General features: G+C 39.7%; 2 protein-coding genes and 1 pseudogene across 2 annotated transcripts; 2 read left to right on the forward strand and 1 right to left on the reverse strand.

Moving 5' to 3' along the window:
* Positions 1–24,704: 24,704 nt before the first annotated feature.
* On the forward strand, positions 24,705–180,385 carry NOTCH2 (notch receptor 2). The gene is made up of 34 exons (XM_004420593.3): positions 24,705–25,004; positions 62,156–62,237; positions 90,177–90,436; positions 93,948–94,283; positions 103,804–103,926; positions 121,647–121,880; positions 123,223–123,378; positions 123,808–123,996; positions 124,946–125,059; positions 125,869–125,982; positions 127,615–127,848; positions 131,557–131,667; positions 137,876–138,068; positions 139,443–139,588; positions 141,152–141,265; positions 143,694–143,813; positions 144,229–144,381; positions 151,645–151,873; positions 152,643–152,844; positions 154,177–154,330; positions 154,717–154,901; positions 156,526–156,658; positions 161,808–162,044; positions 164,935–165,047; positions 166,000–166,505; positions 168,203–168,550; positions 169,429–169,571; positions 169,774–169,984; positions 170,428–170,524; positions 171,978–172,146; positions 172,799–173,100; positions 173,865–174,012; positions 174,676–174,773; positions 175,716–180,385. The coding sequence occupies exons 1-34, from the start codon at positions 24,932–24,934 to the stop codon at positions 177,102–177,104; spliced, it is 7,416 nt and encodes a 2,471-aa protein (XP_004420650.1). The 5' UTR covers positions 24,705–24,931; the 3' UTR covers positions 177,105–180,385.
* LOC101393179 (ubiquitin-conjugating enzyme E2 D3 pseudogene) lies at positions 113,347–113,770 on the reverse strand (annotated as a pseudogene).
* Positions 180,386–199,707: 19,322 nt separating the features above from the next.
* Positions 199,708–201,942, forward strand: ADAM30 (ADAM metallopeptidase domain 30). The gene is given in 3 exon segments (XM_004443982.3): positions 199,708–200,001; positions 200,003–201,602; positions 201,605–201,942. Coding segments are annotated over 3 exon segments (2,232 nt in total).
* The last annotated feature ends 37,683 nt before the right edge of the window (positions 201,943–239,625 follow it).

The raw sequence follows: 239,625 nt of genomic DNA on the forward strand, positions 1-239,625 counted from the left end.
TATTTGATAAGCAAATGAACTGCTTTATGTTTTCTTATAAGTAATTTCTAGATATACAGTTATGACATTTTTGGGAAGGCTTTTGATTTTCAGTCCTAAAAGTAACAGTGTGTCTAAATTGCTGGGCTTGACAATCACCTAAAATGAGTGTATTTCAAATCACTCAGTAGAAGCAGCGGCAAATAGGGGAAAGAGCCTGACCCATCACCCCTTTGTCACGTGGCCAAACCATGAATCACAGTGGGGAAGCCACAGGAGAGTGTGAGGGTTTTAAATGACTACAAGAGTAGAGGTGAGTGCACAGATAATCTGGAGAGAAGATCCCACCCATAACCCTTTAAGACACAACATTTGGTACCACTGAACTCATAACGGCAGCGTGGCAATGAGCTTCCTGACTTAGGGTGTGTGCCCCGTTTCACTCAGCTGCAAGTAGGCCTGCAAGATCACCCCTGTTGTCCCAAGTGAGAGTATTCCTCTGAAGTGCTGGAAGGGAATTGGTGGAATCAACAAGCCTAGGCCCTTGCTTCATTAAATAGAATGGAGATGAATACACAAACAATTATTTGCCATTGTGGAATGTGTTTTCCCTAGTAACAATGTTGTACATGATTGTAAGATTTCTATAGTAGTCTATTTAACTCAAATAGACTCTTCAAATTCGATTTGACTCCTATACAGCATCTAGCCCAGTGTCTTACTATAATTGGAACTCAAATTATATTAATTGAAAAAAAATGGTACACCAGTAGGAAAAGGGGAAAAGAACAGGAGAATAAACAAGAGGAGGAGCCAAAATGAAAGTTCACGTTTAAACCACATTTAATTTTGGCTGTGTGATTATAGGTATGGGTTCTAGTTAAAAGATTTCAATCTCTGCTTTAATGTAAGCAACGTGATTCCAGAAGACAGAAGATTTTAGGAGCCACTTTTAGAAGTGTCTAGATCTGTGGTCTGTATTATTTTAGTCTCAGTCCTATACCCCATTAAAAATTTAGGCCATTCATGGCCACAAAGAATTGTAAAGCAGAATCAATCAGTGTAATTCAATCTTTACATTTATTAAGTGCCTTCTCTATGTCAGGCACTTTTCTAATCATTTTACATATATTAACTCATTCAGACCTCATAAAACTCTATGAAATAGGTATCATTATTGTTCCATTTTACAGATGAGGAAATTGAGGCACGGAGAGTAAGTAACTTGTCCAAGGTCTCACAGCTAGTGAGTGACAGAGTCAGGAGTCATGCCCAGACAGTCTGACTCCAGAGGCCACACTTGCAGCCACCATGCTGCATTGGCTCTGCAGACTTAGTCATCCCAGTACGCATCTCCAAGTGAAAGGTTTGTGAAAACAACTCTTAGTTGTCTAATTGTTTGGCACTCATTTGTTGGATGATTACCTATTACCTGTTGAAATTTGTTGACTTTTTTCCTAAAAGTGACAAGCTTGGTTTTTTAAATTATCTTTTTCTGCCCTCTTTTCCACAAGAGGTAGTTTTTTGTGTAGTAACCTTTTAGAAACAAAATAAGTGTAGAGTTCCTTTTGTGAGGACAAATGGTGAGGGACCGTTCTTACATAAGCTGGGCCAACTTTCTAGAACCTTGTTTTTAACAGGTATCAGTTGCCAGTATGTGAAGGTGACCTGTATACTAATGAAAAAGATCATCAAATTTTGTTTATTTGTATGTATTAAAATCTTCCTTTATAACGAAAGGTATCTTTCATTTTTCTTATCTTCCATTTTTCTCATCAGTACACAATTCCCTCTCATTTCTCTCAGGTCTGATATAAAACTAGCCTTTTCACATTTGATACCCTTAGGGGAAAACCAGGGAAAAGAAATGGATGAGAAAGCATTCAGACATTAATTTATGATATTTTAGTATTTCAGTAACTCTTATCATGCTGTTTTCTCCAACTTCTGCTAGGTCTGTGATGAGGAAGAGAAGCTCATCTGGAGTGACAACATTTCTCCTTCCCATTATTATTTCTTGCATAGGATATTTAAAAAAATTATAATTATCTTACTTTGGAGATTTGGACATAAGAAAAGGAACAGCAAGTATATCAGGAGTTTTCCTAGGGAACATTATTTTGACTTTCTTCATGAGATAAAAGAGAAGCTAAAATTATACTGTTTAAATTTCAGAGAGTGCATTTTGGTTCAAAATTTGCTGTGAATTTTAGAACTTGCTATTGCGTTATGGTGACCCAGCCAGGAGATTTTTTTGATTCCTAAAGATTATTAATCTTATATCCTCAAATATATTATTTCATATGCAGTTCAACAAATGAAAATTAGATGCTCTTAATGGGTTTAGGGGTAAACAAGCCAATGAGAATAAGCCCCTTCTTAAATAACAACCTTGGGAGATGGACCAGTCAGGGACAGTCTTGCTTCTTCCCATGTGCAGGGGGGCTGAGGGGTAGAGAAAGGAGCACTGTAAGAAGGCTGAGCCCCTCTCTGGAGGTGGAACTGCTACACTACACATCTTGTTTGTTTAGATGATATTCTGAGACCCAAATTCACCCTGTTAGCTTATTGTCTAAGAACAAGCCAAGCAACTGAAAACAGTTCACCCTCAGCTAAGTCCAACCCCAGAGGATTGCTAGCGTCACAGTCTTCACCGGCTCACCTAGCGCATACGAGTGTCTATGAGAGAACAAGGGAAGGGTGGGGTCACCACTATCTTTCTCTTTGTGTCCACAAAACTGAAAAACAGGCCTCTTTTCCTCTTCTAAAGGCTTGTCATAAAGGAGGTGTAACTTGGTTGACGCATCTCCAAATGGCTAGTTTACCAGCCCTTCTGTAAAATTATGCCCTGGCACAAATGTATCAGCTATGTTTTACAGTAAAAAGAAACCCAGGGACATTGTTTATTCTGAGAATATGGTCAATGTGAGAATTTTCTTTTGTTGTATGGATCGTAGTATATTAGGAAGTCAGATAATGTATATATTTGGCCTCAATACTAGGTGTGAATTATTTCTTAGGAAAAGGCTAATAAGACATTAAAATTTAAAATTTAAAAACACAAGCTCTAATAAATTAAATTTAAATATATTGCAATATCAGTGAAGAAGGATCATTGTCAAGAAGGACGTGGAGGAAACTTGTTTTTTAATTAAGAGAAACCTCTGGGTAAAAGACAGTAAAATCATATCATCAGCAAAAAAAAGACATTTTGTAAGAGAGTTGAAGGCTATAGTTTCATCAAGATAAAGATCAAATAGTATGATGGCTAAGAGAAGCCTTCACTTTTTCGGTCAACAGAAATTGACTCTGTTTCTAGAGATCCTGAATTTTAAAATCTGGTAATCAGGCCAGTGTCACACTGATGAAGCAGAAAAGTCAGAGCATGTTCTACTAAGTCAAACATATATATAAAAATTATGAAATAGAGATGGAGAACCTGGTAGAGCTCTGTGTATTCTGCTAGAGAACTAAATAATTTAACGTGGATAAAACCATCAGGTTTCTCTCAAGCTTCTGATGTTTTCAAAATGTATTTGTCCTATCACAAATAATAATAATCTAAGTTCTGTTTATGTTCCTTAAAAAAGGAATAAACATTTGAGGAGACAATTCTGTACCCCTTCAGCAGGAAGAACCCATCCTTTCACTGTGTGAATAATTTAACCAGAATCATTGCTCACTATTCAGAGAATGGTTTATATAACCTTTGGGTCAACTTGTGCTTCATGGTGCACTAAACTCTTGACACTCACCTCTATCAACTGGAGACAGATTTGTTACTTGTATTACCAAATATTGACTGTAAACTTTAAAAAAAAGGAACCTCCCTTCTAGAATTACAGCAAGTTAGAGCAAAAGAGAACTGAAAGATGATCTTGAATAAGCCACCATTTTATAGATGAAGAAACTGAAGCACAGAGTGACCTGCTGATGTCTGCCCAAGCTGGGGCACAGCCTGGCACAGAGCTCGGTTCCCCCGACTCTCAGACCCACACTCCAGCACCAACATCATGTAGCTTCTCTCTTATTGCTTACTGAATAGGTGTGTTAGGTGCTGAGAAGATAAAAATGAAAGAGACGTAATACTTGACATCAAGGAGCTCAAGATCTAATAGGGGAAATAGATATATAGACCCCTTCTCAAAAAAAGCATTATATTGCATTCTGTACACTGTTGCTAGAATGATCTTTCTAAAAATACAAATTGGAACATTTTGTCTGTCCCTCCTTAAAGTCCTGCAGTGGCTTCTTATTGCCTACAGGGTAAATCCTCCTCCTTGTTCTCCAGCCTCTTGTCTAACTGCGTCTATGCTGATGCTCAAGATTAGCCGTAGAGAACCAATTGCTTTTCCCTAAACATGTCATGCTGTTTTGTCCTGCCAAGCCTTTGCTGACGCTGTCCTCTGCCTGGAATGCCCTCCTCTCATCATCCTCCAGGACGATTATTTCCTTTCTACCATATTTCCTTAGGTTTCTCTCCTCCAATCTCCAATCTCACAGGTAGAATTGGTCACTCCCTCCTGTGTTTATTGTCCACTGTGTCCTGCCTGTACTTCTCCTACAGCACCTGTAGTACTTTGTAACACTGATTTCTTAAAAATAAATGTAGAGCCAGCCCTGATGGCCTAGGGGGTAAAGTTCAGCACTCACTGCTTCAGTGTCCCGGGTTCACTTCCCGGTCATGGAACCATACCACCCGTGTGTCGGTTGCCATGCTGTGGTGGCAGCTCACATAGAAGAACTAGAACCACTTACAACTAGGATATGTAATCATGTACTGGGGCTTTGGGGAAGGAAAAAAAAAGAAAGTAAAAAAAGGAAAAAAAAGAGGAAGATTGGCAACAGATATTAGCTCAGGGCGAAACTTTCCCTGCAAATAAATAAAATGAAATAAATAAATAAATTTTCTGTTTATACTTATGTCTTTCTCTACTAATTGAAGGTAAGCTCCTTGATGGCAGGACCATCTTCTTTGTACCTTTAGAACACAGCTCAGCACCTGGCTCATAAAAACTCCTTTGAATGAACTGCCCACTGAGGCCCTTGCAAAGTGCTGTGGCAATGCAATGGAAGGAGCAGTGATGTGCGCTTGGAGGAGTTGCCCCAGAAGATAGAGCATATACACCAAGTCTTAGATGATCAGGAGCCCATCAAGGCAGAGGGCAGGGGTTAGTTCATACCTGGTGGCAAGAATAGAATGCACAAAGGTGCAGAGGCCTGAGAAATGGTAGAAATGGTGACATGTTTGATAAATGATGATTTGTTGTTGTTAAACTAGAAGAGTCTATAAAAGTCAGTCAGGGCCTGCGTGTGAAAGTCCTGGTAATCCATTCAAAGAAAGGAATTTTGATTATATTACAAGGAGCTAGAGAAAGGAGAGTTGTGAAGGTCAGTATTCAAGAGTATGAATGATTGAATTTGCCTGTCAAGAGAAAGGGCAATACAGCAACTGAGTAGAGACTGCTCTAGAGAGAGATGGGACTGGCATCTCTGAGTCCCGATATGACATTACTGATCTGAGGATTCGGAGAACTGAAAATGGTCCTGGTGAGAAGCAAGGCAGTGGAGACAGAGGAAAAGAATGATTGGAGAAACACAGCAGTGGTGGAATGGTGAGTGGTGACTGGTTGAGGATGAGGAATGAGGGAAAGGGGAGAGTCAAGAATGATTGCAAACATTGAATGTTTAAATTGATGGCAGTGTCCTCATATGGAATGCAGGAAGAAGAGGTTTTTGAAAAATAACATTAAGTTGAGTTTGTGTTGCTTATGAGATACTTACATGAAGATGTTGAGAAAGCAGTTGGAATTGTGTGTCTCATACTCAGGAAAGAGTTTAGCTCATGAGTATATCTTGATGATAACTGAGTCCATGGGACAGGAGGAGAGCATCTGAAGATCATGTGAGCGTGAGGGAAAAAGGTCTAGGCTGAGGCCCTTGGGAAAGGAGGAGAGAGAGGAGAATGAGCCAACAAAGACTGAATTGGAGTAGACAAAGAAGTAGAAACAAATCCAATGTGCAGTCATGGAAGCCATATAAAAAGAGTTTATTCACAGGAAAGAAAGAGTTAATGGTGTCAAAACCAAAGAAAAGATAAGGATGATGAGGATTGAAAAAAGGTCTTGGAAGAGCTGTAATATAAGGCTGCAGACGTACTCTTTGGGGGCTGGAGGAAGTCCAGCATAAGCCAGCTCCAGCGTTGAGCCAATGAATCAGAGACTATTCTATTTCCTGGTCCCATCCAGTTCATAAGCTTGAGGTTGACTTAAACTATGATTTACGCTAAATAGCTTCATCTGTTTAGGGCTAGTGAAATTGAGGTGGTTGGACTATCTCTGACAAGAACTTGATCAAGAATTGAGGGGCTTTCACTTTAATTTTCTTCTTCATTTATATGAGTTGGAATTGGGTTAAGGAGGTAGCTGACTAAAGAAGTAAAAGAACAACACAAAAAGGAAGGGGAAATAAGAAGTATTTACTCTGTAAAAAGGCGATTTGCCTAACAGCAGTCACAGGGCTCTTCATTCTCCTGCCTCCACATAGTCTAGGGTCTATTTATAGGAAAACTATAAGCTAGCATGGCCAACATAGGCTTCAGTGGGCTATCGAAAAATGCAATCACCATATAATTTGTTCCAAATTCCTCTAAACTGTTTTACTAAGGGACTTAGTAAGTGTGGGGACTGAAAGTGTGGTCTGTGGACAGTGGACAGAAATTGAGAGAAAGCACTTAGAAATTTTCAGAGCAAATTAAGAATGCTGTGACATACAAGCCCATCATCAGCAGACTCATGTCGTTGAGCAGGGTATGGACGAGTTTGGTGTTGTGGAATTCGCACAGTGAGTCACTTGGGGCATGACCTGTGCACTAGTCATGTGCAGGAGGACCAGATATCTGACCACAATAGTTTGGAAATTTTTAAAAAATTAAAAAACAAAAACACACAGTTTGAGAAGCACTGCTTTAGATCACAACCCATTTGTAAGTTAAGACTTCTTATAGTTTGGGACAATCTAGTTGACAGAGCTTGAGCACACACCAAAAAAATTAAGATATAAAGTGAGAGGAAATTGGAAATTATTGTGAAAGATGTGAATTGGTGATGGAAATGTACAAAATTACTTTCTAAAAAGACCTTAAATGTAGGCTAGTTTATTTTTACAATTGTTTTGTTCGTTACAATATCCCCAAGGTCTATACCAGTACCTGGCACATGGTTGAGGATTGAATTAGTTGTTCTAACTACAACGTAGAGAATAGATTAAAGAGGGGAAAGGCTAGCATTAGAAAAAGCAGCTAAGAGAATTTAAAGACAGTCTAAATAGAGATTGTTAGGGCTAACCAGCCTGGTGGACACACAAATAAAGAAAATATGAATCTAACAAATATTGGGAGGAATCTCCAGTTTTTCCCATCTCAGTAGGCAGCATGGCTATCCACTAAGGTCCAAATCAGAAAACTGAGGTCATCCTTGACTCTTTCCTTTCTCTTTGCCCCCAGTTTTCTGTCGCTCTCTGAGTCCCAACGTGGTTGGTTGCATCCACCAATGCAGAACCCGCGATACAGCAGGCAGACTAAGGGACTTGAGCATCCACAGATTTGGTATCCTCAGGGGTCCTGGAGTCAATCCCCCATGGATACAAAGGGAACGCGGTATTCTTACTTCTCCTTCTCCATACTGCTTTAGTTCAAGCTGTGGCACCTCTCCCCAGGAATTTTGCAATAGCTTCCTAAGTAGTCTCCCTGCCCCAGGTTCTTCCCCATTCAACCTTTCTTTCAAAATTGAAAATCCAATATTTTAACTTTTTTGTTTAAAACCATTAAATGGCTCCCGATTTACCTTCTAAACTTTTTAAATTTTATTTTATTTTATTTTTCTTGTGAGGAAGATCAGCCCTGAGGTAACATCCATGCTAATCCTCCTCTTTTTGCTGAGGAAGACTGGCTCTGAGCTAACATCTATTGCCAATCCTTCTCCTTTTTTTCCACAAAGCCCCAGCAGATAGTTGTATGTCATAGTTGCACATCCTTCTAGTTGCTGTACGTGGGACGCCGCCTCAGCATGGCCGGACAAGCGGTGCGTCAGTGCACACCCAGGATCCGAACCCCGGGCCGCCAGTAGCGGAGCGCGCGCACTTAGCGGCTAAGCCACAGGGCCGGCCCTGTGACTTATCTTTTAAACTTAAGCAAACCAAGCTCCCTGGTAGAGCAGCCCCTTGTCAGGCCCTATATCATCTGGTGCTTGCCTCACACTCCAGCCTTCTCTTACCAGGTGATCCTTGAACCCAGCAACACTAAACTACTGTAGCCCTTGCCCCAAGGGAGTTCCATGCTAGTTTGTGCCCCTGCTTATGCTGTTCCTTTTGCCTGGAACACTCTCCACCCCCACACCCTGCCTACTGCTCCATCTCTATCCTTTCCTTTTGCTGCTGTAACAAATTACCACACACTTAGCGGCTTTAAAATGACTCATTTATTATCTTAATTTTTTGGAAATCAGAAGTCTGAAATGAGGCTGATGGGGCTCAAACCAAGGTGTCGGCAGAACTGTATATCTTCTGGAAACTCTAGGAGAGAGTCTGTTCTTTACCGTTTCCAGCTTCTGGTGGCTGCCCGTATTTTTCGACTGATGGGCACATCATTCCAATCTCTGCTTCTGTCGTCACATCTCCTTCTCTGGCTCTGACACTCCTGTCTCTCTTTTATATAGGGACCCTTGTGATTACATTGGGCCCACGTGGGTAATCTATAATCTTTCTGTCTTCCCTGAATTTAATCACATCTGCAAAGTCCCCATTGCTATGTAAAGTAACATATTCACAGGTTTAGGACATGGACATCTTTGGGGAACCATTATTCTGTCTACCACACCGGCCAACTGCAGTTGATCTCTTAAAGCTTGGCTCAGATATCACTTTTTCTCTGAAGCGTCCTCTGGTAATCCTTCCACTCAGAGCCACTCTCTATTTTGTGTCATATACATGCTACCATCACTGCATTGTTTAGCTTATATTGCATATATCAATTTTTTAAACATGTCTATCTCTGTATTATACTTTGAGTTCTTGAGGGGGCAGCTATTTATCTTTGTATCACCAGCACCTAGCAGAGTACATGACATATAGTAAATACCAGCTAAATTTATTTTTCAGAAATGAATGTGCCAGGCACTGTGATGACCCGTTTTCCTGTTACCTAGAAATGTAGATTTAAATGGTGACTAAAGCTACAGTTTGTCCTGGAATCTCCAGGGTCATCTTCTACCACTCCCCCCACCCACCGCCACTTTCATACCTACTTCGAGTCACATGGACTTTCTAATCCTTCTTAATTTTTTTTTTTCCCCCAAAGCCCCAGTAGATACTTGTATGTCATAGCTGCACATCTTGCTAGTTGCTGTATGTGGGACGCGGCCTCAGCATGGCCGGAGAAACAGTATGTCAGTGTGCGCCCGGGATCTGAACCCGGGCCGCCAGGAGCGGAGCGTGAGCACTTAACCGCTAAGCCATGGGGCCAGCCCTCTAATCCTTCTTGATCATGCTGTGCCTTCCCATCCTCTTCTCTCTATCTGTAATGCTTTTCCTCCAAATTTTCTGTTTTATGAATTTCTATTCATTCTTCAAGGCACAAATCAAAATTTTTCCCCCTGAGATGCCTTTTATGATCTCTTCAAGACAGAGTTAATCTCTTCCTCGTTGGGTTGCTAAGATATTTTGTGCATATTTGTATTCTCTATCTCACACTGTTTTTTGCTTGGTTATATACATGTCTGTTCCCCCACAGCAGTGTGCAGGGAGCATTGCTTGTTTATAGCAGTGCTAGGCATATAGCGAGTGATCAGCAATGTTTATTAAATTAAAATGAGCATGGAGGTGATGAGCCTGGAGGGCAATAGGAAGGAACCAAAGATAAAGGATGCCCTTGAGAAAAGGTCAGGAGGCAGGAGGAGACTGAGAAGACGCTCACATAGAATCTTCAGAAGACTCAAGGAAGCAGAGTGTGATGAAGACCAGCATTAGAGTGACTGACCTCTAACGAAAGAAGAGAGTGTGGGCAGCAGCACCAAATGCCACTGAGATGCTGACCTGGAAAATCAATGAGAAAGGCTGTTGGATTTGACCTTTAAGAACTCCTAATGGCTTAGGAAGCACAGCTTTGGGAGTGCTCAGTCAGAGCCCTTGTTCTGCTCCTGTTTTTAGGTCAGGAGAGAAAAGATCTCCGGAAGATAAATGACTTGAGGAAGAGGAAAACCATACTTCTTATCCTATCAACCTGTTTGAATGCCTAAGGACATGAACACTGCAGTGCAGCTCCAAGTCAGGTTGGAAGGCTTGGTTCTTTCATCTGATATAGAGGGTTCAGAGCACTGGGAAATGTGGGTGGTTCTCAGGGAAAACAGGGACCAACTTGATGTGTTCCCCTATAATAACCAGAGATTTTCATCAATGGGGCGTAGTCAGCCTGGTAGTCCAGGTGCTTTTTAGGATCAAAGGCAAAATAATCTGGTTTCAGACCTGAGAGCAATTTCTCTTCCATAGAGCTATTCTGAATATTGGGATCTCTCTGTATGAGGCATTCTCTGACCCAGTGGACCAATATTCTCCACACCTATGCTTGCCTTGAACCTTACTCTTCTGTCTTCCACCAAAATTGCCTTCAGCTGCACTCTCCAACCTATGTCCTTCTTGGCTAACCTTTATGGCCAGCTGTGTGTCTTGACTCATACTAAACCTGATCCAGACAATCTCCTATGCCTGCCACTCACCTGGATTTTTTCCCCAAATTGATTTCATCTAGCATTTAGTTCTGTGATATGCTTCTATTGTGTCCTAGATTGGTCTACTTTAGTCTGATAGGTTATGCATTCTCAACAGGAGTGAGAATGGTTCTTGGGGGATGAAAAACAACTTAATTTTTTAGTGTATAAAGTACAGATATAAATACAGAACATAAACTGATGTAACAATATATCTGTGGTATTAAAATATCATGGGGGGAGCAATTAAAAAATGTCTTAAAAGGCTCTTTGGGAGGGCAACAATGGGAAGAAAACAGGTTGCAAAACACTTTGGTGATGAGGCTGAAATTCAAGCCACAAGAGGAGCACAAGAAGAGCAGATTGTGAGGAAATGGAGGTGGCTATGGTTGGTTACTGACTGAGAAGTAGATTATGGAGAAGATTCCAATCTAGCAAACAAATTTTGAGCGCTTGTTATGTACCATGAGCTGTGTGAAACTCTTTCACATTGGTTAGTAAAAAGTATCTCCTTATTTTATTCTCAATGTACATACTCCTTGCAAGAACAGCAACATTTTTCATTGAGACAGTAGCCCACCTATCTCCTCTCTGCTTCAGCAGCTTTTATGCTAATTACACACTTGGAGGTAACTCACCATTTACATTTTGCAACATAGGAAAATAAGAAACACAGCCCAGCTTGTGTTTTTAAAAGCTCCTTTCATGGCAGCCTTTCAACGGGTTGGGCAATTTAAAAGATGCAATTGTAATCATGACTAACTCATTAAAATGCTTGAGGGAAACCTGAACATCCTTAACCTACTTTTGAAAAGAGAGGCAAGGAAAATACAAGAGTGGGAATTATCCAAGGAAAACAATTTCAAGTCTTTGAACAATAGACAGACTCTAGAACCTCCTTAGCTGGGCTTGCGGTAGCTTAGGACAAGGAAAGAGAATGTTGTTTAAAGGAAGCCCGGCAATCATGTGTGTCTACATGCTCTTCTAGAGTATGACCTTGATTTGGTTGTTTTGACTTTTAAAATGCTCTTCTTTGTTCTCTTGTAGCGTTAATTAAGAATTTACCCCCAAGTCTTTGCATTTTATTCTAGTCAGATCATCTATGCTCTGTATTGATCTCCTGTACTTGACTCCTGAGCTTTCCTTCTCTCCTGCTTTCCTACTCTTGTCATGAGTGCTGAAGCGGGGATGATGTTGTTGGGGTGAAAATCTGAAGGGGAAAGATGGATGAGCAACAGTGTCCACTTAGATTCTATAGCCAACTCTTGGCAGCTTATCGGTAGTAAATCTTGTTTTCAGCTTCTTGTTGGCTTTATCACCCACTGTGTGGGCTTAACTCTCTGATGGATGTTATCACCAGCTCTGTTTATTCACAATGCCAAGAGCAGCAGTTGAACAGGAAAATATTCAGGAAAACCTACTCTTTAAGTGTCAAGCTGACCAGAAAAAAAGAAACATCATTGTTTTACTGAATTTGGCATTGTTTTAGAAATAAACAATCATTTACATTTTGTCAAACTGGTTGTGCATGTGCAGTCTTATTCCTCCTTTCTGGTCATACTCTGCACACCAGAGGGAAGACAAGAGGAGAAAGGAAGATTTTTAAAACATTGCTTCAAGTGGGAGTCTGAACCACAGGTAAATGTATGACTTTAGGGGATAGGGAAGCATCTCTTCTTAGGTACACACGTCTGAGAGGGGCCATTGGCTACAAGAGAATAGCAACAAGGGACACTGGTGGTTAGTTAGTCATCTTTTCCAGTTCTGGATCGTTTTCCCATTGTAGCCTCAATATATTTTTTAAGTTTTGTAAATTCTTGTAACATCAAACATACCCATTCAAACAATTCTTTCAAATTAGTGGACTATTTGTAGGCTGCCCTGGAAATCAGGACACCTTGAATTTAATCCCTGCTGTGACATTGGCTGACTCTATAACTTTCAACCTTTTCAATTCTCCAAGATGGTATGAATAATGGAAAACATACCAGTTTTCTAATTATTACAACATGGGTTCATATCCTACCCCTACCACTTATTAACTTGTTGACCTTGGATAAGTTATTTAACTTCTTTGAGCCTCAGTATCTTTATTTGTCAAATGGAGCCAAAGATATCTACCTTGCAGGAATGTTGTGAAGATCAACTTAGATCATGTATGCAAAACACCTAGTACATAAAAGTCACTGAATAAATGGTTGCTTTCATAGGAATATCTGCACAAAGATGGGAAAAGGCTAGGTGACAAAACCCTTGGGCATTCTGAGCTCATTACCTGCTAGATGCTTCCTTAACCTTGTGGTATCATTAGAGAATGGGGATAATGCAACCTAGCCACATAGAAATCCAGGCCTGTTTTATTTCAGCAGGATCTGGTCACCACAGCAATCAGAATGTGTAGGGGTAAGGCAGAGACAGAAAAAGAATGGAAAGGATCTGTTCTCCCCAAAGGCAGAGAATCTCAGCATTCCTTCAGCAGTAGGACAGGAAGGAGAGGTAAATGGCTGCCTGCTGGTGGTGTGCTCATCAAGCTAAGCAACCAAAGTGTTTCCTGCTCAGTCTCCACAGATATTGCTCCTTAGTTCTGAATAAGTCCCTGGAGACCATTTTGCTGAAAGCAAGAAAGGCAGCTGCGTGACTGCCTGGTCCATGGAGCTGACAAACTGGTGTGTCATCAAAGAAAGACAGAGTCATGGGAAATAAAAGCCTGTGGTTCAATCTCTCAGGCAGGGAGTCAGGCAGCTGTTGAGGTGGCACAGTTGACTCTTGCTCATTAACAAAGTTTCTCTTTATGTCCTCCTCTTTGCCTGCCTGCCCACTGCTGGGTTCCACTGGGTAGGCAGTGAGTGCCTACCAAAATCATCAATTATTTATTGAGTGTGTGCTAAGTACTCAACATTCATTCAACACACCTATATTAAATGTCTTGAAAGAGAATAACAAAAATAATAAGACAGACTCAGACTGTTCACTCAAGTAGGTCCCAATATTGTCGTTATATGTGCAACTAATTTGTTAAATGGTGTATATAATATGCAGAAACCAACTGTAGTGGGGCTCAGGGAAAGGCTCAACAAAGCTGAGGAAGGCGTCACAGAGGAGACAACATTTGAGCTAGGCCTTGAGCTAGGATTCCACAGGTCAAGGGGAAGATGGAGGAAGGGAGGGAGTAAGGGCATGACAGGCAAAGGAAAGTGCATGCACAGAGGTGAAGAGCACATGAGCCCATAGCATGTCTGGGGACTGGCCAGTTGTCTGATGTGCCTGGGATGTAGACTGTGCAATATGAGGGCAGCCACAGGAGAGGAGGTGAACGTGGCCAGAATGCCAGGGGTTTTCTGTGTCAGCCTGTGGAGTTTGGGTTCTAACTACAGGGAATGGGGAGCCACTGGTGGGTTTTAAGTACAGAGTGATAGGATTATACTTGTATTTTGGACGGTCCTGTGGGCTTCAGTGTAGTGAATGGACTAAAAGAAGGTGAGACTAGAAGCTGGGAGACCAGGTAAGAAATTGTCAATTGCGTCAAATGCTGCAAAATGGTCAAGGAGGATGAGGACCGAGGAGATCATTGGATTCGGCAGTTGAAGGTCTTTGGTGACACCTAAAAATAATTTCACTAGAACAATTCAAGCAGAACCAGGTTACTAAGCCAGTAGTTCTCAAAGTGTGGTCTCCAGACTAACAGCATCAGTATCACCTGAGAACTTACTAGAAATGCAAATTACCAGCCTCACCCCAGACCCCACCCCAAAACTCTGGGAGTGGAGTCCAGAAATTTGTGTGTTCACATGCCCTCTGGGTGATTCTGATGCTCACTAAAGCTTGAGAACCATTGGCCTAAACAAACCTTTGTCCATCTCTTCTCTAAGCAGTCCTTACTAGGAACCCAACTCTTCCAATAACTGAGCTGTCTGGTATTCCCTAAATAATCGTTAATATTATGGTTTCTCAGCCCTCTGTGTAAGTTGTTTCCTCTGTCAGTTGTATGCTCTCCCTGACTCAATATATATATATATATGCAGTCTCTACCTGGCAATATTGAACTCATTGTTCAAGGCTTAATTCAAGTGCCACCTCCCTAGAAAGTCCTTCCAGTTTCCCCCAGGCAGCTCTTTTTTTTTTTTTTTTTTGAGGAAGATCAGCCCTGAGCTAACATCCATGCTAATCCTCCTCTTTTTGCTGAGGAAGACCAGCTCTGAGCTAACACCTATTGCCAATCCTCCTCCTTTTTTTTTCCCCCCAAAGCCCCAGTGGATAGTTGTATGTCATAGTTGCACATCCTTCTAGTTGCCCAGGCAGCCCTTTTATGGATACTTTTGCACATATTTCTATTATGACATTTATTTTATTGTGTTGTGTTGTTTGGTTTACTCCCTGTCTTTCCCACTAGCTAGAAGCTCCTCAGGAGTAGGGATCACCTAGTTCATCTCTATTTCTCTATTGTTTTCATGTAGTAGATACTCAATAAGTGTGGGGAGAGGAAGCTGTAATGGGTTGAGGAAGCAACAGCAGGGGATAAACTACTCTTTTAAGAAGTTTGAGAGTGAAAGGAAAGAGTGTAGGGAGTGAGCCTACAATAGAAAGTGCATGGGTGTGCGCATACCCTTGTGCATTAAGGCTGGAAGAAAATTGTTGGCTGAGGGGATTAAGCCAGGAGACAGGGAGGGGTGAATGACAGTGACACTGGGGAAAGATGGATAACGAATGGCAAAATGGCCTTGGAAAAGGCAAAAGAGGTTGAAATCAATGGCCAATGCAGAAGGATTAGCACTGGAATGAAGGACTTTTCTCTGAGATTTAAGGGCAGGAAGTAAAGGTGGGTACAGAAGAGATAAGTTGTTAGGGCCGGCCTGGTGGCTTAGTGGTTAAGTGAGCGCAATCCGCTGCTGGCGGCCCGGGTTGGATCCCAGGCGCGCATCGATGCACCGCCTGTCCGGCCGTGCTGAGGCCACATTCCACATACAGTAAATAGAAGGATGTGCAGCTATGACATACAACTATCTACTGGGGCTTTGGGGGGAAAAATAAATAAATAAAATTATTAAAAAAAACAAAATTAAAAAGAAGAGATAAGTTGTGAGACTGAGGTAGAGAGGTCCGAGAAGTTCTTAGATGGCCTGCCGGTATAGAAATGGGGAGGGCTAGGGAAGGTTTTATAGGGGAGGTGATATTTGTGCTAGGAGATGTCTTTATTGAAGTGGGAAGTGAGGCCTTTTGCTGGGAAGGAAACAGGGAACAGAAAGAGAAAGAGGCCTGAGGAGAGTGGTAAAGGCTGTAAATGCCATGGAGGTGGGGGGGTGGGGGATGGAGTGAGGTTAGAGAGCAGCAGGAGAGAATTCTTTGGGGCTGACCCATTTCAGCTGCTGAAAGGCCCACCCATTGACTCCACTGGCTTTGGCAGTGGAAGGAGTATGGGTGGATTGTCTGCAGAGGCTGTCTCTGCAATAAGATAGACAACTCTGGATATAGATCCCAATACTAATACAGAAGCTTTCTAGCTCTATGTACCACCAATGCTGGAATATAATGCAGACATAACAGTGTTACATATGACAACTCTGTAGCGTCACAGGAAAAGACTTATGATATATGAATTAGCTGAGAGAGCGGGATAAAAACTGGATATGTCTTGATTATAACTATTTGAAATGTGCATATGAAGGAACAACTGAATAAAATATACTAAAATGCTATCCATGGTGGTATTATAGGTGATTTTCCTTTAATTTTTAAATATACATATTTTTGTTGATAATTTAAGCAAAGATGTGGCAATATATAGAATTGGTTCTTTCCCTACTGGCATTGTCTTTTATTAGGTTCACTTAGAAGAGAATATATCAAAATAAGAAGTTATAGTGTGGAACTGCCCTGTAGAATTGTCTCTCATCTAGGGGGCAGAAACAGGGAAATGAAGTCCTTGAGTCACCCAAGGGTTGGAGGCTGACAAGCAAGAGATTGGGCATCATGCCATAGAGGAGCACAAAGGAGTTATATGATCGAGCCCTTGTCTCAATAAACTTGGGAGACCAGGCTTACAACAAATGATTACAGGATGACTTATTCCATGCTCAAGTGGGGTGTCTAAACAATGGATGGGATTGGATCTCTGAGGCAGAGACCTGTGGGCAGGCATACACGCCATGCAGAGGTCAATGTGTGCCACTGGAGGTGGTCAGATGGACCTGAGCTGTGCCACTGCTCAGCAGCTGTGTGCTCTTGGGCAACTTCTCAGGCTTTACTTTCTCTATCTGTGAAGTGGAAATAATAATACCTGCCCATATACTGGTTGGAGCATTACAAATAGTAAAGCAGGTCAAGTGCTTAATACAGAGTCTGACACGCAGTAAGTATTCCATAAATGGCTACTGCCATTATCATCATGAATGTGATTATTGTTATTATCCATAAATATTTATGATGGAGGGAACTGATTTGGACTGGGGGCACTCTGAATTCTTTGGAAGTGGTTCTCACTTGGCTCTAGAACTATGCTGTGGGTTCACCCCAGGCCTTCGAGAGGGAAGAGGGAGATGCGCAAGGAGGAACTCCACATTGGTTCTTCTTTTGCTGGTGTTCGTGCTACTTCCCCACTTCTAAACAGGTGCATATTACTCCAGAGCACGCTTTCACCTTCCTCTCCCAACTCTTCCGTTCTGTTTTTCTTCTCCTCAACTCTTCTTACTTCCCTTTTCTCCTCAAAACCTCAAGGGGTGGATGAGTAAGGAAGTATACTACTTTTTGAATGTTCCAAGGTTGCCTTTTGAAACTTGAAGATTGTCTCCTAATTCCAGCAATTGGCGTTTACATAAGTCAGTCTGTGTTCATCCCACCCATTCCTTCACTTGCTTAAAAAATATCTATACTCCCAACCAATGATAGTCATCAGTAGACAGGCAAGTATTCTGGACCATAAGAGTTCAATTAAGGAAGGCTCTTTTGAGGTAACTATAAATTACAAATGAAACCCATTGAGGCCTGAACTGTCCACAGGGCTCTTCTCGGCAATGAAGTGTTGTTTCCTGGACTCAGATGTAGATCTTCACGTCAGAAACATTCTCTGTCTTGCTAGCATCTGTTCTTCTTTTCCTGCTTCAAATTTTAGTGTGATAAGAGGGAAGGAGTTCAAAGGTTTGAAAGAAAAATGATTAGATCAGTGGTCTGAGCTAGAGAACAGAGTAGTCATATTACATTACTCCTAACAGAAATCAGAATGATTAAAAACAAAAATAAGTTGGTATCCAGATCAGGTACAACCACCACTCACCTGCTGAATTCCAATTTCACATTCCATTCCACACTGATGAATAATAATGATCTACTTTTAGCTTTGTTGGAAACCCTATTTGTATATTTACAAGTTCTTTATCTTCAGCAACAGATACCTGCTCTGAGCCCAGCAATTAGCACCTCTGTCTCTGCACACATTAGCACACATACACACCACTGATTTGTACTTTCCTATACAATTACTCTTTCTCTTTTTAATTAGAATGTTTCAAGAGGCAAACCCTATCGTTAAGGCCATGTACGCTTCCATTATAAATACCTGTTGCCAGCCATTAATTATCTCCTGATGAATTACTTTAGAAGGAGATTTTTTTAGTGCTTACTTTTAAAAAGGAGATTTCTTTTCCTTTCTTTTTGATGCCCCCTTCCTCATAGTTAGTTAACCATTTTGAATTCCACATATAAGAAAATGTTCTCTTTTCCTCTGCTTCAGAGACTTAGATGTGATCTGCACCCAGACAGTATGCAGATTTTTCCATACTTTAAGGTGGAAACTTTCTGTATGCCTGGACCTCACTGCTGAAGAATTTCTTGGCTAATTGTGAGGGAAGAATATAAGAATGTTGGGTAGAAACAATTGAATAGTCTCTGAGAACAAATACCTTAACATTTCACAAATATCCAGAGTTGCATAACCACTTTAGTGGCTGAAGCACTGCGACTCATCCAATAATATAGTGGTTTGATAATTACACAGTTGTGGATTTATGCTGCTCTTGAATTAGGGAGATGTCCTGGTGCATACAGGTCAACTCTTTTTCGCATCATTACATATGTAAAGTGTACACTCACTTCAGGAATTGAAGTGTAATACTTTCCTGCATAAAATACCTAAAAGAAATTTTTAAGTCAAGTAGTCCTAAAGTGAGCATTCCTGTACTTACTTTTCCTGCTTATCTCATGGACAGCAGAGAATTTTGGATTTCTAGTTAAGTTTTATAAGTACCATTCGTCATATGGTGCATGCATATGAGGAAGAGTTAATTATACAAAGACAATGTGAAATTTTCCTCTCCTTGACATCAATTAAATTGAGATAATCACATTCTTAAAAGGACAAAAATATGTCAAGAAGCCCAAATTACAATTTCTTATATTACTTATTTGGGTCTAGGCTCAGTTGAAGGGTCTGACTGGCTCCTAATACTCAGAGTTAGTTTGGACCTTGAGATTAATTCTTGCCTTCTGAAACTTGCTCTCTGGCTGAAACTTGTGGACCTCTCAGAATGTGTCTTTATTGGGCACTTACTCTATGTAAGACAAAGACCCTACTACTGTGGGGTTTACAAACATGAATAATAGAAGGTTCTTGTGTTCACTCTGTGTACGGTCCAGTTGTATAGCCCACCTCAGTTCATTTATATCTTGCAGGCTGGAGACAGGATGAAATGAACGTGGCCTTAGAATTAATCACAGTGCTCTCTACCTTTCCATAGCCCTGTGCTTTATCTCGTTTGTAGTTATGTTGTTTGTATGTTGGCCTCTCTCAATGCACTGTGATCTCCAGAGCACAGGGTTGGATCTGATTCATGTTTGTACTGCCACAGAGTCAAGAATGTGCTTTGTGGAGGGTAGGCTCTCAAAAACCGCTTTCAGATAAAAGAATGCATTTTCTTGCTTAGGTTTCCTAACTATCGTGGGTCAGATTGTTCTGTACCAATATGGAAGCGACAAGAAGCTGGTGAACCTCTGCCCAGAGGTCCCCACACTAAATATTGTCTTGGATGCACTTTACAGTGTTGCAGGAAGGGACAGTGGAATGAGACTGAATAAGAAATCAGAAACAGTGGGGTTTTTGTCTCAGCTCTGTCACAAATGACTTATTTAACATTAGGCAAGACACTTAAACTCTATCTCAGTCTCTCCATCTGTGAAATGGGAATAATAATGACTGGCTTGGCTATTTCCCACAATTGCTTTGAGGATCAAATGAGATAGTATACTTAAAAGTGTTTTGGAAAGCCTGAAGCACTGCACAAACGCAAAGCATTATTTTGAAAGAAATCTTCTCTTTAATTCCTGCTTCCACAAACTCTTCATCACACATCCCTGGGTTCCTGAGTTATGTGGTGAGATATGTGGAGTAGCTTGATATGTCAACCTATGCTTGATAGGGACTCCAGAATCTTTTCTTCAGCACTGATAGTATTTAAATGATTCAGCCTTGGAAACACCTCAACTTTCTGTCAATCTTGCATCTCTCTCCAATTCATGTAGATATGTATGCCCTTCATTCAACATTAATTCAAACATATATTATTGAGCACTTATGTGCACTAAGTACTGTGCTAGGAACTGGGGCAATATAGACAAATGACATAGGATTTCCACTCTTGTGGGGTTTTTTCAGCTTATTGGATCTGAGAGAACAGACATGAGAACAAATAAGTGCCTTATTCTCATTTGTTTCAGGAGGCAATTTTTTGTGAGTTTTAATTAGTAAAGACAGATATATATATATATTTTTACTTTTGTCTAAAACGAAAACTAGTATTGGCCCTTATACCACTAATGTCTGTAAATTTTAATTTGGTCTTGGAGACCGAGATTTGTTTTCCAGATGAAAGTTTGTGGGATCCCATTTTTCTTTGTATCAGTGAAGCTATGGAAATTTAAGGAATAGCAATAGCTATGATTAGTTATAGGATCACTTGAATGTTTTCCTGCCAATTTCTCCTATAAAGTAGGATTTGCTTTGGCTAAAAGCACTGACCTTGGGGAAGACAATTCTCCAATCCAGTTGAGTAATTAATCTGCTGAGTACATTTGGGGCTGACATCTCCAGGCAGAAACTGGCATTTCATATCCTCAGCTGCCACTCAAGATTTGAGACACCGCCACAAGACCCCTTGGCTTCTGATGGGGATCAGGGAAATAGTCACCTAAATGCACACCGTGGAATTTATTTTTTTTAAAGATTTTATTTATTTATTTATTTATTTATTTATTTATTTTCCCCCCAAAGCCCCAGTAGATAGTTGTATGTCATGGTTGCACATCCTTCTAGTTGCTGTATGTGGGACGCTGCCTCAGCATGGCCGGAGAAGTGATGCGCCGGTGCGTGCCCGGGATCCGAACCCGGGCCACCAGCAGCGGAGCACGCACACTTAACCGCTAAGCCACGGGGCTGGCCCTACACAGTGGAATTTAGGCTTAGCTTTGGGGAGAGGCCAATAATAGAAACCATATTTCAGTGCCATTCAGTCAGTCTACTCCTAGATCTCCCTGAAGCAGTCAACAGCTGCTGCTGCTCTTCCTGAACACCATTTTCCCCTTCTAGCTACACTGATCTCTTGCCTGCTTGTCTACTCTACCAAACCTCCCTTTCCTTCTCCTATATTTCCTATATCCAAGAACAGCTCATCATGCCTCAAGATACTGAGGTCATTGCTGATTCCTTGATCTATCATTCTTCTCTCATCTAAGCAGTTACTAGTCTTAGGAGCCAATGCCCATCTTTTCTGCATTCCACAGCCCCTGCCTCAGTTCTTATCTTCTCACTTTAGGGAACAGGCTCTGGTTTCTACTGTTTACCTGCCTCTATACTTGTTCTCTGTGCCTTGAACAGCCTTAGACCTCTAAAACATGAGAAATCTCCTCTTCCTCTTTACCTGACTAATCTGTGATCTTCCTAGTCTTAGTTCGGCTATTGAGGTCTACCTGGAAGCCTTCCCTGACTACGCCTGCGCTGGGACAGGACTCACAGTCCCTCAGCTGTGAACTCACAACACTCTACTTGTCATACTGATCTTAATTGTTGGTTACTTGTCTCTCTTTCTTTATCCCTCAACTCCTCATACAGAATCTGGCCCATGGTAAATATGTACCAAAATGCCAATTGATGGGTTGGACTTGTTCTCCTCTCTCAGTCTTTGTCGATTCCAGTTCTTCCCTTGATTTTCAGCTCCTTTTTGTATTTACCGATTTATATCCATAGCTTCCTTCAAAACATGTCTTTTAAAACATCTCTTTGGTCATAACCTTCTCCTACTTTCACTCATAACATTTATTCTTTATTCCTCTTGTCCTTATGGGAATGTATGCAATAAGTTTAACATTATAACAAAACCAACAAAAAGTTATACATGAACATAATAATTGCTTTCCTTAAAATAGTCACCTTGAGAAACTGCACATCTATTTTAATAATGTTGTCATAGCCACAGTCATTTCTTGAGCTGCTCTTTGAGGATGATTACCTTTACATTCTTCTGAATATATTTTAACAGTGTCAAATCTAATCTTTGCAAATGATTTTTAAAATTTGTGTATAGCTAAGTCACTATAAGCTATATTTAGTGAGTAAAGACAATGATCAAGCTGGTAACTCTATGGGTCAACAACTAAAAAAGTAATGTTATTATCTTTCTCTGAACATATTTGCACAAGGGAAATTCCAAAACTACTTTGACTAATTACGTTATTTTTGAAGAGTTTCTAGCATCCCAAGGTGTCTACTTTCAATAATGGTACTTGCTTAGCTGTTATAAAGTCCTTATTAAAATCCAGTGTTACAGCTTCACAGGCCTATGATCATACTGACTTGCACTTGTTTACTATTGTTTTACATTCTAGTGCAACATCTATTATGTGATACACACTGGGAATGAATAAGGCCATGGTCCTTAGTCATAATGACCTCCTAATCTAGTTGAGAAGATAGAAATATAAACAGTCCTGTGTGAAAAATAGATATCAGTGTAAGATAAAGAAGCAGTACAGTGGAGAAACTGTCTGTGAGGGGTACGAATTTGCAAAGCCTTCTCAGGACTGAAGGATGAATGATGATTAGAAGCTCCCCAAGAGGAGGAGGGAGGGGGACTACAAGAGTTGTTCTAAGCCAAGGGAACAGAAGGTACAGAGACTGAAACAAGAAGACGTGTTTGGGATAATCTCAAGTCATTCAATACTGTTATTGTGTAAAGTTCACAGTGAGGGCAGAGAGGACAAGACATGGGGCCCAATGAAGTAAAGGCCTTGTATTTACCACTTTTTAGAAGTTTAGACTTTATCCTACAGGAGCCAGGGAGATGCTCTGTGGGTAGGATTTCCCTCCCCAACAGGACTGTAAACTCCCACATCTAATAAGGTTTGCCCCCCCCCCCCCCCCCCCGATTGTCTCAGATCCATCTCTTCCTTTCCACTCTGACATTACTTCAGGCCTTCATGACCCATGCCTGGACAATTTCACAAACTCATGGCTGGCCCTTGGACTCTAGCTCCTGACAATCAATTTTTCACAAGATTATCAGACCAACCTTCCTTTCCATCAAGTCACACTCCTGTTCAAAAACCTTCGATGGTTTTCTGTGACCTGAGAGATAACTGCCCCTCCCCCTTTTCAGTTTGTCCTTCAAGGTCCTGCATAATATGGTCCCAACACCCTTTCCCTCCTTGATTCCTGTCACTGCTCATAGTGCCAGAACTCATCTACTTATTCCCTGATCTGCACCTTTATTTTTACAGTGGCTCTCCCCTGGAATGCTACACCCACACAAACTTTTGTTGTTGTTGTTTTTTATTTCAGCTCTTTTCTTACAAATGGCAAGCCCACCTGTACCCATGTCTGATCACATCCGCCACTGTCCTGCCTTGGAGGTAACCACTATTCTGGTTATATTCCATGACTATAAACTGTATGGTATGCATCAATAAATCATATATAGTATTGTTTTGAAAAAATTTAAGTATACATAAATGATATACTTTATATCTCCTCTGCAATTGGTTTTTCATTATCATTTTATTTTTAAGATTCATGCCTGTTGATATATATGAATATAATCTTTTCAGTTGCTATATTGCATTTCATTTTATAAATACACTGTATATTATTCATCAATTTCTCTATGGGTGGGCATTTAGGTTGTTTCCAATTTTTGGCTATTACAAAAAATGTTACAATGAATATCCTTAGCTGGTCTCCTTGTCCTATACAAATTTTGCTAACCTTTCAAGGTCCTGCTCTCATCCCAGCTCCTCCGTGAAAGCCTTCCCTGATTCCCCAGGCCCGCAGCAACCAAGCGTTGGTTCTCAAAAGTAGCTTGAGCATCATGCGTCTTTAGTATCATTCCATTGGGCCAAGCACAATGTTTCCCAAAGTGAGGCGCTTAAGAAATAGTCGCTAAACGAATGAATGAATGAATGAATGGTGAAGCACAACCCAGTTGATGGCTCTGTTCATTTTCTGTTCATTTTAAATGGCTTTGGCGCCTTAGCCCCCATTTCCTTCTTTGACAGCACTGGTCCTTCTCTACTGCATTCCCCTAGCTAGCCCGAGAGTGTGTGGTTGTGTGGGTGTGCGGGGGCGAGACCTATCTCACTGGATGAGGTCTGTCCCTCCTTGCAAGTTCACGATCTCGGCAATCCTAGTGTTTGAAGTTCAGAGTCCTAACACCCACCCCCTCCACCAGAGGCCGGCCCAGCGAGGCGCTCCAGCGCCAACTGAGTTAAGGCGCCTCCGGACCCACCGCGGGTTGGAGAAGGCTGGAAGGGGTATCTGAGGACCGTAGTAGATCCCTCCGCGCGTAGCTCGGGCCGGCGCTTCTTCCTGCGGGAAACCCCTGGGTGCCGAAGGCGTCGGGGCCCGGCCGCGGCGACAGGGGGGCGGGGTTTGCGGTGGGAGGAGGCGGCGGAGGCGGAAGGACACACGAGGCTGCTTCGCTGCACACCGAGAAAGTTTCAGCCAAACTTCGGGCGGCGGCTGAGGCGGCGGCCCGGGAGCGGCGGACTTGGGGTACAGGGAGTGGAGGCATTGAAGCCTGATCTTCCGGGCGCAGCGCGAGGCCGTGAGCCGCAGAAGCAAGAGGAGGGGAGGAGAAAGTGGGGGCTTCTCGGTCGGGACCCCCTCCCCATGTGGATCTGCCCAGGCGGCGGCGGCGGCGGAGGAGGCGACCGAGAAGATGCCCGCCCTGCGCCCCGCTCTGCTGTGGGCACTGCTGGCGCTCTGGCTGTGCCGCGCGGCCCCCGCGCGTGGTGAGTACCGGGCGGAGGGGTGCTGTCCCCTGCGCCCAGGCCCGCGCACCCCGCCCGCGCGCCCCGCTGCCCCCGCCCCGGCCCGGCCGGCCACCTGGGGCGACCGTTCCCCCCCCTTCCGTCCTCTTCTCTGCGATCAGGCCGGGCTCAGCGGTCGGCGCGGAGTGAGGCCACTTGGTTCCCGAGAGTTGCACATCGTTGGGGCCCCCTGCCCGGGCGCGCCCCCTCCCCGCGCTCCCCGCTGCCTCCGGCTCCCCTCGCTGGTGGCCCCACACATGCCTCCTCGGCCGGAGGGAGGCCGGGCAGCAAGTCTCAGAAACCCTCTTTCTCGAGCGCTTGAGTTCGGGGAGTTGGGCAGTTTTGGCCCTTTGGTTCCGCGTTTCCTGGGGTTGAGGGAGAGCCGGGGGCGGGCTGCCCGAGACGAACCCTCGCCGGCCGCGGACCGCAGATGGGCTGAGCGAAGGAATGCCAGATTCTGGCGTGGAGCGAGCGGGGGCAGGGCCTCCAAGCCCAACGGCTTGCACCTTCACAGCCAGACTTCTCTTCGCCAAAGGGAGGCACACAGTCCGGGTGGGTGGCTTTGGTTTGGATGGGGACAGGGTTTTGCGGTGCCTCTGAATTCTGACACTCCGAATCCGTGGTCCCGATGAATCCGGTCTGTTTGGCTTGAGTCTTGGAAAGGTGGAGGCAGGAGCAGAAGGAAAACTGATGTGGCTGCATGCTGAGCCACATGATTTAAAAATCTCAACTGCTGTTATTCTTTCCGAGGCGCGGAGCTCGGGCGCTGTTTCGGATTCTGCGTCCAGCCCCAGGAATGTGGTGTGACGATCACCAACTCCTCCAACCTGGCAGCAGCATTTGCTGCTCTTTTGGCATGGTTGGGGGTGGGGCACGGGCGGGTGAGGAAAAGTGGATACGTTAATTCAAAGTGCTTCCTTAGAAAGCCTTTTTATGGTTGGATATTTGCAACAGTCTTTCTGAACACGGTTGGACCAAGGAAAGGAAATCGAATCATATCTTACCCATCCCACTCACACTCTTGGATTCCAAATTTCTTCAGGCTGTTTAGTGGGAAGAGCTTGGGCTTTGGAGCCCTGCTCTTTAATCCTGGGTTCCAGTCCAGCTATGCTGTATGAACTCACCAATAAAATGGGAATGAAATTACCCAGCTAATAGGATTAATTAAGAGAATGTATATTAAACCCATGGCAGTCAAAAGGTAGAAAGTCCTTTCAGGGCAGGGCTGTGTTTTATTTTTTCTGAACTCTGCTTCCAGTGGTGGCTTGTGCATGTTTGTTGAACTGAAAGGGGCCCCTTCTTTTCCTAGCCTAATCTGAAGGAAAATTTTTACCTTTATCAAAAAACTAGTACATGAGCTATGTCCCTTTGCAAAGAAAAGGTTAAGAAGATGATGAACTTTAGAAAGATTTGCTCTTTGTTCATTGTTAAGAGGCAGTCGACATGCCAATCACAGATGTTTAAAAGAGAACAAGGTTATTTATCACAGGGCTGGGTTGTTCAGCATCAACCAGATTCTTCTTGGAAGGTTCAAATTCCACACACCTCTAGGTCCCTAAGAATTTCAGAAGTGGACCAGGAGGCTGTGTGATGATGAATCAAAACTGTTGTTTCTGAAGCGTTTTGTTAAAAAACACGTCCAATAGTGTTTTTTGCCTTTCCTTTTTCTTTGAGTGGAAGCTTTAGTATAAGTGTAGATTTAGGATAGAGAGAAATATAAACAACCAGCTAGTCTGAGGGTTGCAATGCTTGGTCTACAATCCTTCATTAACTTGTTTTAGTAAATAACTTAATCTTCATGGTCTGTAGTCTCCTCACCTATGAAATAGAACTAAAGAAGTAACCTGCTTTAGAGAGTTGGAGGGAATAATATGATTGCAAAGTGATTTGCAAAATTAAGCGTTAAATGATAAGACTGATGGCAGAAATAGGATACTGTGACACACCGGGCTTCTCTCATTCTAGGACCTCAGTACGGAGAATGATATCCTCTTTTATACTTCTGCACTGATTAGGTATTGCTATTACTAGCTACCGTTCAGGTGGACAAGTTGAGTGTTAGTCAATTAGCTCAAAGGACAAGATTTAGATATTTTGATTTTTAGACAGGCATTCTTCAAATACTAAACTACTGCACTATAAGAGATTAAAAAATGTTTCTCGGGGCCGGCCCCATGGCTTAGCGGTTAAGTGTGTGCGCTCCGCTGCTGGCAGCCCGGGTTCAGATCCCGGGCACGCACCGACGCACTGCTTCTCCGGCCTCATGGCCGCGTCCCACATACAGCAACTAGAAGGCTGTGCAACTATGACATACAACTATCTACTGGGGCTTTGGGGGAATAAATAAATTTAAAAAAAAAAAAAAAATGTTTCTCGGTACAAATCTTAAATTTTTTCCGAGTCTAGCAGTGATGGCTTCTTGAATTTTCTCAATTTATTATCATTGTGTTTTGCCAAGGTACAAATTATAACACACCCTTCCAGACTTTTGAGTGTTCCCGTATTTGGCTTGTGGCCAATTGTTAATTTAAACATCACTGAGTTCCTAAGGCAAGGAGCTGTCAACCCATCTGTCTGATTGTCTAAACAGCTATCCAAGACCACCCTTTGCTCCTTGTTTTCTTTTGCTTTGCAATGAGAAGTGACTCCCTGGTTTTGCTGCCTGCTAGATAATTTCTCAGCTGAATTCTTCACTTGCTTTTAAACAAATCACAAAGAGCAATTGTTTTTTCTTGCACATGGAGATTAAATGTACCCTAAAACTATTTTCCTTTTCTCTTTCTTTCTTCTTGTTATTCCTATATTATTATTCCTTTTTCGGGAGGGAGGAGGAAGGTGAGTGATTGTTTCTGGTCTCTCTTTTCTTTTTCCTGATGTTTGATTTTTAAAAATATTTACCCACATCTCCTTGACATCTCTCTGCACCAGTCCCACTCTACTGCCTCTTCTGTAGACTTCTTATGACATAGGGGAGTAACTTTTGGCTCACCTGAATTGTAGTTGCTGACTTCAGGACCTTTAGAAAATGTTTAAGTTCAGTGGGATATGCTTGGATGCTTCAGAGCAGCCTTATAATACATTTTAAAAATATCACACCCACAGAAATTCTATTTTGCCCACAAAATTTGCATTGATCTAGTTCCCACTCTCTGATGCAATTCCTAGTGGTCCTCCTCCTTACCCTGTCCCCTGTGATAGAGCAAAGCTCCATGTCCTGGCTGCTTCAGAATCAGCTGGGGTGACTCTTGGACTCAACACCCAGGGATTCTGATACAGTAGGTTTGAGAGTCTGCATTTTTCAAGATTTACAGGTTCTGATAGTACCTTGGTTGGAACCCACTGATAGTTCATTATTCTGCCTTCAGGTGTGTATATGGGGTCTTTCTTAATTTTAATAATTTCTGGAATGAACCTAACCTTATTCAGCCATTCCAATGTTTAACCCGCTGACTGGCAAAGATTTTTTAAATTGCTAACATAAAAGCTGTAGAGTGTAATGCCATTTCTTCTTGTTTATCTGGGCACAGTGGGTTCCAATTGTCTCTTTAGAAGGGCTTCATATATTTGAATGATACGATTATAAATTCTCCCTCCCTCTTTTCTCCTCTCTTATCTCTTTTTCCTCAAGCTTCATTTAAATATGTCATTTTGGACCGTTTGTCTGTTAGTCCTTAATGGTTTTGGAGTAAAAAATTCTAAGCCATGATTTGAATGAGAATAAAGTAAGAGATTTTACGTTATCCTTACATTGCGTTTACACTCGTTATTTAAGTGCTTCCTTTCTGGATATCTCTATCTGATGCAACTTGAACTTTTCATTTTCTTCCCACCGTTTCCTGATTCCCCTCCTTTCTTCTTCCCTTTCTCTGTGTTTGTGAGTGTGTGTGTGTGAATGCCTTCAGACCAAAAGGTTTTCCTTTCTTCTACTTTTCTCTCTTTATTGGTCTACCATATGTATACTGATTTGGAAAGATCACTGTTTAGGGGCCTGAAGACCAGAATTCTCCTCCAGGTCTGTTATTAATTAGTCTTGTGATCTTGTGGGAGGGCAGTTTTGGTCCTCCATTTGCTCAGGTACCTTTTCCGTAGTCTCTGAGCCAATTACAGAGTTGAGACTAGAGTCTCTCTCTTCGGGTCCTCAGTCCAGTGCCTTGTCCACTCTCCATACCACTTCTGTCTCTTGCACAAATGAGCTCATGTACACACAAACACTCACAATATCCTCAGGTGCTTATTGTTAGTGTGCTTCTTGAGGAAAACAACTGTGTCTTTTAATTTATGTGTTTATTCTAATGCCCCCACTCCTATCCTTGTACCTAGCATGGTGCTTTGGCATCTAATAGGCAACTCAAAAAAAATTTGTTCATTTGAACAATTACTTTAGTCATTTTCTTATTCTGGACTACTATGGTACTCCAAGACAGTTTTTTTAAAAAAAAAAATAGTATTTGCAAGAATCATTGCTTACCTTAAATTTGGGGAAAAACCAACTTTTTCCCTTCCCCAGCTGTTTTGTTTAAACTTGCCATTTTGAATTTCTTTGTGTGTGGTTTCTTCTTCTCTCTCTCTTTTTTTTTCTCATCACTTCTGCAATTCATAAAGGTCACTTTAACTTTGGAATTTAACCTCAAAGGCACTGGCACCCACCCCCTGCCTCTCACTTGAGTTGCTACTACTGCTTCCTGTATTACTATATTACTAGACCAGTGATTTCTATTATTTTGTTCAGAGTTGCCACACACCTTATTGTAATTTGGTCATTCTGGGGTCTGTTGTAATAGTATTTTTTAAATTAAAGTTAACTAAGTTTATGTTTGTTTAGATGATTTTTTTTGAGATTCTTTTTCATTGTGAGCTGGATATTACAGACTTGTACTAGACTAAGAGGATATGTACATTTAGTAAAGTTTATTTGTTTTTTTTCCCCACCAAGAGAGTTCCCTGAAAACCACTACCATCAACAAAAACTCTAAAGGTGAGATATGATAAATAAATTTTTGAGAGAACCATACAGTGTGTGAGCTGTCTCCACCACGGTTTGTTTCTTGAAGGCAGGGACTGTGTCACACATATTTCTTCTCTGGCCTACAAAACTTGTCTAGCATATGCCCAACATGCAGAGTCAGCTGAGCAGCAGGCTTGGTCACAGCATCTCTGACTCCTGCTCTGTCCTCCCCACCTTTGGGACATTCTGGAGGAGAGGCTGATGGTGAGTCAGAGGTGTGTCTTTATACTCCTTTCTCCTTTGAAGAGAAAAGGTCAGTTGAAAGCTGACCCCACCCACAGACTTTTGTGCTATCTCTTTTTATTAATTAATGGGTAGCTGAAATTTTCCTCTTTATTGACTTATGTGTTGGCAGGAACTTTAAAATTCATCTAGTCCTTCTATCCATCCCATGCTTGATCTGATCCTCTTACAACATCCTGGTCAAGAGGTAGCCTACCGTCTTTGTGCTTCAATACCTCTTGTGATAGACAGCTCCCTGCCTCCAGAGGCAGGTTAGTCCATCTTTAGACAGCTCTAATTCTTAGAAAGTTCTTTTATTCAGCTGTAATCTGTCTCTTTATGATTTGCACCTATTGACATCTTCTCGGGAATTTGTTTCATAGAGTCCTGAGCCCTGTGTGGGTAACAAAGATCCAAAAGGGGTACTTTATTGAACTGACACCTACCCCTCCATGAAAGAGTTAAACTCATTGAGGAGCATGCACATGATCCCATCTGGGGTGGTCTCCTGGAGATTCTGATTCAGTGGGTCTGGAATAGTATCTGGGAATTCGTATATTTAGAAATAGCCAGGTAATTTTTGTATCAGGGAAGTTTGGGAATTACTGCAGAGTGAATGTGGAGAAGCCAAAGGTTTGTTGTTTAGTTTTTGTTTGAATGTTCTTTGATAGTGCTAGAGATGGGTTGCTTTGACTGGGTCCTGTGGTCATTTTTTCCCCTTCTTGCTGCTTCTTGCTGCATGCTAGGTCACTAGGGAAAAGAAACCTGCTCTAGTATCTCCATAAGGCAAGTAAAATTGTTTGTTTTGTCTTTCAAAAAAATAATCTGCAGGGGCTGTCCTGGTGACGTAGTGGTTAAGTTCGTGCGCTCTGCTTCAGTGGCTGGGGGTTCGCGGGTTTGGATCCTGGGCATGGACCTATACACCACTCATCAAAGCCATGCTGTGGCAGCATCCCACATACAAAATAGAGGAAGATTGGCATGGATGTTAGGGCAAATCTTCCTCACCAAAATAAATAAATAAATAAATAAATCTGCAAATTATCCAAAGTCTTAGGACTGCTTTGTGTGTGTCATGCATGACTTTAGTGGACACCTCCTTATCCCTCCATCAGAATGTTACCTGAGATACCAGAATACATAGGTGTTCCACAGTTTTTGTGGTGTTCATTAGGGAATTCTGTCCTCAGTCCTTGTGAATGATGCTGCCTTTAAGGATATCTGCTTTGTTAACCCATGAACATGTCTGATGTCAGGGATTTCCCTCAGATGTGTTAGTGCAAAAAGATATAAAGGCCACTCATTTCAGGCAGTCCTGCTTTTGGGGTATCTGGGCTGCAGCAGCAAATGAAATAAGGAAGGGTGAATAAAGGAGGAATCAAGGACTTCTTGAGCAGAACAAGAGGGGCCTAGGGGGCCCTGTAAGAAGGGGCCCAGGAGGGCTCCTCTGAAAAAGACACTTGATGTTGTGTTGTCCTTGATAGGAAAAAGGAAGTGGCTTCAGATCTGAAAAGATATGCTCATGGCCTCTGGATAGGACAGACTGCAGTGTTCACTGGTAGTGGTAGGAGGTTTGCTGTAGATCTGTTCTTTCTCTCCTCCTCTCCTTTTTGAGGGGAATACCAGCTGTGTTGCAGAAAATACATTGCGACCTTAAAAAGAAGAGTAAAGCCAAGAAGGGAGGATGATAAAAGCCATAGCTTGGAGTGAGAAAAGTGAAGTAAGTATTGTATTAATTTATTAATATATGTAAATATATAAGTTTCTGTATAATACTCTGGTAGGAGCTGAAACTATTGGCTCTATGATTTATTATCTTTGTAGCTCTACTGTCTTAATGGTGTGTTAGGGAGGATTGTGGTGTGTTGTCATCCTTAATTTGTGTGTTTCCCTTAGCATCATGTGGCAGGGAGTACAGGGTATTCCGCTCTCCTAGATGTGTGGGAATCATTGACCAAGTAGAAGGTAGGGTCCTGACCCCAAGGAGCTGACGTCATCGTGGAGACAAGACAGATGAGCGCACAGTTAGGAATATGAAGCACAGTCATTTGGTCACTTATCTGCACTCTCTGAAAGCAGTTTCCTGCAGTCAGGGTGACTAAGAGCTGTAGAGTCTGGGGGAGTAAACTCCAGCTCCACCAGGGAACAGTGACCCCCTGTTCACCCCTGCTAGGCTTGTCTGCTGTTCTCTTTCTCTGCTGTAATTTAGAGGTATCAAAACTTGACTTGGGGAAAAGACAAAGACCCATTTGTCTGGTGGGGGTGTAAGTATAAATTTGGCACATGTTGCGGTGTTTATTATGTCTGTTAGTGGGTTTGTGGCAAGAGAGAGGTCTGTGTTCTCAGTCCAGGATGCCAAGCCTGATCTAGGACAAGTTAAGGTGGAAGTATCTTCTTTGGAAGATCCAGTTCTCAGTGGCAGTAGCTGAAGGAACGTATCGTCACAGCCAGGCAATAACTGAGGTGCAGTATGGGCACACCCAGAGTTGCTGCCTCAGGTGGCATTGATTAATCATACTAACATCTCCCTCATCCTCTTGTGCTTGTCTTGGCAAAACCCTGTTTTACCAGCTCCTCAAAGATTGGGCTTTACTAGATATGATTGAACAAACTCTTGGGGGTCATTTTACTGTCCCTTGCTACTCTTGAACAGCAGGGCAGTTATGTTGGTCCCGCTCTGGTGCCCTTGGTCTCCTGGCCGAGCAGTGAGGGACCTGAGTCTCTCTTCCAATTGGACTGAAGTACCTTCCCAGAGGCCTGCCTGGGGCAGTTTCTGGTCTCCAAGTTAGTTCCTTCTGCAGGTATTGGCAGCTGGGCAGTGACTCTGGTTTTCTGAATACATCAGCCAAACATCATGCCAAGTTGGACTCATCGCCTCACACAGACAGGTTGGGTCTCTGGGTGTTGCAGAACCTGTTTCTGGGTTAAGAGTAGCTCTCCCGCCCTCATGTATATTTATTCATATGAAGAAAGTGTGTGTGTATTTTGTGAGGTAAGGAAAATATGATGATAATATTTTACTGGAGTCAGATATTTTCTCCTCAATAATATGTTGTCTTTTGACAAATAGCATCCATTTTAAATACAGTTTTGCTTGCTGAATAAAGTGTGGTACAAGAATCGGTGGTTCCATTCTAAAGCATACTACCTCGTTCAGGGGCAGGTGTGTTTTAATATTGTTGTTTGCTTCTTTTTCATTTCTTTTTATTCTCATCTGTCTTTTGTGAAGAGATTCTGGAAGGCTTTTAAACCTCAAAGATTAAATAGCCTATTTTAACTAGTACCTAACAAAGAGAGGTTGCCATGTTGACATATGTATCCAACAGTCAAATAAGAATAATTGAATACTGTCTACTCACTAATATATTCTGTTGAGTTTCCGAATATGAATAGTCACAAAACTAGATAAAGCTACTGTGTTAACTTCTCTGAGTGGTAAGTATGATAAGATGCAAAGAAACTGTTGTTTAATTCTCTGCTTTCACATGCTTTTGTTTGTCTAGAAAGTGTCAAGACTCATTGAAGTTTGAGGACATGTATATTTTGATTATTACTTTTTATTATGTTTTTTTTATTTGCTGTGAACGTGGCTTTATTTATTTGCTAGATCTTCTTTAATTGGAAACATTAAGGACATTTACTTTGTTACAACATTTAAAGCATTTTATAATCTTTATGAGTGTTATTAGGGAAAAAACTATATCCTGTGAATCATGCAAGTCTTTTGCATTATGTTACTATTTAAAGTAACAATATGACGTGGCTCCTGTGACATATACTTTCTAAGAGATTTAAGGAAAATGGTTCTAACTAAAAACAAACATTGTAACATTTTAAGCTGGGTTTACATAGCAACAGAATTATTCGTTATGTTTACACATAATTAACTCATATTTATACTTTGTTGATTTTCTCTGGCACCTTTACAAGATTTTTTTTGGAGTGGCTATTTAAAAAGTAATTACATTTAAAAGTAGTTAAGGATGTTTGAAAATCTAGAAAAGTGTAAGAAAAACATCCACAATCATACCACTGTTAATATTTTGGTGTACATCTTTTATCTTTTGGCCTTGTTTTTCTACTCTTAGACTTAAAAAAGTTATTAATTCATAATATATATACAGTTTTCTATTCTGCTTTTCTTTGGTGGTTATAAATATTTTTCATATTTTGAAGCATTTTTCATAAATTGAATTTTAATGGTTAAATATTATTCTGATTAATAGATTTACTATGTTTTGACCACTCTCCTTTGGTTCAGTTGCATATTTGATTGGTTCCTTTTTTTGTTTTTCCGTATAAATGGTCCTGATCATCTTCATACAGACGGAAGTTTCCCTTCTTAGGATTTTTTCCATTAAGCTAGATTTGCAGAAGAGAAATTACTGTGTCAAAGAGAGTGATTTTTAAAAATCAGGTAACAGAATTTAAAAAAACCAACAACAAGAAAATATAAGAGAAAATTGAAATCTCCAGTAATCCCATCACCTCCAGCCAAAACCCATGGTTAACATTTTGATACATTCTAGACAGTTTTTTTCCTACATTTATTATTGTAGTTGGGATTTAACACATGTACAGTTTTATCATCTGCTTCTGCACCAGTTAAAATATTATGAACATTTCCCCACATATATAAATAGTCTTTAAGAACATAATTTTAAAGGCTGTATACTGTTCTGTTTTAAGGATCTACTATATTTTATTTAAACTGAAATTTATTCTTAGTTTCCAGTTTTCATAATTATAAATAGTGCTATGTTTAACATTCTTGTATATAAATCTTGGTAGGAATATTTATTTCCTTAACATAAACTCCCAGAAGTCAAATTATTGTATCAAAGAGTATGGACCTTTCTGTGGCTTTTGATACACATTACCAAATTCCCTTCCATATAGTTTGACCAAGTTATACTTCCATCAGCAGAATATGGGACTGTCAGTGTTCCCAACCATTGTCAACACTAGTTTTTATTTTTAAAACTCTTTACCAGTTTGATAAGTGGTAAATGCTACCTCATCTTATTTGCCTCTCTGATTATAGTGATATTGAATGTTTTTTCATATGGTCTGTGGCCCTTTGTATTGCCTTTTTAAAATTTATTTGTTTAGGTAAATTGTATCTTTTACCCATCAATGTGTTTATTTTGTGGTTACTGATTTGAAAAAGCTCTTTAAATATTAAGAGTATTAGTCTTTTGTCTATCTTAGATATGTTGCGACACACATGGACAGGTTAAACAATATAATAATATCAAGTTGCTACCAATATTGATATCAAAAATTATTTACTTGATAGGTTAATTTTTTTATCTTTTGATTTCTAATGAGCTTGGTCAGTTTTCCATGTATTTGTTAACTGGTATTTTCTGTAGCTACTTTAAAATTCTAATCTGACTGTATCATAAATCAACAAACCATCAGTTGTATGTGCCCAGGAAATGCACATTTACTTTAATACTTTATAAAGAGATACTGGAGGAAAACAGTATATTCTGGAGCCAAATATGTGATTTTGGATGGGAGCAGGGTAATCTGCTTCTGTCCTTATATCCAAGATTTTTGAAATATGTAACATCCCCGAAAGGCAGGACTAAAGCACTACCAAATCTGACATTTTGACCTAATTGATAGTTGTACAGTGGTCTAGCCAGTCAGTTTGGTCAGACAACAGGGTGACTAAGATTCCCTCTCCTCTCCCCTCGCCAAATTGATTAGTTGTGGGACAGAACTGACTGAATCAACCTGTTGTTTTGGCACCCCATGGACACCACCTGTTTCTTCCATTTCTCCCTCCAGCCTCTCACTACCCTAGTGCAGTACTGTGTGCACAGTGGGTAGGAGATCAATGTTGTTGCTGAAGAATGTTGCAATAAAGAAGAGTAGATTGCTTTTTTTTCAAGCTTGTATGTTCTTAAGGCACCCTGATGCTTTTGACATTAAGAACTCCAGCTGAACTGCTCTATGCGGAAGCCCTGCCGGTCTTAAGTGTTTGGTTCAGAGTAATTTCAGGCAATATGAGTGCTTTCTTAAGTATCATTGGAATTTACTGGGCTGGTTGTTTGCCAGCTATTACCATATTTAGCATGAGGAGACCTGGGGAACAAGGACATTTCTGACCAACCAAAGAAGGAAACCTCTCTGAAGGATTGTGACTTTTTTTTGACATGTGGTTTAAGAGAATGCCAGTTGGAGTGAGATTCCAGTTTGTGTCCACTGGTCTTTATTTCTGTGCCCCATCCACAAAATTAATTTATGGGTGGGAAAAGAGATTTGATAGTGAAGCTTTTTCTCACCCTGAAGTCTAAGACTGTTCTTGGGAAGCGATTGGAGAATTCTTATGCCTAGACTGTGCACTGGGAGGCTTAATCAGCAGGTGAAGCAGCTGATTAAAAACATGGGTTGATGGGTATTTATTCTCGTCTTTCTTCTTGAAGCCTTTTTAGTTTTCTTCTTTGTCATGGTCTGAATTTATTTTGGCCCAGTCTTTTTCTCCATCCTACTTTTGGAACCATCAGCTTTCCTTGTGTAGCTTAAAACTTCTCTGCCTCAGTTTTTCCATTTTAAAGATGAAGATAGTATTTGGAAGGACTAGGCAATACAATTAACAAACATTTTCATAAAGTAAAACAACCCCAACATTTACATAGCAATGTCGAGTTTACAGAACACTCTTACACAATTGCCTCCTTTAATCTTAACAAAACCTTGGTGGAAACTGAGCCTCAGAGGAGTTAGTTGGCTTGTATAACATTGTTTAGTCCTAGATAATAAGTGACAGAGCTGGGACTTAAATTTGGTTTGACTTTCTAAACTTCAGCTTTTTTTTTTTTAAACATTTGTTGAATTCTTTCTATATGCCTGTCATTCTGTTAGGGGCTTTACATATATTTCCTTATTTAAGCCATTTCACATGGCTATCCTTATATTACAGATAAGGAAATTGGAGCTTGGATTCATAGCTTTGGGTGTAGGGGCAAATCATGTGGTTAGTGAGGGATGGAGCCAGGATTCAAACCTCTGTCTGGCTCTAGTGCCTCTGTAGTCAGCCATGGCACTTTATGTTCATGCATACAATTAAACCTCACAACAACCCTATGAGATGGGAAGTAGGTAAATGGGGAAACTGAGGCTTTTAAAATGCTCAGAATAATGCACTTAGTTTCAGAGTTGGGGTTTAGAGCTAGGCTTTTCTGTCTCCATAACCTTTACTCATTCCGCTACACTGAAGATGCATGATTTATGATATGTATAGCTAAAAGTTAGTTCGTAAGACTGTTGGTTCTTTGAATGTAGGAGCCAGTTGTTAGAAATCATTTGTATCTTCTGAATAAATATGAAACGGATGAACATTAGTTGACTTATGGCCCTTGCCTTCTCTCAGTTGATTTCTGTCACCAGGACAAGCAAATTGAATTTGGGTTGAGAGGAGGGGAGTTCCCCAAAATGAGCCACAACTATGAGCTCTTCAGAAGGCTGCTCTCAGGAGCAATGGCCCAACTCCTGAGGCTTCTGCTTGGGGACATTCCTGTCCGTGTTTCTGGAGACTTCTCTTTGGGAGGGGATTGTCAGCTTATGGAGAGAGAGGGTGGGAATACTTACAAGTCTGGCTTTAAACATACTAGCCCTGTGTCCTTGGGCAAGTTTGTTGAGCACTCTGTGTCTCAATTTCATTATTTGTAAAATGAAGATAATTGCAGGATGTAATTGTTAGGGTTGTTAAGAGTATTAAATAAGTTAATAAGTTTTAAATTCATAGTATGGTGCCTGAACATGGTAAGAGTACAGTAAATAGTAGCTATTGTTAATGGTGGTGTTATTTTATGTTGCAGAGTGGATGGGCTTTTTATTGCTTTCACTTTTCTTTAATCGAAAGTGAATGAGTGATTCAGACCCTTGCTGGTAAATAGGAGCTTTACCTTTGCAGCATGTAGATTGTTCACTGGTTTCTAGTGACCCTATAAATATTTATGGGTATTGTGTTTGAGTCTGTTCCCTTGATGAGACGTACTTCCAATTTGGAGAAACTTTGTCTATTATACAAATTGCATTAATAGGTGTTAAATCATTTCCCCATTATTTATTAACCAGAAATTTGTGGTTGGATGTTATGTTTAGTACAGAAACTGATTTTTCTGAAGTGTAGCTTTGAGGACAATATCAGGTCCAACATTCTTGTTCCTCGATTTCCTATAATATGACAAACATCATCACGTGCCATCCAGTGTCACCATGCAGAATACTAGCCTAAGGCCAAAATATTTGATGTTTTAATTAGCCTTATAGCACTTAATGGGCTATCTCTGTTAGACATTTTGAAATAATAAAAATATCCCATGATCTGTTATTACAACTTCAGGGGCTCCTGGAGATTTTGGGATCTCAGGCTGGAGCCACCCATCTAGTCTATCCTTGTTTTACAGATGAGGAAACCAAAGCCCAGAGACGTGAAGTGACTGGCCAAAGGGTCTAGAGCTAGGTCAAGGTTGGGGCCAGAATCCAAGCTCTTGTTTTCTAGTCAAGTTGTCTTTTCTCTACACTCACTACTCAAATGATGTATTAGTATGTCAACTGTCTGCTTTTTGAGATCTGAAAAGGGAACAGTGTAGAAGTTGGGAGGGTGGGGGAGGGGAGAGGTGTGGCTATATTGAAAATGTCAGTGACAGAAGAGAAAATATTTGCCTGTGAGCCCCTGCCTGTCCCTTTGGACTTCTTTGTAGTGGTTAAGACAACCCAGCAGGGCTAGTGTCATTAGTGATTCAGAATTGGATTAGCCAGGACTGGTGGAGTTACTTTCTCAGAAAAGGGTTTCATATTTTAACATTTGTTTCCCATGACAGTTTGCTTATTCTCAAGTTTTGGCAGCCTTGAGCAAATGGTTGTCAGGTTTTTTGTTTTGTTTTGTTTTAAGACAAAACTCCAAATTTTATTTTGCTCATTTAGTAAACTGTCTTCTACCTACCACTCCTCTCTGCTCCCTCTATAATTATTTCTAAGACTTTGTTTTTCAGTTATGGGAGTACTATGAAATGTTTTCTTTTATAGTCTGAGATATTTATAATTATGTGTAAGCACACTGTTTACAGAAAATGTAAGTGTTGGGTATGTTAACTCAACTACCCTTAGAACACTTCAAATATTTTCCAATAATTTAAATCTTTCCAAAAAGCACTTGAAGCAGCTTACATAAGGGAGTGGAGGTATACACTGAGGATAGCCGCATTTGAATTTAATTAGTGTAGATGAATGTGAATGTCACTTGGGAGGAACTGGGAGTATTTGCATGAAGGCTGACCAAGGCAGGCCTGCTTCTTAATAGAGTGAACAAAACAGACAAAACTCTGTGTTCTCATGGGGCTAATAGGAAGTAACAGTAGCTTCTATGAACTGAGGGTTTATTATGTGACAGATGCTTGGGGAAAAAGTTCTTTACCTGTTTCCTTTAGTCCTCACAGTAGGTGTTATGATTCCTGTTTCCTGAAAGGTTAAGGGATGGTCATCCAGGTCACCCAGCTATTCAGTGGTGTAGACCAGCAACCAGAACGCCTCTTGCCTCACTGCAAAGCTCACACACTTACCCCCTATAAATAGTGCCGTTGTGTATTTGGTGGAATCTGGTAGTCCCACAGATACTATAACTTTGAATTTAGTAAAATTTTGTGCACTAAACTGACTTAAGTTTTACTCTTCTTAACATCTTACCTCTGAATGAACACTTGCATAATATGGAAATTATTTAAACTTCAAAATTCCATTTTGAGGAGTTGCAGTTCTTTCTAAATCTTTTTGAAAGTAAGGAGAATGGATTTATGTTTCTTATAATCCAAGGAAAGTTGTTTAGTGTTTCTTTCCCTGTTACTTCTTGATCCTAAAAGAAATTCTTTAGTAGATTAAGACCGGAAATGAATGTGTAGCTTTTTTTTAATAAAAAACATTTTGAAAGATTGAAAATGGCAATCCAGAGTCATATTTATGCCAGCCCTTTTAGTTGCAGACAGCTTTTTCTTGACTGTGCACTTGTATTCTTATTGTATTATTCTGAAAAGGATGTAAGAGACCATGGAAAATGATTGGAATGCCTCAGCATATGAACAATTGACATAGAAAATTACTAAAACTGCCCAGGACTAACCTATGTTGGCCTGGGAACTTGGGAATTAACTGTGTGCAGCATTTCTACACGTCATAGAAAATGCATGAGGATAACCTTGATTTTTCTTTTCTGTGAACTTTTTCCTTATTATTATCTCCTTTGTCACTGAAACTTGATGGTCATCTGCACTAATAGATGAGAGAAGTATGTTGGACACCAACAGATAATCCCATATACTCCCTTCTGTTTTAAAATACAGTCCTGCACATGCATGCTCAGACATGAGGGTCCTTTCAAACATACTATACTTTCTCCTTGAGGTTTAGTTGTTGTTAGCTGCCAGTTAAGTGGTGAAGGAGAGAATGCCCAGGGATATTAAGGATAATGAAAGAGATATGTGACAGTAAAGGTTGATTGTTTATTTTTAATTACCTCTTGGAATGACTTTTAGATACCCTTCCCCACTACATTTTGATTTTTACTTTAGCATAGCTGGTGAGTTTTGGAACTAGCTAGACCTGGCTCTGATTCCTAGCTAAGGATATTGGGCAAGCCATTTAACTTCTCTAAGTCTCAGTTCCCTTATTTATATAATGCGAGTAATAGTAATACCTAACTTGCAGGATTATTTGTAAATATGGGAAACAACATATTTAATTGCATGGTTCTGGGCACAAAATAGGTACTCAAGTGCAGGGAGCCCCAGAGTTTAAACTTCCTTAGCCTCACGGTAATACCCCCTTTGGAAAATAGCGTCTGGGAACACTTGTCCCTGGACCTCCTCATTTCAGCTTCTTTAATGATTCCCTTTCGACTCTGCTCCACTGCCAAGGCGAGATTGTGGTTCACCTAAAGAACACACTAAAGCACTATTGTCTAGAAATTTCAAGTTTGTAGATTAACTGTGTGTGAATTAAAAGCTTTTCTAACCCTTTTGTCTGCTCATAGTTTGCAGCATCTTGTACCTCTCACCTCTGAAGTAATTGATTCATGGAAAAAAATTATTTAGTGTTTCAAATCAAAGTGAGAGAACTCTTTCAGTAAGGAGAATCTATTTGGTTCGCTTATTTGTTTCCATCTTTCACCCCTGAGTCTTCATAGAAATCAGGTTTGAAATGTTAGAAGCAGTTGGTTTTCAGCTTTGAGAAAGCTTATCTAATCAGGCATGTGAAGTGGCCTATGTCGGATTTCTGTGCCAGAGAAGGCTAGGGAAGGTTGAGGAGATTATTGCTGTTGCTTCTAATTCCTAAGCATTGCTGAGACGCTAGGAGAGCAGTGGGGAAAATTTTTTAAAAAAAATTCTTGAAGTTGGTTACACTAGCCCAACACATGTATACCTCCCACCCCCATTTGGGCTGGTCTCATAATATAGGTGTATGTTACCTAATTTGAATCATGTAATAGTTTATCATTTCTGGGCTAGATGGTGAGGATTTTCTGTTTCACAGAATTTTGGATTAGGAATTTTACATAAAATAATATTTTATATTAAATAGTGCTTTCCAGCTTATAATCACTTTTATAAACATGATCTTATTTGAGCCACAGATAAACTCTGCTAAAGAGGGAGGGCTGGTGATATTATTTTACTTTCACAGATGAGAATAATAAGTCTCAAATAGCTTAAGATGCCTGTTGATCACGTGCTGAGTATATGGCAAAGTCAGGATTAGAACCCAGGTTCTGATTTCTAGGGCAGTTCTTGTTTCATTATACCACATTGCTTCCTGCATCATGTCCCTAAATCTGAATTCTGTTCCCCATGATATGAAAGGATTCTCTTCCTTCATTAGCTGTCTCAGAGCATGACAGCAATGAAGTAGCAGTTGAGGATTCTTTCCCCAGATAGGTCCGTTAGCTTTTCTTAAAGCTGTTCTGTGCTTGCAGTAACCAGTTGTCCCTGTTACCTAAACAGGATTTTGATCCAAAGTGAAACAGGCAGGAGAGTATGGCTGACTCAGCTTAACCCAGCACAATCTACGTATGTTCTGCCAGGGAGTCCATAATGTCATGTTCATTTACGTGTATTTTATGTGCTCTGATGTCTATTTCTTAGTATTTTTCCTCAGCTGTTTTTAATGTCTCAAGCCTTAATTCTTCCTAAGTGGCCTGAAGTGACTTTGCTGTTCCTTGAAGTTTCCCTAAGTTTCTCAAGAGCATACGGCGTGGGCTAACTCCTTAATGTAATTTTATTTCATAGCTCTTGGCATTTCTCTCCTTAATGATTATACCCTTAAATTTAAACAGAATATAAGTTGTGTATACAGTAGGCATGTCAGTAGTGCACTGTCACTTATGTAAGTGCACTTTAGAATTTCTTCTTTCCTTTTAATCAAAATGAGGAAATAGAAAATGTTTTGTTATGGTAGTTTTACACATACACCCACAAGGAAATGCATAGCTAGCTTCTGTGGGAACTGTAACTGATACATTTCAGGGAAGAAAACGCATGATGGCTAAAATTTTAACTCTGCCAAATGTTCACGGGGAAAGAAAGAAGAATGATCAAACTCACATGCTGCACTTCAGTTTAGCTTACTAATTCTAAGGCTAATAACTTGTATGAGTCTCTGTCTCATTTCCATCTATCAGTATATGAAAGTATGCTTGCCTTTCCACAAGAGGAAACCTTGTGGAAACCTGCATTTTACAGGTTGTGCGTTCCATTCAAGGGAACCATCTCAACAAATATTCTTTTAGGTGTACAGTGTAAGGCTAACCACAAAGAGTGGCCAACTAGTTGAAGGTTTGACACCTCAGTATCAATAAAATGCCAGTTGTACCATTTTGACTCCTCTAGCAATCCAGCTGGACAGTTGGCCATGCCCTGTGGTCAGCTGAAAGCTGCCTTCATGAACGCCGCTGTCATCCAGCCACATTGGGGCCATTCAGCTCTCTCATTAGGAAGAATTTAACAGTTGTTTATCATGACATCTGGGATTCCCCATTCTCCATAATCCTGGCGGGAACTTTGATAGCAGGGTTGCTCTTGAGGCACGTAGATTATCCAAAATGCATATAATTTGTTCATAGAAAATTGGGAATTGATTATGTTTTTTATTAACGACAGGTTGAAATTAATAGACGTTACATTCACTGCAGTAAAGGAATATTTATGGTTTTGGTAAAGTTTTAAATTTCAAATTTGATAATTTGGATCTTTGAATTAACAAAACATCCCTGCTTTAAGTGTGTGTGTATATGTGTTTGTGTGAGTTGGGAGGAGGAATAAACCTTGGTACTGTTTAAAAAATTTTTTTTTATAATGGTGCCTATTCTCAGTTGGCAGAGAATAGCTATCCAGAATGTTGCTCAGGTCTAGTGAAAAGATTTAGGGAAGTTGTAACTAGTTTAATAACCATCTGTGGAGTGACATAGATCGACACACCCAATTACACAAGACCTGAGTCTGAGAACAGTTGATGTGCAATCATCCCATCAGCATCTGCTCGTCATTATCAACAACAATAATGGCTCAACTATTTCTTTGGGGCCACATGAAAAGACAGTGTACCCATAGCAAAGGGCAAGTCAGACCTGACAAAAACATAGCCCTCTCTAACCCTTGTTCCCAAACTTCTCTTTAAACATACCCTTTCGTGAGGTTTTGAAATAATTCACTTTATTTCTTGTTTGTCATTAATTTTCCTTCTTAAATACCGTGTCTTTCCAGCTCAAATTTTTGCCAAAACCAGGAAGGGCCAATGTACTATGGGCCGTTTTTCTAACCCATTTCTTTGTCATTTGAGAGGCTTCATGCTGCTTTATGTGTACAGAAGTATTCAGTATCTTTTCTAGTTTATACTTTTGTTATGACTTCTATCAAACCACTTATGAGCACCCTCTAATATAAATCATTTTGGTCACTATGAGTGGGAGGGGAGGAATTGGTTTACAGGAATAAATTTGCATGTTGAGAAGATAATATCTAATAGTCTGCAAAGCACTTTCATGTGCATTATGTCTTTTACAAGACCATGTGTTCATTCGTGGATACTGAGGCAGAGACCCTCTGAGACCTAATCCAGGGTCACACTGTAGGTACCAGGACTAGCTGGAGAACCAAAGCTAGGTCTTCTGTCTGTTCCTTGGTGTATAACTGGATCATTATTTTATTGGCAGAAATATGGAATGTTTCTCTTTTTTAAAGGTACTCCTTTGCCTTTGGAAGGTATGTTAGCAATCTTTTCTAGAGTGGAAAGAAGATAGTTATATTTTCCTGCCCTTTGATAAAAATCATTGTGTTTTCTCTAAATCTTGTTGTTAGAGTCTGATGGCACTGCAGGGCTTCTGACTAAGGTGCGTTTTGGAAAATTAAGGTTTTATAGAAATTAGCGAGCTTTTCTGTTACTTTCTGAAGGAGTAGACTCAATCTAGTGATATAAACGTGTTCTTTGATTTACCAACACATTACAAACTTTAATTTTGGAGTTTTAATAATATTTGATTACCTTCTTTCTGAAGCATATATCTATGCACAAAATGGATGCTTAATAAGTTCTTGTTGATTTGGCAAGTGGTCAAATGCGAGGTGAGTATTGGTAGAACAGTGCTGTATAACTTCAGTGCCAAGGCTGCTGCGTGCAGACTGGCTGTGAGATGTGGCTCATCTTTTGAGAACTGATGCAGAGTTTCAGGAGGCACCTGGATCCTGTGATCCAGAAGTCCTGGTATGGGACACGGTGAGCCCAGGGAATGTATGTGCTTAGGTAAGAGACCATTGAAGAAATAGGTTTTGCATTCATTCTAAGAGTCAGGCCTTGTGCTAAGTGTTAGAGTAGTTGTTTCAGAGGGCCTCTTTGTCTAGTTTAGGCTTCTATTGGTGAGTTAAGGAGAGGCAATTCTTGGGAACTTCCTTGGAGGCTATAGCTGGCCCTAAGGAATCTTGGTTGAACTAGATGAGTAGCTAGCTCCTAGGACTAATGAACTTGGCAGGATTCCCTTTGGTTGTACATGCAGCTCCCCGGGATTGCTATAGGGTTCCAAGTCATCATGGTTTGGAATAGTGGTTTTCAATCTTGAGTGTAATCAAGTTTTGGAGGGTTTGTTAGAACACAGATTGCTGGACCCACGCCCAGAGTTTCTGATTCTGTAGGCCTGGAGTGGGATCTGGTAATTTGGATTTCTGACAAGTTCCCAGGTGATGCTGCTGCTGTTTTGGGAACTAGACTTTGAGAACCATTGGCTTAGAGCAACCTCAGGTGTTTGAGTTTTGGGGCAGAAGGGGCTATGCAAGCTTGGCTGGGATCTCTTCACAGCAATTCCAGTGTATAGAGATGAGCTTCCAGATGTATTAATTCATTCAACAAATATGTGAGTGTCCATTATGTGCCAGGTACCGTTACAGTTGTTAGGGGATACTGTGAAGAAAGCACACAACAATCCCTTCATTTTTGGAACTTCAGTGAGCACAGGCCAGGATTAACCTGATATCAGTCCTGCTGGTTATTGATGCTTGCAGGTGGGCCTGTTTCTTTTTCTAGCTCCCTTCCACTTATTTTACTTTCTTTTGGAATCTTTGAATTTAGTAATAATGACAATGATATTATTAATCATCACAATAACTTTTTATTGAGTGCTTGTTTTTTGTCAGACACAGTGCAGCTAACCTTTACATTCATTATCCCGTTTAATCCTTAGAACAACCCTGGTGTTTTCATCTCGATCTAAATGATGAACTTTGAAAGAGTTGGTAACTTACTCAAGATTATGCAGCTAGTTAATGGTGGAGCTCAATGTGTCTGACTGTAGGGCCACACTCTTTATCACCATGCTTTAGTCCAGTGGTCACTAGGTTGTGACCACTAGTGGTTCATGAAACCAATGTGGTAGGTCTCAAACAGCACTTTTTGGGGAAAAAAAATGGAATAGAATAGAAAATATCACAGTAAGGATAAGCATTGTTTCTTGAAATTTTTGTTTTTGCTGTGTATGTATATATGTGAATGTTGAGTTTTGACTTAAAATATATTTCTTACTGTAGATCACAGTAAAAAATGTTTGTAAGCTACTGCCTCATTGGCTATGGGACCATAGGTCATCTAATCTTCCTTTTTTTTTTTTTTAACAGATTAGAAAATTTAAGCTTTAGAAAATAAGTGAGTTTCCAAGAGCACAAAAATAGTGGCAGTACAAAGACAAGATGTCTGACTTTTTAGCCCCTGGTCCACTGCTTTATCCTTCACATCATGCTGCTTCCTTAAAAGTGCACTATGTTGCCTGGGAATTGAGTCTTATCTTTCCACGTGATGGGAAATATGCCATGGAAACTTGAGATGTTGACAAAACCTGAAAAGGGAAGTTGAATCTCAGCCTGCTCTGGGTAGGTGAAAATTCTGCCATGGAGCCCCCAAAGTCTGCAGACAAAGATGTAACAGTTCTCCTCTTAATTCTGGTGTAGTTGATGGGATGAGGATAATAATATTGACTAACAGGGCGAGGCTGTAAGCACGTTTCATATGTTAACTTGCTTAATTGCTAATTATTTTGACAGGGTGGCCATGGCTGGGATGTGAACTTGGCTGTTTTGAGTGACAGGGGGCATCCTACCAGCGTGAGTTAACACTTCTCTATGCTGTCCCCAGTTCCTCATTTTGTTCCTGCCAAGTTCAGAGCTATTTTCCTCATAGCCTGGCTTACTTGGGCATGGTCTCAGCTTCATTTTCTTGTGCCAGATCATATACCTTTATTAATTGGTAATTTAGGTTGCTGTTACTTTTCCCCTTAAATTAGTGCATTGCTGATTTGCATCAGGGGCAGGGCTGTGGATGATCAGGTGATGATATGTGTTGGTCCCCCATGCAGAATGCTGCCCTAGCACTTGTCTTGAAGGAGCTTACAGTCTGTCCAGGGGTAATGGGGGACACTCGGAAAGAATTTGAGAATGCTTACAAACCCTGCCAGCAAGTGCCCTTTGGCATTCTACAAACAGTCCATGGAAGCTGAGGGAATGCAAAGTCAAGGCCTCATCAGGGAGGGAGGCAGGGGTTGAGATTGGTGGGGAGGAGAGGCTGATACATTCTAGTTACAAGCATGACATGTAGAAGCAAGTAAGGATGGGATGAAAACCTTAACTTGTGAATCATAAAATTTGAGGGAGAAGGAGCCTAAAAGGCCTGGAAGAGTAAAGCGATTGGCCTTCGGTCAGATGGCTAGATGATAGAGAGCCAGGCAGAGAACTTAGGTCATTGTTCTGTGGCCCCTTTCATCCTAAGACATGTTCACCGGAGTTGTCTTCCAAGTATCTAATTACAGGAAAGAGTGTCTGTCACTTACCCAGAGTGCATGAGATAGAGGCACCAGGAGCATGTACCAGGTTTATCCAGTTTCTTTGCATTTTCTCCCAAATGCTGTGTACCCCCAGGGCTATGTGTGTCCTAGTTTGTGAAATGCATGGGTAAAGCAGAAACTTCCAAACTTTTTAAAAAATGTATGCCCCAAGGAAAATATTTCTTTTGAGCATGGACTCTCTCCTCCAAGTAAGTAAATAAATATTTATAAATTATATACATATATAACTATTAAACCATACATGCATATTTAATTCTTAGTAAAGCTTAATTATATGTTTTTTAGATCGTAAATATGTAGATGTTCTAAAAGTTCTTCTGGTACCCCAGTGGATGGTCTCGCACCCCTCCATCCCTGGGATACACACATTTCATTTTGCAGACGGCTGGTCTAGAATGAAAATTGAAGAGTTTGATGTCAAAGCTATTGGTTCTTTCATTAGATAGATTATTTTTTACTCCTAGTATTTCTAATGTCCTTCTGCAAAATGGTTTTTGAATTGAAGTTTTGAATTAAAACGCTATCATTCCAGAATAGAAGAGTTTAAGGATGGAGGATGTATCTGAATTAGGCTGAATCTCTCCTTGAGAAAGAATGCTGTTTTTGATCTAAGGAGAATGAACAACTTTCCCTTTCATGGTCTGTGTTGGTGCAAAACCCTTGTGTGATACCATTAAGCCTTCCCTCCCCACCATTGTAGTGATTAACCTGTTTCATAATCCATATTACGACTTGTTAAATGTTTGCTGACTTTTTTTTTTAATTCTTTCAGCCTTAACTAGAGAGCAAACTAGAAATGACAGAGCAATAGAATGGAGAATGTACCACACTTTCCTATGGAATGCTGCTGAGTGAGACTGGTAGCATGCAAGTGTTGTAGATTTCTTGTAGGCCTCCTGCAATATCACCCAAAGTTGAGCAAGACTTATAATCAGAAGTAAAGAAAATAAATTAGTTCATTTGATTTCGAAATTGGGAAGCCCAGGAATACAGGGATTAGCTAAGACAAAGGCACACTGAGTAAATGCAGTGAAAGATTATTTTGGTAATTAGAAGGAATCCCATTTTTGTAACAAAATAAAAAGGAATAACACTGGTCATCATTTGTGGAGAGACTCTGGAGAGCACATTAGAGAGAGGGATAAAACTCACTTTGGCTACACAGCAGGGCCAGACAAACTCAGGGACATGTATTCTATATATGTAGGTATTTTCAAATATTTTTTCAGTTGTAAGGATGCAAATCATTTCAACATTAGGGCAGCTCAGTCATTACTATTACTGGAAAAACGAGTTAAACTAAGCACATGTCCTACTGAGGGTGAGTCAACAGTGTCATTTTAACGTAAGGAGGGACAGTACATTAAGTGAGTTATTCCAAGTCCTGTGGTTTTCCTCCAGCTGAGCAAAGACAACTGTTGTTTCAGAAGTGGGGCTTAGATGCAAAAAAAGAAGTTGCCCATTTCCTTTCTTTCTCAATTATAGCCATTTAGTTTTCTTTTTGCCTTAGACTTTTCAAAAATTTACTTTCTCCTTAGATTTCTGTCATCAGATTTCCTGAATTTTGATGCAGTATTTATTTATAGAGTATATTATTTATTATAGACCGATTGTAGTTTAAAACTTTATTTTGAATTCATCTACCAATTGATGGACCAAGATTGGTATATGGTGTCAGATATCCTTTAAAAAATGTCAAAAAGAAAACAGACAACGATCTATTTTAACATGTCATTGTTTCTACGGTTCTTTAGTGTTATGGACATGAAGTAAGGTGGTATTTTATGGAACAATATACCAACCTGTAATGATGAAATATATCCCTTTGACTTTGAAAGACAAGAATCTGGTGTTCTCAGCCTTGTGGAAAAATAACTGTGAGCTGTTTGAGGTTTCCTCAAGTGGGATCCAATATCATTAAGAGTGTGTGTCTGGAGAGTTTATTTCTTGGTGTGGGAAGGTGAGTTTTTGTCTTTTTTCCCTCTCAGTTGATTCTTTTAATTGGAGAGAAGCAGACCAGATGAAGAAAATGTTCTCCCTTACAGCATTCTTGGTTTATCATGTTAGTTATTACCCACCTTCTCTGAGTAGCAAACCACACTTTTCCTGTTCAGTGCTTCAGTTTTCACTAACTTAACTGCACGTGTGTTCTTTGGAGGGGTTCATTTCTGACCAATTGAATTACAGGTAGCTTGATCAAAAGATGACGGGTTGCCAACTTTTAATAGAGTCACCATTCTTAAGACTAAAATCTTGTCAAGATAAATGTGATCAATCTTATGATCTGGTTCCATAATTTCTTTTGGTTTCTGTGATGTTACTCTATTATTAGGAAGAAATGATATCTAGTTACAGTTTTACAAAAGAAGAACTCTATGCAATTTCACCCATTCTTTTACCTCAAAAGGTAGTTTGTTTTTGTTTTTCCTGAGTAATAATACATAGCAGTATATTGAATCCTAGACTTGGCAAGTATTCAAAAGTGGGGTTCTTTTGTTGTGGAGGTAGGAGGGATACTGATGAATGGATGTCAGTCCTTGTTAGGGCATGTGTGTGAAGAGTGGTTCTGAAATGCAGCATTGGTGGCCGCTCTTGTCCTGGGAACTCAACCTTGGTTTTGTTTTTGACAAGCATATGGTCATTAGCTGATCTTTGGCATAGATGTTTTTTATGTACATAGCTGGTATGTGGGTGCTTATCTACATGAGGATGTTATAGTTGCAAATATATATTATGGATGTTTGCAGGTTTTGGTGGATATCAGGTTTTTCTGACTGCATCTCAACAGATGTCATGAGTGAAATGATGCTGGACTAGTAGGTAAAAGAATTATGTGCTAGTCCAGCTTTGGCCGTGTTGACTTGAATGACTTTGGGCAAGTCCCTTATTTTTTTGAGTTGCAGTTTCCTCTTCTGTAAAATGGTGCTAATACCAATTTGCATGTCTTCAGTGTTGTTGTGGGGATCAAATGAAATCATTTGTATGAAAATGTTTTGTAAACTATGAAGATACTTTTATTATAGTGTTGTCTTTAGCCAGTTCATCTGGGTGTGGTTAGTCTTTTCAGGGCTGAGAAATCAAGGGTTGTGACTTTCTGGTTAGCTTGGTCACAGTGTTCACATTGGCCTTAGAATGCTGTAGGTTTGGGTCGGGGAACATAGATGGAAATCAGCTGAAAATCCTTGCCCATTAGAAGGTGGGATGTTAATCCTAAATACACGTTGCCAAGTTAACACCAACTCCATCTTTAGGTAGAGTAGGTGCTTTTTACTCTCATTTTATTGGAAGGACACTGACCAGCCTACTAACTTAGGATATGACTGGCTATTTCTGAAATTCACGTCATTAGAGTTACTCCTTGAGTGTAGGATATTATGTCTTTGGAAGGTTACTGATTTTGGGTTATGTTTTGTGGAGGTGGAAGGACACATACGGAAGCTCACTGTGCTCAAATTTATAAACTTGTCCTACTTAACAATTGTAAAGCCAGATTACATTGAGGGGAAGGATACTTGATTCACTTGATGTTTTTAATATAAAACTTAGAGTATTTGAGAGTTTCCGTGGTAACTTATATTTAGGCTTATGGCCAAAGTGATTACAATGCCTTGGTTTTAATATTTTTGATGAGGTAATGTGTGCTTTGGTGGGGAGGAGGAGAAATGTTATTTAATCACCAGCACTACACTAATAACCACATTCACTAAGTCCTTTGTCCCTTTGCTTGAACTGGGGGTTACTTGCTTTAATACTGGTTTTCCAAAGGACTTAATCCTGTTAGTATGATGAGGTGATGGTGGGAAGGACATTCCCACTGGGCCTGGAGTGGTTTAACTGGTAAAACTCCCTTTGTAAATCCCTCTTGTTCAACATGAGTGTCACTCCCTTGTCCCCAAAGTGGAATGAATTTTTATCGAACAGAGAAATAATACGTAGCAGTATTTTAAGAGTGATAAACAAAAGAGATTAAAATATCTCCTCTGCCAGGTTGTTGTGACATTAGAAAGTTAGAATAAACAATCATTTTGCAGATTTTATTTTTGTCTTCTTTTGTGGGAAATTAAGGACTTGTTTATATTCTTTTGGAGGGAGATAGAAAACTACTGGCCTGCTCCTTCAACAGTTGGGCTTGGCAAGCATTTTCCAAGCATTTACCATGTGCCTGGCATCATAGCTGGGTTGAAGCTAGGTGGAGCAGACATCACATAGGTGTTGCCCAGTCCAGAATCTGTCTTTTGCTGAAACTCCTTTGGGGTGCCAGGCAGGAGGAGTGGCAGCAAAGCAGATGAAATGAGTGGTGGGCTGGGGCATCTGCTTTTTTTTTTTTTAAATTCCTCTAGGAATTTATGACTCATTTATGAGAGTGGGGGAAGCACTGGGCTCCAGAAAGTCAACACCCCTTACAGGATTTACCAAAAAATTTTTAATTTAATATATTACAGTTTAGGTCATTTCTTTTGCTCTTTCTGAGAACTCTGGACTGAAGCTGGAACAAGAGAAGTCTTTTGACCTCTCCAGAACCAAGAAAACCTTTGTCAAAGGCAATGTAACTTTTGGGAATGCCAAATCAGGTGTTGCTGCAAATGGAGAAACCTAGATTTTTTCCTTCCTGTGTTTGAAGACACAAACATGGAAAGTTTAAGTTCCGATATGGTCATTTATTGATGTATACAAAATTTTCCGTCTTTGCTGCCCTTTTTTTGCTCGTGCAGCAACAATTGGATGAGCGAGAATGGATGTGAGCATTTGCAAACCTGATTGTTAGCGTGCTGGGCTGTTTTTATTAAAATGACTGTTACTGAACACAGGAATCTAAGTAGTCTTGGAGATAAATTCTTGCTTATACTGATAGTAAAGAAAGAATATGAGTAGTTGAAAGGTTTATAGAGTTGGAGGACTGGAGTTTTTAAGAGGATTCCATTGACCATTGAAATTATCAGCTCTTCATCAAATATCTTTAAGGGTGCATTATTGTTATTTTTTTCTGTTGATCATGGGGCCCAAGTTATGTGGATGTAAGTTGGCATTGATTTGTGTTTGAGGAAACAAATTAAAAGAAGGGAGCAATTGAAAACAAAACTAAATAAAATTGAAGTTTGGGGCTATATTTCTTGTTTTCTTCTCTCCTCAATATTTAATAAAGATTTGATATTTTCCTGCTGTCTGCCCTTCCTCTGTTCCAAGGTTGTTGCCCCAGGCATGTTCTGTGGAAACGGGAGTGATATGCATTTACCATCTCCAGATTTAGATATTTTCCTCACAATGCTGGTTTCTACACTTATCTGGAGTGTTCTGGGTATGAGCCCAGTATTTAGGACCTTTTGAGCTCTTGAATTTACACAGTTCTCAGTGATGTGTGCAGGGATTGTGAGTTGAATATTGTCCACAGGTGAATAAGGTTTGTTTTTGGCTGAAGATATAAGACCTCTGTGACTCAGATAATAATATAAAAATAACCCAAATGTTAGAACCTTAGCTTCTGCAAACCGTGACTTCAGAACAGTTAGCTGTACATGTAGTGGGCCTTTATGTGGGACTCAGACCTACTGTCATCCATTAGCACAGTACATTGACTATGGTGTTCTGGTGACTCGATTCTTATGAGTAGCCTTCATTGCTACCAACCAAGAGTTTTTTAAAAAGGCTGTGGGGAAGGATGCCCGTGGGGAAATTTGAGACTGTTTTCTGGATTTTCCCCATTTGGTTTTGGGAAGTCTTCATGATTTTATATAGTAAAATATAACAATCTTAGGTTTTTCCATTTTCATTTTTAACATAATTTTGTCTCTTTTTCTTTTTGGGGTCTACCTCTAAATTAACAAACAATAGAAATTGTCTACTCCATTTAAAAAGTGTTCTGAACAATTTAAGCTAAAATAACACTTTGTTTCTTTTGGGTGGGTAGCAAGAAGATTATATATATTTATAAAATTCTTTTCCAGAAAGGGTACTTAAAAGCATGTATTTAAAATTAAGGGTTTTTTTTTTTTTTTTTTTAAAATGAAGCTGTACTTAACAAATAGTCTTTAAAAAGCTTTAAAAAGGGAGCATTTGCTAAAAGCACAGGATGTTAGTGACAGGCAGAATTTGTCTCTGATAACAGAACTGATATAGATCATAGAACAGAATAGATAATAGAAGATATATACTAAGACAATGGGATAGTCTTTTTTGACCACTAAGTGGTGCACAATTATATAGCCCTTTGTGTAGAGAATAATTTAACTTCTAGATATGATACAGCTTCTTTCCCTCTGTTGGGTTTTATTACACCAAGATCCTGAACCTTTAGGACATGGAAACCCTGTAATTATTTCGATCAGTGTCATCTTACAAAGGGTTAGATACTTATAGCGAAGAAATACGTTGGGCTACTTTGGATCAGATTGGTGCTTATTGTTCTATGGATGTGTATCAGCGAATCTATTCCTGGGGAAAATGGTACTGTACAATGTAAATACACTCTTAGCTTTTCATTCACCTGGCATTTTTATTACTATGTTTTCTGCTGTTTAGATGTAAATTATTTTGGCTTCCGTTCAACCCATTTTAATCAATTACCATAATACACATGGCTTAAGATTCATGGGGGAGGGTAGAGGAAGGTATTCATGCAAATTTTAAGGCAGGAACTTCCTAAGATGTTTTAGTTTTATGAAGATTAGAAAAGTGCAGTTCCACTTTCTCAACTTTTCATCCCTGTGAAAGACCAGGAAATTTGCACCATTTTTTTCCTTCTCATTTAACTTTTCTACTCTTTACACAAAATGAAATCAGAGTTAGTAGGCACAGTCACATTTGGGTATCCTTATGCTTATTAAAATCGGAGCCTCAGAACATGTAAATACATAAACTGATTGTTGAGTTTGTTAATAGGTTTTGTCTTAGCTACAGATAGTTCATTGAATAGCTTATGAGTATTGAGTATACCTGCTGTGGTCCAGGCACTGCACTAGGTCCTGGGTATATAAAGATGAGCCAATCATGGTCACTGCCTTTAGAGAATTTGCACAGAGGTTGGAGAGAGAGATGGGTGAGCCAGCGCTTATAATACGTCTGCCCAGCATGTAATGGGAGCCCAGAGGAGGAACATCTAAATCAAACTAGGGATCTCTGAGGGCTTCTTAAGGAAGGTAATGCTTTATCCATGATTTAAAATATGAGTAGGAGTTAGCAGGATGGAGAAGAAAGAAAGGGAGGGGAAGTATTTTTCAGGTGGAAAAATGTGCATGTGTGTAGAGGTGATCATTAACAAATTGGCCACATCTAATATGTGGATTTTTCAAATCTTGCGTTTCATATGGAAGAGCTAAATCCATTTTCATCTCCAAAACTGAGAAATTAAATTTTAACTCATAAAGTAAAAATTTTCTGCAGTCTTTAGAAAGATAGAAAAATAAAACAAAAAGGAAAAAACACAGTGCATATTATATGTCAATATAGCACAGCAAATATTGATGTATTTTGTTTTTTTTTGCAATAAATCCAGTATTATAAAATAGGACAAAATTGTAATTTTTTAAATCAAAGATTATTCTAGATTTTTCAAGTCACTGGGCTTGAATAACTTTATAAAACAAAAATTCTATTAGTAATGTCAAAAATACCCTTATATTATTTATAACTTCAGCTTTTGTTGGTTATATTTTCTTAAATCAAGGCATAGCTGTTTTTGAAAAGCAGTAATATTTTGCTGAACCCTATAGGAACGCTGTAGCTGAGGCCTTAATCTCTGTGGGTCTGGTATCAGCATCTCTTAAGTCAGAAACACATTTTCTATTAGATGATATCTGTACGGGCATAGGAATCCTCAGAACACTGTCAGGAAAATGAAATTAGTATCTCTCTTGTTGCATTTATTTGCCTTTTAATCAAGCAAATTTCAAGGAGGAAGACAGATGTTTCTCCACTTTGTTTTTATTTAAATGTACCACTTGGGATTTGAAGCTTCTGCACTTCTGTTTGTTTGGATTTTTTTTTCTTCATGGCTTGATCCCAAAAAATGGAATAAAAAGCTTAGTGAAAGCTTTGTTTGAAATTTCAGGGTGCTACGAGAATTATTGCAAATCCCTGATGTCTCCCTGTCTGCCCTCAATTCTCCTATTTTTGGTAATAATGCAAGCAGTCATTTCAGAAAACTTTGCTTTGTTCATTTTACTGAGCCTGTTCCAGACACCATGTGCCTGAAGCAACAGCAGCCAGCCACAGTCAGGGTCCTAGGGCGTAAACTCAGACTTCATCTCCCTCAAATGCTGCTGCTTGAAATTTGCATAAACGTTGAAGAGAAGATTAAAAGGGCCCTGAATACCTCCTCTTCACATATTTTAGGAACCCCAGCCATTCAAGACATTAAAATGTCTTTTGAGTGAGCAGTGGACATATAAGCACAAACAGAACACACTGCAGACAGAGAGAGCAGGATATGAAAAAAATCATGTGAGATAGAAAACAGACACAGGCTTATTTGAAGAGGCTACAAAGCAACAAGCAATGCCAATTTAAAACGATTACATGTTAATGCAACAAGTGAAACACATTGAAAGCTGCTCAGATTACACTGGCTAGGGTGCAGGCTTAATTACTCATGTTAGAGATTCCTAAAACAAAGAGAGGCTTTTAAACCAGTGATTCCTAGCTGGCATGATACTGAAAAGCCCAGGAAAACCTAAGTAATTGCCTAGAGGAAATTTTAAGGAAGATTCCATCAAGTTTGTATACCTTGGGCCTGTCCCTAAATGGGCAAATTCCTGAGCACTGGAGCTGGTTAAAATCAACGACAGCTTATTCTGTTGTTTGCAGTATTTATATACAAAAGAGGCTGATAAACTTGAATAACTACTAAAACCTTGTCTGGACTGAGTTATAGTTAGTGCTAAACAACAAGGGTTCATGATGTGTTTCTTAGAGGTTCTTTTTGGAGTGAGTCTGAGATTGATATTAAGAGAGTCTGCTAAAGGTATATAATAAAAGCCATTTTTATTTTGTTTGTGTTTATCTTAGAGTCATTTGGATAGGTCACATTCTCTCTGTCCCTACCCCTAACTTCCCTCCATTAGATTGTATGGACCATGAGGGTAGAAATTGTGTTATTTGTGTTTGATTTCTATGCAATGCCTAGTAGAAGGCCATGCTCACAGTAGTTGTTCAAGAAATATTAACAGAACTCTATTAAAATTGAATGACATTTTTGCTCATAGACAGTGTTGATTTTACCTTTAGTGACTCAATTCTTATGTTTGCAGTGCTGTAGCTTTTTTTGTTAAGACCAGTGATTTCTGTTTTTTTTGTGGTGGTAGTTCAGTATGTCTTTTATTAGACTCTTAGTGATGGCAACTGGGAAGAACTTATTCCATTTATTGATATCACATCATAAATTGCCCAGGGCTCTTCTATTTTTTCGGATTTCTGTTTGTTTAAACTGAGGTTTGATTGATATGACAAGTTTCCCTAAAGGCACTATTTGTTGTGCAGTCAGTTACCAAGAATTTAAGTACTTACTATGTGAGCTAGCCTTTTTTGAGTTCTTACTATGTATCAGGCATTGTTCGAGGCTCTTTAAATGTATTAATTCAGTTCATTCTTACAAGGGCTCTGAGAGAGATTATTTTACAGATGAAGATACTGAAGCACCAAGAGGATACAGAGATAGTAAATGGTGGAGCTAGAATTCAGACCCAGATCCTGATTTCAGCATCCATGCTTTCAACCACTAAACTGTATTGCCTCAAATATACAGAAAAGAAGAAATGTTTTCTATCCTCTAGGAACTTAAAAGTGAAAAAGCAGAGAGAGTTAGAAGACTGTAGAATTAAATGCTAAATTGTGAGTTATGAGTGGTAGAGAGTAGGGGTTGGCCTGAGAGGACCAGAACTGTCAAGGGGAGGCCTTGTCAGCGAGGCAGGAGGTGAGCTGCGCCTTGGAGGAATGAGTAGAGTTTAGATAGTAGAGGGGAAGGCAGCAGTCAGAGGAAGCTGAGACCTACATGGAGGCATGGAACTGAGTTCAATGGTGAACTGTTCAAGCAAGAGACTGCATTCAAAGGTAATACTGGGCAGGTAAGGTGGGCTGCGATCTTGAAGGTGAGCGTGAGGGTGTAGATTGGAAAAGTAAGGAATGGCTTGTCCCTGGAAGAAAAGGTGCCAAGCTTGGCACTGTGTGAAGGTGCTGCGTAGACCTCTTGGCTAGTTTTTCTGAAGCCAAACTGAGAGTAAGTTTTCAGAATTGATTAAGAACTGAAAGCCGTTGTAGATTAGAAAGTAGTGGAGTGACGTGTTGCAAGTGGTGCTCCTGGAAGGTTAGATGCCATTGGAAATAAAATCCTTACCATTTTGGGGGAGCTGAGAAAATGGATGTCTTCTAGTCTAAAAATGGATGACTTGAATAAGCTTATATAAGAAGGGAAAAAAACCTTTCACTCACTGGAACATTTTACAATCTTGACTTTTTTCAAAAATAAATCTGTGTTGTTTTCCTTGCTTAAAGCAGCCCAGTAGTTTACCCCCATACCTGGAGTAGAAGCCGTGATCTAACCCTGCCTGCCTCCCTGGCCTGTCCCCTGTTACTCTTCCCCTTGCTTAATACTCTCTAGCCATACAAACCTGGAATACCAGTTTCATTCCCATCTCATGGCCTTTACACTTGCTGTTTCCTCTGCCTGGGATCACTCTTTCCCATATCTTCATGATTCTTTTTCATTTAAATCTGGGCTCAAAGGACACCTGCTGAGAGAGGCCTTTCCTAGTCACCCTATCTAAAGTAGATCCCTACACTCCAGCCTTTGTGATTACTGTGTATCCCGTAACTGGGTTCTGTTTCCAGCAGAATCGATCACTTACCCCTGTCTGAAATGATTTATTTATTTATTCATTTATTTATTGTCTGTCTTTCCCTAATAGAAATAAGGTTCATGAGGACAAGGGCTTTATTCTGTTAACCATGGTATTCCTGACGTCAGGGCCTGCACCTCACACGGTAGATGCTCTGTAAATATGTTCTGAATATTAGAAGACTAGTCCCCAAATATGCTGTAGAGAAAATATATGCAAATTGGAAAGTGGCTTCTAGATTTTGTGTCACATTGCCAAGTGATGGAGTGATGAAATTGGAATCCACTGCTTCTCTTTGTTTTTGCTCTTTTTTGGTGGGGGGGCATGCACATATGGATACACACACTCAGTGTATGAGATTGATTTCAGTCAGCTAGTATTTATGGAGTGACTGCTGTTTGTGGCTTACGATGAAAATTTGGGAAAAAGTCACTCTTTTTGTGAGTGACTGATTTCTCTGAGTCTATTAAAACATCAGTTTAAACATTAGTTCTCTGTGGTATGACTGAGCCTTTCATTTTTCACTCTGCAAATATAAAGCTGCTTTCATCTTCATTGTTAAATTTAAATGTTTTACATTGGGAAAAAAGTAAATTGAATTTTGAAATGAGGTCTTTCTCAGTGTCACTGTTATGGTTTTGAGTTATCGAAGTTTTAACTTTTCTTTGTATGGCAAATAATTACACTGTTCATTTAGAAATAGCCCCTGAGCAAAGTCATGAATCTCAAATTTTACTTTATTTTTCTTTTGTTTATTCAGCAATATATTATCTAGATCATCCAAGACCTCTAGTGGATTATATAGTCTTAGGAGATTCCTTAAAGTGGACACTCCTGCTTTAGTAAAGTAGTTGTTCTCAAAGTGTGCTTCCTCTGACTGGTAGCATCAGCATTGCCTGGGAACTTGTTAAGAATGCACATGCCCAGGCCCCTCTAGACCTACTCAGTCAGCACTGTGGGGATGGGGTCTGGCAATCTGTGTTTTAACAAGCCCTCGAGATGATTCTGATGTGCACTAAAGTTTGAGAACTGTGGCTTAGTCAACGTTAAAGGTTCAAGGTAGTATGATCCTACAGATCAGCCAAATGGCATTAATTATTAGCCTTGTAAGCCCACCTCCTTTTTGGCCACTGAATTTGATTAGTTCACTAAGGCTAGGCTGTAAAGTTATTTGCTAGATTGATTGCCACATATTGACTTTGGGTTGTTTGTATTTCTCTGAACCTGTCACTGTAATGATTTGCCAGGACACTTAAAAGGAACAGATTGTGATTTTTTGCACCCATAGCTTTCTGAGTCATGGGTAGCTGGGTCCTTATGCCCTTCTGGATAGATTTTTCCAGGTACCAGCCATGCCATTCATATACTTTTAAAGAGGGTGGTGTCGGTGTTGGATCACAGGGGACCTTCAGGAGCATTTTGTTCCCCCCTGTATGGTTTACAGGTGGGGAAGTTGAGCCCCCTTGAGGCTGTGCTTTGCTTGCAGTAGCACGGCTAGTTAGTGGTAGAGAGAGGCTTTCAGGTCTCCTGACTCCCTCTACTGCACCAGGATTCCTGCAGGGGGAGGACAGAGCTGCAGCTAGCTCTGAGCCTGCAGGACATTCCTTTCCTACTGAGAGGCTTTCTTTTTTATTTAAAGAAAAAAAACAAATAGAAAAAAGTCAGGAAGTTCTCATTGAAACTAATAAAAGTGTCTAAAGAGAATAAAAAAATCAGTTTGAGAACTTTAGTATGGAGGAAATAACCTGACATTAACTGTTTTAATTATAGTTGTTGCGTTGGGCTTATCAGTGTGGGAAGAGAGAGCATTGGAGCCCTACAGGGAAGTGGGATATGGACAACAAGATGACCCTCTTCCTGAATCTGCCTGTTCGGGGTGCAGCCTAGTGCCTGCTTGTGTGACCCCAACAGCTGTCATAGAGACAGGGCTGGACTCAGTAAGAGACCTGGATTCCAGGCCCAGCATTGCCACAGCTAGTGGTATGATGCCCATGAGGGGTCGCCTTCACTTTCTAGTAGGTGGGTATAATAATACCTATCCTGCACATCCTGAGAAGCAAACTGTCGGATAGTGTGAAGCCGTGTATCACTGTAGTTAAGAGCACAACCTCTCTCACAGGATCCAGACTGCCTAGGTTCAAATTCTTCCTTCTTTACTCACTGATGTGACAATGGGCAGGTCACTTATCCTTTCTGTGGAATAGGAATAATGAAATTAACTCCTTCATAGGGTTATTGGGAAGATTGAATTAGTCTATGTAAAGTGCTTAGAATAGTACCTGATGTTTAGTAAGTGCTAAGTGCTAGCTGCTATTGTTATTACTATTTTTTAGATATTATTATGTTAAGAGATGAGATTTCTGTGAACCTGTTCTCAATGGTTCCATCACTTAATAACAGTACTGGGCAGATAGTGGGTTTTTATGCAGTAATTGTTAATAGAGGAGTTGTTCTAGCATCCAGCTTGTGCCTGGGCCCTGCTGTGAAAAGAAGCTGGTTTCGATGCCCAGGAAGGGCAAGCCATAGCCTCTGATATTGCACAGTTTATTCACAGAGCGGTGTGGCTGGAGGAAACTCAGAGGTGGAGATTTCTCAGTTTTGCTTTCAGGTATTTGTATGAACCATCCTAGGAGATGGGCATCTTAATAATCTTCCAGAAAAGGTTCGTGAACTTCAATTTTGATTTTTATTGTTTGGCTAGGTTTCTTTCCGTCTTGTCTTTCCATTTGTTATTAGGATCCTTGGTAAGCATTTTGGTGATGAAGATTCCAACTCTAAAAGCTAAACAATCAAGGTATTGTAATTATTCAGCGAGTGAGTGGCAGACTTTGGGTAGCCTTCCCTCTCTTTTGGCTGAAATCAGTGAAAGTTCCCACTAATGCTGTTTATTTCTGAGTAGTCTGTTTCTGGAGGGGTTAGTGTCATGATGTGCCTTGTCATTGCCTCGTAAAGCGACTGGGATTCAAGAATTTGAGAATTATTTTATCTGTTTGAATAAAATTAACTTTTCAGTTTGTTTACTTTGATCCCTCCTCTGCAATCTCTATTCATGGTCTACTCCTCATCTTTGTGTGAGTCTCTTCAAGTTAGAGATTATGTTTTATTCATTTCTCTGTGTGTTCTATTTCCCCTTTTTCCCCTGGATCCAAAATAGTGCCTGGTACGCACTAGGCTCTCAACTACAGTTTGTTGAATGAATATTGGTGAAGTTTCTGATTACTTCTTGAAGTGGCCTGTTCTAAAACTTTACCTGAAGGCTTAAGTAATTCTTTAATATTATGGTGACCTAGTATCTACCCAAGTCTTCCTAAATATTCATTGATGAGTCCTTATATTACTCATCTGAAGTATCCAAGTTCCAAGAGGCTCATGGCATGTCATGGATGTTATAGCTTTAATTTTTTTAATATCATTGGGAGATAGGGATGTAACAGCTGGGAAGATAGAGGCACAGAGAATCAAGAGCATCATTCAAGACCACAAAACAGTTACTGTGGGAAGAGACTCTTGGGATGAGCTTCTGTGCTTCTGTGACCCCAGAAGCCAAAAGACAAAAAACTGCTTAAAACTCTAAAGGGAGACCCACATCAGGTTGGATATGGGAATGAATATTGACGTGGAGTGGATAACATTTCTTTGATGTCTGAGGGTTATGATTAGTGACTTATTTCTAATGTGTGTTTGTTTTTAATTTTAGCATTGCAATGTCGGGATGGCTATGAGCCCTGCGTAAATGAAGGAATATGTGTTACCTACCACAATGGCACAGGATACTGCAAGTAAGTTTTTCTCTGGGTTTTTTCTTTTTCATATAATTATTTTTCCTCAGTAAGACACTGGGCAAGATTTGGTCCTACTATTCCATTTTTTAATACTGCTGTGAAATGTTCCTGGTTCTCTAACTTTTCTGATGAATTTTCGTGGGGGATGAGGACGAAAGGGTATGGATGTCAGATAAATGGTTAATAAGAACTTCTTATTATCGTCTCATTATCTTTTTCACTATGAAAAAGACTTTTCAGTGGCTGGCTAGTTAATATATATTAAGTATTATATATTAAGTTAATATATATTAAGTATTAAGTTAATATATATTAAGTATATATTGCATTTTTCAGTTTAAGGCAAAGCCTTAGAATCACTCCTCAGCATGTTAGCTATGATCTCATTTTTAAGTCAAACCCAGTAAATATTAACTTTAATTCTGCCTAGTATAAGTGACTATTATAGCCATGTGAAACTTTTTTTTTTCCTAGCGTAAAAAATGCAATTCTGAAAGAGAGCCTGTGAGAGAGGAAGATGCGCAACGTACCTGTAGCGATGGGGTGGGAAGCAGGGGCTGTGGGTGAATGTCATTATTTGGGTTTAAAAGATAAGGATGAAGAATAGGCCTAGAGAGTGTAGGCTAGTTCTTAAGAGCATTTCTTTTCTTTTTCTCCAACCATCTAATCTAGCCATACTTTTTGTTTGCTTGAGGAAGCCTGTGAGATCATCTCATAGATAGCTTCTCTAGGCTTCCTATGGACCATTTTTTTTTTCCTTCTACCTCAATTGAAAATTTTTGGTAGGAACAAGTATCCATTCTATTTATATCATGGAAAATAAAATTTGATAATATGAAATTTGTCTTTAACACTTTTGTGGTGTATATTTGTTCTTTGCTTTGGTAGAGGTACTTGCTTGATAAACAGTTTGAGTTTATGCAACATGTTTTTGTTTCTTCTCTGGATATTTAATTGAATACCATAAATATAATAATGACTTTTGTTCCAGTCAAGTCCATTCTGACACCAGGATCTAAGTTCTTTAATATCATAAACAAGAATTTTTCCAAGTCAGAAAAAATTTTCTTCACCAAAGTGAAAATATTTTAAGCTGTGATGACAGTAAAGCTTAACAATAGGTTGTTTGGATTGGAATAAAGATAACATTGGAAATGAAATTTTTTATATAACTGATTGCGGGCTGCTCATTTAGCTTTTCTAGCTGGAAAAAAACCCCAAAAACATGTGATGCATTCTCCTCTAAGATTGGAAACGCAACTGAAGATAATAAGGGAAGGAACTTAATACCTTAGAATTGGCCACTGAAATCTTGTTTATTCCCTTTTTGGCATCTGGTGTCTTAGCTACATGCTTTATTCTATTATTCAGCTCTCTTGTGGTAGTTAACCCATTACACTAGGATCATTTGTCAATATGTTTGTTTTTCCTACTAGATTGTGTGGTCCTGGTCTTGGCATTTTTGTATAGTGAATGTCTAATATGGTGCCTGGTATGTAGCTAGTGCTCAACAATTTGTTTCTTCAACCAGGAGGTGCTCAATAGATACTATCATTCACATGTTTTTAAATCTATTTGTCTTAAATAAGAAGAAACTGGTCCTCTCTGAGAATTTTTTTGGCTTCACACGGTATCCAGGATGGTAGTACTAAACAGAGAGGCAATTTAGTTCTATTTGGAGATAATTCAACTTGGCGATTTATGTAGGGAGAATTTCAAATGGGTTCTAAGTGTTGGCTTACATATTTGTAGTCTGACGTGGGGAGAGAGGATTTCTAGAGGAGACCAATCTCTGAGCACTTACCAGGAGAGGACACTAACGGTAACTTTTGGGAGAAAACAAATTTGTGTCCTACCACTCTCAAACTCTCCAACCAAGGTGAGAAAGACAAAGTTGCCCTCAGTTTCTGAAAGAAGCACTGCTAGGGAACAGGGAACTCACTTTGTGATTGACAAAAATGGAGCTGCCTGAATTCTGTCCCTGGATACTTGTTAACTGTTGATGGGATGGGTTGCTTATGGATATAGTTCTGAGTGGGTCCCTCAGATGTTCTCCAACCCTGTTGTGAGGGAAACAAGCTCCCTGAAAAGGGAGAGTAAGGAAAAAAATGGGCAAGGCCATCCTCTTGGGACACCGATATGAACAGCAAAATTTGTAAAAAGAGAGTGTTTCTCTACCTCAGTAAAAGTAATATTAGCACCTTCAAGAGTGGCAATGTCAACATAAGTGGACACAGGGAAAGCAAGAACAGTATCAGGGAGGCCAAGTCAACCATCTGTGCAATGCTGTGCCAACCTCCACAGAATGTTAAGCAAAATTTTAAGCAAAAATAACATGTACTTGGCAGACCTTGCAGTATATCTTTACCAACTTTGCTTTTTTCCCTGGGGAAAGAAGGTAATCCAACTTGTTTAGTAAATAGTATTTTCACAAAATGGTAAATGAATATTAGAACACTTAGAAGGTTTATAAAAATTACATCAGACATGCAGAGCATATGATTATCTTTTTATTCATGAGATGGCTTAGTGGATTAAGAAAAGAAAACTGAAGCCAAATTCCTTTTGTTGGGGGGTGGGGTGGGAATTAATGGAAAATGTTTTAAAGTAGAAGGTATCTGACTATCTGTTTAAATAGCATAATGCTACTGATTCAGCTGAAATATAATGGTTGTTTATAGAAATTATAGAAATCCTTGATAAGATCACATTGACAGAGGAAGATAAGTACTTTTAAAGGTTGGTTTTGTACACAGCTCACCTGTTTTTTCTCACTGTTGGAGCCTGAGTATTCTATCAGTCTTTGATTAGATTGGGATGCCAGACAAGGAGAACCTGTGTAATCTTGCATAAAACTCAATTATTGCTCCTAAATAGTTGTTGTCAGATCTTAATAAAGCCCTCTCACTACAGAGAGATAAGACATTTTATTCTCTCCCTTGTCCTACTGGGAGGGGTAAATATATAATTAAGTTTGGCTGTCATTAATCACTTTCAAGTAGTTTGTCTCAGGCTTTCAATATAAACCATTCCAAATCCCGATTTGATTAAAAATCATGGGCAATTCAAGTTCACTAGAATGTTGGGGGTGGGTGAGGTTACGATTTGTAAAATTCACAAAATGTGCATTTTTAAGGACATATTTATCATAGTTTTTTGAAGTCGTTGCCTGCTAATTCTTAACATCTGGGTTGTTTTGGGGTGTGTTTCTGTCAAAAGCTCTTTCTCTTGACTATGGGTACAATTTCCCTTTACTTTGCATTTATGGTAGGTTTTATTATTTACTGGACATTGTGGGTGATGCATCTTAAAGTTTATCTTCCACTAAAGAATGTGGAGTTTTATTCTAGCAGGCAGTTACATTACTAGAAGATCACCTTGCTCCTGTGGAGGCTTGGTTTTAGGCTTTGCTGTGGTGGGTCTGTTTTGCCCTTAGTCTGATGGTGAAGGTCTTAGTCCTGGGATACAGTTCTTGCTCCCAAGGTATGACCCCTTAGGTGAGGTGTTTACCAAGCTCTGGGTTTTTCCCATGCCCCTCTAATTTGATGGGACTTGAATTCAAACGTCTGACTCCCCAGAACCCTGCTCAGCCTTTTGGCCTTCCAGCTCTTTCTTTCCCTTGGGTTCCTAAGTATCATCTTGTTCATACACAGTCAGGAATCATTTAAGGATTTGAGTAGAATTGTATGCGTATTTTAGGGCTACTCCCTCTGTGGTTCTGTCTTTTCCAGGATTTCTCCTCCTCAAATTCCAGCAGCTTTGACAGTGCCAGCTACCTTTGACTCCTCAGCCTAGTAAGACTTCCATTTTCTGCTTGCATTCTGTTCCTTTTGTGTTGCATGGACTGGGGAATACTTTCAGGGAAAAAGCTGTATAAATGTAGGTTTCATATAGTTTGCTTTTCTTTTTTCGAGGCTCATATCCCTTCCAGTTTCTGCCTGCTTTTGGTTGCTCTCTGGTAGCTTTAATATTTTGTCCAGAGTTTATAATTATTATAAACAAGAGAATTGGTCTGATATAAGTGACTCTGCCATTATTTTTAATGATAAAAATTATAAAGGAGTCTTTCAAAATTTTCTGCTTACCACTTAGGAGGAAACTAGCATAGTGTTTGTTAAACAATGGAAAGTCATCATGTCACCATGAGTTACATAAGCTCCTGTGGATGAGTGACGGCATTTGAGAATCTCTACTTTTTCCCATAGTATCTAACTAGAAACTACATTTTATTTTTTTATTTTATTGCAGTCACATTGGTTTATAACATTGTATAAATTTCAGGTGTACATCATTATACTTCTATTTCTGCATAGATTATGTCGTGTTCACCACCCCAATACTAATTACAATCCATCACCACAACACACATGCCTACTCATCTGTTTTGCCCTCCTCTCTTCCCCCTTCACCTACATTTTAAAGTAAATCGTTATAAAATACAACTTTGTGTCTCATTTTACCTAAAATTTGTCTACTAGCTGTAAGAAATGTTAAACATTAACAACTAATAATTTTCCTTGCCAGGGTTAGGGAGTAATGTTGGTGGTCTAGGCCTCCTAAAGCCATCCAAGGAAATTGGAGCCATTCACTTGTCTTTTTGATAAGTTTCTGTATAATACGTCAGGAGAGAATAAAGACACTCAGAATCTTCCAGAGCCTGGCTTATAGTAGGGGATGCATTATCAGTGTTTGTGCTATGGTGGTGCTCCCCTAGAAAAACATTTTCAAAAGTCATGGCTCACTCAGTGTTTTCCCCTTTCACTCACCTTATTGGTGCATTCAGTGCTATTCAGGGGCAGTGTCAGATCAAAGAAGTACACTGGGAAAAGTATCAACTGTTAAATCACTTTCTCTTTCTTCTCTGCTGAAACTAGTTCTGCCAGCAAGGTTCCTTCGAGTGGGATGCCTATTTAGCAGAACATTATATATGCAATTTTTCTGGAAGATGCTAGCAGAAGCCTGGCCCCTTTTTGATCGTCCTTTTATCTTTTCCATGAAATGAAGAATGCTGTCTTTTGCCTTACTAAATACCTTTCATGGAGTAATTTTTTTTAATGTGATGCTTAAGGAGTTATTAATTCAGGAATTATTTATTGTATTGCTGTTTATGTACCACATATAACATATCTCAAGTCTGTGGTAGTAGTTGCAGTTATTCAATATTGTTATCACATTATTTCATACCTCTTTGGGAAGTCATAAAATAGTGATCAATTCATTATCCTGGACTTCTTGAAGAGGTTCAGAATGAGTCTTACTAGAGAATGGTAAAGTCAGTTGTGAAATGACTGACTGTAATGTGGTATTTCAGTGCAGAAACCACCAGTGACGTAGGGCTGGGAGCAGGGTGAAGCGAGTGAGGCATTCATCTTAGGTGTAAAATTCAGGACGGGGCCAAAAACTCAGTAATCAAGATAAATAATACTTTAATGTAATAGTTCAAAAAATGAAAATAAATGCAAAAAAAAAAACTATGATAAAAAACTCCAAATTTTAAATAAAGGGAAGATCAATATTACTGATTTTTTTCTTTTGCCTCAGGCTACGGTATGGTTGAGTTTGGCACTGATGAGTGGATTAAGGACATAGGTTTTTATGCCAGATAGACTTGAGTTTGACCTGATTCCGGTTAGCAGTTGGCCTTTGGTGAGTGAAAGAATATTGTGCTAGCTAACATTTGTTGAGCACGAATTATGTGCCAGACCCTGCTCAGTCAAGCTCTTTACAGGCGTTATTTTAGTCCTCACATAAGATAGATAATCTTAATATCCCTGTTTTACCAATGAGTATATGGAAACTCAGAAATTAAATAATTTGTCCAAGATCACATAACTCTTTAGTAGTTGACCTGAGATGTGCTCTTGGAAAATGTGCTGTCACTCAGAGTCTCAGTTTGCCTATCAGTAAAATGGGACAAAATTACCTATTTTACAGTGTTAGTTCAAACAAGACCTTCTGAAAAGGAAGTGTGGAACATGTGAAATTATATGAAAGGTGACTTTTCAAATCAGGAATATGATTAAAACTCTGCTTTATAAGGTTCCTGATTTTAAAGTAGAGACTGTAGCATTAGGTAGGCCTGAGCAGCTCACATAATACTAGAGAATTGAACCTGCTTGTAGCTACATGAGTGTGTATGGGCCAGGCTTGGCTAATGCTGCATTTCTAAGTGACCTTTGACTTGAAAGCTCAGTGCAGTTACTGCAGATGAAATGTAAGAAGAGGGCAGTGAAGGTGGGGATAGAGGATATTATCTATTAAAATGCTCTTTAGTAGAGAAAAGTAAATTGAAAAACTTGAAACTTCTCACTTCTTTTTCCTAACGGAAGATGAGCAAGTCCAGACAGATTTTATGCAGCTGTGAAATTGGGACAGGTCAAATTCAACGACTTCTGATAAATGATAAATGTTGCTGCCAGCACAAAAGTCACAGGTTATTAAACATAGCACCATACATTTGCATGGTGAGTTATAGATGTATAGATGTGTGTCTTGTGAGGCTTTCCTTGTTTAGGACTTAAGATCAGGACCTGTTAATGTACCATTCTTCAGTGATTCTTTTTATTAACACTTAAGTCCTTGAAAAATCCTTTAACAAATACGTTGTGTCCCTGAGGAATTTTTCATAAAGGAGGTCCTGATTATCAGCTTCTTATCAATATATAACAACAGAATTCCCATACTCTTTTCAACCAATCTTCATTATTTAGGTTGGAACCTTTATAAACTTCAGTGTTAGGTAGAGAAATAGGAGAAGGTGGATCTTAGGCTCTGCCTGTATCCTTTTGCCTGTCCTGGGTAACTGCCAATAAGTTAAATCAACTCATTTTGGCCGGCAAACCTGGTGTGAATAGATGTGAGTTTAGCTAGACTTCTTGCAAGACAGTCACCAGGTTGACCATAATCCTATGTAAAGTTTCTTTCCTATTGTTTCATTGTGACATGTCAGCACCATTAATTTCATGTGGGAATTCTTTTTTCCTCTTTTTTCTTGTGGCTAAGCAGGATGAGAAATATTTCTCTTTCAAGATCTGTAGTAGCTAAATTAAATCTTTTATTTTAAATTTTGGCTATCTGTCTTTCATTGAGGCTAGTGAGATAGAATACAAAGTGGTGGGGTAAATCAGAATGTGATAAAAATGTAATTATCTAAAACTTTCTGGGTACTTTTTTCGTTGTTAAGCTGGCATAAATGTGTGGGCGTGATGGTGGTTTTCATTAAGCCCTCTTCCCAACGTCCTATAACCAGGATTTTGGTAGTTAGGAATGAAATTTAGCATCTCCTCCACCCCCATTGTTGTGTGTATGTGTGTTTATTATGTGTGTGTTTTGTTTTCATGTTGGTCTTAGTTATGTTTTACTTTACATCTCAATGTAAGGTAAATTACAGTTTCTCTGGGCTTCCCAAAGTTTTCTGTATCCTATTTATTAATCATCAGTAATCTTCACTAGCACTTCATACTCTGTCTAAAAATGTTTTACGGATTCTTATACTGATGCCTTCAGCCTTCCCTTATTAATGCAATTACCTTCTGTTTAAAATGTTCCTCTCCTAAACAGTCTCCAACTTGGATCTCTATGAAAAGGCCTTTATGAAAGAAAAGTGAAAGCAAAGACTAATAAAGGCATTATTTAAGGGACAGGTGGTATTACTCAGCCAACACATTCAACTGGAACATTATATCCAATTTTTTTTCTTCACATAGGTATGAGGAGAAGTAGGTGTTAATGAGAAAATAACCTGATTAGACTTACGTAGAACAGTAGCCTTTAGGGTACTGAGTCTTTATAGATTCAGGCCACTTTCCTGCAGTTACTATATCTGTAATCCTGTATCCTGAGTACTGAAAGTCAGATAGACTCTGAAGCACTATAGGTTCCTCACTCTTTGTCTCTGTCAGCTTAGGGTGCTATAACAAACTACCACAGACTGGGTGGCTTAAATAGCAGACATTTATTTTTCACAGTTCTGGAGGCTGGGAAGTCCAAGATCAAGGTGCTGGCCAACTCAGTTCCCTGTGAGGACTTTCTTCCTGGTTTGCAGGTGGCCACCTCCTTACTACAGTCATGTGTTACTTAACGATGGGGATATGTTCTGAGAAATGCATCATTAGGCAATTTCATCGTTGTGTGAACGTCATAGAGTGTACTTACACAAACCTAGATGGTATAGCTTACTACACACCTGGGCTATATGCTATTAATCTTATGGGACCACCATTGTATATGCCGACTGCTGTTGACTGAAATTTCATTATGTGGTGCATGACTGTATATCCTCAGGTAGTGGGGACAGAAAGCTCTGGTCCCTTCATCTCCTAATAAGGCACTAATCCCATCATGAGGACCCCACCCTCATGACTTTATCTACCTAATTACCTCCCAAAGGCCCCATCTCCAAATACCGTGACAGTGGGGATTAAGGTTTTAACATAAATTTTGGGGGGGGGGGCGGTGCACAAACATTCAGTCCATAGCACCCTTCAAAGAAAAATTTAATTTTCATCAAACTGGTACTTCTTGAGTTGGCTACTGTGATAATACTGTGCCAGATATTGTGAATATACGTAAAGGCCCAAGAGGCCTGAGCTGTCTGACTTCCTTACTCACAAGCATACATACCTCGGGAGTGTCTGCTAATGGATGTCGTGTTTCTCCTGCATAAGATATGGTGGCAATCCTCTGACGCCATGCCATCTTGTTGAGGAGATAAAGCTTACGTGTATGTATAAATTCAAACTGTCTGTGATTTCCTGATGTAGTGGCACAGCTGACAAGAACTGTGGAGATTCAGACAGGGAGCAACTACTATGGGACAGAAGACTAAAATCAGAGGATTTTTTTTTTAATTGATGTTTTAATAGTTAATAACATTGTGAAAGTTTGGGTTGTACATTTTTGTTTGTCCATCACTACATATATGTTTCCCTTCACCCCTTGTGCCCACCCTCTACCCCCATTGCCCCTGGTAACCACAATACGGTTTTCTCTGTCCATGTGTTGGTTTATATTCCACATATGAGTGAGATCATACAGTGTTTGTCTTTCTCTTTCTGGCTTATTTCACTTAACATAATACGCTCCAGGCCCATCCATGTTGTTGCAAATGGGATGTAAAATCAGAGGATTTTTAATGGATCACCTAGAATATAAATCTGAGAATATTAATGGTGGCTTAGAAGATGGATAAGTAGAAGGACGGAGGTAGGGAAACTGAGGAGACTAGAGGGTTATTGCTTCTTGGAGTAATTATTACCAGTATCTTCATTATTTTTTTCTTAATGACCTGGGTTCAAAACTTCTACTTCTTGCTTGCTCTCTTCTGTCTGTATTCCAGTTTGTGTGAGGTTTTACTAAATCAGTATGTGGATTAATCTGGTTTCACAGTGACAGGTAAGTGATTTAAAAATCATTCCTTTAGCACATGTTGGCTTAAATGCTTGAAGATAGAGTGTCTAGAGTGAGGGGTGAGGGGGAAGACCAGGGGACAGGAGGAGAGGGCAGCTGGGAGCAGTCACCTCCCCCTGCCCCCACTCCCTCTGACCTTTTTGGCCTTGACTGTTGATTCTTGTGCTGCTTCCAGATCAGAACAGCCAGGTAGGCTTAGGAACACCATTTACAAAGAATCTCAGAATCCGTGAATCTCTGAGGCAAGAAAAAGAATGGGTTGGCATAGGAGGAGTGATGTAAAAACAGAGACACTAAGAATCAGTTTTCATAGTGCATTTTCCTAGCTGAGAATTCAGGTATCCCAACCTCAAATCTCTTTTGTCCAGCATATCATTGGCTTGATCCAGTTCATTTCAGGGATCCAGAGTAAGCAAGCATCTGCTAGCCAAATCTTTGGTTACCTCAAATTAGCTCATGTCCTTTACTGCTTGTTTCCTCTGATTATATAGTACATATCCAAACCCTCAATTATCCAGAATAAACCAGGGCTGCCTGTTCTGTGTGGAAAACATTTGACAGTGGTTATGATTCTCTTGCCTAGACCGTGGTAGTGCCTTAGCCATTTAACTGCCTGTCCCTTTAAGATTTTGAAATGCTGGTTCTTATTGTGTAAGCCAGACACATCTCCTTGAGGAATTATTTTACTGGGCAACTTGCCCCTTCTGAAACCTCAGTCATCCTGACAAGTACCTCAGGAACTTCTTTGACTTAAATTTTTCTCTTCGTCCTATTTGTATATAATGTTTGTGGTGTTTGATTCTCTGTCTCATATTGCTAAAACTCATGGCCTTGAATTTCTGGGTCACTCTTGAAAAATGGACAGAACTTGATTACTAATGAAAAGTTGACTCATTTCCTTCCAGGCAAAGGCCGACACTGACTATCAAAGTTGATAATTAGTCTCCACAAAAGCACACTCTCTAATTATGGGACATCACCTATTCTTTCCTAAATTTTATAAGAATTAATGAGAGCATCATGATCTGGGGAAGTGAGTAAGACAGGCATTTATGTTGTGTTGAGAGGATGTATAAAAATGATATGTGGAAAAAGTCCTATAAGAATTTAATTAAGTGGTTGATTCCCTGCAAGTTAAAATTTGGTGCATCTCTTCCTAGACCATTGTTTTACACACATATCAGTCATTTTTAGTCCTGTGTAATTTATCAGCAGGTCAGATTTCATAAAGAGACTGTGATGTCTACAACCACTCTATGCTGAAGAAAACAGGCTCCCATGTTGGCTAATTGTTTTGGGGAAGATAGTAAGGCCTTTCTTTCCCTTCTAGGTTCAGGATTCCTTTTTATTCTCTGTATCTTGCTTAAATATATTGTTATTTTCTATTTTACTTGTTCTTTGCTTCCTTATGCTTCGTGTGAGGGGTTAGCTGAAATTGTGAGTTGTGCAACAATTCATTTACACAAGTGTGTATTGAACTGTCTGCACACTTAGAAGAGTGATAGGTAGGCAGTTTGAGGGATATAAAAGAAGAGACACAAGGCACAATTCTTGCCCCAGGGAGCCCCTGCTTGGAGTGGTGTGATGGTCAGGACCATCACCTCACTGACCCTAAGCATTAACACCAGCAAGCATCATTACATCCTTGGGCAATATTGCTGAGGGAATTCAAAAGCTGAAATTGTAGAGTTGTCATACTTAGGAGGTTGAAGGGACTCCGCGTGCACCTTTCTCACTCATCTTGTTTTGTATGTGAGGAGCCTAAGACTTAATATGGCCAAGTGACTTACCGTGTATTATATAACTGATTAGAATGTAGACTGAGACTAAAAGTTGTTTCTCAGACACCATTAGGCAATTTGAAAATTCAGCACTATTTCTTACCAACCCTCAAGGAACTGATGTGGGTGAATGTGTATATATATATATATATATAGGTATATATATATATACACACACACACACACACACACACACACAAAAGCAGAATAAAAAAAAGCTTAGGGCTTTTGTGAGGCAATTTGAAAGACCAAGAATCTTAACTCTAGCTATACATTTTTATTTCTTGACATTCCATGAAACAAAATAGTATGGAAATTCTTTTGAGTTCCTCATAAAGGAGATCTATCCTATATTAATATCCAAGGGGCTGTGGAGCATACCTAAATGGAATCATACAATTTTAGAGCTAAAGGGAATATTAGAGATTATTTGGTCTAGCATCTTGTTTTAATACATGAAGAAGCTGAGGCTCAGAGAGGTAAAGTGACTTGTTCAAGGTTAACATCTAGTAGCAGAGCCAGGGCTGGTCCAGAGGGCAGGTCTCTGGGGAGCCGCTCTATCAAAAAGATCCGAGAACATACTAAAGTCTTGGGTGAGAGATTTTTGTAAAACAAAAAATACTAGTTATATTTTTATTCTTATTCAGATGAAAAACACACTCATAGCTATTAAAATTAAAAAAATATATATATGATATTTTTAGGGCGTACTTGAACATATATTTTAACATATGTATATAAGTTTTGTTTGTTTTTTTTGGTGAGGAAGATTCTCCCTGAGCTAACATCTGTTGCCAATCTTCCTCTTTTTGCTTGTGGAAGATTTGCCCTGAGTTAACATCTGTGCCAATCTTCCTCTATTTTGTATGTGGGTTGCTGCCACAGCATGGCTTGATGAGTGGTGTAGGTCTGCGCCCGGGATCCGAACTCGTGAACCTGGGCCGCTGAAGTGGAGTGCGCCAAACTCAACCACTACGCCACCAGGCCGGCCCCCCATATAAGTTTTTAAATCTTAGTATATATTTGTTCAAGTATGCCCTAAAAACATCTCACCTAGCAGTAGGCATGAATTTTTTAAGCGGAATCGTGCAGGAGAATGTAGCCACGTCAGGTGTGACTTTGCCCTGACTCAGTTCAGTAAGTAAAGTGCCTCTCCAGAATTACTGTGAAAACTTGGGTCTTGATTTATATTATGGTTTCTGCTATAATACTGCTTTTTGTTTAGATTTAGGAGATTTTATTTGGAGCTTCAGCTTGGTGCTAAGTACTGATGCAGCCTGCGCCATTCAGATTTCACAGCGTCTTTGTGCTTGTTACCTCCATCTTTTTGGTTTTGGGGTAAATGTAATGTATTCTCAGAATGCATTTATCTTCACTTGGAGTAAACTTGAGTGTATGCTTCCAGGATGCCTGTTTGATACTCAGTTTCTCTGGTTTGGAAGGCCACAAATCATTGTAATATCTAAGATTTTTTTTTTTTTTTTTTTTTTAAAGATTTTATTTATTTATTTTTTCCCTGCAAAGCCCCAGTAGATAGTTGTGTGTCATAGCTGCACATCCTTCTAGTTGCTGTATGTGGGACGCGGCCTCAGCATGGCCAGAGAAGCAGCGCGTCGGTGCGAGCCCGGGATCCGAACCCGGGTCGCCAGCAGTGGAGTGCGCTCACTTAACCACCAAGCCACGGGGCCGGCCCATATCTAAGATTTTTTTTGGCCCTTTGGGCCATGGTCCTATCTTTTAAGGGAAGTAGTGGTTTTTGTCTTGAGTCACCACATTAGGGTTGTACACCATAATTTTTTTCCATGTCCATTATTTTATTATTGTTGGTTCTGATTATGCAGAGGTATAGCAATTGACAATGATGATCTTTTGACCCTTTGACTGCCTTTCAGAAATTAAACATAGCTCATTACAAGTGCTCCTAAAGTGGCCTGACTTCTAATAAACAAAAAAGTTACCCAAATTGTAAGCACGTGTTTGAAAGTGTTTTTGCCCGCATATACTTTAATGCCATGGTGGCATCAGAGCAGGGAATCAGCGAACTATTTTCTTTTTTTTTTTTTTTTTTTTTTTTTTTTTTAAAGATTTTATTTATTTATTTTTTCCCCCAAAGCCCCAGTAGATAGTTGTATGTCATAGCTGCACATCCTTCTAGTTGCTGTATGTGGGACTCGGCCTCAGGATGGACGGAGAAGTGGTGCCTCGGTGCGCCCCCGGGATCCGAACCCGGGCCACCAGCATCGGAGCGCGCGCACTTAACCACCAAGCCACGGGGCCGGCCCGAACTATTTTCTTAAAGTGCCAAATAGTAAATGTTTTAGGCTTTGCTGGCCAAGAGGCAAATTGAGGATATTTTGTAGGTACTTATATACCCACTTAAAACATAGACATTTAAAAAATGTAAAAGCCAGTTTTAGCTCCTGGGCTGGAGGTACAAGAATAGGTAGCCTGTGGATTTCACCCGAGGGCAGTATTTGCTGACCTTTACCTTAGAGCGTAACAGCCACTTAAAATGCTTCACATCCTCCCAGGGTGTGGGCTATAGACTGGAAGAACCATTCTTTGTGGTCAGTTTCTTTTTTTTTTTTTTTTGATATACAAAAGAAATTCTTGAAGCAGATATTGCTGCAGTTAAAACAAAGAATTATATATGAATCCTCCTATATCTCTTTTTGGTTGATGCCATTTTTCTAGTTGAGATCATCTATACTGGAGGTCTGCACTAAAGCTGAGATCCTGTTAAATTAATGAGTGGTATCAAGAAAATAAATGAAAACATTACAGTTTTTTCTTTGACCATAACTGTTCTCTTGTTGCCATAAAAGTAATCAATGTTGTGAGATGTCATTCACTTCATGAAAGTTACCCTTTGTGTGGAAAAGTTTTTTGGGTGATTATTGTGATGGTGATGATTTTAATAATTATATTTGTTTTCAAAAGCTTATAATCTAGAGGAAAACAGATAAACAACCCAAATCCAGTCCCAGCAGTAAAGTTGGTGATAGAGTATGCTTCCTAGAGTAGGATCCTGTAGGCTACGACTCTTTCACATGCACTACTAGCAGCATCCGCGTGATAAGGGTTTGTGGGTTTTGTTGTTATTTTTCTCGTGGAAGGAATGCAAGAGTATGTAAAATAATGATAGCATTGTATTTTTCAAAGAAATAATCTGTGTGGTATCTAGATGTACGTCAGATAAACGTTCTTGTGAGATCACTGTTTGGCTTTGCAGGATTTTCACTTTGTCCATATGGAGGCATACACTTTGAGTTCGTAACAGCAGATCGGGCACAGGTGAAGGAATTTCCAAAGCTGAGGCACACTTGATTTTCAAGACATGTGAGTGTGTATATATATTAATACAGACAACATTTGTAGGAAATTTTTCTATTCAATTCAACCAACATTTATGGGCATTATGAGTGCCAGATACTAGGCTAAGAATTACTTTATTTGTATAAGCTATCTTAGTGTTAAAGGAGCCTTTTTAGATTTTTTTCCTAATTGTTCCTCCCCCCCAATTTTAATATCATATACTGTATATCTGTTTATCTATTGTGGCCCTTTGGAAGGCCACAAACCATTGTAATATCTAAGATTTTTTTGACCCCCAAGAACCAATTTTGTTACCCCTTGAGCCATAGTCCTATCTTTTAAGGGAAGCAGTGGTTTTTGTCTTGAGGTAGGGTTAAACACTGTTATTTCTTTTTCTATGATGACCACTATTTTTATTATCTGTGGTTCTAATTAAGGCCATTTAAATGGAATTTTGTTGTGTTTCACGGCTGAAGTTATGTATATACTGAAATTATATTTCCCAGTTATTCACTGAACGGTTTCACATACCTGCATGTGTAATTCCTTTTTATTTTTGATAAAGATTTTTTCCTAATCTACAAAGAAATATTTTTTACCCTCTTAAAGTTTGAAGAAATGCAGATTCTTCTGCAGCCTACTCTCATAGTCAGGCTTGGTTTGATATGATTTGGGTCAATTATTTTTGAACTAGGAATCTTTTCAGACCAAACCGTAAGCTTTTGGAACTGTTCTGCTTTCACACAGTTTTTGGACTTCAGGACTTTGAAAGGCGTCATCCACTCATGCTGGAGAACAGAAAGCAGGCGCCCACACTCACTTTCTTGCCTGAAATCTTGTTTAATTTTCACTGCTTGGTCTCTAAAGAACTGTGCAGTTCATGCTACTGAGGCCACTTTGTAGGATGTTCTGTCTTTAAGGACTCCAGGCTCTGGTGGTTCATGTAGTCAATGTTTTATCAAAGATTAATAAAGTGCAAGAGAGAATGAAGACTCTGTGTGTGTGTGTGTGTGTGTGTGTGTGTTTGCTGTGTTTGTGTGTGTTGGTTAATGTCAGATTTTGGGGGAAAATGTGAGTAAAAAAAAATCTACTCCATGTAGGGTTGGCTGGCCCACTTTGAATGATTTAGGGGTGAGTCAGGGTTAAGAAGTCCTCTATATATCAGGAATCCTTTTTTTTTTTTTTTATTTTAAAGATTTTATTTATTTTATTTTTTCCACCCAAAGCCCCAGTAGACAGTTGTATGTCATAGCTGCACATCCTTCTAGTTGCCGTATGTGGGACTCGGCCTCAGGATGGACGGAGAATTGGTGCCTCGATGCGCACCCGGGATCCGAACCCGGGCCACCAGCATTGCAGCGCGCGCACTTAACCACCAGGCCACAGGGCCGGCCCAGGAATCTTAATTAGTTTTGATAATCTTTTGGGTAAATAGTTCAACCTAGTGGTTCCGAACTTCGAGTATAATTAAAGAGTCTCTTTAAGATATAAAGATTCCATGGACTCTTGCATTTTGCCCTTGAGCTTCTGTTAAGAATATGAGCACTGAATAGTTGAATGCCTTCTATATGCCAGTTACTGTGTTAGGCCCTGGGAGTATGGTGATGAACAATTCTTAGTCTGTTGGGGAAGACAAATAATCATAATAAAGGATAATGAGTGATATGTCAGGGTTATGGGAACATATAGCGGGGGTATCAGGCCTATTTCTCAGTGAAAATAACATTTAAGCTGAAGCTTGAAGGAATTTTAGGGCTTAGCTGTAAGAAGAGGGTGGGGAAGAGTGTTTTAGACTGAGTGAACAGCATATACGAAGGTCTGGAGGTGAGATGTGGCATGTTCTGGGAGCTGCAAGAAGTTGAGCCTAGTAAGAGTGTCATGCATAAAGGAGAGATGATCTGGAGATGAAGCCATTTCTCAGTCATTTTTGAATACAATGCAAAATGTCAAAATCTGCTAAGAATTCAATAACCGTTTTATAATACCTTTAAATATTAATAATCATAACATCATCTACAGACATTTAAATATGGGCAGGACATTATTTAATGGTCTACAGAATGCTTTATAAGCATTTGCAGAGCCCGTGCAATAGCTGCACAGCCCATAGCTTGGGAATAACTGGCTTAACTCGTTCATTTTTGCCTGTTACTATGAAGGGTGTTTTTTGTACACTCACATGTTTAGAGTATGTTTGCCATCTTTTAATCACAAGCAGACATTTTCTCAGGGTCCAGTGCAGTGAAATATGGTGAGGTACTGATTGTATGCTAGAAGACAGAGGAAAGACCACCTTCTGTTTTAGCAGCAACACAAGTCTTTCAACACTGTTTGTGTGCCCTTGCCCAATCTTTCAAGTGATGATTGAAGAGACTAGGCACTCATTTCAGCTTTTGAGTTCTGATAAATGAGCTCAGACTGTAAACTGGAAGATAAGGGTGTTTGCAAATTCTTGTGTAAAGAAAGCATGGTTTCCCATTGCAGTGGTTACTGATTTCATAGTTTCTGATGAAGATGAACAATGCTGTGAATTAACAGCTTTAAAGCTTGTACCACTGGAGCAGCTTTTTGGTTTGGATTTATTAAAATCAGCATGAGTTTATTGCTTTATTTGGATGGGGGGTGGTGAAAAACCTGAACACATGGAAACCAAGTGAGGTGGAGTTTCAGAAGATAATTCCCAGCCTCACAATTCCCTGTGAATTTCTTTTCCTGTGGGAAACTTTTAATTTGGAAGCATTCAGCCTAATGTGGGAACCCAGATTAACATTTTCTGAAATACTTCTACAAGAAAAGCAGAAATGTTCTGTTCAGGAAGCTAAATTTACATAGTAGGAAAATGGGCTGTCCTGCAGTATTTGGTACTCTTTATTAGTTGTGGTAAAAAGTTGTGTATGTTTGACGAGAGAGAGAAAGAGAGAGAGAGAGAGAGAGGAGAGAGAGAGAGGGAGGGAGGGAGGGAGGGCGAGCGAGAGCGCTCGGGAGGGAGGGAAAGAGAGAGAGAGAGATTGTATTTTTGTCTTTGTTTCCTTCACATCAAACCAACAAAGCCCTAGAAAGTGTATTTTACCACAAACAGCCCAGTACTGAGCCCTAACTCTATAAACGAATACTTTTTTTAGTTCTTTTTGTTTTAGTATTTTTTGTTTTTCCTTCTTGCTGAGTAAGCTATAGTGTTTCCTTTTTTTCTCTTTCTCTCTTTTTTGGGGGAGGGGAGGGGAGGGGAGAGTGGGAGTGGCAATGGCCAAGAAGAAGTCAGCATGACAGAGCTTCTTCCTTTTTCTTCCCCTCTTTACCAGGAAGTTAACTAGAAGTCTTCATGCAGTTGTTTGTTTTTTTCCCCAAGTCAGTAATTGGCATAACCCGGTTAGTTACCTTTACACAGGGTTATAGAATTAAAAAGTTGACAGTCTGATGAGATATCAGACTGGAGGTACTGGGAGGAGGGGAATGATGAGGTTAGATTAGTAGTTTGGGCCTCCTGAATGCCAGCCTGAGAAAGTAGAGGTGATTCTGTAGGCTCTGGGGTGTCTAGAAGTTTGTAGCCAGAGCCTTGAGAATTAAATGTTATATAGGAACTTTCACTGGTTACAGTTAGCCTTGGCTGTTAGCAATTATTTTTATCTACTTTAACACAGGGGTGCGGGGGAGGGGGCAGGAAACTAAGCTGGCATTATGGTCACAGGAAAGAACAGACTGATTTGGGGCCTTTTCAAACTGCAGACCTTTGTTACTGACCAATGCTTAATTTGGTTTCTGGGTTTTGTTATTTTTTCCCCTGCTCTTACCTCATTTACCTTAACGACAGCTCCTTCCCTCTAGAGCTCAGCTAGGGCAGGCTGCCACTGCGGATTGGGGGGCCGAGAGGCCCAGAGCAAGAAGAAAGTGGGTTGAAAGCAGAGTTCTGTTTAAAGAATTTTCTGCTGGAAACTAGCCCAGAGGGAGTAAAGAGGAGCTTTAATGAGGAGCAGCTGCAGGGCCGACGCAACCCACATGAGACATTTTTTTCCCCTCCGTTCCACATTCTGTATAGTTTTTAAAAAACCGTGATTTTGAAATAGCTATTTTGCAAAGCACGCCTCTCTTTTTCTTCTTCTTGTATGTGGTGGGGTTTTGCTTTGTTGTTTTATTTTTTTTAATGACCAAATCCTCGCTATAAAATACTAAAGGCAGAGCTGCAGCAAAGCCCTGGATGCAATTTGGGCTCACCCTGCTGATACAGAACATTCAGTGGAGAAAACTGGGAGAGAACACTGGCTCTTATTTGGAAAAGGGGCTGATTTCCTGCTCAGACTTCAGTCATCTTGGAGCTGACACAAGCTGCTACAGTATTTTCGGCTTTTCTCTAGATGAGTGGCTATTCACTTAGGAAACTTGAAAGAACAAATTTTTCTGTCCTGTATTACTAGGGAGACTGATCCTGAACTGCAGCCATTGCCAGATAGATTGGAATTGCTATTCAAATCCCAGCATCGTTGAAATCTGTAAAGTGGCTACATGTAAACGAATCCAGGCTGCTGGTGACATGTGAGAGTTGGGGTCTGGTTTTCATCTGTTTTATTGAGGGGGGACTGTATGGGCATCCTTTCAAATAGAATGTTTTCTAGTTACATTAGGAGGAATCCCTTGTTTTTCTCCCTTTTCCTCCCTCCTTCCCTCCCCTTCACCCCATTCCCGTTGTGTGTTTGAACAGTGACAATGAAAGAGTAGACCTCTTCATGTCAGAAATGGCAGACTTTTTCAGAAAAAGGCATGAATATATCTGTATGGACCTGAGAAGTATTCATATTAGTTTATCGAATTATTTTATAGGGAAAAACGTCCCCCAAAACTTTCCCTATATTAACAGCCTCCTCTGTGAACTATTCTTTTAGAGTTCCAAAGCTAGAGAAGGGGGATAGAATAGGAGGAAGTCACTGAGAGAACTACTAAAATATTGATAAATTCCCTCCAGGAGAGAGGCATTCATATAGTTTTGGGAACAAAAGGCATCTTTCATGCCTGAAAAAGATTTATTTGGTCATTTTTAAGAAAATTTTTTACATACACCTTTAATTCAAGATGTAGGCTATTTTCCAAAAATTGTACTGGGGTTACTTAGTAGAACTATAGATTTGTGAGGGAACTTGGATGATTAGTTGTGTTTCCAGCCTCTAACCAAACTCAACTTGAGTCATTTCAGGGAGAGAGCTATTTAAGCTCTTGTTTTCAGGCAGAGAATCTTAATTCCCACTCATATTAACAGCGTATATGGTGTTCTTGTATTACCATTGAACAGGGATTTGCAAAGCTGAAAGGTCTCCGGCCTTAGGAAACAGGAGTCCTTTATTTCTGGCTGTCTTACTTACTTATTTCTCCCCTTTCTTCTCATGTCCATAATTCTACTTAGCCTCCTGGGGTGTAAGGGATAATCTTGTACCTCAGGATGATTCTTTGGGTTGATTTGGCCTGTGTTCTACCAGGCAGAGCACAGTGTGGGGTTGGAAGGGGATTTTGTAGCAAATTTGGGTTGAGAGACTGACTTTATCCATCCTATGAAATTTAGCCTGCTTTGGAACCAGTAGCTTAATGGTAAATAGGTGCTCATGGTATTCAAGGAACCTGTACCAGGGTCTCAAGACATGCCCTTCCCCCTGCCACACAGACACAAATCAAAGGGGAGTTTGAAAGAGGCTCAGGAAAGACATAACAATGGCTTAAATGAAGAAGAGCCGTACTGGTAGAAATAACGTAGTGCGTAACATGGCACTGCATCTACTGTTGGAGGGCTCAGAGGTGGGTGAGATGATCTGGAGGAGGCTTAATGGAGGACATAGGTTTTGAGCAGATCTTTGAAGCAAGGATGGAAGAAAGGAACATTAATTAGAGACATATCAGATGGGAGAGCATGATATTTGTCACTGGAAATTAGAATAGTTTTATACAGGGAATAGTAGACAAGAGTGTGGAAATAATCTGCAGTGTTTGAGTGATGGGTTACTAAAGAGTACGATGGTAGGAGTGAGGCAGACAAGCAGGTCATAGGTTCTAAGGAACTTGGATTTGAAGGTCTGGGCACTAATGCTAGTTTCTGAGCAGAGAAGTGACATGATCAAAACTGTGCATGAGAAGGATTATTCTTCAAGTAGAGTACTTAGTTTCAGCAAAGAAGTTCCAGGGTCTCCTTATGGAGAGGTGTGGCTAGGATGCTGGTGCAGTTAGGATGATAGAGCTGACTGAATAGGTGCCAGTCTTGGGGCAAGACCTGGTAGAATACTTTCAGTTAAGTGCCACTTTATGTTTTGATAAAAGATCTAGGTTAAGATAGAGATAAAGTTGTAGATGATACAAAACTGGGGGAAATTGCTAGATTCACAGAGAACGAAATTGGGCAGGTCGGTTAGCTTTGGTGTCCTTATCAGTGCAATAGGAGTTCAGACCAGTTGACTTCTGAGGTATGGTGCAGTGCTGAAATTCTGCGATTATGTGAATAAAGTATAAAAGTTATCCCAATCAAGGAAATGTGGGGTAAAGATTCAGCATGATGAATTAAAAAGGAATAAATAACAGGCCCAATTATTGGATTAAAAAAATATGTGCAAGTAGAGGATGAGAGAAATATGGCATAAAAGTAGTTCATGTGAAAAAAAAGGTCTGGGCTTTTTAACTGACTGTGTGTTCAGTAGCATATAATAGTATTTTGTGGCTTCTAAAAAAGTGAACACAGGTTTAGGCTACCATAGTAGAAATATAGTGTCCAGATCACAGGAGGTGATGGTCCAACTTATCAGCTGCACTGATAAGAACATATATGTTACTTTTTTTCCCATTTTGGGCTCCACATTTTAAAGAGGTTTTTGATGAACTAGAATCATCTAGTGGGGGGAGACAGGATAGCTCTGCATTGAAATACAGTCATGTGCTGCAAAATGACATTTTGATCCGCAACAGACCGCATATATGATGGTGGTCCCATAAGATCAGTACCATATAGCCTAGGTGTGCAGTAGGCTATACCATCTAGGTTTGTGTAAGTACACTCTACGATGTTCACACAATGACGAAATCGTGTAACAACGTATTTCTCTGAACGTATCCCCATGATTAAGGGATGCATGACTCTCCGTGGTTTCTGGAGTCATACCTGGGTTTGAATCCTGCCGCTGCCGTCTACTACGTGTGAAATCTTAATCTTTCTAAGCTTCAAGGTCCTCAAATACCAAATGGAGATCAGAATATAATATTCTGTTATAGGGAGTAATAAAAGAGATAATAGCTGTAAAATACTTAGCAAATTACATAATACATAGTAAGTGCTTCAAAAATGTTACTCACTATCATTATTATTATTATTATTGTTATCTTAAGCATAGAAGAGCCACTAAAATGCTGAGGAAGTCTGGAAATCATTTTGTACTGGGGAATAGTCCAAAGCACTGAATCCTAGAAAAAAGAAAACAAAGGGTCAACATAACCGTCTTCAAATTCTGAAGGACTATGTGTAAAAGAAGCAGAAGGCTTGTTCCTTTTTGTTCTAGAGGACAGGGATAGCCAGTAGGTAGAAATTGTAGGGAGGCAGATTTTTTTTTAAATAAGATATAATTCACATACTACTAAATCACCCTTTTAAAATGTATAATTCAGTGGTTTTTAGTATAGTCACAGATATATGTAACCAATCATTATTTAATTTCAAAGCATTTTCATTACCCCCCCCAAAGAAACTCTCTACTCCTTAGTAGTCATTCTCCATTTCTCCCTCTCCCCAGCCCCTGGCAACACTAATCTATTTTCTATCTCTATGGATATGCCTCTTCTAGATATTTTATATAAATGAAATTATATATTATATGGCCTTTTGTGCCTAGCTTCTTTCACTTAGCATGATGTTTTCAAATTTTGTTTAGGTCGTAGCATGTAACAGAACTTCATTCCTTTTTATGGCCAAATTGTATTTCATTGTATGTGTCGATATAACACATTTTATTTATCCATTCATCAGCTTATGGACATTTGGGTTGCTTCCACTTTTTGGTTATTATGAATAATACTGCTACAAATAGTGTTTACAAATTTTTGTGTGGATTTATGTTTTCAGCTATCTTGGGTATATGCCTAAGAGAGGAGGCAGAATTTTAAGACTTCAGAAAGAAAGAGTTTTCTGACAATGGGATCCACCTATACTGGAGATTGTTCTGTTGTTGAAGTAGTGAGCCAGTGATTTTATTTTAGTTAACAAATGTGTGATGTTTACTATATGCTGGATACTGTTCTAAGTGCTTTACAATTGTTTAAAAATTCTGTGAGATAGGCACTATTATTAAATCCATCTTACAATAGAGAGGTTTACTAGCTCGCCCAAGACCACACTCATCAAGTAAATGGTAGAGCTAGGATTGAAATCCAGGTGTTCTGGGTCTAGAGTCTATACTTTTAATAGCAGGAACAATAATAACCTCAAGAATTTCTTAAATTCTTACTATTTCTAGGCACCTTACTTAAATTCTGGTATTCAAGTAGAGGCTGGTGATCATCTTTTAGGGTTATTTTAGAAAGAATTATCTCATTGGATAGAAATTACCTTCGGGTCTCTTGATTTCCAAGAATGGATGGAAGTGGGGAAAAAGCCAGCAACAAGATGTCTGGCCTGAGGCTTTTAAGATGATCAGAATTTGTATCAAAAAGGAAACTGTGAATATGAATGATAAGTATTGTAGGAATTCAGTTAACAAGACTTGTCAGAACATGGTAATAAATTACATGTAACTGAAAAGGATTAACCAAAGTGACTTTTGAGATTGTAGATGGAAACCTTAGAAAAATGGAGGAATTAAAGTTTCATGGGAAAATGATGCCACTTTTCAAATGTGTAGTTTCAAGTATTGGCAGGGTATATTAGGGTAAGTAGATGACTTTTAGTAAACTGAACATTTGGAACTGGAGCTGTATTTTGAGAGTCAAATACATGAAGGTCATTGCTTAAAACCAAATGAACAACAACAACAACAAATGCATATGAGAGAAAAGAGTAGTGCAGCCCAGACTTAGACAGTGGCCACTTAAAAGTGGCCATAATTGAGGGGGAAGAAGAAGAGGAATCAGCAATCTAGACTAAGAATTTACCAAGCTTTGAGATAGACAGAGGGAGTCATGGAAGCCAAATGTGAAAAAATTAAATCGGTGGAAGACATGGTCAGCAATACTGCCTATAGGAGAGAGAATTTCCTTATGAAATCTCAGATGAGACCACTGAACTTGACAAGGGGAAGGTCATTGCTCTTAGAACATAGTTTCTGGGCAATAATTAGAATGAAATTTTTGTTGCAAAGGGACAAGTAAGAAGTAGGTGGAAAAGAAAGGGAAAATATCTGTGAAATTAGGCTATAGTTATAGAAGTTTGGTTTTGAAGGAAGAAGAGTTTGGAAAGGGAAATGGGGCTTAGTGAAAAATGTTAGTTAAAAGAGCCTTGTACATGTTTTAAGGTAAAGAAATAGGCTGATGTCTAGCCCTCTAGAACATCTTAAATAAGAAGTTACATCTTTATTATTCTACCAACAGTAGGTCTAGTTTCACATAAGTATAAGATGTGGTTCTGTACATGGACTTGAGGAGAGTGAATCAGTTATACGTCTTATCCAAGTATTATCTCACTTAGAATAAAACCCTAAATCCTTCTTTACAGTGGCCAAAAGGCCTTTCATGATCTGCCTCCCAGTAACAGCTCTCATCTATTTTCAGCTACTCTGTTTCTTAATCCCTTTGGCAGAACCACAGAGGTCTCCTTGTTATTCCTCAAACTGCCAAGACTGGTCCCTGTTTGGGGGCCTTTGCATTTGCTGTTCCCTCTGCCTTGAACACGCTTCCCCTAGATGCCTGTATGGCTAGTCCCTCACTTCATTCAGGTCCGGACTTAAATGTGCCTCCTCAGTGAGGCCTTCTCTGATTTTCCTATTTAAAACCGAAATACCTCACTTTACCCCCTACTGTCACCAATTCCTTCCCTTCCTATCCCCCTTTTCTGTTTTACTTATTTATTTTTTGCATACAACTTAACTCCACCTAACAAATTATTTGTTTTACTTATTAATTTTGTTTTGTCTTCTCCTATTAGAATTTAAACTCCACGAATTCAAGGATTGAAATCCAGACCTGGCACATAATAGGCACTTGCTAAATGTTTGTTGCATGAATGAATGAGTGTAATATTCTGTGTGGAAACTGATTTGAGAACATTCTTCTTCATCATCAACATCATTATTAATAAGCATATTGGATGCTATTTATAGAATTAGGTTTCATATATTCTCTTACTCAGGAGTTGGCAAACCTTTTCTCTATAGCACCAGATAGTAAATATTTTTGTGGGCCGTATAGTCTCATCTCAACTACTCAACCCTGTTATTGTAATGCAAAAGTAGTCATAGACAATCCATAAATGAATAAGTGTGGCTGTGTTCCAATAAGGCTTTGTTTATGGACACAGAAATTTGACTTTTACGTAATTTTTAAATGTCACAAAATATTATGCTGCTTTTGATTTTTTTCCCCAACCATTTAAAAACGTAAAAACCATTCTGAGCTCACGGGCCATACAAAAACAGACAGTGGGCCAGAGTAGGCCTGCAAGCTATGGTTTGCCAGCCTCTACTTTTACTAGTTTCTTCAATATATCTTAGTTGAAACTTATTTTTCCATACTTGATAGAGAGCGATGAAGTAGATTAAACCCTAGTAGCAGATAATTCAGGAATACTTTTGTTTGGCTCTGGAATCTTTCATATTGTTTCATTTTTGTTTTCCTGGGAAACTTATGTTTTCATTACATGTTTATGATGCTAATATTTAAATGAGTTTACATTCTCTGAGCAGAATGCCACATGATAGTGTTGGGGAGGTGGTGGTGGTGTAATAGTCCAGGAGCAAAGCTGGGCAAAGCCCACCCAAGTTTACAAGTTTGCTATTATTTACAAGGTGACTAGTTCCCGTATGGGAGAACTGAGAGTTGTCAGCCAGGCTTAATGCCCAGAAGACTGTCACTGTGAATGAGAATTGTGTTGTAGTTTTTAACATCATCCATAACAGATTTCTTGAATAAGTTGCAAATGCTTTTAATAATATAGCTCAAGGTTAATTTTAGCTATGCTACATTGGCAGTTTTTGTTCCTCTCCTTAAAAAAAATCAGAAAATAACCTATTCTATTATCAAATCAAGCTGTGATTTGAATAAAGCATCGTAGTTTCCTCAGTAAGTACAAAGAAAGAAAAACATTTTTCATTTGCAAAACTTTTTAATATTTATAATGTTTTGCATGTATTTGTTTTTGTTCAGTTCTTACAACAATCCCATGATGGAGGTAACCTTATTAACTATTTAAAATGTGAGACAACTAATAGTCAGTGAGGTTAAGTAACTTGTCCAAGGTCACAGCATCAGGGCTCCAAACAGGCCGTCTGACCATATGAGGTGCAGACTCCTTGCTGGAAACTTCAGCCAGTCTTTGGTTTTAGTGCTGTGCACTCTCCTCCCTGCCTTTCAGTCTCTTGCTTTACCCGCTCATGAAGATGCTCAAAGCTCTAGCTGCTCCTGACTCTGCCATGTTTTGTTTTTTTTTTTTAATTAATTAATTAATTTTTTTTTTTTTTTTATGTGAGGAAGATCAGGCCTGAGCTAACATCCATACCAATCCTCCTCTTTTTGCTGAGGAAGACCGGCCCTGAGATAACATCTATTGCCAATCCTCCTCCTTTTTTTCCCTTTTTCTCCCCAAAGCCCCAGTAGATAGTTGTATGTCATAGTTGCACATCCTTCTAGTTGCTGTATGTGGGACACCACCTCAGCATGGCCGGACAAGTGGTGCATCCCCCGGGATCCGAACCCGGGCCTCCAGTAGCGGAGCGCACGCACTTAACCGCTAAGCCACAGGGCCGGCCCCGTCTGCCATGTTGACTGTACACAGCTCTGGGAAGGGATGAGGAGGCAATGGCCAATTACATCACTACCACTGTAGCTACTTACCAGCTCTATTTCCCCCTCCAGCCATTTTAGCTACTGCATAATTCTTCTGGGCATGTTCAGCCTTAGTTCCCTAACATCTGGGCCTTCTTCTTTGCTCAATAACTATGACCTCTAAAGACCTCACGTTGCCAACCAATGGCTAATGAAACGTCTTGGATCTGATTGGCAAAGACAGGAAGGAGTAAAACAGTGCTTCAAGTCTGGGTGATTGGGAGAATCAGGACACAATTGGGAGTAGGAAGACATGATAGGAGCTGGTTTGGAGGGGGAAGATTTAGAGTTTGGTTTAAATGTGTCACTTTTGAGGTAATGGTGGAACGAACAGCCTTCTAGATTTAGTTTTCTGTCCTTCAAAAAGTCAAATGGAGAAATTGACTGAACCAGTTATCTGGGGTGACAGCCAAATGGCAAAATTTATAGTTAGAATCAAAGTCTTTGTGTTCCTTTTAAATGCTTCTTAGAGGTCCCATTTAAACAACCTCCTCATTATGAAAATGGAGACTTTCCATGCCTTTTTTATGCTGTTTAGAGAAAATTTTCGTAAATATTACACACAATTTGGGATGGTTGTGCATCTTATGAATCAATGGGTGGTATATGAAAAGATTCCTCAACACAGCATGTGGAAAATGTTATAGAATGTTATTCTTGAATTTTCCCTTCTTCACTTTGGTGTTTATATGGTAGTTTAGATATTTGTTATGCTATTTAAATTATATTTTGTGCTTTTTTATTTGGTTAAAAAGCTGCCTGCTACTTCTATGTTAACAGATTTAAGTTAAAAAAGCCCCTTCGAACCCTTCTCCATTCCTGTAGCTTCTTTTTCTTTCTCTATCACAGTCTCGACCTGTTGAACAGAACCCAGAAATCTATGTATAGGTCAATTGATGTCTCATTGGAAACAAGAAAAGAAAAACTTACTATTTCTCAATGCTTACTTGAGAGAAAACACATGATTTTTATGTATTTTAAATTGGAGAGGATAAGAGGGTCAGCCCATGGATTATCAGGTGACCGTCTTGATCCTATCAAGTGGCTTAGTTAAAATGAGAAAGTTAATGAATTTAAACAGACAGGAATCAATAATGCTTCACAGAAAGGTGCTGTTACCCTGTATCAGCCTGCACTTACATGAAAAAAGCTATGATTGTATTTTGCCTTTGAATAAGGGTCATGCTGACTGGCTATGACAGACCATGCTGGGTCACCCACCTGGTATTCTGTCACCTGCCAAGACTCAAGACTCTAAAGGACATGGGAGTGTGTAGTTAAGTTCTCCAAGCACTTCTTCTCTTAAAGTGAGACAGTTGTACAAGTCGTACCTTCAGGTCTCTCAATTCACAGTCTAGTGTTTTCTTGAATGGACTGCATTATCTTGTAAGTTTTTGGACTTACAAGAAGTCAAGTGTTTTCATGGACTCTTCTCTTATTCACACAGATGTCAAGAGGGCTTCTTGGGAGAATATTGTCAACATCGAGACCCCTGTGAGAAGAACCGCTGCCAGAATGGTGGGACATGTGTGGCCCAGGCCATGTTGGGGAAAGCCACGTGCCGTTGTGCCTTAGGGTTCACAGGCGAGGACTGCCAGTACTCGACCACTCACCCCTGCTTTGTGTCTCACCCCTGCCTCAATGGAGGTACCTGCCATGTGCTTAGCCGAGATGCCTATGAGTGCACCTGCCAAGTCGGTTTTACAGGTAACAAATGAGACTCAGGCCCATACTTTTCTATTTTCAGCAGGTACCTTTATTTAGCATCTTTCAGATCTTGGCATCTGGCTCTTAAGAGTTCCCCAACTCTGGTTCACATTTAACGTTATGATAAGGAACTGGAACGTTCCAGACAACTACCCTTAACTTCCTTTTGAGAGTTTTAAGAGGAGAGAAAGAGAAAGAAAAAGTCAAATACTTCTGAGTATTTGACTACCTAAAGTATATATATCAGGATTGGGGATCAGAATTATTTCACTTTTACCAGAAGAAAAGCTGTTTGTGCTATTGATAACTTATTCCTTGAAATCTCATCTCCCTAGACATTCAAGGCACGGGCTTTTCTGGTTTTCTGAATTCTGACTTTTCCTCTTGCTTCTTCATTGCCTTGTTCTCATCCATTAAATTTTTGTATTCCTTCGAACTCTGTTTTGAGTCCTCTTTTGAGCCACATCACAGCCTTCCTAGGGAATCTCACTATCTCCCAATTGTTTCAACTGTCATTATCCTCATCAGTTGCTGATGACTCTCATAGTTATCCTTTTCACTCCACCCCAACCCTGACATTCAGGCTCATATTTCTAACTATGCATTGCATGTTATCCTTGGAAATTCAAGAGGTACCTCAAACTCAACGTGTTGATATAAATAGGTGGTGCCAATGTACACTCCAAATACTCCACACTAGAAACTCCCTCTCCCTTGTCCTTACCCCACTTAGACTCAGTCACCCAACCCAGCCTATGAATTACCTCTCACCTGTCTACTCCTCTCTATTTCCTCTCCTACTCTGTAGTTGAGGTCCATGTCATCTCTCACCTGGATTCCTGTAGTCGTTTCCTAGCTGGTTTCCTTGCTTTTACTTTCTCCCTGTCTTGTTCACTTGTCACATTGCCACATCTTTACTTACAAATGCAAATCTTCTCACAAATTCACCAGCCTACAGTGCCTGATGACTTTTCATCATCCATGGAATAAACTGCAAACTCTTCTACGTGGCTTCCATGGCCCTTCACAGTCTAGGCCTTCCATCTTTTTATGGCCTTGCCTCCTCACCGGCATCTAGCTCTATTCATGCCAATGTTCTCATCACTTCCTGAAAATGTCGTCTTTCTTACTGCCTCCATGCTGTTGCACACCCCTCTGCCTAGAATGCCTTTTTCTACAACTAGTAATTGCCTAATATTATTTAAAACTCTGTCTTACTGACTCTTTCATGATTCCTTTAGGCAGTTAGTCTCTATGTTCTGTTATTTTATGTGTCACTTTTTATTGTAATTAATTTTTTACATGTCTCTCATCTGACTAGATTATGGGTTCTTCAGAGGTGGATGTGAGCTTTATTCAAAATGAACCATAAATGTTTATTAAGTTACATGAGAAAAGGAGAACCAGTCACCATTTTGTCCCTGACCACACCAACAATTCTGTAGATCTAATAAGCAAAAAATGAAAAACATAGTCATAGAACTAGACTAGTTTGGAATGCTTGTTCTACTGATGTTTCCCTAAAAGGTATTGGTAGGCATGGAGGATAGTTAGGGTGATCCATTATCTCCATCATGACTATGACAGCATTGATGCTGTGAGTCATTGAAGAGATGTGGTGGTTAAGATAATAAGTTTTTCCTGATTGTCAGTTTTGAGTTGTTTTGCTCCACAAGGCAAAGGAGAGGGCATAGCCATTTAAAACATTTTAATCTTGATTAGTGGAAATGGCAGTAATGCTTTCTTCATAATTAAAATGTTACTCTGAAATGATCCCCAAATTAAAGCTTCTTCGTTTGCCTTTAAAAAGATCTCTTTTTGGTGTTCTGATCATCTTTATACATCTGCCACTTTTGTCTGTCACTTTAGCAATCACCAGAGGTCAAGTTCACCCGTTTGGTTTTGCGATAGCCCATTACCCCGCCTAGTCAGATCATATTAGCTTATCTCTACTCATAGATGAAGAAACAGAGGTAGCAAGTTAGTGCCTATGTATATTAGTGCCTATGTAACATATATGGAAAACCAAGTTCAAGGACCTTTCTGTTTCGGTTGTAGACAAACACTCTGACACACACGGTTGCCAGAAGTAAGCATTTTTGTCTCTTCTCCACTGTAGGTAAGTACCTCTCAGTGGGATGAAGAGAAAATAGGAAGAAAAATTGCAGTTCCTTGATTTTCTCTCTGCTTAGCTCCCTGAGATATATGTGCTGTGCCCAAATTTTTATTGCACCTTTCCCATTGGATTTGATATTCCTTAATAGGCAGAGAGCACTTCTGTGTGGTCGTATGTCACCTCATTGTCCCTTTTAGAAAAGCTATCATAGCTCTCATTTGCTTTTCTGTGGGGGTCAAAGATCTGGATGTTTACCTAGACAACCATATAGAGTATTAATAAATTCAGTGAGTTTTCATATCTTTAGTTTAAAAAAAGCTGAGGCTAATGAAAACAGAAAGCCACATGAATACCAAATATACTAGTAGCATGGTAGTATTTTTTTTCTCTGTCTCTCTCTACCTAAAGAATCTGCTTTGCTTCCGTGGAGTCATGCCTTAGGATCCAGCAAGTCAGAGTCTTCCTGCTTCTGCTGGTACTTTCCTTCCTGAGAGGGTCCACAAGAGATACCTTTTTAGACCTTTATTCTCACAACAACTTCTAGTTCTTTTCATATATAAGGAGCCAGAGATTCTTCATCCTCTTCAAACACATCAAGCAATATTTATAGCAAGAGCACAATTAATAAAATGTTTCCCCGAATTTGGATGCATGTATGTTGTGTTTAAAGGAAATAGAAGTAGTGTTGACTTGTTTCTATCATCTAAGAGGTCTTTTTAGTAACTAATAATATATTGTAGAAAATATCAATACGTTTTATTCATTCAGCAGACATGATTTGAGAGCCTGCTACAGGGATCCAGCCCCTGCCAGTGTGGCAGGTGGTATAATAGAAGGAAACAGCAAGCTTGGGATGCGTGTATGCATGTGCAGGTGTGTGTGTGTGTTTGTGAGTGTGTGTGTGTGTGTGTGTGTGAGAGAGAGAGATTTGGGGAGTTGAGGGAGGCATTAAGGATGACTTTAGTCGTAGTGCTTTATGAGTAGAGTTGTCAAGATAAGTGGGAGTCACTAGGTAAAGAAAAAGGAAGATGGCATTCCAAACAGAAAAGCAGCTTATGCAAAGACAAGGAAGTGTGAGAGAGTAGATGGACGCAGACCCTTCCTTGTTGCAGGGACTGATGGAATCCTGCAGGACTGGGCTTCATGTGACTAGCCTTCCATCGTCTACATGTGCTCCATTGGCTCTTTGTGTCTTGGCTGAGGGCCCTGGAGAGTACCTGTGTCAGATGATCTTGAGGAGGCTGATTTGCGCTTCCTGTAAATTTCAACGAGTTTAGGGATTCTCCATGCAAGAGCTCCCTGATGTCACCTGTTGGGTGGAAGATGTGCGGTGTTGAGGATGGTGATAACTCCCATTTCTGTGGGCAGTACTGAGTTCTGTTATCCTTCCTGTAGGTAAGCTGTGCCAGTGGACTGATGCCTGCCTGTCTCATCCCTGTGCAAATGGAAGTACTTGTACCACTGTGGCCAACCAGTTCTCCTGCAAATGCCTTGCAGGCTTCACAGGGCAGAAGTGTGAGACTGATGTCAATGAGTGTGAAATCCCAGGACAATGCCAGCATGGTGGCACCTGCCTCAACCTGCCGGGTTCCTATCAGTGCCAGTGCCCCCAGGGCTTCACAGGCCAGCACTGTGACAGCCCCTATGTGCCCTGCGCGCCCTCCCCCTGTGTCAATGGAGGCACTTGCCGGCAGACTGGTGACTTCACTTTTGAGTGCAACTGCCTTCCAGGTAAGGAGTCCCCCTAGTGTCCTGGGATTGAGGGATGCACATGCAGCACAGAAAGAAGGTGGTAGGTGTGGCTCAGTTGCTCCTTTAGGAAGTAGCCTTCCCAGCAGGGAAAAGGGGAAGTGAGAATTTTTTGTGAGGTGGGTTACTGGGGAGGGAGGAGTTTTATGGGCCCAATGTGGTCCATAAACTGAGCAGGGGGTAATTGAACATGTCAGGGTTTATGATGATGAGTAGCTAGGAAATTGTTTATTGTTCTTTTGGTGAACAGTGAGAAATAAGAGAAACAGCTCTGGGAAAGGGATAGACAAGTCTATGGCATGGAAAGGAACACAGTGAGAATTAGACATAGAAAAATATGTATATGTGATTAATAAAGTGCTTTAATTGACAGTAATATTAGGTGACCAACTTTTATTTGCTTTCGCCTCTGATGGAGTAATAGATTATTTTCCTGTCTACCTAAATACACGCACCTACCCTTTTGTGATTTTCCCTGGGCTTCTGGCCCTGACAACGCTCTTCATGTACCTTCTCTGCCTTTGGGGTAACCCTGCCCTGACTTGAAGCTAGAGAATTTTGGAACTGGGGTTGGGGGTGGTCCTCTGTTAATTAATGAGCACTTAACCCAAAGATAGAAGCAAAGAGAGGATCAATGTATGAGGGCTTGGGGCCCGACATTCCATAGAGATGGAGAAAGGAGCAAGCCTGGCCAATTCACTAAACTCCTTATAAAAATGATGAGGAGGTTGAAAACCAAGAATTTTGATTGGGAACAGAACACAAGCAGCTGGAGCAGATGAATTACTAAGCAACAAAGATTCTGTTTTTATACAAATATCCTTAGTACAAAAACAAAAGAAGGAAAACTGTACGGAGAGTAATGTGCTAAGTAAGCAGAATTGCCTCAAAAAGAAGTTGTTCTAGCTACTCGTTCAGAATGGGAATCTTAGATTCTGGTGTTGTGGATACGGTTCACGTATAATGAGGTTGTGTGTTTTATCTTTTGGAGATTAACGGTGATATGTTGGTCCTTGGTATAAAGCCAAATAGCAATTTATTCATTTCATTCAGTAAAAATTAATTGACTGCCAGCTATGTTCTAGGCACCATGCTATGTGCTTGGGATACAGCAATACAAGACACTGCTATGTAATAGAAAACTTTATACCATTTAACTGTAAGTCACAAGAACAAGCTATTAATTGTATTGCTTTCAGTTTCTCTTTCAATGGAGAATAAATAATGCTATCATTTTAGACACTAAAATGTCTAAATTTAGACACTAAATTTTTATTGACATAATAATTACTGTCATCCACATTATCTTATAGAAAGAATAACTAGATGATATCTTCCTTCATTCCCATGTTTGTTTGCATTTTCAAGGTTAAAGAAGCAAATAGAAATGTAAACAATTTAATTTTACAAATATTCTAATAGCCTAATATTCTAATAGTCTAAGTGGCTAGTAATTGAGGTTAGTGTGATTTATTGTTGAAGGCTGACTGTGTTTTTCAGTTTCAAGAAAATTACTTTTAATAGTTGCCTAGAACAAGAGGTTGATTTGGCACCAAAATACTGACGGGAAGTTAGAGAAGTCAATAAAGGAAGTTTTTAGCAAGGAGAGAGTGATTATTCACTCCCATAGTCTCTGCATTGTTAGCCATTAGCCACGATAAGAACCTTAGGGAATTCTGAGAGTGTGTCCAGGAAAGGATCTGTCAAACCAGAATAGTATCTCCTTGAGAAAGGAAATAACCAGGGATTCCACAGCTGAGAGCCTGCCAGGGCTAGTGGGATGGAGTAAAGAGATCTTGGCTGTCTCTTATGCTCTGCTTGTAGTTTAAAGCAAGACGTTTATTTACTCGCTGATGAAGTGTGTGTGTGTGTTATGGATCGGGATGGGAGTGCGGGGGCGGGGAGACGATTTGGCGAAGAGAAAACCAACATTTATTTAATGCCTTTTATGAGTCAGGCACTGTGCCAGGTACTTCTGCATCCATTAGCTCAATTACACAAAAACTTTGGAGATAGGTATTATTTTTTGAGTTTTCCCAGGTGAAGTAACTCAAGTTTGGAGACATGAAGTGATTTACCCAAAGTTGCACAGCTGACATGTGGTTAGGCTGAGTCCTGAAACCCAGGCAGGTTATTTCCAAAGCCTGTGCTTTATGCATCCTGCTGGATCACACTGCGCTGCTTGTGTGTGTCTGCCCCTGAAACGTGTGAAACTTTTTGTTAAATGCTTTGAGGTGTTTGGCTTAAAAAAAAAGTAGGTTCATGTTATAAGAAAAAGGAGATACTTCTAATTATGATCAAATAGTATTTGTTACATATCAGCCTATGTATGGCATCATGCAGATATTTAAAAATAGTTAAGTAGACTAGTTCTTGCCTTTTGGGGTCCCATGTTCTAAAACAGATGACATCACCTTGGACAATGTATAGAAGTAAATTAAAAAAGAATTCAAAACAATAGATGGTGCAGTAACACTATGAATCTATATGTATTTACACAATTTGTAACATTTTTATGCTCGTTGTTTTTATGTCCTAGCTGGAGTTTGGAAAGTATTAACTTTATTTCCACATAGGGGAATAGTGCCTGTTAGAAACGTCCTAACTTTTTTTAGAAAGTCCTTTTCATAATGCAATACCATTCTCCTTGCTCCTCCCTCCATTGCCCTCCATGCTATTCAAGAGATTAAAATGTTATTTAACATAATATCACTATCTCAATGTAAACAACTCTTATTTGAAGAGAATATTATTTCAGTTCTAAAAATGGGGAAACCAAATCAGCAGGAGGCAAAGTAGCTTGTTAAGGTATTCGACAACTCTCAATGGCTGCTTCCCGCCACATTTCAAGTCTGTGCACTTTTACTTGAGGCCTGCCCTGATCACCCTATTTCAAATTGTAGCCATTCCCCTTCCCCCTTTAATTACTGGCCCTGGTCTACTTTTTCTTTTCTTTTTCTGTGACACTTATCATCTTCTTACTATATAATTTGTACTATATAATTTACTTCATTATGTCTATTGTTTATTGTCTGTCTTTTCCAAATTCTGCCGCCTCTTCCCCCTCCAGAGGGAAAGGTATGATCTTTGTTTTTGTTTAGTGATGTATCCTAAGCACCTAAAAACAGTGCCAGGTACATAATAGGCACACAAATATTTATGGACTTAGTTTAGTATAATATCATAGTATTGAGAATGTAACTTTGGTATTCTCATTTTCTTCTTGGTATCATCCTTAGCAAACTAAGGATGCCTCCAGACTTAGTTTGGCTTCTCCTTTTGTTCCTATGTACTCTAATACTGGATAAGAAGAATTTTTAGAGTCCTTTTCAGCGCTGAAAGTCAGTGAACCCCACATAAATTAGTGATTATATTCAAAGGCTAAGTTATAGTTCTTTTCCTGCAAAGGGCACTGTAGTTACTGTGAGTTGATTTTAGTGTTATTGTAAGACTCATGGGGAGGGAATTAAAACTGCAAAAATGACTCATCTTGTGTGACAAAAAAAGAAGTGTTTCTCCACAGAGGGAAGAAAAAAAGAATATATTCAAGAGGGAACTAATAGAATAAAACTCAGGAACTGTATTTCATCTTCTCCTTGGATCAGCAACTATTAATAATCCAGATTCTTCATGAGCTGCCGTTAAGTAAAATCTTTAGCAGAAGCCCTGAGGAGGGGCACTCAGCCAGGATAATTTTCACATAAGAGCAAAATAGAAAATAAATTATTGAATCATTGACTCTCAGTATTTTGGGGTTAGGGCCAACTAGTGGGGAGAGAATGAGTTAGGCTGGTTTTGTGTTTGTTTCTGATTATCGTGTAGCACAATAATCAGAAAACAGTGAGTTGTTTGAATGTGCTGGCCGTGCCTTGTGAGTTCACAGTTGGCTTAGGCAGTCCTTGATGTACTTTCTCTTTTTCTTTCTCTCCCACACCTCTTTATTCCTCTATGATCTTTTTTAAACTTCATAAAAAGCTGTCTGATCTGTCCTCTCCAAACAACAAAGGTTTATGCTTTGTAAACCACCTATATACTTCACAGGCTGATTATATGTAATATCCCTATATCATTAAAATAAAGCTTAAGCACTTTTTGTGGCTTTTGTGTCTGCTCTGTTGTAGCTGAGCTTAACAACTGTTAGAAATAATCCCCTCTTGCATTCTCATCTGCGGGGGCATGTGATGTTCTCTTCAGTATTATACTAATCATATTTTGGCAGGTTTCTCTGGAGCAGATGCAGAAATGATCATTCCACGTTCCAGGGGGCATTGTTTTAGCTCCTTTAACTTGGGCCCTAAGTCCAGTTTGACTTGATGTTCCTGGAAGTCTTTCCTGTTCTCCCATGCTTGGTAGTTTTGCCCATGCAATCTCCTCAGCTTTCTATCACCTTCTGCCCTCCACCCTGCCTTTTTATATACAATTTATTCTTTTTGATTTGTCAGAGGTACCTATTTCACTGAAATTCCTTCTATATTTTCTACCCCTGTGGGGTTAGAAACCCTCTAAGGTTTTTTGGCAACCTGCATACCTCTAGCACAGCACTTATCAAACTGACTGTTTATTTGTTCCTCTATCCCAGTAGATACTCTTGTTTTAACTTTACCCCTAGTACCCAACTTAGTGCCTGGCACAAAATGGAGACTCAATGAATATTTGACAAATAAATGAATTGAATGTGATAGAGAAGAGGATTCCTATATTCTGTAATTTTTTTTTATGTACTGAGTTTATTTCTTTTGAATCCCCTTATTCATTTCTCTGACTTTTTTGGTGATAAGATTAGAAAGGAAAGTGGAGAGCCTTAGGGAGATATCAAGGAAGGCATGTAGGAGGAGAAGCCTGGGTGGGTAGTGGGGCTGGGGGATACATGGGACAGTCGTGGGGGTCAGTGAGTTCATTTGGACCCACTCAGAGGATGGAAGATGTGTGCCAAGAAAATCAATTGGACAAAGATGGGACCAGTTTGCTTTTGTGACAGGCTTCTCCCTGGGATGTGAGGGGAGAAGGTGGCCCTGTAACCTTTTACCTTTGTCCAATTCCAAGTATCTCTGGTTTTTTCCTTACTCTTTCATCCATGTGCACTGAAGGTCTTCCTGAGGACTTTCAGCCTGGCCTGAGGGAATCCTGGTTGTGTCATCTCATCTTCCTGTTTCTGCTCCCTTCTTTGTGTCTCTCCACCCTCACACCTCCCAGCGTCTGAAAATGGAAAGATATGATGCTCTCTTGAGAGATGCTGTTCTCTGTGTGGGATGACAAGTTCAAAAAACTCTTTTCTGCTCCCCACCCTCACTGTCATCATTTATCAGTTACGTGGCCTACAGTTTTATAACGGCACAGTCTTAAAATGTTCCTTCTAAGTTTAATTTCTCTCCTTTTGGCCTTTTAAGGACGTGAGTTGGCTTTAAGCAGTAGACTCCATTTAGTACGGTCATGTGAGCCTCTCCCTAAGTCGGCTACACCCATCCCACCCACGGGTCTGGAGACTTGTCTGTTTCCCTTTCCCCTAAAACCTTAAAAAATATTTTTAAGAAGTGATTGCACTGTAACTTATTCATGTAAACCTTACCCCTGCCCCTCCTTTGGGTAGACTTTCTTACAAGTATTTGTTAGCTATTTCCAAAAAGAGTTCTGTATCTCTATTTTTAAAGCATAAATCTGTCTTAACTCTGGAGGAGAACTGATTTGGCTTGAGTTTTCTCAGACATGGGAACTTTTGACCTAAGGTCAGTTTTTCAGATTATTGAAAGGAAAGTCTGGAGTCCCAGAGAGCATACTGATTGAAACTGGGTGAAGTTTCTGGTTTAGTACCGACTCCTACCTACCAGCCATGTAAACTTGGATAAGTCAGCCATGTGGCCCTCAACTTCTTCATCTGTAACATAAAAGGATTGGAGTAGATAATCTCTAGGGGATGCTTTGATAACAGTAGTAGCTAATAGGTGTAGAACACTTATTATGTATTAGGCACTGTTTTTTAAGTGCTTTTTCCTGAAATACAACAGCTTTATTGAGATATAATTTGCATACCATATAATTTGCTCTTTTAAAGTGTACAATTCAGTGGTTTTTAGTATACTCACAGATATGTGTAATGTAACCGTAACCACAATCGATTTTAAAACATTTTTATTATTCCAAAAGAAACCCTGTACCCATTAACAGTTACTCCCCATCACCCCCAACTCCCTTCCAGCAGTAGGCAATTACTAATCTACTTTCTGTCTCTATAGATTTGCCTGTTCTGGACATTTCATATAATACTATGTGGTCATTTGTGATTGGCTTCTTTCACGTAATGTTTTCGTAATATTTTCAAAGTTCATCCTTTGTTGCAAGAGGTATCAGTGCTTCATTCCTTTTCATGGCTGAATAATATTCAATGGTATGGATTTACCACATTTTATTCATCCATTCTTCAGTTAATTGACATTTGGGCTGCTTCTACTTCTTTGGCTGTTATGAATAATGCTACCATGAACATTTTTGTAGAAGTGTTTGTGTGGACATGTGTTTTTATTTTTCTTGGGTCTATACTTAGGAGAGGAACTGCTGGGTGATATGATAACTATTTAACCTTTTCAGGAACTGCCAGACTGTATTCCAAAGCGACTGCACTATTTTACATTCTAACTAGCAGTGTATGAGGGTTCCCTCTTTCTCCACGTCCTTGCCAACACTTGTTATTTTCTGTCTTTTTGATTATAGCCATCCTAGTGGCTATAAAGTGATATCTCATTGTGGTTTTGATTTGCATTTCCCTGATGGCTGATGATGATGAGCATCCTTTCATGTGTTTATTGGCCATTTGTGTATCTTCTTTGGAGAAATGTCTATTTGGATCCTTTACAGATTTTGTAATTGGGTTGTCTTTTTATTATTATATCATGTATATTATATTTTTATTTTTGTTGTAAGAGTTCTTTATATATCCTAGATAAACGTCTCTTATCAGATGTATGATTTGCAAATATTTTCTCCCATTCTTTGGGCAGTCTTTTCACTTTCTTGATGGTATCCTTTGAAGCCCAATTGTTTTTAATTTTGATAAAGTCAAAACTGTCTATTTTTTATTTTGTTGCTTGTGCTTTTGGTTATATTATGAAAGCTTTGCCTAGCCCAGGTCACAGAGATTTACTCCTATGTTTTCTTTGAAGAGTCTTATAATTTTAACTCCTACGTCTTGAGTTAATTTTTGTATATGGTGTGAGGAAGGGGTCCAACTTTATTCTTTTGTAGTAGATATTCATTTGTCCAACAGTATTAAATTAAATGCTCTTTATATCTAACTCATTTAATCTTTACAACAGCCCTTTGAGTTAGGTCCTGTTACTTCTCCCAGAGAGGAAAGAAAGTTTGAGTATCTTGCCCATGTTCATGTAGCTATTGCATGGCAGGGCTGAGAGTTGAACCTAGGCAGTGTAGCCCCAGCAGCCATGCTTTGGCTGTGAATGAACTCTTTCACCTACCTGCCTTCTTACCTACTTACCTATTGACAGGGAAGAACTACCTTAAAAATAGTCATAAAAAGAAAACGTTTTATTTCTTATATGTTGTGGTTATGCTGAAATGCTTCTGCTTTCTTAATTTGTCTGTGGTTGGTGAATTCAGTTAGTTGTAGCATTGGCTAGTATAAATTCAGGGTTGCAGTTTCAATTCCTTATAGTTTGGCTACAAGGGCTTCATCACCTCCCTGATACCCTAGTCAACCATATTTAGTCTTAATCCCCAGAGAGATCAAGGTAGGGGGAGGATGACCATTGCCAGTTCTAGAATACCCCTAGACAACACAGGTTCTACAGTGGTGGGCCAGGAGCCCTGTTTATCTCCCACACTCTAAAACTGTACCTTTAACTTTCCTAAAGAATATTTCTATTAAGAACACTAGACTAGCAGCATAGACCTAAGTTCTTGTTCAGGGTCTGCTACTTGGTGGATCTGTAGATTTGCCCTCACTTTTTCATAATTAGGGAGGGGCCTAAACAATTCAACATTTTCTGGCTCATTAGTCCATTTGTAGGACTTTCATATGATTAAACAGATATATGAGTAATTCCATAAATTTTTAAAAATCTGAGTCCACAAAAATTTTCATAGTCTTTCTCAAGCTTACTTAGTGATTCATCTGCTTGAATGGACTGAGTACCAAATACCTAGAGAAATATAATTCTCTTTAGGCAAGCTTTCAGTTATCTCTATCTTCTATGAAGTGATTTCCTTTGGTCTTTGGGTAATTTTTTTGGCCACTTGGTTTATACTCATTTACATTACTGCCACTGTATTCAGAGGAACCACCCATGTTCCACTGTAGCATAGCAGATGTAGAATACCACAGTAGCTCATGGTAAGGAATGAATAAAGCAAGGTGTGATTGATGTCTGTCCCACCCACCAGACTGTAAATGCCCTGAAATCAGGGACTCTCTCTCTTTTACTCACTGTTACATCCCCAGTGCTTAGTTTAAGACCCAGTAAGTGTTTTGAGTGAGAGAGAGAAACTTTAAGGGATATTTTGAAGAGGCCAAATACTTAGTCATACTAATTTTCAAATAGGAGAATGTTCAGTGTACATTCTCTTGTTTTAAAGCTGGCAGTCTTCAATGTTAATAGTAAGGGATTTGGTAGCAAGGAGAGAGAAAGGAAAAAGCCCAATATATAGATTACAGAGGAACGTACTGCAGGCAGTTAAGGTGAAGTTTGGTGTGCTAGTTCTTTTTTCATAAAAGAGAAAACTCAGGAGGAAGGAAGCAATGTTATAAATGTAGAGAGGAGGATGAAGAATTTGAAGACTTGGTAAATTTAATTAGTAATAATGCTACCCTATTTTCAGGTAGCTTTTTATATTTATATTGCACTTTACTCATGATGTGGCACTTATAACAGCCTAGAAAGGCAGGCTGGGCAGGTGGGATCAGCCTCGTTTTATAGATGAGGAAGCTGCTTCAGAGTTTGTAATTTACCATGTGTTAAATAGCTTATAGGTAATGAGGTTGGAACTTGACCCATATCTTCAGACTTTAAATTCAGTATTTTTTTATGATCCCTACTTTCACCTTGTTTTCCAAGCAATCATCCCAAGAAAAAAATAAAGGGAATTTAAATTTAGTTAGGTAATCTTTTATCTGTTCTGCTCATTCTCCAGCATGGAGCTGGGGAAAATCTAATATCCTTTTTTTTCTTAGAACCAGTGAATAGCTGTCCCGAGTAGACATTTATCTTCACCGGGATTTTATTTCATGAAAACACTTTGAAATACTTATGAGGTAACTATCAAGGCATGCCATTGGCGTAATGAGTCACTTTAACAGTCTAGCTATGCTTGAGGCAAGAGAAGACAGAAGATTGGGGGATTTTTTTTATTTGGTGAATCCTGGGTTGACCAGCTGCTGGCTACTGAACTGAAATTATGAAGTAAGTCTGTTCTGATGACCATGTCTTATGGGAGAAGAGCAGATCACCTCCCCTCTATGAGAATTCTTCATTTTCTCTTGTTCTTCTCTTACCAGGTTTTGAAGGGAGCACCTGTGAGCGGAATATTGATGACTGCCCTAACCACAAGTGTCAGAATGGAGGGGTTTGTGTGGATGGCGTCAATACTTACAACTGCCGCTGCCCCCCTCAGTGGACAGGTATGTGCAGTGTGGTGAGTCAACCAGTATGGGGCATGGATTGGTATCCAGAGCCAGGCTGTTATTGAAGTGGGCAGTTTTTTTTTTTTTTTTGTGAGGAGGACTAGCCCTGAGCTAACATCCGATGCCAATCCTCCCCTTTTTCCTTGAGGAAGATTGGCCCTAGGCTAACATCCGTGCCCATCTTCCTCTACTTTATGTGGGTCGCCGCCACAGCATGGCTTAACAAGCGGTGCGTCAGTGCGCGCCCGCGATCCGAACCTGTGAACCCTGGGCCGCTGCAGCGGAGTGCGCGCGCTTAACTGCTGCGCCACCGGGCTGGCCCCGAAGTGGGCACTTTTTAAAAGGGTGCTACGTCATTGGGTAGAGTGCTAATCCTGTCTGTTCACCTATGTTTTCTGGAAGAAAGAAATATTTTCACAGTTATTTATTGGGCAGCTGCTCTGAACTCAGCACCATGCTAGGTGCTGTGGCAGATGTGAGAGAAGAACAAGATTGACAGACTCTGAGGTGATGATCTGGGAAAAGCAGTACATTGCCTGGAACATAGTAGATGCTTAATAAATATTTGAGAGGACAACAACATACTTAAATGTGAAAATATAACTGTTCTCACCACACACACACACACCAAAGTGGTAACTATGTGAAATGATGGATGTGTTAACTAATCTTATTGTGATAATGATTTTGCAATATATATGTATATCAAGTTATCACATGTACACCTTAAACTAACGTGGTGTTATATGTCAAATATATCTCAATAAAGCCGGAAAAAAAGGAAACTACAACTTGTCAAGTTTTGGTGTAATATCAAAGAATATTCATAATTATATGAGAGGGCTATTAAAATACTCCTTCCAACTGAAAAGAAAAGTGAAAATAAGTTATACAGACTGTAAGAATTCAGAGCTTATTGTTTGTTCACAGACAAATCTATCTTATCTTATTGTCATATCCTATAATTATGCAAAGAGTTAAGCAGGTACCCTTGATGGCATTACTTTTATGACAACCATCTACATTTCTGGTTTTTCCTTTTTTGTATCCCTTTTTGTAAATAAGACAAAAATAGATTTTTCTGCTTCTGACATTAGAAGAGTAGTCTTGCTTAATTTTACAACCTCTTGGAAGTTTCTGATGTTGTCTTAGGCAGATTTTCCACTGATTTTTGAAAGTTAAGTGATTTTATGCAGACATTTGGTTCCAATTTCTGTTTCTATCTATTTGTCTAACTGAAAGTAGAGACAATTGAGAACTGATTAAGTGATTAAGAACTGAGCCTTTTTGAGAGAAATTGATTGATTTGACATGGAAACCCAAGAATAGGTTAATGTTATAGGAAGAAACTCCAGTGCCAGGGAGGGATTGTGCCCAGCAAAGAAGTCTAGATGTTGGATTGCCGCTGTTATACTACCTGGTATTCTTTAGAGTCTCCGAATTGCTTTCTCTTATCTGTAGCAGCTAATTATTTAGAGTACTCTTAGAGCTGTAGACTACGAATAGAAAAAGATTAAGAGGGTTTAAAACTTCAATAACATGATTTCCTGGAAGGGCACACATTTCTGCTTTTAATCCCCAAACTGTCCTTTTTAATACTTTCCCACTGGGTTTCCCTAGAATTGGACTTCCCCTAGAATTTCTTCTTGGTGTCTTGATCCTAGGACTTCACTCCCAACCCTCTGCTCTTTCTGTCATATGGTCTCTTTAGCTTTTGCCATTTCTCTGGTAGACTTTTCAGAGGCCATTTTTTTCAACTTAAAAAAAATTACTGTGAAGTTAATTATGTGACAAATAATAACTGGAAAGATTTAAATGTTTCTCTTTTTAATGATCCTCACAGTGGTATTGGGCAGGATGAGATACTTGTTAGGAACTTGACCCCATTCTAATCTCTCCCTTGCCCTGTGGGAGAGTGGCTCTGTGAGGTACTAAGGCTTCTGATGCCAATGAAGATTAAATGATATTGTGATTTCATTGCTGATTTTTCTTTGATACCATACTCAGTTTCCTGCTTTGATATGAATTAGGAAGGCTTGGTCTTGGGGAAACTTTCCCAGTGTAATAATATTTTACCAAAATTTCTTATCCCAGGATGTTTAATAAATACCTGTTTTCTATGAAAGTCCTGATAAGATGTTTCTTCCTCCATGTGTTTTTGCATTTTCTAGAAAAGATGGCAGGAATGATGGATAAGTTCAATGTGGCAATATTTATTTCTTTTGATCTTCTGTCATTTAAAGTGGCCCTTAGTCTTCAGTTTCCCACCACAGGTTTCCTTCCTCTTTTTTACTCATGCCAATTCTTTGATTTTCAATGACAGCCTTGTTTTTTGCTATCCCCATCACTAACAGGATAAAATCCAAGGTCCTTCCTCTGTTATATGAAGTCTTTCCTGGCCTCAGCCCTGTCTGCTTCTCTAGTCTTTGCCTGCATCCACCAGCACTTCATATTCCAGCAGTAAGAACTGCTTCCAGTTCTGTTGTGTCTACCACATCCTGTGTCTTCATTCACACCGTTCCTTTTTTCTAGATTTCCCTTCTCCACTCCTCTCCCTATTGTCCTCACCATTTTTGCCTGCCTGGCTCAGATCAAGTGGTTACTTGCTTTAGGAAGCCTTCCATGACCTCTCTCCAGGCTGAGCTAAGTCTTTGTTTCTGGGCTTCCTTACTACTCCATACATTGTTCCGTGATTATACTTACCACATTAATATTAGCATTATTATATGCTTGAGGTAAGGGAAGTACTGAGTTATGGAGTGGTTGAACCGTTGATGAGACCAGTTACTACAACTCTTTACAGACCTTTGTTCTCAGTAGAATATAGCTGAGCTCTTCACCATTCCAGCCCCCACCTCATTCTGAGAACAGAAAGAAAATTTGGGGTCATACGGTCCCTATTTCTATTGATGTTAGAGCTATAAATTCAGATTAATATTTTCTATGTTACATAAATTAAAGAAATGAATGAGGCTGGGGGCTGGGAGTTAACTAACGTTTATTAGCATCCAAATTACAATAACAGTGCTTTATTTTGTGTAATCTTCCTGATAACTGTATTAGGGGGTAGAGTTTATTAAATATCCTTTTTACAGATGATGATGGATATTCAGAAAGGTTAAACATTTACTCAAGTCACATAGCAGTTGGATTAGAGTTTGAATCTAGGCTTGTTGAACTCCAAGTCTGTGCTCAAATTGGTGATCTTTTTTCTATACAAATTGACTCTATGGGTTGCTTTATTTTTTAAGGACTTTGAGTCTTTTTAATAGATTGAAAGTTCAATTTATAGTTTTATTATTCTAGGATATGGTGATTTATTCTTTGTGTTTTTCCTTTTTAAATATTTGCCTGGTTACTTCGAGATTAGAAGTTAATATTAAGTGAATGCTTTATATTCAGCCTGGTGTTTTTTTCACTATACCTAAGAGCCTTATTACAATTTTGTTCAGAATTCCCTTTATAATTTCTAGCTGTTGAAGAGTGATGTTTGGTCTGGCTTTTGACAAAATAGAAAAGAAAGGGTTGGAATAGGCACTAGGAGAGGAAATAAACTTGCCAGCTATCTGAAAAAGAATGGATGGGATTATATAGCTGAAAAATCAGGTATCAATTTGAAATAAATGGAAATTTGGGAATTTGCCACATTTTTAATGAGAAGAGCCTGATAGGTACTGTGTTGTTTTATAAGTGCATATAGATAAAACGCTCGGTCTTTTGTAGCAAGTTCTGGACTTCAAGATGACCAGAAATTTTTTCCGAGTCTATTCATGGTTTGATTTGGGGTAAATGAGTCAGCTTCCTTTTCTGCAGAAGGCTTTATTTGCTATCCATGCAACTAATATCTCTTAGTTACTTTATTGGAGTATTGGGAGAATAAATGGTGCAATAGCAAGCTTTTAAAACTTTTCATTTATTCAGCAAACAATTATCATGTAAAACATTCTAGACCCACGCTGTTTAACATAGTAGCCACTAGCCACATCTTGCTACTGAGCATCTGAAATGTGACTGGTCTAAATTGAAATGTACTACAACTGTAAAACACCTGATTTTGAAGACTTAGTATGAAAAAAAAAGTAAAATGTCTCATTAATAATGTTTTAAGTATTGATCAGATGCTAAAATGATAATGTTTTAGATACATTGAGTTAAATAAAATAAAGTTAATTTCACCAATTTCTTTTTCCTTTTTTTAAGTGCTGTCAGAAAATTAAAAATTACATCTGTGTCTCTTGTGATATCTATTGGACAATACTACTTTAGATGCAAAGATGTTCTGTAGGTATTACCATTGCTGCTACTGTGTAGGAGCCTCCTCTCTGATCCTGGATGATAGAGGGATGGACTTGTAGCTATCCATAGAGGGGCCTTGTGTTGGCCCCACTAGAGGAAAGCATGTTGGCCTTGTTCTGGTGTGGTTTCCACATCAGTTGTGGACAGAACTGTGTTCTAGCCCAACGCAGAGCCTCTTTACCTGACGTGGCTGTCTAGAACAGTATAGTTTGTGCCTTCAAAAGCTACCACTCTTCTGGATGAATTAAAGCATAGGAGGAAGAAAGAAACTGGTGGTGGGGGTTGGCAAATGGTTTACTTTTTTATAGGAATCTTGTTATAGAGACAAGTCTGAGTAGTTGGATGTTCCTTTAGGAAAGGGAAGCATACCTAAGGATTTGATGAAGCTTGAGCACAAATGTCTACTATTACTGTATTTGGCCCCAAGCCATTTTATGAGAGAAGTTCTGCTCTGGCAGATATCCACTTTAAGAAAAAAAGTTTTTAAAGGCTCCTGAATTAATTAATGCAGTGTAGATTAATGTTTTGTCTATGTAGATTGTTATTTGAATTTTCTTTTTAAAGGTTCATTTCCTTCAGAATTAAAGTTGCCTCTAAACTCAGCTCACAAATTCCTCTCTGGCAGCTTTTGGTTTTGGGTTCACTTCTAGGGCAGACGTGATTTATTTTCCTGTGCTTGTTATTAACCCAGAAATGTAATTTCAGCTTGGTCTTGGAGTATTGCTTTGGGACACTAAGCAGAAGTGAATGATGGAAGTTAGGTGGACATGAGTCAAATAAAACTGACCACATTTTCTCTCAGCTCTCCTTTATAACGTGATGCGCCTGAAGAGTTAGTTAAGATTCCCTTTGCTGTCGATTGCTCCAATTTCAGTAAAAATTTTTGGCATGAATCAGCAAGTACATACTGCTAGAAGTGGTGCATGAGCTCCTTGTGTCTGGGAATGGAGTCTTTTCACGGTGGTATTTTGATTTTGAGCTAAATGCTCCTCTTTCAGTCTAGCCTCTAGTTGGTTACAAGCTATTCTCTAGGATGAGGCTTTTCTCATAACCACTTTTCTCTTGTTTTTTTTTTTTTTAATACTATAGGAATGGAGCTTTTGGGTTGAAAGTGGAAACTAATTATATCTGAGACTGTAAAAATTTTCTCACTTGTATTCTGCATGGGAGAATGGGAAAATACATCTCCCATTTCAGTTTCTCTGCTGTCAACTTGATTGTGAGGAGTTGATAATAAGCCTGTTTTTTGGAATTCTGCTTCCCCACCCCAATTTCAGTCTGCTATCAGTTGGGCAGACTGCTGGAGTGCTAACCTGAAGCATCTCATCCCAGAGGTCTCCGAGCTGATTAGTGCTCATGGGTGCGAACAGGGGTGAGTGGTTAGTATGGCCCCACACAAAATGCAGGGGCGAGACTGAGGGATCTTTCTTGCCCTCGTGGTCCATGACTCAATGTCTGGCTTTGGCTACAGCCCAGGCAAGATCCAGTTTCACTTCATGGCTTTTCAAGCCCCCACAGGATTGTTGTAAGGTAGCTTCAATAACAGAATTTACTGAATAACTGTTATATACAATACGCTATGCTGGATGCTGTAAGAGATACACAGAAGAAATATATCAATTTCTACCTTTAAAGAATGGTCATATTCACTAGGAAGAAATAAGAAAGTCTACACATAACCACAATAGGAGGTAGAAAGTATGAATGAACATGAGTTTGAAAGAAGCATAGGTAGGAATTAGGGACCATCTGAGTACTCAGTCGGTTGAGTGGGGAGATTGAGAAGAGTTAACTTCTGTTTGAATCTGAGCAATGGGAGAATGTGGGGACTATTGACAGAGATAGAGAAATGGGCTAGAGATGATGGTGAGTTTGAGGTGAGTTTTCCAAATGAAAAACATACAACAGTAAGACCAGGAGGTCCAAATAGAGGGAGGGGCTAGAGGCTCAGATTTTGAGTCATTTTTGGTTGTTTTGGGAATGTATCAAGTCTGTAAGGGAGAGTGTGTGGAGTGAGAAGAACAGAGGGTTTGGACCTGAGTTGTGAGAAATGTCCACACTTAAGAAAATGAATGAGGAAAGCGATCCAAAGGAGGAAGGTGAGAAAAGGGGATGTATGAGAGTTGAGAAGAGGCTCTGAGTTTGGAAGAGGCATCCTGAGTTGGGGGGCATTCTAAGATTGTGCCCTTGACTCAACTGTACATGCCTCTGCTGTAGCACCTGTAACATTTACTGCTCTTACTGGTGTATATGCTTTCCTCACCTAATAGACTCTCAGCCTCTGGAGGATTGAGAACTGGTCTTACTTATTTTGGCATTCCCAGGACCAATTTTAACATGGTGATTATTGAATGAATGACAAGAGATTCAAATAAGAATGATAACTGCAGAGTTAATCAGAATTTTTGAGTTCGTTGGAAATCTTCTAGAATGTAATTTCAATATAAAGGAGAGAAGGAGGCCAGATTGCAAGGGGTTAAAGAGACAAATGGGTGTTGAGGAAGGAGAAGGGGAGGAGTGGGTGTAGATCACTTATTCAAGATTTTGTGCAGCTGAAAAAGGGAAAGAGAGAGATGCAGGGCAGTAGCTGTAGAGGACAGAAACTTCATTCATGTGACCTACCATAGAACCTTGGCTAGACTAAGAGTGAAGGCAGCTAGAAGGGAGTTGGTTAATGAACTGGGTTATTTAGGAGGGGTTTACTCCCACAAGTTTTAGTGGGGGTAAATTAGGTGAAATGGTTGTTGGGAATGGGAAAGGAGGGAGATGGAAAGTTATAGTCAGGGAGTGGAAGTACCAAGTTTGAGATCTTGGAGTTGGAACAATGAGTGTCTTATAATGAGATCCAGAATGTGAGTATGGTTATGATATGGAGTGGATGTAGAGGTCTGTTGAGTTGAGAAAAGCAGTAACTCTTGGTTCAGATGACCTTATTGGTCCCTAATCTTATATCTTCTTTTCACTCTCCAGATTTTTTTTTGTGTGATCTGGGATTAAAAATTCATATTATAGATTTTAAAATCTTATGCATGTTCTTTTAAAACTATTCTTGATATTTTATGCTGTTTGGCAATCCAATTCATAATATTTTAGACTTAGTTCTATGTGTAACTTGTTTTATGTTAACTACTGGTACATTTATATCACAACCTTTTCATTCCTGAGTTCTTTATTTTGATTTATTTTTTTCAGTCAAACGAGTACATCTTTGAGTAATTTTTTTTCCAGAGAAGTTATATGTTGGCATATCTTCAGAGCTCTTGGATATTTGGAAAATATCTTTTGATTTAGTTGCCTTCATACACAAATGGCATCTTGTCTAGGTATTGAAATCTCCGGTCACAAATTAATCTTATCAAGTTCCTTGACAATCTTCCTTTGCTTCTTGCAGTGAGTATTTTAGGGATGTCCAATGTCAGATGAGTCTCCCTTCTTTTCCTTCTCCCTCTCTTTCTGTCTCTACTCTCTTCTTTCTCTCTCTCTTTAAAAATTAAATCTTTAACTGATATTGGTGTAGGTATATTCCCTATTATTTTTTCTTCTAGTACTTTTCGAGCCCTTTGGATCTGCAGACTTCGGTCTGTTCTCACCTCAGAAAAGGATGTCTTTTTCATTTGTTTTTGTGTCTTCAGGAACACCTATTCTCTTTACATTAGATCTTCATTCTTCCCCATAGCTAAAATCTTCTCTCTCCATATTTTTATCTGCTTGTTTTTTCATTTGCATTTTAAGAGAGCTCCTTTGCTAACATCTGTGCCCATCTTCCTATATTTTTTTTTGTATGTGAGACGCCACCACAGCATGGCTTGATGAGTGGTGTAGCTCTGTGTCCAGGATCCAAACCTGCAAACCCCAGGCTGCCGAAGTGGAGCGTGCCGAGCTTAACCACTGTGCCACCGGGCCGGCACCCTAAGAGAGCTTCTTAAGCTTTTCCTTCAGAATACTGATTTATTTTTCTTTATCATCAGTTCTATTCTTTATAGCTTCCAATTCTGATTTTTATTTGAACTACATTTTTGTATTGTTACAATGTTTACTCATTGCATCTATGTCCTCTCTATTTCTGCCTTTCTCCCAGTCTGCTGCCTTTCATCAGATCTGGTGTTCTATATTATTTTTTATTTCTTTTTAGAACCTACATGTGTCTAGATTTCTTGAGAATCCAGAACCAATTCTTTCTAAAGTGTATTAGTTTCTGGAAGTGCATATTTTTCACAAGTATGCTCTTCATCTACATCTTACATAGTATGTTCTCCATCTTTTATATTGCAGAATGTTTTAATAGGTCCCATGTTATTTTTTTTTTTTATTCCTTTTTATTCCTTCTGCTTATAGTAACTGCTTGCCCATAGTAGAGTATGTTGATTCTCTTTGGGACCCCTGCTGCAGTTAGTTTTTTCTCCTAGTGAGGGACTCTTTATGTAAACTGGTTTAATAGCCCAGCAGCCCAGGGAGGTGGGGAGAGAGCCAGAGTGTGGGCCTCCTAGAAGGGAGACCGAAGCTTGGCACCATTTTCTCTCTGTGTGGAGAAGCCTCTGTGCCAGGGGTCAGCTTTCTGAACATCCAGCATTGGCACAACATCCACTGCTCTCCATACAGTGGCTGAGGCTGGATGCTGTTTGGTGCTGCTGCATCCGGAATTTGACCCAGATGCACCACAGACTTTGTCGTTGCTATAGCGGCCACAGGAGCCCTGGGAGTCCCCAGTGCTTTAAATTGCTGTTGACCTGGAGGGGTGAGATAGAGTTCAGTCCATTCTCTCCACAGCAGCAGAGTGGAGTTTCTGAAACACAAATTGGATCGTGTTGTTTCTTTGCTTAAAATGCTTCAGCGGGTCCTCCTTGTCTTTGGATAGAGATCCAAGGCTCTACATACAACTCCTTCGCCAGCCATATCTCCCCTGGTGCATGCCTTGTCATTGAACCACACTGGTTTTTCTTCATTGCCTCAAATGAGCCATGTTTTCTCTTCTATTCAAACCTATACACATACACTTCCTTCTGCATGAAGTACTCCACACTTCACCCCCTTCCTATACGTGGTCTCACACACATACACACTCTCGTGCAACTTGGTTAACACATAAAGCCTGTTTCTCTCTCTCTCTTTTTTTAACAGTAATTTAAAGTTTATTCAGTTACAATGCAGGTTATTCTGACTTTAAGGTAGCATCACATGGCATACTTCTGAGTCCATTCCCGAGATATTCTGTTGTACTTATCTCTGTCTGTTTTATAGATCCATGCAATCTTGGGCACTAGGGGCTCATCTGGGTCTGGATCACATAGCAATGAACAAATGGATAAAGGAACTTTAGAAATAGTTAAAGCGGGAGACTACTGTGATCTTAGAATATCAAGACAAATGCTGCCATTACTGTTAATATTTGGATAATAAATTCTTGTTGTAAAGACAACCTTAGGTGATTTGAAGGGGTAGTCTGTCAGAAAAGGAATTGTGAAAAAAAAAATACACTGCCTTGGTATGGGCTGTCATTTGGTTTCATAATTGTGGCTTGCCAATGAATCATATCATCCCCAACTGGACCTGTAGAACATAGTTCTTCTCTGTTCTACTTTGTGCTCCCAAGGCAACATGTATCTATTACAGCACTTATCACCCTCTGTTATAATTGTTTGTTTGGTTGTAAAACCCTTATTTATCTGTAAGTTCTACAGAGTAGAAGCCACAACTGTTTTGTTTACCATTAAAATCTCAGTGTATATAGGTCAGGGCTTGCCACATAGTGTGTGCATATTTGTTGAGTAAATGAATGAATGAATGAATTGGGACATTAAATTTTATAGTTGTTACTGGCCCAACCCTTCCTTCCAAATTCAAGGCTCTTATTGAGTTTTTTTTTTTTTTTTTTTTAAAGATTTTATTTATTTTATTTTTCCCCCCAAAGCCCCAGTGGATAGTTGTGTGTCGTAGCTGCACATCCTTCTAGTTGCTGTATGTGGGACTCGGCCTCAGGATGAACGGAGAAGTGGTGCCTTGATGCGCACCCGGGATCCGAACCCGGGCCACCAGCATCGCAGCGCGCGCACTTAACCACCAAGCCACAGGGCCGGCCCCTCTTATTGAGTTTTGTCAGAGTCTCTTCTCCTTACTTCCCAGAGATACTTCAATATCTTTCTTCAGTGTGGAGTGAGTGTGTACTACATCTGTAAAACTGGACTAATTGTATGAGAGGATTACATTTGACAATCAATGTAAGCACTTATCACAGTGTCTGGTACATAGAGATAGCTAAATAAATAAATTTTCACTCTTTGAAGTCACTAGCAGTATTAGGGATTAAAGAAAAAATTGATTCTTTGCCCACTTACCTTCATGCAGATGGAAGCAATTGGAAGAGGAGGATGTCTATCAAAGAGGCCTGGCTGGAATACAGTCTTTAGGGAAATCTTAGATTGCAGTTGAAGAAGGAAGCTGCCCACCATAATGTAGAGTTAACCTTGAGATGTAGTTGAAGTATTAGTGTCAAAAGGCAAGATGAATTTGGTGTGGTATAAATGAGATGGAGTTCAGCAACTAAGGAGGGTGGTGGAATGAGAAGTTTGTGTATTGACTGGTGGATGTGGATAAGAGGATGACGGAAACTTTGGGAGTATGAATAGAGTAGAGACACCGTAAAGGTGTGAGAGAGAGGAGTTGAAAGATGATTATTATTTTGGGATTAGAATGACTTAAGTAAGAGAAGACAGCAGCAGATAAACATCCACTTAAATATTTTTGAGCACTTCTCAAGAAATATTATTAGCTGGGCACTGTGCTAAGTGTAGGGGAGTCACTGATGAAGTAAATAGATACCACCTATTTCTTCATGGAACTTGCAGTCTAGTGAGGAACACAGACAGAAATCGTGTAGTTATCTGTAAAATTTTGAACTATAGTAAATGCCCTCAGGAAAAGTAGAGGTTGTTAGGAGAGCACATTAACAGGCAGAACTACCTAAATTTGGGGTAGGCATGTAAGATCTCTTTGAGAAGGTAACATTTTAGCTATGGACAGGGAGTAAGAATTAGTTAGGGAAAAGTGTGGATAGGAGTGTTCCAAGCACAGGGTACAGCAGGTGCAAAGACCCTGAGGGGGGAAAGATTGTGATCATTCTGAGAAATGAAAAAAAGCCAGCGTGGCTGGAGCTAGTGGTCTTTCAAGGGGAGAGGTAGGCAGAAAACGTGGATTGGATTTAGAATTTTATCCTAAGTGTAACAGAAGTCATCAAAGGGTTTGAACAGGCAAATAGCACAATCCACTGTACATGTTGAGATCATTCTGGTGACCCTTTAGAAAATATATTGATCAGGATGCAGGGAAACCAGGCTTTTGAGGAGTCCTGAAAAAAATGATGGTGTCTAGGATTAGTGGGAACGTTCACTGAGATTCTTGCATTTATGCATATGTGTATCCCCCACCTCTCCATTATTTCCTTAGCCACTTCCATACCTGCAGGGCTCACATACCCATTCCTGTGCTTGTGCATTAGTGCACACACACATTCCCTCATTAGGCAGACCCTGTAGACTCCAGTGTTGTTATAGAATGTTTCAACCAGCTTTAGACCCAGCAAGCAGTAGAACAGTCAAGCTTGTCCTCTGTTCTTTCACTTCAGCAGCGGCGTGGAAAATCTCCTGTGTACAGAAAAGAAGGTTTTGTAGGACAGAGGTTATAAGAATGTTCTGTTATGATATGGAAAGATGAAACTCCACAACTCAGGAGCTTGGGTGACTGCTGGCTGGAAGGATATATTGGAGACCAAATTATCTTGATTTAACCATAGAATAGGAGGTAGCAGGGTCAGGGCAGGGGCCAGCCAAGCTCATTTTTTATATGTTCCCCATGTGGTGATTGTTATTGCAATGAGAGTTGACCCTTAAAGGGCCGTGGATGTGATAAAGGTTTTTCTCACACACTTCACAGTTGAGAGATGACTAGGAAGGGTGAGGGCTTCTTCTCAAAGTGCTAAGGTTCAGTGATCATTTCTTTTCTTTTCTTTTTTTCTCCTCCTCCTCTCACTTCCCAGTCACTTGTAACTCCAAGTCAGATTGATGGTGTTTGTGGTATCTCGAGAGAGCCATAATGAGCTGTTTGTATCCTAGTGTGTTGCAGCTCATAAAGTGGTGTCTGGTTAGTGGTCCTTGGCTCACATGGCTGGATCGTGAATGCTAATGAGGCCTAGGTCATGGTTTCCATTTCAGTACAGACCTCTTAGGTTCACTCTGTTCTTATATTCACTGCCACAGGCTGTGCCCATAATCTTACCCATTTATCCTTTGGTTTTAAGACTGTAGGATTGGTCAATAAGAAAAGATTAACATGAAAGTAACCCTACTCCTATGAAGCCAGTACAGCACACTTATTTTTCCAATGGTGGGTTAGTAGTATTGTCTTCATTAATAGCACTACTGAGGCCTCTTGCTCTTCCCCTATGTTACTCAACTTTGCCCTGCCCCTCAACAGTCAGCTCCCCTTCCGCATTTTGAAGACTAACTTGATCAGCCGTGATCTCACATCCCCAACGTCACTTTTAGCACTTAATGATTTCCATCTTTAATTTTGTCTATTTCTAATGCTTCTGCCAACTAGCTGTGCAAACGTGGACAATGACTGTACCTGTTTGGTCCTAGTTTTCTCATCTGTAAAATGAGCACATTAGATTAGATCCAAGGTCTAAGGTCAATTTCACCACTGATACCAATTGTCTAGTACAATGCCTGACGTGTAAACCGAGGTGAATGGCAGACACAGTCCCTGCCCTCATGGAACTTATAGTCTAATGGGGGCAGAGACTGTAAAGAATAAATAAATATAAAATTACAACTTTTGGTAAATGGCAGGCTGGATTTAATGGAATAGATGCAATGATGGAGAAAAATGGGGAGATGTGAATTTGGAGATCTATTTAATTTATAAGAGAGGTCAAAGAATGAGAAGTAACTAGCCGTACAAGTCAGAGATGCAAGAATATTCGAGGTACAGAGAACAGGATATGCAGAGGCTCTGAGGTAAGAAAGAACTTAATGTTTAAGGAACCAACAGTAAGCCATTGTGGCTGGAGTAAAATATATAAAGGGAAGATATGGATTTGAGATGTATTTACAAGGCAAAAACTATGACCCACAAAATTATCAGTAGCTACCGGTGGCTGTAAGTGTTTAAGGTATCAGCCAAGGATTTGGTAGTGTGGCATTTCATACCAAGGTAGTCCAGACTCATGATGGCAATAGAGAAAGCAGTTTTTTTGTTTTTTTTTTTAAAGTTGTTATTTCTTTTTTTTTTGCACACAGGAAATCGGAAGAGCCTAATAGCCCACTACCTTATTCCCAGTGTTAAATGGTAGTAGCCTGCAACATCTGGCAGGTGGAAATTAGTAAGAGAGCTAATTGATGCCCTCAAAAACTTGCCTAACTGAGCTTTGTGCAACATATTTTGGGAGTTCACCAGCAAAGTTCGTGTGTTGACACAGATGGTGATACATGCTAAGACTTGTTTAGACTGAAGATTTAGTAGCTTGGTAGGGCATGGAAACAACACAGCTCTCCCTTTTCACCAGAGGCTTTTATATGCTAGGTAGCTCATAATTTAGTGCTTTCTCTGTCTCTCCCTTCTCAAAAAAGTCGTTTGCTTTTAGTTCCTCCTATATTCTGTTGGCAGACGACTAATCTTCAAGCAAAATTTTGATCATGTCTTTGCCCACCTGTGAGCCTACAATAACTCGCCTTTGCTTGTTGTATCAAATTCAGAATTCATAGTCAAATTCAAAGCTTCTAACGATCTCTGACCTTTTCTCCTTTTAAGCCCCTCCCACCACCCTCAGTAAGCTTTGTCCTTCCAGCCCAGGCTGTTGTTTTCTTGGTGTGCTGTAGTGGGAAAGTCCAATGACCTTAGACAATGCACCCAACCCCTCTAGAGGATCACCAAGAACTTTTCCTTTTCTACTATCTAGTGACCTTCTGCCTTTATTCATTTCTACCAAGGGTGTTCTTTAATTGTCTCATGCTTCTATGCCTTCTCAGTGTGCTTTAAGACCCTAGGATCAGGGACCTAGTTTGTAGATCTTGTTGATCAGATCCAAGGCTGGATACTTAACTGTGCTTCAGTACAAAGAGCAGTAGATTAGAGTCAGACTGATCCGGGTTTGAATGACAGTGCTCTAACTTACTAGTTTATGACCTTGCGAAGGTTGCTTAACCTTTCTGAGCCTTGTTTCTTATTTTTAGGCTTCTGCATTGGTTTCCTCCTGTGCCAAGAGGGTGGTGACATGCAGGAAGTGCAGTATCATAGCAGACGTTCTATTGGGAATTTTGGAACAAGCAATCGTAGCAGCCACCTGGGTTACTGTTTTCCTCATTCTGAATTTAAACTGGTTGATAGAATTAGTATGAGGAGAAAAACAGTTCTGGCAGAAATAAGCCTAGGAGGGAATTTTGTTCTGGAGAAATGTGCCTGAACCTTAGAGAAAAATTATCTATTTTATAGAAAATAATTTATAAGCCAGTATGCTCCTGGCTCTCTAAACTTGTTTTCTCTAGCAAACAGTATATAAGATGTTCAGTAAAGGTATCTAACCTTCAAAAATCATTCTCATTCAAAAAATAGTGAACTGTACCCAAAAGTACACTGATTTTTGGATAGAAATTTGGAGTCATAAGTTTTTCTAGTAATTCAATCATGTGAGTCATGATTTTAATCCTCACCTTCTCCATCCTCTCTACTTCACCCTGCCTTTATGTGCTTGGGAAACTGAGACACACAGATAGTTTGATATGGTGAGACTCATACCTCAAGTCTTTGTTAAGAATTTAGAGTCAGGCGGCTCTAGTTGAAATCCCAGCTCTCCTGCACTCCCTGCCTCACACTAGGCAAGTTATTTTACTTCTCTGAGCCTGTTTCATCAACTATAAATGAGATAATTTTTGTGACAGCTCAAGTGCAATGGCTGGTTCACAGTAGGCAATTAATGACTCTTGGTTTCCTTTCCCAAGAGTTCCAAATTTCCATTCCAAGCATTGTTTTATTTACCTTATATTATGCATAAGAAATACTTATGAGATATTTTTAAACACAAAGTGTCTTATACTCAGAATTATCACAGAGCCAGTCAAAAAGAAAAACATTCAAATTGCTCACATTCAGCAAGTCAGTTTGATTTGAGGGTAACATAGATATTTGAGTTAGCATAAGTGTAAGAGATAAGACTCTCAGAAATTTCCAGGTTACAGCAACTCTTCACCTACTTCTCGGTCATGTTTTCATTTCTAAATCCCACCTGTATCCTAATTACACATCTGTCTTTTCTCTGAGGTAGAATTTCTGCCAGTAAGGGAGCAAAGCTTTCTGTAATAAATGACATCATCTGCCCTAGGGGAATTGATTGCCAATGTGAGCACTTACTCACTCAGTCTGTGTTAGTTAATACTGAGTTGCAATTGACAGATCCCCATCTGAAATTAGAGAAGCCTATTGGAATTGACATCTCTCAGAATGGCTGTGCCCCTAAATGGCCTTGGGAGCAGTCGAGCTTCAGGAACAACTGGAACCAATAACTTGAATGCCACCATAATTCTGTTTTTCTCTTCTGAGCACATCTGATTCACCCATATCACTTTGTCTGTAGACTGGCCACTTCATCCTTTTGGTCCATGTGACAAAGGGTCCCTTCCAAAAGTGAAAACAGACACAGTGATAAAGGTTGTATCAGATGCCCATCCTGGCTCAGTCAGCTATGACCAAGAGGGCATGATCATGTAAAGACATGGTAGCTGCTTCAAGAATTATATGCATAAGGTGGGATGAAGAGAGGAGCAGAGAAAGGGGTTCCTGAGCGTAGAGTTCCAGAGATGCCCACACACTCATCCTGCCATCCTGCCGTCCTAAGCAGTAGGATCTTAGCTGGGAATACAAAAAGATATTCCTGAACTGAGGTTGCTTGTAGCCAAGTGATGGGAGATGGATGTACAATCAAATAAATGCAATAGAGTGATGTTGGTTCTGTAATAATGGATGTATGGGTTTGATAGGAGTAAAGAATAGGTGTTCAGTTAGCTTAGCTCAGACACAGCTAGCTTCTGCTAGCAGTGAGGTTACACAGCTAGGCACATTGCAGGCTTTCTGAAAATACTTGATCCAATTGAATTATTGTTAGATATTCTGGGGACTAGGGATAGACTTGGCATTTTCTGAGTATAAACGTCATATGCTTTTTCATTAAGAGGCCTCTTCATCAGAATGCCTTTTTGAATTATTCATTGAGTTCTTTTACAAGGAAAGAATTAAGGGTACCTTGAGGTTTTTTGAGTTTCAGCCACTTGTCGTGTTATGTCTTAGAGAATTCAGATGATATGAATATTAGTTCCTTTTGCTAGCTCTCTAAACTGGTATCAAAAGACCTCCAATAAGACCAGTTCATCAACTTGTTTTACAACTCAGGTGGCCTGGCACCAAACTGCTTGTTAATCACAAATTCCTTGCTTATAAATTGAAGATATACTGTTGTGCCTTGTCACAGAGCCTGAGAGCCTTTGCCACAGTCCTCCGTCCTTTGCTATTGTGGTGACCTGCAGTATGTCCATAAGCGGTCTCATGTTTATCATCCTTCAGTTTGCTCTTTTTCAGGCAGAGCAAACTGATCCTTTTTCCATCTTCTATTACTTTGGGTCAACTTTCTGCATCTTATTCTACAAATCCACATGCTTGAAGCTTGGGTGTGTCAGGCTGAGCACAATTTGCTCAATCTCATCTTCTTGACCTTACCTTTCACATCCATATTTTACTAAGGCTTTTCATTGTCCTTAATCTCTTCTCTTTACCCTTGCTTGTCCTTACTTTTATTTTTTAATTAAACTTTATATTTTGAGATAATTGTAGTTTCACATGTTATAAGAATTAATAGAGAGAGATGCCCTATACCCTTTACCAAGTCTCCCCCAATGGTAACATCATCTTGCAAAACTATTGTACAGTACCGTAACTCGGATATGGACGTTGGTACAGTCAAGATAGAGAAAATTGCCCTAACATTTTGACTTTTTGGTTCCTTCTAATTATTCTTTTCCTTACTCGTTTCTTAGACTCTTCTCTCCTCACTCTTCTCACTTATATATTCAGTGTCCCAGGGATTTAACTGAGTCAAGCATCCTATAAGACTTAAATTCTGTTTGACAGGTTGGCTAAATTCTCATGTTGTCAGAATTTCTAAGGCTAGCAACTTCCATTCTTCTTTAAATATTTGCCTGGAATAAATATCATTTGGGTGGCTCAAGCTGGCCTTAAAATTCATGTGAGGGCCTGGTCTGCTGTTCTGCTTGCCTTAATTTCAGGCAGGTCACGTGAAGGTGAAGAATGTATGAGAGCTGGTGTGGTACTAATCCTTTAAGACTTAAGAGCCCTAATCAAAGGCACTTTTTCCCCCAAAGGACAGTTCTGCACAGAGGATGTGGACGAGTGCTTGCTGCAACCCAATGCCTGTCAGAATGGGGGCACCTGTACCAACCGCAATGGGGGCTATGGCTGTGTATGTGTTAATGGCTGGAGTGGAGATGACTGCAGTGAGAACATTGATGACTGTGCCTTCGCCTCTTGCACTCCGGGCTCCACCTGCATTGACCGAGTGGCCTCCTTCTCTTGCATGTGCCCAGAAGGAAAAGCAGGTAAGGCCAGCAGAAGGACAGATCTGGAGATCAGGGAAGGGGCTGGTGAGCAATCAGAATTTCTGCCTTCTTCTCTTTATCCAGATAGCTGTGTCCTTTTAATTACCATCTGTAGGAACATGTCACTCAAGGCTGTTCTTCTGGAAATGTAATCACTAGCCAAAGTGCTATGAAGTTAGTCTTCTTCCTTAGGACTTCTGCGTCTCATTTCAACTCTATGTACCTGAGTTTTTCATCCCCCAAAAATGAAAATTAGTAACTATTGCCTGGGGAGCATCTATTGACCTCCTTAAGATCTTAGGCTGAAAAGCACCTAAGAAATTAAGACAAAATTACTAATAAATGGACTTAGGGACTTCATTTTAAGAAGAAATAATCTGTTTACTCAGAAGGAGTTGGCAGGAGAGAAGCATTTAAGTGCATTCCAGCTCTCAATGTCTATGGAAATATTCCTTTAAGGGAGGATTTTTACCGACTGCAAAGTTAGCATTGCTCTAGCCTCTCAGTTTAACAGCTTCTAGTTCTAGTAGAGGGCAATGAAGGCAGGAATGTGATGGAAGAAGATAGCTTAACTGAAAGAACTTTGTGCCTAGCAGTTTTGAAATTGTTCTCATATCTAGGTCTTTCCAAAAGCCCCACCTCCAGCTTTGTAGAAGAAGCCTTAGTTACCTGTTCTTAAGCTAATTGCAGACTGGAAAATCTAGTTCCCTTGTGAACAACGCAGAACACAGAACCTAGTAATATATTCAGAGTCCTGGGGGTACTTTAGCCAGGAATGTTGACCCTATTAAAAAACTGCCTTAGTATAGGCTGATGATGTTCAGCTGCTGTTTTATTCTGAGACTAGTGAAATGTTGGTGGCCCCGTGGTCATCAGGTAGCATGATTTTGGGAAAGTAGGTTTCCAAATAAAATACAGGATGCATGCAGTATTTGAGACATATAGTAAAAATTATTTGTTGTTTATCTGAAATTCAAATTGAACTGGGCATCCTCTATTTTTATTTGCTAAATCTGGCAGCTCTTTAGGAAGGATATCTCCATTTTCCTGTCTCTGTCGTCTAACCAGCTCACTTTCTGGCCTGTAGATGACTCTGCCCTTGAGGAGAGGTCTAGCTGAGGGCTCAGGGTCAGAGCACTAGGCTTGTCTGCAGAAGCCCCTTGCTTTGCTGATGGCTGCAGTGTGTCCCTAAGGTAGGATCAGGCAAAGGGGAAGTTGCCGCTAAATGTCCATATTGGATTTTGATGAGCCCATCACAAGGTTTTCCGTTCTCCTTTAAAGAGAAAACTTCCCCAAGTAAGGGAACTTTTGTTTTTGTTCTTCTTGCCCCACGCTGTGACAGGTCTCCTATGTCATCTGGATGATGCATGCATCAGCAATCCTTGCCACAAGGGGGCACTGTGTGATACCAACCCTCTGAATGGGCAGTATATTTGCACCTGCCCACAAGGCTACAAAGGGGCTGACTGCACAGAAGATGTGGATGAGTGTGCCATGGGTGAGTACATGGAACTTTTCCTGTTCCTCGTGGTTCCTCTGTCAAGCTCTGCAGGCATTTAAACTGAAGCACATTTTACTCTAGGCGCATGTTTCTCCTGTCACGTGCCTACTGTTTACAACTCACCTGTCAGTGTAACTATATGTTCTCTTCTGGGAATTGAAATATATGAAAGGTCTGTCCCTGGTTCCTAATAGAAAGCCTTGCTTTAGTGACAGTTTGGGCAAAAGAACAGCAGAGATACACAAGAATTGAGATTGCCCTAGTCTTTCTTATTTATTTTTTTTAGGGAAGAATATGGAAATTGAGAACCAGATTATTAAAGGCCTGGCCCTAATGCTGTAACAATCAGATGTGCTTCTGCAGTCCACATTTGTGGAAACTCCATCAAGTGCTTTGATCTCGGTAATTGCTGCTTGTGTCTTCCAGCCAATAGCAATCCTTGTGAGCATGCAGGAAAATGTGTGAACACAGATGGCGCCTTCCACTGTGAGTGTCTGAAGGGCTATGCAGGGCCTCGTTGCGAGATGGACATCAACGAGTGCCATTCAGACCCCTGCCAGAACGATGCCACCTGTCTGGATAAGATTGGAGGCTTCACATGTCTGTGCATGCCAGGTACGTGGAACCATCAGTGTGTGGGGTCTAGATAGGGGGCACTGCACTGCACTTCTCGTAGGTGGAGCACTCAGTCTAGTGTGTCAATTCCATGAGCTGTGTTAGCATTTAATTCCCAATAATGACAGGGTTCCCAGCCAAGAGGACCCTTAAGGAGTAAGGCAGTACTAGAATATTAGAGCTATGGAGACCAAATTAAAGAAGCCCTCAGCATCAGTTGCATGAAGAGAAAAATTCAGAAGTGATTGTTTTTGTGCAAGTATTCTTTGATTTAATGAAGGATTTACCACATGAATCCTTTAAACAGCAAGTTTTCTTAATCCCCTGATATATTACAAATACCATTCCATTCCATTTATAGAAATTCATTTTACCCATAATTATAAAAGAACTTACCATTTATTCATAGTGATATACACATGCTTTTTTGTATTCTGGAGCTCTTCTGCAAAGACTATTTCTTAAGTCCTCAGAGAGCACAGCTAAATCCAGCTTAAAATGCCAGCTGACAGTGGCTGCTTTGCCTGGTTAAGGATGCTAGCCACTCTAGGCTTGGGAGGCCCTCCTGACCTTGACTTGCACCCTGGGAGCAACAGCATCTCCAACTCAGTTGGTCTTTAGGAATGTGGAGAGGAGATCCTGTGAGCCTGGCACGGTCCTGAAAGCAAAGCCTGGACTGGTCAGAGGGACAGTCTTTGTTGGCATGCTAGGTCTTACCAGTGTCTTTGGAGGTAACCTCTTCCCCCTCTTCACAGTGACATGGATATCCCAGAGTATTACCTGTCTGATGCTGACAGTGCCTATTTCCCGTCATGGCAGAGTTCCCTTTGCCCTCTGCAGAAAGGTTCATTCTCATGGAGGATGTAGTCATTTTTGCAAATTTGTGCTTTCTTGGCTAGAATATGCCTTTCTTTCTTTCTAAGCCACTTGTGTGGTCTATTTCGTTCAGGTTTCAAAGGTGTGCATTGTGAATTGGAGATAAACGAATGTCAGAGCAACCCTTGTGTGAACAATGGGCAGTGTGTGGATAAAGTCAATCGCTTCCAGTGTCTGTGTCCGCCTGGTAAGTGCCCACCACCTGCCCCTGTTTCCTTTGAAAGCACAAAGCTGACTGACCATAGGGAAGGGAGGAGGGAGAGAATGTGTGTGGGCTGTACATGAGGAAATCATTAAAGTGAGCACTTCAGGGTAGAAGTGTGTGTGTACAGAAATAAAGAACTTGTTTCAGCTAGTGTGTCTTCCAGATCCTTTGTGGCCAGAAGTCCAAGTCTATTCTGAATGGCCCATGACCTCTCTGTCTGTGTGTGTATTTCAGAAAGTTCATACCTCACAGAAGCCTTAGCTGTAGGCCATTCAGAATTTAATTTTTTTTCCCATGGGTCATATTCTTGAAGCCCTCTGTGTGATGATTCTTTTTAGACATTTCACCCAGGGATCCAGAAACAAGTTAATTTTTTCCAGAGAATGCTCTGTCTCTCCTTTTGCTTCCCAAAGCTCTTGTTGAAGACATGCCAAATTTTCTGCCATAGACTATGGCCTCTTTTGTTGTTTCTTCAGAGAGAAGGTCCCAGTTCCTCTGAAGCTACACTCACTTGTTTGAGGGCTCTACCTATAACCATTCAGTCAGTACTTTAACTAGGAGTGAAATCTTTGGTGGGAAGAAACAGGTGGAGACACACACAGGTGCCTCTGATGCCCTGAGCTTCACCCAGTTATTCCAGTTACCTGTTGGGGAGAATAATTTTACGTTTGCTGACTCATTGGTATAAGCCCTGCTAGTAACTTAACCCAACTCTTTATGGGCACCATTTTCATAGTAAAGGAAGACATAGGATAATCCTTTGACTTGTGTCATCACTGTGCCATTTGAAGGTTTCACTGGACCAGTTTGCCAGATTGATATTGATGACTGTTCCAGTACTCCGTGTCTGAATGGGGCAAAGTGTATTGATCACCCGAATGGCTATGAATGCCAGTGTGCCACAGGTAAGATTCTTCTCGCTTTTTATTCCCCTGGTAGGCCCACCTGAGCAAAATAGGAGACTGTCCTCTTCTAGCTGCCCTACCAGGCCAGTCCACTAACGGGCTGCTCTGTGAACAGCTTCTTCCGGCATATTTTTTCCTGCTCTCACTATTTCCTTCTATAACACCTGCCTCATTCTCCACCGCAATAGTGGCCTGGCCTGGACATTACCATTTGGTGTCCATGTCTTTCTGGGACAGATTTTGGCAGCAATGAGTTTCCAGCTGGCTTGACTTACTCTTTTGGGAAATAAAAGAATTCCAGTTGAAAGCTATTTTTCACTGGGGCTTCTCAGCAGGAGGCCTATCTCTGTGTTTCTTGAGGCAAGTGATTGAACAAAGGCCCAGAAGTCTAAGGGCGATTGTGTGCAAGTGCAGAATTTTCTGTCTAAAAAACGACTCATGCTATGAGCGTCAGGTGTGTATCTGAACAGGAGAGAGAGCTCTGTCTGGGAAAGTTTGGGTCCTCTTTCCTGACTGCTGTTACTAGAGTCAAAAAGAATCTGTACGTTTCTGATCTATGGCCCCATTTCTCATTTGGGAGTGAACATTTGCTTCTGCACAGAACAGTATTGTGGAGCAAGACTAGAAATTATTAGAAAAGGTGATTTCCCAATTTCTTTTTTATCTGACTGCTTAAGAGAGAAAGAAGTTATGAATATAATTCAAGACATTTTTCTTATTTTAGAAAATGAATTCTTAAAGGATTTTAAACATCATGTGCATGATTTCTTTCTGATCACAGAAAGACAAAGTCACAAAAATAAACACAGAGAATTAATATTTCAGTCATATTGGAACATTACCACTTATTAGGCCTACTTAGAATAGGCCCTGTCAGATGAATCACTTAACTTCTTTTTCTTTTCATAACTGTTGTCTCTGGCTGGAGAAGTTCCAGGTTTTGTCCTCCTCTAGCCAGATTATGCTCATGAAGAATAACCTTCACTGGAGAGAAATTAAAAACCTTGGACTCATGTTTAAAAGGGAGGCGAGCCCTACTGGGGTCTTTAAAAGAGATTTAATGTTGAATGAAGGAGCTTTTATTTGTCCCTTTTTCTCTTAAATTCTCATTACTTGTTCATTCATTTATTCAAAAAGTATTTATTAAAAATTTACTATATGCGCATAGCTCTCTGGGAGGGGTTGAGAGGAATAAAGGAAAGTTCTCTGTCCTCTAAGGTCAGAATTGGGAAGATAAGGTCCATGAGACCATTAATACAGTGCCTGTATGTTGGGTTTGAGAGGAAAGGAATATAGAGGTAAACATATAAAGGAAAAATATTGAGAGCTCTTCCCCGCTGAAGCCCAGTATGAAATGAAGATGCAGTTAAAGCGTCTCTGTAATGAAACCATCGATTGTTTAGAAAAAAAGGTATGTGAATTCTTTAATTTGATTTGAAAACCTTTATTTTAAGCACAATCTCCAGCTGCCTTATAAATCAATGCAAATAGTCAGTTTCAACTGCTCATTGCCTGCAGTATGAATTGTTTAAGACATGGGATGTGTAGGGTAAGTGGATGTGACTACACTTAAGTTCAGGTGTGGAGTATTGGCCTTAGGTTTTAAGCCTCCTTGGTCAAATTCCTTCCAAGGTTTCACTGGTGTGTTGTGTGAGGAAAACATCGACAACTGTGACCCCGACCCTTGCCACCACGGCCAGTGTCAGGATGGGATTGATTCCTACACCTGCATCTGCAATCCCGGGTACATGGGCGCCATCTGTAGTGACCAGATAGATGAGTGTTACAGCAGCCCTTGCTTGAATGATGGTCGCTGCATCGACCTGGTAAATGGCTACCAGTGCAACTGCCAGCCGGGCACGTCAGGTAAGCCTGCTCTGTGTATGTTTCCTTTGGTGTTTTCACTGTTTCTCAAAAACAGTTTACACAGATGTCTCAGACTCTCTCGGCATATACTTAGGTGCCTAAAAAATAGTCCTGATTCAGAGAAGCACAGCCAAAGCCACAGCCAGAAACATCTCAGAGGCAGATGGCTCTAGCCAGTGGAGAAATTAGAGACAATAGCTTTACAAAGCTGATGATTTTGTGTATGTGTTTTTCATTAAAAAGAGGCACACCACTTTAAAAAATTGAAATTATTATTTAAAATTGAAAACCCTCTTGTCTTTGTGGCTTGATTTGGTTGTCTTTTTTTCTTTAACCTCCACCCCACTCAGTTTAATGAAGTTGGTCCTTTCCTCCTCCCTTCCTCTGTCTCACTCTCCCTCCCTCCCTTCCTCCTTCCTGCCCTTCCAATAGTTTTTTCTATATTTCAGACTCTAGTATCTTTAATGTGACACTTTTCTTCTGCCATTTGTCTCTGGTGGGTCTTGGGCAGTTTAGGGGATTGTAAGGGAGAGGAAAGACTTTGCAGCATGTCCCAGTCATTGTAAATTAGAATGCAGAGCTGCCATTTCCCATCCCAAGTTCATTGCGGTTTCCTGACTCCGGTTGAATGACTGCTTGTTAGTTGTGAGGGCATGCTGCTCTTTCTGGGGAAATGTTGAATTATTTTCTCAGGCAGCAGCATTTCACAGGTTTCACTGGATTCTGTTTTACTTATTTGAGGAATAATTATGGTCACAACTGTGGTTAATGGACAGGGAAGCACTATGTCTCAGATCAAAGGAAAATATATTAGTGGAAGATTAACTAGTGGGTGCCTTTGTTAGAAGGGGACCTGCCAATACAAGGGAGTGATTTATTGAGAACTCATTCTCGATTTAAGGAAAATAGCCTATGTAGGGGGCAAAGGTGGGAGAGGTGGTTCGCTGCCCTCATTTTATTTTGTTATTTCCAAATCCATTTCTTCAAACTTGTCAAAGGCCCTGGTCTTCATCCAGGACCTCTTACATGCCAAGTTTGAAAACAAAGTCCTTTTTGAGTTGCTCAAGCATACGAAAAACATCCCATGCCTTCACAGTTGAAAATGCCTCCCCCCTCCCCACGTTTAGATAACTCACTAAAAGGGCTGAATAGATCTTTGTGAAACCTTCCAAAAGCAATTTGCTTCCGGGCCGGTCCCCAGACATGAGAAATTGCAGTATGAAAAGAAATTTGAGAGATTTACAAGCAATTGAATGGATGCCTTTAGAATGGTGGGGCTGTTTTAGGCTTTGCTATCATTCCCATTATAACAACGTACTGGAAACCTGGGTGAGTGGTGGGTTGGCAAGCACTTTGTTTTCTCTGGGACTGTATTGTTATGCCAGAATGTATCAGGTGTGTTCCCTGGGGAGGGCAGAGAAGGTGTAAGTAGCTGTCACTGAGAAAGACAAGAAGTAAATATGAGTGGTGTGCAGGCAGCATAGAAAAGGAAGGCCCAGAATTTCAGAAAACTGCCAAATTCATTCCTCTGGCTGCTTGGAGATTAAGCAAAAAGATGCGGGCAACATAAAGAATCTTGGTCTATAGTGGGTGGAGAAAGACCTGGCATGTACTAGGGGCCTGGGTGAAAGGATTCATTCAATTAATCATTATGAATAGACTCTCAAGTTCTAGAGTAAGAATCCATGACCCATTCATAATATGGTCTAAATTGGTAGGTTGGCATTTGGATGAGTGTGTAGACAGAAGGGATACTTTACAATTTTCTGGTTATGATTGTGTTTTCTCACTCACTGGGTACTTGACGTGAGATATACTACCCAGAATCACTTTTGATGCTTCCTTTCACCTCTGATCTTATGATGGGAAACTGTTTTACGTAAGTTTTTTGGGGGTTTCAAGTCACAGAAACCAGCTTGACTAGCTTAAAGAATCATTAACAAACAAGTAAACAACAACAAAACAAGAAAAAACAATTTCATGAAAGCACACAGAAACATCTTATGGATTCCAAATGAGAATTGATCAATAAGGCTTTGCAGAGATTACAGGAATCAGGGCCATTTGCAGACCATAGGTCATACAGTTTATATTCCAACATTCCAGTGAGAGAATCTCACTGGCCCAGCTTGGGCTATGTGTCTGTTCCTGCTGGAACAAAACTTGGCCATGGGGGTAGAGTCACACTGGACCACCATAGCTTCCTGGGGCCTGCCTTGGTCAGTTGCTGGTAAATGGAGGTTGTCAGCCAAGGGCGGGCACATCTGCTAAAGGTATGCACTTGTATACAGGGAATATGGAAACCCTTGCCTCATTTGTGGCTAGTGAGGCAGTGTAGCCTCATTAATCATAGAATGACCAGTATGCTGTGGTGAAGAGTATGGAATCCAGAGAGCCGGGTTGCATCCTAGCTGTGCTGCCATAATTGTGCAAGTCCGTGATAAAATGAGTGTAATGCAACGTGATTTGGTGGTTGAGTGAGAAGATTAGAGAAAAGTTATGTAAAGAGGGAGGCAGAGTACTTGGTACATAATAATAGATCAATAAATTTTTGATGTGATTATTGTTATTAATAAATATTAATACAAAGTATGAGTGAATCAAAAGTATGGCACTTTGTTATGGAAGTTTCATTTGTTAGTTTATATCCTTATTGCCAGGCTTTATTTTTAGACTTTTTAAACTATCAAGATATTCTTCTATGATACCCAAAAAGCATCACTAAATTCATGTTAAATAAATAATGAAATATCCTGACTGTTTTTACAAAATAATGGTAACAATAATGATTGGTATATTCCTACTGTTTAGTTACCCATATCTATGATTAAACCTTTCTTAATATAGCCACATGCTACCATTCATCTGGGGAATAGACGAGGAGGAAGACAGCATACCCAGGAGGAAGTTAAGGAAGTTATACTCTTAAGATTCATTCTGAACTTTAGCCCATAATAGTGACAGTCAGTTTCAAGCTTACAGTGGTGGATACAAATTCCAAAATTCTAATTTGCATGTGGAAGCTTAAATTTTATCTTTGGAGCCCAATACTGTCAATTGTTTTCCTTGAAATGACAGGTTTACTTCTTTCACTTAATGTTTGCTAAATACTTAGGTCTGAATAGCCCTGGTTTGTCTATCAGTTGTTCTTTCAATTAAAATGAGATTCCATGAAAAAAGCAACTGTTTCAGTTCAAAACCCAAACAGTCACACAAATGCTTTTCCTGGAGACAACTCTGTACTTTGGCACGCCACAGAATTGCTTTCTGAGTACTTCTCACTTCATTACACAGAACAGTAGATGTGTACTCAAGTGTCGAGATGTAATAAATTATAAAGCTAATAATTTTGACTGTTTTAACTGTGACTGCACGGAGGGGAAGAATACAGTGACCACCGGTACAATTTGGTGCCACTGATTCCGGCTCAAATGTCAGCAGCCCTACCTCCATTGCTTTTGCACCATCAGTGCAAGTGCCAACACAGTGAAAAAGGCAAATAGTGGCTGTGTATGATTAATAAAATCATTTTGACCTCATGACCCCCCTGACAGTGTCTGGAGGACTGCACTTAGAGAACCACTGCTTTACTCCATCCAGGGTTGGCTGGATACCCTTTAGATTTCTTAACACTTAGCATCACAAGCAGAGATCACTGATATTTCTGTGATAATGTTGCATGGTTTCTCTTTGCTTTTATCTTTTCAGGTGTTAATTGTGAAATCAATTTTGATGACTGTGCAAGTAACCCTTGTGTCCATGGAGTCTGTATGGATGGTGTCAATCGTTACAGTTGTGTCTGCTCAGCAGGATTCACAGGTACTGCTCCTTTTTGCTGCGAGGTCCCACCTTCAGCCCTATCACTTTGGGAAAAGGGCATCTAAAGGAAAATGACTTTTCTAATGTTTCCTAATTTTTTTGTCTCTTGGAAGGTTAAAAGTTTTGTTTCTGTGCTTCTCTGGCCCAATTTTCTACTTGCAGACCTTTCCTAAAGGGTAACGTGAAACTCATTAGTTAGAGTTTTTAGACCATGTGTTTATAGCTACCTGAAAAGAATTTCTAGTCAGACCATGAGTTTCTGTCGCTGTGCTTGAGTTATATAGCTTCTAAAGCCACCTTTATTTTTCTACACTTGGTAGTGAATGACTTCCGTAAAGCCCTATCCTAGGTAAAATTCTCTGAAAACACTGAATGCTTTTTTCTGAGTACTTCTTATGGGAGATTGTTGGATAAGGCCAGAACTTAGGAGGACCAACCTAATTTGGCTAGCACGAGTGATATTTTTTTTTCCCCGGGAGGAAGAAAGTAAATGGCTAAAATGAAATTGGTTATAATAATTCTTAAGTTATAAGCAGGAGGGCATTTACACATGCACGCACGTGTGCACATACACAAACTCACACACATTTTCTCTCTTCTGTTGTTAATAAGATTACCTTTATCTTTTGCCCTCTGATCAAAAAGTGCTAGAGGCTACTGAGGAAACCTGAGGCCCCTTGCTGACACTCCTGTTTGTCAATGGCACTGTCAGAGGGCATATACTGTGCCCATCTTATTCTTTCAAGACAGTGCCACGTACAAGCAGACACTAACATGATGTTACTATTTAATAAATACCATGTGGGCATTTGCAACCAATGTGAGAAACTTCCTCAGAGCTTTTTACACTATGATGTCGAAAGGCAATTTGATCCAATTGAAGTGGATGCCTGCCCCTCACTTACCGGGAACTTACTTTCCTCTGTATTTCACAATCCTTTCTCCTGCTTGGTATGATTGTGGATGCTAGAGAGGAGTGTTTGTGGCCCACCTGGGTCACCGTAATCCCTGTTAAATGGAAGATCACTCAGAAGACAGGTATGGTGAAAGCTCTCATATCTCATGCCAAGCACTGCTGGTGGTAGCCAGATGTACTCCTGTGTCCTGAAACTTCTTACTCCAAGATTAAGTGACAGCCAACTGAATACACAAAAATTCCTGCTAGTTAGGATAATAGATGCATTTTTGTTAAATAGGTAGTAAGTAGAGAATAGCTACCACTTATTAAGGACTTATTTTGAGCTAGGAATTAAATTAAGTGCCTAATCTCATTTAATTGTCACTGCTATTATCATTCCTATGGTATTGACGAGAACCCCAGAGCTTAGAGAGGTTAAGTAGCATTACCAGTGCACTACGGCCAGAATTCCACCCCAGGCAATCCTTCTCTAGAGGCTGCTCATTCCCACTTCACTGGGCAGCCCAAGTGGGTGCCTCTTGTGCTTCCTTTTTAGATACAAGCCTTAGACTGGACTTATTTTTTTTGGAAATGCCAGTGAATCATATTCTCCCTCTTTTTAACATTCAGCAAACCAGGAAGGTCAAGGAGGGAGGACATGGCTAAAAATATTCTAGGATAAACTTAAGGTGTAGCATGAAACTACATAACCAAGAAATGGAATGTTTTGGTTACTGGGTGGTACCCTGTTCTTGAAACTGTTTTCCAGGTCTGTTTTTTTTTTTTGTTTTTTTTTTTAGTCAGCTGCTAAAAATATCAGAGACAACTGTGGTATATACTCGTGAACTATAAATGTGCGGTGTTTTCTTTCCTTTGTTTTATTTTAATATTACTACTTTTTTTTTTTTACCATTTTAATAACAGCTTTGACAGATTTAAGAGAATTTTTTTTTTAAGACTAAATTCTCTGTTCTCCTCAAACCTCATTATACTTACTGATTGAATGGGAAAAGTAAGAAATCATGTAGTATTTCTATAAACTACTTTTTCAGTTTCACCTTCATATGTATTATTTTGCTGACGTCTCATAATAGCCCATAAAGGTAGATAGATTGGATAAGAAACCAAAAGCACAGGGAACAAAAACTAAAATAAACAAGCAGGAGTACATTAAACTAAAGAGCTTCTGCACAGCAAAGGAAACAATAAGTTGAAAAGGCAACCCACAGAATGGGAGAAAATATTTGCAAACAGTATATCTGATAAGAGGTTAATATCCAAAATATATAAAGAACTTGTACAACTCAATAGCAAAGAAGCAAATAATCTTTTTAAAAAGTAGGCAGAGGACAAGAAAAAAAATTTGTAACTATGTAGTGATGGATGTTAACTAGACTTACTGTGGTAATCATTTTGCAATACATACAAATATCAAATTACTATGTTGTACACCTGAAACTAATATAATGTTGTATGTCAATTATACCCCAATTAAAAAAGCCACATTAGGCAGGAGTAGCTAAACCCAATTTTAGAAAATGTTATTGGAAAATTCCCAATAATTTCCAGGTAGAGGATACTGGAAGTGTCCACTCTCATTCTCAGAGCTACGTGATTTAACCACAGACTGATTGTATTTTTAAGCTGTAAATCATTATTTGTGTTTAGAAATCCAATATCATCTGAAGTAGGTGAAGTTTTGAAGGCTTCACAATCTTCCAAACCCTAGTTATTTTCAAATAGCATTTGAAAGGCTAATCATGAGTGACAAATCTACTAGCATAGCTAATCCTCGTTACAATGTCCTTATAAAACTATATAAAATCACCAAAATACAACAAGAAAACATAGGTATGAGTTTTATAATCTATTCTCTCTTTAAAGCTCTTACAATAGTTTCTAATCAGTAGTAAAGTTTATGAATGTTTATAAATTATGCATTTATAAATGTTGAACATGCAATTGCTTTTTGGTTCTCTGACCCTTAGTGAACCAGATAATGGCATATTCTGCACAGGCATATGGCTAAGAACAAGGGGAAGTGAGGAGCATTGCATTGTGGCAAAGGTGGTAGAAAATGAGTTCATGCTTTCAAAAAGATTTAAAGTGTGATCAGGAACCCAGACTGCCTGCATAAGAAAATGACAGAAGACTGTGGAAGAAAGTATAAACAATGTACATACATTCAAGAAATACATAAGTGATGAAGGAAAACAAATAAATGTTTAGAATCAGGAAAGAAAAATGGGCAAAGGACCTGAATAGATATTTTTCCGAAGAAGGTATACAAATGGCCAATAGATATATGAAAAGATGCAGAGCATCACTCTTCATCAGGGTAATGAAAATCAAACCACAACACAATATCACCTCACACCTATTAGAATGGCTATTACCAAAAGGCAAGAGTTAGCAAATGTTGGCAAGGATGTGGAGAAAAGGGAACTCTATGCACTGTTGGTGGGAATGTAAAATGGTACAGTCATTTTAGAAAACAGTATTGTGGTTCCTCAAAAAATTAAAAATAGGAACTGCCATGTGATCCAGCAATCTCACTCCTGAGGAATTGAAATCTGAAGGAATTGAAATAGTATCTCAAAGAGATATCTGCACACCCATGTTTATTGCAGCATTAGCCACAATAACCAAGATATGGAAACAACCTAAGTGTCCATCAATGGATGAATGGATAAGGAAGATATGGCATATATATATAATGCATATTATTCAGCCACGAGAAAGAAGGAAATCTTGCCATTTGTGACAACATGGATGGACCTTTAGGGCATTATGCCAAGTGAGGTGTCAGAGAAAGACAAATACTGGATGATATCATTTATATGCAGAATATAAAGAACCTGAACTTGTAGAAACAGAGAGTAGAATGGTGGTTACCAGGGGCTGAGAGGGAAGGTGGGGAAATTGGGAGATGTTGTTTAAAGGTACAAACTTGCAACTAGTAGACGGATAAGTTCCAATGCCTAGCAAAGTGATTATAGTCAACAATACTGTATTATAAACTTCAAAGTTGCTAAGAGAGTAGATCTTAATTGTTCTTAGCACAAAAAAGAAGTGATAATTATGTGACATGATAGAAGTGTTAGCTAAAGCAACAGTGGTAATCATATTGCAATATATAAATGTATCAAGCCAGCACATTGTATACCTTAAACTTACACAATGTTATATGTCAATTATATCTCAATAAGAAGTTTAAAAAACAACCAAAAGATGTAGATAGGGAAGTTTTATTCTCCCCATTTAACAAATAAGGCAACTGAGAAATAGAACTTGATGTGTCCATGTTGTCAGCTAGTGAGTCACACAGTTAGGACTGTGAGTTCCCAGAAGGCAAGGACCTCCCTAAATCATCTTTTTAGTCAGTGTCTAAAACAGTGTCTAGCACAGAGCAAACACTCAGTAAATGTTGCTGAATGAATGACTAGAGCTCAAATGTGGGACTTCAGACATCCAACCCCAGACTCTTGAGTCTGAACTATACCATGCATTTCTTCATTAAACACCAATTTGTTGAGTACCTACAAGAAACATTGGTTGACTTCTCATTCAGTAGTTACTGAGTCCAACAGGGTGCACAGTCTTGTGCTGGGCATTTCTGAGGCTGGGTGGAAACTCCTTAAGGGTAGGACCTTGCTAGGGAAGCAGCTGTCAGTCCACATGGTAGACTGCACAAAAAAGTGCCTAACCCTCTTGGCTAAAGATGTCTTGAAATTGATTCTGGAAAGAGTTTTAAAAGAAAATTCAGGAGGAGTGGCTTCTGAGAAGATGCTTCCAAAAAAGGACAGAACATAAAGAAGGCTTTTTCCTCTCCTTCTCCACTGGATTGCAGGCTGAGGACAGCTCTGCAGTTGAAGAGTTCGGGCTCATATCTTGGTGCCAGTGGCGAACATCTAAAGAAAAAATTGGAGGTTGAGGCTAAGGAAATGGTATTTTAAAATGAGTTATTAATAAAACACTTAAGGGGAAAACAGCAACCACAACCAGATTATAGGTCTTTACCACAAGAACCGCCAATAATGGTTTAGAGAGCAACCGAGGGTGAAAAAATGTTAATACCCATACTTTAAAGGGTGGGTATCTATTTCATTTGGAATTTCCTGTTCTAAATGCAGGGTTACTCTTTCTTAAATAAAAATGCATGTTTTTATCTGAATCAGAATACTGTATTCTTTGAAATTTATAAATTCCTTCATAGCAGTTGCTTGTTGCCATTCATTTACAGAATTATGGGTTATTTTAAAAATTTTATATTATTTTGGAATATATAGTTAAATTCCAATGATTCAAAATTTCACAAAGCAAAACTCTTATATAACTGGCACATTTCATTTAGCTTAAAGCAGTAAATATCAAGGTTATAGCAGACATCTTTTCAAAGTGCAGTCTTGGGTATGTTTTAGAGGAAGAATATATTCACCTCAATTTCATATATTCTGAGCATTTGCATTTTTACATGATGGTAAACTAATAATTGTCTACATCAGAGTTTCTCAGAACGTGATATTTGAACCACCTGCATTATTTAAAATGTGGTTTGCTGGACCCCACCCATCACAGTCCATGGTGATGGGCCCTAAGAATCTCCTTTTAAAACAAGTACTTTAAGGGACTCTTTTTGCACGTTAAAGTTTGAGAACCACTGGTCTAGATTGAGAGACCTTGAATTATTTTCTCAATTATCAGAGGACAATAAAATTATACTTAGAATGTTCTTCTTTCTGAGGCAGAAAATGGATTAATACAATTCTAAGAAGGAAAGCAAAATGGTTTTTCTTTTAAGCAATTTAATCATTAAATTAATAGTCCATTCACTAAGCATTCTAGTTAATTGAGATTTACCATATGTAGAAATGTAAGAGGTTGACTGACTGAAGAAATGAATTTGTGGTAAACCAGCTGAAAGCAATTTAAGCAGATAAGAAAAGCTTCTTTGACAGTACTCAGAACAGCACCAAGAGGAGCAGGCAACTTTGGTAGCATTCGGTGTTCTCTTTTTGAATCCTTGTGGTATTTCCGTTTTTAAGATGGAGTGAAGAAAAAATATGTGTCAAAACGCAGCACTGTTCCAGCATTTTGTTAACTTTGCTTTATTGTCTTTTGATAAGCTGTTTGCTCCTTCCTCACGTGGCACTGAGTGCTGTTGGGTGTCTTTTTCTTTAAATCTTGACATTTGGTGCCCAAGGCATCTTCTGGCCTGAGCAGATGAAGATGTCAACACAATATCTCGTAGTTCTGTGCCTATTCCCTAAGTATTTTAGATTTGACAAAAACTGTCCCCCTTCTCTACAGGGCAGAGATGTAACATCGACATTGATGAATGTGCCTCCAATCCCTGTCGCAAAGGTGCGACCTGCATCAACGATGTGAATGGTTTCCGCTGTATATGCCCTGAGGGGCCGCATCACCCCAGCTGCTACTCACAGGTGAACGAGTGCCTGAGTAATCCCTGCATCCATGGAAACTGTACTGGGGGCCTCAGTGGGTGAGTAGCTGCCATGTATCAATATTTCTTATTGACCTGTGCCAAGCCACTTAGATTTTAGTATTGGCCATACCCTGTAGAAGTCAGTCAGGAACTTGAGCTGAGACTTGGCTGAAGATTTGGTAGTCTGCATTATTGTTTTCCACATTGCCACGGCTTCCCTACCTTCCAATGCTGAGTAGGTGGAAAATAAGGAGGAATGTCTCTCTCATGTGGGTAGTCAGCACATGGAGGAGTCTGGCGTTATTTTATGAGTTTTTGGCAGTTGTGCTTTTAGTACCTATTGCAAGATTGAGTTCTGAGGAACATTCTATTTGATTTTTCCCTCTGCTTAAAAAAAGCTCAACTTTGTTCTATCATGGTACCAATGTGTACCTCTGAAGTAAAGTTGGTCTCAGCTAACTTTAGATGTGGCCCTAGTAAAATAAATGTTCGCAGTTTGCAAGCCCCTGAGAGTTGTGTGATATGTAATTTTCTAGAATCACAGAGTGTGACATTAGGTCCCATGAGGCAGTTCTATGTGTGCTTGCCAGAGGACAGGGCTCTGGGCATTGCCATTTGCCGTACTTACAACAGGTGAAAGAATGAAGAGTGTATTTAGAGGTAAATGGGAAATCAAGTTATTTCCAAGGTAAATTAACTCAAGTATCCCTGTTTCAGAGTATGGCAGCCTTCAAAGCATCCCAACCCATCTACCCTTTTCCTAAGGATCTCCAGACAAGGAGGCTGTCATCTGCTGATACGGCATTTTAAGTGCTAATGATGTTCAAATTGTGAATGAAGTCTGTGTATTTCAAATACCTTCATTTTTGTTCCTTCTCCTGCTCAGTACCCTAGCTGCTTTCTAGGGCAGGGTTTCAGGTCAGAACAAAGCATGTCTCTGAAGTCAGACATCCCTGGAGCTCCTCAGAGTGGCTTGGAGCCTCTGATACTAACCTGCTTCCTGGGTGTCTGTTTTGCACCAGAAACCACTGATCTGAAGGGTTTGCTTTACTTTAGTTTTATATATAAGAAAAGAAACTGTGTGGATTTATCCATGTTAATGTGTCTTTCAGATTGGCCTGATATGTTGTACCAACCACTGTTGATACATGAAAGCTCACTATAATTAATTAATTTCTCTAGCATCTTTGTGAGCCAGGGAAGTACCAGGAAGGTCTGTTTACTGAATATTCCAGATGGGCCCACATGATTCACACTGTGTGCACGATGATCCAGGTGTAGGTCCATCAAAGAGTAGAAATGAGATGAGCTCACCCTTGAGCTCCTCTGTTCCTCGTTTCTTCGAGGAAATTGTGCCAGGCCAAGTCCTGTATTAACTATGACTCAATTGTATATTCATCCCCCACAATAAAGAATTCTATTTTCTTTCAGATACAAGTGCCTCTGTGATGCAGGCTGGGTTGGCATCAACTGTGAAGTGGACAAAAATGAATGTGTTTCTAACCCATGCCAAAATGGAGGAACTTGTGACAATCTGGTGAATGGATACAGGTGCACCTGCAAGAAGGGCTTCAAAGGTGAAACAGAAGTGCATGTTTCTGTCTCCCTCTGTGCCTTTCTGTTGTTGCACATGGCTCGACTCCTTTCTTCCTTTCCATTTCCTTTTTCCTCTTCATTCATACAGCAAACATCAATTGAGCACTTAGTATTTTTAAGGCACTTCGGGAATAAAAACATAAATGTAGATATAAATTCTACTTTCAGCCTAGCATAGAGGTGAGCAATTGAAACAGTACTGTTTAAGGTGAGCCACTAGGATTCCACTTATACAACTTTGGACAGGTGTTCTAGTTGTCAGCTTCTAGGTGCAGGTTTGATTCTATGATAAGTCAAAAGGGATATTGGTAGTAGAATGAAAATATTGTTTTACTGTAATTATGATAGCAATAATATCCTGGAAGAATCCATGTGTTCAAAACCCTTCCAACAAATTCTCTTTCACATTGAGATATTCTTAGATACATAGTCACCTATGGCCTTCTGGAAAAATGCAGAATAGTGGGTATTGTGTAAAATCATTTTTTGAGTTGTCATCAATTTTCTCTTAGACACTCACGAGAGAGAAATCTCTAGTTAAATCATGGATATTTGCACTCCTCCATCCACTTAGTCATTGATTTTCCTACTCAAAAATTGTGCCAGGCCACCATGATACAGTAATATGTTTCAGAGTCACTTTATCTGATTACTTAAAATTTTTCTGAGATTGTTTCATCAATTTGATATATTATATTACATTTACAAAGGAACTTGCAGATTTAAAAGCACTTTTATTTCTTTGTATCATTGAGACTTGCTGATTAACGAACAAAATAAAATCAAAACATAAATCCACAGCTGTACAGCTGTTGAGGAGCAGAGTACAACTTGAACCCAGACCTCTGTCCTCCCAGACCATCATTTTCTTTTTTATAGTGCTATAGATCTTCTATTTTAGGGCTCTGTGCCAGGACCTAGTGAAGGTGCAAAGGTGTGTAATATTTGGGTACTATCCTATGCCCATTGATGCTTCTTTGCTTTTCACTTTTTCATAGTGGGAGTAGGTTTCATGTCTTGGATCAGGGCAGAACAGCTTTGTGACTTCAGGAAGTACTGCCACATCAATGGTCGAGAGTGTGGATATGAAAGAATGGGCATAAATCAGAGGCTTTGATTAATGTATTCACAAATGTTATTCCTTGATAATTTATACTCCCTTTTGAAGCCCTGCCCATATACTTTGTATAGAAAGAGCTTATATTTAGATACAGCAGCAGATTATTACTCTTAATAAACTTCTTGGTCCATTATTGAGAAATAACTTGTATTTGAAGGTGCATTAGACTTTCAGCCTATTAGAATATACTGTTCTTCCATTCATCTTTTTGACTGGTTAAGCACGGTCTTTGACCGACTGATTGTATGTCAGGGATTTGTCACTGAAATGAATGAACAGGTGTTCCAGAGGCCTGAAGAAATTAATGCAATGTCTGAGGTGTTTAATTTTTATCACTGAGAGGATTGCTTAGTAATAGAGGTAATGAGGAGGCTAACAGAGAGGTTCACTGTGTTTGGTTTTTCTGCTTTTCTTCTGTCTACAGGCTTAAACTGTCAGGTGAATATTGATGAATGTGCTTCAAATCCGTGTCTGAACCAAGGAACCTGCTTTGATGACATAAGTGGCTATACTTGCCACTGTGTGCTGCCATACACAGGTGAGACCTGCAGGTGCAGGGACCAGAGGAGATGCTTGGTCTTGCCTTGTCATGCCAAACCTCTGAGTTTCAGAGACAGGGTCTGTGTGTCAGTGATGCTGTTCCAAGGAATCACTCCCTGGTCACCCTTCTTGCCCTCACTGACTGGATTTTGAGCTCCGAGAAAACACTGTGACCTCCCTAGATGCAAGTGGTGAGGAAACTCATTTGCCTTCTTTGTACTTTAGGGTTTGAAAATTTTTTTTTAAATTATATATTATAGGCTGAAATAGATGCATAGCTGATGGTTTAGTCCATCATTTGAATGGACCCATTGTCTCCTTGGCCTGCCCTCTTAGTCTTAGTTTCAGTTACACAACAACTCCACTTATTGGTAATTTACTATGTGCTGTACACTTTATGTACTTTGGGTTATTTAATCTAGTGCTCACAATAATTCTACAAAGTAGGAGTTCCTATTGGCATTTTATACATGGAAGCTAAAGCAAAGAAAAGTTATTTGCTGAAGGTCACATAGGTGAGTGGTAGATCTGGGATTTGCCCCTAAATCTCTCTGAATCTAAAGCTTGTCCTCTTAACTGCCATTCTTCTCCTCACATTCAGTGCCACTATGTCTCATTCAGAGAGGTATTGCCCCTTGGATGGCGATCACACACAAAGAAGACATGGGTGTGACTTCATTTCATATCAGGTGTATTTGTTTCAGGTGGTATTTTAGGTGTGTGCTTGGATGTTTCTTCTTTGTTTTCTCCTGCCTCATTAGTGCCATCTTGTGAGTGATTGTATTTGTGTGGCTCACTTACCTCCTTGTCATCCATTTTCTTCATCCATGGGGAACAAAAAAGAAACCTGGATGATGGCCTTGCATGTTTCTTTCTTGCATGCAGGTGGGACCGTGGCTGAATTCTTACTCTCCTGGAATCTTGGGCTATTAATAGCAGCTGTTAATAGTGATGCTAAGCTGTTTAGAGTGGCGGAGTGGCCAAAACATGACTCTGTTACCTGAAAGACTTGATACTACATTGTTACCTTTGTCCCTCTTTAGAAGAAATGTTCATGTAGGGAATGTACATTTAGCCAGCCTGGTTGATATAGTCAAAGCTATTGGAGATACCTAGCCATTCCCAAACAAGCACAGTCTAAATAATGTCATTCCACAGTGACAGTGCTGATCACGTTTGTTGGTAGTGAGAAGATCATCTCACTTAAATCCATGAAGACTGGAAATTGATGGCTGTGGGGAGATATAGGCAGGTGTCACCATGCTCAGTCACATCATAGGCTTATCTGAGCATGACTTAGGTGTACAGCTCATCTTGAAAATACTTATTTTGTCTTCATACTACTCAGATACTATAAGAATATTTGGACTATATGCTAGCTATTGGTTTTTCTTCAGGTAAGGATCCCCAAAAAAGAATTTACTACATGTGAACTTTGACAAATTATATTAGACTTAAAGCTTATGCAGATTAAAAACCTGAGTGTGGCTAAGGGTTCTAAGTGTCATTGAGTTTGGCTGTCACAAAGGGAACTAAGCAACATTGCCTTTCCTGTGAGCCACTGTTCTGACCAGACACATTAAAAACTGGTTAGAGATATCAGTGAAAATTTGTGGTAATTTTTTTTCTTTCTGAATACAAAGTTTTCTGATAAAATTTAAAATTGAGTTAGTTGTAACTTGACTTTAAAAACCTCATCTTCCTTTTAATAAAAGCATTCTTTAAATTTTTTTTTTTTCTGGAAGCTTATATTCAGTATACTAAGGCAGGAAATATCAGTGGGCAGATATCAACGGCATGTTGTTGATATTGGTATAAGGAGGCAATCAGAATTACTTCACTGTTTCCCACCTCTAATGGCTTTCTGATCAACCCCATCGCCTTCTGGAGCAGGCAGTTGTGAGGAGTAGGAGGCTGTATTGTTGCTTCTTCCTTGCTCACATGAAGGAGCTCTATGTGGCTGAGCTTCTGAGTACCCCTGAATCTTAGCTATGGAGATGCAGAAACTATCGCCCCATCATTGATGCAAGTGTCCAAATCCATGTAACAGCTCATGATAATAACATGAAGATGACAGCAGCCCAGTGGTTGTTGAGCACTCACCCTATGTGCCAGGCTCTGTGCTAATAAGGACTCTGTAAGCATTTTTTTCAATTAATTCTCAAAATGCCTCTAAGAGTTACATATCATCCTAATTCCCATTTTACTTTTGTGGAAGGCTCAGAAAAGAATAATAACTTGCCTGAGGTCACACAGTAATCAAGTTAGAGCCAGGACTCTCCAAGGACCATAGGTCTCTCAGATTCCAAAGCTCTTAACCAATACTTTAGACTTGAATTCGGAGAGCATCTTTTGGTATAGAATTTGGGGAAATTTCAGTTCCCTTGGCTAGTTCTCCATGATAAACTTTGTCATTTGCTTTACAGGCAAGAACTGTCAGACTGTATTGGCCCCCTGTTCCCCAAACCCTTGTGAGAATGCTGCTGTTTGCAAAGAGGCACCAAATTTTGAGAGTTACACCTGCCTGTGTGCTCCTGGCTGGCAAGGTAAAAACGTGGGAGTGGAGAAGCCAAGAGCTTTAAACAAAGTGGTCAGGTCATCAGATGACATGGAAGACCCTGGTCTTCTGAGGCCTGCCTGTCTTTGTTAAAAACACCGGCCTTGTACAGGAGCTGCTAACTGGAATGACTTAGAAAGCCTTTCCATTTTTCACGTCTTTGGGGCCCCCTAGTGGCTGGAAGACTCCAACCTCAGTCTGAAACCATGATGTTCTATAAGGAATTTTAGCCCCTGGGTAGCAACTTGCCAGGATAGAGAAGGCGTAAGGGGCTTCCCAAAGCAGGAGACCAACCAGAATATCCTTGGAGTAGCCCCATCCACCCAGCTGAAGCTCAGGCCCCACATAAATTTTTGGGAATCAGCTTCTGAAGACTGGACCATTCATTGCCCCTATGTTTGCAGGTCAGCGGTGTACAGTTGACATTGATGAGTGTGTCTCCAGGCCCTGCATGAACCACGGTCTCTGCCATAACACCCAGGGCAGCTACATGTGCGAGTGTCCTCCAGGCTTCAGTGGCATGGACTGTGAGGAGGACATTGATGACTGCCTTGCCAGTAAGTATGCCAGCCCCCAGAGGAAGAGGAAAGCACACAGGGAGCAGAGAAGAGCTCAGTGGAGGCAGCTGCCTCTCAGTGCTGAGACTGGCCATCCCAGTAGTTTATTATGTGTCTTTAATATTAGTATTTTAAAAATCTTCTTTTTGAAGCGAGTGGCTTTAGGAGTTGAGGCAATGGAATCTCTTTTAAGCATTCCCTGACCGATTTTGTACACTGACAAAGTGGGGACAACGCTATGATAGCTCTTTTTTTTTTTTAAACATAAAATCCACTGCCAATATTTTAAGTGTACAATTCAGTAAGTTTTGACATATGACAACTGAAAGCATCACTCAAGATAATGAGCATATCTATCCGCCTAAAAGTATTCTCATCTCTTTTGTAATTTAACCCTCCTTTCCACTTCCCTGTCCCATGCAACAAGGGATCTACCTCTCTCATTATAGATTTGTTTACAACTTTTACAATTTTATATAAATGGAATAATATAATGCAAACTTTTTTAGGGAGAGGGAATATGACTTCTTTCATTCAGCATGTTATTTGAGGATTTTCCATGTTGTGTGTATTAATAGTTCATTCTGTTTTATTGCTAAGTAGTGTTCCATTGTTTAGAAATGTTACAATTCACTAGTAGGACATTTGGCTTTTTTACAGTTTGGGGGTATTATAGATAAAGCTGCTGTGAATGAGTCTGTGTGGACATGTGATTTCATTTCTCTTGAGTAAATATCTAGGAGTGGAATAGGTGAATTATGGGATAGGTATATGTTTAACATTTTACAAAATTGCCAAAATGTTTTCCAAGGTGGTTGTATCATTTTCATTCCCACAAGCATCGTATGAGAGTTCCAGTTGAACTGCATCCTTAGGAACACTTGGTATGATTACTCATTTTTAATTTTAGGCATTCTAGTGGGTGTATATGGTATTTCACAGTGGTTTTAACTTGAATTTCCCTATTTATCAATAATGTTGAACATCTTTTCACATGCTTATTGGCCAGTTGTATATCTTACTTGGTGTGGTATCTATTCAAATCTGCCCATTTCAAAAATTGGATTGTTTGTCATATTATTGAGTTGAAAGAATTCTTTATAGTCTAGATACAAATTCTTTGTCAGATATTTGCTTTACAACTATTTTCTCCCAACCTATAGCTTCTGTTTTGATTTTCTTTTGCAGAAGAGTTTAATTATTTTTTTCCCTCCCCAAAGCCCTAGTACATAGTTGTATATTCTAGTTGCAAGTCCTTTGAGTTCTTCTATGTGATTGGCTGCCACAGCATGGCTCCTGACAGACAAGTAGTGTGGTTCCATGCCCGGGATCTGAACCCAGGCTGCCGAAGCAGAGCGAGCCAAACTTTAACCTCTAGGCCATCACGACTGGCTCCAGAAGAGTTTAATTTGGGTGAAATTTAATATACCTATGATTTTCTTTTATAGTTTATGCTTCTTGTATCTTATTCAACAGATTTTTGCCTAACTCAAGGTCATGGATGTTTATCTCCTTTAATTTCTTCTGAAAGTTTTATATTTTTAGCACTGACCTTTAGGTCCACAACTATTTTGAATTAATTTTTACATATAGCCTGAGTTTTAAAGGTTTTAAAGGGTAATTTTGTTTTGTAATTTTGGTTAAACTCACTTATTATTAATTCTATATTAGCTTCTAGTTTAGTTTAGATTTCTAGGATTTTTCACAGAGATAATCATGTTGTCTCTAAATAAATGAAACCACTATGCCTTTTATTTCTTTTTAAATCTGTATGAATTTTATTTATTTTTCTTGCATTATTACACTGCCTAAGACCTTTAGTAAATGGGGAATAGAAGTGGTGAGAGAAAGCCAATCTTGCCTTGTTCTTGATTCTAGAGGGGAAGCATGTAGTCTTTTACCATTAAGTATGATGGTACCTATAGGATTTTTGGTAGATGACTTCTATCAAATTGAGAAATTTACCGTGTACTCCTGGTTTGCTGAGAGTTTTTTTTTTCTTTTTATAATGAATGAATGTTGATTTTTTTTCAAATGATTTTTCTGTATCTGTTGAGATGATAATACCAGTTTTTTTGGTCTTGTATAAGTGAATTATGTTAATTGATTTTCAAATGTTAAGCTAACCTTAAATTCCTGGGATAAATTCTACTTGGTAATGATGTATTATCTCTCTTATATATTGTTGGATGTGATTTCCTAAAATTTTGTTAAGAATTTTTGTATCTGTGTTCATGAGGGATATTGTTCTCCAGTTTTCTTATACTACATTTGTATGATTTTGATAAGAGGGCAATGCTGGCCTCATAGAACAAATTGGGAAGTGTTCCCTTTCTGTTTTCTGGAAGAGTTTGTGTAGAATTGGTATTATTTCTACTAAACATCTAGGCCTGAAATTTTCTTTCTGGGATGTTTTTTAACTATAAATTTAATTCCTTTAATAGATAATAGTGTTATTCAGGGTATCTATTTCTTTTTTATTGAGCTTTGGTAATTTATATGTTTCAAGGAATGATCTTTACTTTATCTAAGTTGTCGGAATTATTGGCATAGAGTCATTTATAATATTCCCTTCTTGCACTTCTAATGTCTATAAGATCTGTGGTGATTTCCATTCTCTCATTTCAAATATTGGTAATTTGTGTTTTCTTTTTTTCTGATTGCTCTGGGTTGAGGGTTATTGATTTTAGTTATGTTTTTTTAGCAAACCCATTTTTACTTTCATAGTTTTTCTCTATTGTTTTACTGTTTTCTATTTCATTGATTTCTAATCTTTATTTTTTTCATTGCTTACTTTGGGTTTAGTTTGCTGTTCTTTTTTCTAGTTTCTTAAGATGGAAGCTTAGATCATTAATTTTCTTTCTACTTTTCTAACGTAAGCATTTAATGCTATATATGTTTCGTCAAAACACTGCTTTAGTTGTATTTCACGAATTTTATGTCATGTTTTTTCATTCAGCTCAAAATACTTTCTATTTTGATTTGTTCTTTGACTCATAGATTATTTAGAAGTGTGTTCTTTAGGTTCCAAATATGTTTTTTTGCTGATTCCTTCCAGATAGCTTCTAGTTTAATTTTAATTTAATTCCACTGTGATCAGAGAACATACTTTGCCTGAGTTAAATTATTTTAAATTATTAAAGCATGTTATGTCTTATGGCCCAGTGTATGGTCTGTTTTGGTAAATGTTCCATGTGCACTTGAAAAAAATGTATATTTTGCTGTTTTTTGGTGGAGTGTTCTATAAATGTTATTAATTCAAATTAGTTAACAGTATTTTTAGGTCTTCTGTACCCTCCCTGATTTTCTGTCTACTTATTCTGTCAATTATTGACAGAGGGATATTGAAATCTCCCACTATCATTGTGTATTTGTTTCTCCTTGCGATTCTATCAGCTTTTGCTTAGTGTAATTTGAAACTCTGATATTAAGTACACAAACATTTAAGATTGTTATGTCCTCTTGAAGAATTGAGTTCTTTGTCATAAAGTGACCTTCTTACCCCTTGTAATATCCCTAGCTCTGAAGTCTACTTTGCCTGATGTTAATATAGCTATTCTAGCTTTCTTTTGATTATTGTTAGGGTATGTATTTTTTCCATCCTTTTACTTTTGGCCCATCTGTGTCTTTAAAGTAGGTTTCTTGTAGAGAGCATATATTGGGTCTTGCTTTTTTTCTCTGATATGACAATGTCTGTCTTCTAAGTGAGGTGTTTTTACCATTTAAAGTTAATGTGATTTTTGATGTGACAGAGTTCAGTATTTACTATCTTGCTATTTACTTTATCTTTGTTCTATTTCCATTTCCCTCTTTTTTAGCCTTCTTTTGGAATAATTGAGTGTTTTTTTATGATTACTTTTATTTTTTCACTGGCATGTTAGCTATATCTTTTATGTATGTGTGATTGTTGGGTTTGCAGTATGCAACTTTAACTCATTAAAATTGACCTTCAGTTGTACAACTTTATATAGCAGATAAGAGCCTTACAACAGGATGCTTGCCTTTACACTCCTCCTGCCTTCTGTTCTATTGTTGTCACATAATGTATGTATCATAAACCTCCCAAAATATTATTTTTGCTTTGAATGGTCAATTAATTTTTCAAGAAATTTAAAAAATAATTTAAAAGTCTTTATATTTATCTATATATTTATAGTTCCTGGTGTTTTTTATTCTTTTAGTGTAGGTCTACATTTCCATCAGGTATCATTTTCCTTCTGTCTGAAGAAATTCCTTTAATATTTCTTGTAGTGCTTATCTCCTAGTGATTAATTCTTTCTGCTTTTATATGTCTGAAAAGGTTTTTATTTTGCCTTAGTTTTCAAAGATATTTTCATAGGGAGTAGAATTCTAAGTTAACTTTTAAAGTGCTCTCCAGCATTTTAAAATCATCCTTCTATTGTTTTCTACCTTGCATTATTTCTGAAGAGAATCTGCTGTAATTCTTGTATTTGTTTCTCTCTCCTATGGCCACATTTAAGATATTCTCTTTCCACTGATTTTTAGCAGTTTGGTTATATGCCCCATATAGTGTTCTTCATGTTTCTTCTGTCTGGGGTTCATTGACCTTTTTAGATATATGGGTCCAAATTTGGAAAATATTCAACCATTATTTGGAAAATATTCAACCACTATTTTTTCAAAACCTTTTTGCCCCCCTTTATAACTTTCATTATACATTTTTTATATTGCTTGAAGTTGTCCCTCTATTCACCAATGCTCTGTTTTACTTATTTTTTGGAGTTTTTTCTGTCAGTGTTTCATTTTAGATTATTTTATTATTTGAAGATATTTTGCTATATTTTCAAGGTCACTAATCATTTCCTCTATATTGTTTTGTTTGTTGTTAATCCCATCCAGTACATTTTTTCCCCTCAGATATTGTATTTTTATCTCTAGAAGTTTGATTTGAGTCTTCCTTATAACTTTATCTCTCTCTCCTTGTCATGTTCGTACTTTCTTCTCCTTCTTGAATATATGGAGTATATTTATCATAGTTGTTTTATTGTCCCCACACTAATTTTACCATGTGGGAAATTCCTGGGTCTGTTTCTATTGATAATTTTTTTCTTCATCATGACGTGTATTTTCTGCTTCTTTGTCTACCTGATAATTTTTGATTGGATGCTAGATTAAAAAAAAAATCTTTGAAGTGTGTGTTTTTTTTTTTTTTTTTGGTGAGGAAGATTGGCCCTGAGCGAACATCTGTGCCCATCTTCTTTTTTTTTTTAAATTTTTTTTTGTGAGGAAGATCAGCCCTGAGCTAACATCCATGCCAATCCCCCTCTTTTTGCTGAGGAAGACTGGCCCTGGGCTAACATCTGTGCCTATCTTCCTCCACTTTATATGGGATGCCGCCACAGCATGGCTTTACAAGCAGTGCGTTGGTGCATGCCCGGAATCCAACCCCGGACCACCAGCAGCGGAGCACGCGCACTTAACCGCTACGCCACGGGGCGGCCCTCTTCCTTTTTTTTTTATGTGGAAGGCTGCCACAGCATGGCTTGATGAGCAGTGCATAGGTCCGTGCCTGGGATCTGAACCCGCGAACCCTGGGCCGTCGAAGCGGAACACGCCACTATGCCTCCAGGCCGGCCCCTGAAGTTTTTTTAAGCTTTGTTTAGGGATTATTTGGAAACAGTTTGATCCTTTTGAGTCTTTTCTTCAAGATTTGTTAGGTGGGTCCAGAATAGCTTTTAGTCCAGGGCTAAAATGGCTCACTACTGAGACAGCACTCTCTGAGGGTCTACTCAGTGCCACACATGTCAGGAGGTCTTGTCATTCTGACTGGTATCCATGAGCATGAGCTAGTCTCAGCCTAGCGTAAACTCTAGGGATTGTTCTGCCTACTTCTTTCTGGTGGTTCTTTCCCCAGCTTCATAGTTTCATCATATGCCTGTGATGTACTCAGTACTTACCAGTACTCAGTTACTTGTGTGGTGATTAAAGCATTAAACTTTAAATGAAGTTATCACAATGCATTAAGAATAATGGCACCTTAATTCACAGCATATATAATTTCAGATCATCATCCTAACGGACCAAACTAGGTCCTGGCAGTGCCAAGAGAAATAAAACCCAGTCATTACATTCATGAAACTCATAGTCTGTTAGGAAAGAAAGACATGTAGACAAATAATGTCAACATTGTGTGACATTATTTTTTTCACTATTGAAATAGTGAAAAAAATATGTCCAAGGTACAATTGATGGAGAAATTTAAGGGAGTGGGATCAAACTATTTGGATTCCTTTCCCACATTAATTAGTGTATCAGTCAAAATTTTCGGTATTTTAAAATTTTTCCTATTTGAAGTAGGACTAGCAATATTGACAATTAGTTTAAAATAATTCAGTAAATTATGGTGAGTTTCATGAAAGATGGAAATTACAGTAGCTAGGTACTGTGTACAAGAAGGGATAATATGATTTTTACCATTGGTCCAGTGGAGATTGCAGATGAGCTTTAGAATGAAATGAGCCTAATACATGAATAGGTACATTAAATATGTATCTTATAAATTAGAGGCTACATTACCCACCTGGTGTTTAGTTTTCTTTTTATGTTTATGACCTGTCTTTGTAATTATATTTTAAGGTCCTTAAGAGCAGGAGCTACATCTTGTTTTTCTTGTTCTGATTTGTATGCCATCTGTATTGCAGAGGACCATCCACAATAGTAGCTCAAAATTTGTTGATTAATTGCTATAAGTGTAAAGTCTTCTAAGATTGAGCTATGTGATATTTAAAATGAAAAAAAAAACAAAAACAACTTTGTTTCCCAATTCTACCTAAATCTAAAACAAAAAAACTGAGAAAGGGAGGGAAAAGAAAAGAAAGAAAGATGGATCAGCACAGGGGGCTGATATGTATTCTATCCTACCCCACCCACTCTACCACCACATATACCTTTTGAAAATCTTTACTGGTATTTCAGTTTCTGTGTGTTGGGGGCACATATTTGACTTGCAAACGTTTAGGGGACCAATGCAAGTTTTATGACTCTTAATTTTGCAAAACTGTTAGTGGTTTATGTAAAGTTCATTTCAATTATCAAACAGGTTAAGAATCTCAGGCGAGTGTTATTCCATTCATTTTCATAAATAGAGGATTCAGTGCAAAATAGAAAGAAAAGTACAAGTACAGAAAAGTCAGAATTGTTGCTATTCTTAGCGTGACTCTGTTCTGGTCACTCACCTTTATGAGTCTAAGATTAAACTGATGCAACTTTTCAGAGCTCTAATTCTTGTGTGTAATGGCTTAGATCCTTGCCAGAATGGAGGTTCCTGTGTAGATGGAGTGAATACTTTCTCCTGCCTATGCCTTCCGGGCTTCATTGGGGATAAGTGTCAGACAGACATGAATGAGTGTCTGAGTGAACCCTGTAAGAATGGAGGGACCTGTTCCGACTATGTCAACAGTTACACTTGCAAGTGCCAGGCAGGATTTGATGGAGTCCACTGTGAGAACAACATCGACGAGTGCACTGAGAGGTAAGCAACCCATGCACTCAGGCGCCAGTGTCTTATGGAAAAAGGGAGAAAGGGGAGGAAACTACAGAGCACAATACTGGGATTGTGGGGCAGGGATAAGGCATCCACTTGGGTCCCATTCCACAATCATCTCCTGTTGTTCCGTTCCTGATTCCTTGTAGACATGTAGTCAGCAGGTCAAAGCTTGGAGGTTGAAAAGCTTAGTGGGATGGATCATCATTTATTTCTTGCTTACGGAACAGAAAGAGCTGTAATTCTGTTCCCTTCTTCTCTTTGTCTCTTGTTCATTTCAGTTGACAATTTAAAAATTCCTATTTCTTTGCAGATTTGTCATCACTCTTTAAGTAATTTCTGAGAGGTTTGTTTCTTTTTTTTTCTGTTTCTCTTTCATAAAGAAATCTAGAGTCAAGAGCTTTTTATTTAGCACATTTCTTATAAATTAAATTGACTTTGAAATATGATACATGGAAAACTATAGAAGGAATGGGTAAAACCTGGAAACCTTCACTTTCTCTAGGAATCTCTAATAAGCTCACCCTTTGAACTACTCCTCTAAGCTTTTTTTTTGTGGAAAGGAAGCTGGGACTCTGGATAATTGGCACCCAGTCTAGTTTGGAAAAAGGTAAAATTGACTGGATGTAGGAGTTTGGGGTGCTCAGGAGTATTTGCCTCTGTAACATCTTAAATTCCAAGAACCCTACTTTTTTAAGGAGCTGGTCAGAGGAACCAGATTACATAGCTGATGTTGCTCTCCCTGTTTGCTTCTTAGCTCCTGTTTCAATGGTGGCACATGTGTCGATGGGATTAACTCCTTCTCTTGCTTGTGCCCTGTGGGCTTCACTGGTTCCTTCTGCCTCCATGAGATCAATGAATGCAACTCTCATCCCTGCCTGAATGAAGGAATATGTGTTGATGGCCTGGGTACCTACCGCTGTACCTGCCCCTTGGGCTACACTGGGAAAAACTGTCAGGTAATTAAATTCCATCCCATTCACTCAGCTCCCTCAGAGTAGCTGAGTATTACACCTATTCCTTTTGTAGGCAGAATAAGCCCCTCCTAAAAGAGAAAACTCTGGGTCTCAGGGATGCCGCTGAATAAGTCTGGGTAACTTCTTAATAGCTGGTAGATTCCAAAATGGTGACACTGGCAAGATTATACAGATTAACAATCAAAGAACAATCAAGAGAAAATCTTCAAAGTTCAGATACAACATCTAAGAAGATAATAATTATCATGTCTTGCAATGTTGTAACATTCTCAAAACCTAGCTATTCACATATCTTTTAAATTCAAATATGTAAATATACATTTTCATAGACTCTTAGGATGGAAGGGCCCCTTAGAGCCAATTAGTCTAGCCTTTCATTTCATGGAAGAAGAAACTGAGTCCCAGAGGGACAAAGGTTTACATACCAAACAGCGTTGTGTTTAATTCTATGATACTTTACCTCTTAAACAATGCTAGAATATAGAATAACAGAACTCCAAAGAATTTAGGAATAAATGGCCAAATTTAACTAGCCTTAAGGGTGCACTCCAGTAAGGCTTATGGCTGTATTGGATATGCACATGACCACCTCTGCATGTTAGACAGCTTGTTGCTGATTCTGAGGATCAGGAGGACATTCTTCATGGGGCTCCTGCTTATTCTCAGTGTGAGATTGCAAGTGCAAGCACTCTCCCCTTCCCCCTGGCCCCTTCTTTCACAGTCTGTATGGTAAGTGTGACCTTCCTCTCTGCAGGGGCCAAGCCACCACATATGAGTTATGGAGAAAGTGCTAGTCTTGCTTGCACTCTCTGCTTCATGTTTTTCATAAGCCTGATTTTTCTTCCCTCCAAATAAGTTCTTTGATAGTTTGTAGGTTTATTAACAGGTTTTAAGTCCTTTTACTCATATTCACCACAGACAGATTTGATCAAGAGCCAGGTGGATTCCTCACACGGGATTAGCATGGGAGTTATAGGCCTGTCTGACAGCTTGAACTCTTATTTTTTAGCCCTTCAGGGTGGCCAGATATCTAGACATAATCATGATACAGAGAATAACTTAACCTACTGGGCTGCCTTAAAGTCTTACACCTCTCTGTAAGAACTTTTTAAATAGCAGAGCCAAGAGGAATTAGACTATATGAAATGATTAGATTACTTGGGAACACTGGATCTAGTTTAAGGCTTGGGTGAGAGGTGTTTTTTTTTTTTTGATTAATTAGTGTGCTTTCCTTTAATTTCTTAGAATGCCGTGTAATCCGCTTTCTTCATTTCTGGATATGAATGTTGATGTATGTGTATGCCTCTGTTTCAGACCCTGGTGAACCTTTGTAATCGGTCTCCATGTAAAAACCAAGGTACTTGCATTCAGGAAAAAGCAGAGTCCCGGTGCCTGTGTCCGTCTGGATGGACTGGTGCTTACTGTGACGTGCCCAATGTCTCCTGTGAGGTGGCGGCTGACCGCAGAGGTGAGCTCTGCCCCTTGAAGGGTCATTCCCTGAAGTACTGACTGACCAGTGGCATTTGAGGGCAGAAATTGCTATGGTGGGGTAAGAGGGAAGGGCGGACAGTAGTGGATGGACAAGGCCCTAGAGAAAGGGTCTGAGACAGAAGATGAAAGGGCAGAGGACAGGTTTAGAGATTCCAAAAAGAAATGTATTTGAAATGAAACGAAGGCATATTTCACTTCCAGAGCTTGTTTATTTTCAATATAAATCTGGTGCTGAGGGTCATGAACTAGATAAGAATAAAATTTGATTTGTCAACGGGCTTTGATTACTTTGTGCATTAGTTGGTCTGAACCTGATGTGTTATGTGCTGTTCTGTGATGTTTCTTCCTCCACTGGGTTTCCAGGGGTGCCCGTTGACCGCTTGTGCCAGCACTCAGGTATCTGTATCAGTGCCGGCAACTCACATCACTGCCAGTGCCCCCTGGGATACACTGGGAGCTACTGTGAGGAGCAGCTCAATGAGTGCTCGTCCAATCCCTGCCAGCATGGAGCCACCTGCAGTGACTTCATTGGCGGATACAGATGTGAGGTAAGTAAGATGAGTGAGCAGAGGTCAGAGACCTCCAGAAGATGTTGCAACTATTGTGAACACTAGCATATTGAATTTAGCTGCTTATGTCTTATTTTTACAATTTACAGATTTTTTTTACCAATCACCATTACAGTGTTTACTAATCACTGTTTCTTTCAGTCCTGTACAATAAATTTTTTAGAGGTGTGGAACCATCACACTTCCACACGGTTGCCTCCAGGATTCAACATTCACTACCAGAGTGCATTTCACAGGCCCATCCAGACCAGTGGCCCCTGGTACTTCCCTGAATAGCAGCTGAGATAGGAGAAGCCACTTTGAGGAGTGTCCCTTTGACCCATGTCATCTTTGTATACAGTCATTGATCAATAGTTCTCTCAATAATGTTGCTCAGTCTGTCCCGTGTAGCATCATACTAAGTGTTACATATGTATATTTGGGGAAGTGTGTGTCTTTTAAGGGGTATATCACTATCTTCTTAATGTCTGGGCTGATAATAGTTAGATCAAGATGTTAACAAAACACCATGTCAAGAGACATGAATTTGATACCAGTTCAAGTCACCAAGCAACACTGAGAAAAGCTTTGCCTCTCTACTTCTCATGAATGAGCTAAAGATGGCCTCTGTATTTTGGCCCCTAGGTTATTTATTTCTTCGCAGCAGGCTAGGACCTGTTAACTCAGAAGCCACTGACACAAAACTCAAATTTTTACACATCCAATTATTTTAAACATAGCCCTAATAAGCAGATTTTTAGCCATTTAGAGCCTACCTGCTTTGTATATTCTGCAAAACTGTACCCAATATCTGCTAGCCATAGATAAGATAAGCCCCAGGACATAAAGACCCTAAGCCACTGCTGCCTTTCAGAGCTCCCTGACCCAGAGACTCTGGCCTGGGTCAGACTCTGCTGAGTGACATCACCAAACATGTAAGCCCCCTCTCTGCTACTCCCTTCCCTCGGAGTTCACTTGCCTTCCTCTCATTACCCTCCTTCCCCACTCCAGGCGATCTCATGTTGTGAGACACTTCTCCCACTTGCAAACCTGTCAAAGCATTGCTCAAATAAAGCTGCCTCATGGTCAATATCTTCTTCTTTGATCGACCCTGAAATTCCTCGAACCCCTACATCTATCACAGCCAGCTGGCCTACCTCCCCCTGCCCTTACCCCTATCTCAACCAGTTTCTCACTCATGCATGTAGTTTCCTGAATCTGGGGATCAGTAAATGCAGTGTCTTTATGACGATCCACACATACCATTTGACTGAGTCATAGGGTCCTCATCACATACAAAAGAATGCATATTTTAAAAGATAGGAAAACTTGCACACGGGAACAGAAATTTTGCCCAGGGGTCACACCTGAAATGTCCTCAGAATGTTTAGTCCTTGCCTTCCCTTTAAAGTGGCTTTTTCAGCTGGAAGAGGTAAGTGCCAGCGAGCTGCAAGGTGCCCCTGCATAAGATAATGAGTGGGGTGTGTGGTGATGCCAGAGAAGCACACAAGAGCTGGGTGGGAGTGCAGGAGGGTCCCAGCAACATTCCAGATATCATTTGTTCTCATGGTCTGTTTCCAACAATGCTCCAATATTTCTTGTCCTCTTTGTTTGCTCCTGACAGTGTGTCCCAGGATATCAGGGTGTCAATTGTGAGTATGAAGTGGATGAGTGCCAGAATCAGCCATGCCAGAATGGAGGCACCTGTATCGACCTTGTGAACCATTTCAAGTGCTCCTGCCCACCAGGCACTCGGGGTATGAGATCAGCCTCAGCTGTCCTCCCTCCGGGGCATTCTCTAAGTTATAAATCCATTTTTAGTGTTGAGGGGGTTTTAAAAAATCAAGCATTTAGTTCTGAATCCTGGTAATTCAAGCCATTTTATTCTCTCATTATCTTGCCTAACTCTGATGTTCTGACTCACGTTCTCAGTTCTGTCTGGTTGTTGTTGACATATTATGTTCCATGAAACACAGAATGTGGAAATGATAAAATGTTGCAACAAAATTTGTCTGGTCAGCAAGATTTCTTGGTGCTTCAAGCGAAAACCACTCAGTGGCCTCTTGAATAAATAATTCACATTTACCAGCTTATGTATATTTTTTAAACTTGCCAAGTCTTGCCTCCATAGGTGGGGGAATGAATGAAATGAAAACATTTGCCTATTTTCATAAGCCCAGGGGAGGAGACTAAGGGCCTAAGGCTGTAACTAAGAATTGCAGTAAGGCTGAGTGAGATACAACCTGAGACTGCGAATGGTAGAGCCATCGTTCTGCTATGGGCATTGTTCCTGCCTCCAAACAATCTCCTGGAAAGAGCTTGGAGTATTGTTTCTTAGAAGAGATGTAGTCATATTGGTACCTGCTCTGAGCAGCCTGTGAAAAAAATGTAAGAGGCCATCTACAGTGGTGGAAAATTCATTCTCAGTGTCAAAGAGAGTAGAATGTCAGGGAAGTAGTTATACTGTCTTAGACCTTTGTGTAAGTGAATTTTGAGAATTTACCTTACTTGAGTTCAGAGTTTGGCTAAAGTAAAATAGAAGAGTACCCCACTGGTAGGCTAGTTATTGAGCAATGAGGTTAAAGAGGAAGAGAAAACTGAAGAGAAACAGTCTTTAAATATTTCAAGATTAGTCCCGTGAAAAGGAGAGTTGTTCTCTGCTCTAGAAATCAATAGTTGAAAGAGAACTAGAAGTCAATTTCAATTCATTATTAGTTTGTTCCTTTGAATAATTGTACTGTTTAGGACAAGCTACAATTCTGAGGTAGCAAATTAAACCTCAAATCTCAGTGGCTTGACACAACAATGTTTTTTTGTTGTTGTTACCCAAAGTCTGAGTGTGTTGGACTACCTTTCTCTCTGTTTTAGAAATGTGGTTTGAAGCACTTGGCCTCCAAGGCCTCCACAGCAGGGGAAGAGAGACAGACTTGTAGGCTCATGCAGCACCTTTCACTTCCTCTGTCTGGAAGTGACACCCATCACTATTGCTCATAGTATATTGGCCAGAATTAGTAAAATGGTCTCAACCTGACTCCAAGGGCAACTGGGAAATGTGGGAGAGCACATGGATATTCATGGAACACTAAAATCTCTGCCATCCCATAAACTTTTTATTGATTAGAGATGTCAATCCTAGAATGGACCATTTCATAAGGCAACAAAATTACGCTCTTCTAACCACATGTTAAAGATGGTTTAAACAATAGTTTTGCTATTATTATTGACAATCTTTTTCTTTTAGCACTTTGAATATGCTTTTTGACCTCCATGCTTTTTTTGTTTTTGTGAGGAAGATTAGCCCTGAGCTAACATCCAATGCCAATCCTCCTTTTTTTGCTGAGGAAGATTGGCCCGGGGCTAACATCTGTGCCCATCTTCCTCTACTGTATATGGGACGCCGCCACAGCATGCCTTGACAAACAGCGCATCGGTGCACGCCTGGGGTCCGAACCTGCAAACCCTGGGCCGTCAAAGTGGAGCATGTGCACTTATCCACTTCGCCCCTGGGCCAGCCCCTTCCATGTTTTTTTTTAAATGAGAAATCAGCTGTTAACCTAATTGAGGATCCCTTGCACATGATAAGTTGCTTCTCTCTTGGTATTTTCAAAATTCTCTCTTTGTCTTTTGACAGTTTGTTTATGATATGTGTAGGTGTGGATCTCTTTGAGTTTTCAAAATTCTCTCTTTGTCTTTTGACAGTTTGTTTATGATATGTGTAGGTGTGGATCTCTTTGAGTTTATCATACTTAGGATTCATTGAGTTGTTATACTATGTATGCTTGGTTAGGTATGTAGAGTGCTATTTATTTCTCCTGGCTTGACTGCTCTGGCCATTGGTGAACATTCCAGGAGACTCTCAAGTCCTGTAACCTCAAGGTGAGAGTTACCACAATGATATGTTTTTATTCCTATACTCCTGAGCTTTGGATCTTGGTCTGGAGACACCTCCAGTTCTCAGGTCAAGGGCTAACTGTAACAGCTCTGCCTTCCCTCCTACTTTGCTTCAGGCTGAGATTGAGCTCATTCTCACTTGATAGATCTGTCTATTACTGCTGATTCCATATTGATGGGAGGATAGGCATCTATGTTCATTTTACTAGTGGTCTCTAAATACCAAATATTCTAAGAGAGTGGGAGCACATTCTGGTTTTGTTTATTTTTAGTTTCTTGTTTTTTTAGTTTGTAAATAGGTAATATATGCATGTGGTCCAGAATTTTACACACACACACACAGAAAAAGCATACAGTGAAAAGTCTCCTTCCCATCCCCCTTCTCCCATACCTAGTTCTCTCTCCCAGAGCAAGTAACCACCACTTTTTTTTGTTTTTTTGTGTATGTTTCTAGAGTTTTTTTTAAATGTATCCTTCAGAATTTCTTTATGTGTATAGAAGCCAAATACAGAGATTATTTTATTTACTCCAATTCTTACTGTGAAGATAGAATATTAGACACGGTCTTTTGCACTTGATTTTTTTTTTACTTAATTGGAGACATTTTCATATCAAAATATAGAACTTCCTTAATTTTTTTTACCCTGCAGAATTCCCTTTTATGAGCCTACCATATTTTATTTAACCAATGCCCTGGTGATAGAAATTTAGGTAGTCTTGCATGTATATAAGTGTATTTGTAGAATAAATTTTCAGAAATGGAATTGCTGGATTAGAGAATATATGCATTTGTAATTTTGATTGATATTTCTGAATTGCAATGTATTAGCATACTGGCTTCTCAATGTGAATGAACATATTCTCATTTAAGAGTCATTTGGTTTTCCTTTTTCTGCGGTTTCTCTTTATCTTTGTATCCTTTCTTTTCATTACATTGTTCTTAATATTTTACACAGATTAGCTGTCTGTAATACAAAATGTAAATATATTCCCAATATATATTTTTTTGCTTTTTGATTTTCTTTATGGTGATTTTTTAAATGCAGAGCTTTTTATTTTTAATCAGGTTGCATTTATCAGTCTTTTTAATGGCTTCTGGATTTTGAATCCTAGTCAGCCACTCCTTCTACACTCTAAGATTATAAGGGAAATGTCCCATATTTTCTTCAAGTATTAGAATACTGGAGCACTTTTTCCAGATGGCTACTGATTTGTCCCAACACAATTTACTGAATATTTGATCTTTGATACAATAATTCGAAATGGCCCTTTTATCAAATTCTAAATTCCCATGTGTATGTGGGTGTTTTTCTGGACTTTCTTTTTTGTTCTATTAATTTATCATTACCACTCTGTTTTAATTTTTTTGTGTGTGTGTGTGAGGAAGATCAGCCCTGAGCTAACATCCATGCTAATCCTCCTCTTTTTGCTGAGGAAGACCGGCTCTGAGCTAACATCTATTGCCAATCCTCCTCCTTTTTTTCCCCAAAGCCCCAGTAGATAGTTGTATGTCATAGTTGCACATCCTTCTAGTTGCTGTATGTGGGACGCGGCCTCAGCACGGCCAGAGAAGCAGTGCGTCGGTGCGCGCCCGGGATCCGAACCCGGGCCGCCAGTAGCGGAGCGCGTGCACTTAACCGCTAAGCCACCGGGCCGGCCCACTCTGTTTTAATTATTATGGATCTTCTTTTTTCAGGGTTTTCCAGGCTATGATTATAGTTTATTTTTCCATACAATTTTAGAATTGGATTGTCTGTTAAAAACATCCTGTTGGCATTTTTTTGTTGGGGTCACATTAAATTGATAAATTTGTGTAGAGAAAACTGACATCTTTCTGATGAGGAGTCTTCCTAACCAAATCATAGTGTCTTTTCATTTATTCAAGTCTCCTTTTGTGCCTTTCAGGACTCTTTTAAAGTTTTCATATAGGTGTAGTACATTTCTCGTTAAGATTATTCCTATTTTATCTTTTGCTATTGCTATTGAAAATGAGGCCTTTTCTTACATTTTTCTTTTTCTTTGTTAATAGTCTTGCTTATATTAGTGTATGTTACAAATGCAAGTGGTAGGACTACAGAACCGTTTTCCTTTCTTTTGTAATTTTTTGAATTAATCATAGAATCATTTCTAGAATAGTCATTGATTTCTTTAGTTTCTTTCTCAAAACTGTTTACAGATATTCATACTAGATGGCTCATTTACATCTGCAGTACATTAAATGAGTTCTGTTTTAAATGGAATAATCTTTGAGCTCTCAGCAGGATATTTTCCCTCTTTTTTTTTAAAATAAGAAACTAGTGGGCCAGCCACAGTGGCCTATTGGTTAGGTTTGGTGCACTCCGCTTCGGTGGCCCAGGTTTGGTTCCTGGGCGTGGACCTACACCACTCATCTATCAGTGGCCATGCTGCGATGGCAGCTCACATACAAAATAGAGGAAGATTGGCAATAGATGTTAGCTCAAGGTGAATCTTTCTCAGCCAAAAAAAAAAAGAAAAGAAACTAGTGCACTTACACTATTTTACAGAAAAAAATCAATGGGTATAAAACTTAGAAAAATACATCAGTCAAATTTAATTCCAATTATTATCAATATTTTTACATATTTGTAATCTGTGATTTCTTGCTATATTGTCTTTTGAACTGTTTTTATATTTTGAATTCAAATGGATAAATTAATGAAAAATTGCTGAGTCTCTCTTGAGGTCCAGTGTTTTGTCTCTCGGGTGGGACAAACAATACTAGCTAATCCATAGGAGAAGGCTTCATTGGTTGTTTGGGTGAGTCCATGTGAAGCCCTAAGCATATCCTTTCCTTTGCCTTACTGGTCGCCAAGAAGATGGCAACTGTTATGGATCAAGAGTGTGCTTTGCCCTGCCCGACCCAAAAGGTCCCACTACAGACTGAGGAGTATAACTTGATTAATTGTGAAAGTGCCAACAAGGATGGCTCTCCCTGCTGGAAAGCAGTGTTCCAAGGGTTGTCATAATTCTCTCTCTCTCCTCGTTTCCCTCCAGGCCTGCTTTGTGAAGAGAACATTGATGACTGTGCTGGGGGTCCCCACTGCCTTCATGGTGGTCAGTGTGTGGATAGGATTGGAGGCTACAGTTGTCGCTGCTTGCCTGGCTTTGCTGGAGAGCGGTGTGAGGGGGACATCAACGAGTGCCTTTCCAGCCCCTGCAGCTCTGAGGGCAGCCTGGACTGCATACAGCTCACCAATGACTACCTCTGTGTCTGCCGCAGTGCCTTCACCGGTGAGCCTCTCCAGCCCCTTGGCCACTCTGCCTCCGAGGGGGCTTTTAGTGAGGAGATGGGCCCTGTATACACGTCCCAGACCGAAGTGAAGCTTTTCTTATTTGTGAAAAACTAGACCACCTTTATTCAAGGGCCCAAGCTTTTCTTGGATCTGTGCTCCATGGATATTATAATCAATCTCTATCTTTTCTTTTTCCTGAGAGACGCTTTCTTTTGTTATACATTGATTATATCATACTGGAGCAGAAATATAGAGAAAAGAAATAGAATGTTGGGAGTAGTTGAGCAAAACAACATGTTTTATACACAATAACATGTTTTACCACAATAACGTGGTAAAACACACATAACATAAAGTTTACCATCTTCACTATTTTTAAGTGTATGGTTCAGTGGTATTAAGTACATTCACAGTGTTGTGCTACTGTCACCGAGAATTCTGTCCACAGAACTCTTTTCATCTGAGCAAAATAACATCTTGTTTTTAGGAACCTTATATCTAACTCTGCCTCCCTGGCATGTAATGACTTGAGTTACTGGGTAGCCGCTACCACTGTGACCTTCTTTCCACCTCTGGGACCCAGAGAGTCTTAGGATCTTCTAGCACACTTAACAGGAATAGGTCCAAATTAGGATGTGTGTAACCAAAAATCAGTTGATGAGGGTATGGACCAGAAGGCTACAGTGCACAGCTAAGACTTGGCCATGCTCCCTCAGTCTTTTCTCAAGCTTCTTTTTTTTTTCATCACAGACCATAAAGATGACCAAGTCCTGCTTCAGAATAGGGGCTTTATCATAGGCACTTACTAGTTACTTCTGGAGAAGGGCAGCTTGGTGACTTTTTGAGACTAAAATAGTTGTTTGTATCTCAATGTGACAGTATCATCTGAGACTCAAATTAGAAATCTGTCTTGAATTTCTGGGCTCATTCCAAATCTTATACTGTAGTAGTATTCCTTGGGAGTAAGATAACAGGCTGCAGTAGTCTGCTAATAATTTGCCAAGTTGGACTCTGCTATATTCTGAACCCATCTCCAGAATTCCTTCCTTCCAATTTTAAAGATATGTTACCTTTAAGAACTTTGAGATTTTATAAAGAATGGGAGGGATTTTGCAATATGGAAGATGCCTGGCTGCAATATCAAAAGAGAAACAATCCATTATGAACATCATACCTATTGAGGCAATGCTGGACAGAAAGAGTATGAACAATCTGTCTACAGCCTCATATTAGCCATGATGTGTTTGGGAAGCCAGGGAAATAAAGCTGGCTTCTGGTCCTTTCATTGCCTCTGAGGCTTCCTTTATCTGGCAACACTGACAAGCACTTAGCAAGAAAGGGGGAACACGTGAAGGAAGGAATGGAGACCACCTTGAAGTAGGATTCCACAGCCAGGAAGTAGTGTTTGTGCATTTCCCATGCTTTTTAATGAAAAAATCCCTTGGAGGCTGGCCCCATGGCCTAGTGGTTAAGTTCAATGCACTCTACTTCGGCAGCCCAGGTTCACTTCCAGGTGCGGACCTGCACCACTCTTCGGCGGCCGTGCTGTGGCAGTGACCCATGTGCAAATTAGAAGACTGGCACAGATGTTAGCTCAGGGCGAATCTTCCTCCAGCAAAAAGAGGAAGATTGGTAATGGATGTTAGGTCAGGGTGAATCTTCCTCAGCAAAAAAAAAAGAAAAGAAATCCCTTGAGCTCATTGATTGTAATTATCGTTGAATGCTGTTCCTGAGATGAACATCGAGGGACTGTTGGTCTCTGAGCCCTGTGTCCATGTGATGCCTGCTTTTGGTTAGTGGCAGCTGCTGTGATTTGAAGAGACAGACATCTTGCCTATTAATTCTGGTTGGCCAAATTATTACTATTTTAATTTCCTTTTTCAAGCCACCTCTTTCCTTCTAAGTGACTGCAGGCCAGATAAGGCCCATCTCCTACTATTTGCCAAGAGGCCGCAGGTGTGCCTCCACGTCTCCCTCATGATTTCAGTTGCTTAATTTACTTTGTGTTGGAGCAGTGGTCTCTAGATGCCTTCTGTTTTAGAACTGTTTCTAGAGAAAATTAACTCTGGGAAAATTAAGCTATATTTTAAAGCAGTGCCAGTGAGGTTACAGAAAGGCTAGAAAATGATTGAAAAGACATGTTACAGACAAAAATTTTCTGTAAACTGGAAATCACCATTTAGATGTATTGGCCTGCAGTAGCCTCTCCAATGAAGTAGACAATGTTAACAAAATAGAGTGAACAGTTTTGCTAAATGTTGTTTTTTTTTTTTTTGTGAGGAAGATTGGCCCTGAGCTAACATCTGCTGCCAGTCTTTCTCTTTTTGCTTGAGGAAGATTGTCGTTGAGCCAACATCTGTGCTAGTCTTCCTTTACTTTGTATATGGGACGCCACCACAGCATGGCTTGATGAGCGGTGCATAGGTCCGACCCAGGATCTGAACCTGTGAACCCCAGGCCACTGCAGCAGAGTGTGCAAACCCAACCACTACGCCACCAGGCCGGCCCTGCCAAATACTTTTTAACTTATGAAAGTTAATGTGCCTTAAAAAAACCTGAGTTGTCAATTTTTTTTTTTTTTGGTGAGATTAGAGTCGTTTTTGTATCTGTCCTGTTTGGTGAGTCTGTTTGGGGATGTAAGCCATGTGTCCTTATTGCATAGGTGAGACAGAGGCGGGAACTGGGCTGAGCCAGTGGTGGGTCAGTCATGTGGAGATCTGGTGTGTTTCCTTCATCTTCTCATGCTGCCTTAGGCATAGAACTGAACCCTCATACCTCTTGCTCCATCTCTAATCTTTTGGCTAGCTCACATCCCAGCACTGTTCTGTTTAGTGACTTGCACTTACTACTTCTGCCTTTTAACACTCCTTTCCATTTTCTGCTTTGAGGTCGTCACTGTGAAACTTTCGTTGACGTGTGTCCTCAGATGCCTTGCCTGAATGGAGGGACTTGTGCTGTGGCCAGTAACATGCCTGATGGTTTCATTTGTCGTTGTCCCCCGGTAAGTGCTGTGTTGTGTGTTTAAGGAGCGTGCGCTCTTTCATACAGTCTGTGACAAAGCTGAAATTAAACCTGGTTTTTTCTAGCTCTGTAGGGAACTTTCTTGGTGGGGAGATTTTTTAATTTTACCTCCTTCAGAAGAAAGTGCTTGAGTTTTCCATTTAAAGCTGTTAAGATACTCCCAGAAACAGCGAGCTCCCTAATCTATGACTGTCAATCTTCAGAAGCACCAAAGGAAAACCACAAGACGTGGTGGAATGTTCCCTTGACAACAGGAGTAGTGTCTCTTGCTTCTGAGTCCTATGCTGGCGGATAGTCTTGCCGTCCAGATTGGGGCAGAGTTGCTTACATTGCTTAGCAGGAACTATTTGGGAGCAAGATGCTTCTTAAAGTAGAAGGAAGCCTAATTTTAGCCACTTGCTGAGCAAACTCTTTACCCAATGCCAGAGACTAAAACCTCCCTAAAACAGAGGTCACTATGTGTGGGGAGATACAAAAGGAAACCTGTCCAGTGACCTTGGCCTGGGCTGAGCAGGAAGTATAAGAATGAAATGACATAGGAAAGTTTTTAAGATACCCAAACCTCCTGAAATGATATTTTCCCCCCTGTAAAGCCATTGTATGAGGGATTTAATGACAGTTAGAGAAGGTGCTTATAGATACAATGTCACCTGCCTCTTACTCCACTATGACCTATGGACTTAATTTCTAGAAGTGAGCTCCTACAGGGAGAGAATTCTACATTCATCCCATGGAATCTTCAGTCTTGACCTATTGGTTGCCTTGAAGAAGTCTCTTCCTAGAACTTGGTCCAGGAGGCTACACAGAGGATCTTAGCCAAGTGTCTTGTCTTTATCTCCCCAGGGGTGTGACCGAGAAGGGATTAGGAAGGAAAATGGGGCATGCCCTCAAGAGTCGGTCTGCCATCCTCATTTGTTCACTGATTTCCACAGGGATTCTCTGGGGCAAGATGCCAGAGCAGCTGTGGACAAGTCAAGTGTAGGAGAGGGGAGCAATGTGTGCACACGGCCTCAGGACCCCGCTGCTTCTGCCCCAACCCCCAGGACTGCGAATCTGGCTGTGCCAGTAGCCCCTGCCAGCATGGGGGCAGCTGCTACCCTCAACGCCAGCCACCTTACTACTCATGCCAGTGCTCTCCACCGTTCTGGGGCAGCCGCTGTGAACTCTACACAGCCCCCACCAGCACCCCGCCTGCCACCTGTCTGAGCCAGTATTGCGCCGACAAAGCTCGTGATGGCGTCTGCGATGAGGCCTGCAACAGCCACGCCTGCCAGTGGGATGGGGGTGACTGTTCCCTCACCATGGAGAACCCCTGGGCCAACTGCTCCTCCCCACTTCCCTGCTGGGATTACATCAACAACCAATGTGATGAGCTGTGCAACACAGCCGAGTGCCTGTTTGACAACTTTGAATGCCAGGGGAACAGCAAGACATGCAAGTAAGGGTCCAAGGTCCCCGGAAGCTGAGGGAGACTGTCACTAACACACCTCGATTTCTTGTTCTTGCTCCTAACCACTCCAGTGCTTCAGCCCAAGCTGCCTCTGCTTTTCAGACTGGTGCCCTGAGGTCCTCTTCTTCCTGGTGTCAGCCTTGTCCCATCACACGCTACCCTGTGCTCTCCCTTGCTGACAGAGGTCCAGGAATGCTCATTGCACAACCACCCCCTCTCTGCCTATCTCTGCCTTCTCACCTGCTGCTCTCGCCACCTCCCAGGGAAAATAACTTTTGGAAGTCGTGTTACCCACTCGCAGGCAGCCTCTCACATAACCTGCCTGCAGGATGGATGGAAAGGTCTGTACCTCTCTCTGTTCACCCCATCCTTTCCCTAGGACTGGGTTTCCCCATCTGGATTTATCAGAAAGCGTACACTAAATTAGGCCACTAAACCCTGCTGGTCTTCATTGTTGCAGTTATAGGGTGGTTTATGGTTTATGTAGGAACTTTCCTTTTAGCCATCCCATTGAATTTAATCCCGTTTAATTCTCAACAACCTTGTGAGGCATATGTATTTTTTTTTTTTTTTTTTGTGAGGAAGATCAGCCCTGAGCTAACATCCATGCTAATCCTCCTCTTTTTTTTTGCTGAGGAAGACCGGCTCTGAGCTAACGTCCACTGCCAATCCTCCTCCTTTTTTTCCCCCCAAAGGCCCAGTAGATAGTTGTATGTCATAGTTGCACATCCTTCTAGTTGCTGTATGTGGGGCACGGCCTCAGCATGACCGGAGAAGCGGTGCGTCGGTGCGCGTCCGGGATCCGAACCCTGGCCGCCAGTAGCGGCGCACACGCACTTAACCGCTAAGCCACGGGGCCGGCCTGAGGCATATGTATTGTTAATGGTCTTACACAGGTGAGGGAAGTGAGACCTGGGAGGTTAAAGAACTTGCCAAAGCACATGAGCTATTCCTGACTCCTAATCTCTTCAGTGAGCTAGCGTGGCAAGTTGTACCAAATGGTGTCACCATCAGGGTAGGGGAGGAGAGGAGAGTGTAGATGAAATGGTTTTTGCATCATTTAGGTTTTGGGACTCAATTTCCTTTGCTCAGTATTTGAAAGAGACTGTACAAGTTAGATCTGGTATCCTGTATGGGACACACCCCTCCCTGCCTCCCTTCCATAGTTGGGATTCAATATTGATTGGGAAAGAAATGGGCCATATCAACATGGTCCTCTATGTAGCAACTCTTGATGGTTCAGGGCTATGTATCCAGTTTCTGGAGGCACCTTCTAGAGGCATCTTATACTCTGGAAAGCCCATCGTTACCTCACCAGGGGCTGTGGATACAAAAATAGAGGAAGCATGAACCAGGTTGATTGTTGTTTCAGGTATGCAGCTTTGTTTACATATCTGACTTAACAAGATTATGAGCTGCCTGGGGGCCTATAAGTCCATGTAGCGTAGTGAGCACAGTGTCATTTCTCATTCAGGGAGCACTCACTGATGTTAAGTGGCATAGACTGTATGTACTTTAAGATGTCAGGGATAGGAGATTCAAGGAAGGCTTCATGGGGCATTTGGGACCTGATCTGGGCCACAGAAGATGGGTAGGAAAATCCACAGTAGTTCCAAATAGAAAACCAAATAGAGCTCCAGTCAAGTCTGAGCCCCCCTCCTTGTTCTCCCCACCCCCCAACCTAGGTATGACAAATACTGTGCAGACCACTTCAAAGACAACCATTGTGACCAGGGATGCAACAGTGAGGAATGTGGCTGGGATGGGCTGGACTGTGCTGCTGACCGGCCGGAGAACCTGGCAGAGGGTACCCTGGTAATTGTAGTGCTGATGCCACCTGAACAACTACGCCAGGATGCTCGCAGCTTCTTGCGGGCACTGGGCACCCTGCTCCACACCAACCTGCGCATTAAACGGGACTCCCAGGGGGCCCTCATGGTCTACCCCTATTATGGTGAGAAGTCAGCTGCTGTGAAGAAGCAGAGGATGACGCGCAGGTCCCTTCCCAGTGATGAAGAACAGGAGGTGGCTGGGTAGGTTTTCAGTTTCTGAACTTCTTAAAGCTTAATTTTATAAAGCTGAGCACTTTGATACACAGAAGAAGTCATAACTGAACCTATAGAAATGCAAAGTTCAGATAAGTCGAACAGTCCATCAAGTAAAACAAACCCATTATCCCAGTACTTATGTTTAAGGGTAAAGCTTTGCATTGTTCTTGGGATCCTGAAGGGTGGGCTAGGGCAAGCAGGAGGTAGAATGTCCAGAAAGCCTCCTCAAATGCTAAGATCTCTATCCTTTTGCCAGGGTTGCCTCAACTCCCTTTAGCAGTGACTCTTCTTTTGTGTTAATTATTGCCCTCTTTTCAAGGCCCTTCATTTATAATATAAGTCTCTTTGACAAGGGTTGTAATCTTCAATTGATCTGTCATTCACACCCCACTATTTGTTGGTATATCCCACAACTTTCAACTCTATAGTTAGCTGAGATATGGATGCAGAAACAAAGGAGAATAAGGACCAAAAATATGGAGGGGTATGTTTTTAGAGTAGCACTGTGTGCCACTGAGTACATAGGAAGGGGTGAAAGAAGACCACCCAACCAGGAGAGCACCGAAGACAAGCTCTACCTGGTTTTCTCACTTTGTCCTGCATTGCCTGAGTCAGAAGGCTTAGACTCAGCCAGACCAAAGAAGATGAGACATCCCCTGAGTGGCAATTAATGTTTAGGATCTGAAGGGACAATATCTTAATTTGTGAGATCTTTCTGGAGGCAGCATCACAGAGGTGGAGAGCCCAATGCTGAAGAAGAGGAAGGAAGGCTCATGTAACCTTTTCTAACTCAGCTTGCTCGACTGGCACCTTCTATTTTACTTAGCATTTCCCTTTTTCCTCTTTCCCTTGGCATCTCACAGCTCTAAGGTATTTCTGGAAATTGACAACCGCCAGTGTGTTCAAGATTCAGACCAGTGCTTCAAGAACACGGATGCAGCAGCAGCTCTTCTGGCTTCCCATGCCATCCAGGGGACCCTGTCATACCCTCTTGTATCTGTCGTCAGTGAGTGGCACTGGTGTTAAGGGGAAAGTGTGGGGGCGAAAGGCGTCACTTGGGGGCAAAGAGAAAAGATCACATTTTTCAATGTGCAGTTCTCTGTTTTTCAGGGCTGGTGAGGTCAAAGCTGCTCTTTCAGTGAATTCAATGCTAATATTGAGAGGTTGATGTTTTGTTCAGCACTTTCCCTGTCTCTTTGCCCTTTCAGGTGAATCCCTGACTCCAAAACGCACTCAGCTTCTCTATCTACTTGCTGTTGCTGTTGTCATCATCCTGTTTATCATCCTGCTGGGGGTTATCATGGCGAAACGAAAGCGTAAGCATGGCTCCCTCTGGCTGCCTGAAGGTTTCACTCTTCGCCGAGACTCCAGCAATCACAAGCGTCGGGAGCCAGTGGGACAGGATGCCGTGGGGCTGAAGTAAGAGGATTTGCCAACAAGCTACTATTCACAGTAGTAATAAGCAGGGATAAATCGAAAAGCAGATCGTGTTGACTCATGATTTTAAATTCTGAGCTCTGGCCCTGCCACATTATCAGACTTGACCATGATTCCGAATGCCTACTGAGTGACTATGAAATAATAGAGTCTGGATGCTTCTATTCTGTACGTATTATTGCAGTGATGTTCAGCTTCTGTGTTGAGGCACACTTTTGTTGTAAGCTCTTGACCAGTGGGAAAGGAAAGGATATTTACTCAGGCAATGGGATGTAAGATACTGCCCATCCTTTCTGGGCCAAGGCCCTAGAAAGTCTGAATATAGCCATGAGAGTGTGTCATGGTGGAAAAGTTGAAAACCACTCTATTAGTTTGTGACATAATCTCTACTTTTATTTTTCCCCTTCATAATCCTGTCATATCAGGAATCTCTCAGTGCAAGTCTCAGAAGCTAACCTAATTGGTTCTGGAACAAGTGAACATTGGGTCGATGATGAAGGGCCCCAGCCAAAGAAAGCCAAGGTAAGCTGGCCATGGTAGAACCACCATTGGCAGCCATTAACTGATCACATTTCACATTTCTGTCCTTTAGTATCTAGAGTGTCCCAAAAAGGAGAAAAGGGTGATAGTCTTTGTATGTTGCCCAGGCAATGGCTATCCCAGGTTGTCATGCAAAGCAAGAATCTTTAGGTCATTGATGGCCTTGGGATACCTACATATGTTTTTCAATAAGAACTCTTTAAAAATAATAAAACAAACATGCTTCCTTCCTCAAGTGTCATGCTGATGGTAGTTGAATAGGACTGTTATGTGTAAATAGCAATTTCTTCATGGCTAGATCTCTCTCTTATCCTTTCTGGGCACTTTTCCTTTTGGAAGGGAAGGTGGAATTAAACAGTGGAAGAAAGCCAGTGACTGTTGAGTTTGGAGGGTCCATATCTTGAGCCCAGGAAACTAAAGCCATATAGAAATAAGACGTAAGTTGGGCTCAGACTGATGTGAAAAAGGAGACCATCCATCCATACCTATACATGGCAGGGATATGCATATATCCCATGGATATTCTAAATCAGCTAAGGAAATGAATGCTTGAGGAATGCAGGCATGTAGTACAGCATGATGGTTAAGACATTGCTTTAGTTATAATCAGAACTGGATTCAAGTCTAAAACACAGCTACTTAGTAGCTAGCAAATACTTAACCTCTTTTTACTTAGTTATCCTTATCTATAAAATAGAGATGATAATAATTCTTTCCCTTCTGAGTTGTGAGGATTAAATACAGTGATACATGTAAAGTGCCTTACCTATTTTCTGTCACATATTAAATATTCAATAAAGGGTAGTTGCTTTTAAAATTATAATAATAATTATTGTTCAACAAATATTTCCTTAGTGCTTGCTATATGCTGGGCAACCTTGAACAAAGCTTGTTCCGTGTTCTCACGAACTTTGCAGTCTAGAGGTAGCGACTGCCATGTAGTGTTTTGGTAGCACTTAACACATGGTTGGTTAAGTAGAAATAAGCAGAGTGTGTTTTTTAGGACCAACAAGAGGAATTAAATTCTAATTTCTATTTGAAGGGTAAGTAGGAGTTAGTCAAACAAAGACTTGGAAGAGACCGTGGCAGGCAGAGGAACAACATAGGCAAAAGCCCAGAAGCAAGAAAATGGTGCTTTGGGATTCTATAGTAGCATATTAGGTAGGTAATATAGGTGACATATTAAGGCTGCAGCCTAGAGTTTGGGATGGGTGGCTGGGAGAGATGTACAGATAATGCAGGAGAGGTAAATAGGAACCATATCACGAGAGCAGTGGGAAGCAGATGTAGATAAAAATCTGGAGGGTTAGAGTAGGAGGAGAGAAAGAGCTCGAGGGGAGATTAGGAGAAGTGCTGGGAGGCTCTGGACTAGCTCCTTGTCCACAGTTCCTGGTGGTGGGCCAGATTGATAGGGAGAGTTGTCTTCCCCTTTCAGGCTGAAGATGAGGCTTTACTCTCAGAAGAAGATGACCCCATTGATCGACGTCCATGGACACAGCAGCACCTTGAAGCCGCAGACATCCGTAGGACACCATCGTTGGCTCTCACTCCTCCACAGGCAGAGCAGGAGGTGGACGTGCTGGACGTGAATGTCCGTGGCCCAGGTCAGCACCTGCAGGCCTTCCCCTTTTCACTAGGCCATGCCTGCCCTGGGTTCTGCAGTGCTGCCCTCATGTTGACCCCACTTAACGATATGCCCTCTGCCAATTGCACAGACTCCAAATCAGCTTGAGGAAATGAAGGCTTAAAGAATACAGGCATGCAGAAATTATGAACTTAGATGAGAAGAAAGGGAAGGATTTCACATTGCTTCACATACAGCGTGCTTGAGAACAAACAGGCTGACTCTATGGGATAGATTTCAGTAGGATAGAAAGATAATATCCCAAATCAGAGGGCTAGAGAATTAGTTTAGTTGACACCTTAACACATATAGTTCTATTAATATTGTATATTTTAATACGTCCAATTTAAAGAAACATAGCACTTAGAAACTTGAACAGTAAAGCTTGTTCAACTTAGAGAAGAGCCCCCAGCTTAAAAAGACTCTTTCCCATTACTCTTTACAGAAAGGAGATTATTAGAGGAAAAGTAAGTGGCAAATGTAAAACTAATTGCCAATTAGGAAGCACAGGGCTTTTTTTTTTTCCTATAAGAATAACTTTACTCAAATTGAACTATTCCATCAATAGAGTTAATTGAACATTAATGTCCTTCTCCTCCTTGAATACTTTTTGGAATTTTCCTTTCCTGTAGATGGGTGCACGCCACTGATGCTGGCTTCTCTCCGAGGAGGCAGCTCAGATATGAGTGATGAAGATGAAGATGCAGAGGACTCTTCTGCCAACATCATCACAGACTTGGTCTACCAGGGTGCCAGCCTCCAAGCCCAGACAGACCGTACCGGTGAGATGGCCCTGCACCTTGCAGCCCGCTACTCGAGAGCTGATGCTGCCAAGCGTCTCCTGGACGCAGGTGCAGATGCCAATGCCCAGGACAACATGGGCCGTTGCCCTCTCCATGCTGCAGTGGCAGCTGATGCCCAAGGTGTCTTCCAGGTAAAGAACATGAGAAGAGTTGGTTCCTTATGGATCTATGAAGTTTTATCTTTGTTAAAACACTTAATATCCCATTATATTTATTCAATAATTCTTTGAGAGAATAAGGCAGTTGGTAGAGTCATGCTTGCTAGACAGAAATCAGGAAAAGGGAGGCAGGCAAACCGACCTAGCTTTATACAGCCAGATAGTGATAGAGCCAACAGCAGATAACACCAGTCTTCTGATTCTTAATCACTGTTATTTTTGATGTGCAAAATGCCTCCCAAAGGCATAGATCAGATACCTGTTATGAAGCCTTTCACTAGTGTCAGCTTCTCCCTGTAAATTTATCTGACCATATGGGCTTTCAGCTGCTCTTTGGTGGTTTTCTTGACATGAGTTCACAGTGTACTCCTTGATGCCCTTTTATTTTACCCTTATGAGGAAACTGAAAGCATTCTGAATCATCTTAAACTGTATACCATAATTGAAGTTATATTTTCCCACATCCTTCTTCTTTCTTTAGAAAGTAGAAGTATATCACTTTACATGAGCTGTTGTCTCTTGAGCACCCATTTGTTTGTACATTCATTCATTCATTCATTCAACAAATATTTATTGATTGACCATGGTAGAATCTTGGGCATAAAGTTAACAAGACATTCCCTCCCCTTCAGGCACTTACAGTGTAGCTTCAGCTCTGATGCTTTTGTTTCTTCTCTTAGCTTCATTATTTTCTTTAATCCAGGTGACTCTGTTTTCTATACTTTCTCCCCTTCTAGATTCTGATCCGCAACCGTGTAACTGATCTGGATGCCCGGATGAATGACGGGACCACACCTCTGATCCTGGCTGCCCGCCTGGCTGTGGAGGGAATGGTGGCAGAACTGATCAACTGCCAAGCAGATGTGAATGCAGTAGATGACCATGGTAGGGATGAGAGGCAGGGATTCAGATTCTTCCCTGCAAAGCATGTCTCTAAGGAGGAAAATTGTCACATGATCCTTAAAGAACTGTCTCAGATCTGAATCCACTGAAGATTCATTCATTCATTCATTCTTCCTTTTTAACATACTGAGTTCAGAGAACTGAGCCAGTGGGAGGTCCATAGAAGAAGATGGGAAGGGATGTTTGGACCTCAAAGCAGGTCTATGAAAGGTAGATTGTGTAGATTCCCGGGGATACCACTCTTGATATGAGAGCTTATAAGAGCTAACTTCACTAGGGGTGTTATGAGTTATCCTAAATAGACATTCTGACATGTAATAAATAAATAGGTTGTTGTCTTTAGTGTGTGATTGGTAGATCCTCCAATGGTAGATTCTGCCATGTGGAGGACGTGGGTACCATAGACAAAGGATCCTTTTATGTAGAGCTCTTCTGAAGGCTAGGCAGCCTCTACTGAAGTATTTCTAGAAAAGAGGAACAAGAAGATAATACTTAGATTTTTCCTATGGGCCCCCACAGAGAACTGGCTTTTTGTTGCTCTCTGGGAATTTGAAGGTTTCCTTGTATAATCATGATGTTTCCTTATACTAGGAGTAGGACATGTCCTTCTACTCTGTCTGCTTATGAAAATGTTCTTCCCTGCAGGAAAATCTGCTCTTCACTGGGCAGCTGCTGTCAACAATGTGGAGGCAACCCTTTTGCTGTTGAAAAATGGGGCCAACCGAGACATGCAGGACAATAAGGTACAGTCTGGGCTCTGAGCTGGAGGACAGGCATAGCAGCACCTCAGATTATAAGGCCTTGCTTTTTCTCCTGTAGCTCCTCTTGTGATGAGTATAGACAAAGAGGGAAGCAAGTTGGACAGGAACTGGTTCCAGAAAGCTTGAGGAGGAAGGGTATTGGGCTTATCCAGGGCAGTGTCAGGATTGAGCCCTCTGTCTACTCAGCGCTCAGTCTGACCCAGGCTGTGCTGTAAATAACTCGTGTAGCCTTCTCTGCCTCTCTTCTCTGACATTTCCCTCCTCCTGCTCTCAGTTCTGTCCATGCTCACTTTCTTTTCTCTTGTGTGTTTTCATTTTTTCCCTCTGCCCTTTTCTCTGCCATTGACACCATGATGTTTTCCTGTTTGCTTTTCTTCCTGAGTTTTATGTCAGGCTTCCGCTCTTTCACTCATCTTATCTCCTCTCATTCATTCCTCTGTTCCTTTATTTTAGTTCTTTCTTGAACATGTTTTGTCTCTTCTTCCTTTTACTTTCCCTTATTTTTCCCAGTTCTGTACATGCTTTAGGTTCTTCCCCTCCTACCTGTCTTATTCCTACCTGTCTTATTTCTAACTCTTCTTCGTCTTTAAACCCTATTTTGATGAGCTCAGTGCTCTTTTAAGTGACTCTCTGGCTCAGGGGCATGCTTAATTTCACACATTCCCAACTAACATGATAATGCCCTCAGTGGGGCAAAATTTGTTCTTGGAGAGAGGCAAAATAATGTTACTGTTTTGTATAGAAAGTACAGATGTCCCTTCAGTACATAGGTAGATATATAGCTTATCTATGGTATTAAAATTTCATGTAGGGTGGCAGTTAGGAAAAAAATGTCTAAGGGGGTAATAATAACAAAAAGATTAAGAAACTGCTATATGCTCAAGAACGTTATTAAAATGTGCTCTGTGTGGGCCTTTTCTGCAGGAAGAGACACCTCTGTTTCTTGCTGCCCGGGAGGGGAGCTATGAAGCAGCCAAGATCCTGTTAGACCATTTTGCCAATCGGGACATCACAGACCACATGGATCGTCTTCCCCGGGATGTGGCTCGGGACCGCATGCACCATGACATTGTGCGCCTCCTGGATGAGTATAATGTGACACCAAGCCCTCCAGGCACTGTGCTAACTTCTGCTCTCTCACCTGTCATCTGTGGGCCCAACAGATCTTTCCTCAGTCTGAAGCACACCCCAATGGGCAAGAAGCCTAGACGGCCCAATGCCAAGAATGCCATGCCCACTAGCCTCCCTAACCTTGCCAAGGAGGCCAAGGATGCCAAGGGTAGTAGGAGGAAGAAGTCTCTGAGTGACAAGGGCCAGCTGTCTGAGAGCTCAGTGACTTTATCCCCCGTTGATTCCCTTGAGTCTCCTCACACATATGTTTCTGACACCACATCCTCACCAATGATTACATCCCCTGGAATCTTACAGGCCTCACCTAACCCTATGTTGGCCACTGCTGCCCCCCCTGCCCCAGTCCATGCACAGCATGCACTGTCTTTCTCTAACCTTCATGAGATGCAGCCTTTAGCTCATGGGGCCAGCACTGTGCTTCCTTCAGTGAGCCAGCTGCTGTCCCATCACCACATTGTTCCCCCAGGCAATGGCAGTGCGGGGAGCTTGGGTAGGCTACATCCAGTCACTGTCCCAGCAGATTGGATGAACCGCATGGAGATGAATGAGACCCAGTACAATGAGATGTTTGGTATGGTCCTGGCTCCAGCTGAGGGCACCCACCCTGGCATAGCTCCCCCGAGCAGGCCGCCTGAAGGGAAGCATATAACCACCCCTCGGGAGCCCTTGCCCCCCATCGTGACTTTCCAGCTAATCCCCAAAGGCAGTATTGCCCAGCCAGCTGGGACTCCCCAGCCTCAGTCCAACTGCCCTCCAGCTGTTGCAGGCCCCCTGCCCACCATGTACCAGATTCCAGATATGGCTCGTTTGCCCAATGTTGCTTTCCCCACTGCCATGATGCCCCAGCAGGATGGGCAGGTTGCTCAGACCATTCTCCCAGCCTATCATCCTTTTCCAGCCTCTGTGGGCAAGTATCCCACACCCCCTTCACAGCATAGTTATGCTTCCTCAAATGCTGCTGAGCGAACACCCAGTCACAGTGGTCACCTCCAGGGTGAGCATCCCTACCTGACACCATCCCCAGAGTCTCCTGACCAGTGGTCAAGTTCATCACCCCACTCTGCTTCTGACTGGTCAGATGTGACCACCAGCCCTACTCCTGGAGGTGCTGGAGGAGGTCAGCGGGGACCAGGGACACATATGTCTGAGCCACCACGCAGCAACATGCAGGTTTACGCATGAAAGAGTCTGCCTCCAGTGTAGGGACAGAACTGCCTATTGTAAATGCTGCTGAGGAACAAATGAAGGTCATCCGGAAAAGAAATGAAGAAATCTCTGGAACCAGCCTCTGGAGGCAGGAGAGAGGAGACGCTCTTATCTTTTAGATAATGCAAGGGAAGCAATTTTATCAGCTTCACTGGGTATCCACAGAGTTTTTTGGGGGAAGGACATGTCTCCTTCTAATCTCTTGCCCATCAAATCAAGTTCATGGAAATGCAAGATGAATACAAGACTTGGGACCATGTTTACTCTCTTCTATTTGGAGAATAGGATGGATGCCTGTTGTAGTCAAGACAGTCTTGCAGCTTGGACTGCATTTTAAGCCCTGGGGGCTTCTGCCATATCCATGAGAAGATTCTACAGTAGAGTCCTCTTGAGAATTGTGCCCTGGAATTCTGCCTGAGTTGACCTATCTCATCTTCTCATCCTTGGAAATTCTTTGGACTTCATTTGGTGCTTTAATTTTTGCACCTTTCTGTGGTTATAGCCCCACCAGCATGTTCTAGGGCAAGACATTTGTGCTTTTAATCATTCCTGCTCTGGAAAGCAACTTCAGCCTCCTTTTCCCCTCCTACTTTCCCAGTGTCCCTAGGAGTCTCACAGGGTTTACTTTGGTTATGGTTCTCAGCATAAACCTTTCAGGTGTGTTTCTTTAGAAAATGGACATATTACACTCTCCTACAGAATATGATTCCTAGAAGAAGAAGGGGAGCAAAATATATTTCTTTGAACCCATTTTGGGAACAGGAGATCTCTTCAAGAGGCTGCACCTTAGTTCTCTTGCCAGCATGTAGGGCTTTGTATAAACCTTACCAGGAAGAAGGATAAAAATCTGTTGTTTTTCCATTTGTGGGCCTCGTCAGTGTGAAGTTCTATCCTTGGCAGCATAGCTACTTTGACCCCCTTAAACAAACAAACAAACAGACAATGGTTTGGAATGTTGGAATGACCAAGAGATAAGCTAACTCATGCAAGAAGTGGTTACCCGCTGACAGGTCCCTCCCTTCCCTTCCTGCCAAGCATTCCATTGACTGCCAGTGTGAAACACATTTGTTCTCATATCTTAGAACCCTCGGCCTGCTTCACTCACTCACCCAGCAGATGAAGCTAGTCTTAGCTGTTGAGCCTTTCCTTTCATATGTCTCCACAGAAGAAAATGTCTTAGACGACATTCCCTTGTCATTTAGAACTGAACTTTCCTCAGCTCAAAGGACCCAGTGACAGTCATCTTCTTTTTGTCAGGTGATCAGTCTCTTCTTCCTGATTCTCTTTCTGATCACAAGCCTGTTCACCAATCTTCCCTTGACATTGTATGGTCTGAGTTACTGGTGCACCCAGTAGGTTCTCACCGAACACATGGATTTTCTATGTTCAAGTACAAGAAATAGAAAGTTGGCCTCATTTTCTAGGGTGTAAGCCAGCCCTATAACAAGATTGGAAAGGGAAGAGCTATGAGGCAGCCTTTGCTATTTTTTGCTACTATTTCTTTTCCTTTACAGCAATCATGACATTCCCTTTTAGGCAACTAGCACAGACACTTATCAGCGACACTTTCCTTTCCTAGCGTCACCTTCTAGATGATAATGGACAATTACAGACTTACTGTCTTTCTCATCCTCATGTTTAGATTGTGATTGCATCTCACCTGGGTCTGCTCTCTGTATTTGTGGTCTTGGCAACTGCCTTGACCCTCTGTCAAGGGCAGAAGCGTTCTAGGCATCACTAGAAATAGGAGGAAAATAGCTTTCTTCCTCTTCTCCCTGACTCAGCTAATAATTGGTCCTGTGGCCACACTGTCACCTCTCCTGGTACTATGATGTCATGACACCTGGAAAATTAGTTCCGCCAGGGCCTTTTGTGGATATTAATAGGTAAATTGCCTACTCTGTTCGGTTTGCATAATAGCCTTCATTCCTGCCTTGGCTGGGAGTGTTTATCAGTGCTTCCCAGTTACCTGATTATCTGTCTGTGGCCCTGTATGGAAAGCCTTTGTGTCTGGTAGCATGGCAGTCTACAAATGGTTTTTTCAGTCCTGCCCAAGTTCATTTAACCGGTAAAAATAATTAGTTCTGCCCTGACATAAGCAGATTGTTCATTCTGTATTTTATTCTCTCACGTGGCAGCTCTAGTAGCCCCTTTCATAGTGTGTAACATTTTATCATTCTAAATGGTGACTCTATCCTTGGACCCATTTATTAATTCACAGATGGGGAGAAGCTATCTGCATGGACCCCACCACATCTGCCCCTCTCTGTTGTCCTGTTCCAGCCTCATTTCCTCAGAGTATCAGCCTCTGATCCAGCAGCGTGGATCTTTTATAGCCTCCTCCCTCCCCAAGCTGAATGTAGGCCTAAGTTGCTTGTTTCTCCTTCTTGGGATCCTTTGGGTTTTGGGGAAGGGAATGTGAAAGCTGCCATTACAGACAACAGGCTTCAGTGATGAGAAGGAAGACACTGCCTTTCAAGCATTTATGAATCTCCTAGATTTTAAGAACCCTTGAGTTGTATAGAATCTAATAAAAGAGAAGGTAAGATGGGGCAATCACTTTCTCTTTGGGTTCAGAATTGGAGACTAGGTTTTTATGGAACACATCTTTTATGCCACGTATAGGTCACCCCTGCCCCCATTTTTGGTTTATTTTTATTTTAAGTTTTTCCTTTGACTCATCTTCTGTCTGTCTTTGGGGATAGATTTTTTGTTTAATTATTTGTTTCTTTTGTTTTTTGTTAAGCATCATTTTCTGACTTACATGATGGTGAGGGAGGGAGAGGTTTGAGGGAAAGAGAGACTGAGAGTTAAAGATTTTAATGTAAGCAATCAGCTAAGATGCTCGAGTCCATTATGTCATCTTATTATTAAATTTGCTAGTTCATAATTCTCGCATAGAACAGAACCAAAGGTCTGAGGTTTTGTTGGCAGGTGGTTTGGAGATTTTGGCCTTAACCAGTACATTGAATGTATGATGACTGAGAGGACATGTTGATATGCCCTGAGGCTCCCATTTGTAACTGTCTGGTACTATGGTTCCTTCCTTGTGTACATTTCCCTTAAAAGTGATATTATATCTGTTTGTATGAGAAACCCAATAACCAATAAAATGACTGCATATTCCTAACTGCACATAGTAAGGAAAATGCACACTTTGTTTTTACTTTTCAAAGTTTCATTCTAAAAGTAGTTAAGATGAAATTTATATGAAAGCATTTTTATCACAAAATAAAAAATGTTACATGTAAAGCTCAGTGGCATTGCAGTTTTTTCTGTTCCTGCATCCCTGGTCTTGCAATGATTTACCTCACAGTGTCATAATTTGCTGAGAGAGAAATCATTTTCATTCTGAATCCCACAAAGCCTAGCACTAGGCTTCTTTTTTCCCTTCTCCAGGCAGATCATAAATAAATGCTTTTGAGGAAAAAGCTTCTGTCAAATAGAAAGCATCATAAGACTGAGTTGCTTTTCTGTGCACCAGCTGGTGACAGATGGACAATTGCTCAGGACAAACTGCCTTCCACTGGAAATGGGGAGTGTTTGCTAAAGCCAGAACTAAGAATTGGGATAATATTACTATATATATTATAGTATATAATATAACTATAGTATATAATATAACTAATAATATTGATGGTGCTGTTATTAAACCATTAGTTTGCAATATTATTCCTCAAATTAAATTTGGTATAGAACTTAATATATGCAATTATAAAATAGTATTTTGCACATCAATCTGTTACCAAGTTCATTCATACATTGTAAAGTCAATCAGTGAGACATTTGAACCCAAGTATTTGACTTTGGTGATAAGTATGGCATTAGCAGTCATATCAAGCTAGACATCGAGTTCATTTCCATATTCTATTAGCTTTGCAGAAACTTCTGCATCACACATGCACAATTCTAAATGGTAACAGTATTTTTTTAAATGACTTGACTTAAAATCTTGGGATATGCTTCAGTTAAGCAGATCAAGGAGGCTTATTCAAGATCTGCACAAACATGTTCTAATACAACTGGTAGCATATATCCTGAGAGTGTTATAATTTTATATAAAACATATTTGAGTCCTCATGTTGGGTTTTGTAGTGCTGTAAAAAGAGTGAATTTGAGAGCTAAGGAATGACTTACTAGGTCTGGTTCTCTGTAGGCTGGCCTCTCAGAGCTGGAGTTGCCTCTTCAGGCTATTTGGGAATAAAAACTTGCTCCATGGAAACCTGCTTTGGTGCATCTGGGCTGCAGGCCACTGGTCCGCTTGCCACATCCTACCCCTGCAATTGCAAGCCTAGAAACCTAGCCCTTGACTGTGCAGGGAGGATCCATGGCTCTCCCAGCCATGAAATCCAAGGAGGGAGATCAGGGCTGGGGGCCAGGGGTTGCCACATCACCCAGCTGGAACAGTAGACTTGGACACCAGGCCATGGTCATGCCAGGGGAGGGACTGGTGCTTACCTCAGTCATGCAGCTAAAAAGCATCATGGCCCAAGGAGAGGGGCTGAGTTGCTCTTTCAGAACGTGATGAATAGAACAACCACCCTTAATGCTCGCAAACAGTCCAGGATGTGATGGGCAGTGGGGGAACTGCGAGCTTGTTACTTCCTCTGCCTGTTACTTCCTCTGCCTCTGTAAGTGCTCCCAATTAACACTGCTCCAGGCCAGCTGTGTGAGTGGTCAGGTCATTCACCTCATTTGCCTGACAGCATTTTTAAAATGAAATAAGAATCAAGTGCTTGCAAGAGCCCTGAAGAGAGAGAGGGTATATGTGAAGTGTGTGTGTGTAGGTGTAGGTGTGTGAATGTGTGTGAAACAGAGAGAGAATATAACTTTTCCTTCTTTTGACTTAGAGCTTAGCAAAACACATTTAAAACATTTGTACCAGTCAATTCCCAACTGCAAAGTGTAGGCAAACTCAAATTAGGATAATTCAAGAAGAGCTTATTTACAAAAGAACTAATTATGAATTGTGTGTGTGAGGTGTAGGGGAATCCTAAGGGGCAGTGCAGAAAGTCCTGGCTAGCACCAGCAGAGATAATACCACCCCTAGATTCAAAGGGATGAAGGCTGGGAGAGGTTACTGGAACCTAGAAGGAGAGAGTCCTCAAGAAGAGAACCTCAGGAAGAGCTATGACTTCTGTCAGGGAACACAGCTCCAAGTCCCCTCACAACAAGGAAGCCAGGGAACGAACACCCTCATCTCATTCTCTACCCCACTTCCACCCTGTACTTTATATTTGTTGAATCCAAGTGGAAGTCTGAAAATACAGGAGCCCATTGGATTTGATCCATTGATACAGGTCAGCTCCTTGGGGCAAAGAGCATGGTGGAGAAAGGAAGAGGGTGGGTCTGAACCTACAAACACATCATTATCCAAGACGTTCTCCCTCCAACTGTGACATTTCTAAGAAACTTCTACTGACAGCCTGCCATTGATGTGTCGAGGCAGGAAACACAAAGCAAAAAGAATTATGTATTCATAATCCTGACTTAACTTCTTTTCCTGATCTACTAGTGTGTTTCTTCATCACTTTGGCTTTGAGCACCCAAGTGAAGACAATCATCAGCAGTAGGATGGATAAATTATGGTACTTTCATTCAGTGGAATATTACACAGAAATGAAAAAGAACAACATGCAACAATATGAAGAATTGTCATTGACATAATGTTGAGCAAAATAAGCTGGACACAAAAGAATACAAGCTATATGATTCCATTATATAAGTTCAGGAAAAAAATCCAATGGTAAATAGAGGTCTGAATAGTGGGCACTTTTTTGAGAGAGGGGTCTTGACTGAGAAAAGGGCAAAAAAAAATCTTTGTGGAGTCTGAAAATATCTTGACCTGGGTGGTAATTACATGAATATATACATATGTAAAATTTACTTCTTAAGATTTGTGCATTTTACTTATGTAAGTTACACTGCCATAAAATGTATCTACAATAACCAACAGAAATGTATAAACACTTAATATTATAAATTTATAAAATTTATAATATTTTATTTCTCCATCCTTCCTCTCTTCCTCTCTCATTTCCCAGTTCCTTGTTTTCATAAATTTGGTTTGTAGGGATTATTTTATTCTTAAAAATATTGTTATTTGCAATAGTTGATCCATGAAGAAAATATATTTTCAAATTCAGTTATATAAAATATGGGACTGCATAATTGCAAAGTTAATTAAGTGAGTGAGGTGAGCCAGCTGTTGGCTAGCTGGGTACGAATTCTGGAGTCCGGCTGGATAATCCATATCTGTCTGGGTCCTGGCTGCTATTTGGCACTCCCTGGTGGCCCTTGTCTGCCTCAGCATAAATATGTTTGGGTTGATTCTGGGTTCTGTCACCTGGCTGAGATTTGCAAGAACCTCATTGTAAATCATCACCTGCTTCATATGCCCATTGCAGACAATTTAGGCCAGGCAAATACCGGGATGTAGGGACCCAGCTCCTGCCTCTCTCTAATGGAATTGTCTCATGTTTCTCTCTCTCTCCTCCATGACCCCTTTCTCTTGACTCCTGGAAAAGGTTTAAGAACATGGACCCGGCAGACGAAGGACACTGACCACTAACTATGTTAACTTAGAATCTGTGTACTGTGGTTATTGCAGAGTTTTACATGTAAGAATTGGTAAGAAAGAGAAGCTATCTGCATCTGAGGTTCACAAGACTATATATACCTGGGCAACCTAAGAAAACTTACTGAAAAACTACGCTAAACCATTAGGAATTCAGTAAATAAGAAGATGTAAAACTAATTCATAGAAAAACCTTTGTCATAAACGAAAGCCAGTTGGGGGATGTAATTGAAGAGAAGACGTCATTTAAAATACCAAACACACACACACACACACACACACATTTTCCCTCAACATACACACAGCAATAACCTTTAAAAAAAATCACTAACTAACTGCAAATATTACCAAATGTCCCCTACTCCTGAAAACTTGAGTGACTGCTGGTTCTTTATCAATTACAGCTTTAGCTTTGCTCTATTCTCCCACCTGCTAGATAAAAATCATAAATATATCTGACCATGCCCGCAACTTAGATAAAATTCATTAAGATACTCAATTCTTTGAATCCATCTCAATATCACCTAACACATGTCCAAATCCTATAATAAGCCCTTCCTGACACTCACTTACTGAGATACCCACATTTTCCCCTGGTGTGCAGTTTTCCTGCAGCAGAGCATCAATAAATCCATCTTTGTTTGATTCACATGGGTGCTCCCAGTGGTTTCTGACTGACAGACATCAACAGAGCCCCGTGCTGAAACTCCAAGACAGAAAACAATCCTGTTTTAACATCCTGTTATATACAAAGCATTGACTATAATGGTGAGAGTTTATGAATTATTTCAAGAAGACCTGGAACATTCACAAAAATTGAACACGTGAAACCATGATAAAATCTCAGAGAGAGTTTCAAAGAATCAGTATAATACAGACAGTTATCTCTGAACACAGCACTATCAAATTAGAAACAAAAATAAATATGTAGCCAACACCCCTGTGTATATGAAAATTTTAAAAACTTATAAGTCAATTATTAACACAAATATGTTAGAAGATATTTAGAAACGGCACAAAAATACTTATTCAATAGTACCACTATTCTTGAAATACTAGTTATTAAACTTATGGAAAGCAGCTAAAGTTTTAAATAGAGAAACTTTAGCCTAAATGCTTACCTCACAGCAGAAAGACTAAATCAATAACCTAAGCATTTTATTAAATAAATTAGACAAAGAACCACAGACCAAATCCAAAGAAATAGAAGGTAGGAAATTATCAAGATAAGCAGAAATTAATGAACTAACTGAAAAAAAGTAATAGAGATAATTAACTAAGCTAGTTCTTTGAAAACTTATAAAATAGAATATTCTCTGGCAAGAATCAACAATAAAATTATAAAGAAGGCAGAACTAACAAGTTTTAGGAAAATAAAAGTAGGATTTTTTGGCAGATACTGTAGATTAAAAATCATGAATATAAACAAATTTATTTAATAGAGTTGGAAAAAAAATCAGACCTAAATGCTATAATAGGTAATTTCTACAGCACTTTAAAAGAACAGATAGTCCCTATCATAAACCTTCCAGAGAATTAAAAATAAGGAAAATACTTCTCAACTCATTTTATGAATCTAATATAACTTTGATAGCAAAACCCTACAAGGACAGTACAAGTAAAGAAAATTACAGATCTATCTTACCTATAAACATAGATACAAAAAGTATAAATCAATTATTACCAAACTGAAACTAGCAATGAATATTATATAAATCCATCATGACCAAGAATTCGTTCCCACAGGAAAGAAAGGATGGTTAAGACTAGTAAACCAATTAATAGATACCACCACATTAAGGAGAAGAGTCATAAAATCAATAGACTCAACAAAGTATTTGGTGAAATTAAATCTTCATGATTGGGCCAGCCCTGTGGCTTAGTGGTTAAGTGTGCGTGCTCCGCTACTCGTGGCCCGGGTTTGGATCTCGGGCGCGCACCGACGCACCGCTTCTCTGGCCATGCTGAGGCCGCGTCCCACATACAGCAACTAGAAGGATGTGCAACTATGACATACAACTATCTACTGGGGCTTTGGGGAAAAAAAGGGGGAGGATTGGCAATAGATGTTAGCTCAGAGCCAGTCTTCCTCAGCAAAAAAAAAGAGGATTAGCATGGATGTTAGCTCAGGGCTGATCTTCCTCACACACACAAAAAACAAAACAACAAATAAATCTTTATGATAAAAATCTTGAAATACAACAGCAAATTAGAAACAGGAACTTCCTAAAACTAATACAGAGTATCTACCACAATCTACAGCAAACATCATACTTAATGATGAACTTACAAATTTGTTTCCTTTACAGTTAGGTATAATGCAGATGCCAGCTCTCATATGTTCTATTTGACTTGGTCTGGAAGTCTTAGTTCTAGCCAGGAAAGAAAAAAGAAAAACAGTCATTGCTTATGGACCATCTGATTATACACATAAAAAATCCAAGAGAAAATGTAAACTATTAGAACTGTTGCCATGAAAGAGAATGAGAATTTTTTTAAAAAACCAGAATCTTTCCTATTAGTAATTAGTTGAATCCAACCAAATGGTGAAGGAAATTACATGCATGCTGGCTGTGGGGTACAGGAGTCTATCTACCCATGTCAGGTGAGAAAAACTGTGTTGTTGAGGGGTATAGATTTATAGACCTCTGTTAACCTAATGGAGAACACTGGAGGAAAAAAATGGGTTCAGCAGTTCCATCCGTGCCTCAGGAAGAATCATCGTGGAAGCATGCAGTCCTCATTCCTTGTCGCAGCCTCAGGCATCTGGGTGAGAGTAAAGAGAGCACTAACTAGAATTCTGTAATATTGCCTCTCCTGACTAGCAAAGCTAATTCCTCCTAGCAGACTGTGTTCGTTATCCATTTATTGACTCTCAGTTCTAAAATCACCCTTTCTGCCTGCTCTGTGAAAATGGATCTAGGCGCTTTAAATATTTTTGCTTTATTAGCTGGCTCTATGTTAAGCTTTATCAGTGGAGGGTGCTGGAGAGATATTTTGGGAGTAAGAGGTTTTTCTTCCTGGTTCCAGTGACTCCCTAGACAGGCTCCTCCTGCACTATAAGTAGCTTCTCAAGTGCCAGGCTCCTGAAGGGCAGGCAGCTTCTTCAGTGCCCAGCGTCTGCTGTGTACGGCAGCCAGAGGCACCCAGCAGCCAATAGCAACCCCAGGCACCCACTTTTTCCCAGGTGGTTTTGTAGTAGAGTGTATCAGATGCCCTGGGGAGATACCTTCCTGTGAACAACTTTCTCCAGTGCCCTAGATGCCTCAGGGAGACACCTTCCTGTGAACAGCTTTCCCCAGTACCTTAGAGCCTGGATTTTTGGCAAGATCCAGCAGAATGGTACCTCAGTGATTTCTCTGCCATTCAGTGACCAAGGCTGTGCCCTCCAACAAAATCTGGATCTCAGCCCTAGAAGGATAGCTCTTCCTCGGTTGCTCTATATCAGCCCTAGGAATGGTAGCTATATCATATCATATTACATCATATCATATATCATATCATATTGTATCTGCTATATTATGTATTATATCCACTACTCCAATATTCTTTAGAGTTCTTTTTACAATTTAATAGCCAATCTCTAGTTATTCCAATCTCCCCTTATAGTTAATATTTGCCCTGTTCAATCACTGTATGGTTTCTCTCTCCTGATTGAATCCAGACTGATAGACACAGAGGGCAACTTTTATAGAGAAATAAATGTTGCTCTGTGTTGTGCTTAGTTTTATTCTAATATCAATAAGTCAGAGGCATTTTCAAATCTATAATTCCCTTTCATTAATTCATTTGCAAAAGGGACATAATAAATTATGACCATCTCAAAAAATTGAAGCTATTTTTTTCAACTTTTAGCAGAAAAAAATATGGGAAGGGACAAAATACATTGGTGATATAAATTTTTACAATATAAGTAAAAAATACTAGCCATATTTAATCTACTAGCACTATGCCTTCAACAATATCTTTATGTTTCCAAGCTAATCTGTCAACCTAAACATTAATGATTCCAAAGCATATTTAATTGTCTCATCTCAGAAAATAGACCAAGAAAATTGTATTATTAAAATATTTTCATTGTGAAATATAACATACACAGAAATCAGCATAAAAATTTTAGGAATGATTTAACAAATATGTACAGCAAACCCTAGTGTTCAAGAAATATATTGCCAACAGCTCAGCACCCTAGAAGCTACACCAACCATACCCTGCCCCTCCCCCATCCATTCCTGATTATAGCCCCTTCCCTTCACTCTAGAAGTAACAACTCTCCTGACAGTTCTGGTAATCATTTCCTTGATTTATTTTTTTACCAACTATGCATGTATCCCTAAAAATAAAGTTAAATTTTGCCTGACTTTGACCTTTATATTCATTTGTGTTTTGCTTTTCCTTGTTTGTAATATTCATCCATGTTGTTGCATATAACTGATTCATTATCTCCATTGCCACAGTCACTGTTGATGGAAATTAGGACTGTTTCCAGTTTGGAGAATATTGCTACATCCATGTATCCTAGTGTACATATGTACACATTTCTGTAGGGTAAATACCTAGGAATGAAATTTTTCTGCATCATAGAGCATATTTTCAACTATATGAGATAATGCTGAACAGGCTTCTAAAGTGGTTTTAGTGATTTACATTGCCACTGAAGTGTATGAGGGTCCTTATCATTGTACATCCTCACCAAAACTTCATATTAGTCTCTTGAACTGTTGCTAACCTGACGGCAATGTGTAGCATCAGATAGCAGCTTTAATTTGCAGTATCCTGTTTGGTAATATAGTTGAGAACTTCTCCATTTGTTTATTGGCTACCTGAATTTTCTCTTTTGTGATGTGCCTGTAGAAGTCTTTTGCTCATTTTTCTATTAGATTATCTGTCTTTTTCTCATTGATTTGTCAGAACAATTTATAGTGCCATTTGTCAGTTATAGAATTACTCAATATTTGATCCAATAATAAGACAGAATCATACCACACCTAGGAGATGGAATTGTATTCTATACAAAGAAAATCAGAGATGTACTAAAAGGAATTTGTTAAAGCACGTATTAGGCAGACATTTTTACAATCACAGGTTGAGGGAGGACAGAAGAATGACATGAGATCTAGAAGTTAGAAGGGCTTAAAATGTTCTGTATGGTGAAAGACACTATAAAAGTTAAGTTGCAAATAAAAGATTGGCAGAATTGATTTGAAATACATAAATAGCTCAAACAAATCAATAAAAGCAGAGCAAACTATGTAATAGAAGTATGGGCAAAGGATATTAACAGGCAAATTTAGGAATTATTTAATAATGTATATTTGAAAGTTGCTAAGAGAGTAAACTTTAAAAGTTCTCATCACACACAAAAAAATCATAATCAAAACATGATAGATGTTAACTAGACATATTGTGGTGATCATTTCACAATATATACATATACCAAATCATGTTGTGCACCTGAAATTAATATAATCTTATATGTCAATTATATCTTAATTTAAAAAATAATTTAAAAAGTAGATTGGCATTAAGCTACTATAATATGCTCAACCTTGCTAATAATCAGAGGATGCAATTTAAAATAATGAGCTATATTCTTTTTCTAATGTGAGTCTAGATTAAAGAGTTGGATATTAAACACTGCTGGAAAGGTTGTAGGAATATGGGCCTTTTAGAGCTGAGCTGTCTAATATGGCAGCTAGTAGCCACATTTGGCTATTTAAATTTAAATTAACTAAAATTAAATAAAGTTTGAAATTGAGTTGCTTAGTCACAATAGCCACACTTCAAGTGTTCAATAACCACAGGTGGTTAGTAGCTACAGTATTGGACTGTATTATCGTTTCTACCATTGCAAAAAGTTCCACTGAACAGACTAAAGATATCAGCCAGAGAGTGGAATAGGGAGCCCTAGACACTCACCCACAACAAACCAACAAAATACCTCTGTGAGAAATCTCAGAAACCAGTTAAAGGGTTCCTGCACCCCAGGTGAGCATGAAGCCAGCTACATGGAAGCTGGGTACAGAATTTGCAATACTCTCCACTTGCTCTCATCAGAGGTTCTTCCCCCCGCCCCCCCACAAACATGATGCAGCATCTTTGAGAGGAAACCTTCAACTCTGATCTTCTCCTTGGGGAGTGAAAGGAGTAGAACGTAAGTCCAACTTACTTTCAGGTGGTTGTCTGAGGGACCAGTGTCTATTTTTCTGAATTTAGTACTGACAGGAATGAGGGTGCCAGGTTGAGGCATTTCTGAGAACAAAGACATAAACCATGCACCAAGGTGGGTAGCACCACTGACAGACACTAGGTGGAGCCTCAGGAGGGTGATTTTCTACACCACCAGAGAGGCTGCAATATTGCAGACAGACACCAGTGGGAGCTCCTGAGTAGTAGCTGGAAAATCTCTTCAAACATATTATACACACAAACCCAGAAAGGACACATTTATGTTACACATTATACATACACACCCAGAAAAGACTTGAGGGGTCTTCTGATTCTCTAGCCTGGCTGTGTGGAGAAAGTCCACTCTGTATGAAACTAGACAGCAGTCTGGGAGAGTTGTCTGATTCTTTAGATGCCAAAATCCCAAACACAACAACAACACAAACAAGATGTACAAAAAAACAGGCAACCATGACACGTTTAAGGGAACCAATTACATCTCTAGAAACTGAACCTAAAGAAATGGAGATATATGAATTGCCAAACAATTCAAAATTACTACTATAAGGATGCACAATGAATTAAAAGAAAGCAGGGATAGACAACTAAACAAAATCAGGAAAATGATGCATGAACCAATGAGAATATCAACAAAGGAGACAGAAACTATGAAGAAAAACCAAACAGAAATTCTGGAAATGAAGAATACAATATCTGAATTGAAAAAGTCACTGAAGGTATTCAACAGCAGACTTGACCAGGGAAAAGAAGAATCAGTGAACTCAAAGACAGAACTTTCATAATTAGTGAAACAGAGGGAGAAAAAGAAAAAAGAATGAAGAAAAATGAAGAGAGCCTAAGGGACTTATGGGATACCATCAAATAAAACAACATACACATTATAGGAGTCCCAGAAGGAGAAGGGAGAGAGAAAGGGGCAGAGAACCTATTTGAAGAAACAATGGCCAAAAATATCTCAAATCTGAGGAAACAAATGAACATACAAATTCAAGAAGCTCAAAAAACTCTAATTAGGATAAATCTAAAGAAAGCTACACTGAGATGCATCATAATCACACTGTCAAAAGTCACAAATAAAGAGAGAATCTTGAAAACAGTGAGAGAAAAGTGACTGTTACATACAAAGGAGCTCCTATTAGACTATCAGCAGATTTCTCAGCAGAAACTTTGCAGGCTAGAAGAGAGTGGGATAATATATTCAAATTACTGAAAGAAAAACTGCCAACCAAGAATACTACATCTGGCAAAACTATCCTTCAAAAAACAAAGGAGAAATTAGGACTTCCCCAGATAAGCAAAAGCTGAAGGAATTCATCACTACCAGACCTATCCTACAAGAAATGCTGAAAGGCGTTCTACAAGTTGAAGTGAAAGCATGAAAAATAGCAACACAAAACCATACAACAATACATAATTCCCTGGTAAAGGTAAATGAAATAGACAAATAAAGAATCCCATACTATTGTAATGTAGGTAAATTAATAACATAAATCTGGTATAGAATTTTTTAAAGAATAAAAATTAATTATGAATCTGTGTTAATAGATAAGCAATATAAAAAGAGATACTTTGTGTTGTCAATAACATAAAGTGGGAGGCGGATAGAGATGTAAAAGAGTAGAGTTTTTATATGTGATTGAAGTTACGTTGTTATCAGTTTAAAATAGATTATTATAACATTGAGATGTTTTATGTAATTGCAATCATAACCACAAAGAAAATATCTATAGAATATACACAAGGGGAAATTAGAAAGGAAGCAAAACATGTCACTACAAAAAGAAAAACAGCAAGAGATGGAAAAAGGGGTCAAAACAGGTAGAAGTACAAAAAACAATTTAAAAAATGGCAGTAATAAGTTCTTCCCTGTCAGTAATTACTTTAAGTGTAAATAGATTAAACACACCAATTAAAAGACATAGACTGGCTAAATGGATGAAAAAACAAGATCGTACTACATGCTGTCTACAAGAGACTCACTTTAGATTTAAGGGCTCACATAGGCTAAAAATGAAAGGATGGAAAAAGATATTCCATGCAAATGGAAACCTAAAGAGAGAGGAGTGACTATAGTTAGATCAGATAAAATAGACTTTAAGACAAAAAGTGTCACAAGAGACAAGGAAGGACATTATATAACAATAAGAGTCAATTCACCAGGAAGATATAACAATTATAAATATTTATGCATCTAACATTAGAGCACCCAAATATATGAAGCAAACACTGACAGACCTGAAGGGAAAAATAGACAGAAACACAACAAAAGTAGGAGACTTCAGTACCACAATTTCAGTTATGGACAGATAAACCAAACAGAAGATCAATAAAGAAACAGAGGAGTTGAACAACAGTATAGACCAATTGGACATAACAGACATATCCAGAACACTCTACCCAATGACAGTAGAATACACATTCTTCTCAAGCACATGTGCAACATTCTCTAAGATAGACCACATATTAGGTCACAAAATAAGTCTTCACAAATTTAAGAAGATTGAACCTATACAAAGCATCTTCTCCAACCACAATGGAATGAAACTAGAAATCAATAGCAGGAGGAAAACAGAAAAACCACAAATTTGTGGAAATGAAACAATGCACTCTGAAACAACCAAGGATTGAAAGAATAAATCATAAGAGAATTTAGAAAATATCTGGAGACAAATGAAAATGAACACACAACATACCAAAACTTATGGGATGTAGCAAAAGCAGTACTAAGAGGGAAATTTATAGCAGTAAATGCTTACATTAAAAAAAAAGCAAGATCTCATATACACAACTTCACATTACACCTCAAAGAACTAGAAAAAGAAAAAAAAAACTAAACTCAAAGTCAGCAGAAGGAAGGAAATAATAGTGATTAGAACAGAAACAAATGAAATAGAGACTAGAAAAGCAATAGAAAAATTCAATAAAACCAAGAGTTGTTTTTTAAAAGATCAACAAAATTGACAAAACTTCAGCCAGACTCATGCAGAAAAAAAGACTCAAATATCTAAAATTAGAAATGAAAGAGGAAACATTACAATTAGTCACATAAAATAAAAAGAATTAAAAGAGACTACTATAAACAATTATATGCTAACTAATTGGATAACCTAAGGAATGGATAAATTCCTTGAAACATACAACCTATCAAGGATGAATCATGAAAAAATAAAAGATCTAAATAGTTCACGGGCCAGCCCCGTGGCTTAGCGGTTAAGTGCGCGCACTCCGCTGCTGGCGGCCTGGGTTCGGATCCCGGGCGTGCACCGATGCACCGCTTCTCTGGCCATCCTGAGGCCGTGTCCCACATACAGCAACTAGAAGGATGTGCAGCTATGACATACAACTATCTACTGGGGCTTTGGGGGGAAAATAAATAAATAAATCTTAAAAAAAAATAGTCCTATAACTAGTGAGGAGATAAAAGCTATAATTAAAAACCTGCCAACAAAGGACCCAGGACCAGGTGGTTTCACTGGTGAATTCTAACAAACATTTAAAGAATAATTAACACCAATCTTTCTCAAACTCTTCCAAAGAACTGAAAAGGAAGGGACACTCTCAAACTCATTCTATGTGGCCAGCATTACCCTGATACAAAAACCAGATAAAAGACGACAAGGAAAGAAAACTACAGACCAATATCCCTGATGAATGTTCATACAAAAATCCTAAACAAAATGAATTCAACAGCACAATAAAGGAATCATATTTCATGACCAGGTGGGATTTATACTTGGATGCAAGCATGGTTCAACATATGAAAATCAATCAAGGTAATACATCTCATTAACAAAATGAAGGACAAAAACCATATGATTATCAGGGCCAGCCCAGTGGTGTAGTGGTTAAGTGCGCGTGCTCCACTTTGGCAGCCTTGTCTATGTCGGTATATGTAAAAAGGCAACCTACAGAATGGGAGAAAATAATTGCAAACCATACATCTGATAAAAAGGTTAATATCCAGAATAATTAAGAACCCAGGGTTCGCAGGTTCACATCCCGGGCATGCACCGATGCACCGCTTGTCACGCCATGCTGTGGCGGCGTCCCATATAAAGTAGAGGAAGATGGGCACAGATGTTATCCCAGGGCCAATCTTCCTCAGCAAAAAGAGGAGGATTGGCATAGGATGTTAGCTCAGGGCTAATCTTCCTCACCAAAAAAAAAAAAAATCATATGATTACCTCAATTGATGCAGAAAAATCATTTGACAAAATTCAAAACACTTTCATGATAAAAACACTCAACAGACTAGGGATGGAAGAAAATCACCTCAACATAATAAAAGCCATGTATGAAAAGCTCAAAATTAGCATCATACTAAACAGGAAAGGTTTTCCTTTAAGATCAGGAACAAGTGGGCAAGGATGTTCACTCTTGGCACTACTATTCAACATTGTACTGGCAGTTCTAGCCAGAGCAATCAGACACGAAAAAGCAATATAAGGCATAAAAATTGGACAAGAATAATTAAAATAATCTTTGTTTGCAGATGATATGGTCTTATATATAGAAAACCCTAAAGATTCCACCAAAAAACTGTTAGCACTAATAAATGAATTCAGCAAAGTTGCAAGATACAAAAATCAACACTCAAAAATCAGATGCATTCCAATACACTAAGAATGAGCAATCTGAAATGGAAATTAAGAAAACAATCTCATTTATTATAACATCAAAAAAGATAAAATACTTAGGGATAAACTTAACCAAGGAGGTCAAAGATTTGTATGTTGACAACTACAAAATATTGCTAAAATAAATCAAAGAATCTTCAAATAAATGGAAACACATCCCATGCTCATGGATTGGAAGACTTAATATTGTTAAAATGTCCATACTACCCAAAGCAATCTACAGATCCAACGCAATCCCTATCAAAATCCTAATGGCATTTTTTGCAGAAATAGAACAATCAATCCTAAAATTAGTATGGAATTTCAAGGGACCCCAAATAGCAAAACAATTTTGAAAAAGAAGAACTAAGTTGGAGGCCTCACATTCCTGATTTCAAAATATACTACAAAGCAATAGTAATTAAGATTGTTTAGTACTGGCATAATGATAAATATATAGACCAAGGGAATAGAATTGAGAACCCAGATAAACCTTATGGCCAAATGATGTTCAACAAGAGGGCCAAGACTACACAAAGGAGAAAAGACAGTCTCTTAAACAAATAGTGTTGGGAAAACTGGATATCCACATGCAAAAGAATGAAGCTAGACCCTTACCTTACACCATTTACAAAAATTAACTCAAAATTGATTAAAGACCTACATGTAAGAACAAAAACTATTAAACTCCTAGAATAAAACATAGTGGAAAGCTTCAGGACACTGGATTTGGCAGTGATTTCTTGGATATGACCCCCAAAGCACAGGCAACAAAATAAAAAATAGACAAATGGGACTACACCAAACTTTAAAACTTCTGCACACCAAAAGAAACAATCAACAGAGTAAAAAGACAACCTACAGAATGGGAGAAAATAATTGCAAATCATATATCTGATAAAAAGGTTAATATCCAGATATATATAAAAACTTCTTCAACTCAACAACAGAAACCAAATAATCCAGTTTAAAAATTGGCAAAGGACTTGAGCAAACATTTCTCCAAAGAAGATATACAAATGGCCAATAAGCACATGAAAAGATGCTCAATATAATCATTAGGGACATTCAAATCAAAACCACAATGAGATATCACCTCACACCCGTCAGGATGGCCACTATCAAAAGAACAGAGAATAATAAGTGTTGACAAGAATGCAGAGAGGTTGGAATCCTGTGAACTGTTAGTGGGAACGTAAAATGGTGTTGCCATTATGAAAAACAAAATGGAGCTTTCTTAGAAAATTAAAAATAGTATTACCACATAATCCAGCAATTCCACTTCTGGGTATATATCCTAAAGAACTCAAAGCACGATCTTGAGGAGATATTTGAACATCCATTTTCATCGCAGCATTATTCACAATAGTCAAGAGGTGGAAGCAACCCAAATGTCCATCAACAGATGAATGACTAAAGAAAGTGTGGTACATACATACAGGGAACACTATGCATCCTTAAAAAGAAGGAAATTCTGTCACATGTTACAACATGAATGAACCTTGAGAACATTACGCTAAGTGAATGAGCCAGTCATGAAAGGACAAATACTCTACGATTCTACTCATATAAAATACATTAAGTAGTCAAAATCATAGAAACAGAAAGTAGAAAGATGGTTATCCAGAGCAGGAGGAGGAGGGGTAGAATCAGTGTTAATGGGTATAGAGATTGAGTGTTGTAAGATGAAAAAGTTCTAGAGATCTGTTGAACAAAAATGTGAATATACTTAGCCCTATGGAAATATACATCTAAAAATAGTTAAGATGGTAAATTCAATATTATGTTTTTATCATAATTTTTAAAAAGTTCTGTTGAACAGTGCTGCTTCATAGATAGTTTGTAAATGAATACAGGATTTTTAGAGGTCCATTGGATTTTTAGAGAGCTCAATCACTTTGAGCACTTGCTTTCTCTGATCTAACAATTTCAATTCCAGGAATCCATCACAAGGGGCAAAAAATGCGTGTGTATATATGTGTATGTGTGTACGTATTTACAAATAAATATGCAATATAAATTCTTTTAAATATATACATATATTTATATTTGTTGCCATAATATACAATATTTATAAACAAGATAAATGTAAAAATTCAAAACAATGCAACTATATCATCCATACATAAAGGAAATGGTTAAATAGTTATGTGAATATGATAGAATATTATTGCATTGCATGGGGCAATGATCTAAAACTGTATAAATGACTTAGAAAATTATTTATAATATATTGTTTACTGAAAAATAGCAGCTCAAAAATATGTGAATGGTATGTACTTTTTTAAGGTGTGGCATAACTTCTATATTTGATGGCATAACAAAAGATGAAGAAATAATCATACCTAATAGTCCTGTCTAAGGATGGGACTGTATTGGAGAAGCATGAAGGTTGGAGATTAAAGGAGCCTTTCATATCCTACTCTAAATAATTCAGGTTTTTTCCACCTTTTATAATATATATGCATAATTTTTGTAAATAAGGAGTAATATGTCAAAGCAGCCTATTTCCACAAGGCTATGTTGACAGATACTACAGAGTTTAGCCCACAGACTATACCGTAAAAGCAGAGAGTGATGAATTCATGTCTTTCCTCAAGAAATTCTTCAATGGCCTAAAGGAAAATGGTAAAGAGATGAAAATGAAGATGAAACAGAACGGATACAGGAGATAGGTTCCAACTGCCCTTCTTCACTTCGGCTGCTGGGTGTTGCTTGAGAAAATAAATCAGATTTACAGACTGGGGAAACTGTAATTTCTGGTTTCCAACCTGAACTAGGAGCTCAACACACTTGGTGATCCTTTCCTTTTTCCCGTCAACTCTCTCCTGAGTTCTCTTCTTCATCTCCTTTACCTCCACTGCACCCTCACGCTCAGCAGCTAACTTCTCAGGAAAACAGAGCCTTTGGCCTGGCCCTCCCTTATGGTCTTCTCACAGCTTGGTACACTTATGGTACACTCACAGCTTCTCCTGCCTGCCCACCAGCTCATCTCCACTATACACACACCCTCTCCTGGAGGCTGAGCAGGGCTGTCTGCTGCCGCTTTCTCAGCAACACAGGAGAATGGCCAAGACCCTTCCCTCTAACAATCCCTCTTTCTACCACAGAGGACCCTAGAGTGACAGTCCCGTCTCTTCTCTCTCTTTCACATCTAATTTCTTGAAGATGTGGTCTAGATTTGCGACCTCTCCTTCCTAATCCCCCATTCACATTACAACTTTCTGACATCTGGCTTTGCTCCTCAGCAGTTCCTTGAACAATTCTCACTAAAGTGACCTCCCTTTTGCTAAATCAGTGTTTCCTGAACTCTGCTCAGTATTTCACCTGTTGACCACCACACCTTTCATGAAATGCTTCTGTGGCCATCCCTCATCCTCACTTTCTCCTTACGTGGATATCTGCTTCTTCTCAGGTCATTGCAAGTTCCTGGTCTTAAACCCGAGGGTTTCAGTCATTCCTATTTCTCTGCTCCTTCCACACAGTCCCTTGAGGCGTGTCATCAGCTTTCAGGGCTTCCATCAGCACCACTGTGCTCATGACTCCAGCTCAGGCCAGGCACCTCACCCCAGATGGTGCTGCCCATCTTTCTGACTGCAGATTAGAATCCTTTCTTCGATGCTTTGCTAGCATCTCAAAATCTACAGTTCTCGAGCAGGGCTTTTCATATTTCTTCTGCTCACTTAAGACTACTTGTTCTTATGTTGTCTCCTTCCCTGAGTGAGTGGAACCACAATACACGCACTTGCCTAAGCCAGAAAAGAGAATGTTCTTTGTAATTCTTGCCTCTTTCATGCTGAGAGAATCCACTCAATCATTAGGTCTGGCAGAGTCTGCAGCCTTCATATATTTTCAAGCTGTCCACTTGTGTCCTTCCACGGAGAGACAACAGAGGTGACTGGTAAGGAATGCAGCTCCGGGGTGGAACTGCCTAGAAGCGTGTAGCGATTGTGTCATCTCATATCACCATCTGAGCTAAGGTACTGTTTCAGTTTCCTCATGTGTAACATATGGATTATAATAATAGGGTTATCATTATCTGCAAAATAGGATTATTGTGAAGAATTAATAAGCTGATTCACGTAAAGAGCCTGGCACGCAGTAAACCTTCCCTAAATATTGTGTTTCTTATGAGTCCCAAGGCCATTATTTCTGGGCCCACAGACAACATTGCTTGTCTGGATGGTTATAAGAGCTTCTTAACTGGTCTCCCTGACTCAAGCCTGGTCTGTTTTTAACCTTTCCCTGTAATGCAGCCAGAATGAATTCCCTAAGAACAAAACTGGAAATGTTCCTCTTGTGTCAGAATGTCTCAACAGAACCTTATGGTTTACCCTTTCCCCAGGGACAAGTCCCTCCACTGTCTGATCTGAAGTCTTCAGTGGACCTTTGCTGTCTCCTGCTCACCCCTCATGCATACTACAAACATAAACAGCTGTTTGCCTTTCTCTGAAACCTCCTGGGTCTTGCTGTTTTCACAGGTACTTTTTCTCTGCCTAGATTTTCCCGCCACTGCACACACACCCCCAAATCACGCTGATCCCTGACACCTCAAGGACACACAGCACAAAGAACCACCTGGCAAAATGAGCTCGGAAACTTCCTCTTGCCTGAAGTCAGGCGCCGCCCGGGGCGGGGGTGGGATGGAGAGTCCACACCGGTGTTCTCAGCTCCGCTGTTCCTCTTGCCGGCTCCGCGGTGTTCCTTCTCTTTGCCGCAAGCGAGCCCAGGGGAAAACTGGGAATGGTAGAGTGGTATGGTGGGCACAGTGGGCCATAAAACATCCGATTCCAACCGATGGAAAACTTCAGGTGTGTACTAGGACCAACAGAAACAGACTAAATGGCAGAGGCATAGTGAGCCTTCAACAGGTTCTCTCTTGTTCCTCCTGTTCTCTATGCCTTCTTTTCCCAGGCTGCTCTCTGCCTTTCTCCATCCCTCGTGCCAATAGCCCCTCTTTTCTCTTTTATTCACGCGCACCTTTCCCTCATTTCTTCGACGTGCGCCCAACGGCGCTGACCGGAAAACGAACTAGGTATGGTTCTGGGAATGTCAGCTAGACGGAGCCCCGGAGGCCGGGACTCCCGCTCGCCCTGCTCAGGGAGCTCCGCACTTTGCGCTCCGGCGCCTCTAGCGGCGGTCCCTGGAAGTCTGACTCGCAAGGCCTCAGTGGACTCCCTAGAGGAGACAGCTTGTTATGAGGTCAGTTAGAACCGTACTCTCCAAAGGCCGTCCGCTCTCGATCCTAGTCCTGGCGCTGCTCCTGCTTGACTCTCTTGGCGAGGATTTAATTTTTCACCCTGAGTGGGGGTTTGACTCGTATGAAATCACCATCCCCAAGAAGCTGAGCTTCCTGGGAGGGGAGCAGGCTGTGGCCAAATACGTGTCCTACCGCCTGCAGGTAAAAGGCAAGAAGCATGTCCTCCACCTGTGGCCTAAGAGGTTTCTATTGCCCCGAAATCTGCAGGTTTTCTCCTTCACAGAAGAGGGGGATCTATCTGCTGGAGGATCACTCTTATATACCCGGGGACTGCAACTATATGCGCTTCGTTGAAGGAACTCAGGATTCTGAAGCTACATTAAGTACATGCATGGGGGATCTCCGAGGCGTATTGAAAATTGATGCCAAACACTACCAAATCGAGCCCCTCAAGGACTCTTCCGGTTTTGAACATGTCGTATATCTTCTGAAGAAAGAAGAGGAATTTCGCAGTCAGTCCTGTGGCTCAGCTGATGATGAACTAGAATGGCCGATGACCCAGCATGAGAATATGGCTCGGCTTAGGGACGTTTCTGAAGCCTATAAGCAAAAAAAGTACCTTGAATTAAGCCTGGTCTTTGAGCATCGTAGATATTTGTACTCCAATTCCAATCTTACTCGAGTCATAAATGATGCCGTTCTTATGACTGGGATTATGGACACTTACTTTCAAGAATTCCATATGAGAATACTACTGAAAGGTCTTGAAGTATGGACAAATGAAAACAAAATGGTGGTTACTTTTCCAATGATACAGCAGGTTTTAGGCCAATTTCTGATATACAGAAATAAACTCAATGCCTGGCTTCCATCAGATTGGGCACATCTATACCTTAAAGGAGAATATGTCGATTATCTTGCACAGTCCTGGGGAAGAGTGTGTAGTAAGGCATATAGTGGATCTGTAAGTGTCTTTCCAGATATAAATGTCCTTGGACCTGCCACCTGGAGTGCTCATTGCCTGGGCCATAGTGTGGGGATGCGCCATGATGATGAATACTGTCAATGTAAGGGCAGGCGTAGTTGCATCATGGGCACGGGACGAACTGGGTTTAATAATTGTAGTTATGCAAGTTATTTTGGTCACATACAGTCAGCAGCAACGTGTCTAAATGATATCCCAGGACTAGATTATGTGGTTAAGAGATGTGGAAACAAAATTGTGGAAGAGAATGGGGAATGTGATTGTGGTTCAAGAGAGGACTGTAGAAAAGACCAGTGTTGTCAACCAGATTGTAAATTGAAACATGGTGTCAATTGTAGCTTTGGACTTTGCAGTCATAACTGTCACTTTTGTCCATCTGGGTATGTGTGTCGGAAGGAAGAAAATGAATGTGACCTTGCAGAGTACTGCGATGGGACATCAGGTCTCTGCCCAAATGACACTTACAAGGAGGATGGAACCCCTTGCAAGTACGAAGCCCATTGTTTCAGAAAGGAGTGCCAATCCAGATATATGCAGTGCCAAAGGATTTTTGGACCTGATGCCAGGGAGGCTCCCAGTCAGTGCTATGATGCAGTTAATGTAATAGGTGATCAATATGGGAACTGTGGTATTATAGGAGTTGGTGAGTATGAACAGTGTACTACGGAAAATGCAATATGTGGCAGGCTGCAGTGTATCAATGTCAAAACCATCCCTGAAATGCCAGAGCATACTACTATCATTTCTACTCATTTGCAAGAGGAAAATCTCATGTGCTGGGGTCTAGGCTATCATCTAGCCAAGGTCCCCTTTGGGCTACCTGACATGGGTGTGATAAATGATGGTACCTCCTGTGGTCATAATCGGATATGTGTTAATAAAACCTGTGTGAATAGCTCATTCCTGGAGTTTGTTTGCCTGAGAAGTGCAACCACCAAGGCGTTTGCAACAATAACAGAAACTGCCACTGCATGTATGGCTGGGCCCCTCCATTGTGTGAGGAGGCAGGGTATGGAGGAAGCATTGACAGTGGGCCACCGGGACCGCTAAAAGTGCAGGTGCCCACAACAGTTCAGGCTCTGTTCATTATGTTAATACACCTTATTCTCTTTGCCATCTCAGTGATTCTTGTGTTTTTCAAGCGATTGATAGGAAATTGTTTAAAACCCAAACAGGAACAAACACCACTAATTAACACTGGAGTTAGAAAATCCAAGGCAAAGAAAGTCAAGAAATCAAAAGAGTAATCAGGCAATCCACAGTCACTCAATAACACAGGGTCATATATTGAACAAGCTTATTTACCCACAAGTCTCTTGGTTATTCTTCCAATTCTTTTTTACTTAATTTTCCTTCAAGTTTTGATCAGCAAATAAATGATATTCTTGTTTTGGAAACAAATCAGTGTATTTTGTTTTTCTAGTACTCACTCATCCCTTCGTTTGTGATCAAGTTTTGGATGTCCCGAAAAGAATGCCCTGTTGGCTTTTCTGAACAGTGCAGCTCCCAGTGTTGTGGGTTTCAGAGAATTGCAGTGATTTTCTGAGTAGAGTCCTGTCTCAGAATCCCAGCAAACAAAGCACTTGTCTGCCTTTCCCTCTGTCTCCCTCAGCGTGATCAATGAGAATGTCTGTGCCAGTGCCCCACACTGAATGATAAGTGGTGACTACCACATTTTATAAATAGAGGGCGATACTTTACAAGGGGTGTCCGGCAGATGAGTTTTTTACCTGTTATGGTCACTGTGTGATCACTCCAGCTCTGTAGATGTGTGGTCTCTGACTCAGTGTTTGGGGTGACCTCAGTAGGTTAAGGACAGCAATCCACTGTAACTCCTGCATTGCACTGCAGTCTATAAATGATGGCAAGCCCTGGCAGTGTTCTGGATACCAGGCTCTTAAAAAAAATCTGTTCTTTGGGTTTCTGCTTTCAGGGGCGGGCCTTTGTGAATGTGTCCTGAGGTACACTTGGCCCTAGGTTTGCCACATCTCTAAGCAGAGCTGAGGAGAAGGAGGAACGCCTTCCACGCCCAAGTCTTCGCATATCTGCCTCCAAATATTATCTCCTCTTTGCCCAGTGCTTTGGGATCACCAAGTGTGTTGAGCTCCTAGTTCAGTTGGAAGCCAGAAATTACAGTTGCTCCAGTCTGTAAATCTGACTGATTTTTGCAAGCAACACCCAGCAGCCTAAATTAAGGAGGGCAGTTGGAATCTATCTCCTGTATACATTCTGTTTTATGATCATTTTCATCTCTTTACCATTTTCCTTTAGGGCGTTGGAGAATTTCTTGAGGAAAGACATGAATTCATCACTTTCTGTTTTTACAATATAGTCTGTGGGCTCAACTCTGTAGCACGTTTGTTAACACAGAGCCTTGTGCAAATAGGCTGCTTTGACATACTTCTCTTTATTTTATTTGTTTATTACTTTGTTTACAAAAATTATGCATATATATTATAAAAGGTGGAAATAGCCCTGAATTATTTAGAGTAGAAATTGAAAGCGTCCTTTATCCTCTAACCTGCGTACTTCTCCAATACACTCCCATCGCCACACAGGACTATTAAGTATGATTATTCCTCCATCTTTTGTTATGCCATTAAAAGTTTAGAAATTATATTGTGTTTTAAAATAATACATAATATTCATATTATTTTTACACTTGCTTTTTTTCACTGAACAGTATATTGAGAATAATTTTCTAGGTCCTTTATGTAAATTTAGATCATTGCCTCTAATAAATGCATAGTATTCTGTAGAATGCAAGTAATAACTTATTTAACCAGTTCCCTTATGTATGGATGATACAGTTGTGTTGTTTAAACGTTTTACCTTTATGCTGTTTAGAAATTTTTAAATATATGGCATTAAACATACATATATTTTTACAAAGATGTATATGTCTATATTTATATATAAACACTCACACATATATATGTAAACGTTTCTGCCCCATGAAAGTGTTTGTGGTGATAGATTCCTAGAATTGAAATTGTTACCTCAAAGAAAATTCAAATGTTCGCACTGATTGATACTGCCAAATGGCCCTTTAAAATCTTCTGCTAATTTATAAGCTATCTACCCAGTAGCACTGTCCAACAGAACTTTTTGCAATGATGGAAATATTAATACAGTCCAATACTGTAGCCACTAGCTACCTGTGGCTGTTGAACACTTGAAATGTGGCTAGTGTGACTAAGCAACTAGATTTTAAACTTCATTTAATTTTAGCTAATGTAAATTTAAATACCACCTGTGTCTAGTGGCTGCCATATTAAACAGTGCAGCTATAGAAGGCCCATATTCCTACAACCTTTTGCAGCAGTGTGTAATATACAACTCTTTAATCTAGACTCACATTAGAAAAACAGGGTAGCTCGTTATTTTAATTTGCACTCTGATTATTAGTAAGATTGAGCCTATTTTAGTAGCTTAATGCCAGTCTACTTTTTTTTTTTCCTGCTGAGGAAGACTCACCCTGAGCTAACATCCATTGCCAATCTTCCCCCCCGCCTTTTTTTTGTTGTTGCTTGAGGAAGATTAGCCCTGAGCTAACATCTGTGCCAACCATCCTCTACTTTGTACGTGGGTTGCCGCGACAGCACGGCTTGAAGAGTGGTGTAGGTCTGCCCCTGGGATCTGAACCTGTGAACTCGGGCCACCGAAGCGGAGCGCACAGAACTTTAACCACTCAGCCACAGGGCTGGCCCCACCAGTCTACTTTTTTAACTCTCAAATTTGCCTGTTCATATTCTTTGCCATTCTTCTATTACATAGTTTGCTCTGCTTGGTTGGTTTGTTGGAGCTATTTATCTATTGAGAATTGCAAATCAATTCTGCTAATCTCTTGTCACTTAACTTTTATAGTCTTCCACCATACAAAACATTTTAAGCCCTTCTGACTTTTGGGTTTCTGTCTTTCTTCTGTTCTCCCTCATCCTATGATTGTAAAAATGTCTGCCTAATATGTGCTTTAACAAATGTTTTTTTAGTACATTTCTGATTTTCTTTGTATGGAACAAAATTGTGCCTACTATCTGAGGCATGATTCTTTTTATTGGATCAAGGTATTGAATAATCCTATAACTGACAAAGGGCAAAATCTTAAATGATTCTGACAAATCAATGAGAAAAAGACAAGCTAATAGAAAAAGTAGCAAAAGACTTCTACAGGCATTTCATGAAAGAAAATTTCAGGTAGCCAATAAACAAATGGAAAAGTTCTCAACTATATTACCAAACAGAAGACTGCAAATTAAAGCTGCTATCTAATGCTGCATGGGCCGTATCATAAGGTTGGCAATGATTCAAGAAAAATTGCTAATTTGAAGTTCTGATGAGGACGTAGGAACTCTCATACACTTCTGGAAGTAATGTAAATAGACAAAACCACTTTAGAAACCTGTTTAGCATTATCTCATGTAGTTGAAAATATGCAGACCCTATGATCCAGCAATTCCACTCCTAGGCATATACCCTACAGAAATGTCTACATTGTGCAGCAAGATACATGGATGTAGCAATATTTCCCAAACTGGAAACAACAGTAATTTCCATCCACAGTGACTGTGGCAATGGAGATGATGAATCAGAGTTATATGCAACAATATGGATGAATATTACAAACGTGGAAAAACAAAACGCAAGTAAATATAAAGGTCAAAATCAGAACTGAACTTTACTTTTAGGTATACGTATAGTTGGTAAAATAAATCGAAGAAATAATTACCAGAACTGTCAGGAGAGTTGTTACTTTTAGGGTGAAGGGAAGGGGCTATCATCAGGAAAGAATGGAGGAGGGGTAGGCTATGGTTCAGTAACTTCTAGGGTGCTGGGATGTTGGCAATATACGTCCTGACCACCAGGGTTTGCCGTACATATTTATTTAAACATTCCTAAAACTTTTATGGTCATTTCTGTGTACATGTCACATTAAAAAAATATCTTAGTCACGTAAACATTTTTGGTCTATTTTCTGAGATGAGACAATTAAATATGCTTTGTAATTATTAATCTTTAGGTTGACAGGTTAGCTTGGAACCATAAACAATGTTGAAGGGATAGTGTTAGTAGATTAAATATGGCTAGTATTTTTTAATTACATTATAAAAATTTATATCACAGATGTATTTTTGTCCCTTCCTGTCTTTTTTTCTTTTTTAAAGAATAACTCCAAGTTTTTGAGATGGTCATCATGACTCATTATGTCCCTCTTGGAAAGGAATTAATAAAAGAAAATCATATAGATTTGAAGATGTCTAGATATTAGGATAAAACTAAGCACAACACAGAGCAATGTTTATTTCCCTACAAAAATCACCTTCTGTATCTATCAGTCTGTGTTCAGTCAGGAGGGAGAATCTATATAGTAATTGAAGAGGGAAAATGTAATATAAAGAATTATTAATTATAACAGGGAATTGGAGTCATAAGAGATTTACTACTAAAATGTAAAGAGAACTCTAAAGAATATTGGAATAGCGGATATAATACATAATATAGCAGATTTGAAATGATAAGATAAGGTATAATATAATATAGATAATATAGTATATAGTGTAGTATACCTACTACCTCTCAGGCTGAAATAGAGCATCCAAGGAAGAGCTATCCTCCTAGGGCTGAGATCCAGATTTTGTTGGAGGGCACAGCCTTGGTCACTGAATGGCAGAGAATTCACTGAAGTACCACCCTGGTGGATCTTGCCAGAAATCCAGCCTCTAAGGTACTGGGGAAGGCTGTTCACAGGAAGATGTCTCCCTGAGGCATCTAGGGCACTGGAGAAAGTTGTTCACAGGAAGGTATCTCCCCAGGGCATCTGATACACTCTACTACAAAACCACCTGGGAAAAAGTGGGTGCCTGGGGTTGCTATTGGCTGCTGGGTGCCTCTGGCTGCCGTACACAGCAGACGCTGGGCACTGGAAGAGCTGCCTGCCCTTCAGGAGCCTGGCACTTGAGAAGCTACTTATAGTGCAGGAGGAGCCTGTCTAGGGAGTCACTGGAACCAGGAAGAAAAACCTCTTACTCCTAAAATATCTCTCCAGCACCCTCCACTGATAAAGCTTAACATAGTGCCAGCCAACCAAAAATATTTAAAGGGCCCAGATGCATTTTCACAGAAAAGACAGAAAGAGTGATTTTAGAACTAAGAAGCAATAGATTGATAACCAGCACAGTCTACTATGAGGAACTCTCATTCATTGCGAGTGGGAATGCAAAATGGTACAGCCACTTTGGAAGACAGATTGGCAGTTTCTTACAAAACTAAACATACTCTTACCATATGAAGCAGCAATCACTGCCAGAGGTTCAGGGGTAGGGAGGGAGGGATGAATAGGTGGAGCATAGGACATTTTTAAGGCAATGAAACTGTTCTGTATGATACTGTAATGGTGGATACATGACATTATACATGTATCAAAATCCATAGAACTATACAACACATAGAGTGAGACCTAATGTAAACTATGGACTTTAGTCAATATTAATGTATCAATATTGGTTCATGAATTGTAAAAACAAACAAAAAACAAACTTTAATAGATCACTATTATTTTAGTTATTAAGGTATTATCTTAAGTAATGTATCTCTAAGCCAAATTGAGCAATACGTTATAAAAAAGAACCACCGTAAACAAGTAATGTTTGTTCTAGGAACGTAGGATGGGTAAATATTAGAAGATCTATTAATACACTTCAAAAATCAATAGATTGAAAGAAAAATGTAAATTTCTATAAAAAGTGGATACTAATACTAATACTAATACTTTTAATATCTACTGTGGCAGATATCTTTTCCTCCTGTTATCATGCCTTCCAATATGGCAGGGACTTAAAAGTTATAAGTGATATTTCCCAGACTCCCTTTTAGTGAGGGTTCCAGATTGGCCTAGATTCTGCAAAGAGATTAACTGGCTTGAGATGAATCCATATGTGGAAATGGGCAATGAAAGACAGAAGAAGCAGGTAGGAAATCAGCATTTCTTGGAAACAGAAGAGGTGTCCTCACAGAGGTTCTAGAGACTTGTGCTGAATGGCCTGAAGCAGAGTCAGTGTGGTTTCCACTGGAATACCTTTGTAATGTATTTGGGTCTGTCTCCTGGCTCCTGTTTTTTCTGTCTGTGTATCATCCAAATGAGATTTCTGGCCCTCCTGAAGATTTTATAAATTATGGAAATCCCTTGAATAAATGCTTTTATCATTAATGTAGCTAGAGTGGATTCTACTGTCTTGCACATAGTAAATTCTCAGTATATATTTGCTATTATTATTATTATTATTATTACTATTACTATTATGATACACATACAAGAACCACTTACAAGATGCGGAAAAAGAAAGACTTGAACAGAAGCAGAATCTGCTACCCCAAAATATGCCACTTCGGCATAAGAATTATTTTGAGCTGCAGGCAATTGAGAAGAAGTGGATACAAGAAAAGCTCTGTGTTCTTCCTCTACTTGTGGAAAAGCAGGACATAAATTTGTAAAGGCGTCCCTCTTCCCCTCTCTGCTAAGAAAGAAGTTAATCAGTAGAAACAGCTTGAGACACTTAATCAGCACCAAAGGAATCTATATCACATACTTTACTAACTAGGATTTACTTCTAGGATTTTCATGTTTCAAGTCTTACATTTAAGTCTTTAATGTATTTTGAGTTAATTTTTGTGTATTGTGTAGGATAGGGGTCTAGTTTAATTTTTTTGCATATGGCTATCTAGTTCTCCCAACATCATTATTGAAGGGACTTTCCTTTCTGCATTGTGTCTTCTTGGCTTCTTTGTTGTATGTTAGTTGTCCATATATGTGCGGGTTTATTTCGGGGCTCGCGATTCTCTTCCACTGATCTCTGTGTTTGTTTTTCTGCCAATTCCATGCGGTTTTGATTACTATAGCTTGTAGTATAATTTGAAATCAGAAAGTGTGATTTTTCCAGCTTTGCTCACGATTGATTTTGCTATTCGGGATTTTTTTTGGTTCAATACAAATGTTGATTTTTTGTTCTATTTCTGTGAAAAATGTCATTGGGATTTTGGTGGGGATTGCATTGAATCTGTGGATTGCTTTAGGTAATATGGACATTTTAACAACACTAATTCTTCCAATCCATGAGCATGGAGTATCTTTCCATTTCTTTGTGTCTTCTTCAATTTCTTTTTTTGTGTGTGTGTTTGTTGTGGTCACATTGGTTTATAACATTGTATAAATTTCAGGTGTACATCATTATACTTCTATTTCTGCATGGATTACATCATGTTCTCATGTTCACCACCCAAATATTTATTTTTTAAAGGAAAACAACTCTTATAATTTTATTTATTTTTTCCCCCAAAGCCCCAGTAGATAGTTGTATGTCATAGTTGCACATACTTCTAGTTGCTGTATGTGGGATGCTGCCCCAGCATGGCCGGAGAAGCGGTGCATCGGTGCGCGCCCGGGATCTGAACCCGGGCCACCAGCAGCGGAGTGCGTGCACTCAACTGCTAAGCCGTGGGGCCAGCCCCTCACCATCCAAATATTAATTACAATCCATCACCACACACATGTACCTAATTATCCCTTTCAACAACGTCTTACAGTTTGCAGTATACAGGTCTTTCACTTCCTTGGTTAAATTTATTCCTAGATATTTTATTCTTTTTACTGCCATTGCAAATGAAATTGTTTCTAATTTCTCTTTCTTCTAGTTTGTTGTTAGTGTATAGAAATGCAATAGTTTTTTGGTTGAGTGTTTAGTGTTTTCTATATATAAAATCATGTCATCTGCACATAGTGACAGTTTTACCTCTTCCTTTCCAATTTGAATGCCTTTTATTGCTTTTCCTTGCCTAATTGCTCTAGCTAGGACTTCTAATACTATGTTGAAGAAGCGTGGTGAGAGTGGGCATCCTTGTCTTGTTCCTGATCTTAGAAGGATAGCTTTCAGTTTTTCACCATTGAGTATGATGTTAATTATGGATTTGTTATATATGACCTTTATTTTTTTGAGGTAATTTCCTTTTATATCCATTTCATTGAGAAGTTTTATCATAAATGGATGTTGAATCTTGTCAAATGCTTTTTCTGCATCTGTTGAGATGATTATATAAATTTTTTCCTCCATTTTCTTAATGTAGTGCATCACATTGATTGATTTGCAGATGTTGAACCATCTCAGCATTCCTGGAATAATTCCCACTTGATCATGGTGTATGATCCTTTTAAAGTATTGCTGTATTGGATTTGCTAATAATTTGTTGAGGATTTTTGCACCAATGTTCATCAGAGATATTGGCCTGTAATTTTCCTTTTTTTTGTGTTGTCCTTGTCTGGTTTTGGTATCAGGGTAATGTTGGCCTTGTAAAATTAGTTAGAAAGCACTCCCTCCTCTTCAATTTTTTGGAAGAGTTTGAGAAGGATAGGCATTAAATCTTTGAATGTTTGGTAGAATATACCAATGAAGCTGTCTGGTTCTGGACTTTTGTTTTTTGGGAGGTTTTTGATTACTGTTTCAATCTCTTTACTGGAGAATGATCTATTCAGATTTTCTATTTCTTCATGATTCAGTCTTGGAAAGTTGTATGATTTTAAGAATTTATTCATTTCTTCTAGGTTGTCCAATTTGTTAGCATAAACTGCTCACAGTAGTCTCTTATAATCCTTTGTATTTCTGTGGTATCTGTTGTAACTTCTTTTTTGTTTCAATTTTATTTATTTGATCATTCTTTGTTTTTTTTCTAAATGAGTCTAGCTAAAGTTTTGTCAATTTAGTTTATCTTTTCAAAGAATCATCTTAGTTTCATTAATCTTTTCTATTATCTTTTTAGTCTCTATTTCATTGATTTCCACTCCAACTTTTATTATTTCTTTCTTTCTACTGACTTTGGGCTTTAGTTGTTTTTTTTCTAGTTCCTTTGGGTGTAAGATTAGATGGTTTATTTGAGATTTTTCTTGTTCCTTGAGGTAGGCCTGCATTACTATAAACTTCCCTCTTAGTACTGCTTTTGCGCATCCCATAGATTTTGGTATGTCGTATTTTCATTTTCATTTGTCTTCAGGTATTTTTTGATTTCTTCTTTGATTTCTTTATTGGCCCAATTGTTGTTCTGTAGCATGTTGTTTGGTCTTCACATATTTATGACTTTTCCAGTTTCCTTTTTGTAATTGATTTCAAGTTTCATACCATTGCTCTTGGAAACGTTTCTTGATATTATTTCAATCTTCTTAGATTTATTGAGACTTGTTTCGTGGCCTAATATGTGATCTATCCTAGAGAATGTTCTACGTACATTCAAAAAGAATATGTACTCTGCGGTTTTTGGATGGAATGTTTTGTGTGTATCTATTAGGTCCATCTTGTCTAATGTCTCATTTAAGGCCAACATTTCCTTATTGATCTTCTGTCTGGATGATCTGTCCCTCAATGTCCCTCAATGTGGGGTATTAAAGCCCCCTACTGTTACTGTGGTCTTGTCAATAACTCCCCTTAGGTCTGTTAATAATTGCTTTATATATTTTAATGTCCTACATTAGGTACATATATATTAATAAATATTATGTCTTCTTGATGGATTATCCCCTTTATCATTATATAATGTCTGTCTTTGTTTCTTCTTACCTTTTTTGGCTTGAAGTCTATTTTGTCTGATATAAGTATGGATATACCCACTTTCTTTTGGCTGCCATTTGATTGTACTATCATCTTCCATCCCTTCAATTTGAGCCTATGTTTGTCTTTAAAGCTGAGATGAGTCTCTCAGAGGCAGCATGTACTTGGGTCTTGTTTTTTAAACCATCCATCCACTCTGTGTCTTTTGATTGACGATTTCAATCCATTTAGATTTAGGGTGGTTATTGATATATGAGGAATTAGGACTGATGTTTTATCCTCTGTTTTCTGGTTGCTCTATATCTCCATTGTTTCTTTTTCCTTGTGTTTCTGTCTGCCATTTTAGTTTGGTGGTTTTCTACTATGCTTTCTTCAGTTTCCTCCTTTTTTTTTTGGTTTTGTGTCTCTGCTCTGAGTTTTCTTTTGTGGTTACCACGAGATTTGTATAAAATGTCTTGTAGATATGGTTGTCCTTTTGCTGCCGATAGCATCTTATCTTCATTTGCCTATACAGGTTCCATACTTTTCCTTCTATATTTTTATTGTCACAAATTATCCTTTTTGATGCTGTGAGTTTGTTACTAAATTGAAGTAGCTATAGTTATTTTTAATGCCTCCCCCCCTTTAACCTTTTTGCTATAATTAAGTGTTTAACAACCTATTCTGGTATAGGGTTGCAATTTTCTGATTCTGTCTGTTTATTTATCACCTTACTCAAAATTTTGTGTACTTTTCCTTTTTGTTTCAGGTAGGAGAGCTCCTTTCAACCTTTCTTGTCAGGCAGGTCTAGTGGTAATGAACTCCCTTAGCTTTTGTTTGTCCGGGAAAGGTTTTATTTTTCCTTCATATCTGAAGGATAACTTTGTTGGTAGAATATTCTTGGCTGACAGATTTTATCTTTCAGTATTTTGTATATGTCATTCCACTCTCTCCTGGCCTCTAGAGTTTCTGCTGAGAAATCTGCTGATAGTCTAATGGGGGTTCCTTTGTAGGTTACTGTATTTTTTCCCATGGCCATCTTTAAAATTCTTTCTCTATCATTGCCTTTTGGTAGTTTTAATATAATGTTTCTTGGAAAAGATCTTTTTGCATTGAGATAGGTGTTCTGTTAGCTTTGTGCACTTGTATATCCAGTTCCTTCCCCAGGTTTGGGAAGTTCTCAGCTATTATTTCTTTTAAAAAGCTCTCTGCTCCTTTCTCCCTCTCTTCTCCTTCTGGGACACCCATTATCCTTATTTTGCCTTTTCTAATGGAGCTGGATATTTCTCGTAGAGTTTCTGCATTTTTAAAACATCTTAATTTTCTCTCCTCTTCTTCCTGAATCATTTCCAGATTTCTATCTTCAAGTTTGCTAATTTTCCCTTCTATATGGTCTGCTCTATTTCCAATGCTTTCTAATGCATTCTTCATCTCATTTATTGAGTCCTTCAGCTCCAGAACTTCTGTTTGGTTCTTTTTTAGAGTTTTAATGTCTTTGGTAAAGTATTCCTTCTGTTAATTTATTTTATTCCTGAGCTCACTGAACTACCTTTCTGAGTTTTCTTTTTTTGTTGTTTTGGTGAGGAAGATCAGTCCTGAGCTAACATCCATGCTACTCCTCCTCTTTTTGCTGAGGAAGACTGGCTCTGAGCTAACATCTATTGCCAATCCTCCTTTTTTTCCCCAAAGCCCCAGTAGATAGTTGTATGTTATAGTTGCACATCCTTCTAGTTGCTGTATGTGGGACGCAGCCTCAGCATGGCCGGAGAAGCAGTGGTCGGTGCGTGCCCAGGATCCGAACCTGGGCCGCCAGTAGCAGAACGTGCACACTTAAACGCTAAGCCACGGGGCTGGCCCTCTGAGTTTTCTTGTAGCTCACCGAGTTTCTTCATAACAGCTATTTTGAATTCTCTATCTGTTAGATCACAATTTTCTGCGACTTTAAGTTTTGTTTCTGAAGAACTGTCATTTTCTTTTTGTGATACCATGTTACCGTGGTTTTTCATGGTGCTTGCTGAATTTTTCTCTGCTGGCACATTTGAGGCAAAGTAGCAAACACTTTTCTTATTTAGGTAAAGCTTTGTTTACTTTGATTCTAACCATTAAACCGATTGGTAATTAGAGGACTTTCTTATGTTTTTAGTGTTATAGGTGGCACTATAGCACAGATTTTTGGTTTCTCTTACCTGAGAAACCTCTGGCTATATTTGAGAATCAGCACTTTTCAGTCTCCACCACCTCTGCCAGAGGTGTTGCCTCTGGAGTTGCTGGTGCTTTGCTGCTGCTGATATCACCACAGTTGCTGGCATGACTGGTGGGGGCAGCAGGATGGCAGGTGCCTCCACCATGTTCAGGGGCGCCTAGGTCGTGGGCACTGTCACTGCAGTGTAGGGAGTGGGAAGCCAGGATTGTGGACACTTCCACCGTATCTGGATTGTTGAGTTTGCAAGCACCACTACTGTAGGCAGATGGGCTGGAATCACAGGTGCTGCTGCAACTGGAGTAATCAGGGCCACAGGACTTCCTGCCACTGCTGTTGAGTTTCCTGTGGCTCCTGCACTGCCGCCAGGAAGCCAGAGACATGTGCACTCCCTCCACTGCTGCTACTGGGTTCCCTGGGGCTGTGGGCTCAGCCACCATGGCTGGGGGCCAGGATCACAGGCACTGACTCCACTGTTCTCCACATTGTGTCTCTTCTTTGTGTTCTAATCCACCCACCTTCAGATGTGCAGATGTGTGGATCTCTCCAGCATACTGGTGTGTTAGGCAGAGGAACCTTTGTTGAGTCATGGATGTTTTACCAGTTATAGATTGAAGGGGAGAGACAAAGGGAGCATCTAATGCTGCCATGATGCTGAGGTCTGTCTTTTATCAGTGTAACTTACAGGGCCCCAGGCAATTAATCTAAGAGGAGCAAAGGGAAAACATTTTTTTCCTCCCCTACAGAATCCACTTATAATAGCAACGGCAAAACAAATGCTTAGAGAAAAACACAATAAAAACTGTGCAAGACCTATTGGAAGAATAATTTAAAATGCTAATTTACACACAAAGAGACTTGAATACGTAGAAAGGCATACCCGGTTCTTAGATAGAAAGGCTCAATATCACCAAACTCTCAATTCTGCCTAACAGATCCATATAAAGTTATTATATTTTCAATAGATATATCAACAAGATTTCCTTTAAATTTAAAACAAGACAAGCTGATTTTAAAAATTCACATAGTAAAAATAAATATACAATAGCTCTGAAATATCTGAAAAAGTATGAGCGTGCCTAGCCCACCATATATTGTTTACAAAATAATTAAAATAATAATAGCTAACATTTATTTAGCATTTATGGACAAAAATATTATAAGTATCTCTGTGTATATCAACTCACTCAGTTTTAATAAAACATTTTAAAGCAATGATAATTAAATATAATCTTCATATGGACTAAAATATTAAAAAAATCAACAGACTGAGTGGGTCTAGATTTCAGGCAAAGCAGATACAGATGCAGTTTGAAGTTAAATGATCTGAATAAAAAAACATCACTCTGGTGACAGAAGTCTTTCACTGCAGATAAACAACCTAAAAGGAGAAAGCCATCTCATAAATGTTAAATTGGATATATGATACTATAAAATTATGGACAAATACATCCATTCATATGTCATGAAATATCCATTTTATTTTGCATTTTCAAATGGCAACAAATAATTTGTATCAGATACACATTTCGTACAATGGTCACTTCTCCAAGATAAAATAAAAGTCAGTAAACTACCTATACTCTCAACATTTGTATTCCTTATTTGACCTGCTCAGTCTGCCTTGGACTTAGAATTTGGAAAATGGAAAATCTGAGATTAAATTTAAACATATGACCATGACAACTTAAGGATTGTTCTAGGGAGCTTTCCTTTGTACTATAACTTATAGAAATGTTCCCCTAAAATAGAGTCTAATGTGGGCTTGACATTTAACATAAGACATGTAACAAAAAGAGTTTCCCCAATTTTCGATAGACAGGGGAGAGTGAAAAGCCAAGAGTTGTTTCATAGTGAGGGATAGGAAGAGGCGCATGTTTCTCTAGGACAGGAGAGGAGCAGCTCCACGCCTAAGGGAGAGCAAATGGCTCTATATGGAAGGAAAAACACTTTTGGAATGCAACCCCTGGATCACAAAACAATGGAAGATACACACATGTCTCGCCTGTACGGAAAGTAGAGCAATGAACATTTAAATTGAGCTGCGCTACTTACCCTCCCTTCCATCCTCTAGCACAGGCAAAGGGAAAGAAGATTTGGAGACCAAAAGAGAAGGGAATGAGGCCCTGCCTAATTCTCCTCATTGTTGGAGAAGGGAGTGATCAGTCATTACAACCAGCCTCACAAGTGACATATAAATGTCAAGATCCTGCCGAATTCAAAATTCCAAAAGCTTTGTCAGAGGTGCCTTACTATAGACAGAGCTACGAGGGAAGATCAGATGCATCATATTAGCCACTTCAGCCTAGTTTCACAGTTTTCTCTGAAGTCCCCTGGAGTCATCATGGTGTAGTTGTGAGATATTCAGCTCTGTGGTTCCTCTTGTAATTTTTTCCTCAAAGGAATGTAGCCAACTTTCATTTTCTGGGACTAGAACTGAAAAGTTTCGTTGATCAAATGGGATATTTATACAGCTGTGGAAATTAAGGCCCCTCTATATTCTCCCTAGCCAGCCCTGGTGGTCTAGTGGTTAACATTTGGTGCTTTCACCACCACAACCCAGGTGCCTTTCCTGAACAGAGAACCACACCACCCGTCTGTCGTTGTCATAGCGGTGTGTTGCTGTGATGCTGAAAGCTATGCCACCAGTATTTCAAATACCAGCAGGGGCACCAATGATGGACAGGTTTCGGCAGAGCTTCCAGAGTAAGACAGACTAGGAAGGAGGACCTGGCCACCCACTTCTGAGAAAATTGGCCATGAAAACCCTATGAATAGCAGCAGAGCATTGTCTGATATAGCACCGAAAGGAACGAGGATGGTACAAAAAGACTGGGCAGAGTTCAGCTCTGCTTTACAGAGGGCCGCCAGGAGTCAAAATCAACTTGACGACACTAACAACAACAAAATATTCTCCTTATAGGTTAAGGCTCTGGGACAGACCCTTCTATTTGGAGAGTTACTGTAATTTCTTAATAGCATATGCCATTCTGAAGATAAATGGTCAGACAAACAATGTAAGATTCTGGGGAAAAGAAAAAGTTATTTGCTGATGAAAACCCAAGGGAAAATCATATTAAAAAGAATTGAAATGCCAAAGTAAATTAGAATGACAGCCACTCAATCAGTACCTTTGATTGACTACTAAGCTATAGGATTGTCATTTAAAATAAGTTACTTTGAGCATAATTGCTTTTAGTTGAGTCACTGTAGGATGATATTCTTGATAAATAACGACTATGTTGGTTGGTATATTTAGGATGTTTCTCTTTTAAATTTTCTAAATATATTTCACTATCCTTCACCTGAAGAAAATGGCAATCATTGAGATTATTAAAAAACTACAGAGGAGCAAAATAGATTATCTTTAGGTTAAGCTATTCAAAAAAGAATCTGGCGTTACTGAGTGCACATGAATAATGTTTATTTGTTACATCTCTTTCATTTGGTTTTACTTTTGGCTTGGGTTGTCTTTATCAATTCTCTTATCTTTATAGGTTGAAGATGTTTTGCTATAATTATCCTGGACAACACAAGAATCACAGACATTATTAGGAGAAAGAGGTGAATAAACAGAAACAGTGTGTGTGCTTTCTTGGACAGGTGTTCTTTGATCTCTCCTGGAAGCCCACTGTCAATGCTTCCTCCAAACTTCTCCTCCTCACAGAAAGGAGTGGCCCAGCCATACAAACATTGGCAGGTTTTTCTATTATTGCCAAGGTCTCAGTAGTTGCACTTCTCAGGCCAACAGTCGTACTTTAGGGTTGTGATTTTGACATATTCTCTGTCAGTAAGTCGTCATCACAGGGAGTGCCATCCCGCACTATGCCCAAATCTGGTAATCCACAGGCCATCAAAGAGGCATGATACTCTGTGCCCCAGCACAGGAGATTTTCCTTCTGTAGATGAGTGGAAATTAGAGTAATATAATCAGGCATGTCAGGGATGGCCTTGACATTGATACACTGCAACCTTCCACATGACGTATTTTCAGTTTTACACGTTATATAGCCACTACCCTGGATTCCACAGTTTCCAAATCCATCATCCAGTAAATTTACTGCATTGAATCATTGATGTGGCGCATCTATGGCTTCTTCTCCAAATATATTTTTACACTATAGATAATGAATGTAACATTCCTTTTTGTAAACCAAAAGGGAACCACCTTTGCAAGGAGCTCCATCCTGCTTATAAGAATCATCTGGGCAAAGGCTTGAATTCCCATTGCAGTACTCTGGAAGGCCATGTTCATTTTCTTTCTACCTACATATATATTCAGATGGACATATTGACACTTATGACAGCAAAGTTCAATGCTACGGTTGGCACCACGTTTGAATTTACAATGTGGTTGGCAACATTGGTTGTTTTATAGTCCTCTTTTGAGCCACAGTCACATTTCTCTCCTTCATCCAGGACTTTGTCTCCATATCCCCTCACTGAAAATATCATCTCTGGTATATTATTTAGACAATCAGCTATTTTATATATTAAGTTAAAATAATTGATAAAACTACAGTTACTAAACCCCTTATGCCCGAGGCCCATGATATACCTAGGGATGCCTCCCTTACACTGACAGAGTCTGGAGTCATGCATCATTCCCACAGCGTATCATGGTTCATGTGTAGACACATAAACAGAAGAAATCATGTTTTCAGTTCCAAGAGTACTAGTTGATGTACCATGATATTTATCACAAACACCTCCAATCCGTCCCCTCCTACATGCATCACCAAAAGAATCTTTTACAAATAAGTGTGACCAATCTGTTTGAATTCAAGGATATTGGACATCTCTTCTATACTTTGAAAGAGAACGTAGAACATTGTCATTGTTTTTCACTAGTATTTATTTTATTACTCTCAGTCCAGATTTCAATAGCTGCTGGATGTATCTGTAGATTCAGTGCCTGAAATTGAGAGTCCTGCCATGAGAAGTTCTTCAAAGGTGACATGGGTTAGATTGTGTTCCCTGAGCACAAACCTCTTATGCCCAAATACGAGGAGCAATTCCATATACTTTCTGTGGATATGGATGTCAGTATAGTCCAACAGCTCTGGTCTCTCATGCCTGGCAATCTGGCGTTTTATTTCTTCATCCGTTAAGCCACAGGTCTTAGTGCTAAGCTTTTCATCTTTTAGGAGAAACAAGATTGCTCAAAGCTGCAGGAGGCTTTGAGACGCTCATGTTTAGTATGCCTGGGAGGCCCCCCAGGCATTACTGCGAAATTAATAAAAGAAACCTCAACTAAATTGGTGTCTGGAAGGCCCGTAGGGGGAGCTCTCACGCCTTATCACACGATGTCAATTACGCCCAACAGGAAAAGAAGGTAAGCTTGCATCTCTGACAGGAAGGTGTTTACTACTTTACTACAAAGCAGAAGGAAGATTTCTCTCCCTGCCTGGCAACAGCCTAGCCAATGAGAGACTGTAGCAACCCAACCAATGAGAAGCCTTTACACTTCGGACTCCCAGTTTCTCCAGTGGATTCTGTTTATTACAGCCCCTCCCTACTCCTCCTTTTCCTCTATGCTAAAAGCAAACCCCTTGCCTTGTTTTTCTGGAAGTGCCTATGGTTGGCGTAGCCTGCTTATCTGGAATTGCAGTTCTCCTTGTTATTCCCAGATAAACTCCTTCTGCGTAAAACAACCGGCCAATTCACTTTTTAAGTCAACAGTACTTAGGCGGCTTCAGACTCCTTGAGAGCCTTGCACAAAGCCCATATAGTTGGAATCTCTGGGTAAATAAGGATGACCCTCCAGAAGGTGTCCCTCCTCCATGTAAAACACTCTCAGGCGTGGGGCAGCAGGAGCCTATTGGGCCTGAGGGAAAGGACATGATTCCTGCCCATCAGGATCAGGAGGTAGGACACCTGCCCTGGCACAGTCTGTTTTTCCATTCTGGGGTCAGCTTCCTGGAGATGATGATTCGTGGGAGTCAAAGCCCCGCTCTGGGTGGAAATTAAAATCCTGCCCCAGGCAGCCTGAGCCTGCACAGATTGCCCGCAAGATTAGTAGCAGGGTGGCGCTGTCCGGGTACTAGTAGGTCCCCATTGCCCTCCAGCCTGAGCCTGGGCCCAAGGCCTGGCGTCAACCACAGTGGCCACCTCTAGAGGCGCCAGAGGGACCCGCGAAGGGCGAGCTGGGCCCCTGGGGTGGCTGGGCTGCCACGACTCGTCCGGGTCCAGCTTTCCGCTGCACCCAGCCCAGCCCAGGGTCGGGGAGGCCCGTCCCGGTGGGGTTGTGCGGTGAGCTTTGGAGGAGCGGGGCGGAGCTGAAGAGCGCGGGGAGAAAAGAGCGCGGGGGCGCGTGGAGGGGAAGAAAAGGCAGGAGCGTCTGGAATGAGGAAGAGGGGCAATTGAGAGCCTACAGAGTTTCTAAAAACCAGTAACATCTTTTCTGGTGCCTGCCCTCTGCATCGCTAGACACTGCTTTGGTGTTATTTTTAAAAATCAGAATTAGGATTTTTATCTCGAGTTAGGATTTTAGATGGTTTCACTTCTTAACGGGCTTGGTGAAAGCTGCACTTATTGGTACATTCTTCAGAAGCGCTGTGGTTGGATAAACTAATCATTGGAGAGCATGGCAGTATTATCCGATTGCCTTTTACCAACCTATGGAAAACGGTATGTTCGACGCAAGTCATGAACATTCTTTTGAGAATAACAGACCCATGTCAAGTCAGGTCAGGGTGTCTCTGTATGAGCAAGCTGATGAGCCTTCTTTTTCTGGTGGTTGCCTGTGAGAGCCTCATCAGCTGGTCTGCCCCTCGTCTGGCTCCCTTTTGCCACCTAATCCGGGATCAGTCTGTGGTGCAAAAGCAACTTGTCTGAAGACTGCTCCAGTCCAGGTCTTTATGTGCTTTTGGAATTAAGTACATGCACGTATTCAGTCTAGGCAGTAATAGGAAAATAGTAACGTAAATAAAGTGTAACGATCAAGTGTACCAGTTGGTAATTTCTCACATATTAATACTGCTGAAAAGAACAGTAGATCCCTGAAACTCTAAATTTGGCTAGTTCAGATTTCCCTTTAACATGGCTTTGAAATGCTTTTTGGACTGTGAAAATTGGGTTCAGATAGCACAACCTTCCTACGTAATAATCTCTTTGTTTACATTTCCCTGACCATCTTCCAGTTTTTGGTGACATCATCTGGAACTTTTATAAGGGATTATTAATAACATACTTTACTTCACGCCTCTTCTACTTTATAAATCTCTTACTTGAAAACAATTGTAATCAAATCCACAATTATATCATTGACAATTACTTTTAAAATGGTATAGGATCTTACTCATTGCTTTTCTTTATCCCTCATATGTACCACTCTTGTAGATTCATATTTTATTTTCCCTGAGTAGAATAACTCCTTTTTTCTTCTTAATGGGACATTTTAAGATTCTGACTTTTCATCAGGATGTGCCTAGGGCTGTGTGTGTGTGTGTATGTGTGTATGTGTGTGTGTGTGTGTGTGTGTATTTTAAGTTTTCCTATAAGGTTTTGATAGATCCTTTGTATGTGAAGACAAGCCAGGGAAATTTTCTTACGTTGTCAGTGTTCCTCCAATGTCTTCATTCCTTCCTTCTAGAACTCATATTAGTTCTCATTTAATTCCCGGGCCTTCCTTCTACACCTCTTTTTCTTTTATCTTCTTTATAGGAGCTGTTATGTGTACTCTGTTTAGACAAAGATCTCAGCTTGATCTCTCAGCTCATTAATTTATTGCTCAGTTGTGTCCATTTTGCCATTCAGTTCTTGCTACTTGCCAGCTGTATGACACAGGGAAGCTATTTAGCATTCCATGCCTCATTTTGTCATCTGTGAAATAAAGGTAATAGTACCTTCCTCAAAAGGTTGTTGTGAAGCTTAAATAAATTTACACATGTCAGGCGCTGAAAACAGAACATAGTAAGCCTCAATAAATGTTTTGGTTATTAGTACTATGACTGTTCTATGCTTCTGTTGAGCTTTTTATTTTAACAATCACATTTAGTATCTGAGTTCTTATTCTTGTCCAGCCTGTTCTTGTTGGATTGGTGTAATTGCTTCTCAGATCTCTCTGAGGATAGTAATTAGACTAATTTTTATATGACCTTCTCCTTCCTTCATTAAATATAAAAGCTAAAACTATAACCTTCTAAAGGCAAACTAGTGAGAAAATCTTTATGACATTGAATTAAGCAATGATTTCTTATACTGGAAACAAAAATGACAAAACATTAAGGTAAAAAAAATTGATAAATTGGGCATCATCAGAATGTAAAATTTCTGAAGTTTGAAAGATTCCATCAAGAAATTGAAAAGGCAAGCCATAGATAATATTCAGTACATATACCTGAAAAAGGATTTGTATCATAATCATGTAAAATCTTCTAATAACTCAGCAATAATAAGACAAACAACTCATTAAAGATGGGTCAAATATTTCAACAGATATATTGAAGAAGATACATAAACATAACGAGCACATGAAAAGAAGCTGAAAACCATCAGTCATCAGGAAAATGAAAATGAAAACCACAGTGAGATATCACTTCACATCAACTAGAATGGCTAAAATTAAAACAATTGACAATGCCAAGTGTTACAGAGGCTGTAGGGCAGCTGGAGCTCCCTTCATTGTTGATGAGAGTGTGAAATGTTACCACCACTTTGGAAAACAGTTTGGCAGTTGCTTATAAAGGTAGGCATATGCTTATCATGCGACCCATCAATGCTACTCGAGAGATATAAAAACAAATCTACAAAAGGATACGTACATGAATGTTCAGAGCTGCTTTACTCGCAGTAGCTCCTAAATGGAAGCAATCAAAATGTCCATTAACAAGTGAATGGATAAGCAAATTGTCGTATATTCATACAACGGAATACCATTCAGCAATAAAAGAAATAAACTACTGATACTAGTAACAACATGGAAGAATTTCAAAAATATTAAGCTGAGTAAAAGAGGTCAGACAGCAAAGAATGTATAGCATATAAATCCATTTATATGAAACATTAGAACAGACAAAACTAATCTGTAAGGACAAAAGCCAGATCAGTGTTTGCTCAGGTGAAGAACTGTCTGCCAACAGGCATGAAGGAATGGTGGAAATGTCTAGATCTTGACTGAGGTACTGGTTACACCAGCATATACATTTGTCAAAATGCATTAAACTATACACTTAAAAGGTGTATTTTTTATGCTTAAATTATATGTCATGGAGTTGATTAAGAACAATGGTATGGTATTGGCGTACAAATATATAAACAGATAAATGGAAGAGTATAGAGAACTCAGAAATGGATCATAGTTTATAAAAAATAATATATGATAATGATATATCAAATCAGTAGGAAAATGATGATTTTTAAAAAAGAATTGATGCTGGCACAATTAGATTCTGTCCATCTGGAAGGAAATAACATCGGACCTCTTCATACTCAAAAAAGTAATTTTTAAATGGATTTAAACCTTAAATATATATGTGTATATATATATTTTTTTTTTGGTGAGGAAGATTGGCCCCGAGGTAACATCTGTGCCAATCTGCCTCTTTTTGCTTGAGGAAGACTGGCCCTGAGTTCACATCCGTGCCAATCCTCCTTTATTTTGTACGTGGGATGCCGCCACAGCGTGGTTTAACGAGCGGTGTGCAGGTCTGTGCCACGGATCCGAACCTGCGAACCCTGGGCCGCCCAAGCAGAGTGCACAAACTTAACCCCTATGCCACCAGGCCAGCCCCTTAAATATAATTTTTTAATTTAAAAATTAAAAACTTTCAAGACAATTTAAGGAAATATATGTATAATATTGGTATGGGGAGAAATTTTTCAACTATCACTGGAAACCCAGGAGATGTAAAGAAAAAAACGATATATTTGATAACATTAAAGTCTTCCAATTCTTCGACATGTTATATCTGTTCATTTGTTGAGAATTTTTGGTTTTTGTACACTGACTTTGAATCCTGTGACCTTGCTAAACTCAAAATTAATAGTAGTAATTTTAAGAAGATTTCTTAGAGTTTTCTAAATACATGTTTTTTGCAAATGGAGACAGTTTTACTTCTTCATTTCCACACTTTATTTCTCTCTCTTTCTTTTCCTTATTGCATTGGCTAAGATCTGCAGAGTAATATTGAATAGATGTAATGAGAGCAGACATATTTACCTTGTTCTCTATCTTCGGTGGAAAGCATTCAGCATTTCACCATTAACCATATTAGCTGTATGTTCTTCATAGAGGCATTTTGTCAGGTTGAAGAAAGTTCCTTCTATTCCTAGTTTGCCAAGAGATTTTTTTTTTTAAATCGTGGATGTTTCAGTTTTGTCCAGTGCTCTTTCTGTATTTATGGAGATGATTTGTATAACTTTTTTCTTCATTCTATTAATAGAGTGAATTATGTTAATTGATTTTCAGATGAACAAACTTTGCACTCCTGGATAAACAAGACTTGGACAAGATGTATTATACCTGTTATATATGTCTGGATTTGATTTGCTAATATTTTGTAGAGGATTTCTTGCGTCTATGTTTATGAGAAATGGTTTTGTATAATATTTTTTCATATAAAATCTTTGTCAGGTTTTGGCATTAGGGTTATGCTTGCCTCAAAAATGAGTTGGGAAGTTTGTTCCTCCTCTATTTTATGAAAGAATTTGTATAATATTTGTATCATTTCTTTTTTTGTGAGGAAGATTGGCCCTGAGCTAACATCTGTTGCCAATCCTCCTTTTTTTGCTGAGGAAGACTGGCCCTGGGCTAACATCTATGCCTATCTTCCTCTCCTTTATATGGGCTGCTGCCACAGCATGGCTTGATAAGTGGTACATAGGCCCGCGCCAGGGATCCGAACCTGCAGATCCCAGGCCGCTGAAGCGGAGCACACGAACTTAACCACTACGCCACCGAGCCGGCCGCTCTGTCATTTCTTCTTTAAATAAATGAAAGAATTCAAGAGGAAATCATCTGGGCTTGGATTTTGCTCTGTTTCAGGGTTTTTTTGTTGTTGTTGTTGTGAATGCAATTTCTTTCACAGATGGAGGGATATTCTTGTTATCTATTTCTTCTGGTCAGTTTTGGTAAATTGTATTTTTCAAGAGATTTGTCCATTTTATCGATTATTCCATTTACGGGCATAAAGTTTTTCATTATAATTTTTTTATTATCATTTTAATGTCTGTAGAATCTATGGACATTATCTTTTAAATTCTTGATAATGATGATTTATGTTTTCTTTCCTTTTTCTTGATTAGTCTTGCTATGTGTTTATCAGTTTTATTCTTCCTTTTCAAAAACCAACTTTTGGCTTTGTTAATTTTCTGTTGTTTATCTATTTTCTATTTCATTGATTTTTGCTCTTTATTATTTGTTTTGTTCTACTTACTTTGGGTTGAATTCACTTGTTTTTTTCTAGATTCTTAAGATGGAAATTTAGATCATTGACTTAAAAATTTTCTTTTTCTCTAATATAGACATTTAAAACTGTATATTTTCCTGTAGGTACCACTTTACGTGCATCCCACAAATCTTAGTATGTTGTGTTTTTATTTTCATTGTTTGAAGTGTTTTTCAATTTCCTTTGTGATTTCTTTGACTCATGTATTTTTTTAGCAGGATGTTATTTTAGACTTTGCTAGGGCTGGTCTAGAATAGGTCTTATTCTAAAGCATGGCACTTATTCCTAAGGTACAGCCTTTCTGGTATCTCAGCTGGACACCTGGGGTACTAACAAGGTGTTAATGAGGTCTCCCCACCCTGGATGGGCAAGAAACTCCATCATCCATTTCCCAACACTGCTGGACCTCAAATATCTCTAATTTATACTCAACCCTGTAGCAGCCACTCTCTGTTAAACCTTAGTTAGTCTTGTCCTGTGCAGGTGCAGCCCAATCCTTGGTAAAGTATTTCATGAAACACTCACATGGAATTTTGAAGCCACCCCTCTGCACAGCTGTCCCTTCTTTGCTGGATGGAGGGGGCATGTGGCAAGGAATGTAGGTAGCTTCTAGGAGCTAAGAGAGGCCCCAGGCTGGTGGTCAGCATGAAAATGGAGACCTTAGTCCTACAGTCGCAAGGAACTGAACTCATCTGACAACTTGAATGAACTTGGGAGTAAATTCTTACCCAGAAGCTCCAGAAAGAAACAATGCCTGGATGACACCTTAATTTCAACCTGTGAGACCCTAAGCAGAGGACCTAGCTAACCTGTGCCTGGACTTCTGACCTAGGAAAACTGCGAGATAATAAATAGGTGTTGTCTTAAGCCTCTAAGTTTGTGGTAATTTGTCATGCAGCAATAGGAAATGAAGGAAATACGAAATGGAAAAGACCTTGGAGTGGTGACATGTACTAGACTGTGGGGAAGGGATGCCTGTATGCTGACTAGGCTGAACTGGGTCTATTACTTCCTCATCTAATTGGCTATGATCTATTAAGGTGAGCAGCTATACGCAGATATTGATCCTGTGGGAGAAGAGATTGCGTGATATAGAGTAGACAAGACCATTTAGAATTGAGCATCACTGTATCACACTGCAGGATTCAATAAAGAGACTCATGGAAGTGTAATGATTTATTCTCTTTTTTATATAAATAAATTAATATGCATAAACACAACAGATTGTGGAGAAAGAAAAGTCTGAGTTATGACAGAAAGACAGTTTACATCCTCATGATTCATCATGAGTATTCTGTTGGAGGGAAGTGGTATGAGGCTTTCTTCTTCATGGGCTAGTACAGAACCTGGGAAGATGTCACAGAGCCTTGGATTCAGAGCACGTTTGCTGGGGCTGTTGATTAGTTATGCTTTCTGCAGCTGCAGATATGGGTGGTATATTTTCATGGCCACCACAGGTGCCCATATGTTAGCTTTACTCAGACCGAGAATCCAGTAAGCCCCAGAAGGTCTGGGTATTTCCCTTTCCCCAGCTACCCCAGCCACCCCAGGAAATGGCTTCAGGCCCCTGGAGAAGGCCTGAAGGAAGATTTACAGCATACACTTGTGGCTGCGTTGCAGGGTTCATTCTTCCTCAAAGAGACTCAATCTCCTCTCAGTCAAGGAGCTCCAAGTCTAAGAACTAGATGAGAGATCACAAATTTCCACTATGGTAACTCAATCAGGTCTCTGTCACCCCAAACTAGAGTTTTTAAAATTGTTATGTAAATCAAACAATTTTGTAGTAGGCTTCCCATCTCTTTCACTCCTAGGGACCCCAGGATGATTAATCACCACTGTATATCCTTGCCCTCAAGGTAATTACTCTCACCTTGTCTCTAGATGGTTAAGTGCCACCACCTGTCCTCTACTTCTCCAGAATCCTATTACTCCCACCAACATCAGGAATCCATGGCAGCGTCTCCCACCATTAGCTCAGCCTACAGAGGATGCACACTGCAGGGCCTTTTTCTGGATGCCCGAGCTCTCAACCCCCATGCATTCCTTAATACCTTGGTGAAGAGAAGGTCTTCTGGACTTGCCCTGGTGGGAGGCAAAGAAACCAGGAAAGAAATACTGCTACGCAGACCTATGGGAGAACTGGGACTGTGGAAGAGGGGCCACTGAAATAATGGAGGGATACAGCTACTGTCAGATACTCAGTGCCAGATCAGGGAGGGTGAGGGGACAAATACTGACCTCACTCTCTTTTCACCTTCCAGGGTCCATCTGCTGTCTCCCATTGGCCAAACTTAACTGGGAGCCTGCAAGCAAGGGATCCCAGGGCATGCATTCCAAAAGGGACAAGACTTCAGTGGCACAAAGCAGGACACTGATGAGTGGAGAGTGGATGGTGAGGGTAAGTGGTGGAAATGGTGAGAAGGGGAGAGTAGAAGAAGAACATCAGCTAATAACATTAGGTAACACTAATATCGTACTTTTTAGTCACTGTTCTTTGCGTTTTACATGTGTTAAATGGATTTAATTATCACAAAAACTCTGCAGGGTAGAGCTATTATTATCCCTGACTTAGTGATGAGGGAACTGAGGCTAAGCTCTCCCACTGTCTGTGCTCACGTTCAGAAAAGAAAGTTCAGCATAAATCACTAAACCAGGGGTCAAGGTATTGGGATTTGCAACTGTCATTGCAACAGACATGTTATAAAAGGCCAGCCATTTCATGCTTTTTAAATTTGACCTAAAGGATCAGGTAACATTGGGGCTGGGGCAGCCATGTTCAATTATGTGTTGAGGAATACACAAAGAATGTCAGGCTAAAGGAAGAAACAAGAGAGTAGAATAGATGCCCAAAGGGAATGACAGACCATGTGATCCTAGAGTCAGTGGCTGCATCAACCACTAATAGCTTCTCATTTCCCTAGCCAGAGCCCACAAGGCTCAGCCATGCTTAGTTTCCGCTTCTTTATCTTTTCAATAAACCCACTTGATATTGAGCTGGCTGGAGTGTATCTCTCCTTCATTATAAACAAAATCTTAACAGTAAAAATCTCCAATGAACTGTGAATGCAGAAGGCCTATCCCTGCTTCGGTTCCACTATCTCCCTCATAAGGTGAGAAGGAGGTACCAATGACCTCTAAATTCTCCTCTGGCTCTGACATTCTGTAATTCTGGTTCCTTTTCAACCACTTTGCTTTTGGAAGCACACATCCTACATTAGCCAGTTGAACACCTTATGTCTACTGTGTCCAGGCATTCGTAGGGCTACTTCAGATAAGAGGCTTTCAGATTGCTGTACTCACAAACATTGAACTAACTCTATGACGTCTGTGTCGTGGCCAAATGTTTGCTCATTTGCTGTGTACCTAAAGGGAGGAGACAGAAAGCAAGCTTGCATATTATAAATTGTGTCATCTTAGAAAGGAAACAAAGGCAAGACTTTGCAATAAAACCATAAATTTATTAATTTTAAGGCCTTCATCCCCATGAAGGATGGTCAAAAATTCTAATCTAAAGAATGTTTAGGGAATTGTTAAACAAGATATGAAGAAGCTTTCTCAGCTAAGCATATGGGCTATATATTAGAGAGAAAAATAAATAAAGAACCCATCTCTTCCTGGAAAAACAACTGGTGGCCTCTTCCAAAAAACTCCCTGGATTTGACTCCACACCTTGACCCACAAGCTTAAATTTGATGCCCACTGGCTGCTTCTTGTCATTACCCCTGCTTTCCTCTCTTTTAAATCTTCCCAAGACCTGATTTTCTCCAGAGGTGATATTATTTTGTTTGACCATCCTTATCTTCAAGGATTACCAAGAAGGAGCAAAGAATGTATTTATTTGCCCTGTGGGCACAGGTGTAATCACTCAGCATGGAACACTTCCCTACCAGTGACCCCAGGGCCTCCTATGCCCTAATGCCTTGAGTACCTTGTATGGTCTGACAGGAGCTCATGCTGGTCCTAGGATTCTTTACACAATTGACCTCCTTCCTGAAGTCCAAGGTGATGGTAGTGGTGGAGTTGTCCCCGTATCCCATACTCATGCTCCTGGAGTCATCAGCCATGTCTCTGGTTAGAAAAATTCACACATGTAGATAGAGAGACCTCTTTTGAAGTAGCAAAAGCTTTCTCCCTTCTCCCTTTCTACATTATTGGTGGAAATGTAAAATACTTCATCCACTTTGGGAAGAAGTCTGGCAAATTCTTATAAAACTAAACTACCTATTCTGTGCCTCAGTAATTCCTAGGTATTTATCCAAGAGAAATCTGGCAAATTCTTATAAAACTAAACAACTACCTATTCTATGACTCAGTAATTCCTAGGTATTTATCCAAGAGACATTAAAACATATATCCACAAAATGTTCATAGCAGCTTTATTATTGTAGCCGATACTGGAAACATTCAGATATCTATCAACAGAATGGATAAACTGTGATATATTCATTCTATGAAATACTAAAAGGGAACAATAAAAAGGAACAAATTACTGATGCATACAACAACATGGATGAATCTCAAAAACATTTTATTGAGTGAAAGAAGCCATGCACAAAAGAGTGTATACTCTTTAATTCCATTGGTAGAAGTTCTGGAACTTAAAAGTAATCTATGACGGAAAAAAATGAGAATAGTACTTGCCTGTAGACAGAGTAGGAATTGATTGGAAAAGGGCACGAAGAACTTTCTAGGGTGATGGAAATGTTCTATATCTTCATAGGGGTTTGGTTTACATGTTTGTGTGCACTTGTCAAAACTCTGCAAATGTATACTGGAGATTTATGGGTTTCGTAGTAGGTAAATTTTACCTCAAAATAAAAAAAACTAAATAAATATTAAACTTTAGTAAATGATATGTATGTTTAAATATTTAGAGGGAAGCATACTGATGTCTGCAATCTACTTTGAAATGCATCAAAAAAACCCCTGCAACCTGGATTGATGGATAAACTGGGAGATGGGTAAGTGTATAATATGTGGTAACGCAAGGACGGTAAAATGCTAATGATAGAATCTAAGTGATGAGTATATGGGTAAAAGTATACAACTTTTGTAATAGTCTTTCAACTTTGTTTTATGTTTGAAAATTTTTATGATGATGAAGCACTTCAAGTTTGGAGATCTCCCGAGGAGGAAAACTGCCATCCACATCATGTCAGCCACACTAAGCGTTGACCATGTTCATTAGAACACCACCTTCTCATCCAGAATACACTTTAGAAAGTGTCTATTTTTAAAAAATCTGATATTTATTAAGTTCTTACTATGTACCAAGCACTATGAAAACTCTTTGCACTCATTATTTCATTTAATATTCAAAACTTTCCTATGGTAATGTACAGTTCATATTTTATTAGTAAGAAAATAAAGTATTCTTGAGGCTATCTACCCAAAGCTCCCCAGCTAATAAGTGGCAGAGCCCAGGGAGCACCTGAGTCTCTGATGCCAAAGCCCGTGCTCTGGCAACTACACTCGCCTGTCTCCTTCCAAATCCTTTATTTGGGTTAGAAATGCCTCAGAACTCATCCACCCCAGTGCCGTTATTTTAGGGATAATAATGAGGCCCAGAGAGGAATACTGATTCTCCCACATATGAATTTTCTTCCCATTAAGGCCTGGCTCATTTTCTTTGGGTAGTTCTTGATCCTTTACTCTGTGATAAGTTACAGCACAGGAAATGAGTATCTTACTTTTTGAATTAAGACAAAAGTATTAAAAAGCTGACAATAACAAGTGTTATTGAGGATGTGGAGCACTTGGAAGTCTCATATATTGCTGGTGGGAGTGTAAAATGGTTCAAATGCTCTGGAAAACAGTTTGTCACTTTCTAACAAACTTAGCTATACACCCATCCCATGACCCAGCAATCCCACTCCTAATCATGGAGTGAAAACGTATGTCCACCAAGAGACCAAGTGTGTTCAGAGCAGCTTTAATCAGAAGCTGGAAATAGCTAAAATGTCCATCAACCAGGAATGAGTAATCATAATAAGAAATAACCTGTGCTATATTCATGCAATGGAAGCTACTTAGCATCATAAAAGAACAAATTATTAATACCTGCAACAGTATGGAAGAATCACAAAAACGTCATATCACGTGAAAAAAAATCCAGACGTAACAGAGTATATAGTATATGATTTCATTCATATAAAGTTTAAAAAAAAGGCAAAACTAATCTATGGTGATAGAAGTGATAATAGTTTTTGCCTTGGTGGGGGGATTGACTGGGAATGGGCAGGAGAGGATTTTCTGGGGTGATGTAAATGTTCCTTATCTTCATCTGGGTTACTGTTACACAGGTGTATAGATTTGTCAAAATCCTTCAAGCTTAATGTTTAAGATCTGTGCACTTTATTCAATGTAAATTAAGCCTAATAAAGTAATCACCATAAAAAAATCTTTTAAAAATGCAAAACAAAACAAAGTTAAGCAAGGAATTGGGCAATAAGGAGAAATACATTTTCACCTACTCATTTTGAGGATGTGATATGGCAAGACCCAACACATGAGAAATGAGTGGATGGTATAGGACATCAAATGACTTAAAGAACAAGGGGAAAAGAAGGAAGAAAGGAAGGAGGGAGGGAGGAAGGAAAGAAGGAAGGCGGGAAGGAAGGATAGAAAGAAGGAAGGAAGGAGGAAGGGAGGGATGGAAGGAGGGAGGGAGGGAGGAAGAAAGGAAGGAAGGAAGGAAGGAAGGAGGGAGGGAGGGAGGGAGGGAAGGAAGGAAGGAAGGAAGGAAGGAAGGAAGGAAGGAAGGAAGGAAAGAAGGAAGGAAGAAAGGAAGGGGTGAGGGGAGAGAGGGAAATTTTGAAGCCATGAGAATCCCAAGTGATTCAAATGAAAAGAGAAATGAGAGAAAGCAAGTGACCAAAAATCACAATCTGTGGTCCTCTGGTTAAATGGCCTTCCTCAAGAAAGAACAAGCACTGGCAAATTCTCAAATAATCCTGGTCATTAAAGATGTTTGCAGACATGTAATCCAGCCTTATGGAACCCAGTGAGGTCAGCAGACAGAAAAGGTATCCTGTACATTTAGTGCTCGAGAAGCCCTCCTTGCACAAAGGCTATATGGTGCCCAGTTACTCAGAAAGCCCAAAGCAGTGTGACAGGTGGGCTGCTGAGGACGTGAGGCAGAAGCCTGTGAGGAGGAGGAGGAGATTTTGAGAACGTGGTGATTGAAAACCAGGGAAGAGCTACAGACCACAAAGAATCTGGACCTGGCAGGAGTTTAAGAAGCCATCTAGTCCAACTCCCTCATTTTAAAGATAAGGAAATGAGGAACCCAAGTCCCGAGTTACTTTGTTCAAAGTCATAAATAATCCGCTATGTGCACACAGCACTTCAGAGTTTAGAGAGCACTTTACAGTTTAAAAACAGCTTTCACATAGATTATCCTGCTGGGTCTTCCCAGCAGCCTGGTGAGGTGAGTAGTAAAGTGATTATTTCATTTATTTTTTGTTTGGCTGTTATGAGAGGTTTGGGAATTCGATCGGAGACGTAAAAGACACTTTCCACTCCAAACAAATGGACCAAAGGTATATTTTATTATATAGAGGATAGTAAAGGCGACAGTCTGCAAACGGATCCAAATAGGTCAAATATTAAGAGGGAAAAAACATCAGCCCGACTGGAAAGGGAAAACACCCACATCGGCTGAAGAGAAATGACACAAATCAACCAGAAAGAGAAACACCAGGTTGACCGAAAAGAGAACACATCAAATCAATTACTTCACATCAAATCAGTTACTCACAACATCCACGCCCCACTGCCGGGAGAGCCCTGTCAATCGACGCTGCTGGGCAAGGATCACACGTCCTGGGCAAGGTGTCCCTTCCACAGGTGGAACTCTCACTAGGGCTCAGTTTCCAGCAGTTTTTATACCATCAGTAATTTTCAGAGTAAGCAATTACAGAGTTTGCAGAGCAAGCATTTAGTGTTTCCATGCACAAAATGGTTATCAGTGGCGTACGTGCACTGAGCCCCCTGGCTAACGTCCTAGCCCAGTAGTTGTGTATGTGCATTGTTCTCTTTGGTTATCGTCTCAGCCCGGCACAGATGGCCAGTCCATTCCAGGCTACGACGCTCCAAGAGCCTTGAAATGTTACAACTTGCAACTCTCTCCGTGGGAGAAAGGCCAGTTCCCGGGAAAAGGCCGGTTCCCACCACACAGAAAGCAGCTTTGTATTTCTTTTTGTGCTGGTGGCTGTAGGTCAATGGAGCGGCCAAATATGGCTGTACTCATGTCAAGACATTGGCTAATTACAAAAGTGAAATATGCTATTTACCATTTTCAAACAATGCAAAATTATAGAAAAAGTGAAAGTTCTTCCCTTTTCGCATTCCCACCTCATTCTCCATGGGTAATCACAGATAAATGCGATTTGCATGCTTTTTCTAGGGACGTAAATACATACACACATAAATACCTATGTAGCTTATTTCTTTTACAAAAAATGAGATTGTGGTCTACACATTATATTGTAATTTCCAATCAACATTATATGGTGAAATCCTAATATAAAAATAAAAGCAAACAAAAACCCCCACTCTCATGAGGTCTCTGTGAATCTGACAGAATTTATAAAGCTCTTGGGGAAATGTAGAGGAGTTTACATAATAGTAAAAAAAAAAAACAAAAACCCTAGTTTAATATTAGACAAACCTGTTTTTAAAAATCCCTTGGGCACACCACTGTGCTTCACTACCCTTCTCTCTCGTCTCACTCCTTCTCCTCACCTCTCTTTTCTCCTCCCCTCCACCAAATTTCATATTATTGCTCAAAAGCAGAAATATTTAGATATATGTTTTATGCTTCCATCCTGCTAATCAATATTCTTAGGGTCTTACGTTCCACTCCAATTTGCTTATCAAGATACCATCTTTGAAGACAACCCCCCAAAAATCAAATTACAGTGCCTGCTATTCTAACAATCTTTTCATACCTCTACATATACATCTGTAAAATATGTATAAGTTATTCAGATAATAAGCCCAATCAAGTCAGTGAAAATCTTTTGAGGAAAATATAGAAAATGGAAGCTAACATATATTGTGAATCTTCTATGTGTTGGGAACTGTCCTGGGCATTTCAATATATTGAGTTTGGTCCAGCAAACACATTTTGAGCACCACCTAAGTCCCAGACATGCAGATAGAGATGTCACATCCCTGTTCTTGAGAAGGAGCACCCTGTCAAGGGCAACAGGATCATAAACAAATAATATCCGTATTATGAGGGAAATGTTATTACAGAGGAGGGGCTGACGTAGGGCAGGGTTCATGGAGAAGATGAAGCCTGGGTTGGAAGCGCTGAATGATGAGGAAGAGAGCTAGTCATGTATAGACTTTTCAATTTACATCTCTGTGGCATAACTTCCGTTGTGCCTCTTGAGCAAATCAGCTGATGTTTTCTAGCTGGTGGAGCTTTCCACAAATATAGATAATAGACTGCCTAGGAAATGTGGAGAAAGGAAGATTGCTGTGAGTCACTTGTCCCCCACATCAGGGCCGAGTGAGTGGGCATAAACTCTACTGTCCTCAAGACATGAATTTCTCCAGACTGGCTGTAAAAGTTAATAAACACCTCCTCAGTGACTCATTTCCTCTCTCTCGCTGATAGGGTTTGTTCCAGTATTATGGAATGTTACAGGGCTTGCTTGCAGCAGTGCTCATGGTCAATATCTCTGTCAAATATGAAACAGCGAAGTCCAAGATTATAAAAATTTGCACCCTAGCGGAGTAAGGAGGAACTCTTTGATAGTTTTTTAAAATAATGATTAGTTTATGCTCATGCTTAGGATTTGGAATTGGAAAAAATTTCAAGACTCACCTTCTCATTATATTGTAATAACACCAAGTTTGCATTATACAAAGAGTATTCTGGAAATACATATACTCAAATTAAAATTGTCTAATAAAGTCTAAATTTAATCAGCATCAGATATTAGAACATTTTAGCTTCATTCCGAACTCTTTCTAACCCCAGTTGTTATTGTCTGGTATTTTAGTTCTTGTTTGTATTAAAAAGATAAAATAAACTTACTATTAATCTTGTTCTAAACCTCATTAAAATTATTATTTATAGTCAACACATTTCTTTATTGTTCTTTTATTTTCTTTTCCACATTCTTTTCTTCAGGGATCATTTTATTTTTCGCTAAAGGAAATGCTTGAGCAGTAATTTCAATAAGTCTGTGAACTATTCTAAACTCTTATAATTTTAACGTGTGTTTATCTCACGCTCCCTCTTGAAGAATGGTTGGTTGGATATAGAATTCCAGGTTGAAAGTTGTTTCCCTTCACACTGTAAAGATAATCTAAAGTTGCATGACTTCTGTTTTTATTTCTCCAGTATGGTGCCATTCTGCTTCTTGTTGTTTTGTAGGTAATTATTGCTGATTTGTGGTTTTAGGTTTCTCTCTTTCTAAATTTCAAGTATGGTGAGTTTACGTGTAGAAATTTTTCAAATAATTCTACTTAGTATTCAGTGGACTTTTTCAATTCAGATTTCTCTCCAGTCCTCTATGTTCTTACAACCCAAACTTTTATGTGGGTCCTATCAGTGCCCACCTTTGGAGCTAACTAATGGGAAGATTCAGTGAAAGACTTTTTAAAGTCCTATGAACATTTAATTCTCTTGTTTAATCTCCTTTCTCATCTCAAGACTTAAAATCTTTATATAGTGGCATGGAGATAGCAGAGTGAGAGTTAGGGGAGAGGGAGATCCACCTAAACACACATTTTGTCAAAACTTTTCTCTCTTACATCTGGACCAGGGCTTTTGAATGTAAAAGGCTTGGAGTTAATATCTTTGTTCTCTGTTGTGCCATGAAGCAATGATGATTCCCACCCAGTTGCCTAAAGGGGAAGGGGCTTGTGTTTAACAGGCAGTGTAAAAAATAAAATTCGTCTGGTAATATTCTACCACATACAGTTAGGAAACTGAGGCTCAAAGAGATTCAGGAGCATGTCCAATGTTACACAGCGAGTGAGTAACAGAATTAGGACCTGAACCAAGATCCATCGGAAGCCAAACCTGGTGTTCTCTCCTCAGGGCATCATCAGAATGGCAGAGGTTCTCTAAAATATACTTTGTAAATCATGGAAACATTACTTTCTCCTGTCTGACCATGAATTTATCCACAGCTGAAAAAATCCAGTGACAAAGGCTGAGTAGCATCGTGAAAAGAACACTAGGCTGAGAGTAAGAAGACTGGCTTCTGACATCAGCTTCACTCCTAACTAGCTGTGTATTGAACTAGCTTCTCTAGGATGCTTCTCTGGGCCTCAGGTTCCTCACCAGTAGAGCGAAAGAGTAAGACTTGATAATCACCGCTAGCCTTTCCAGCCTTTAAGTTCTAGTCTATTGAGGTTCAAGTCTAGTTGAGGTTGAATAATCTCTGATACCTACAACATAGGTTAATTCTTTGTTCTCTACACTAGAAAAGGAAACATTGTTACCCTTTCCAAATAGGCTATTTTTCAACAAGACTGTGATTCAACAGAGAGCTAGACTTGGAGTCAGAAAGCCTGGGGTCAATGTCCAGCTCCACCACTGACCAGCATTGTGAACCTGGCCAGGCTTCCTAATGTCTCTTAACATCGAGTTTCTTGGGTATCAAATGGGGGTGCATGTCCTACATCGCTCCCAGGGATTCTGTTAGGATCTTATTTGATAACTTAGGTGAAAACACTTTATTATAAAATATTGTATCAATGTAAGCTATTTTGACATAAATGTCCTGTGTTAGGGAAAGATTTTAGTGCTTCGTTCCTCAGGAACAAGGAGGAGGAGCTCAAATAGATATTTGAAGAACCGGGTGCATGCTGAGGGGGATGGGGTTGGTGCTTTAGAGAAGAAAGTCTGTACATACTCCTCAAGGACTCCACATGGGTACATAACCTGTGTCCTGCCCTGATGGCAAATACTTTCTGCAAGGATAGAAACATCATTATTCTCCAGAGTAGAAGTGGGGCATCTTTATAGAAAGGAAGGAGAAATAAAAGAAATCAACAACACAAAGGGATAAAAAGAGAAATAAAAGAAAAAGTAAATGAGAGGAGAGGAAGATGGGCTTATAACAGATTACAAGATATTGTAAGTTTTGATAACATGGGATGTAAAGAAAAGATTTTGTTTGCAAATAGGGAGAGGTCCTTCTGGTTATTTAAAACACTACTTAGATACATTCTCAAGCCACCTCTCACATGGTTCACTTCGACTCTAGATAAGACTTTTATGGATGGATTAGCATTTGTAAACAACATTATTGCTCTGTGCTTAAAACAAAGGTCATATAATTTCTGAGGCAAGAAGATATAAGAACTCCACAAAATGCCTGGAATCTCTCAGGATGCTGAAGAAGGCAGGGGTCCTCAGAGCCTTGAATGCCAGCCAGGTAATCCTCCATGCAATTGAGAGTAGAGGGCTTTCTTTGAACATCTGTTTTCCTTTGCCAGCTATTAACTGGGCCAGAAATGACAAGTTATAGCTCTAATGATGTTAGTCATGCTTTTTGTTGATGTTTTGTTTGATTTGAATTACTTATTTTCTTTCTTCTTCTATTATAAAGAGCATTGGCTTTGGTGTCAATGTTGGGTAAATCAGGGCTCTGCAACGTAGCAGCTGTGAAACTTTGGGAATGTTGTTACTTAATCTCAATGAACTTCAGTGTCTTCCTGTGTAAAATAAGTTAATGATACCTGCAAAGCAGCCTAGTTATGAGGATTAAATTAGATGACGTGAGCATTCAGTGAATGTCAGTTTGTTGAGATCCATTTATAGATTATTCAAAAAGATGCTGTACCTCCCTTCCTCCAGACTATTGACTTGACAGAGAAGTTCTTACTATTTGTGTTTTAAGGGGGTTTCAGGACTTTGAAAATACTTCTGTCACTTCTGGAAGGGAAGTGCATCAGAGGAGTGCAGAGTTAAAGCAATGATAAAAGAAAGGGGTCATCACAGCCCCACACTCTTCAGCTTTTTGTTTCCCTCTATTAACACTGTGTCAGTCAGTGTTCATATGGACCTAATCTTTAGAGTTTCCGGGAAAGTCTCCATTTCAAATATTATGTTCCATCATTCCCCTTAAGCAATCTGTTATTTGAGAGTTAGAACATGTATCCTGATTTACAGATTCTATTTTATTTAAAAAGTTGCTAACAGGTGGACTGCAGACTCATCTTACAAAATGACAAGAATGAAATCTATCGGAAAAATTTTACCTTTACAAATCTCTATAGGTCATTGCTCAATGTTTGTACTTGCTATTTGAGCTTTTACTTTTCACTGATAAAGTTACAGTACATTAGATCCATGATAATAGGTTACCTGATTTCATTTGTAGAGCCCTACTGAAGTGATTTGAGTAACTTCTAAACAGATGCCGTATTAAAGATGAGGCATATATTACATTTAAGATTAACTTATTATCCTAATGAGCAACTTGGTTTGCAATCTTTTGGTAAAAGGTAAAATAACTTTTGGTTCCTTTTCTTAACATGTGCTAGAGAAACCACCTTTAAGTCACTTTCCCCTGATTCTTGTGATCCTAAGTGAATTCAAGTTAAGCTTGCTGCTGAGGTCAGTGACACAGAGAGAGAGAGAGAGAGGGAGAGAGAGGGAGGGAATGAGAACCATCCATAGGAAAGAATCACTGTATAAAAAAACCAATCTGCAGAAATTTTAAATATCATGAATTATTTGAGTCCTTTAGAATTTCACACAGTTAATAAAGATGAACCACGATCACTTAACCTACTTTGAAGTGAGTGTTTGGTTTTAAGTTTGGTAATAAAGTGCAAACTTAAATTAGGCATTCATTTCAAGCAGTTTTAAATAAGGAACAATGTTTCAATTGCCTCCACCCTTACAATCTCACTATAAAATTCAAAATCTAAGATCAAGAGTTCATTTTGAGGGAATTTGATCAAGAATCAAATGCAACATAATTTTAAAAAAGGAAGTCAAAGTTTGATCAATTTCTATACAATAGTTGATGGTCACGCTGACCGATAAATCACATGAATGTAGATATCCCTTTATTTGAACATCACACACAGTATAAATTTAAAATTGCCACACCCTTCCATAAACCATCACTGCATATAGTAGCTCTTTTCTTGAGAAAGTGATTGAGCTATTACTGCAGATCAAAAGTATACTTTCGTTTTTTTTGTTTGATTTTGTTTAGCAGCGTGTTCAAATGACTAAATCTGGGCTCCAAAAATCAAGAACTTTGGTGCAACAGGCGAGCTGCAGTTACTAACTTCTGCAAATTAAAAGCACATAACTAAAACCAAATAAAAACTAACAACAAAATACTGTCAAACTTACAAAATTTTAAAATCATGGCTAGAAAAAGCGCTCATTGTCATGATGTTAAAACTGAATCAAAAGAAGACTCTTTATGTTTCCTTTTTGTTTCTATGCCTGTATTTCTGTGAAAATGTTCAAGTATGCTCAAATGAGAATTCAATGAGTTACTCATCTTAGTAATTATTTGGGGAAAAATCTTGGACCTAATTCCATGCTTGCACTAGAGTAAATGCCAGATGGATGAAAATAGAAGAAAATATGGGTGGATATCTTAATCTTATGTGGATGGCAATGGCCAGTTTTTCTGATATAAATTTCAAAAGTTACAAAGGAGAAGATAAATATATCGATTTTTGAAATTTTCAGGATGGCAAAAAATACGTTATAAAAAGGAGGAAATACAAACTGGGAAATAGTCTTAGTAATATATGAAAGACAATAACTAT

This window comes from Ceratotherium simum, chromosome 2 (genome assembly GCF_057802395.1).
Source record: "Ceratotherium simum simum isolate JZ-2026a chromosome 2, ASM5780239v1, whole genome shotgun sequence".
NCBI lineage: Eukaryota > Metazoa > Chordata > Mammalia > Perissodactyla > Rhinocerotidae > Ceratotherium > Ceratotherium simum.

Bases quoted from the DNA above. Each gene is read 5' to 3' on its own strand.
- NOTCH2 (XM_004420593.3), top strand. From the start codon at position 24,932: ATGCCCGCCCTGCGCCCCGCTCTGCTGTGGGCACTGCTGGCGCTCTGG. The intron at 151,874-152,642 runs GTAAGCAACCCA...TTTGCTTCTTAG, and splicing joins ATCGACGAGTGCACTGAGAG to CTCCTGTTTCAATGGTGGCA. The intron at 154,331-154,716 runs GTGAGCTCTGCC...CTGGGTTTCCAG, and splicing joins GGTGGCGGCTGACCGCAGAG to GGGTGCCCGTTGACCGCTTG.